The sequence below is a fragment of the Saccoglossus kowalevskii genome, chromosome 16, assembly GCF_978046115.1.
Source record: "Saccoglossus kowalevskii chromosome 16, keSacKowa6.1, whole genome shotgun sequence".
Taxonomy (NCBI): Eukaryota; Metazoa; Hemichordata; class Enteropneusta; family Harrimaniidae; genus Saccoglossus; species Saccoglossus kowalevskii.
The window spans coordinates 29,852,843-30,077,134 of NC_140656.1; the positions used below are offsets into that span (position 1 = coordinate 29,852,843).

Consider the following 224,292-nt stretch of genomic DNA (forward strand, 5'->3'; position numbering starts at 1 on the left):
ATAACGAACTACCACCTAACTTACATCTACTTGGTGATTCTGCGTATGCATTATCAACGTATGTTCTCACGCCATATAGAGATAACGGACATTTAAATGCAGTAGAAAAACAGTTTAATAAATACCATTCGTCCACACGTGTTGACATCGAAAGGGCGTTCGTTTAAAATACCTCGACATGTATTTGCTGACAGAAATTCCCACTGTCATTGTAGCTGCATGTGTATTGCATAACATTGGATTAATTTATGAAGATATTGATGAGGATTTAGATGGACTTGTATATGATAATAATGATGGCGACAACAACGATTACTACTTGGAAAATAACAATCAGGAAGCAGCAAGGGCAAAGCGACTGGAAATTGCGAATTTGTTGTTATGGGAAATTGTAAATCGTAGTGGAGGGGCTTAGTTATAACGTTATAAAGAAATAGAATTGAATCAAATAATTCGAGTAATAATTATATTAGAGAATGTGATTCAATTAAATCGACTGGGTATAATTATAAAATTTTTACAATAGTAAATGTAATTTTTACGTAATTATTAAAAAAATATTCATTGTTACGACAATCCTTTGGCAAGGTACATATTTATACCCATGCATGAATAAGACAACACACCATGTATTAATAACAATTAACAATTTGTATTTAAATATACAGAAATTAATTTGTATTAAAATGTGAGATTACAGATAATTTAATTTAAAGTTTAATATTTAAAGTAACATTAAATTAGCAAACATTATTTTTTCGCCAACAATTCAGAAAAATCTTTTAAAATATCGTTGCGCTGTTTCGCAACTTCAATAGCTTCTTTCTGCAATTTTGCTAAGTGATCAAACTGAATTTTCTGTTCTTCGGCGTAATCAATAAACCATGCAGGAGGAGTATCATCCGTCTTATTTGTTTTTCTTTTCTTCTTCCCATCTTTAGATACAACTTCATAATGGTCATTCGTTGTTTCATTCTTGTGCTTTTCAACTACCGAAAGATGATGGTTATAAAGAGACAGACGTAATGTTTTAACTATTTGCATGTTCTTATCATATACTAATATAATTCTTTAAATCTTGGCTATTTACTCATTTTCATTGGATGTGAATATTTGTACTACTTTTTTGGTAAGCTTAGCTTAGCTAAAGGGTATATATTATATGAATTATCAATTTTATTCCTAACAATTCAGAACCTGAAATGGACTGATATCAAATTAATAATGAAGTACACACCTTGTGGGAGAGAAGAAATTGTATTTGTCGTCCATAGATTCAAAAAACTTCCACCTCCTTCGACCTCTTCCCGATTCATCATTCCCATCAACTATTAATTTATATCTGTAAAAAGGCCACGATTTAGCTAAGTTTTGATCACATATTCTAAAGAAAAATCTACGATCATACAATAGCCATGGTATAATCAATCATAAGAAAAACAATGGTAGTCCTACCGATATTTTAAAGATCTCATCTTATCACATATATCAAATGAATATGCGTATCCATGTTTCGTCAGTTCATCAGCAATTTGCTTCCACACATCCATTTTTTTGATCACAGGAGATTGAAACATTTCCTGCTTCTCTCTGTAAGTCTCAATTAGCAGTAGTGTGGAACTGTGTGTCCACACATTTGATGGCACTGTTGTTTTTAAAATAATTATATTCATAATTACAGATATTCATGTGCCATTCAACTAAAAATTTTAACACACACTGTATATCATAGTTTAGTAACTGGATGTACTTTGTAATTAATAATATTATCAAAGCATGCATGAATTGAATTTTCTTTATTGTAAAGTTACAACGTATTATCTAAATACTAGTAATATACAATTCGAATGTATGTGTCATTTGATCTAGTAAATAAACTACATATATGCAACATTACATCACATGCCTGCTACATTTATTTGCAAAAATACACTAATCTACCATCTGCTACACTATATCTACAACATTTATAATGGGGGCAATCGCCATAAAATAAACAATTTCTGTCTAAATAGTTGCTAGTCTGTAATCACAAAATGATGAATGATTTTTCTGCTTGATTATTTTGTAAATTGTAGGACACTGACAGGTTTGTAGAAAGTTAGCATGCCCAATGAAATATTGCAGGTATCTAAGTAACTAAAAGCCTGGTTATATTGTGTCTGTTGCATGCTAATTGTTATTGTATTTATGCAATATTAATCTTCCAGCTTCCGCTACTGCTTCCTGCAATGCCTACAGTCTAAGACCTGTTAAATAAATTGAGATATGCAACCATTCATCCACTGCCTGTACATAAATCTATATCTTGCTACACTACATATATTGCCTTCAAAATAAACTGACATGTATACATTGATCCACAACCTGCTACACTTCTGCCAAATGATCTGAAATAGGTAACAGTAAATCTTCCTGCAACACTACATCTATGTTTTATTGCCTTTTATATGAGCATGTTTATTTGCAGCATTTTATGAATAATAAGTAGATCCAGTTAACATATTTAAATATGTTTATAGGTAAATTGGCGGTTATCAGATACCTATAATCTATGCCTGCAATACCATACACTTTTTCTATTTAACTTGTCATAAACATTTTATTTCATACAAAAATACACTAATAAATTGATGGTCTATAGTCATATAAATAGTCAATTGTAACAATTTATTTTTCTTTATTATAAATGTTATACAATATATTATAAAAAAATGAATACAACTCAAATGACTTAAACATAAAGAAAGTACCAGGGTATGTGCTATTTGAAAAAAACTACAATTGCATCTAAAACCTACTTAAATGCTTATATTGCCTGCTAAATAAATTTGAGATATATACAACATTATTCTGCTGACTACTACAATGCATCTACAACCTGCTACACTGAGTCTACAATCTGCTACACTGCAACTACTTTCTGCTATAATGAACTTGTATATATATATGTAACATTAATCTGCTGATTACTACAATGCATCTACAACCTGCTACACTGAGTCTACAATCTGCTACACTGCAACTACTTTCTGCTATAATGAACTTGTATATATATATGTAACATTAATCTGCTGATTACTACAATGCATCTACAGCTTGCTACACTGAGTATACAATCTGCTACACTGCAACTACTTTCTGCTATAATGAACTTGTATATATATGTAACATTAATCTGCTGATTACTACAATGCATCTACAGCTTGCTACACTGAGTATACAATCTGCTACACTGCAACTACTTTCTGCTATAATGAACTTGTATATATATGTAACATTAATCTGCTGATTACTACAATGCATCTACAGCTTGCTACACTGAGTATACAATCTGCTACACTGCAACTACTTTCTGCTATAATGAACTTGTATATATATGTAACATTAATCTGCTGATTACTACAATGCATCTACAGCTTGCTACACTGAGTATACAACCTGCTACACTGCAACTACTTGTCACCTTTTAACAGTTAGCAGAAATTCCTACCCAGAAGTAGCCATTTTATGATGACATTGAAAGACAGTGTGGAAGCATTGTATGTAAGTAACCACACTAGTACAGTACAAAAATATGCTTAAAGTCCACATTGGCCACAAATTGTAGTTCATCACACAGAATTTTGTTTTGACATTGTTTAGTATGAGTGACAGCTTTTAAATCAAATTAAAATTTGATGAAACTTCTAATGTGAGGAAATTTTGATCTGATATACACCATGATATATAGATCTTGCCATAACATGGGTTACATGGTATATGGGTAAACATGGAAATTCTAAATTCTTGAGTGCTTATTAGCCAATTCAAAACAGCTATGGTTCAAGAACTAACTTACCATTCCTAACCACAGAATTATACGTAACTCCATCAACCATTAGAGTTATTTGATTCCCATCTGAAAGATATAGCGTTACTTCTTTTAAGCTGTAAATACGAATAAAATTACTATAATTTATTGAAATAAATTATATGACTGATTTGTACTCTAAAGTTTAAAAAATATTAATAACAAACTAAAATCAAAATTTTTTAATAAGTAACTAAATTTGAAGCCTCATTAAAATTACATAATAAAGGGCTTATCACCTACATTTATTAAATATTTATTTCTCTATCTTGAAATTATGTAAATGTAGTAAATTCACTTTTTGAGTAAATTAAAAAATAAAATAAAACTACACTTACGTAAAGAAAAATTGTATAGACAAATTTAATTCAAATTATGAAAAACTACCACAGTGAGACAATAAACAATAAAATTGCACAAACTGACATAAAAAAATTGAAGCACGACATATAGTGAGAGCGTCGTCTGCCGATCGGTTCAACGATTTTTTTTAAGAAATACATAGATTTAGACATTAAAATATCATGTACTCTAGTACATGATATTAGAAGTAATAGAAGTAATGAATACAACAAGTCTAAACATGTTTGTATTTAGTGATAATACGCCAAAACAACAAATTGTCCTTGATATACATACAAAATATTAAAAAAACACGATAAGCACAATACCTGTCCGCCATCTTCGTTTCCTACGCGAGTCACCTCTGGGCTGCGTTAGCTAACGCTCCCTAACGCCCTGGAAAAACGCATCGTTCAGTTACCTAACGCTCGTGGCGCTAGCGAACGTTCGCCTTCGCTGGTTCCCTGCGTCCTTTGCGAATGGCAGGCAGGACGCAGGTCATTGACGCTGCAGTTCGGTGTCTTCTACACCGATCTGACGCATATCGCGCTAGGTGTGCTGGGAGTTTGTTCGAAATTTCGAACGTTTCGAAGTCAATTGTCGATTGCCACGTATTTTATGGATATATTAAATCGTTTCAGAGATCTGTTTACTAAACATTATTTAGTAAACAGATCTCTGAAACGATTTAATATATCCATAAAATACGTGGCAATGATAAATGAAACTTAGAAAACTTGTAAGAACAAACTGGGCCCAAATTGCGCAAATTGCAATAAGTTTACGCTGATAGAGTCTGGTTCGGATGGACTTTTACGCGTGATTTTATTGCGCTCAAGGACGTTCTATTTTCGAACTAGTTGAAACCGGAAATAACGCAACTACTTTCGAACTTCAAACTCAAATTTGATTATCGTTATTATGTGTTAGTTTCTGTTGTTTCAAAGATTGAATTATGTATGACAATAATATTTCACTCTATAAACAATATTTCACTAAAATATGTAATTCAAAGGCAACCCAAATTGTAAAAAGCAATATCAAGTTCCGCGTATAAACACTGTTGTACCTTGGGTAGACCTCTCTTAGGTTTGTTCATTTCATGTTGATGTCTTCAATTCTCTAATTTGGTGAATATTTTAGTCATTTTTGGTAAAAAGTGATATTTTCGACTTCTTGTTAAAAACCGCAAGTGCAATTGCTTTGATATTGCATATATAGGTACTACATGTGGACCACTCTCAAATTTGTTCATTTCATAATGATATCTTTAATTCTCTAATTTTGATGAATATTTTTGTAATTTTTGGTAAAAAGTGATATTTTCGACTTCTTGTTGAAAACCGCAAGTCCAATTGCTTTGATATATTATACATATAGGTACTACATGTGGACCTCTCTCAGATTTGTTCATTTTCTAATGATATCTTCTGTTCTTTAATTGCCATGTGCATTGCTAACAGCGGAGCTATCTCAGCCGACAGGCTGCTTGTTTATTACATCAGTATATTTACCTTAAGCCAAACTCTAATAATATTTATATATCTATGTTGCCTTGGTCATAAATCATTGTTCTCATCAAGGACAATAAGTTGTAAACACTGCATTCTTTGAAGTCAAGTGATTGATTAAAGTAATGATCCCGAATTCTGTTCTAAGTCAACAGTGGAGCTTATCATATGAGTGATTATTCATCATCGTCCGCGCCAACTTTTTACTTTTTTGACTACAAGCCTGATTGCTTTGATACTTGGTGTATATGTACCTTGGGTGGACTTCACTAAGATTTGTTCATTTCATGATATCTTCAATTCTCTACTTTACATGAATATTTTTGTCATTTTTGGTAAAAAGTGATATTCTTGATTTCTTGTTAAAAAATGTTATGGCTTTGATATACACCCCAGGCTTAAAATACGTGGAAATCGACGATTGACTTCGAAACGTTCGAAATTTCGAACACATTCCCGGCACACCTAGCGCGATATGCGTCAGATCGGTGTAGAAGACGCCGAACTGCAGCGTCAATGTCAAAGTCGCCATCTCCCCATATCTCACGCATGCACGAGCGACGACCACCGACCTTTAATTTTCAATGTAAACACAAAAAATGCCACCCAAATGGTATTAGCTTATTCTATATATCTAGCTATGTTCACAGTTCAATAAATAAGACCAAACACATATGCCTGTAAGGTAGGTTACAACATACTCTCATAATGTATGCACAAACACCGAACTCGGAACAGCTGTTTTACTACACAAAGTAATTCCCATCAACAGCTTGCTATCCTCACATCCTGGACCGCGTGTCTATGAGTGAAACAGTTGCAAATGTTATCATTGTGTCTGTCGCATACGACTTATTTACCACTTCCGTGTCACTGAGAATGTTCTAGAACCGTACTGTGTCTGGGTGGAATATTCTAGATTTTTTTTAGAAAATGGTTGAATAGGTAATAGAACACTGTAGGAGGCAATAGAAGGTAATGGAACATTCTAGAAATTGGTAGTAAGTTCCAGACTCATTATGTATGCTGATGTAATGGTATATTTATAGACAGTGTGGGTATATATAGGGGAGTTGTTCAGCACTGAGTTCAGATCGAAGATCTCGTTGAAATGTATTGGAGTTTAAGTATCTAGTTATTGGAGTAGCGGAGTTTTACCGCGTTATTGTACTTGATGTTTGCAGAGTATAATAATACCAGTACCAGTTGAAACCTCATCTGTTGACTCCGTGTTCGTATGTTATCATCGCCGCCAGGGAAGTCTTTCTGTTACTGTTGCCATTTTGGTATTTGAACCATCACACCTGTACTATACCAATTACGGTAATATTACGTTGCGTGTGACAGTGTCTAGAAAAACCTCTAATTCTGCACCTACAGTTACTATATTTCTTTACTATACTATATTTCTTTACAGGCGTTCGGTATCAGAAACTGTCTGAAACATACCATCTGCGCGGTAAGGCTAAAACACAGGGAATTTGGCTAAAATAAACATTTTCTTGAAATGCAGTCGTAAATTTGTCAAACAGGTAAAGTTTATTTCTGGCATCTGCTTACAGCGACCACAGCAGCTTCGACCACTGCCTCAAATAACTCTACCCACAGTCTCATCACTTACTACACTGAAACTTACAGGCCAGATGCTTTACAGTTAATAGCGAGAAAACTATGGCCGGACCATGGCTTGTCTTAGTTAATCTGAGAAATCACCAGATATAACACGCTGACTGATTTGCTACTCACGCTGTCAATCAATTGGTCGGCATTTAATGCTTATAACAATTCAGTTTTGACAGTGCCTCATTAGAATTCAATTGAATTAGTTATATTATTAGGTGAGGTATTTACTTTTTTTTTCACTCAGAATTAAATTTTCATAAAAACACAACAGACAGTTATTAATGAAAAAAATACTTCACATCAATTTTATTTTTTTCTGAACCTTATGAATTAATGATAAGTTTAATGTGATCTTCACACTGAAAGAGTTGTTTTATGACATATTGCAGCAAACTCTGCGATAGTCATTCTACTATGGATATTGATTTGAATTTTAAAATACCAAAAATACATGTAAAAAATGCAATATTTTCATTATACAGTTATTATTGCAAAGTCTGCATTTAAAGTACTTTTACGCAATAAATGTTGATGCCATTTACATGTGAATATATCCACACTATATCTACACTTTATATACTTTACCTATTTTTTTGTACACTTCATTAATCAACTAATTAATTATAATGTAGTTTTTTTTTTTTATTATCAAATCTAGTATTAATTTTTTTTATAAACAATTCAGTTGTATTCAACCTCTGGTTATTCAATGGGTCAGGTTTTGATTCTTATTTCAATAATGACATTTTTCATCAAAGGGAGATTAATTCTATATTGCTAGTATGGGAATACATGTATCAATAATTTAACTTTATTTTTATAGTTAATCCCACCAGTCAGCTTTAAAGAGTCCATAACTTGTGTAGTTTAATTCGTAGGTTTACTTCATCATTCAGTGAACATGAACTAAAAAATTGTCATTGTTTTAATGACCTAGTTTTCACATATTTTTCTGAATGTAATTATACGAGATTACAGAAATCTTAAGATTGTCTTCAAATGTGAGCTACACAAATAAGAGAAAGTTATGTTTTTGTGAAAGAAAGAAAAGAGCAATTGACATCTTCTTATCAGCTATGTTTGTAGGGGAGTAGCAAGGTTATGGCCGAGCTAACATTGAAGGTTGCAATAACTACTCTTACCAGTATATTCTCAATGCTGTGACTTGACGGTTATAGGGCAGAGCAGCATACCAACTCCATCAATGGTGGAATTTGTGGAGTTTTTCCAAGCAGATGCTGATACAAATGACCATTCCAATTGACCTTGTCCTTGTCAATTTGATAGAAGAGATGTTTTTGGATACAGATGACATATACAGGTATGTCCAGGGCAATAGCTGAAGCTATTAAATCCTGGAGTTGATTTACAGCTGATAAGAGTATAGCCTCTTTGCACTTAATGAACTATTGTTGGTTCTGTAGTTGATTTTCCAAACACTGAGCCATGTTCAGCCATGTGACGAGTGATGCAGAATGAGGTTTAGCAGGAATAATGGAGGTTTTTCTAGGCCGAGATTCCATCAATGTAGTTCACTCTGTGAAGTTGGTGCACATGTTCAAAAACAAGAGCTATACAAATTATGCATTGTACATGACACCTGTCATCCTGCATATCACTGACAGGGGCTATCCATCCCTGGTTTGTTTTCAGTGTTTTCCTTTCCCAGTTACTATTTTATTATATCTCATAGTTGGGACACTATGTTAGGTGTTACTGCCCTGAATCAATGTAGACCTGGAGCAGTAGTAGTTAAAATGTGGTTTCTCATACACTCTTCAAAACCCTGGATGCCCTGACCCAGGATCCCGCTACTGGATGCAGTTAAATGCCAGGTATCCTACAACAAACATGCAGCAATAAGATCTACAATATGACCATTGGCTAATAAAATTTGATGAAGTGTGATCACTCCAATGTTGAGAAACATGATTTACCTCTGAGATACAGGATCCACCTTTGAGATCAGGATCAATGCTGATGCATGGTAAATTACAGTTAAAGTTAAATCCATAATGTTGCATATTTTAATGTATCTGACTGATGTGTAGACTAGAATATAACAGGTTATTATTGTATATGAAATTGTAGTATCACAACAAATCCAGAAGTATTAAAGCTGCAAGCAGCATCAGTAGGGTCCAAGCAGAAGGGTTATTGTATGAACTAATGCGGATTGTATGCATTTAAACACCCAACTGCTCTATATAATGAGCATTTTAGGTAATCCTCTAAGATGCTTGTAGACTAGCTTCTAGTGAGGATCGCATAGTTTCTTCCTTGATTCCACAGTTCTTGTGAATTATGAGCACCGAAGCAAGAAGAACTATACAAAATCATATGGAAATTGTAACTACCGGTATGTTGAAATTGTTCTGTAGAACGTGTTCTATTGTGAAAGAATTTGTAGTAGCACTGGACAATAACACTTAGACTGAAGGTCAACTTTGCTGTCACTCTGGATTATTCAAATTCCAGTCTTGTAACAATTATAATTATACATCTGTCGCCCCAATGCAATAGGTTACAGCATGCCGTAATTTCTGCGGTATTTTACAGGATAATTTCATCCTACCATAATAGGAAATGCAAATTCCAAATATGGAATGATTATGCACGTAAGCGTCCTCTAATAATAAAAACAAACATGGCTGCCACCAGAGTTTGACCGGACTCCAAACAAAAAAGTTTGGTGATTCTGTCTTAACATTTTGGATTTCGGCATCTTTGAGGTATCTTCGTAATAACCTTATATTATTGTTTATAATTCCTAAAATAAACAATGGTAGCATCTTTGTTGATTTTATACAGAAGCCCCCTCCTACAACAACACTAGACAATGTGTGCCTTTAAGGTCAAGTGATAGGACGTTATCTGCGATCAGATAACGAGATTGTAAGATTATTATGCACTTATTACATAGATACAAACCAAATTTTACATTTATCTATTTTTGAAAAAAATTCAAATTGACAGCCAGACCACATGACTGATCAAAATTATTTAATTTTTTTCATATGAAGCTTCATACATACCGGTACATGCAAAATATAAAGCTGACCAGATATCACTCTTGAGAAACAAATGCCAACAATTTTGGCCATTTTGTGCTATAAATACCGTCAATAAACCACACAGCCAAACTACCTTTACAGCATATGTCACTATATCAGATAAGTTAATCTTAGTAGGAAAACAATCAGTGCTTGTCAGTTCCACTTTCTTCTTGCATTCTTATCAATTAATCTGTTTAAGAATTCTTCTGACAAGAACAAACAGTAGTACGAATCTGGAATCGTATAATTTATTCAATAGTTACACAAATTTATCCAAATCAAATATACATGTATCATAACATCATCTGGAAGAGACTAAATCATATGATACATATTCATAGACAGTATCCAGTGATTTCAATAGTTTTTAGAGTTCAAGTTTTATATAGCAGTAGTTCTGAAATTTAAGATGCATATTCTAGCAATAGTTATAAAGTCTATTAATATTATAGACCAGATACTTCTTAGTTATTCATACCCAATCTAAAACACGATTATAATATATTTCCCACTTGAAACTATAGAGGGCTACCTGATAAACAAGCTGATAAAACCTACATATATGAACATGTTTGTCATTGAAGCTGCAATGTAGGGTCTTCATGTTTATATATTTCACTTATATAATAGAATTCTCACTATTATTCATTTCAGAAACCAATATTGCACTCTGCTTACAAACTTTGTTCATAATAGAAAAACATGTCCATGGTGACTTAAATATTCACAGGATCAGTGGAACCATGCCAGAATTGTTGATGATGACTGCGTTACAGGTTTAAGGTAAATATGAACCAATAATGGCATGACAAATCTTCTGTTTCAGTCAATCATTGATTAAAGTATCATCCAGACGCAGACTCATGTAATTCTTTCCCTTGTGGCTGCAACAAACAAGACAAATAGCTTATGCTGAGTAATGGCAAAGTTGTTGTAAAGATATGATGTTACACATACAATTTACACTGGAATGATTTAGCCATCAGCATCTCTGGATTTTCCTCTAAACAAAAAGCAGATATGTTGTTTTTTGGATAAGTGACTGTGAAGTTCAGGTAGTATGTTATCTTATAGGTATTACTCAGGTTTACATATCTTGACTTGCTAGTAATGCTCATTCCACAGTACCCTTTCAAAATATTGTTCATATTTACATGAGTTACAAAACAAAAATAGAAAATTTTGTACAAGCTTATCATTAACATGATGAAGGATAACACATAATCTTTAGAATACATGTGTTTCCATGAAAACTATGAGAATATGATTGATGTAATCTGTTTTGCAGCAATATCAATTTCTTATGCTTCCATTCAACTAGTCACATGCTCTCTAATAGAAGTTCAAGACAAAATCTAATTGAGAACAAAACAGCCACTAATTTTGACATAAATAATCATGGTATTTGGAAAACAGTAAACATGATGGGAGTAAATGGAAAACAGGTCTCGTGGCACTCACTCTCAACAAGGTATATTCAAAAACATGATCAGATAGATTTTGATGTCATTTATATGAAATCATGTAATTTGGATGACTTATTAATTATAGATATTTTTTACTGTATTACATTGTAAAGTTATATAAACACTTGCATACAGCTGTCATAGTGGGAAGAGATATAAATGCATGCCTCACCTTAATAAATATATGTGTTGGCAACATCCTGCCTCCTAAATCATCTGCTACACCAGGATAACGTGGCATATTTATGTGTAACCTTGGCAACTTGACATGTCCGGGGACCAGTGGATAAAAGTTATACATCAGTACTTGTTGACTAACTGGTAGAATTCTAAAACAAACCTGTAACAAGGAATCAGTTTAAGATAAGTATTACTAGTGTTCCTGAGTTGGCTAACCAAACATGAATTTAATTGAAAATTGAGGTATACCCGCTTAATTTGGATACACTGCTTGTGTGATGCGATTTCAGCATGAACCATGTTACATGTCACTGTGCTTGTGAGCCTTTCATGAAATCTGCCCTTGACACATCTATTGATTACTTTCTGCCATATATCACGACCACTTTCACTTAATGATTATTTGATCACGATTACAGAAACTAAATTCAATGAAAGTAAATGTGACCGACTCCCAAATTAATTACTGGTATGCACTGCTACTACATTCTGCAATTTTCCTTTACATCCAAAATTTTCAAATATTTATTTTTTTGTGATATTAAAGTGTCAGAGTCTATGGTTACAATTAGGAATACAGTGATCTATACCTGCTTATGACCAGAAAACATAAAGGCTTCTGATGGCTCCATTCCAGCCTCCACCTCTTGCACCATCTGTGTCTTATTATATATAGTATACGTGACATGTAAGGAGTCCCTGACTCGGCCATGTGATGGAATCTTAGTTTCTATGAATAGTGGAATGGTCTCTACAGTGATACTAGGTAGAGCTAATGTTGTCTCTACAGTTGGCAGACCTTCTTCTTCACAATTTGTCCTACAAATTACAATGCACAGGTGAAAACAGAGTTTGCATATCACACATGTTTATTCATCAACAATATGATATACAGTACTACGGGTATGAACCATTTTTATTTCTGTGATTAAAAATGTGAAATACAGAATTACAATGATGACCTACAAGGTGATTTACGGGATTACAAGATTACTAAAGAAATATAATTCCCACGATTACATTCAAAGCCTACATGACTACAAGCATACAGTCTCAACGCTCACAAACTCTTCTATTTTATGTTGACGATTAGCTCAAGGAAAAGTAAATGTGAAATATTTATATAATGAAAGAATAAAAATATAACCTTTTCCACTGCACAGAATAATGTCCAATAGGAACAGTTGTGTGTTGATGATGAACTGGTGCCACAAGACAGTAACATTCACTTGCACATTCATTTTGTTTTAACGACACTGAAATAAAACAAATACATTATGAGGTTTTCACAACAATACTGCAAAATGTGCACTAAGGTAGTATGGTGATCGTATCGACTGACACATAATGGAGGTCAATACAACCCATACTGCTCGAGATCATACTTTGTGGTATTCATGTAATAACCTGGAATTATTATACATCCTGTTCCTGCTTGTAGTACATGTAATAATTTATCGAGAGAATGGAGCCCAGATTACAACAAAAAATGTTTTGCGCTGTGCGAACATATGCATAAGAGATTGGATTCTATTCCCATCATGCACTTTAGTACTTCTACGTCCAATGTAAACAAAGGAAAGAATTCAAATGTGACGTCTATAATGTGTAACCTTTCAATGTTGGTGATGTAGTTTACCTCGTATAAGTGAAAATTTTGATTTTTCGCTGATACATTTTAGAACAAGTGCTGTGAATATTTAGCTTTCTACGAAACAACAAATTCTATTGTTTTCTGTAGAAGATGTATAATAATGTATCTTATTCACACTTCCAATCACTGTACTCAAGTACCAGATATAAATGACTGCATTCTTAGCATTTCATAGAAGAACAGAACTTTTAGGATTGACACTTATGAGACATTTGACACTACTTCACAACCCTTTTATCCTCCCCATTTTCAAAAGTGCCATCTCTTAGTCTTAGCAGAGTACATACCTGATATCAACTGTGACTGTAATGTTTCATCAACAGACTTCACCTCATCAGACTATGAAAAGACAAATGTTGGTAAGAATAGGAAATCACACAGCTTCATGTAAACAAATTATTGTAAGTTGTCCATGTCACAAGGAGCCCATGCCAAACAGAAATAGAAATTAAATGATTCACATCCTTCAAAGCAAATCCTCCATTGATCCATACAATTCATAAGGTTCAGAGAAAAAGTTATTATCAAGTGAATGTTGGCAGTAGTTATCCAGTATATCTAAATTGTTGATGGCTAGAATGATGACATCACAGAGTGGGAACTGCCTTCATTTAAACAAAAAACACTTACCAACAATAGTTGACTGTTCTCTATGGTGATTGGCCAGGGCGATGTGCATTTGATATCGGTTAATAACAGAAATGGCTCATCAGAGTGGACATGCTCCACAACATCAAACTGAAAAAGCAAATTATAGAATAAATTCAAGAATTATGAAATTCTGAGATAATTAAACAAGTCATGAAAGTATATTAAATATTACCTTCAATGAAGCCATCTTTATTGACAGATCATATGGCAGCACAGTTTGGACAGACACAGATTTTTCCTGCAAGACAAATTTATACAATGTATCATTGCATGCACCAAACAGATAAACATACATGAAGCAGAAAAAAAGATTGATTTGTCATAAGCTAAGACCACTATGTCATACTTGTCTAATTTATGATGCAATGGAATAACCAATGCACACTGGTATCATGAATCCACAGTGTATCTTTGCAACCAACCAACTACAATGCAAAGAATCAATCTACCCGTCACCATACCCATCACATCTTACCTGATAACACGTACATATGACAGGCATACTCAGTTTATTTTGAGTTACGTTAACCTGTATATCATACATAGTACGTACTCCAAGAATGCGATTTCCGGTCTGTAGTGACCGGACATATAACTTCTTTTCAATCTGGAGTGAAAGTAAAAGTAGCAAGATTACAATCAATCAAACAATTGGATAATTATATAACTCTGAGACAATTAAACACTAAAAGTCATTAAATTATTAAATCCAAAAATTATTTCATCATCTACACCATGTCATCAATTCATCTACACCATGTCATCAATTCATCTACACCATGTCATCAATTCATCTACACCATGTCATCAATTCATCTACACCATGTCATCAATTCATCTACACCATGTCATCAATTCATCTACACCATGTCATCAATTCATCTACACCATGTCATCAATTCATCTACACCATGTCATCAATTCATCTACACCATGTCATCAATTCCTCTACACTATGTCATCAATTCATCCACACCATGTCATCAATTCATCTACACCATGTCATCAATTCATCCACACCATGTCATCAATTCATCTACACCATGTCATCAATACATCTACACCATGTCATCAATTCATCTACACCATGTCATCAATTCATCTACACCATGTCATCAATTCATCTACACCATGTCATCAATTCATCTACACCATGTCATCAATTCATCTACACCATGTCATCAATTCATCTACACCATGTCATCAATTCATCTACACCATGTCATCAATCCATCTACACCATGTCATCAATTCATCTACACCATGTCATCAATTCATCTACACCATGTCATCAATCCATCTACACCATGTCATCAATTCATCTACACCACGTCATCAATTCATCTACACCATGTCATCAATTCATCTACACCATGTCATCAATTCATCTACACCATGTCATCAATTCATCTACACCATGTCATCAATTCATCTACACATGTCATCAATTCATCTACACATGTCATCAATTCATCTACACCATGTCATCAATTCATCTACACCACGTCATCAATTCATCTACACCACGTCATCAATTCATCTACACCATGTCATCAATTCATCTACACCATGTCATCAATTCATCTACACCATGTCATCAATTCATCTACACCATGTCATCAATTCATCTACACCATGTCATCAATTCATCCACACCATGTCATCAATTCATCTACACCATGTCATCAATTCATCCACACAATGTCATCAATTCATCTACACCATGTCATCAATACATCTACACCATGTCATCAATTCATCTACACCATGTCATCAATTCATCTACACCATGTCATCAATTCATCTACACCATGTCATCAATTCATCTACACCATGTCATCAATTCATCTACACCATGTCATCAATTCATCTACACCATGTCATCAATCCATCTACACCATGTCATCAATTCATCTACACCATGTCATCAATTCATCTACACCATGTCATCAATCCATCTACACCATGTCATCAATTCATCTACACCACGTCATCAATTCATCTACACCACGTCATCAATTCATCTACACCATGTCATCAATTCATCTACACCATGTCATCAATTCATCTACACATGTCATCAATTCATCTACACCATGTCATCAATTCATCTACACCACGTCATCAATTCATCTACACCATGTCATCAATACATCTACACGTCATCAATTCATCTACACCATGTCATCAATTCATCTACACCATGTCATCAATTCATCTACACCATGTCATCAATTCATCTACACCATGTCATCAATTCATCTACACCATGTCATCAATTCATCTACACCATGTCATCAATTCATCTACACCATGTCATCAATACATCTACACCATGTCATCAATTCATCTACACCATGTCATCAATCCATCTACACCATGTCATCAATTCATCTACACCATGTCATCAATCCATCTACACCATGTCATCAATCCATCTACACCATGTCATCAATTCATCTATACCACGTCATCAATTCATCTACACCATGTCATCAATCCATCTATACCATGTCATCAATTCATCTACACCATGTCATCAATCCATCTACACCATGTCATCAATTCATCTATACCATGTCATCAATTCATGTACACCATGTCATCAATCCATCTACACCATGTCATCAATTCATCTACACCATGTCATCAATCCATCTACACCATGTCATCAATTCATCTAAACTATGTCATCAATTCATCTACACCATGTCATCAATCCATCTACACCATGTCATCAATTCATCTACACCATGTCATCAATCCATCTACACCATGTCATCAATTCATCTAAACTATGTCATCAATTCATCTACACCATGACATCAATTCATCTACACCATGTCATCAATTCATCTATACCATGTCATCAATTCATCTACACCATGTCATCAATCCATCTACACCATGTCATCAATTCATCTACACCATGTCATCAATCCATCTACACCATGTCATCAATTCATCTAAACTATGTCATCAATTCATCTACACCTTGTCATCAATTCATATAATCCATGTCATCAATTCATCTACACAATGTCATAAATTCATCTACACCACATCATCAATTCATCGACACGACATCAATTCATCGACATGTCATCAATTCATTTACACCTTGTAATTGATTCATCTACACCTTGTCATCAATTCATCTACACCACGTCATCAATTCATCTACACCTCGTCATCAATTCATCGAGACGACATCAATTCATCGACACGTCATCAAATCATCGTCATGACATCAATTCATTTACACCTTGTAATTGATTCATTTACACCTTGTCATCAATTCATCTACACCATGTCATCAATTCATCTACACCATGTCATCAATTCATCTCCACCTTCTCATCAATTCATCTACACCATGTCATCAATTCATCTACACCATGTCATCAATTCATCTACACCATGTCATCAATTCATCTACACCATGTCATCAATTCATCTACACCATGTCATCAATTCATCTACACCATGTCATCAATTCATCTACACCATGTCATCAATTCATCTACACCATGTCATCAATCCATCTACACCATGTCATCAATACATCTATACCACGTCATCAATTCATCTACACCATGTCATCAATCCATCTACACCATGTCATCAATTCATCTACACCATGTCATCAATTCATCTACACCATGTCATCAATCCATCTACACCATGTCATCAATTCATCTACACCATGTCATCAATTCATCTACACCATGTCATCAATTCATCTCCACCTTCTCATCAATTCATCTACACAATGTCATCAATTCATCTCCACCTTCTCATCAATTCATCTACACCATGTCATCAATTCATCTACACCATGTCATCAATTCATCTACACCATGTCATCAATCCATCTACACCATGTCATCAATTCATCTACACCATGTCATCAATCCATCTACACCATGTCATCAATTCATCTAAACTATGTCATCAATTCATCTACACCATGTCATCAATTCATCTCCACCTTCTCATCAATTCATCTACACCATGTCATCAATTCATCTCCACCTTCTAATCAATTTATCTACACAATGTCATCAATTCATCTACACCATGTCATCAATTCATCTACACCATGTCATCAATTCATCTACACCATGTCATCAATTCATCTACACCATGTCATCAATTCATCTACACCATGTCATCAATTCATCTACACCATGTCATCAATTCATCTCCACCTTCTAATCAATTTATCTACACAATGTCATCAATTCATCTACACGTCATCAATTCATCTCCACCTTCTCATCAATTCATCTACACAATGTCATCAATTCATCTCCACCTTCTCATCAATTCATCTACACCATGTCATCAATTCATCTACACGTCATCAATTCATCTCCACCTTCTCATCAATTCATCTACACCATGTCATCAATTCATCTACACCATGTCATCAATTCATCTATACCATGTCATCAATTCATCTACACCATGTCATCAATTCATCTACACCATGTCATCAATTCATCTACACCATGTCATCAATTCATCTCCACCTTCTCATCAATTCATCTACACCATGTCATCAATTCATCTCCACCTTCTCATCAATTCATCTACACATGTCATCAATTCATCTACACCATGTCATCAATTCATCTCCACCTTCTCATCAATTCATCTACACCATGTCATCAATTCATCTACACCATGTCATCAATTCATCTCCACCATGTCATCAATTCATCTACACAATGTCATCAATTCATCTCCACCTTCTCATCAATTCATCTACACCATGTCATCAATTCATCTCCACCTTCTCATCAATTCATCTACACATGTCATCAATTCATCTCCACCTTCTCATCAATTCATCTACACCATGTCATCAATTCATCTCCACCTTCTCATCAATTCATCTACACATGTCATCAATTCATCTCCACCTTCTCATCAATTCATCTATACCATGTCATCAATTCATCTACACCATGTCATCAATTCATCTAAACTATGTCATCAATTCATCTACACCATGTCATCAATCCATCTACACCATGTCATCAATTCATCTACACCATGTCATCAATCCATCTACACCATGTCATCAATTCATCTAAACTATGTCATCAATTCATCTACACCATGACATCAATTCATCTACACCATGTCATCAATTCATCTATACCATGTCATCAATTCATCTACACCATGTCATCAATCCATCTACACCATGTCATCAATTCATCTACACCATGTCATCAATCCATCTACACCATGTCATCAATTCATCTAAACTATGTCATCAATTCATCTACACCTTGTCATCAATTCATATAATCCATGTCATCAATTCATCTACACAATGTCATAAATTCATCTACACCACATCATCAATTCATCGACACGACATCAATTCATCGACATGTCATCAATTCATTTACACCTTGTAATTGATTCATCTACACCTTGTCATCAATTCATCTACACCACGTCATCAATTCATCTACACCTCGTCATCAATTCATCGAGACGACATCAATTCATCGACACGTCATCAAATCATCGTCATGACATCAATTCATTTACACCTTGTAATTGATTCATTTACACCTTGTCATCAATTCATCTACACCATGTCATCAATTCATCTACACCATGTCATCAATTCATCTCCACCTTCTCATCAATTCATCTACACCATGTCATCAATTCATCTACACCATGTCATCAATTCATCTACACCATGTCATCAATTCATCTACACCATGTCATCAATTCATCTACACCATGTCATCAATTCATCTACACCATGTCATCAATTCATCTACACCATGTCATCAATTCATCTACACCATGTCATCAATTCATCTCCACCATGTCATCAATTCATCTACACCATGTCATCAATCCATCTACACCATGTCATCAATACATCTATACCACGTCATCAATTCATCTACACCATGTCATCAATCCATCTACACCATGTCATCAATTCATCTACACCATGTCATCAATTCATCTACACCATGTCATCAATCCATCTACACCATGTCATCAATTCATCTACACCATGTCATCAATTCATCTCCACCTTCTCATCAATTCATCTACACCATGTCATCAATTCATCTCCACCTTCTCATCAATTCATCTACACAATGTCATCAATTCATCTCCACCTTCTCATCAATTCATCTATACCATGTCATCAATTCATCTACACCATGTCATCAATCCATCTACACCATGTCATCAATTCATCTACACCATGTCATCAATCCATCTACACCATGTCATCAATTCATCTAAACCATGTCATCAATTCATCTACACCATGTCATCAATTCATCTCCACCTTCTCATCAATTCATCTACACATGTCATCAATTCATCTACACATGTCATCAATTCATCTCCACCTTCTCATCAATTCATCTACACCATGTCATCAATTCATCTCCACCTTCTAATCAATTTATCTACACAATGTCATCAATTCATCTACACCATGTCATCAATTCATCTACACCATGTCATCAATTCATCTACACCATGTCATCAATTCATCTACACCATGTCATCAATTCATCTACACCATGTCATCAATTCATCTACACCATGTCATCAATTCATCTCCACCTTCTCATCAATTCATCTACACCATGTCATCAATTCATCTACACCATGTCATCAATTCATCTATACCATGTCATCAATTCATCTACACCATGTCATCAATTCATCTACACCATGTCATCAATTCATCTACACGTCATCAATTCATCTCCACCTTCTCATCAATTCATCTACACCATGTCATCAATTCATCTACACCATGTCATCAATTCATCTACACCATGTCATCAATTCATCTACACCATGTCATCAATTCATCTCCACCTTCTCATCAATTCATCTACACCATGTCATCAATTCATCTACACCATGTCATCAATCCATCTACACCATGTCATCAATACATCTATACCACGTCATCAATTCATCTACACCATGTCATCAATCCATCTACACCATGTCATCAATTCATCTACACCATGTCATCAATTCATCTACACCATGTCATCAATCCATCTACACCATGTCATCAATTCATCTACACCATGTCATCAATTCATCTCCACCTTCTCATCAATTCATCTACACCATGTCATCAATTCATCTCCACCTTCTCATCAATTCATCTACACAATGTCATCAATTCATCTCCACCTTCTCATCAATTCATCTATACCATGTCATCAATTCATCTACACCATGTCATCAATCCATCTACACCATGTCATCAATTCATCTACACCATGTCATCAATCCATCTACACCATGTCATCAATTCATCTAAACTATGTCATCAATTCATCTACACCATGTCATCAATTCATCTCCACCTTCTCATCAATTCATCTACACCATGTCATCAATTCATCTCCACCTTCTAATCAATTTATCTACACAATGTCATCAATTCATCTACACCATGTCATCAATTCATCTACACCATGTCATCAATTCATCTACACCATGTCATCAATTCATCTACACCATGTCATCAATTCATCTACACCATGTCATCAATTCATCTACACCATGTCATCAATTCATCTCCACCTTCTAATCAATTTATCTACACAATGTCATCAATTCATCTACACGTCATCAATTCATCTCCACCTTCTCATCAATTCATCTACACAATGTCATCAATTCATCTCCACCTTCTCATCAATTCATCTACACCATGTCATCAATTCATCTACACGTCATCAATTCATCTCCACCTTCTCATCAATTCATCTACACCATGTCATCAATTCATCTACACCATGTCATCAATTCATCTATACCATGTCATCAATTCATCTACACCATGTCATCAATTCATCTACACCATGTCATCAATTCATCTACACCATGTCATCAATTCATCTCCACCTTCTCATCAATTCATCTACACCATGTCATCAATTCATCTCCACCTTCTCATCAATTCATCTACACCATGTCATCAATTCATCTACACCATGTCATCAATTCATCTACACCATGTCATCAATTCATCTACACCATGTCATCAATTCATCTACACCATGTCATCAATCCATCTACACCATGTCATCAATTCATCTACACCATGTCATCAATTCATCTACACCATGTCATCAATTCATCTCCACCTTCTCATCAATTCATCTACACCATGTCATCAATTCATCTCCACCTTCTCATCAATTCATCTACACCATGTCATCAATTCATCTACACCTTCTCATCAATTCATCTACACAATGTCATCAATTCATCTACACCATGTCATCAATTCATCTACACCATGTCATCAATTCATCTACACCATGTCATCAATTCATCTCCACCTTCTCATCAATTCATCTACACCATGTCATCAATTCATCTCCACCTTCTCATCAATTCATCTACACATGTCATCAATTCATCTCCACCTTCTCATCAATTCATCTACACCATGTCATCAATTCATCTCCACCTTCTCATCAATTCATCTACACCATGTCATCAATTCATCTACACCATGTCATCAATTCATCTACACCATGTCATCAATTCATCTACACCATGTCATCAATTCATCTACACCATGTCATCAATCCATCTACACCATGTCATCAATTCATCTACACCATGTCATCAATTCATCTACACCATGTCATCAATTCATCTCCACCTTCTCATCAATTCATCTACACCATGTCATCAATTCATCTCCACCTTCTCATCAATTCATCTACACATGTCATCAATTCATCTCCACCTTCTCATCAATTCATCTATACCATGTCATCAATTCATCTACACCATGTCATCAATTCATCTCCACCTTCTCATCAATTCATCTACACCATGTCATCAATTCATCTCCACCTTCTCATCAATTCATCTACACCATGTCATCAATTCATCTCCACCTTCTCATCAATTCATCTACACAATGTCATCAATTCATCTACACCATGTCATCAATTCATCTACACCATGTCATCAATTCATCTACACCATGTCATCAATTCATCTCCACCTTCTCATCAATTCATCTACACCATGTCATCAATTCATCTACACCATGTCATCAATTCATCTACACCATGTCATCAATTCATCTACACGTCATCAATTCATCTCCACCTTCTCATCAATTCATCTACACAATGTCATCAATTCATCTCCACCTTCTCATCAATTCATCTACACCATGTCATCAATTCATCTACACCATGTCATCAATTCATCTACACCATGTCATCAATTCATCTACACGTCATCAATTCATCTCCACCTTCTCATCAATTCATCTACACCATGTCATCAATTCATCTACACCTTGTCATCAATTCATTTACACCACTTCATCAATTCATCTAAACCATCCATGCAATCAGATTAAGAACATTCATGTATATCAGTGACATCATTTTTAACCTATGATGATAACAGCATATCCCGTACCTTTTCCTTAGCTGGCAATGATCCCAATTCAACATTCTTAATTCTGGAAGGACCTGGAATTCCAATTGTAGCTTCGTCTAAGAAAACCTGGGCTATAAACACAAACCATGCAAACATAAATAACTAAAAGAATAAATATCAAATATGTGAAAAGCAAAAAGTGCTGATGCTCTCAAACTAGACTGACATGCTCTCATGGTGGAAATATTGTCTCCTGGATGTAGAAGACTGTATTGTCCATTTTATCAAAAAAACATCTATAAAAAAACATTAAACATGCTACAAAAAAATTGTATTTTCAGCAAAAAAAGTAAACTGAAGCAGTTGTGTGTGTCTCTAAGAAAATGATGTCTAAATATGTAAAAGAAATGGTTTAAAGTGCATAGGGATAGGGGCTCTGTTCTAGGCAGACCCCATAACTTAACAGAAAATAACAAACAATTATATCTAACCTCTTCTTGGTCACTTACTATACAATTAGTATATAATAATGATAAACTTTAACAGAAGTGTGAGCAGCTTACGCCTTTCACCTTTTAAAAAAGTTTAGTTCTCAATAAAAATTTGTTGTTTTCACAATGGAAGTATTGTAGATCGAGAAATACAACTACTGAGCAGCAAAGGGGTGGGGCACTCACAATAAACACCAAATAAGCAAGACATAGGTATAACTAATACTGATAAACTTATTTAATCATTTTGAATGCAATCATTTTTCGCACCAAAATTTTACAAATTTTAAACCAAATTTCTCTATTAATTTTGGATCAAACAGACAAAATTCTCCATTGCTTCCAGGTCTTGAATCAAATCATTAAAAATGTTATGCAAGTGGTGACAAATGCTGATTTGAGCATTCAAATGGTTCAAGAAAGCCACACTATACATACATAACAATGGACAAGACAAAGATTTCACAGAGCAGACAGTTTACAATAGTAGTAGCTACACAGGTGCAACTATTTTCTTGGTATGTTTAGGAAACTCGCCTTCATGCCAATGAACAATTCATTAATAAATAGTGTTTTAAGCTTGTTTTTTAATTGTACAGTCAGATCAGATCATGGGAAAACATCAAGTTCATTATTATCATTTTGTTCTAAGTATTTTTCTTGTATTTATTTGTCAAACAGTTGAATGTGTTACAGTCAGAGTAGTAAATAACTTAAACTTTTAACAGCACTGAAAGCTAATAATGTTTGTTTTTTTCTCGACCTAGGGAAAATTGAAAAATGATGTGATGATGCCGTTTTTATTTTTGTTTGTACTAAGATTACTTGTTGACAATTGTTGACAAAATACTTACAATAGGTATATATTTTGTACTGTAACAATGTTCAATGGATTGAATCATACTTTTCTCAAACTTACTTGACTGCTCTAATGTATTCTCTTGGCCTTCTTTCAACCCTATCTGCATACTGTGAAAAAAACAATGTATATATGTTAAGTACTATATTATCCACTGATTTGACTCCACTGAACAGAATACTGTATCATTTTTGTTGTAAGAAATATTGTGAGAGTGAATCTCTCTGTCTTTAAGAAGCTAAGAGTATACGATGAACTGATTTCATTTGCGGGAGAATAATTTATGCAAATTTTGTATCCATTAACAATTCGCTGGGGTCCTAGGGAGTCACAGTGTACCTTTCACTAGGGTCCTAGGGAGTCACAGTGTACCTTTCATTAGGGTCCTAGGGAGTCACAGTGAACATATCACTGGGACCCTGGAAAGTCATAGTTAACATTTTATTGGGATTCTAGAGAGTAACAGTAAACATTTTACTAGGGTTCTAGCATAGAGAGATGCTTGACTTTGATAAATGATAAGCCAGACGGCCATTTTAAATCCAAGTATGTGGGACTTGAATGTGCTTGGACAAGGCATATCCAAGATACAGGTAGAAGCCAAAATAGAGATTTATAATCAAATTAAACCATTAAACACACCAGGTAATACAAATAATTTCAATTTTAACAATTGCAATTCTCAGAAAAGTAATAAGTCATTTAAACTGCAATAGAAGTTATAGTTTTAAAACTTACCATAAATTCTGAATTTCTAAGTCTTCATTATTTGTGATAATGACTTTGGCATAATAAAATTCATTCATTAATGATGGCGGGTTGTGATCCAATTGAATATCCAAATTTGAACATCTGGGAATAATACTGAAAAAGCCAATAGAATGTGTTAATCAAGATTTTAAAATCAGCAAAATATACTGAGAACACCCAATCAAGTATCTTTATTGGTCTGGGACCCTCAATTGAAGTTGAAACCATGTTTCAATAAATTCAACATCAACATCAAAATATGCCTCAAGTACAAGTAAATCAAAAATTGTAGATGGTAGCTACCTTATGCTTGGATCCAGTGTGATATTGCTCCAATCATATTCATTTGGTTTAGGTGGACCACGTTTCATCTGCACTTGTTCTTGTACATTTGTTAATGAAGCAGAATCTCCACCAGCTCCAACCCAGCGTAGTATTGCACAGCAATTATCTTCATTTCCAAGACTTAATGCTATAGAGGTAATCTGCAAATAACCATATTTGTTTTATTATATTGGTTTTATGATATTGAAGAAACTTGGTAAGTGTGCTCTCTCTAACTGGACTCAATTTGTAGAAATCTCAAGTCACAATTTAATTCTAAAAATTAAGTTGAATCACTGTGGTGGTCAATGAAGGGCAGGCATTCAAGGACAAATTAAAATTGTACGTGGCTTTACAGCTTCTGAAAGCACAAACTGAACTGGTGTTAATTCTGATCTTCTTCATTTTTGCACTTATTTTTTTATAAAATGTGATTTTCGTTTTACTAAATTCCAGAACAGTTACTACTGGTAAGTCAATATATCCATGTATGATTTTCTGTGACTCTCAGGAACTCACCTCTATTTTTTTGCCAACATCTACAGGTTCAGCAACAAACTCAAACGCATACATCTTGATCTGACCAGGTGTGAGATACAGATCTCCATGGCAACTGCTATATGATGCTTCTCCATCACCACCCACTGTGTGGCCATCAACCAGAGTACAGTAATCATTATAGGCATGGTTGTTGAGAAGAACGCAGAGTTTAGAAAACCGGATCGGAAACTGACAGGACGCCCTGTAAGTATACATGTAAATCATATAGCTGGGTTACAATGTGTTTTAGTAGACTTGTGAGAGATCAAGTTTATGTTGAAACAATAAAAGACTTTATTTTATTAATTCTTTTATATTCAAGTTATCTTCACGGAATAGTACAACATGCTCCTGCAGTCCTTTCATAACAGTTCTACCTGTTTCTCTAGAAGAATAATTTACATTTTTATGCAAAATTGAGGAACAAGATTGCATGAAGTGTATTTGATTTAAAATTAATGACAGAAAATAGGTAGCGACTTTGAAGCATAAATAACATGGGCGATAAAAAAACACGAAAGTATCTTTATTTATTTCTTTTTTCGAACTGCAACCTAATTTGTAAACTATCAAAAGGTGAAGAAATGTTAGGTGCAGGACAATCATGACTTGTTCATTAAAATAGATGTGTGAATACAATGGAGATGCATATATTGTGCTGAGTATGCTTTTAGGACCTTTTATGTTACTTGGAATAATTGTGAAATTGTCAAAACTTATGATTCATATTCACACCTGAGATATACTTGTAACTGTAGTGGGGTATCTGCTGTACATTTACTAGTAGAAAATCTGGCTTTGCATTCCACTGAAAAACAATAAAATATCATCCATTTAACAAATATCAAAGCATCTTCTTAAATATTTAAAGACAAACTTCAAGTAAAACAATACATGGAATATATTTATAAAAAAATAGAACTCTGCTCATTTCCATGGCAACCACTCAACCTATCACAAAAAGTGGTACATGCCAAATCAATCTCATTAATTCGTATGCTTGAATTTCAATTAAAAACTAATCAGGTCTTTAGCTTTCCCCGGGCACTTGTCTACCCAGTCTTGTTGAAATGAAATAATTGTTTATTTTTTAGATAATAGTGGGAAATTGATTAATTATGCAAATTAGTAATTGTTTTATAGCATTCATGTACCACAAATCATTTAAATCAATTTTTATTATTAATATTTATCCAACCATGTGAGAGGTCAAATTTGAACAGACTAGGATATGATATCTAAATAAAGAATAACATACAAGTCAGTGTACCCCTCTCCTTATTATTATTTATAACGTTCAGTCATCCCACAGTTTTCCAGGCAATGTTTCATTACAGCACAGGACAAACCATTTTAAGGTGCTCAATTGGAGCCTGGGTAACTTGGCAGAATTCAAGCAGCTGAACACAGTAATCAAAATATCAATCTCAAAAATGGGAGGAAAAGTGGGAGGACATTCTAGTAAAGAAAGTTTGGCACTTAGCTAATGTGAGCCTACATGAGTCGAGCTGTATGGTTCCCAGATTCCAGGATACAAAAGAACAGTTGGTGGCTTTGTGTTTTATAAAAGTATCACTATCATTATTTAACATTCAAAAACAATTAGAAAACAAAAAAGTTCTCACCAAATGGAACAATATTCTGCATTTCCACAGTAAATATGTTGGAATTCTCAGGACTTAATTTATCCTTCCACAGCTGCTTAGCAAGTTCTACATACTCACTGGGACAGCCAGTTACTGGTTCCGGTGGATTATTCTGATAAATAAAAACAAAGAATTCAGTGGGGAATCAGTGCCTAGCAAATGTATGTGGATGCTGGACAAGGCATTTTTTTTTTAAGGTAGAGATGCAGTTTATCTGACAGGTATTTTAATTAGTTAATTAGGAAACCAAGATGACTTTCCTTGTCCACAAAACTATATATTTTCGGAAAGCTTATTGTATGAATTTTAAAGTTTTGTTAGTATTTTATTTTTACGGACATTGTAGTTTGAAATATGCACAAAAATGTGCTTTTTTGGTCAAAAGTGATTTTAAAAAAATTAGCTTCTAAACCATGCTTCTGTTTCCTGTCAAAATTGGTTTATGGGTACATCTGTTTACTATGAAGAAAGTGCCGTCTTGAAAACTGTCTACCAGTTGTCAATTTTGTAGGGCAGCAACTTCAAGTTTATGCATAAATTAACACCCAGGCTAGTTGTCTGTACGATTGCTGTAACACTATTCAACTAAAAACAATGCCCCGACAGCGTTTTGAAGATAAACACATTGTCAATCATTTGTGAAAATTTCAAAAGGTCAAAGCGTCTAGGAGCTATTTTTTTTTAAAGTTCTGAAATGTGTATTAAAAAGAAGCTGAGATAATTGCTAATTTGCATAACAATTCACTCAGTAAGAAGTTTGCTAATGCTCATAATTAAAATGGCTGTTACAGTTTCAAATTTAAATGTATTATCGTTTTGTAAAAAGTTAAATACAGTGCATAATATGGAGATCCCGTCATTTCTTTTTTCACCATGTTTTTTTTTTATTATTTATGTACAGCCTTGCTAAATCTTGCTAAGCATTCAAAAGAGATAATGTTTGCACCTGTTATCTATATTTTAAAATCGTTTTTTGAGTATGTTCCACTATTCAGAATTCTACAAAATGTCAACAGTCTATAGCCAAGACTTTTTGGATAATAAAAAGCAAACAAAAAAATGTTCACTCCCAAGTGCCCACGAACCTGCATCTCTACCTTAATTGGGAGGGATTGCTCTATTACAAGCACATCTCTAAGTGCACAAAAACCTAAAATAGCATTCATGGAAAACTATAACTTAGTTTGGCCGTAGCCTCATGTCTGCCATTGAAGTAATTTTATGCACTATTAGTAGAGCAGATATGATATATGGTATACCTGGGTCAATTTATAGGCACTGGTACCTATTTTTAGTCTATTAGTAGCATAATGCATGCACTTATGTAAATGACAGATGAGTCCATGGTCAATCTAAGATAGATTTTTAATGATCCAGTAATGCAACACATGCAATTTTTAGTTAATGTACGCTTTCAAATATGGCAAACACAGTAATTTGATCCGAGATTGTTGCAATAACTGATGATGACTTACCGATATCACTCTGATTAAGTTCATCTGGACATGGGTTTTTTCTTCGCTTGAGATATGAGCAACTGAATTAATTGTGTTAAAGATCAAACATAAATTGAGTTCTTCATTTTGCTGAAATTACAGCCGAGATCTCAGCTATCTGTTATTTATGTTCAGAACTTTTGAACTAAGTTATACTACATGTTGCGTTCAGAGAAGTCAATCGTTAAAGCACATAATGACATAAAGGATACATCTACCAATCAGTTCCAGAGATATCGTAACATAGTGACGAACACTAGCAACAAGATAGGCACATCTGAAAAACAACAATATTTTGCGTTTTAGAAAACAGACACGCAGTATACATTGCACATTATTGGGTAATGTCACATGAACTAGATCAACCAATAACTGAGAAAGTAACAACCACTGGTAAACCACCATATATTGTTATACAAATGAGACAAGGACTGTAACCACCCATAGCATATGTAAGCCATAGCAGCATATGCGAGTACAACTAATAATGTAGGGTGTCATCACAAGGTAGAATATGCCTGCAGTCTTTTAAGTTTAGTGGGTTTATTACAATCATTTAAATTGCTGATATATGCAAACTATTAAAGTTAGCTTTCGTGAGTTGATACCTACATGTAGTTCGATCAGTTTATTAATACTTCCTGGAGATTGGGAGTTGATTAGGAGTTGCACAGTGCAAACACTGTCACAGACAGCCAAAGAGTTGTTGTGTTGACTATATTGACTTCACTGCTAGTGAACAGTAGGTATAATTAGACATTGTAACTAACTAGCAAACTAAACAGTACAGTTCGATCCTGACAATTTTACTGACATGTATGTTGTAATTTGAGAATGCAGAGTGTCATCCAAACTTAATCATGAATATTTTATATTCTCTCTGCAACATCATTGCCATCATTAGGCTACCGTGTTTGACCATATTACAGATGGTATGATGAATAAAGAACGCCTTGTCTAGTGTCTAGTTCTACTGAGTGTGTGTGATATTTGTCACTCTGCATACTGTAAAGCATTAATTATTCACTTTGTTTCAATTAAGTTTGCTATTTTGGATGATAAGTGAAATCCACTTAATTGAATACATGGGAATGTTAGATAACAATAGAACTCAATCGTTCTCTGCCAAATTCATGAACTTAAAACACAGAGAAAAGGTTCAAACATAAAAATAGTGAAATTAAATTAAATTAAGGTACATATATTGAATATATACACAAACACTACACAATATTAAAATCACCACGACTGATGATGCAGGGCCAAAAATAGAAGTTGTACAACCACAGGGAGCCCAGGAACTATAATCAACTGTAATACGCAGTCTCTATGAGCGCGGGGGGGGGGGGGGGTATCGGCTGGTATCTAGTGTAAGAAATAGACAAGGGATGAAGGCTCCAGCCAGCTCACATTTTTTAAACTCGAAAAAACAGACGAAAAAAATAAAAAATAAAATCTAAAAAAAATACCAGGTTGAAGAACATTAGTTGCTCCTTCGAATTTCGCCAAAGCCTTACCTACATTTTACCGATATCTGCAGAATAAATCAAGAAAACTACACAAATTGACTCCATTTAGGAATTCCTAACGGTTAGTCCGAACGCACGACACCTTTGGAGGCGTGGCCTGTTCAGCATTTGTCAACAACCAATCACAAGATTGGTTACGAACCAGTTGAGCAAGACTAACCGAGTCGTGACCTCGATGTGGTTCGTAACCAGTCTTGTGATTGGCTGTTGACAAATGCTGAACAGGCCACGCCTCCAACTGTGCCGTGCGTTCGGGCAAACCGTTAGGAATTCCTAAATGAAGTCAATTTGTGTAGTTTTCTTGATTTATTCTGCAGATATCGGTAAAATGTAGGCAGGGCTTTGGCGAAATTTGAAAAAGCAACTAATATTCTTCAACCTGGTATTTTTTTTATATTTTATTTTTCATTCTTTTCGTCTGTTTTTTCGAGTTTAAAAAATGTGAGCTGGCTGGAGCCTTCATCCCTCGTCTATTTCTTACACTAGAAACCAGCCGATACCCCCCCCCCCCCCCCCCCCCCCCCCCCCCCCCCCCCCCCCGCTCATAGAGACTGTGTATTACAGTTGATTATAGTTCCTGGGCTCCCTGTGGTACAACTTGAAGTTTAAATAATATTGGTCCAGTTTGAAGTTTGAAAAACGGTAGTGGATATGATTAGACAAAAATGGCCTCCTGTAAGCCATACAAATTAATGAGCATATGAATTATGGCATTAACTTTAAGCATGTCTGATAGATGAGATCTGATGTACTGCAAATTTAAAGGGCTTGTCTTGGACATGTAGGTCTCATTGAATCTAAGTAAAGTGATTTTAGAATTTTGGAGCAAATTGTTCAATATTTGCACAAATCACAAAATAACACAACCAATAGTATGAGTATAGTACTCATGTGCAAACTTACAACTGAATCAGGCAATATATCAGTGAGGTAACAGCATGAACATGAATAAAAACAAAATGGCCACCAGTTAGCCATTTCTTTTCAAAACTTGAAAAAAATATGATGTGCACCTGTTACTCAATATGCATGATCAGGATACAAAGTTTGAATGAAATCACATTCTGAGTACCTGTTCCTGACACGTTTGGGTATCTGAATTTAGCAATTTTGGAACCAAAATGGCCACCAATATACTGTGAAATAATTTATTTTCACTGGAATTAATTTTCCCTGAAAAGACATTTTGGGTATTTTGTATGGAATTTATTTTTTACTGATTTTTGGTGAGTTGAATGTAAAATCTAGGAAAAGGGGTAAATTCGCTGGATTTTATTTTTACTGAATCACTCCTTCGGCGAAAATAAATTCAAGGTGAAAATAAAGTATTTTACAGTAAGCAACAATGTACAGGTCTCATACTACTGTACAATTAAATTCCCATAGACAACACTGGTCTCAAATTGCAACTCCCAGTAGACTTCAATGTACAGGGTTCATACTGCAATTACAATCCATATAGACAACTATGTACAGGTCCTATATTATAAATAAACTCCCCATAACCAACAATACTACAATTAACCCCTCTCCCCCATAGACAAAAAATGTACAAGTTTCATACTACAATTAAACTCCCCATAGGTGACAATGTACAGTTTCATACTATAATTAATAAACTCCCATATACAACAATGTACAGGTTTCATACTACAATTAAATTCCCCATAGACAACAATGTACAGTCTCATACTACAATTAATAAACTCCCATATACAACAATGTACAGGTTTCATACTACAATTAAACTCCCCATAGGTGACAATGCACAGTCTCATAATACAATTAAACTCCCCATAGACAACAATGTACAGGTCTCATACTACATTTAAACTCCCCATAGATGACAATGTACAGGTCTAATACTACAATTAAACTCCCCATAAATGACAATGTACAGGTCTAATACTACAATTAAACTCCCCATAGACAACAATGTACAGGTCTCATACTACATTTAAACTCCCCATAGGTGACAATGTACAGTCTCATGCATGTACTACAATTAAACTCCCCATAGACAACAATGTACAGTCTCATACTACAATTAATAAACTCCCATATACAACAATGTACAGGTTTCAAATTATATTTAAACTCCCCACTGACACAACAATTTACAGGTCTAATACTAGAATTAAACTCCACATAGAGGACAATGTAATGATTTCATACTACAATTAAACTCCCTTTAGACAACAATATCAAACTACAATGTACAAACTTAAAAAGCAGGACTATTTCACGCATAGACAAAGTAATATTTGCTTAATTTTTTAAATCAAACAGTGAACAACATCACAGATGTTGAAAATCCTCCCAAAATGATTCAACTACACTAGTACTGGCAATGTTGGACTCCAAATGCACAAGTCTACCATTTTAAAAACAAGCTGGATTCTGCTAAAATTCTACTCACAAATCTAAAGCTAGCTTATTCTAGTATTACATGCCATCCTGTGCAAAAAGATGTTTTCAAAATAGAGGGCCATCACATTCAGGCTTACATGACCCAACATGTTGAACCCAATTCTAATCATGATGGGGAATGTTACCTCTTATAATAATAAAGTCATACGAATGAAAAACACACACACATGTAGCAAACATTACCTTAAGGACATATTTAGTATAGATGTGAGTAATGCACACCATCTTTCAACACGATAATCCCATGTTACTCTATCCAATAATCTGCAATCAAAAACAAATTCATCTGTCACATTGTTATTTATTTATTTACTTTATTCTGCATGCAGCCATGATAATACAATCTTATCCAATATACCGACGTCACTGTCTTCAGTAGAGCATAATCTATTGTGAAAATATTGTGAATGCTATAAAGCTACTGCCAGTAGGAAAATCTATTCCAACAACATCAATATAATTATTATCAAAATAATATTTGGATAAGGAATTTAAGGATAATGCTCAATATATAAGGCAGCTGTTACCGTGGTAGTTTTTGTACCAATACTGACTTACGTTAATGCTTTGTTATAATCCTTGGCATGATAATACTCTTCTCCCATTTGAACCACTGTAAACAAAGTATAATACAATGTATAGTGCACAGAGGTTAACAAAACAAAGATGAAACATGTATAACGCCCTCAAACTGATACTATGAAGAATCTTTCTTTCTTTTTTTATTTGAGATGCAGGGATTTGTTCATTTAAAATGAATAATAATTCTTGCACCAAATTCTCAAAAAAATTATTAAATGTATGCTAATAATTCAAAATTTTAATCCATTAATTCACACTCTAACATTTAAATGCATAAAAAATAAAGAAAATAATTATCAAGCAATTTGTTTTTAAAACAAGCATTGACAATGCTCAGGCCTTTGTTCTCTATATACTGCCAAATTCACTACTAGCAGCAATCCAGTAGTGTGGGTGTACAATTGACTAAATAGTGCTGTGATGCAATCAGTCATTGCTGGCTATGAACTGTAATGGGCTGAGCATATTTGATTGAATCACTAAAATGCAATGTGCAACCAAAATATAGTATGTAGAATTATTGTTTGTTTGAACGAAATCATGCAAGCCATCTCAGAAAACAGTTTTTTGGATTTTAGACAAAATGACTGTCAATCAAAATTTGATCAAGTCACATGATATAACACAATCTATGGTATCAATATTAGTGACAAATCGGTAGTGACATGAATTAGGGTATATGATGTGCACCTGTAACTCAATATGTATTTCAGGTTTTTAGACAAAATGGCTGTAAATTCTAAACACAAAATAACACAACCTACAGTATTACCTAAGAATGTAGTACTTGTATGCAAACTTTTAACTGAATATACCGGATTCTGCCGTAAATTCGCTCTGTGCCGTTAAACTGCAGTTTGGATTTAAAAAAAAATAAAATGGGACCCTTTTTGAAGGTGTTTTTGTAATCTTTCCTGATGCCTAAAAGTTTCACCATAGTTATTGATGCCTATTCAAGAATATGGTGTTTATTGTGACTAGCATGAATGGGTTAAGCTTCATTTCGAAAATGAGCTGTTATCACTGTAAACAATGTTAATTCATTCTTCAAATGCTCAGTTTATCTTTTGCAAACAACTACATGTAATTTTTTTATTTAAAAACAAATCATGATGCTTTCCCATCAAAATCCAAGCCAAAAGATCGTACAACAACATCTGCAAATCTCTTCCATGCTGCGTTCAATAACATTAACATATTTAAACAAGCTATGGTAATTTGAACATGTTGGCATCATTCATCATTTTGATTGGTAAATTAGCAATTTGACCTGTCAGGTCAAAGAACACCGTCTCAGGTCAAAACATGGCAGATAGTCATTTCTACAGCATCGAGCGTATAAAAAAATGAGACTGGAATCATTCGCTTACGATGAAAGTTTATTTTTTGCCTGTTATTATAGGTAATAGTCAACAATTGTGAAACGCAGCATGACCAGATTGCGCTACCGCGATCATTTGCTACTAAGCAATGCAGTTGTGTTTAGAATACACATGTATACTGTCGTTACTAATAAAATGAAAAAAAAAATTGTATTTGGAGCACAAGGTTCGTTAGTGTGATTTTTTGAAGAAAGATGCACTGGGTGACATCGTAATGAAATTTTAGGCGATCTGTTTTAATCCAGCAAAGAAAAATGTATAAAATTTTAGATTAGCTTCTGCAATAGTTTCTTTCGTTTTGGGTGGTCCAATCGCCTGCATTGAAAGTCGGCATAGGTGGATTTTTCAATGAAAATATAAGTTCCCCAAGATTTTTCTGATGGGTGAATTTACGACAGAATCTGTTATTAGTGAGGAATCATCATGGCTATGTATAAAAACATAATGGCCACCAGTCGGCCATTTTGGTTCACATCTTAAAGAAAATAAGAGGTGCACCTATAACCCAATATGTATGATCATAATACAATGTTGGTCTGTTAAGCTCTGAGAAACGATCCAGGACAAGTTCAAATGGCAATGAAACAGGAAATAAAAACATGCAAAACTTGACATGTTTGATAAATTATTTTAGAAATTACATTCACCATCATTTGCCAAGTACATCTCTGGTGATCAGAGACAATTTTTACATAAATTTAACTACAGGCATATTTTAAAGCAGTCAATGTGGATGGAATAAGAAAGCATCTCCTTCAGCTTGAATGACTTCGGTGCCATATTGTTGGAAGTTGATGTGGTAGCAATGAATTTTCAACTTCTTTGATTAGTCAAGCCCTGTCAGTTGAATATTCTGGGTTGGTATTCCATAAATTTATCAATGTTTTAGTACAAGATTGCTACTGAAACTGATGTACTTACTTAGATATCTCTTCATTCTTGCTGACTTGTATTTTTTGAATTGGGCAACAGCACTACTGAGGAGAGGAATGATGATCCACTGTAACAAACAAACAAACAAACAAACAATGATTCAAGAGTTAAGTAACTGTGTACAACAGAAGCAGTGAGAGAATGGGCCATGGTGAAGATCAATCTTTTTCACCATTTTGTAAAGCCTATTTAAAGTTAAAGCGCTATATTTTTATCGAAATGTTTTTTTTTTTTATAACGTTTGGTTAAAATGTAAAAAAATAACCTATACCTCTTCCCTCCTCATTTTAGACAAATGTAGAAATTGTTGCTGAAAAAAATTGTCTCTTTGCTAATAAAACAGGATGCATCCTCATCAAAATGTAATCTTGGTATACAGGGGCTATAATACACATAATTGTGTACAAAGGGTATTTATTTATAATATGGCTGAAAAGGTAATTTACTGGTAAATTACCCAGCCTACTGCAAGTCTCAATCATCTATTGAATACTGCCCTCTAGTGGCAATGAATACAAAACATTGAATCATATGTTAGTAGATATAAAAGCAATAAATGAGAGTGAATCTTACCGAATGATCAACTTGTAACTCTTTATACTGTAAAGCTTGAATTCCATCTTTCTCCTTAGCAGGGTCAGGAGGGTCAATGCTTTGGTGACCTTGTCGCCATGGACGCTGACCATAATACTCTAGCTTGTCAGCATCTTCTAATGGATTCGGGTCAGGCATAACTGTTGCTGACTGTGAAATGAAACACAGGGTGTGTCAAGTAGATCATGTGTCAAACACAGCAGCACATAGCATTGTGAAATAGACGTAAAACACAGCACATAACATTGTCCAAAATGTCCAAACGGAAAACATGAAGTGTTAGAACAATTTGAAGATTTACCATACTCGTCAAACGGTTAACCATGCTAAGTGCTCCCCTCCCCCACTCTTGGGGCATTTCTATTTTCAGGTTTATGTTCTGCTAAATGCCAACTCCTTCCTAAATGCTCCAAATTTGAATGTCTAGTCATAAAACCTGGTCTTTGAGCATTGTTTGATTTTTCCGAATATTGGTACCGATAATCAAATTTAAACAACAAAGCTAATGATGAATCTCTTAAATGTTTTCCCTTATTCTCTAATAATTTTACACTGTAAATTCTGGTATGTGAATAATATTGTAATAAAACATGCATATTTTTTGTGTTCATTTCTGTTTTGACATTGTAAAAATGTTGTGCAAATCAATGGCAATGCAGCTCATTTCGCAATTTTAATTCTACCAAAAAAGATGTACTATTTCCTCTAATCTGACACATGGTGAACGAAAATTGTCTTTTAACCAATTTTTTAGTGGGGTGTTCGACTAAGCATCCGCACCCCCCCCCCTCCCCGCTAAAAAAGCATGATTTTGTAAGTTGAGTACACTATCCTACATTCTAAATGTTGGAGTAAATGATATATAATGTCCCCTATTGGTATGCTCTGTTACCGGTAGAAGCAAATGTGCTTTACGTAGTGTATAAAACACATTCAACGATCTAGCATACAATAAATGCAATTTTTGTTTTTTTGTGCACTTCTAATAGAGCAAATATAGTAGTCATTTTCATATAGGCATGTGTTGGCATGACAACTGCAATGCTTGGTAAATTAGTTTTGCCAAATTAGCCCAAAATCTTCAAACGTTCCTGGAAATAACAAGAAACTTACATGACAGAGTCCTCTACATAGGTGTTTTCTGTTGACAGCATGGTAAGCTGCTTGCTGATAATAAAAACCAGGATGCTGAGTCTGTATTGCATTTAAACCAGCTCTAATGGCCTCATCAAATAAATCACCAAAAATCTGAAATCTGCAAAATGAATAAACTTAGGGTACTTTATCAAATTAAATGTGCTATCCTGGCATCAACTGGGCAAATACTGTAAACCAAGCAAGGCAAAATTTTGCAAAAATCACCAACACTTTTTGTCATGAATAAATCTTGCCTACTGGCTTTGGGTAGGGTATGGGTGATAGCAACCTCAAGACCTCAAGTGGGAGTTGAAATCAGAAAATATTGATCAAATTGTCCAATGTAACAATCACCATGCTCCTATTGACGAATAGAGGGCGCTACACAGAGAATTTGTATAATTTATGTCATTGAAAATTAAATTATTAAATGCAAAGCTAAAATTATTTTCACATGCATCAACTTCCAGATTATTTTGTATATCATAGCATCCATCATTTGAATAAAAAGACGAGATAAAAAAATTCTTGTTTATATATAATATGCCAATAAAACACTCAAAGGCAATGTCTGAAAACAAACAAAATAATTTTAAGAACATGCACTTGAGGGCAGTATTACAGTTGCAGTGTAAATACTTGTGACTTACTGTTTGCACATCCAGGCGGAATGTTCAAATGCTAATTCAGAACATCCAGTTTTATTTTTATAGAAGTCCACATGTTTTCGAAACTGAGATATGGCATCCAATGGAGCATTGTGGTGAAATGACAATTTACAAATCTGTAACAAACAAGACAAAAGCAAAATCGTTTATTATTTTTTCAATGGAAGAACAAATCTGAAAATATGACTAATGTACTGGTAAAATACTGGTTAGACCAGGGTTAAGTGCATCAGAATCTTCTGTAATAGTATTATATGCAGACGACATGTGACAGGAAGGAAACTATCATTCTCTTATTATTTTTCATTCACAATTTTATAGTTTTTTCCTGGCTGTATTGAATTGGCATTACTCCTTAGGAAAATTGCATTTTATCAATTTCTTTTATCATATTACAATAAGACCAGTAGAGTATAACCACAGTGAAATACTGCACAGAAACACACAGATATTATCACTTTAAATGTATAACATTATAGTGTAAATATTTTTTCATAGTTCATACACTATACATACAAAATACTGTTGAATTTACATAACTAGAAATGTTTGCTATTCCTTGATTTTAAAGCATTTACAAAAACAAATTTTCACTATAAATCCCTGACTTAAGGACACCAGTGTTTTCTTGCCTTGTGAAGTAAAGAAAATGTGTCCTCTTGTGAAATTAGTGATTTACATATTATAATTATAATAAAATATTTTTCTGTGTTCATGGCACTTTTTATTTCTGATAATGACATGGTGCATATATTGAACTAATAAAATGAAGATTCATTGCTGACCAATCACAATGGTGTCTAAAATTTACCTTGTAGTTGATGAAACCCGATATTGACTTGATTTCCAGCATGTTAGTGTCATGTGCTCGTAGTTCACTTACATAGGCATAGGCTACCTTGTACTGTCTGAATAAACAATACAAGAAACAATTACATCACAAAACAGAATATATGAATGGCAGAGTCATTCATTATGTTTTTTTCAACTCTATAATGTTTATTATTACATATGTACTGCAGTTTATTTTGATTCGTCCCTGAAATCAAAATTGGTATTTCCACACCTCATATGCAAATGAGGTCTGAGACCAAGCAAAGTAGTCCCTTCAGGAGTACCGTTTTTCAAAACATGGCAGAAATAAACAATATTAAGAAGTACGATATTTTTCTCTTGGGGTACATGAATAAACTTGCCGAGTGAAATGAAATTTGAACAACAGTAATGGTACCTTTAGCCAGCCACTTATTTTGACAAAAACTAATTTGCATATCACCCATGCAATAATGTTTTCGGTATTTTCACGGTCAATATGCAAATGAACATGGTATTTCCATCGGCTACCGAACTATTTTTATTTTGTGAACACATTTTCGTCTGCTATTTTTGTCCGGTTCATATCGTCAGGCAACATTTTTGGCATGTCAGGTGTACATCACATAGAATACTACGATTAGGAGAACTTAATGTATGTTGACCACCTGGAAACTGAGTTTTATAAACCTTGAAGGGCTCTCGGAAGATCCACCAGCAGTGAAATCAGCGATTACTATGCAGCCGCAACTATCAACATCGAGATACCAGGTTTCTGCTGGCGACGTTGCGGTGTTACTCAGTTCCAAATAAAAATTACAAACACCGAAAGAGCAACATTTTAACCAGTTACCAAGACTCAGTCAATCCACGACCAGCAAGCAACATCACACACAAAGTTGCAGCGTGCAGCTAAGCCACAACCGCTGTCAACGAAAGTCATCCCGTCAGTGGAGTACCGCAGTTGCACGGCATGTTTGCCAATGCACAATTCTGTGGCGGAACTTTTAACTTCAACATAAACTGTGTATCATAGTCGTCCAGTTCAGTTTTGATTCTGTCGTGGTCCCAACTAAACGTCCACGAGTTATTTATTCGGACAGTGACTCAGATTAGACGTCTGATTATTTTAATTTCAAACAAACAGTGACACTCGTTTTCCGAGCGCGTTCTACACTGACACGCGCTGCTAGGGCGTAACACTATATTGGAACATATTAATGGGCAATGGGGTTCTCCGACCTAAATTCCATCCCGGTTTGTTGCACGTTATTTCTTTAATATAAAATAATCAAATATGGATGCGGTGTATTCTGCTGTACTTTCACTCGCTTCGCTCATGAAAGTACGGCCGCAGGATACACCGCATCACTCGTGAAAATAACTTCCATACGCAACAAAAGCCACGGGCAGGGTGTGGGGTTCTGTCATATTATTAATCTAGTAGATACTATGAAGGTATCATGAAAGCATGATAACCTTAGTATTGTACATCTTTGTTCTGCTTGTAGTAATAATTTAATGAGAAAGTCTGAAATGGCAACAAGAAACCTTTTGTGTTGTGTAAAAGTTTGCTATATTCTGTGACACTAAAGCACTTCTCTGTGCAATGTATGTAAACAAAGGAAAGTATTCAAAGTTATATAGTATGACATGTCAAGGTTGGTGATGTAGTTTACTCAGAATAAGAGAAACTAGCGTGGATATGTTTTGTAACAAATACAGATACAGTTTTTTATATAATGGTAATTTGTTTTCAGTTCTAGATGTATAATATTACTTGATAACCCTCTGAGTGCCAAAGTCAACTTTCATCACACTTCACAAATTTTAAACTCACATAAATTTTTATTTAATTTTTCCAAGATTTTAATCAAGACATATAGCCAATAAGAAATTATGTCCATTTGTTTCAAAATTATCCCACAAAATTTGAAAAAAAAATTATCCCCCAAAAATATGGTGGTCAGAAGGTTATTCCGGGTAGTATAGTCTCAATAATTTTAGGAAAGAGTTCAGACAAACCAATATCGGATAGAATAACATTTTAATAGGCTAGTATGGACATAATAAATTTATTCTGTAAAATACTTTAATTTAGCTGGAAATAATTTTTGGTGGAAAGACTTTTGGGGGTTTTGTATGGACAGGCATTTTGTTTTGTTTTTATTTTCACTGATTTTTGATAATTTTTAAATGTAGAATATAGGATAAAAGGTACTAGAATATTCGCTGCATTTTATTTTATATTCACTGTATCATACCTTCAGCGAAAATAAGGAAAATTAAGTCCAAGTGAGAATAAAGTATTTTACAGTACTACATTTTGGCATGCCCATTGTTCTAGGTGTAGAAGTATTGCTCATGTTTTATAAAGATATTCGTTACAATTAAGTTACAGTTATGTCATACATTGCACTTACTTCAAGGCTGTATTTGTGTCTTGTTTCAGTTCATTAAAGAATGCAATCTTGAAAGCATGTCTCACAAAAAGAAGCTAAGAGAAAAAAAAATATAAATAGAACAAAATTTCACTGATCATTGAATAAGGTTCACTACAATAAGGACTGATCAGTGTGAATTCATAACAATTAATATTAAGGTGTCAAATAATTATGAAACACAGAATATGTAATTAATTAATAGTTTACCTGATGTGTGGTCTTATTGAGGAACTCTTTATGTGCTTTGACTTTCCTGGCTTCCATATGGTAATAACCTTGTGCCAATTCATAAAAGGCATTCTCAAGTCTGAACATAAATAATGCAAGTTATTTTCAGCTTTCTTCCCACAAATAACGCTCAAACATGGTGACTACTTTACATATGAAAGTGATGTAAATTGTTCTTAGTTGCCTTGTCAATTTATTCTTTTGCTTCCAAGAAATCCAAGCAGGAAAATACTTGAAAGAATATGGTGTTTTTTCAGTGAAGTCATTTACTTTAAAGGCATCAGCTTTGTGGCCACTATTAGTGGTGTTCTCACTGGACGAAATAAGCGGTTCTCACAATGCCTTTTATTTGAGAACGTTGTTAAAATGTGTGTGTGAACAGAATACGCCGTTGTGGCGTCGTAAAAGGGGTGGACCAGATTCTAAACGCCGTTGTCACACTAGCTCTTGCACAGCGCAATATGCCGTGTGGACACAATACGACGGCCAAATGCCCTCTATCACTGACTTATTTATGCTTGTCATTACACAAGATGGTGTCAGATGTTACAGGTCGAATGACGAAATGGTCAGACGAAGAAACAAGATTACTGATATCTGCATGGAGAGAATTGAATATTCAAAGAATGATGGACGGAACGTCTAGGAATGCTAGAGTATACGCTGTGATTGCAGAAAAAGCGGCTGAAAAGGGGTTGGACAGGACGTCATTACAATGTCAACAGAAGATCAGAACTTTACGTATAAAGTACAGAGAAGTGACTGAGCACATCAACAGAAGCGGTAGAGATTAGAAAACTATGCCATTTTGGGATGAACTACAAAAAATATTAGGTGGAAGGCTAGCATTCAATTCGCAAACACAGGTGTTTTTACTAAGTGAGAACGCAAGAAGACAATTCAGCAGATTATCTAATATTTGCACACAAAAAAACAGTGTTAACACAGGCGTTTTCTAGACGTGTGAGAACGTACATTTTGTAGCTATAATCTAGTGTTGTAGGAAGGGCGTCTGTAAACTAAAATCAACAAAGATGCTACCACCCTGTATTTTGGGATAATAAACAATGATAATCGTACATAAATGCGTGTCTAAACCACTGCTGCAGGGGTATTAAAGGAAAGGTGGCTTTCAGTCTGAAAATCATATCTATGAAATCCCAGAGATTACAGAGATTAATAGGATGAATGCCCTTAATGCAATATTGACCTTGTTATTCCATCTGACAGCTTATTTGAAAGTATAATCTCAATATAAGTCTTGAAGTGAAATGTTCACTGCTACAAGAATACTGTAAAATACTTTATTTTCGCTGGAATTAATTTTCACCGAAAAGGCTTTTTGGGCGTTGTGTATGGAATTTATTTTCACTAATTTTTGATGAGTTTAATGTGAAATATAAAAAAAAAGTATATTTGCTGAATTTTATTTTCACAGAATCATCCCTTCAGCGAAAATGGCGAAAATAAATTCCAAGCGAAAATAAAGTATTCTACAGTATGTTATTTTGTCCATGACTCACAGTTTCATAAGGTGATCTTTTGGTTGTGTAATAAAGTTATCATTGTTATTATTATTATTTAAGCATGGTACAACAATTATTTCCTCTGTTCCATTTAAGAGAGTTTTTTTGCCACGACTTCCCCTATTGTGTGTAACTTTTAGTGAACTCTGAAAACAGCAATCAACTTACCTAATGGTATAGCCAAATAAATGATCACTGTGCGGCAATACAAACAACGACTTGGCTGATAGGTCACATGCACTGCATAAAGCTGCAGCTCTTTCTGCTGCCACCATGTCTTCACCTGCACATAACATTACCACAGAGATTATGGATTCTCATTTGAAATTTGGGGTGGATGGAGTGAATTTGTTTTGCTGCAAATATTATATTTACATATGCTTGCTGACAAATTTGTTATTAACTTTTTTCGTAAATCTTTCCAATAATGAAAATTTATCCTTTTTCCTTTTACCCATCAAAATTTGTTTTCCCAAATACTCCAGCTCACCCCTTTTTTTCAACTGTTAAATTTCTTACTAAAATTCACTACTAGTAGACAGTTCATAGCATAGAGTAACATGAAAAAAGGACAATGAATGAGCTATCTACATGTAAACAAGGTTGATAATGATATTGAAATTAAAAGCATGATTAAAAAAATAAGTCATTGTTAATGATATACCGGTAGTCTATAGAGCTATGGCAAGAATCAACTCTCAATATCTTTGCTGGATTACTAGGTGAAAAAAAGTTATAATCTTACAAGATATTTTTTTGATATTGTGAATTCCTGACTCCCATTGCTGGGTAGATTACACATACACAAATAGAATTACTCTGTGTCTGACAGTAATTTGGGTATCAGATATTTAAAAAAAATAGCTTAATGGAAAATTTCTTGTTCCAAAATTAACCGATGAAATTATATAATTGATTGATTGATATAGTTCTGCTGTAAATAGCATTTTTTTTACCAAAAATATTCACTTAAATTAGAAAATTAAATTTATCGTCACAAAATTAACTTTTTATAGGGAATTTTGTTTATGTAACTGTGTTTTTACCTTTGATAAATAAAATCCTATTACTAACCATGTTTTTTATTACAATATTGCAACTTCAATAATTAGTTTCAAACCTTGAAGTCAGGGTGCAGTTTGTAATACGGGCATATGGTAAATAAGAAATATGGATGCTCAGGTGTTTTATCATGATTTTTTGGTGTTTATGCAACTTATGCAACATGCAACTTCACAGAATATTCCACACAAGCAATACATGATTACAAACATAAAAAACACAGAATAATAATATGATATATGACATATCTCTTTTTGGAGGATGTGGAGGCCCTGAAAAGGGCCGTTTGGTTTGTGTGTTTAGTCATTAAGACCATGGAATGTATGCATCTAGCGACTAAAACACGGTGAGAAACAGGTTCTCGATCTGCGGGACATCATTACGGCATATGTTCATTCGTCATCATTGTCATCATTGTCACTGTCAAATATATCAGCAATTTCATTGCCAATGCAATTTCATTGCCAATAGCATTCGAAACAATGTCTTCGTCATCAGTCTCCAGGTCATCATAAATAAGGTCGTCTTGAGTTCCATCCAAGTTGTTGGAGATGCCTGGTTCCAAAAATGATCACCGACAAACCTTTCCAGGATTTGTCAACCCAGTCCCGATCAAATTTTTACTGGAGGGTGAACTCCTCCTTCCTTACCCTCCTTCACCCACAAATCGTGCATTGCTGTCTTCACTGGCTTATTCACGCCAACGTCAAGAGGTTGCAGAATTGCGGTTAATCCTCCTGGAATCACCGCAATGTCTATGTTTTTCTCGGCTAGTGCGGCCTTCACTTTGGCTGTCAAATGAACAGAACACGAGTCCCGAACTAATAGCCGTCAACTATCATCATCTTGGCGCGGAAAAGTCATGCAAATATAGTCAAGGCAACCTAAAAAAATCATGTCATGAATTGCCGATAAAATCTAAGTAAGTATACAATTACATAGCTATTCTAATTAATATTCATAGTTGGTTCCAAGTCGCTCCATGACTCCACGAGACAAACATTGAGAAAACACTTGGAGTGTGGCTAGCATAAAATAGAACGCAGTCATTGCCCGCAAAACACGAGATGAAATAAATTTAGCGTTTTCTTGAAATGACTATTTACCTGGTTCATCAATGTAACCTTTAAGATGTACTTGAACTTGCACACTCGACTTAGATAAACACAACTGGTCATGCTTTCCTTTGAAAATGAGTACTGGCTGTACCACTTGACGTTGTAACTGCTAACCGGTTACACCATTCCCATTTTGCCATTGATTTTCAAACCACTGCATGAGGCCATTGTCGTGCTCGATGTCAGCAACTGAGCGGCCTCTCCCAGCGAGGTGTTTTGATGATTTAGAACGGATGGCAAGTTTGTCTTTCTGCTTGACCCTGTCTCGAACTTGTCTTTCATTCAGACCATAATGGTCGGTCGTTTCCCTTTTATTTCCCCACTCGATGGCAGTAGAAAAAACTTTCAACTTGAAAGAAACATCATAGGCTGCATGGCTAAAGATGAATGTGAAATATTTTCTTTTGGCATATTCATAAATAAACAGCCAGACGATAGCGATGTACTCAGGTTGAAACAGTGACTTTTCCATGGAAAATAATAGGTATTTAATGAGATTTTTGCATAGCATTTTCCCTAATAATAATGGAAAATTACTTGGTAGACTTCCTAATCCAACTGGAATGGGTAGCCAGAGTACGATGAATGAGAGCGATACACACTCCATTGTTTTGTAAAGGCACGAGATACTACGATGAGTTGTGTACATATCGCAGTAGACTTTCTGATTCAGCTGGTCATCTCACCAGACAGTGGAGTGAATGATTGCAATACACACCCTATTGTTGTGATATTTTAGGATTAAAGTATGCACGACTACCTGTAGATCATCAAAGTCTGTCTCTGTTGCGATGAATATGATACAAATGTTATTACTTTGTACACATGGAGACTACATTGTTGCATTTTAGGTGTGTGAATTGAAGCTTTTCGATTATCTCCCTTATTATTCAACATGACTTGAATCTTAGGTGACCCACCAGTAAAAAATTACATTTAAAATTTACACTGGAAATTGATCTAGTTTCAGTATTTGTGTTGGCTGTCTGCTCCAGGTTCCAGTGATCAGGCGCTTGCACATGCTTTAAATACCTTATATCATTCTGTATTTCATGTTTGTAATTTTTTTAATCCCCAAAATGGCAAGTGTACAATATTTGACCTAGACTTACCATTACCATTTTGAATCCTATTTTCTCATACAAAATAATACATGTAACAAAATCAGTACACTCAAACACACAAATAAAAAAATCATCTAAAATAATTCTTGATTCTAAAATAATTTTGATTTACACATTTTCATGCAGCCCTTTAGACCTAATATTTTCATGAGTTTAGAGACTAAATTAAATATGATAGTCAATGACACTGTTGTGTTGTTTCATAAAGGGTAAAATTGCAAAGTTTAATGATATATATAATTTTGTGGGGTCTTCTTTGTAAGCAAAATTTTAGAGCAAATTTTTTCCCACTACCCCAAAGACAGGGTGCGGTTTTTAATCAGTACATTTGCTTCTTTTTAATTTGCTCATGCTCAATTGCTACATTTTGGTCAATATCATGGGTGCGGTTTCTAATTGGGCTTAGGTTAGTTATTGGATTTTAACAGTATTAAATAATAATGATGAGACATTATCTTCTTATGGAATAGCAAACTCACCTGGTGGCAGTGGAGAATTTTTCTGAATCAAGACAACTGCTACTTTAGTTCCTCTCCCCTGTAAACTGTGTCTGTGAGATAAATACTCAGTGAAAAAAAATAGTGACAAATGTGCATAAAATGTGAGGAGTCTGAAAATATTTGTTGTTGTTACCCATAATACTATATTAGAATTTGATTCAAGTTGTAATCATCGCCATTGTCTATCTCCTAATCTGAATGCTTACCTGACTACTTCCACTCTGGAAGCACATTCCATTTGTTTCTCTTTCCACTGTGTCTCATCCCAGTCTAAATCAAAGAAGACAACCACCACAGCGGGTATCAAGTTCAAGTGTTTGTTCATCCATCCAGTTTTGGTGATCCCTTTAGGGATGTACCACTCATATGAGCTTCTCTGCAAAAAAAGAAGATTTATAGGAAATATTTTTAATATCAATATGAATGCTATTACACAATTCAGTGAAATGTACCCGGTATGTTATGAATGGTAATCCAATAAAAATGAGATGTACATTTTGTATATGTTAATTTTATGAAAGGAAAAAATTTATTTCAACATTCAAATGAATAATGAAATCATTTTTTTTTGTCATCAAAGAAAGTTTGCTTTTATTCTAATTTTTTGGAAATATTATATATACAGTCAAACCTGTCTATAAAGGATAGTCAGTGGACTGAGCCAAACTGTCCTTTATAGACAGGTGGTCTTTATATGAAAGTGGCCTAATTTATTCATTCAATCATGAATCTTAATTAGGGCGGATATTTTAAGGGAGATCATAAGCAAAACATAAAAACAAATCTACACATTGTACAATGAATAGATCTTTTTTAATAAAAGTCACTCATTTCCATCTGGATAATTACACAGTTTTACTTTTTTACTACAAATTATATCATGTAAATTCACTGAAACCAAGTCGTTCTGCCCTAGGATTCATTGGTGTATTTAATGCAGAAGAACGATTGTCAACGATCGGCCGCATTGGCGTTTCAGTTCTGACTTTCACACTCTCGCCATGCAGTCTTATTCCCCGGTCTCTTGCACATATTCCATCACAGGCAGTAATCAGTCCCATCCTTAGTATTGTCGATTGTACACTGTGACAAAATGCACAGGCAAACTTGCCCTTTTTGAAAAAACCAAACAAACAAGCATTAAAAATGAAGAAGCATTGGTAATGAACAAAATTTACCAAACTCATAACGATTGCTCCAACTCTTGATGTTGAATCAGAAACCGGAAATGAAACACAATGATCGGAACTATGATCAACAGTATGCACTCCCTATGGAGGGGGGGGGTTATCTAGTGCAAGAAATAGACAAGGGATGAAGGCTCCGGCGAGCTCCCATTTTTTTTAAACTGGAAAAAACAGACGAACAGAACGAAAAATAAAATCTATAAAAAATACCAGATTGAAGAATATTAGTTGCTCTTTCAAATTTCGCCAAAGCCTTACCTATATTTTACATATATCTGCAGAATAAATCAAGAAAACTATACAAATTGACCTCATTTGCGAATACTTAACATTTGCCCGAATGCACGGCAAAATTGGAGGCAAAGAACCAATCACAAGACTGGTTACGAACCAGTTGAGCAAGGCTAACCTCGATGTGGTTCGTAACCAGTCTTATGATTGGTTGTTGACAAATGCTGAACAGGCCACGCCTCCAAACTCCAGACGTTACATTCAGATGATATTCAACTTTTTTTTTTTAACTTTTTCTCAACTTCACAAACCAAGTTGCGATGATCACCCCTGTCTATTAGCCCTAAAGATTGCGTACTCGGTAATCTGAACGTAACATATGGCCACTTTCCTGTTAGCGATTCGCAAGTAGCTATTGTCTTTTTGATGAGACCGTCTGATGGAAATGTTGGTGGTCGTTATACAAAGGTTAAAGTGTGAATAGATCTACAATAGGGTGTTCGCTGGTCGCGTTGGACAGGTGGTCGCTATATCCAGTGTCTTTTTTAACGTGTAAATTGCAAAGGTGTACTAAGGTGGTCGCCATGAGCAGGTGGCCGCTCTGCACAGGTGGTCGTTAACACAGGTTTGACTGTACATTGTATCTAAAAATATTGTGATACAGTGAAATCTGATAAAACAAATGACATTTCTCCATTGGCTTGCCTAATAAAAGTTTTCTGCAAACCAAACACATATTGCAATGCTGTATTGTGGGAAACTATTTTCCCAGCCAAAGTGATGAAGATTGTGACTGAAGTTTGTGTGTAACAGGAAGATGTTTACTTGCAATTATGGACGATATCGTTGCTGGATTTGTCAATCAGTATCTCACAGTAGTTACAATAGAGCTTTGAATCTTAAAACTTCATTCACACTGTAATTGGTGAATTTATAAACACTGTCCCCATTGTTATAAGTTTTGCCACATTGTAGATTAACAGTAAACTTGGTGTTCCAAAATATACATTACATACCAGTAGGTGATCAACGTTTTATTAAGACTTCGAGAAACATATTCATAATAATCAAAATATTCATTTAAAGTTAAATTCATGTTCTATTCTGAAGCAAGAATTGTCCTGTAAATATTTCACAAAGAGGCTCAACCGAGACAAATTTCAAGACTGACTGTGAAGTGACATTTGTTAAAAATGTTCCAAAATTTTGTAACGCTTTTCTTTCATGACTATCCCTGCCACCCATCATATAATTAATTATAAAAGGTAATTAAAATAGGAAATAAATATTTTTGTCAATGTCATTGTTCGCAAAAAAAGATGCCAATCGTGTCAAGTATGAAGTTAAAATAGTACAGTAACTGTATAATACTATATTTTAGTTGGAATTAATTTTCAATGAGAAGACATTCTGGCTGTTTTAGTTTATTTTCAGCGACTTTTGATTAGTTGAATGTAACATATAGAAAAAATGGATGCGATTTTTATTGGTTGATTCAGCAAAAATAAATTCCAAGTGAAAATTAAGTAATTTACAGCATTACTGTGACAGAATTGCTAAAATTAATGTATGGCACAATGTAAAATCATGAAACATGAACACTAGTATAATAAACTAATTTCTAAGATGACACAGAGATGAGTATTAGTTGTTTAGAAATGTCAAAAATTACATATGACAAGCACTATTTACGAAATAATATGGCAGGACTCCAGAAGACGTACCTACACTTTATGCAAATTTGTTTTAATTATGCTAATTTATTCATGACGTAGCAGTTTCTGTGCTCATGAATATTCATTAATTTGTGGGTCAATACATTTTAAAAGGGGCGATATATTATTTTTGGGGGAAGAGTTAGAAAGGGGGATCAGTAATCATTAGGGGGTCAATACAAAAGAAGGGACCCATTTGGTGAGCAGCCATGCTCCTCGTGTCTGTTGTTGCACGTGACCTACAGCTGTCAACTGTGTTCGTTCTTCGTCGACTTCGACTGCCTTCCATGTGAGGTAGTATTCTTGTGTTCTGTTTTTCTGACTTGAGTTTTTGAATTCGCTATTTATGTTTTTAACGTCTTTCATGTCTTTTGTAGGAGTGTCCAATCCGTGATTCTAACTTGCGATCTTTGAGTTCCCAGCACACTGTCTTGTTCACTGTACCACGAGTGTTTTCACACAAGAGATAGAATTTAAGTTCTATTCATAGGAGCACTGTCTTCACTAGCATTCAAAAATCTAACTAAACATACTGGATTCGAACCAGTGATCGCTCACATTGCTGACATAGTACAAATCAACTGAGATATGTGGGTAGTCATGCAAATTGAATAATTTGTTGTCATATTTAGCTTTATTGCCAAATAGTGTTTGCGAGAAAAAGATGGGCAGGCAAGGGAATTGAACCCGGCTCCTCCTGATCACTATGTAGAGAACTGACCCACAAGACCACGATGGATTGACTGGTTTTGTTTGCATTTGATAAGAGTATACAAGTGTGTATATATATAGAAATACAACATATTTCTATTATTGAGTTACAATTGTCCAAAAAATTGGCAATTTTGTGTTTTTACTTGTGTAAACTATATACATGGCTAAAACCAGTTAGTGTACATTTTGCCAATTGGGTGTTTGCCATTTGCGTTGCCCATACCTGACCCGACCCTAACCCTAATGCCAAGACATGTTCCTGTTAATAATTCCGTTGCCCATACCTGACCCGACCCTAAACCTAATGCCAAGACACGTTCCTGTTTATATTTGCTCAATAATGATACTCTGTTGTGCACTGTCTGCGGGTAAGTTGCATTGATGTCAAGTCGCGTTTAAGTAATTTCCACTATCAAGTGGTTAAATTGTGACAATAAATGTGTGGACAAATATTTAATACTTATTTTGGTGTAGACAGCTCTCGTTTAATTATTTTACACCATTACAAGTTGTTAAATTGAGAGAATAAATTTCTCAACAAATATTTAATACTTAGTTTGGTGTAAACAACTCACGTTTGATTAATTCCCACAATTACAGGCTGTTAAATTAAAAGAATAAATGTGTGGACAAATATTTTATACTTATTTTGGTGTAGACAGCTCTCGTTTGATTAATTCCCACAATTGCAAGTTGTTAAATTGAGAGAATAAGTGTGCGGACAAATATTTTAGACTTATTTTGGTGTAGACAGCTCTCGTTTGATTAATTCCCACAATTACAAGTTGTTAAATTGAAAGAATGAATGTGCGGACAAATATTTAATACTTATTTTGGTGTAGACAGCTCTCGTTTAATTATTTTACACCATTACAAGTTGTTATATTGAGAGAATAAGTGTGCGGACAAATATTTAATACTTATTTTGGTGTAGACAGCTCTCGTTTGATTAATTCCCACAATTACAAGTTGTTAAATTGAAAGAATGAATGTGCGGACAAATATTTAATACTTATTTTGGTGTAGACAGCTCTCGTTTAATTATTTTACACCATTACAAGTTGTTATATTGAGAGAATAAGTGTGCGGACAAATATTTAATACTTATTTTGATGTAGACTGCTCTCGTTTAATTATTTTACACCATTACAAGTTGTTAAATTGAGAGAATAAATGTGCGGACAAATATTTTAGACTTATTTTGGTGTAGACAGCTCTCGTTTAATTATTTTACACCATTACAAGTTGTTAAATTGAGAGAATAAATGTGCGGACAAATATTTTGGACTTATTTTGGTGTAGACAGCTCTCGTTTAATTATTTTACACCATTACAAGTTGTTAAATTGAGAGAATAAATGTGCGGACAAATATTTTAGACTTATTTTGGTGTAGACAGCTCTCGTTTAATTATTTTACACCATTACAAGTTGTTAATTGAGAGAATAAATGTATGGACTAATATTTGAGTCTTATTTTGGTGTAAACAACTTGCGTTTGATTAATTCCCACAAATACAAGTTGTTAAATTGAGAGAATAAATGTGTGGACAAATATTTTAGACTTATTTTGGTGTAGAAAAGTCGCATTTAATTTACTTCCACAAATTACAAATTGTTAAATTGAGAGAATAAATGTAGGGACAAGCATTTGAAACTTATTTTGGTGTAGACAACTCTCATTTGATTAATTCCAACAATTACAAGTTCTTAAATTGACAGAATGAATGTATGGACAAATATTGACCATTATATTTGTGAGTAAATACCTGTTGTTTAATTAATTTCCACCTCTACAAGGTTGTTAAATTGAGAGAATAAATGTGTGGATAAATATTTGATACTTATTTAGGTGTAAGAACTCGTGTTTGACCAACTTCCACCATTGCAAGTTGTTAAAATAATGAAATAAATATTCTGGTATCATTGGATATTTGATTTAATTGTGAAACTTTCTAACAAAATGTTAACAGCTGGCTTCGAACCCTCAATCAACAATTCTGCAGACGCAGTATAAATTCCACAACACCACAGAAGATATTCGTCTGTTGCCTGAATTGTTTTCGTAATATAGGGAACGTCATCGACACTTTAACAAAACTTACCTTGACTTGGGTCTTGTTTATCTCTTGTGACTGGAAACTGTTGAACAAATTGCTCGTCGTCCAGTTTAAGACGTAAGTTATTTTATTATTTATTCCATCAGTTTTGTATGGTGGAGTTTTGTGAGGTTTATTATTTTTTCGCGACGTTCTTTGCTTACTTGTTTACGGTTTGAGAGATTTCAGTTTATTTGATTTACGTTTTTACGGTAGCTCTGAGCGGGACTCGAACCCACTGTCTTTTCAAGCTAATTTTGTTTTTATTTAAGTGGTGTTCATTTTTCTAACTACTCCAGTGTTCCGATGAGTTGAACGGAAAAGCCAAAACGATTGCTAGTTTCTGATTGCTTCGGTTCTGGTGAGTGTGTATCTCGTGTGATTCGAACCCATGTCGTTTGTAATGGGCGGTTTTTTATTTCCCATGTTGGCTACGCCGTAATATGCAACCACTTCCCCGTTTTATTGTGATTTTGAGAGTGTTTAATGATGTCTTCCTCGCCCGTCACGCCATGACCCAGTTTCAACCACACGGCCATTTTGCAACAAGTGCGTGACCCTCGGCGTGACCCGACTGACTATATGATCGTTCTGTTCAACTGTTAAGCTAGGATTTATTACCGTTATTATCATTATATTGTCACATGATTTGTTTTACCTTATGTGTAATGTCTTAAGTATCTTTATTGTAATTTGTATATACCAATTCGTATATACCGAGGAAACGACCCCGATTGAAGGTCATGTATTTTGTGACGTCACCAATTCATGTGTAGGTACGGCTTCTAGATCCGTGCCAATAATATAATACAGATATAAACAAATAAACAAAAACATAACCAGTAAATTGAAAATTATGACGTGTTTTATAATACCTTAGATCGGCACTTTGGATATTCATGGTCCCCGTCTAATATTTTAAACGACAGTGGTACACGGTCAGGTCGTCTATTAGCACTGAACGATTCCCAGATAGCTTTATGTACAGCGTTATATATAACATCCAGTCCAGTCAACGCGACAAACCCCAAAGGCCGACATATTAGTTCAGGAGGAAACTCTCCCACACCAGTAGGGACCGTGAAGCTTTCCACTGCTGACATTGCACACGACTTAAAAACTCAAAGTGCGTGACGGACTTCTTTGACACGTTGCTTTATACGATTCGATGGCGATATTTTGCAAAATATCAAGTCAGCCACCATCAAAATAAAAATGTTGATTAATCCCACAGTCGTGGATTATTACTTATTTACAGTAACAATATTCAAATACAAATGTATTTTGTTATATGCTGAGAGTTTTAATTGAAATACCACACATAATTCCTAAAAGCAATAATGTCAAATATTACAGTATTAATATTTCAGGTATGTAGCATCTTTGTAACGAATGATTACCTTACGAACCCACAGTATAGAAATATAAATAATAGAATAACAAAATTAAAGATGGCGCTGCCCCGTGAAAGCATGGTTGCCGATATCAAAGAAAAAACTCAACAGTTTCTTTCAAGCAAAGAGCATTCAAACGGTTTTGTCGACATTTTGGAATACATGCAAGTATGTAGCAATTGAAATATTTATTAAGATTGCGAAATCTGTTGTAAAATTAACAGAATACCCATCTATCTCAGACAGTCTGAGTTGTTGTTATTCATCTTCAAGTTAGGGATGATCCATTTGTAAAGGAGGTGTGGGAAATTTTCACGCATGCATAACTGTGACAAACTTCATTGCCCACCTGCTTTTGTTCTCATATTAGCTGCAATGCAGGTAACACTTCTTCAGGGCCTCACACCCATAACTCCAGGGGCGTCGATTCATTCTGTAAAGTGATGGGGACACTTTTGTGTCCGCGTAAACGGCCAATGCCCGCGCTTGCGCGAACAGGAGGGTGTCTGAGAAGGGGGGACTGCCCTATGTTGCGACATCTCTATGTTCCGACACCACTATGTTCCGACACCCCTATGTTCCGACACACAGTATACTTGTGTCAAACATAATCTGACTAGCCGTGCGTGACCTTTTACTACCTTGATATAACCAGGATGTCCTGTGGGTTAATACTGGAAATCCAACTGTAGTGTAGTCCTGCCATGATGCTTGAAAGTCCGTGAAGGCGGGATCTTGCATAATGTTATTGGATAATTATGAGAGAATTATCAAATAATGTTGCCCATTGTATCATTCTAATACTTCGACAATTATTTGACAATATCCGTGTCTGTTGGATGTGGTTCCAACCTTAAATCCTCTGATTGCCTAACTATCGAAGTTTTAGATCAATAATTATCGGAGAATTATTTTACCTTTTTTATGAAAGTTGTATTTCGATATTCATCAGTCGCGGAATTGCAAGGTTGCCGTTTACATCCGGTAGCACCTTTCCAAGTTTATCTACATATTAATTAAAATCATTTATTTATTATGCGAGAGATGAATAGGCACTGCATTTAGCATTCCGTAGTGTTTGCATAAGTTTTCGAGATTGCCAAAAAATACAAAGGTTTCACACTATCTCTTTCCATTCCTATATTGTGTGTTTTCGACCAACATTCCTTGTTTACCTCCACACGTTATACGTTTTTCTATCAATCTAAGACACTGATATGTCTCAGAGAATTCCATGTTGAAAAAAATTAAACCACCACCCAGCTGTATACCCTGTCTAATATCAATCTAAAACATTGAGAATTATCAGATATTTATCCGATAATTCAAATGTACAATAGACCGGCTTCCTCTAATGCAAGGATATTGCACAAGTTTATACTACCTGCAAATTTGAAGCATAATTCATCGTTCAAGGTTAAGGTCCATATTAGACAGATCTCCTTAAGGAAGTCAGAAAGCACTATTCTATTCTACTCTTCAGTGTTCCATTGCATTGTTCTGATATTCCTCTTTATTCTGAAAATATTCCCATATGTTACACTCATAAATTACAGTTGGTATAATACACAATTTAAATACTTATCTTTATATCTGCCAAAACATGTATATCCCGTATTTATACTTTACATTATTTCTTTGTCAATATCCTTCATGTTCTGCAGATGTATTTGAAACTGCCTATTCGCTCCATTGTGCAGTCGTCGATTTTGTATTTTATGTTTGTGTAAATTACTCAAACTTCTTTGCTACATATGTTTAATTTACTTATTTAAATCTTAGGTCAGGCAACGTCTCTTCATCTATTTGAATTCCATTTTTATCTATATGTAATTTCTTGGCAGTGTAATAGCGTTCTCTTAATAAATGAATGAATAAATAAATAAATAAATAAATAAATAAATAAATAAATAAATAAATAAATAAATAAATAAATAAATAACATATTGAGAAAGCATAAAAAGACTTATTTTCAAATACATGAATATGTCATGACTAATTCATTTTATCATAAACAGGATTTGCCCAGAAAATGCCATTTGATAATTTTGAATAACGTATAATAACGTTAATGAATTCATAATGTCAATAAGTAATAGATTATACGATGTAATATCCAACGTAATACTTGTACGCTACACCAATATAGCTTTAATTTGATATACATTGTATAACATGATGGTGTTTGTCTGAGGTATTCCTATTTAATATGTCACAGGCTATTACGTAATTATATTTTTGTATACAGTTGATCCCATAAAATTCCCTTTTTATTTGACGCTGTGTATAATTTTTTAAAGCTAACATATTTACCCAGATTTTTGGGGTCAAAATTTTATGGCATGTAAATTTTACAGCCTTGTCTTAATTTTAATTGTACAGTCAGTATTCTGTAACTAAACTGATCGCGCTGAACAGAGAAAAAACAGGTTGTTTTGTTCTACCATGGAGAGGGGTATTTATCCAATTTTGGTTTCCGACCACTAGCGTACATATTTCCATTGAAAATATGGCACATTCTGGCCGGCTCAGAATTTATTGGATTATTGTCGAACATAAAAGTACTAAACAATGTAATTTAGGTCTCCCCGAGTACAAGTTGTCAGGGGCCCACATGAAGACTGTCAGGTACATAGTTTATTGTTGATCTGAACGTTTGGCAATAATTAAAAATATAAGTATTTTGCGTCTGAAGCTTGATAGGATACATCGCGTCTGAGAATATTGCCGACGATGATCACAAAAACACCTCCATGAAAGCCCATGTCCAGAAGAGTGGCAAGTATTATAATCCGGCATAGTTATTTTTTAAAGAAATGTAACATTGTGTTACAAAAGGTGAGTGTAGAATAATATTTGAAGAAGAATAATGATATTTTTTCTTATAAAGAGATAAAAACGTAGTGAAATGTCAAAAACGTTTCCAAAATGTGTCAGAACCTATTAGCATCTCAACATAGGGTTGTCGGAATATAGGGTTGTCGGAATATAGGGGTGTCGGAATATATGGATGTCGGAACATAGGGGTGTCGGAATATAGGTGTGTCGGAATATAGGTGTGTAACCCCGAGGAGGGATGTGCCCCCTCAGCAGGTCGACATTTTTGAAAAATGCAACCAAAATGAAGTCATTTAGTGCATAATTGGGGATTTTCATTCTTGATTATTAAGAATACAGTACATGTACACAGAACCAAAGGCCTTACACAAACGCAGGCTTTGATATAAGCCTATTATTGATATTTGGGTAAGTCTGGAAAGTGGAGGGGACAGTTGATATTGTGTCCCCCACCCTTCAGAAAGTGGGGGGACGTGTCCCCCTGTCCCCCCCCCCCCCATGATCGACGCCCCTGCATAACTCTAATCCTAACCCTGCTCCTCCAGTGCCCCTTTATTTCAATTGTATATGCCTTCGGGACATGTATTAAAGAAAAGTATATTTTATGAAAGCCTTACCAGTATTGTTGCTATAAACCAGAAAGAGCACACAATCAAATATAGTTTGCTATAATAACAACCCTTAGTACAATGTATTTAATTCTTCCTGCTGCAGTTCAGTATGTTGTTTCTCACATTCAATTGTATTGTTTTGCAGAGTGCAGAAGTTGGTGTAGTCATTGCTGCAATAAAAGCCTCTCATAAAATATGTATGAATCTGTTATCAACTGACAAGTTGTATCACTGCAAAGATGGCAGTTCGTTAGAGAATGTCACTGCAACACAGAAATATGAATCCTGGTTGTTTGAAAGATATCAAGATTGTATTGAAAATCTCATAAATTCTATGACCCATTCATCTTCAAATGTACAGGTGAGTTATAAATACCTCATAGCCGCTATGAATAGTTGAAAAAAGAGCATCAGCAGGAGACGTGATAAATGGAAGCGAGTAAAGCCAGCCACTTACCAACTTCTTCAATATGATGCAATTATTGCAATGTAGCAAAATTACACTCTCTAATTGTTACTCAATGTAGACCACCCAAAACAACATGATAAAAATAAATATGCTCTAAATCCATAATATGGCTAGAAAACCATTATGCAGTCTACAATTCAGTTATAAGGTTGTATCATTGTAATCCTGGGTTGTCTTGGTAAACTCACATACGAGTTGATCATTCAGACAACATGTACATGTAATATGTTTGAAGGTGGTCTACCACAGGGAAACATGCCGCACAAAATTAATTGTCCACTAATAACCATTTGCAATATGATTTAGAAACAGGGCTAGTTCACATTTGTAATTTGAATATTGCCAAGATCAGTAGCGCCAGTATCCAAAACATGGTAATGTTCAATGGCGCTGTACATAGATGACTAGTTGTTAAAGGTTTTCCTAAAAAGATGAGTCTTAAGTTGAGTCTTGAAACTGTTCAATGTTGGTGACTTGCGTAGTTCAAGTGGCAATATTTTCAACAGTAAAAAGCAGTATGTGTGTCCATTGTCCAATCTTCTTTGCATTCCAAAATTAATTTGTAGCAAACTTAGCAAATAGAGACACAATTGCTCGTTTCTATGTCACATGGTATTTTAGTTTGATTATGCCATTTTGTCGTCCTTGTTCGTAGATGTTTGTTAAATAAATAACTTAAATTGTCCTTCTTCATAACACAAAGTGTTTGCAGATGAACATTTTATTTATAGCACCATGAAATCCTGGAAATGTGTTGATGATTTGTACAATTTTAAGTAATCATGAACTGTTCATGGCGCATGTCATGCACAAACTTCAAATAAATGTTGACACGAGATTACTCTCACAATTGAACATAACACATGCAAATCATCTATTGAGGACAGACCTTCGTGCTTATAAAATTCATCAATGAACTTTGTCTTTGCAGGAACTTGCACTGTGTACTCTAATGAAGTTTGTAGAATGTGAATCACAGCATCCTCCAAAGCCACACAACCCAGAATGGTACTTTCCAAGCACATTGTTTACTGTGAGTACAACATCATACGGCTAGCAATAGAATTCACCGTTCTGTAAAAATACTGTATCTACAGTCATTCCAAATCATATCTCCACTAATTCTTATGTTCCAATTTTCCCTGAGGTTAACTGCGTCACGAACATTGGCACTTTCAAAATATTGACTTCACGTTTGAACACTTTCCTAATACCTTGGACACGGAAGCACTATAGAACATGAAGGGAAATGGAATCTCAACACTGAATGCAAATATATGCACAACACAAAACATTTTTCATTGTCATTTCATGTGTTATCTCATGTGTTATCTTTTTACTAAAAGCATGAAATATATGCATAATGAAATTATCATATGAATACAGTACAGGGTCACTTTGACCTCTGCTACAGTGAACACTGTACAGTTAGTCATGAAGAGATTCACTTCATTTTGAAACTTATTTAATTGTTCTTTTAATTATTGACAGAAAATTGTTCATGTTTTATTGTCAACTGATGTGGATATGAGGAAACTCTTAGGAAGATTTCAAGAGTATGTCGAGTATGATGACATCAGGTATTACATGTTGAAGAGAATCACCGGGAAAACAACACGTTTCAAGAAAAATACACAAAATGTGGTAAGTTTATTCCTGAATGTGTTTGTAATATGCCTTGATTTAGAATCACTTGTTGCTCTGATTCAAAAGACACGACTGTATAGATATCGACTTTGTTGTCGGATTCAGAGGAGATGTACAAATATTACTTTTGATTCATTGGTTTCGTTTTGGAGTGTTGTTGGACTCACTCAACCAAAATGTTTCAGACAAAAATCCAATCATTTTTGACATTTTGAAGATGCTTATAAACAAGTTTCTAAACTATTCCTAAAATTATGTTTGTCATGAGTTTGTATTTATCATCTGTGGAGCGTAATATGTTATGTTATACTCAATATCTAATATCAGTTCCAACAACCTGTTATTTCAGGACACTGATGTATTGATACAGAACATATTCTGTATATTAGAGCAGATATCCAGAGTGATATCCACTGATAAAGAGAAAGAACTTGACAATTTTTTAACCAAATTACCAGATGCTGTGGACAAATGCAAAGTTACAGTACAGAAGGTTGGTGACATTGCTAACGTCACAAAGAGTTTTAACTAAAAACAATTTTGCAGAAATTGTGATATACATGTGAAAAGTTGTCAAGACCATAAAACATCAATAATTGCAAGTATTTTAAAATTGAACTATCAGACCTTCACAAGTTTTGTAGTCAGTGTGTTGTACATCTTTTTTACAGGAACACCAGATTGTTTTTGACACTGCTTGGTTTACACTGCTGCAGTGTCAGCTGCCAAACAGTATTTACAAAAGAATCTTGATTCTATTACCTGAACACATTATACCTCATATGAGAAATCCTGTTTTATTGATCGATTTCCTAACTGCTTCATATAACATGGGTGAGTCAATTCATTTAGTTAAATATACCACTCTTCTTGCCCAGATTATCATCCTCCTGATTCAAACTATTTTGAAGAGATTTTAATTTCAATGCTTCCATCCTTTCTCAATCAATTGCATTTACTATTTTTATTTCTGTCCATAACAAAAATTTAAATAATAATTGTTATGCTTAGTTATACCTGAATATATGATAAGGTTTTGTAAAAAAAATGTACTGTACTGTATTTTTTTTTCAAATTTCAAATTATATTTTGTTTCACATTTGATTTCAGGTGGAGCAATCAGTTTGCTGGCTCTGAATGGTTTATTTATACTTGTACATCACCATAACCTGTAAGTTGTATTGTAAAATACATATCCTCAACTTAGACTTTGGTATCTTCTTTTTTTTAAATCTGGAGAACAAAAATTGAGTCCCCACACTCATTAAAAATAGTTCAGAATATTCACCAAAAGAAGGTACTCATTGATTCACAATTGCTATTAATTCATACATGAAGATTTTTTGAATCTTCTTGGTTCACAAAATATTTTTTTTATTATTCATAATGGAGAAGATAAATTATTAACATGAAGAAAAATAAGAAAAAAATACAAAATTTGAAACTTGTTTATTTAATTACATTCACCACCTTGAATGCTTCCCCGGGATCACATCTCGAGATCGCAACACATTGTTCCAGTGATCTTCTCATCAAAACGTGAACTTCAATCTTTTACTCGCGATATAAATATAGTACAGGCATGTGGCAAAACAAATAACGCTTTAGAACAATGCATAGTAACATTTTCTTAATATTTGCAAATAGCATATTAAAATTTTCACCAGTAAATTCCACATATTTCAAAGGAGTAGTTAATATTTATTCTCAGCAAAAATTTCTTTTATTATTTCTTTCAGAGAATATCCTGATTTTTTCAAGAAACTTTATGCATTATTAGATCCAGCAATCTTGCATGTCAAATACAGAGCAAGGTTTTTCTTCTTAACAGACCTGTTCCTCAAATCCACGTAAGTATTTTATTGTATACAATGGTGAAACACTGTTTGTGCTTTTACATGATATGCATTCCTGCAAGCTCTCTTAAATTTTCATTTCATTTATAATGTGATTTAATACTGAATTATGTCCGAGCATTATATTATCTGTGTTTGGTTTTCAAAAAGAACTGTAATATGTTGCAGCTTTGAAATTAATTAAAAACATCTGCAAATGACAAATTCATAGGACATAATGTATTAGTTAGTGGTTTTCATTCTTGATGTAATACTTGAATAATTTGCAAACATTGTCACAAAACCATATCCATAAATATTCTCCTATATATTTTAGCTTCCAGAGTATGTATACATTGTCATAGTTAAGTGTTCAGTAATTGGCAAAAAGTAACAAAAACTTTTAATCACTAAGATTCCATGATCATTGTTTGAGATTTATAATGGGAATGTTTGTTATCATCAGTGGGTATATTTCTCAGTGTTATTTTCTTAATAAAACTATAGCATCCTCAAAGAGTGAGATTTGTTTATTCACAAATACCTCGATTTGAGTTGGTTTGAATGAAAATAAATTTATATGTCTCTCCAGCTTGTAGAAACTGTGCTATAAGTTTTTTTTGAGGGTGAACATGAATTTTGCATTTCATAAGTTCTGGGGTTGAATCGTTTATGAATCTATCATTCATTTATAACATCAATAATTAATCCCCCACAGAGCCATATTGAATGTGGAGAAGCTGAAAAACATTATTGTGTTAAGATCCTTTTCCGAATTATTGATATTATCAGAATTAATGAAATTTAGCATTTTGTTAAATCTGAATTACTTGCGAATTGAGGTTTACATTATTATGTGATAATGTGAAGTATGACGTCCTAAAGTATGACTCCCTAAAAAACTTTGATATTCTGATAGTGGTGATTTAAATATAAATGTATGAAGGTGGATTTCTTTTCAGACATTTACCTGCATATTTGGTAGCAGCATTTGTAAAGAGATTGAGTCGACTATCATTAACGGCACCACCAAATGCCATCCTGCTGGTTATTCCACTGATATGTAATTTAATACATAGACATCCAAATCTCATTACTCTTATACATAAACCAGATGCACAAACAGGTATGGTAATAATTAATATAATACTAAATTTTACTGTCTTGATTGTCTTGTTATTTGTGCAGGCTTTATACATATTATCCAGTCAGCCAATTGGAATAGGATTTGAAAAACAAAATTGTATGCATCAAGGTCCAATGATGTTCAATGTATTTACAAAGTTTTTTAGTACTGAAATGGCCGCCATTCATTTGGCCATCTTGAATCAGATTGTTAAATGAAAACACATGAATATGTATGATGCATGTGTCAAAGTGGTACATGATTGATCCAGGCATGTCTGACATACTCATAAATCTCAAGCTTTAAAGCGAGAGGGTTATCACATGCGCACATGCAGAAATTGAGTTCTAAGGCTCATGGGTAGATGCTTGTTTGTAAATAATGACGTGCTATGGCCATCTGACACATGCGCAAGTGACGACTCCCTCGCTTTAAACTCATGATTAAGTAGAACTAGTAGAGTAGGACAGAATAATGTTATGGTATTGTTGCAAGAGTTCACTCCTTCTTTCTCACATGAATGACAAAATTGACTTTTAGTCAATATTCGCAAAATAAAACTGCATAATTTTTTCAAAAATGTTGATCAAGACATGTGAGAAACAAATTACAGAAAAATACAAAAATATTTTAGACTCAAATTTGGGTGGGAGACATTATTGCACTCCATGGGTTAGCGATATTTCATTTGAAATAGTGTAGTTTCTCAGTCTGATACTTGTGTTCATTTCTGTAGATATATCAGGTGATCCTTATGACATGGAGGAACCTGACCCAGCTAAATGCCATGCAATGGAAAGCTCACTATGGGAGATTAAAACATTAAAATCGCATTATTACCATGAAGTTGCAACGTCAGCCACCAAAATAGAAAAACGGTTTCAAAAAGAAGAGTGGGATATTGCCGAGTACTTGGAGCTTGAGATGTCAGAGGTATAGTTATTGCAATTGTTCTAAAAGAACGCAAGTGATATCACATGCCCAATACTACTGCCGATCATATGCTAATAAGACAAACAATAGAAACATATCAAATGCAGATGTGTGTCAACAAAACAACACCCACCACTAGAGGGCGTTATTGTACACAAGAGCTTTTGAATAATAATCCACCACTTTTTTTCAGCTGATTGACAAAGAAGTTAAAAAGAAGATGCGCAAAATGCCAATGGAATTTGAACAACCAACTGGACTGTTCGGTGGAAACAGTGATAAAATGAAAGACTTATGGACATTGTAGAAATAAAATTTATATTAAGTAACATAGTTTGTTTTAACTGTATTTGAAAGGCAGAGATTGACCAAATTGTATGTATATTTATACCACTTATAGTCACATGCACCATTGTTCTAAGCAAATAAGTAAACCTTCAGTTAATTGATATTCAGTTAATAAACCGAATGATTTTAACATGTAATATCCAGCATATTAACAAATAATCCACGCGAGTCAACAAGCTACACACAATCACCAACATAAACTACTGAATCTACCAACATCGTTCTGTACACATGCAAGGTGGGTGTACACTAATTAGAGAAATTACTTCATTACTGGAATAATCAAACATGATTTGATATTTTGGTACTAATTGCATGGTTTTATCTGCAACAGGACTTATTACAGTTATGTATATGATCATATAGACATACATTAGTCGTGTAACACTCGGATGCCTTCATTATTATAGCATTGGTTGCATGTTGCTATCAGCAGTAGTGTTTAGTACATTATAGTTGTGCATATTAAGGATGACGCATATCGGTAGGTAATTAATATGCAGAGATTTCAACCCTGAAGATATGTTCAGTGGCACACCTATAAATTTAATTAGTAACCCTAAACTGAACATCTATGTATCAAGTTTCATTAAAATCTGATAATTGGTTCTTGAGATCAATGGAACAGACGCATCAACTGCAAAAAATGGCTGTTTAATCACATTAAAAAGAATAAACCCTTTGTATAATTCTGAGACAGCATCATTTCCTGCACTTTGAATGACTCAACAAAGTTTACAGGTTGCAAGGCATCAGATACCATTGTCTCTAGGCAAGTACTGATCTACAAGTACGCTTCTTTATCAGTTTGCCAGACCCATTCCAAGAAGTTGCTGCAATAACCTGAACAAACTCAAACTTTCCACACACTACTATCTACTTGCAAACTTGCTCCTCTGTTCTTAAGAATCCTCTACTGTCGCACCAAATCATTGACAGCTAAGTTGCTGATTAGTTTGCTATGGAGATAGTTATGTAGTCAAACTAATAGTTAGGTACTCGTTCAATATAAATAGAAGATCACGTAAAAATAGTCTGAACTTACCAGTTCTAATCATGTAATGAGATGTGCTTAAAAGCCAGCCAGCAATGTTGTTTCAGTATTCAGAGCAATATGATGGCCACAGTACAAATAGTGGTATATTCAACTGAAGAAATGCACCTTCAGGTATGTAAACCAATCATTGACAGAGAATGTGGACAGACAGAGACTGAAGTGACTTGGGTATTTTCTAAGCAGCACCCAGAAACATAGCATACTATACGATACACACATGCTATACTTGACGATTCATTTACATATCCAAAGGTGCAAAGTCAATTTTAAAATGGTAATTTTTAATTATTACAGATTCACTTGTGAGGTTTACAACATCTCACACACAACAGTGAAGTTTAGATTGTAAACATACTCAAACCTATACAATTACAGATCAAATGATTGTCCCTGGATTGTCATTAGGACATAATATAGGAGGAAGGAAATTTCATTGGCATAACTCAAATTGTTAACGAACAAGGACTATAGAAAAGGCCATGGAATGATTCTGATTGATATAAATTACCGGTAGTTCATCAGACATACCACAGTTGAAGACATGTTGATATTGTGTTTTCACAGACGATTCATTGACATCGAAAAATGCATGCAAATCATGCTTTGGGGCAAATGGCATGCATGAGTAACCTTACCATGAGTGATGTCAATACCAAGGCATGCATGAGCTGACATTGTTTAGGGAGACAAAATGACAACGATTAAAAATAAATACTTGCATCGAACAGACTGCAACCCCAAAAAAACAAGCGAGTTCTAGAAGTGAAATGTAATTTTTGAGGTCATGACCTTAGGTCACAGTGCACTTAATCTGTTCATGTCACACATTTTTGTTGCTTTTTTTAATGCAATCTACAATAAAATTGTTTTAAAAATATTAAAAATTTACAGCAGTAACCATGCACTATGTCACCTAATTCAAATTTTTAAAAAAAAGTACCGATAATTAAAACAAGTGATAAAACACCCTGGGTTTTCCGATAATATGATGGGATGATATATATAATTCTTGTGGCCCAAAGACACAGCCACTACATCAGAAGAAATATCCAGTGTCATAGATGCAAATGAAGTGCATTGAGCTGCAATGTGTTTTGTCTGGTGTGACCAGACCAAATAAATACTATTATTTTGATGCTTAGCTGAAACGAATCTGACCACTAAGATAATGTGTATAAATTAAGCCAGCACTCGTTCAAGTATTTGCAACATCAGGATGTGTATGTTAAATCTAATTGTGCTATTATGGTCATCACCATGATTTCATGTATTTTGTACATTATGATTGAAACAAACAATGCCCTCTAGCATGCAGGCCACATTTACCAAACATAAAAATAAATTAAGGAACTAAAATGTATAGTAATTCTAACAAAGTAGCCAGCCATGCACTACTTTGTATTGCTGGGTGAGGGCGTTCTCACTAGTTACAACGTGCCTAACCATAATAAAATAAATTATATGAATTATTATATAAAAAGTTTCATCTTCTGATTGGATGGCTGGCCATGGGTTATGCAAATCAGCTGCACTACTTTGGACTGGCTGGTGATGGCGCCCTCTAACACCATACTGGCTGGCCATGGGTTATGCAAATCAGCTGCACTATTTTGGACATAGCACTATGTAAATTTCATTTATGAGCATCTAACTGTTCAATCGTATCCATGGTGATACAATCACAGTAAAAATTAGTCCGCTTTGTCTTTATGCAGCCCTCTTAAGAACTGCTGTATAACTTCATGAGTGGGTACAGGTTTATATTTAGCTAGGTCTTCAAGTACATCCTGTGGTCCTTCAATATGTTCCCTCAATAGATTCCAGCTGGTTAATGTTTGATGATAGTCAACTACTTTTCTATAATCTCCCGTAGAGTTGTATAGTTTAATGAGTCCTCTGTAGTCGTATTCCAATCCGCTGTAACCAGCTCCAAACAGCTTGGTTCCTAAAATGACATAATAAATATAATTTGTTTTTTGCTGGCAACACACACATTGTCCTTGATTTCATGAAAGGAAATGACTGACTAACCAATATCAATTGATCTGACACATTAGCCTTGATTTTATGAGAGGGAATGACTGACTTACCAATATCTATTGATCTTAGATACAATTTTTCAGCATCGTCATACATATTCATATCATAGTTATACAATGATGCCAGATGACCAACTGATAATGCTACTTCATAATCGTCTTCCCCAAGTAGTTTTTCTTTAATTTCAATAGCTTTAATATGCATCTCTTCTGCTTCCTGAAATGATACCAATATCTTGATATTATTGTTTATCTGTATGGATTCACATGGCTGCAATAGCTATCAAATTTCTAACAGTAGCCAATTAGGAAACGTGATGCTGAATCAGAAACATTTTCAACTTAACGTGGTACTGTCATCAGAACAGCACATGGGGAAACTAGAAACAAACTAGCAAACAATGAATGCCTAATATTAGTATAGGCCAGTTTTTAGATATCTGTTGTGTCATGATTGTTCATAATTAAATATTTTTGTTAAATGGCGGTGGTCATTCTGCCGTGCCCTGTTCGATTTTACAAAAATTGTAAAACACATTGTGTACATGACATTTGAACACACACTGCGCGACGACCACCACCCTTTAAACAATAAAATACTATAGTAATGACCATCAGCAATGTTTATGTTTTGATCTGCTTCAAGCCTGTCAACGAGATTAGTTAAAAGACTAGTCAGAAGAAACAGTAATAGAAGCAGAAGTTTCCAACTCAACCTAGCACAAATGGCTGAAGACTGAACACAGAAAAGCCAGTCCTGGGATGACTTCATTAACCCACTGCATTAAATATAAAATTGGCACTTTGAGTCACTCAAAAATCAAATAATAATATTCTGTTTTTACTAAGACTAACTTAAAATAAATCACACTCGCCTTAAACCTACGCATTGACTGATACAGTCTTCCTAGGTTACCATAATGTTTAGCTGTTTGTACATTCACTTCTCCAAATGCCTTCTTTGCAAGATTAAGTGATGATAAATGGAGTTCTTGGGCTTCTTGTAAAAGCTTGGATTCTGTTTCTTTGTTGTGACTGTCAATTGCAATCTCTTCAAGAATAAGTGCTTTATAGAAAGGACAAAAAACTTGTAATTAAATCATTAATAGACTGTATGATGGAGTGAAATCCATACAATACTGTCAACTTCACATTCACAAGGTATTACTTGCTGTCTTTCTGATTGTGAGTGGCTTCTACTTGTTCAGCAGCCAGATGGCTGAATAAATGTACATGGCTGGTGAAAAAAACTAAATATCTTACCTTTCACTCTCTTGGAGGAGGCTAACAGTAAATGATCTTCTGGTAAAATTTGAGTAATTATTTCAATAGCTTTTTCTGCATGGTAACTGAGATGACAAATGAAATAGTAATACATTATTATCACAGCATTATTTGTCTTTCAAATCATAAACGATTTGTTCTGAATTACAGGGTACTTGTAAACATCAGACAATACATGTAAGGCTGCCGATATAACTTTTGTAACTGTTCTTACACATAAACTATCGTTTGGTGAAGTGTTGAATAATTGTATTGAAATGCACATAAATCATAAATTGTAGATATTGTATGCTTGATCATTAAATGTTTTGCTTGTTGTATAAGGGCAACCTAAAACTGTATGCAAATTAACTGTAACCATTTTTTTAACCTTTTTCACCACCAGACTTTTCCTCGCTCAAATTTGACTGCACTTTTTCTTGTATTCTTCAATATTTCTGAAAATGAACTCTAATTTGAGTCATTTTTCAGTTTTTACTCAAACAATTTGGCTATTTTTGTCCCAATCTTCAGAAGAGAAGTGCATATTTGAACTATGCACTATTTTGTGTATTTGTGATGAAAAAAAGAAACTGGTGGTGAAAAGGTTAACATAAAATTCACACAAAATTCCTGTCACTTAGTCTAAAGTCAGCATAAAAACATTTAATATGTTAATTACCCACAATGGCATGCAATTATTCAGTGAGGATAGTCACTACTTACTGTGCATCATCAAATTTTCCTGAGCTATACTGATGGACATACGAGGAGTAAGCAAGATCTTCATGTGCTATCGCAACATGGATATTTCTACCACCAAATATTGCTTTGCGAATATTCAATGCAGTCTGGTGAAAAACAAAAACTTAGGTCAGTACTGTACTGTAAGTTAAACACCCAGAATGCACTGTTCCCTTTTGCAAGTTGGATGTAAATCGTTACAGGGCCAACTACTGTTGGTGGCCAACGGTCACTAAATGAGGTAGGCCAAGAAGTCATCAGTTTGCTTTTTCCTATGCCTATGAAATGAATGAAATTCGAGCAAACATTGTAAATACGACTAGAATTTTCATTTTTATTTACATGTAATCTGCTGATATATTTGTTTATTTTCTGTGCATTTATATTTCGTTCATACCTACTTCCTGCTTTCATGATCGGAACATGATTACTAAAAAAGACATCTGTAATTGAAACTGTTGTATAAGCAATCAGCGGCAACAATGAATTCAGACAATTGACACAGTGACCAACTGCTCGATGTTTACTCTTTCACTATTAGTATGAATACAATAAGCAATAAGCAAAATGAAGGGATGGACAACTACTCTTTTGTTTCGACCTGGAAAGAACACTGAAAGCTTTACAAATCATTTTAGCCGGATGTACGTTGGTGGGTAGGTGTTGACAGTAACTCGGTGGTCGTAACACTTGGTGGGAGGGAGGGCCACCTACCTAAAACCCATTGTGGAAAAACACTGCACAGCTCATTGGAAACTACCTTAACCAACCTAGCAAATTAGAAAATGCCTACTTTGTTGGACAATTTTTTCCAGGCCGAGGATCAAACCGAACTGCTATGTATGTATGCAACATAGATGGAACAACTACAAATTATTACATACCTGGTAAACAGTAACAGATTGGCTAATGGAATCCACATTAAGTAAATAAAAACCATAATCTAAAAGGGCATCTGAGTACTTGGGATGATGTATACCAAAATGCTCCCTGTGAAGTGAAGTAGTAGTTGTATATGGTATCTATCGAATAGCAGATTTCTCTGAATTCATACAATTGGGAATTACATCCAGAGTGGTTTTGATCACTCCAACAAAGTATGTTTTTTGTGTGTAACCATGCAAAAAACATTGCAAGAAAAGGCTGAAATGCTTTTGTGTAGTGAGTCCTGATAAGAAAATGAAAAGTATTTAAATATATTCTGTGCATCATTATTACAAATGGGGTTCCTCTCTAATATGGTAGATCCAGAAAGCAGAATCTGGGGTTAATGTAATCCTTGACTAAGCCTGAAACAATATGCATTTTAACTCAATAATGAATATAAAGTTTCTTCCAACATTCTAAAAGGACCAAACACAGTTAATAGTCTAAAAAAGGTTTTATGTCATGTAACTATATACAAGTCTCTGAGTACAGAATTTGTGTAGAAAAAACAATGAACCATTTACAAGCTATAGCTTATATATTGTACAATACCTGAAAATTTGGGTCAGGGTTTAGGTCAAATTCATATTTACATGAACTACTAACAATCTTATCAATTATCTGAACAAGTTTGTTTTAGCTGAGATAGAAAGCAATAACACAGGAGTCACTTACCTTGTTAGATAGACAGCATGTTTTATAAGAGTCTCAGCTTTTTTGAATTCTCGTTTAACTACACATGCCTTGGAAGTTTGTCTAAGTATTGCAATCACTGCCTTGACTGGCATGCATGGAGTGATGCTCTTCATTGAATCGATGCATACTCGGAATGCCTGCATAAAAGAGGAAGATAAAGGTTAACAATCTGAATGTGTACAGGTGTGGATGGTTGAAAGTACAAGTGCAAATCATAAAAGCAGTGCATTTCACCACATAAAACACATTCTATATTTGAGACGATCTTTTTATCCTCATGGCAATTTTTAAGTTATAGCTCTACGTACAACAGGCCACAAGACACCTGTCTCCTAAAGGTGCATATACTAGTGAATGAGTCATGCCTAGTGCTTCAGCCAACTAATTTTGTATCGATGAATGGAACAATTTCTTTTGATGTACAACCTTAGGCCTACCATTTGTATACATGTAAATACTACCAGTCAAAGAAGTGTGTTTGCAATAATGCATGTTGAATAAACTGACTGATTTACCTCATCATATTGACTTCTGGCAAATAACAGTGCACATAGTTCCCCATGTAATGAAGCTAAGTTTGCAGGTATACAAGATTGTTGGAGTTTAGCCATATACTGTACAGCTGATGAATATGTTTCTTCCGCATTGTAGTATTTACAATTACAATTCCTAACATGCAGTAACCTAGAAAACCAAAACAATATTCTGTAAATCTATAATACCTAATTAAGAAATTACGTTCTCAACTACTATCATATGCAAGCCCCTTTTTAATTTTGTGAGAGAATTTCAAGTCAAGAGAAATTGCGAAATTTTAAGCAGTGCATGTTAAGACGTATTTGATGTGTCAAAAATATGTGAACTGTTATAAATGCAACAGTTAAAATGTACAGTATTTACAAGATATCTGGATCAGAAGTTTCTTTCCTATAGCTGAATACCATCAAGCATGGTGGTGGATTCTGTTTCAGATTCAAGTTTTAGGGTGTTATGTCACCAAATTGCATGCAAGTTTATCTGTTTGATTTTTGAAAACTGACTGCACTATAAAACCAATACTTGATGTGAAACACTTTCAATGCTTCCTTTTTGAATGAATGAATGAATATTTTAGTCACGTTGCTATTGTTTTTAAGCGAACTTGGAACACCAAATATTACATGTTTCTTGGGTTAGTTGCTCCCCTTAAAGTGCCTGTGCAATGCCCACCCTCACGTTTCCCATTTTAGATCTGTATCCCACTGAAATGGGCAGTTATTGATTTTTTTGCTGAAAATGATTAATCGTATCCAAGTAAATTTGGGATATTTCTCGTGTTGTAGCCACGCCCACCTATCCTGAAACGGTCGACTGTTTCCGGATTTCCGACTCTCGCCGAGCGTTTTTTTTCTTTCTTTCTTTGTCTATTTTTTTTTTTTTTGAGAGAGAGAGTTTTTAGATGTTGTGTTGTGGGCAGTTGCAGTGAAACGTATAGTCATAGTGCAAGTATTCACACGTTTCTAATCGATCCGAAGGTGCGACATCAGTGGACGAAAGCCACTTGACCGGCCTCAGATTCATTTTTTTGAAAAACTGTCCTCGTCCATGAATAAAACAACTAGGTTTAAAGAGAAACGCCGACAACATAAACCTGGCGCAACACTTTTGAAAGAAATAGATTCCGGACCATGATCACCGAGGCGGATTTCAGAAGAGAGAGAGACGTCCGGCAAGTGTTTCAAATGAGTTGACTTTTTTGCGATCCTGATTATCGTTTTATAGAGATCATTTAGTCCCTGTTAAGTAAAAGGTAGCAATAATTTTGACAGTGACACGAAAACGAAGCGTCGGACAAACAGGAAATTACACAGCCCTTACACACTGCTAATTGTTTTCATTTTCGAAGGCTAAAAGTTTCTGAATTGTTTGGTGGTTTGTGTTGAATGTCGAATTCACACCTCTGTTCTTTTTTTACCTCCATGCTTGCAGCTTGATCTGCGTAATAATTTCTGAAATAAGAATCCGGGCTTGGTCAATGTGTTTCCACCAAATAAAGTTTTAATATGATGTTATAATTATGACAATCACGCCATGGACCATGCTAACTCGAACCCACTCTGAATTTATCTGTATGTGTGTCGATCTCGATTATTTTTGTTATCCAATTAAACGCCGCTTTTAACGCACTTGCCCTCGTCGTGACTTGACGCGTTCACCTATTTCAACAAAATTTCAATTTATTTTTAACACGGCTGTCATTTATTTAGTAACTGTGGTTTGTCGTTTTTTAAATTATTTTATAATGTTTAGAATGTCAAAATATGTTCTCTTTTATTTTAATTTTGAAAGTTTTACTCAGACGATCGATGAAATAAAACAGTGTAGTGACGTGCCTAGTAACCTGCTAAATAACGAGATAATTCCGACGTCTAATTCTATTTTGTCCAGCGACAGTGTACAAACGTGCGCCGCTGACGATCACAGTGATCAGCTACACCAGAATGAACATATTTCGCATCTAACTCAACCCCATGCAACAAAAATTGATACTATCTGTTCATTATGGTCCATTCCTCCTCGACGAACAAGTACATAAGTGAAAATTTAGTCAAAGACGAGAAAACTGCAGAAGAAATTTGCCTTATCTACACGTATCGGCAATGCAAGCTGCCATGCGACTTCCCCTTCTGGCGTCACAAGGGGAATTTCTGTATGCAAATAAGAAGCTAATGAGGAGCCTCGTTTTAAAATACACAAAAAAAAAGTTGCAGTAGATTGAGTTTAAAACACATTTTTTCACTTAAAAAAATAATTCATGCTTAGAAACATAAAAAAATAATAATAATATTTATGTATCAATGGATAATTTTAGGCGTGAAAATAGCAGCCATTTCACAGGCACTTTAAGCATGACAAGATTTGTTGTAGTAAAGTCAAAATACAGTTGATAAATGGTGCAGTAAGTCAGCATTCAATCACTTTAACTCGAGTGCCGTAACTTTCTGATCTCATTTTTGGTCAAGTTAATCAAAACTGAAATTAAGTTTTGCGGATACTTCAAGCTCCAGAAGCCAGACTGAATTTTGTAAAATCATCACTCACAACTGACATTCATATAGAATTTGCCATGACATGAAAAATAAATTCATATTTCATGCATCCATGAGAATTTGTGACATTTCAAGTAATCGGAAAACCTGTGTTTCCCTTAAAAAATTATAGCGCATGGGTTAATTAGTAGCTTTCAGGAATTGACATAATGGGCATCAAAATCTGTAGCAGAGTTTTATTTCCTTTATTTGAAGAGAAATATTTTCCTGATAAAATACATGTAGTTAAGACAAGAAACTTACCTTGTACAGCATTCTAACGCCTTCAGCCAGTGTGCGTTATCATTGAACACACAACATAATTGTTCACAGGCTAGCAGTACTTTCTCAGCTGCAGAGTACCATCCAGCTTCCGTAAAGAATCCACCTGTGAAGGATAAGAGGTCACGCCTGTTGCCTAGCTTGGTCTAATTCCAGGGTTACTGATCTAGAAAATAACCCTGGGGCACGACTGAATATATGTACGCAGAACTTTATTTCCCCTTTGACTAGCAGAGAACTTTGTCCAACACTGATCAAAATAAATATGTAATCTGCATAACATTAGTTCAGTCTCATTGTTAAATTTAATATGGTCAAATCAAATCAATACCCTCTATTGTTGTTTTATATATTCAAAATTGTATCATGCCTGAATGAAAGTTTCAATGCAACTTTCCATTGTCCAAGTTTTACTTTTCCAAACCAGCAATCTAAACATGGCAACACCCTAAATAATACGCTTCTGATGCAAGGAAATCTGTTAATGAGACACAATTATTGCGCATTTTGGAACCAGGAGAAAATAGTGAAATTGTGGCGCAATCAAATATATCAGTTAAATTCAGTGAGTGACATTTAAAACTAGACTTAAATTCACACAACATACTAGAGGAGAAAATGATAACAGAGAAGAGGATTCAGAGATAAAAACTATTAAGTGGACACATTTCATGTTCGGTACAAAGTTAGTCTAGTGAAACTGAGCAGATGTGCAGCTGTACAAGCTGACTGTTACACTGTTCAGATCACTTTATTCACAGTGTTATGTTTGAATACAATGATATATCAGCATAAATGTATCCAACACACCCATTACTGAAGGCTATTCACCAACAGAGGTCAAAGGTTACAATCACGCCTGTAATGTCAATAGAGTGCTTTGCAGTGCTCTATTAAATGTCTCTTTTATGTGATTGTGATAATTATACAAAGATAAATATATGGATTTAATGAATGTAATCAGAAACACCTGAGGCAGATCTGTTAGCCAGGTAAAAACGAATACACAAGTCAGCAGTTCTGAAGGAAAAATAACATCAGGGCCTTGCTTAACAATATCAAGCTCTTTTTATTTTATTGAAGATTTACATTCATTTTGTATCTGACTTACGGTATACGTGACAACAGAATAATTTATGTGTATTTACAATGAATGCGTGCCTGATATAATATACAGTTACACTTTTATTTGGATATGAATGAGAAATATGGTTAGAGGTCATGATACCCATGCTGGCACTCATAGTCTAAACATACATGTTCTAGGTTTTAACACTACACATCCCTGACATAAATATGCATTGTGAAAGTATTTATATGAAAATAATTAATACAGGTGTATGTATGTTTTAAAATAACAAAATTGTTATATTGACTATAGCCTATTTTTGGAAATATAAAGCAAAGGCTAAATTCGAATGATGTATATACATTCAATTGTATGTAGATGTTTCAGAACAGCTTTTTACACCTGTTTTAATTTGATGTGTCAGTGTGATTCTGTGTGCATTTTTGGGACACAGGTACATACTGTGAAATATGTCTCTTTAGCTAGCATGTTACTTTAGCTACTTTAGCAAATGTGTTATATCCCTAACTCAAAATGTTGCTAATTTAAAACAAGCAGCCTCTCGGCAGAGATAACTTCGCTGTTAGCAATGCACATTTCAATTAGGGAATCAAAAATCCATCACGAAATGAACAAATCTGAGATCAGATCACATGATGTACCTCTAAGTATAAGTATCAAAGCCATCAAGTCAAAAATATCACTTTTTACCATAAATTACAGAATTGAAGATATCAACATGAAAAGAACAATCAGAGAGAGGTCCACATGTATAATATCAAAGCATTCAGACTTTCAACAAAAAGTCGAAAATATCACTTTTTATCAAAATTAACAATAATATTCACCAAAATAAGGAATTAAAGATATCATCAAGAAATGAACAAATCTAAGTGAGATCTACCCGAGGTTTGTAGTTTTCAAAGAAGCAGTCGAAAAGTAAAAAATTGACATGAACGACGACAGACAATCACTCATAGGACAAGTTCTGCTTAACATAGTTGACAGTGTAGCAAAAAAGTATATTCTCACAGTGAGATTGTTGACACTAGCTAAATTGGGTTTCTGTTAATTCATGTAAAATAACGACTAGGTCAAAATAACATCCACTAAAACATCATGTCGATATTTCAACCTGTTTTAGAGTGTTTGCTTGCATTATTTCAATAATGCCCTGAACGAATAATTTTGCATTAACATGACATTTCATATTGTTGCTTTTTATTTAGAATCTTTTAATTGCTTTTTTTGCACGGTGCTAGGGAACAAATATAGCTCTGCTGTAAAAAAAACATCTACCAGTACTAATGATGCTAACTACTGACTCACTAAGGTCAAGGGATTTTACATACATTGAAGGCACTTAAATATAACACTTAAGACATTGCAGTGTGATGATTGTGATACTTTAAATATAATTTATAAACATCTAGAAACACAAATTAATGACGACACATGGAACATGATGCCTGCTTCATTCTTCAATTGCAACATTGGTATTTAATTAAAAATAATAATAAAATAAGTTTATTCTCCTTATTATAACCAATAGAATAATAGAATCAAAAACTAAATACAATGCAAGAACATAAGTGAGAATAGGATCAGAAAAAAGCCGTCAGGTGACTGCTAATCTAGTCCATTCCCATCTTCTTAAATAGTCATAATAATTAATTAGGGCTTGTCGAAGAAATAGCGAAAGAAAAAAAGAAAAAAAAATATATAGATATGTAATTCATTTAAACAATACTGAATTCCCACAGCATTATATTGGATGAGAAGATAATGCAAGATAATGTGCCACACCCTTCTCCAAACCCAGCATGACTCTGTGGGGGATTCATTATTGTTGTTATAAATTACCACTACAGATATCAAACGAATTAGTAAAATTTTGGCTTTTAGTTGAAATGAATTTACTAGCGAATAATAATGTAATAATATAGACAATAACATCATAACAATTAATTTTGATAGTAGTGATTAATAATATCTAATAGATACAATTTGATGTAATACATGTAAATGAGAAAATTCATGTAATAAGCTACAGAGGTTGTCAATTGAGTTGGTATATTCATTGATGAATCTGGCCTTGAACTAGTTCTTACCTAATGAATAACTGAGTGTACCAAACCATTGTAATGTCACGAATGAATAGACACATAATGTATTGTCTTACCTAGAGCATACCCAAGAGCTATAGTTTTATCAACATCATCTCGGTTCATTACCCTAGCAACTGACTCACAACATCCGCAATACTCATCACATAATACTGTTGTCACTTTCACACCATGATCCATCAATGCTTGAAAACAATGATGTAACTTATGCCTGAAATACAATGAAGGATGTAACTTAAAAAGGATTTAACTTAAAACAATGTAAAGGTCACACAAAAAACAATTAACCTGACACAGCATCTACCATTGCCATATAAGGAATACATGTCATACTTCAATTTGGGAGGGAACAGCTGTATCATGGAGATGGCATTTGAAATAGCAGAGATAAACACGATAAATTATAAATATGGATTGGATAACCTTATGACTCATGACAATCTAGAGAAGGCACAATCCTTTTACATGCAAGCTTTGCATTTCCTCTTTAAACATACTTTTCTCCAGACAAAGCCAATTAATTTTACCAATGTTTATTAATTAATGCCGTCATGTTGATTCATAAAAAACAATAACCAGGAAATAATTTTGTTAATAAAAAACATAGAAGTCTTTAAACACTATTGTTGGATTAAAAAAAACAATAACAAAAAAATTACATAATGGACCTTTATGATCACCATGGAATCGCCCTCGTCTTAAGTCAAACTCTTTTGATCTTGAAGGTAACAAAATGGAATGGAAAAATTACAGGGGTAATGGAATTTGTGGAGTCTGCAATCAGGGCACAGACGACATTTACTACTTTCTGTATCTTTGTAGGTCATCTAATCATATCTAATCAAGAAATGAGTTTTATTTAATATTAGAAATCAAGTTGAATCTTCATCACTAAATAAATAGTTTTTTTTTCAGGGGGGGTTGAATTATAGGTTCAATTTCCTGTTTGGTGATACACTATGGAACATAAATGAAAATGTGGGAAATACCTCATCAGCTTTAATTAGGAAATATGATTTATGGCAATATGGAAAAGAAATGATGAATGTAATTTAAAGCTATGTATTACTGTTTTCATGGTGCCAATACAAAGGTTGAAAAAATATTATTATTGATATTATTATTATAGACAAATAATAGAGGGTGATTAAAAGAAAATACTGTGAGAAATTATCATTATTTTTAAGCCGGTGTACTAGTGTTCAAGTGCGTCTCACAAGTAATGGCAGACATGTTAAATATTGATTAATTATTAAGTGAAATACAGATAAACTGACCATATACCTTTTATCATTGACACGTAAAACCTTGGAAAATATTTCTAATTCACAGAACTCCATTCCCAGCTGACAGAGCCTACCTTGCGTGTAGAGCTGCAATTGACATGAAAACAGATGGGTTTAGGTTGCGGCAAGAATTGCATGGATGTACAACTGTAGACGGTAATTCAATCTCATTCGTCATACTAAGCTCAAATTAAACCCACTGTAGTTGCGTTTATAAGTCAGAGATTAATTAATCTCTACTTGAATCACATGCAGTTAAATAATTTACAAATGTCTTCTCAGAGTTGTGATATATTAATTCTAAAAGCTTGTATGTAAGTTAAGGCATGCTAGCTAGTAATTTCCTGTGATGGGAGATTTAGGCAAAAATGGCACAGTGGAAATTGACCTTGGTGGTAAAGATGGCACACTCCCTTGTGGCAAGACATTGTCCAACAAATAAAAGCAAAGACTGTGTTTCTTAATTTATCATAGCATTCATTTTGTAGTACATTATTTACCTGAAAATATTGACTTACTTTAGTAGCCATGCTAATTTTTTTTTTATAAATTTGACGAAAATGATGAACGCACAACTATTAATATAAAATCAATATTCCATTATTTTAAAGAAGTTTAATAAAAAATTATTAGCTTTTACTAAAAAAAACTGCTCACACGCATAGTATTAGTATGAGCTAAGAATGAACAAGTAGGAGTTAACTATAACTATACATTTTGATACGTTATTTCTTGCATAGCAACCAAAAATAGACTGACGATAAAACTTTGTACTACTTCCTGTTATTTTGCAACTTGCACTTTCTGCGTATACATTGTTATTGTTCTATAGTGATGGAACTAAAATGTATACATCGGTTACTGTACTGAGAAAACGAAATTAAAAAGACTGGAGATATGTATATTCTTAGTAGGTTTAGTTTCCCACAGGAAGGACTGCGTTCATACTAAACGCAACGTGGGTGTAAGTTGCGTCTAGAAATCAAACTGATAAAGATCACATGATCTTGCATTCACACCAGCAATTCTTGCAAGAGGTGTAAATATGGTAGGTGATGGATAATGTCTAGTAGATGTGGCAATGGTTTGGTTGGCCATATAATTGTTTTTTTTGTGTACTATTTTAATCAAGCAATAATAGTTAACAATTATGGGCCATGTAAAATGTCATAATAAACATGTATGTAAGTTTAAATTGTATACATTGATCAATTAGCAACCTAAACTGCTTTAAAATTATGCATACAGCGCAAGCCTGCCTAACTGTCAAATGACTAACTTTCACTGGGTTTAAATTTTGTTGATTTCCCATTTCAAGCATATTCAGTGGGTTTTAAATATGTCTGTCCATATATGTGCATGCTAGCCAATTGAAAATCAATTTGTAAAACAAAATGCTGTGTATGAAATTATTTACCAAACCTGAACTAAATCTGCACATACTGTACAAAATGATGAGATCAAGTTCAAAGACAGAAATGCCTGATTTTGATTCACTTTAGCACTAATATGGCATTCTTAAATTGAATCAAATAAGCAAAATTTGATTAAATTGTCTAGTTACATATAAGAATAGTTTAGGGGAAATCTGTCTTTTACTAGAGGCAACAAGCCTTATATGCTTCCATGAAGTTCAAGCCCTGCTGTGGTTATCTTGTATACATGCACATGAAGTTACTGAAATCCTTATAACCAAAACTTTAAAGAAACTTGTGAAGCGCCATTAACAATTATTTTCAAGTGTAAAAATGTTGGTATTCCAACTCTCTGTATAAGAATGATGCCATTGCAGCAGTGAGAATTCAATATGGATCCATACTACAGTAGTGACAGTGATCAATTTATTTCCATTATTAGCAGCAGACATGTCACTACCCATAGCTCAATTTATTAAGGCCAGTTTTGATACCAGACAGTAAAATCTTCTTTCTGTGTTTAATGAGAAATACTTTGAAGCTTTGTGTTTTTCTTTGCTAATTTCTTGTGTTGTTTTTTATGACCATTTTTATCTTCTTTAGGAGATACAACAAGTTAATAAATAAATAAATATTATTATTATTATTGCAATAAAATATAACACAACATGTGCACAAAACTCCAACATACTAGAATACACGCATCCACAGCCATCTAAGGTCCTTGATGAAATGTCCATTGAAATGTCCAAAATTAGAAGTTTTAGCTGGTCGAATTGTGTATGGTTTAACCATGGAACTAAACCTTTTTTTAGCTCCATGGTTTAACACACTCATATGCTCTTTTTAAATGACAAGAGAATTTTGAGGAGGCACAAGAAAACATGCATTGACCCATTCCATCCATAGTCATGTTCAATATTTTTACATTTTAAACAAATTTGAAAAAGATCAGAATGTAATTTATAAATGATACTGAAATAAATTAATGTTACAGACGGTGTAATTTTTTGGAACCTGAGAGATTGGGTTGTCGAGTTTGTCTGCCAGTTACTGAAGAGATTGTATTACCCGATATTAATGTATTCTGCTGTGTTCTTGTCTGAGGACATTTAAATATATCGAATAAAACATTCACGCAAATAAAGATACACCTGGCACTGCTGCTGGTATACTCGTGGTGGACGAACAGCCACAGACTACATTCGTACTGTTGTCAACGTCACAGTTTTACAAATGAGTCAAGGGTGCATTCCCGTGTTCTTATCTATGTGTATCCTCGCCCTTTCCATAATCCTGGGACATTTCCGGATGCTGCACTGTACACAATTCGAATTTTAAATTAGACGGCAAATTGACACCTACCTTGTAATATATATCAAATTGTATATTTTCCGGCAGAAACCTGAGTTCTTTTCGAAACCTTGAATATCTAGAAACTAGTGCCCGGATCGCTGAATCATACAGCGACTCGGGCATCCACTCCAACAAACTTGCAGCTGCCATGTTTGTTTGGCATACGGACTCGATCATTTTCGGTAAACTTCGGGAAACACTCGTGACTGGTCGTCTGCGCAGTCATTTCGATCGAACGTAATTACGTATGGATCAATGGCCTAATTCCTGAAGCAAAAGTTCCAAATTTAGCAACTTGAGATTGTAAATGGAAGCGATTTTACACGATTTTACTACTAGTAATTCTGTATGGGGTGAGGTGGACCTGGAGGGTGGACAGAAATATGATTGTTTTACATTGTAATATTTTTACTACACGTAATAGATAGGTGATTATTCAGTACAGTCGGCGAGAGATGTACTTTGAAAGTGAACTTCTCGTGACGAAATACATTTTACCGGTCTAGAAAGTTGGATTGACTAATTTGAACTAAGATGGGAAATTGAAAGCTGTTCAGAGAAGTTCATAACCAGTTCCCCACACACATATATAAATGCATAATATATTTAATTTTACTTAGACTTTAGTCTTTTATGTATTTTCTTTTGTCTCGTGTGTGTACGTGTGTTTTATTATAATTAATGTCTTTTGACCACAGATAATGTAACAAAACATATTATTTAGTGTCAAATATACTATACTATAAACACACAGTGACGCCTTGTTGCCCCACATCTTTTTGGGAAATGTTTTTATTTATTTTTTTGACCACGAAATATTTCTGTGTATTCCCCCTCTGCCTAGATTCATATCATGTGATGACAAATTCGATATTAAACGGGTATCCTAAAAAAATAGGAAGATAATCACTCAAAAAATCTCAAAATCTTTCTGCGCTCAAGAGATTGCGTACAATTATCCTTACAAAATGGAATAGAATATAATTGTTTTCCGATGGAATGACTTGCATGTTCTGGTCGAATGTAAAATAATGTTATTATAAGTCCACGCAGAAAAAAACAATAAGGCCACCGTATATGAAATCCACTGGAAATGGTAATGTTTTCTATGGTGATTGATATGAATGCGAATATAGTTTCAAAATATCGAACGGAACAATTAACATTAATCACTTCTGATCAGTGCGATTCAGACAAGATGGCATTTTTTATTGATTTGATATTAATTTTTCCACTGATTTACCTCAATCTGAAATGTTCACATATTCTTGATTAATTCAAAAAATATTAATTCTAGACAGATTTGTTAACACAAAATATGGTCACTCTACTTGCTATAAAATATGCATACGAGTATTCAGAAAGCTGCTGGGGAATTTAAAAACGTGTTTTTCTTTCTTCTTCAGTTCGTTCATAAAATAGTTTCATTTGGATTTTGGTCTCAAAAGAGTTTTGATAAAAAGTAACAAAGAAATTGCCCGAACACTGTTTTTTTTAAGTTCAGCTAAGGCTGGTCATCATTTACTGTGTAAAACATCTGCTTGAGTTTGGAAACGTTTCTAACCACATTATACACCCACTGTATTTATAAACTAATTAATAAGTTACCCGGCAATAGAACAGTTGTATAAATCAGCGTGAGCATCAGTAAAAGGAAACTGGTAAAAGGCCGAGAGCTGACTCAATTGACCAATAAAAACTATATACCAAATTTGGAGAGGAATGCAATAATACGTCGTATGTATGTTATCAATTCATTGAGCGGTAAATGACATCAATATCATTAATCATAAGTTTGGAAATGATTAGTAATTATTCACTTGCAAATGAAGAGTTGTCATGACTGAAACATTTCCAGCATGTGATAGATAAGAATATTCTGCTGTATATATTACTTCATCAAATAATTCATCGTCAGACTCGCACGGTTTCTTAGACGGCCAGTTTTGACCGTTTTATAATGGTTGGCTTGCGATGATGTTAATAAATTACAATTCTTATAATATACATATATATATGTCAGAGGTGCATTACTTGGGCTACGATCTTTTGACATGACGTAGGCGGTTTGTAATAAAACAATAAAACATGTATTACCACATTCATAGTGAAACAATATAGTACTTCGAAAATGTACAGAAAATATAGTTATCGTAATCCGTCATATCGCGAGCAGCTATTTTGATCCACCTGGACAACTCAGTATCCTAGTTACCTCGGGCATGCGCATTCGCATTTTTTTTTTGGAGTTGGAACGCTTATGCTAGAGCGAGATTGAAATGGGGTCTTGGTATCATGTCACCGTAGTTGCAAACCCTATATATATATATATATATATATATATATATATATATATATATATATATATATATATATATATATATATATATATATATATATATATATATATATATATATATATATATATATATATATATATATATATATATATATATATATATATATATATATATATATATATACGGTGATAGAGGAATTAATACACAACTACATGAATATTGAAACTCTTCAGCACGGTTTCGTAAGGTACAAGTGCCTCACTCATCAGAAGCTTTATGTTTAATCATTCACTGCACCAAAGAGCATACATTATAAGCTTCGCAAATTAACATATTAATTGAGGATGAAATGCATTTTCTGCTGGAATGCAACAAATATAATGAGTTGCGTGCCAAACTGTTCAATAAAGCTAAGGATATGATCCCAGCATTTGAAAATAAACCTGCAGAGAAAAAATTCATGGAATTGTTACAGAATGAAAACATTATTATACCAGTAGCACAGTTCATAAGTAAAAGCTTTGAAGTCAGGAAGCAGGGTCTTACTTGACATCTTAATGCCTGCTGTCAATTTTGTAATTTTATATTAGATTGTATTTTAGAGATTTTGTATTATTTAGTAATTTAGTGATTGTATTTGTTATTTGTTATTTAGTATATTGTGTTTTTTTTTTTTTTTTTATATATATATATTTCTCCTTGTACTTTGTGACCATTTTCTTTCCCTCCGGGGATTGTGTAAGAGTCAATAAGTAAATAAATAAAAAAATTAAAATTAAATAGAAAGTTTAATTGTTACATATTAGAGCTTTTGATCTGTGTCGGCATGATGACACGAGTTCATTTCTTTTGTTTAATGTGGAGTGGTGGGGTCTAAAAATTATGATGAATTTTTCTTTCAAACATAAAATACATCGTTTGCTGGAGCTATTATACGGGCTACCGCGAGCAAGAATTTTCCATTGTACTAGTATTTTATATTCAATATCTTTTTCTTTGAGTGATCAGACGTGTTTACTTAGTTCTGTCGCATTTCTGGAGGCCTGATTGCGAAGTGAGGCCGTGTGGTTTCTGTATCTTGTTTTGAACTCATTACCAGTAAGTCCGACGTACGTTTCACTGGTGTGCTTGTCTAAATGCGTAACTTCCGCTTGGTATACGACGCCGGACTGCAAACACTTCCCGTCTAGTGGACATGTTGTTTAATTAAACTTTCTATTTAATTCACTCTACGTGCTATAGTTTCGAATTGTGACAGAAATACTTTATTTCCTATTTCCCATACAACCCACACATACCCGAAACCATACGAATACCCACGTATGCCTTCCCAGTGCATCATCTACATTCGTTCATTTTTCATTTCCAGTAAACAGATCTAGTCAAACTAACAGGAATACAACGCTTTAACAGGTGGATGAAGACGGTAACATTCACCAATACAATGACATTTGTAGTTTGCCTTGATATTCCCAACAGTCATCTGCACAACTGCCATTGATCTTCATTTAAGGCACTTCAAACTAGTATACTAGTTAGTAAATGATTTCCGATGCGCGAATTGAGAAGCATCCTAGCAGCTGGTCAAGTTGTTGACAGCTGTAAAATAAACCAAACATTTTGCGTTGAAAGAGTTAAACTTAAATATATACGAGACACTATTTTGTGTAGTACCGTAAAACCAATAGTCAAATCTAGGACGATGTCCCGCCTTTGTGAAAATTTATAACTTTCGTTTTGTTTGAATTTACCTTCATGTGCCATTTTGAGTTGAATACAAAGAGAACATCAATAAGTTTTTGTAAGTTTCAAACTTAGTAACTAAAAAATAACAACGTTGACACTTGACAGAATAAAAAAAAAGATCTGATCGCACGTAGTAACTTGTGTTAGATAAATTCTCTTATACTATTTCAAACATTAGCTCTTCAACGAAATAAATGCACAACAAGAAACTCAGCATACATATTTGCCTTTGATGAGACTCGATATTCTAACACCCAAAAATACCTATAACATTTAAACGTGAAACCTGTTCATAACGTGTGGTCTTGTAATAGACCATTTTCCGTACATTGCGAGAATCACGCGTTATGCGTGAAATCGAACGTAAAAACAGGACAAACAAAGGTCATAGCGTCGTAGTCGCGTCAAACATCGCGTGGGATTCGACAAACGCGAAAGTATTTTGGGGACATTTCCATGCTTAATAATGTGCTGTCCACATTTGATGATAGGCAATTTCGATTAAGTAAGGGTATTCGGAAGCAATATTCTTCTGTCGAAGATTGGCCGGTCGGTGTGAGCTACGCAATAAGGAAATTCGAGTTCAAAATCAAATCGTTCGATTTTTGCGGCAGACGTTCGACGCGCGTCTTTCATGCATCTCGCGAGATCTCGCAATTGTACGGAAAATCACCTATTGTAAAAGAACCTAACATCTTTTACATGCAAAAAAAAGTATGTCGATGTCGATCCAGCTACCTCGTTTACGGAAATGAAATTTGTGTCCATGTACGTCAAATGTTAACCATGGGCGGTATATACCCGGAACAAAACTATTTATTCCTTGTAGTATTTTTAAAAATAGTAAAATAGTTCCATCGCTATTTCTCCGTATTGTATTTTATTCAGGTCTGTTAGTATCATGGGTATATTGTGGCTAGAATTGTCAGACAAGTTTTAAATAAAATCTTTCTTTTCTCGATTTAATCTATCAATTCCCCTGAACTTCACACCATATATAAGCGCCTGGATTATCTAATACGTTAGAAGGAAATTTACAACTACACAATTGCAGTGTTGGATTAGAAGTCGAAACTTCCGGGCATTGTATCATGAGATATTCACAAACGGTGAAAAGAATTTAGCATTGTTTAGGTATCTAAAATATCTCTAAAAATTTATAGATTCCTTGCTGTTGGTTCATTAAGTTAATAGCTCTAATTGTGCCATTCTCGTCATTTATGTCCTTTTTTCAGTGAGATTTTGGACTTTTCATCACATTTCTTCTACTAATTGTGCCGACAAAATCGTGAAAAGGTTGATGAAAAGGTAAGAAAGGTCACAAACGACAAGAAAGGGCACAAGTCAACCCCACAGCTAATAGATTATAGGGCAGCCATTCGAATGAGACTAAAGCCAGTTGTCAAGCCAAGGAGTGGGCGAAAGTACAGACATATATATACTGCCACGAGTGCTATAAAATAAAACTGAAGTAATCTTGGGTTGGTTTTCATCAAAAGTGCCATCATTGGGGTGCCACCATGGCAATATGTACCGCCAGTATTTCCACTGGATAACCATACTAAACTGTACACCCCTTTACAGACTTTATTTCATTTTGTCATCTGTTGTTTATGGTACGAGTCACATCCTTCGCCTGAATTAACGATTGTGTTATGCTTGAAGGACACCTTTTAAAGTCAATTCTTTTCCAGACTGGAGGCTGACCTAGTCGACCTTTTATACACTCTGTACCTCTAAAAAGCGAAACAAATCTAGACGGATGGGTATTTTTCTTTTTAGGTATACATGTACTAGTAATTATTCTCTGGCACATGTGGAGGATAGTCTTGAGGGGCCACTCAGGTAAAACTTTGGTACTCAACTTTGAATTTTTTGCCAGACATGTTTTGAAATATCATAGTGCTGATGCAATCAATGGAGGATTTTGTAGTGCACATTGGGGACTATGGTTGAAATCATGTGTTACCAACATGAATCCTCGATAAATAAAATTGAAAAACATTAAAGTATCTTAAAAAACCTCATTTACGCATCTATATATATTACATGAAATTTACTTCAATACAAGTCTGATTGGGTGAAATTGAAAACCAATCAACAACCAACGTTTACAGAAAAAAAATGATACATAATACAGTACTACTATTAGAATATATGAACCAACGATAAAAAATATCCCAACTTTAGTGCAGGTGTTGGCATCTTGGAGTTGCGTTTACCATGCTATAAATATTTGTTGTTGACCTGATAAATGCTAAAGATGTAATGAGTATTTTAATTATGTACTTTATTTTTTTTATTCAATAATATGCAATATGCAAACAAAAAGAATGTGGGTCTTGAGACAGTCGAGTCAGCTCCCCAGGGCTTGTCAACCAATTAGAGAGCGGTTTTGTGAGAGCAATCTGTAATAGAGTTCTACATGCACAATAATATATACATTCAGAAAAATGTGACAAGTAAAAACAAGCAGCCTGTTGGCTGAGATAGCTCCGCTGTTAGCAATGCACATTTCAATTAAGAACTGAAGATATCATTAGAAAATGAACAATATGTATAGTATCAAAGCAACCGGACTTGCTGTTTTGAACAAGAATTCAAAAATAATACTTTTGACCAAAAATTACAAAAATATTCATCAAAATTAGAGAATTGAAGAAAATCATCATGAAATGAACAAATCTGAGAGAGGTTCTCGTGTAGTACCTATATATGTAATAGCACAGCAATCAGACTTGTGGTTTTTAACAAGAAGTCGAAAATATCACTTTTTACCAAAAATTACAAAAATATTCATCAAAATTAAAGAATTAAAGATATCATCACGAAATGAACAAATCTGAGAGAGGTCCACATATAGTAGCTATATATGTAATATCAAAGCAATTAGACTTTCAGTTCTTAACAAGAAGTCGAAAATATCACTTTTTACCAAAAATCACAAAAATATTCATCAAAATTAGAGAATTGAAGATATCATCACAAAATGAACAAATTTGAGAGAGATCTACATATATAGGTACTAAGCTATATATGTAATATGAAAGTTATCGGACTTTCGTTTTTTTACAAGTCGAAAATATTGAGATTTTGACATGAAATGAACAAATCGGAGAAAGAACCATCCAAGGTACTTGCATATCAAATTTGAAAACATTCTGACTTGCGGTTTCGAAGAAGAAGTTGAAATTGTAAAGTTGACAACGCCGAACAATCAGTAATATGAACAGCTCCGCTGTGTCAACAGCGGAGCTAAAAATGTGAAGAACATTAATGTTTTTGCATAAAAATTGTAAATTTGGTCAAAGTAGGCTATGACAACTACTCTGATGAAAAACCTGCCAACAAAGCCTGGCAACGTTTGTGGTTGCGTAATTACTTTGTAATTTTCTCAAGAACTACTGTTGTTAGCTACATTTTTGTTGTGAATTGATGCCTACTCAATTGAATAAAATTTGAAAATTTTATTCAGCTTTGCCTCCCATCTTTTCATTGATCTTTCTCTTCATCCACTATATAATGGCACTGTAGTAGGGGGATGCATTATTATCTTAATAACGAACAAGGATGTGTGTAACATAATTGGGTGACCCATTATTTAAGCGAACATCCCAATCTGAGCCGTTATCACGTAAAAATAAGCATATTAGAATCTGACAAGCAGCCTGTCGGCTGAGATAGCTCCGCTGTCAGCAACGCACATTTCAATTAAAGAACAGAAGATATCATTAGAAAATGAGCATTATGTATAGTATCAAAGCAATGGGACTTGCTGTTTTCAAAAATATCACTTTTCACCAAAAATGACAAAAATAATCATCAAAATTAGATAATTGAAGATATCACCACGAAATTAACAAATCTGAAAGAGGTCCACATGTAGTACCTATATATGTAATATAAAAACAATCGGACTTGCGGTTTTCAACAAGAAGTCGAAAATATCACTTTTTACCAAAAATGACAAAAATATTAAGCAAAATTAGAGAATTGAAGATATCATAATGAAATGAACAAATCTGTAAGTGGTCTACATGTAGTACCTATATATGTAATAGCAAAGCAATTGGACTTGTGGTTTTTAACAAGAAGTCGAAAATATCACTTTTTAACAAAAATGACAGAAATATTCACCAAAATTAGAGAATTAAAGATATCATTATGAAATGAACAAATCTGAGAGAGGTCCACATGTAGTACCTATATATGTACGATGTAATATCAAAGCAATCGGACTTGCGATTTTTTACGAGAAGTCAAAAATATCACTTTTTACCAAAAATATTCACCAAAATTAGAGAATTAAAGATATCATCACAAAATGAACAAATTTGTCGACAGCAGAGCTGAAAAGTGAATATATTTATAGTACTACACCTGAATCTAAAGAACGGCAAGGGCATCAATGATGCTTGCACTATTGTATACCTGCCTCAACACCCGTATACGTATAGATTTTGCTTCCGACACAATTTCAAGGCATTTTTTGTAAATGGACAATATTTCTGAAATTTTTTTTCAACCAAATATTATTAAAAGCTGCTAAAAATGGGTTTTCAAATGTATTACATAAGCATCTTTGTTTTATTAATTTTGAGAATATGAAAATATTTGCAACATTTCTAAAACGAATTATGCAAATTAGCACAACATTATATATATGCAAATTATGTCCAATCTTTTCTTTGCAAGGCAAAAATGAATATAAATGTCCCAAAACAATGCAATAATATATAAATACTCTGCGCAAAAAAATAGTGGTTAAAAAAAAAATAATCATGTTCATCACATAATACATGAACTGTATTAATCTCTATGTTCCTTATATAATAATATAACACGAATTGTATAAAAGTTTATAAAAATTAATAGTACAGCAACATAAAGCAAAATTTTGTGAGAAAATACTAGCGAAAGTGTTCAATAATAGCAAAATAAAATACCAGCAAGCATTGAAAAAAACAATAAGACTACATATATTTATACTCGAAATGAAAATGTACATCACTACACTGACAGATCTTAGAGAGCATACTACTAACGTGCATTTCTCATTGTCAGTTGTATAAATATCTTCATTCTATCCACTTAACATGTAATATTAGTTTCAATTAAACTAAATTATACCCTGTATCTCGAAAACTGCACTTACTAGCTACACCAAAACTTGGTTGACATTTCATAGTGATTGATACAATTCCCAAATTTTAAGATGCTAAAATAAAAGTTTAACAAATATCTAATTATATACACAGAACTATAATCAAACTTGGCCAAGATCACGAACTATTTAATGTAATATCCTAGTCTAAATGAAATTCGACTAGGACTGTACGAGTTATTGTAACTACATGTAGAAGAATAGTTTTACAACAGAGTCAACGACAACAACCAACTCGTTCAACTTGACCTTCATGTACGATGATATGGACAACGTAACAAAAAATACAACTATTTTTTAGCAATATTAATATTTCTTATTTATTTATTGACAGAAGTACATTAGCAAATCAGGCTTCAACACTGAAATAAAATTTGTAAAAAATACAAAATTTTCAAATTACATACAAGTACATAAGATTTATTACGATGGTTATAAGACAATTTGCCCTTAAGTAGAAACCACAACAATCTAGCATTTGTAAGCTTAATTGTCAAAACTTTGGACTTTGCATTGAAAACAATTTTTACCATCTTTGCACTTACTAGTAAATGATTTGTTTGTAATGAAAATAACTCAAGACCAATGGTTAGTTCACAAGATCCGGTTCCAGAATGCCAGAAATGCTTGATTTTGATGATATTTCAGCACAAAAACGATTTCCATTCAGTCATCTTAAATCATATCATGAAACAAATTGACAAGCATATGTATAATATTATGTATGCAGTAAGTGTGAAGTTTGAATGTAATCGGTCCAGGCATGCCTAAGATACAGGTCTGGATGCATGCATGCATGGCCATACAGACACGCAGAGGTCAATCCACAAAACGGTGTTTTCGAACTGTGACCAAACAGGAACTAACAAACCAAAGTGAAATAAATAGAGGTGACAATAGGTCAACAGGTTTTGATTATGCATCTCTATAAGAGATAAAATTTGATGTGGTGAGGCTTGGTCTGTTTTCACACAAGAGATGCTGGATCTACATCTCACTTTTCTTGCATATAAATGTATAGCTCCGTTACATACAACATGTCATGAACAGGTCTCTAATATATACACTCATGTGGAAAGTGGCTATAGAAGTGACATAACAGAATGAAATTACAAATTCTGAAAATGTACAATGCCAGAATTATATTAACACACAATAGCGTGAACCGCACAATAGAGCATTCATATTCAATCAAGCAGAAGTGGCAGAAGTACAACCTATATATGGTTTGCATTGTAAAGTGATGGGATAAACAACCAGTTAGGAAGATCTTTGAATACTGGGATACAATGAAGTGGAACTGCTTGTAAGCTACTGTCCTCTGGACAGTGCAGTACAACTTTACTGTGCACCAACGAGTCATGAGGACCAGAAAAAAAAATATACAACTACAATACTTGAGTGGTTGAAGTTGAACGTCCACATAAACAAAATTCAACAGTCTCTCTATTTACAATGGATATTTTACATAAAGTGAAATCAGGAAAGGCCTCTATTGAAATGAGAATAGTACGGTGGTAGTATTTCATAGGGGGAGCAAAAGTACTTGTAGATATTTTTTATAAAAAAATTTGCACAAATTCTCAAATACTGGAATGATTTTTAGTTGAAAGAAATTGTGTACAATGGCCAAGTCTTCAACTATAATGGTCCTATTAAATTGTAAATTAATATGAATGGTATTCAACAAAAGATCATTACAAAGCACCATACCAGTAGTATATCAATATGATAAACATGTATATAGAAATATAGATATATATATATATATGTATAGATAAAAAATATAACATGTTAATCACTGAGCAGTTCATAATTATAGTCTATTTCTCTCTTTGGCATATATTTTCTTTGTGTTCGTCGTGGTATTCTTTTTAGTTTCTCCTTCCTCATCATCCAGTTATTGTCATGGAGACCAATTATGCATCCAAGCGCATCTTCATCTAGTTTGAAACAGCACATCCAGTAGCAACGTCCAATGTATCCATTTTTGTAATACATCTTGGGATGCCATCTACACAATGACACATCTCCGCGTGGGTCAATAAGTTTACCACATTGCATACATGGATCATCCTGGTATTTTGGATCGGTGCACCATTTAGAGTCAATCCCGGCAAGGTTGAATTCCTCAATAACCCACTTGAAATCTTTGCAAGTGCACTTTAAAGATGCCAAATCCCACGTTGGTAGATAGCCAAAGATTTTCGAGACAACATGATCTGGTAAAAATATGAAGTAGTCCGAGTTTTTTTTAATATGCATCATAATCCATCGACACTGGGAACCATAGTATGTCATGCAAGTTTTAAGTTTTACATTTGGTGTTGACCTGTATTTTACTGGTGATACACTTGCATTAGAGGGCGTCATGCTAATTGGCACATTGCAAGGACTGACCTCATCATCCTTACTACGTCTATCTATTTGATTCATGGGGCTGGGTGAATCACAATGAAAAACACTTTTCTTACTATCTTCATCCTCTACATTGTTTTTTGGAGAATTGTTATATGCATTAAGCCAGCAATTTGGTATTGGTTGTAAAGGCTGAATGTTGACATTATTACGAGATATTAGCAGCTCTTCCTGTTGTTCTTCATCTTTGTTGGCATTAGCCATTTCATTCACTTGAAACTCATTATTTATATGGTTGTTAAAAGCAACTTGGCAATCATTGCTATTGTTCTCATTATTAGCACAATTGATGTTTTCAATCGCATTTGAGTCATTTACATTCCCTAGACCTTGTCTGTCCCTAACAAGAAATACATTGTTTTTCAACTTTGGAAATTTTGTGTGTTTGGTCGGCGTATTATGGCGAGAGTCGCTGGAAACAAGACTTCTCTTGACCGATGAGGATGGTGGTAGAATGGCCGCTGTGGTCTCCTGTGATAAACGTTCAAACAGTTCCTTTTTCATCTTTACAGGCAAACTGAATTTAATACAAGTCAGGCAACTTTTAATACCTGATATGTATTTTGTGGGGACCACTCTACCTTGATCTATCATCATATGCATTTCCGTTCGGAATATCTTGGATTTCGATAACGAAGACCAGCACCAAAATTTTCTCCGATTTGGTTGCTGCGACGAATTCGTACGGGAGTTTCTTTCAGTGACCATATTGCACGTCTTTTCTGGTTGATTGGCCTTGGTCTATCAACAGCTGATCGCAACACCGGAAATAATCAAGAAAATAACATATTTATCCACCTTCTGGAATATTCAAGTTGGTATTCTGAAAACTAAGGCGAAGAAAAAAACATATGTCAATCTGTAGACAAAACGAAGTCGTATTAAACTCAACAGAAGAGAAGAATGTCACGGAACGTAACTGTGGGTCCATAGCCATGTTGAGATTTAGTCTTTGTGATGGTATTTTAGTCAGTATTTAGTATTTTCCGATACATTTTCTGTCATTAGGTTTGTTATTTTTAGATATTAGGATTTTCGACTTTTACTTGCGACGACATTCGGCGTCGCACGTTTATGTTTATAAGCAAGACTACGGGAGAAACCATAGCTCTTCTGTGTCCAAAAAAATAATATCTGAAAATAAAAATGTAATGACACAAAACATATCAGGAATGACTCAAATACTATCACAGAGACTAAAGACAGACACAAGAAGAACTATGAACTCACAGCGACACTGAACGTCATAATAAGATATTGCACACATTATTGTGCGCACAAACATGGATGTCAAAACTACGAAACTGAATAATGAAACCTCGAGAATGTCCAGAAACTCACATTCAAATTTCAATTATAAGAACTTACCTCCGTGCTATAAACTGTGAGAGTCAAGTCGATAACTATCTATTAAGGTAAATGGGAACAAAACAAAGATATGCAGGTACTAAACTAAATTTTGACTTCCGCAGAAGATTCCATTCGCACGGGAAACGTCACCGTTCTCGCGAGAATTCATGCATTGAGCATGCTGGGATACATTTCATGAGGGTCAAGCAACATGGCGGCTACAAGAAGACTGGGAAAGGTAAAAAATGCTGTTTTGGTAAAACCTCATAATTTTCTTGCAGTTCAGTAGCGGACTATTTACAAGGGTAACGGTCGACTCTATAGTTATAAAAGTATATTGTCCATGTATTCTAACTTTAGCATATTGTAATCTTTTCATGTGGTTTCATTTACCGGCTTTTTCTATATTCGAACTGGTTGTCAAGTCATGATGTAGTGCGCTGAATCACTGTGTTCCGGAAACTATAGTATGGGCGGGTTTTCCCAAAAAAGTCGAAGAGGAAGTAACTTTCACGAACTTCCATTTTACCCTTTAATTACAGTTATTATACTTGTTAATTATTGCGCCACCCACATTACCTCTAGTATATTTAGCTAGCCGATAAAAAAAGATCAGAATGGAATTTAAAATGAAGATCCACGCGATCTTCTCGTTATGGAATGGGCCACTTTGTTACGAACTTTAGATGTATTATAACGGTTTTGGCAGGTCATAATCACGTACTAAAAGATGCATTACTGTTATTTTGTGTGAACGTTTTTGTTGAGAATGATAGGGCACGAGTACAAGACAATTAAACATTTTCAATTTATACAAGTAATTAAAGTATGTGCTAATCAATATTCGTTCAAAAAAAATACTGTAGAGAAAATGTACAACAATCCATACTGAGCCCCACAGGAGAAAACTTCCCTACCCCCATCTTTAGTTGTACTAGTGTTTTTGCTTGTGGCTAATTCCAATTTTGAAAGTTGTCACCAAAATTCATTTGCTGGTCATAACTGTTGACTCAAAGCTTTTGGGTCATATTTGATAATCAGGAGCTTGATTACATGGAACCAGTTGTGACAAAGAATGGTTAAAACTGATCATAGTGAGTACATTCAAATTTAATTCACGAAAATTGACAATTCACAGATCGAACTGTGGCAGAGAATAGAACGGCAAATAAAAACATGCAACAGAAATAAATGAACAATATGCAACATTAATTTATTGCTTATAATGTGACAAATAAACCAGAAATAATAAAAAAAGAACACTGAGGAATCATTTGAATTTAAGATTTCCTCGCCGATAAATACGCCCTATACGCGTGAACTTAAAATGAACTAAAATGCCGCTGGTTAAACAGCATGAAATTATTTCCAGTTTCGACCAATTACGGGTCAACTGTCTCACAAGATCAATAATTACAAATTTACACAGTAAAAATTACGATAGTTCATAGTTTGAAAAAACTTCTCAGATTTTTATTAGTACATTCATTGCCATTCAAATCCAGGTCAGTGTCACCACGGTTACTAAAAAAGATTTAGTAACCGTGGTGTCACTGTTTTCCGTTGGACATTTCCCACAGCTTCGTCCTGAAGTTCGTTGATGTTGTTGCACACAATTTGGACTTTAATCCATGGATTTCACTGTCTTTCAGCTTAGCACATTTAATTTGTGTCTAATCACAATGAAGCCACAAGAAAAATTGGTTCTCTCTGCTACAATGGCACACGATGCTTTTGTTTACAGTGTGTCAATCATCTTTGACCTTCAGACATCTTCTTTACTGATTGGCTAAGAATGACATCACTACTAGTGTTTCATCATAAAAGTCAAGTCAACATTGCTTTCTTGTCAGACTAGGCGCTCATCAATCATGGTGAAAGTTATCATTCAGCAAGTTCCGGCATTTGGAATGTCTCACTATATGGATATCGCAGAGGGCTTGAAATACAAAGTTTTGTTTGTTAAATTTGTAAAATCTGTATGAAGAAATTAATAAATCAATAATGACATTTTTTTTCTACAACGGCATTTCAAAACTAAAGTCAGCGATTTTTCATTGATCTATCTATTATTTGTGTAACGCTACGATCACCGTAACATTGTCAGCTGACGGCATTGCATTGAACGGGTATTCACCGCTGCTGTTGCGATCATCGGTCCCTGACTTTTTTGTTTAAAAATACACAAACTTAGAATGTTTGCTTAATTAAAACGATTCATTGATGATTAACTTAGAAATTACATCAAAATCGCCAACGAAATGTTGTTTTTAAACATCGCGGAAAAACATGCACTCTGCGCCGCCATCTTTGTTACCTCAATCAAAATATCCGTTGTAACCCAGCATGCATCGGTTGTGATGTCACTACATGCGTTACGTCGCCTTAGGGTGGCGTTCCTCGGTAATGACGCACTATGAATGAGGTATTTCTAGAGGTCAGGGTTCGTTTTTTCCTCGTCCGTCTCGTCTGCAGTTGAATAATTTTTACTTTGATTTATTTACAGTTTTTTTTCCCGATGCGACTTAATTTCACTTGTTTTTTTAATTCTTGGTAATTAGTGTCACTGGCCATGAAGTAGTAAAAACGCAATTAATCGCAGTGCAGCAACTCGGGATAGACCCTCCCGACGCAATGGGCAAATTATTACTACCCTAGTATTTTGGGGTTTGCCAGCTCCGCACCCTTGATAGACTTGGTAACTTCTTGTAGACTTCCGTTTTTATCACTGTTTTTGTAAGGCTAACTATGTACAAAGGCGGGATTACCTTTCGATCAATACATGTTATTGTTTTAAAGATGTGCTAGACGAGGCTGACACTTGTAAACAATACAATGTGAATAAGCATCGCGGGCAGGATTTCATGGATCGCGGGCGAAACAAAAGCGGCGCGGCTGTTTGTCTAAGTGATGCGGGCCCGCAGTGCTTGAAAGGCCTGGGGAGAACACTGATAACAGAAATGCAGTAGCGGTGATGAAAGATGGTAAAAAAGTTGGCAGTAAACGGTAGTCAACGTGCTACCCTGAAGGCGAAATTAACTATTTTGCTGTCATAGCTCTTTCGTGTTCACCTCTTGTTTTACGCAATTGACAATTATTTTTCAGGAATTTTTATTAGAATCACAACAGACTGTTAATACAACGAACAAAAAATAGTTTTTTTTTATTTTCTAAAGTGTGGAAAAATACCCCCTGGGCGTATGCCAGGATATGACCTCAATTTTTTATTGTAGCAAAATTGAGGGGTGGGCGTTTGCTCGGGCATGGGGGCCTTACCTGGATAAATAACGTACACTGTTGACCAGTTTGTTACTATTGCAATTCATAGTAAGTTATTTTTAGAATTGAATGCATTTCAATTTTTCTTTATGATGCCAAAATTAACAATTTGTTTATCTCCAGCCACGTTGTTTTCAAAGAAGACCATACTAATATTTGCTTTATTCATTGGAATCATCAGCATTAATTTCTATGATAGTTGTGTCCTGTATTTACTTTCATAGTTTATCTCCCCTGATTCTTATACTTCTCGTAATTATCAAATTTAATTGTTATTTCAATGATTTGCTTTATAGGAGCTGGCAGATATTCGTGCATCTGGTCTAAAATCTTTTCGAGACATTGCAGTGGATGAGTCAAATATTCTAAACTGGCAAGGCTTAATAGTACCGGTATGTACATCTTATTTAGGATATCGCCTCTTATCCAATTTGTCTTACAATTATGTTTTCTTATTGTATCAAAGATTTATTCATTTTGTAAGATCTGTAATAGACACAATAACAAATAAGTTTGTTTGTCCATAGAACAGGTTGAATAATAAATTGATGTCTTTATCAGCAAAATATTTAACGTGGAGAAATTTCGGGGTTACATAAATCGGTCGGTTCTGACAGGTTGGTTTATCCAGGGGTCGGTTTTGACAGGATTTACTGTACCAGTCATTACAGTATGTTTCACCGTTTCTCACTACTGATTGTGTAATAAACCTATTCTTGTTCATTTTCTAGGATAACCCCCCTTTCAATAAAGGAGCTTTCAAGATAGAAATCATTTTTCCAGCAGAATATCCTTTTAAGCCACCCAAAGTAACATTTAAGACGAAAATATATCATCCCAACATAGATGAGAAAGGTCAAGTTTGCCTTCCTATTATCAGCCCAGAAAATTGGAAACCAGCAACAAAGACAGATCAGGGTATGTTAGGAGTTCACTGTTACTTGAGTTGGGATGGGAGCAGTGGCTAGCACATAGCAAAATTAATAAGACTGTACTGTAATGTCTGAGAATGTACTCCATGGAAATCTTGTACTAATGTAAACACTCTAAGTGTGTTTTGGCATCTAAATTTTCTTATCATATTAGAAGCACTTCTCCAATATGCAAGAATATTCATGAGCTAAGAGTTTTAAAGCTAAAAGTGTAAAATTGCATTTTAATAGTAAAATTTATTACTGTTTGGCAATCTAAGTAAAATCTAGTTTATACTTTAGTTTTTCTGGAGTAAATTTTTGCTGAAAAGACATTTTAGTTGTTTTTGACTCCCGTGTGTAAAGCACACAATGGGAGTCTTTGCAGTTAGTGTGTATGTGTGTGTGTGTGTGTGTGTGTGTGTGTGTGTGTGTGTATGTGTGTATGTATCTGTGTCTGTCTTTTCCACTGATATCTCAAGAACCATACATTGATTTTTGATGAAACTTGGTGCATAGATGCTCTGTGCCAATGCGCAGATTTGATTAGGTTTTGGTAAAAATCCATGCATATTAATTACCTAATTTGCATGATAATTAGCTGATTTTTAGCTGTTCCATGACTGTTCCACAGATATCAAAAGAACCACTCATTGGATTTTGATAAAACTTGGCACATAGATGCTCCAAACTAATGCGCAGATTTGATTAGTTTTGGGTAAAAATCTGTGCAATATTAATTACCTAATTTGCATAATGATTAATCAATTTTTGGCTTTTCCACCGATATCTCAAGTACTAATCATCACATTTCAAAAAAACTTGGTACATAGATGTCATAGAACACTGCACAAACCTGATAGTTTTTAGGGTAATATCAGTACATATTTATTTACTTAATTTGCATAATTAATTAATTTTCAGCTTTTGATATTTCAAGTAGTAATCACTACATTTCAATGAAACTTGGTACATATATGTTATAGGACACTGCACAGACCTGATAGTTTTTAGGGTAATATCAGTACATATTAATTACCTAATTTGCATAATTAATTAATTTTCAGCTTTTGATATCTCAAGTACTAATCATCATATTTCAATGAGACTTGCTACATAGATCTTCTAGGACTATGCAGAGACTTGATTAGTTTTAGGGTAAATAATTGTGGATATTAATTACCTAATTTGCATAATTAGTTAATTTGTTCCATGAATGTTCCACTGATATATAAAGAACCACAAATTGGATTTTAATGAAACTTTTAAAGAGAACTATGCAGAGACCAATCAGTTTTTAGTAAATATTTATGCTTCTTATTCACCTAATTAACATAATTAATCAACACTGATATCTCAATTACTGATCATCACATTTGAATTAAATTTGGTACATAAATGCTCTAGGACAATAGACAGGACTGATTAATTTTAGGTTAAAATTTGTTCATATTAATTCTCTAATTAGCATAATAATTCATAATTTTTGTGTTCTGTTCTGTTCATATTAGTTACCTGATTTACATAATTAGTTTTCAGCTTTTCTATCAATATCTCAGGTACAAGTATTTTAATGTGTCTTCAATACTCTCAGCACACAAGAGTTCTTTCTAAGCTTTCTTTGATTTTATGAATTTAATTGATGAGTTGATTGTAAAATATAGGATATAGATTTTATTTTCACTGATTTATTGCAAATTTCAAAGTGAAAATAGAGTACTTTACAGAATTGTTTAAGTATTGGTAAGCTGAGAAGAGTCGATTCTAATAACCTACCTTTGCATTACACTAGATTGAACTTGTTTTGTATTCTTATATTGCAGTTATTCAATCACTTATAGCACTAGTAAATGATCCAGAGCCAGAACATCCCTTAAGGGCAGATCTAGCTGAAGAATTTTCTAAAGATCGCAAGAAATTCATGAAAAATGCGGAAGATTATACAAAGAAGTTTGGAGAAAAACGACCAGCAGACAGTTGAAAACCTCACAAATGTTTTTTCGTTCCCGTTGGCCCCCATTTGTTCCCACATCTGTAGTCCAATTTGCATCCCTTCCAAAATCTCAACACATTCATAGATATGCCAAAATCTCTGTATACTTGTTTTGGCATATGGTGTTGAGGATTACCAAAATCCGTCATTTCCCCAATAATTGAGCCCGCTAGTATTTATAGATCTGGGGGGTTTGCCAGTCTTTTCACTCACGGTGGCATAATAATACTTTGTTTTTATATTATGGTGCCACTGTATCTTGAGAATAAAAATGGTTGTCTGCATTAATCTTAAATTATTTGATAAACAAAATACAATATATTATTTTTGGGGAACTCCCCATCCTCCCTCAGCAGAGTCTAACTGTAATGCATTTATAATATTATTGCTACGCAGTTTTACAAATAATTTCAGGCTACTCTGTAAGACCTTAGTTGAACCAAAAATACATGACAATCTCAATAAATAAATTCTCCATGTAGTCTTTATTTCATCGATTGTATACTGATTCACATCAACGAGAAGATGATAGAAACCGCTGTCAGCTCAGTCTCTTGGTTGTTACTTTCTATGAGAAGTTTGCTACACTGAATTCAAATGTTGATTAAATCCTAGTGACAATTTGTACTTTTTTAACACAAGTTATGATTTGAGCTGGTCAGGATTACATAGCTGACCAACATCTCAAGTCTATGAAACCCAATCAGTGTAATGTATTTCTGCTTGATCACCCTACATTATTTTACATATAGAGGATTATGAATAAGACTATAGAATTTAGTAAATGTGCATTTTTGAATACTGCTGTATAATGATACAATTAAAACGGTCGTTTCATGGCATGGCCCATCCCTCCTTTTGATTATAAGAATAACACCACTACAGTACATGCATGTTGCTATGTGTGTAAAGCTGCACGATTTTTTTTGGTGTTTTTTCTGTTCAGTCACTGTGCAATATTCTGCTGGTTAATGAAGTGCAGTTCGAACATGATCATTCAATTCAGATTACTCAAGTCTACTTGCACTGATATTTTTGCTCCTTAGCTTGCCTAAAGAATGCTTGATGGTAATTCCTCCTATAATGCAGCTGGCTACTGGAAAATATAACCAGTACTTTTGATGTTTTGTGTTGGAAGTTTAGTCACTTTATCTTTTGTAGTGGTTTATCTAGCTTTGTTGAGGGATAGCTGCTGTGCTGTGTACCCGCCAGGGTGATTTGCACCAGAATACTCTCTTGTATATCTGATGATGAAATTGGGGAAACTATTGTACTAATATTATTGTACATTGTCCTGTCCTTTATTTGTTAAATTTAACTCTGGGAATACCATCTTTGTTTACGAATTGCCACATGAAAATTCTGTTTTCTGATACACCAGACTCCATTGTATTTTAGTTTTTGTATATCAATTTAAGATGCCACGCTTACTGATTGCTAGATTACAGATTGTAACTGTTGAAGAGAGATGATTTTTATTTGAGTGATTTGGAAGGGCTGTATCTTGACGAAATGTATATATGATGTGGACAACATTCGGATAATAGAGCTTGGTTGGAGTGGAGATTTAATTTTAGGGCTAGGGGGAGGTAGTTATGAGAATTTGGTTTCTTTTGAAATAAAGAAGCCAGCTTAAACAACTTTGCTCATAGTCACTCATAAAGAACTAATGCTATCGAATGTACTGTGATCTTGACTTGTACACAATATTTTACTGTGCCTCACTGATTGTTTCGGTAGTATGCATTAACATTTCTGTCAACATGTTTCTCTTTTTTTTTTTCATAAAAAAAACAAACCTGCAGCTTCTATCGATAATAATTTCAGTTGTGTGTAATTGACAAGTAACATGGTTGGAACAGATTTCCCAGATGTATTCGATGAAAATCATTGTGCAATTATATCTGATAGTAATGGTTCTTCCCTGAATGATTTAAAATGGGGAGAACTTATCGGCATGGTGACAAGATCTTGGCACAGTACAGCAGCTGTTACTGAAAATCGATTTAACACAGTGTAATTTATCATAACCAATATGCGAGTGACCATCAAAACAATAGTAATCAAAAAAATAAATTAGCACATAGTACAGTTATCTTGATTTTTGTTCAAGAAAGTAATTCTGAGGGGTAGTGTTACCATAGTTACTTGCTGTATTATTTGTTATATACTAAAATAAAATCTTGACAAGCTTCTGTATTGTCCACTGTCGTGACTTCACTAGTACCAGTACCGCTCATTTATGTAATAGATATGTTGCTTATAATAGAATTACTTCAGGTCTGCTTTTTAGCATAGGAGCTGTTTATATAGGCGAATGTTCAACAATTACATTTTTATACTCGTGTGTGTGTGTGTGTGGGACAACCTATTGTTGATATGTCTGGCAAACAATTGTCTAAAATTCACAGATTTTAATGAAACTTGGTACATGAAGCCCTGGTACATTTTTTATTGGAACTAAGCATATTAATTAGCCAATTTGCATAAGAATTAGCCAATTTTCGGCTTGTCCACTGATATCTCAAACTCAAAACAGATGTCAAGGAAACTTGGTGTATAGGAAAAGCCACATGTTTAGGGTTGGAAAATGTGGATACTTAATACTAGTAGATGCATACCTTGACCCTAAAAATTAGTACTTGATTTCAATGATTTTTGTTGTACAACTCTTTCCACTGCCCCTGTTTTTTCGACCTTACTTGCCTCATATTTACTTCAGTATTTTGCAGGTATCTAAATTTTGGGTCTTACACAGATGGCCAAGAAACTGAACACTCAACACAAGGTACTGGGATGGTGTCTGAAAGGTATCGCCCTACCTCAATTAGCATAAATTAGATTAAATAAAATTTAGTACAATATCACGCATGTATCAAATGTGCAGTCTATATTCTGGTTGGTTACATGACACATGTATGATGACAATATATAAATTGATTATTTCAAACAAAGGGGGGAAAAAAACGAATGGTAGGTTTTGAAAGAATCTTGCTGAAATAATTATTGTGGTGCTTTGGCAATGAGTTATTGATGCAGAGTCACCCTACAATTCTGTGCCAGAAACCCCTCTTAGTGGTCATGGTGTATAACAAACTTACTAACACTCTTGAAAGTCCTTTATTGCTGAAATTGGCCCCCTTAGTCACCTCCGCATAACTGGTCACTAGCGAGTGTTTGGGTTATACTGTGGTATAGTTTATTGTTGAATAGTAATACTATCTTTCAAATTTAATAATTTGTGGGTCAACAAATACTGTGGATTGAGCCACGTTACAATGTGGTGTCGTATAGCTAAAATACAAAATGACAACAATATACAAAGTATATTCTTTATTCGGTGAAGAAAAATAGTTGTTTAGAAAAGAAAATAACAGCAAATTACACACGATATTGAAAAACAAACCCTGATTGATACATTAAAATTCTGATTTTTAAAAAGAATATACACTGATTCATTGTGATAGACTTAGTGACAGTCTATAATCTGAATATCTGTTGGTTCAAAGAAATGTGGAAAAGACTATCACATATTATATATTCAACCAGGTATTTATCATCAATATCTCTGAGGTTAAAACAGACGCAGAAATGATAAGGTCAGCTGGCAGGTCAATGGCAGTGTCAACTTTTGGTATGACAGCTGACAGAAAGTTGAAAGCACCTTCAATAATTTCTTTAGATAGTTTTAAAAGAGGAAAGAACATCACCACCAAACCTAACTAAAAGCAGGACTGGTACATCTACCATATATGCCTTGTATATCATTAAGTACTTACAAATAGCAATTCAAAATGGTTAAGATATTGTGCATGTATGTTAGTTGTAAAACTTCTTCAAAGAAGAAAGGGAATAAAAATATCTTTTTAAGTAAATACAATTGACTGTGGTAATTTTTGTCACTGAATATTAAAAGTGTACTGTTACTGACATATTGAAAACAACATATGTTTCACTATTAGAAGCATACTTTATTTTAGCTGGAGTTAATTTTCGCTGAAAAAGCTTTTTGGGTGTTTTGTATGGAATTTATTTTCACTGATTATTGATGAGTTGAATGTGAAATACAAAAAAGAAAAAAGTATATCTCTGGATTTTGTTTTCACTGCATCCCTTCAGTGAAAATATATTCCAAACAGAAATAAAGTATTCTACAGCAGTCAAATTATGGGAAAAGACATTAAAAGAGTTGATATATTGCAAAAGATTTTAATTTGAATATTTTGATAATGTTTTATTATATTACCGGGTATGCTAGTGTGTAATACGGTATATCCAAAGGATGTGAATACAGTGTGTTGGATAAATTATAATAGCACAAAGGCATAATGTGCGTCTAATAGAGTGAATTGATAAAACATTTTAGATATACTGTCATTATATTTACGGAACAAGGTTGTATACAAGTAAAAATGTTGAAAAGAACATCACACTTATTTTGGAAAATGACTGAAATACCCTATACTCCGGAATACAAATCAAAGGAGTGTGACTGTAGGGCATATGACCCTTTAACTACATCTTCCAACTCTGTACTGGTATACATGCTCACGAATATAGGTAAGGCATCTTTTGTTATGATATTATTTATTTAGATGTCATGGGCTGCCACACTCTGTTGCAAATATTCATGATACAGTTTTTCCTGAAAAAAAAAGAAAATAGAGATAAGTCATTGATAATAAAATAAAAACATAATAAATTTGAAACCAGTAAACATGTGTCAAATAGGAATTTTCTGAGAGGTCTAATAACAATATGTCAGTGGCGTAAATAAAACATGTTGTCCTTAATGATTTCAAAAAGACTTAAAGTTGAGTATTTTACTCTTTCCTTCAGAAACTGTACTGAAAGTTTATTTGTGTATCTGAATAATATGCTGTTCAACCTACATACAGTAACAAGTGATATCAACTGCATGCAGTGAATACAGATTGCTGAAGTTTACAAATGTCTGACATTCAATACTGACCTTGGTTTTCCTGACATGACTCTTGACAAAATCCCTCTGATCTGTAAAAACCCTTTTTTCTTTTCGAGACAATGTTGGCTTCAATCTGCACAAGAAAAAATTATAATACATGTACTAGAAAATTCCAGGTAATGTGGGAAGGTTTGAGGTGTTGACTAAAGCATAATCACTTGGTCATGAATACATGCAGATTATGCACTTTGCTTTGGGGTTCAGTGGACTAAGTGGTCAATGATCTATGTGATAAATTTAACAGAACAGTGTCATAAAAAGTATATGCATCATATTTGCCCCATTACAAGTGCATTATTTTATGTAAATGACAGGCGTTTCATGTATGAATGAATGTAACCAAGTCATATTTTAATGATCTAGCATACAATGATACATTTGTTCGTGTATGTGTATTTCTAACAGGGCAAATATGGTACAAATGGTGTGAATTCAGCTCATATTACCCTTGGGAAGCAGCATCTGCATCACTGCATAGCAGTATTAATGTTTTATTCTGTCAGTTATTTCTGCATCCAACAAATGGTTTATTCCACCCAAATTTTCCACCCATATCTTGAAAATTTCACATGCTATTTACACCCAAACTGTACTTGGTTGACATTTCATAGTGGTTTATACGACTCCCAAATTTAAAGATGATCAGATATTTTAAATTATTATAACCACAAAAAAACCAAAATCTTGAAAAATATACAAAAAACACCCACCAATCAGTTTTGGCCGAGATTCCAAACTATAATATCCTAGTTTGCATGAAATTTGATAAAAACTGTTTGAATTATTGTAAACAAAAGAGAAAGTTCCACAACAACAAAAAGAACAGACATTTTCCACTCATCTATGATGATGGGATCAGGCAAGATGAGATTTAATGCAAGGAGGCTGGCTTGGACATTTTATTCTTTTCAAAGTTTCAAAGTAAATAGTACACCATGCAAAGGGGAGAGGGATAAGGTAGGTGTGTATCCACTAAATGAGGGGGTAACTGAGTGCACTGGCTAATAATTATTTTATTTTTTTTGTGTCCTTATTCATTACAAATAACTCACTTTCTGAAAGACATGTTTATAAATAATGAACAATTTTTAAATCATGGCTAAAATTTGTGGAAGAGAATAGCTTGTGGACGAATCTTAAATAGTGATTAGTGACTAGCAAAAGGATAGTGGAAGCTCATGGATTATGGAGTGTTGGACTAGTGTGAAAATGCTTTAATCTGGAACACATAGAGAGAATATAACAATGGCGATGTGGGAAGGTTTTAGAAAGCATACAGGGTAAAGTCATTGTGTATATAATATTACAGTATCTGCTACCTACAAGTTAACCCTTTTGAGCACCATAATGTTTCCTGGCAAAATCTTGGTGTAACACTTTGCCGGTTTTATGTCTTTTTCCATAATCTTTTTTGATATTTTTGTCCATAAGGACAATTTCCTATTGGCTACAAGTCTTGATCAAAATGCAGTACTTAAGGAAACAATTACCGGTATGTAAATTGTGACAAAATTCAACTTTTGTGCTTAAAGGGTTAAGACGATGTGGGAAGGTTTTGGATGATACATCAGTAAGGAAAACTCACCTTGAAGAGAATTTTGCCACAGCCAACAGAAAGACAGTAAAGACGCCTAAAGCAATTGTAACATGTAGATGATACTCCTTAGGTATCTGCTTCCATACTTCACGTACAGGTTTCTATAATAGTAACAAATATTCATGATATGCGTCAAAGACAATGGTAAATAAAGGTAGTAAACTAAAAATACTTTAATTTTATTGGTCAAAACGTTTGATTAACACATGCATGCAAGTGCAAATTATTTAAAGTAAACTGTTACTTTATTGGCTTTATGAGAACCACACCTAAACCATGAATTGTGTGCTGGATCATCAAGATATTACTCAATTTCACCATAGACATGCCTTCACCATCTACATAATCAGATGCTCAACTGATACAGCAAATACAATAATTTTGACAGAAATTAACGACTCAAGGGTGTTTGCATGGAGGAATTTTCACCGCCGTTACTCTGTTATGATGATAGATGAAAGTGATTCCCAGATTCAGTATTTTCTTACACTACATGCCATATTTGCTTACATAAATAAAAAGTACCAGTGTATATCCATTAATTGCAATTTATATTGTATGTGCCCTTCTAATAGCCTAACAATAAATTTACCCCACCACCTCTCCACATAATCAACTGTTAACTCACCAAATACAGTGCCACTACTTCACGATTTTTTCGACCCAAAGTGGATTCTTGAAGATCCTTTGAGACATTGCTAGCAAGGAAATTGATAAACCATAATAGAGGCAGAACACATCCTAATAAACCAAGGAAGAATCCTTTACCGCGAGCTCTCAGATTATAGGAGCTGGCAGCCCTGCAACAGAACAATTCATAGATGAAAACACACACATACATAGGTAAATATTATTGATGATAGAATACGATGGGGAAGGCCAAGAATAGATCAGGTTTGTATAGGACTACCCTCACAGCACCCATATAATAAGTTCCATTGAAATCTGATTGGTGCCCTAAGACATAAGGAAAGCTGATAATTATGCAAATTAGGTAATTTGCAAATTATTCAACAGCATTGATGTACCAAATTTCATTAAAATACAATGATGTCATACTCATAAACAGACATACAGACAGGGTAACCACAAAGACACCTATTGTAGGCTTCAGAGTCAAAAAATAGAGAGAATAAATACCTATCCACTGCTAGCTTGGTATCAATTAAATCGGCTATTTTCTCACAGTCTCTTTCCAGTGCATTCAAAGTGTTCTGTATTGTCTGATTGATAGTTTTCTCTATCTCTTTACATACCTCTTCTATTTGGTTGGCACAGCGAGTAGTCTGTAAAATCAACAATATTGTTTGCCATTCAATAATTTGATGGAATAATGAACCATAGCTAAATTCTCACTACTATGGTACACAATTTCACAGCTACCAGAAATGTGACATAATATGGATGATATGAGGGGCACTCACCTTGCCGCTGATCAAATTGGGCACATATATAGTAGGCATATCAAAGCAGGTTTTATTCAGTCCAGGGCGCTTACATAATTCTTGTACAATTTGCATCATAACCCGTTGGCGATCACTCTCATGTCCAGCCTCATCAGCTTTGGACAGATAGAAGCGTATCCGGTCACTATGATCTTCGTTCAGTTTTTCCACCAAGTTCAATGTGCGTTTACATAAAGCTTGACCAATGGGATCAAAAAACACAAATATCAGATCAGCTCGGTCACCTGTGAATAACGACAAACATTTTGGCTAATTAACATAAAGAAAATAAAACAAATACATGTAAGCAATAATTCGGGACACTCACACTATCAGCCACAAAAGTCATTAAGACAATATCTTTCAAAAATGCCCTAGCGAAATTTTACCTGATTTTCAGTGTAAGCAATCATTATTCAAAAGGATGGAATCTAATGCTTCTACAAGAATAACTGAAGAGTCTGGTGTGCAACTCAGACTAATCTAAATGGAAAATGCTTCACGTCAAATATTGATTTTGTGATTGAGTCCATCTTTGACTGACAAACATAGAATCCTGCATGCAATTCGTTGAATTGATGGGATCCAGAGATGCTGAAAACTTAATCACAAACAAGTCTCTTGAACTTCTCAGTGCTGTTCTGTTATTGAATACCATAGCTGTTGTATTTACCACAGAACACATACAACTTTAAATATATCAGTGTAGATTTTAGTATAGCATCCGACACATTTATTTTTTTATATTGTATGCATGTATGTTCAAACAACCGAAAGATAGAAGGTGGGAGCACCCATGGGAAGGGCAACGGGATAATGGCGATACCTACCAAGCCATAAGATCGACTCATCAACATTAAATGGATATTTCATATCACCATCAACCAAACCAGGAGTATCCACAAACGTTACAAGGCTGAATTTCTTCTGTTTAGAAGTAGTAATCTCTGTCACCAGATATTCTACAACACCTATCAAAACATAATGCATTGTAAACAATTAGGCAAAGTGCGTGGCTGAAACTCAAACTACCTTGCTTAAATGATGTCATATGATAGAACAGCACCCTCAGTGTTGAACTTTTTAAACACTATAAACCGAACCAGGCCACTGTAGAAAACCACAATTTTGCCTGTGTGTTTAGCAAGCCAAAATCGGGAATTAAATTATATATACTGTATACACTAGATTTTTCATTCTTTCAGATAGAAATAATTGGCTACCTTGATCTAGAGGTTTTGATTAGGTTTGAGGGAAGCAATCAGCTGTGCCAGTGACAACAGCCCTTCACCTGGCAGCATTGTTAGCTAATGATAATGCACAAGAAGGCGTTTGTTTTGGCAGCCAGTTGCATGATGGGAATGAGAGGAATGACCGCACAGCATGAACAGGGTATAAATTGGATAAGTGATGTATGATGGGAAGGAAGGCAGGTACAGGGTTACTATAATAGTGATGCATGGTAATTATGGTGAAATGAGACCATTGGCTGCTCTTTTGTCTTTGATGTTTTGAATATATCGATTCACACTTTTGTTGAGAAAAGTTTGAATCGATAAATTCAAATTGGAGAACACTTGAAATCAACTGACAAATCATGGTCTAACTACTAAATCAAATTGGGAGGGGGTTTTCTGGCATGAGGGTCACCATGTCTAGTTATACAATTTTGCAGCTTCATGAGGTGAATGGAATAACCCAGTTCTTCAAGTTGAAAACCCCTATTCTTACTAATGGACTTGGAGCACACTGATCAGCATACAGTCAACAACTTTTGATACAAGCTACAGAAAAACTACACATTTCGCTATTTGGAGATTGAAACCTGGCTTTTTTAAGCAATTTACAACTATGAATATTATGGCATTGACAGTACACTAAATAAACAAAAAATATTTGAGCATGTGTCAACATTTTCTTAAGAACCTAGTTAATTTTTTTTTTTTTTGGGGGGGGGGGGTGCTTTTGAATAAACTTCTGCCAATCACAAGTACATAACATATACATTTGTAGTATAAACTACCATCTGTCATCTGTTTATAAGCTTTTGAAGACCAGCTTGGCACATTAACACTTTGAATAGCCACACCACAATTCTGCCAATGATGCATCACCAAGTACCGGGTAATCAACCATCTGGTAATGTGCCAAGACTCTGCACACACAACTTCAGAAAGCCTGATTATAAATGGATAACAAATAGCAGCAGATTTACGATTATTGTTACCTACCAGTGGCTGGCAGAAGTTTACTCACATGCTACTTTTATTTGTTTCACCCTGCATCAGAATTAGCCTGACATGTTGGCGTGAGTGGCGCCCTCGCCGACCGAACTTATGCCTGACAGAATAGTGCATGTCTCGTCTGCAAGATCAACACTGCGAATTCGCAAAGTTTACGCCTTCTTGCAAAGAGTTCAATGAATATTCATTTTGGTGGTCGTGGTAACAGGGCAGAAACTTGCCAGCACCTTATCGCAAATATTGACAACAAATAAACTTGGCCGTGAATGGTTGCTCTTTGATGGCTGTCACTGTCTGACGTCCCTGCAATTTGATTCACCGACAAAAAATCATCAGGGAAGTGAAAAACTACACCACTCATGTCAGGCGTGTGTTGGGCTTGAAGTACCACAGAGGGCGCAACCTCACCAGACAACATTAGAATTTGATTGGGTTTTAGGGAAACCTTGACAGAGGCGATTAGACACTATGACGGCCTTTGTTCTGTATACAAGTAATAATTCAACCCCTTTTGTGAAACACAATGTCACTAAACATTGACAAAATCAGTTCTATCAACCATCTGGCACTTACAAATCTAATGTGTTTTGATAATTTAAATTTGTCTGTGATATAATCTACAACAACTACCACACATGCAGGGTTGTGTTATCAAAATAGGGATATCTAGATCTTATTTTACAATTTATCTTTGATTTAATCTTAAGTTCAAGTTCAATCACCTGACACACACACAAACACACAATGGCATTGCCACAGGCTTACTTTAACTTCAAGGTTAAAAGCAAATTGCCTCATAACTCCCATTGCCACAAACCAATATACATGTATAAGGGGATGTGTAATGTATGTAGTTGTGAATGATTGCAGCATGTTACACAGGATTTGTTTATAGTGTTTTATTTTAAAGGCGAATCAGTGGAAAGTAAAAACGATAGCCACTATTTTAGAATTAGGTGTTTGGAGCAGGGACGAATACTAATTTTAATAACACGTGCTGCAATCTGGCATTAAATAACGTAAAAGCACAAATATTCACTGTGTTTTAATTGCATAAAAAAATTAGATGCATTTCACAGCAGAATTTATTTACCAGCTGTAATAGTAAAATTAAAAAAAACAGTGAATACTAGTAATGCTCTGACAGTATTACTAGTATTTTGTATGGACAATAATGTAATGAAATGACAACAAGACTAAGAATAACAGTTTAATAATAATTTAATATAAAGTAAAATAAGATTTATTATGAAATTGACATCACAGTTTGCAACAATACTCTTATAAATGACTAATGAAAACATGACAGAGTACTGTTGTTTATTTACTCCACTGCACACCACTACATCATGCTGCACCTTTAATCAGATGGTGCCAGCAAGAAATAGCGATGTGCAGTAAAGAGCAGATATTCCATGGTAGTCGTAACAAAGGACAGTCAGACTTGTATTACGCAGAACTTGTTTGTTATATCATTTATCATGCTTCCAAAGTTGCTAACATTTACACAAACACTATAATACTAATGTTTTACAAATCTGCACAGGAGTCTGCCAGCACAGAGAAAGATGCGAGGTGATTTCGGGAACACACATGTTCAACTGTAAAGTGAGGTACAAATGAAAGTGACAGCAGAATGACAGCAGCTACTACCTGGTACACTGCTCCACTCCACGTAGCAGCTGTTGAGAGGTATAAGCAATAGCATGCAGCGTGAAGTGTAGCAAGGCAAGGCAAATCATAAATAAAACAGCCAAACTGATAGGCTAACAAGCGTGTCGCCATGATGGAAAGAATAACCATGCTGATTGGTTAAATCTGCACTAATAGCAGTAATAGCTAAGCTGATTGGTTATTTACCTGCACCAAAATAAACTTTAGAGCTACAAGCAGCTATGCAATTCTCAGCCAAGCATATTGACTCAATCTTACCTTCAATGTTGACAAGCTCTTTGAAATGTGGATACAAGTGTAAAGTAGCATTGCCCTGAAATAACAGTTAAATTATGCAATTGCAATTAATATTTGTGTTTTTGCACGAATTGAATAAAATCTTTTTTTTTTATACTTTTGATATTACATATTCTGATTACAAATTCTGTAATATTCACTTTTCAACTCAACTTACAGTCAGCGACTCTCGTTTGCGCCCACTTGTAACAAAAGTGAACCCTTGTGTTTCTATGGCAACACCAGTCCTTTGAACATGTTCTTCAATGTACCTGTGAAAAGAGATTTGATGACATTGCAATTAAGCAGCACTGTTGTTCATCCACCTATTGTGAGGTGATAATGTTCAAATCCACTGGCACCCATTATTCTATGTTGTCTTAGGTGTTTTTATCTGCCTTTGTGGATCACAAAACATGTTTAGAATCAAACAAAGATTTTATGTGGTGAGAAAAACCAGACTCACCGTTTTTACTACAATTTTAGTTATTCACTTCCTGATTTTTTGGTAAGTTTGGCTTTAAATTTAGTCAACTGATCGTAGGTCTCAACACAAGTACAATATTTTTTCCATTAGTAGCACTAATAGAAGCGCATATAAAACCAAAAAAATTTTAATTTTAAAAATATGACTTATTTTAACCATAGAAACAACTCCATAATTTTACATAAATCTGTTACGTAATTGAGTAAATATGGTTTCAGTAAATATGGTTTCAAATTTTTAGTTGATAGGGTTGCAGAATTTTGACAGCAGCAAAAACATTTTTTCAAAGTCGTTACTTACCAGTTGATAAATGAACTTTTACCAGCGGAATGGTTACCAATAAGCAACACTGTGATTTTTTTTCGTGGAGCTAACAAATTCAACCCCAATCTTTCAGCAATTTGGATAAGACCTATAAGGGACATACAACAAAATGAGATGTTTTATTTACTAGCACAGAAGAGCATCAATTTTAGAAGCATATGAAATCATACTGCCATTCACACAGCAGTGCTACTACGAGTGAGCCTCTACAGTGTAGTGGTTCAATTTCTCGAAAGAAAATTTTTTTTGTGAGTTAAATTTTTACTCTAATTCTGTAGCCAATAGAAATTATACCAGGCAACAAAAATGTTCAGTAGCATGCATTTCAGTCTTTACTATAGTCAATTCAAGTATTCTATCTCAGTTAACAATATGCAAATTATATTGTTCAATCTTCAAAGAACTTTGTTTTCAAGGTCCAAGTACAATTACTTGCCCAGTAACAAATTATTCTTAGCTCATTGTTCTTTCTAAAATCTTCATAGTAGTAACACAATTGACGTGATTAGCCACGCTACCAATTAATATGCTAATGAGACATTCATGTAACCATGACTACCAGCAAAGTGGGTAAATGAAGTGGCTTGATTGAAATGAAACCTACATCAGCTACTAAGTAGCATACAAACATAATATCAGACAGTGAACTGATAATAGAAATAGACTGCAAAGCAGGATTATCATGTCTGGCTGATATGAAGGTTATAAAGCAATAGTTGAAATGCTTTTTGTATTTGACATATACACTGATCATATCTCCCCATGACTCAGTGAACATAAAAAGTGCAAAATGAATGACATCAGTGGACATCATAGATGAATCATTTTAGATTTTTCTTTCTGTAATAACAATGATTATAGAAGAGGATAAAGGATAAATGACCACACCCATACTACCAACCCCCATTTTCTAAGGCAGAAAAAAACCTAATTGCGATAAAAATGATTATTTTAGCTAACTTTAGACAACAGTAGAGAAAATAAAGACTAAAATATACTTAGGTTATGTTTTACTGTTAGAAGTAGAGTTAATCTACATTATGTACAAAACCTGCATCATCATAGACTATCAAGGTCACTTTGAGACAACATTTCAACTTATTTTTTTTAATAGGAAAAATAACATGACTATATATACACCATGATATCAAATTGATAACAAATAAATGTCTTCACCGGAGTGAAAACTAGTATTTAAACACTAATCAGAAAAATTTACATAAAAGCTGTTTTCCAGTATGGAAACTATGGAGGTAGAAAAGATTACCTCCATGATGGAAACCAAGGCCAACGTCAAAACAATTAAATTTGAATTTTTATTAGTCTATATCAGAGCTAACATTCATCACTATAATAACAGAGTGAAAACAGCGATACTAAAATGAACATATCTGTAAGAATAAAATACCACGACAACAAGAAGTGTTTCATAAGATACAAATGTACAAATGTGATTAATATGCAAAGCCTTTCCTGTCTGGGTGAATGTCACTTCTGGTTTCCAGCTGAGAGAGGGAAAACACATTAAATCTAACATCAAGACTGGAAACTACTAAACAGTGATAACACATAACATATTGATTGGAGAGAATTTATGACTTAACTATGAATTGGAAAGAATTAACAATTTAGGAAACAATGCAAAGCAGATATGCTGTTTGTTTTTAAAAAAAAAAAAACATGAAATGAACGCATCATTCTGGCATATATATATATGGTACATAGAAAGGATAAGTTTCAGTCCTATAAATATGAATTCAGTAAAGAGATAAACCTTACCAATGTTGTGGTATAAACCACACAGTTGAAGAGAAACAACATTTCACTGTTAGCAGCCAAGCTCATTCAGCAGTTCTGATAGCTATCTCTCACTCTCCCTCTATAGAAGACTAATTTGCATATCTTTGTCAGAGGTTACAAACAGGATTAGCGATTACATAATCACTGTAGTTAAAAAAAAAAAAAGAAAGACCTAATCTGGCCTTGCACTACCTGTCAATAACTACTAAAATCAAAATGATAGACAAATAGGAAATCCTCTAGCCAGGGAGCAATGAGATATTTTCACCAGCAAAATAACAAACTGACTGTCAATTGCAAAATTGCATTTGCAAATCCCGCAAGGTTAATGACCAGCCGGTCAAGGCCCTTATCTCATTGGATCATTCCATTCATACAGAGGTAACTACCTTATTAATAAAGAGGCAAATCATTATAAAGTTAGTGATATAAAACCCTCAGAGTATTTAAAATTAATGTGAAAATAATTGACTAGTCTATTGGATAGAAATAACAAAATGTATGGGCTCTGTCAGAAGATAAATATAGAAGTCACCCCATGATTTCAATGTTACACCCCCTCCCAAGCTTGATCCTAGTAAGAACACCCACTGAACTGGTCATGAATATGCATCCTGCAACCTAGAGTGTATGTGAGCTGGCTGATAAACTGTCAAAGCACACAAGGAACACACCATTAGAGATAATGAAAAGCATTGAACAGATGCTTCAAAACACAAATTAAAATCACATAATTTTGTATTACTTTTTTTGTTTTTGTTTTTATATATTTATTTCTAACAACTGGCAGAAATGTTCTTTTCCTAAAGATTCAATAAATATTATTATTACCATACAGGACTTATCTGAGCTGCATATACTACCATCATGAATCACTTCTATCAGTGTGCATAGAGCTACCATTTTTTAATCAGTAGATGTATTATGTAAGAAAATATTTATCACAGAATTTTAAAATGAAATAAATCAAGTGAAATAATCACTTTCAAAAACTATAGCTTGTTTGCTTGTTTAAAAAACACCTTTTAAAATTATGCAACTGCACTTTACCATGGAAACCATTACAATTTGTAGATTCAACTATGATGTAAACAATATGAATTTGCATATACATTGTTCTGTTAACCTTGGTTCTCCCAAGGGGCCCTTCCATTGAAGGGAGTTGTTGACATGATTACATAGTTCAAAAATACAAACTCCAAGTATGAATCTTCATCACTAATGAATAGTTTTCTTTCAGGGGGGTTGAATTATAGGTTCAATTTCCTTTTTGGTGATACACTATGGAACATAAATGGAAATGTGGGAAATACCTCATCAGCTTTAATTAGGAAATATGTAACTGATTTATGGCAATATAGAAAAGAAATGATGAATGTAATTTAAAGATATGTATTACTGTTTTCATGGTGCCAATACAAAGGTTGAATAAACATTATTATTATATACCCACAGACAGGAAACTACACAGAAAAGCAGGTCGGCTTCAATTGGTAAGGTACATGTATTTTGGTGAAACTGAAAGTGGCACATTCTAAATTGATATGTTGTTCGATCCAAAGTCCAGGTCTGTTACAAATAGCAATGTGGCCTCAAAAAGGAATTTTATGTAAACTTGTTCAAAAATAAACTACAATTTTTTTTAATGGTGTGCTCATTTTCAAGTTTGATGCGAATTAGTCCATGAGAGTACTGTGATAGCTGAACTATGTATCTTATTTATGATGGCTAAAATGGCTAATCCTGATAAACACAGAATATATTTGGATATTAAGAATATCTCAAAAGTGAATATTCGTGGTGTATTTTAAGTCTAACCGTACCAGAAGTTGGAATTTGTTACTACTCTAAATTTACAAACATATTTTAGTATAAGATAGTAATAACAACATGAACATCATATATAGATGCAAAGTGCAGCAACAATCATCAGTTATCTTGTACAGCTACATGTACAAATAAATGTGGGTCTTGTCACTATCACTGCCATATTGTTCTAAACACCAAAACAGCAACATTGCCCGATATTAAAGTTGCTGACCAGTTTCAATTTGAATTGAAATTTCTATATAATTAATGGCAAAGTAATTCAAACAAAATGTGTCTACTGACACAGTATAAAATGTCAGAACATCTTTACTTGCATGTCAGGTGCATGTCATAGCACTTGAAATGAGTGTATTTAGCCAAACACGCTAACGTATTTGTAAAAGTGGTTTGTACTAATTTTATAACGATCTCCATGCGCGTATAGCAAACTAGTCAGCAACGTAGCAGGCAATGTTGCCGTTCTGAACAATATGGCAGTGACAGTAAAATATGAGAAGCTATTACTACTTTAAACTACTGTGGAATACTTTATTTTTGCTGGAATTAATTTTCACTGAAAAGGCTTTTTGGGCGTTTTGTGTAGAATTAATTTTCACTGATTTTTGATGAGTTTAATGTGAAATATAGGAAAAATAGTATATTCGCTGGATTTTATTTTCACGGAAACATCCTTTCAGCGAAAATAGCGAAAATAAATTCCAAGCGAAAATAAAGTATTCTACAGTATTATTATACATCTGTCATCATAACGCCATAAGTTACAGCGTGCTGTAATTTTGCAGTATTTTATGGGGTATTTTCATCCTACCATATTAGGAAATGCGAATTCCAAATATGGAATGATTACGTGCGTAAGCGTCCTTTAATAATAAAAACAAACATGGCTGCTATCGGAGTTTGACCGGACTTCACACAAAGAAGTTTGCTGATTCTGTTCTAAACTTTTTGAAATTCGGCATTCCCATGATGTATCCTTGGAAGGAAAAGATGTATAATAATAAGGTTATTACGAGAATACCTCAAAGTATGCACTCAGACAGTACGCCATGCATAGACCTCTGCTATGTGTTGGTCAATACTCCAGCTGTACTGTCTTTGTGCATACTTTGAGGTATTCTCGTAATAATCTCATATGATATTCAGACATTCAAAATATCATCTAGAGCCAAAAAGTAGAGCTACAGATTTAGACATTTATAATTTACCTTTTCATTCTAAAATTGAATTTAAATTACTTAAATTGGCTATTACACACACCTGCACCTTAATGCTTTGTTTGGGGTATTTACGAGTGAGAAAGAAGCCACAGGATAAAAAAGTCAATCCTACTAAATAACATATGGCAAGCGAAGAAACACCCAGCCACGTGCAGGGACGAATGGGGCTGAATAAGTGACTCGCGAGTCAATGGAAGCAATCCTCATACTATGTAATGTTAGTTTATACTTAAAATTTTAAACAAAGTTGTGTTATCTATGTATATACACCCACCTGCCTGTCCGTTAATGTTGAGCTTACTAATAACCTAATTTGCATAATTTACATGCATAGATACATACATACATACATGACACAGACTCCAACTGTATGCTTCGTACACAGAAATAAAAAAATAATCATGTACCCCCATTTTTACTAAACACAGGCGACTAAAATTTAGTAATATCTCTAACCAGAGTTTTGATAACACCTCTGGAGTATGATGCAGAATGTATTGAATGTGCCAATCCACTTAACAATATTACATGGAAATTATTATTATTATTACCGATATATGAATTCTGAAATCGTCAATATTAATGATTTAATAAATCCATGAAAGTTTTTAAAAAAAACAATAATATTTAAGATTACAATACACAGTCAAGAATATAGTAGTAGTGTTTAAATAGATTGACAATGCTTGTCAATAATAATAACATAATAATATTAATGCTACATTTATCAAGTACCTAATGCAAAAAAAGGCCATACACGCTTGAACTCATTGAGAGGTACTGGCATTTCTAATTGAAAAGGGAATTTAATTCCACAACTTTGGAGCAGAAATATTGAAAATATGGTTGCTGTAGTAAGATGTAATGATGGAATAGCAAGCAGATATTATGATCATGAACAAAACTTTCGAATGTGGAGCATAGACTGTGCGAAGTAAACAGAATATTGAACAGAATACAATCTCTGATTGGCAACCAATACAACCGATCACAAGATATGAATCAATATCTCGAGTTGATTTTGTATCCATCTTTGCTGCAGAATTCAGCACATGTTGAAGTTTGGCTAGGTCAGTGTTTGAAAGCCTATGCAGAGGGCATGCACTAACTGTTCAACTGATGTTTGATCAATGAATTGTTGAATCTGTATAATCTTTCAGATGGCAAGACAGGCAGAATGACAGATTAAAAGTAAAATGAATATCCATGACAACACCCAAGTTCCGTTCTGCTCTTGCAACTTGAATATCCGGTAGTACCCGGTAGTTAGAGGATTTAATTCTTTCAAAAATCATGATGCGAAATGGTCAACCTCAGTCATGACGTTTAGTTTGTTTACATTACAAACTTTCATCAGAGCCCAATGGCTCAGCCCAATTTGCAATGTACATGCAAATGCTTTTGACTCAAGCTGATATTGGCTCTAATAAATCCCTGGGTTGAGCTTAGACAAGACTAAACGTATCAGGCCAAAATCATGGATTTCTTTAAACTACATTCTTTACATGGCATCTCCATATTGTTTGTAACTTTGTTGCAGAAACTGTACTTGATCATGAAAATAAGTCTAATATCAATCTAGTAATTAAAATCTTGTTGATAATATGTAACTTGTCCCAGCAGCAGTTGTCATGAATCAAATCTCATTGTATTTATCCACCATTGGCAGGTAAATGCTAATGTGTCTGATTTTGATGTTGCCATGGTAAATATGTCTTCTTGGTTCTTACATCCACCAAATGTGCTCATGAGAATCTTTCCAAAGAGTATCTTAACTTTGATTTAAGTTGTTGCGTTCAATATAATATTTCCCCCAATGAAAACTTTCTTTTGTCCAAGAATAATGCATGATATGCTGTTAACCACAAAATTATAGCACAAAATCCTGTAGGACAAATTCCTTTAGGATTCATATAGGAATTTGCTTTAATAGGAAATCTATAGGGAAAGTATGTGTCAAAATATAGTAACATTCTAACACTTGTGTGTGTTCTTCCCTCTTTGCTTATGAATAATGCATGATATGCTGTTACCAACAAAACTATGAATATGTATGCAACTAATGCAATATATATATATATATATATATATATATATATATATATATATATATATATATATACATGTTTTGTTAAAGATTTGTTTTATTAAGTCCAATATGGGGTTAACAGGTACCTGACCACTGACGTTTATCCATAAAATAAATAGTCCATACTGAGGTATATCAATAATTTGACAACAAAGATATCACTGAGTTTCTTTGAAAGTTCAAAAAAAAATACACTGTATATTTAAAATCAAATTGAACCAAATGTTTGTGCCCACTGTTCCCACCATTCACAATTCCAACTTATTGGAAGAACTCTAGGACTATTTAAGACACCATTCCAATGTTGTGAATGCTGAGAAAAAACAACACATTGTGGACACTTCAGACATAACAGATCTACAAGAAAAGAGTGCTCTGGTCGGTCTAAATAATGATGTTTTAACTGTGGGAAAGCAAATTAAATTTTAATTTTTTTTATTGTACAAACACAAACTTTAGGCACGCTAAATGTTAAACAGCATCAAGTCCACACATGTTCAGACTGGCTTTCAGCCTGTGCCAAAAAGGTGTTCCTGGCAATTCTTAAGCTGGCAAAAGGATTATCGCCATTGTGTTCAGAGAGAAACCTTAACTGGACCCACTGGTTTGTTTCATGTCACAAACTGCTATTTTTTCATTCAATTAAAACAAGAGTTAATCAGAGCCAGTGGTTCAGGTGATATACGTTCTTAAAAAAAATCTCCCAAAGAATCTTTAATTAGATGTACTTGCATGGAAATCACAATGCATTTAATTTTATTGAATTTACAGACATGTACTGTAAAAACAAATTATTGCGTTATAATGTTGAACAAAATACAAGATTTGTAGAAATAATATAGACCACGTATATAAGTACATGTAGGTAATTTGAAATAAAAAGAATTGACAAAGTGAACAGGTACATTAAGTATGGATGGCCCTTATGTTTATTCCCAGTTTTCTGTATTTGTACAGCCATATAATGCCTTATTCCCGTAAGTAAGCACAGTACTGTTTCACAATGGTAATATTTGCAATCTATTGTTTTTTTTATGAATTCTTTCCATGCTTTTCACGCTGAGAATGGTTTGGGTCCAACAAGGTTTTTGTCACATACTAGTCGACATTGGCCAACAATTTTTCTATGACTGATGTTTTAGACCAAAACTTCACACAACAACTTTGACAATTTGATCATATGGTCTATTGCTGGGCATTACAATTATGTTTGCATCATATGGCATTACAATTATGTTTTCGCCGTGTGGCATTACAATTATGTTTGCATCATGTTGCATTACAATTATGTTTGCATCATGTGGCATTACCATTATTTTTTCATCGTGTGGCACAACAATTATGTTTGCATTGTGTGGCATCACAATTATGTTTGCATCATGTGGCATTACAATTATGTTTGCATCTTGTGGCATTACCATTATTTTTGCATCGTGTGGCACAACAATTATGTTTGCATTGTGTGGCATTACAATTATGTTTTGCATCATGTGGCATTACAATTATGTTTGCATCGTGTGGCATCACAATTATGTTTGCATCGTGTGGCATTACAATTATGTTTTGCGTCATGTGGCATTACAATTATGTTTTGCGTCATGTGGCATTACAATTATGTTTGCATCATGTGGCATCACAATTATGTTTGCATCATGTGGCATTACAATTATGTTTGCATTGTGTGCCATTACAATTATGTTTGCATTGTGTGGTATTACAATTATGTTTTGCATCATGTGGCATTACAATTATGTTTGCATCATGTGGCATTACAATTATGTTTGCATCAAGTGGCATTACAATTATGTTTGCATCATGTGGCATTACAATTATGTTTGCATCATGTGGCATTACCATTATTTTTGCATCGTGTGGCACAACAATTATGTTTGCATCATGTGGCATTACAATTATGTTTGCATCTTGTGGCATTACCATTATTTTTGCATCGTGTGGCATTACAATTATGTTTGCATTGTGTGGTATTACAATTATGTTTGCATTGTGTGGCATTACAATTATGTTTGCATCATGTGGCATTACAATTATGTTTTGCATCATGTGGCATTACAATTATGTTTGCATCGTGTGGCATTACAATTATGTTTGCATCATGTGGCATTACAATTATTTTTGCATCGTGTGGCACAACAATTATGTTTGCATTGTGTGGCATCACAATTATGTTTGCATCATGTGGCATTACAATTATGTTTGCATCATGTGGCATTACCATTATTTTTGCATCGTGTGGCACAACAATTATGTGTGCATTGTGTGGCATTACAATTATGTTTTGCATCATGTGGCATTACAATTATGTTTGCATCGTGTGGCATCACAATTATGTTTGCATCGTGTGGCATTACAATTATGTTTTGCATCATGTGGCATTACAGTTATGTTTGCATTGTGTGGTATTACAATTATGTTTGCATTGTGTGGCATTACAATTATGTTTGCATTGTGTGGCATTACAATTATGTTTGCATCATGTGGCATTACAATTATGTTTTGCATCATGTGGCATTACAATTATGTTTGCATCGTGTGGCATTACAATTATGTTTGCATCATGTGGCATTACAATTATGTTTGCATCATGTGGCATTACCATTATTTTTGCATCGTGTGGCACAACAATTATGTTTGCATTGTGTGGCATCACAATTATGTTTTGCATCAAGTGGCATTACAATTATTTTTGCGTCGTGTGGCACAACAATTATGTTTGTATTGTGTGGCATTACAATTATGTTTTGCATCATGTGGCATTACAATTATGTTTGCATCGTGTGGCATTACAATTATGTTTGCATCATGTGGCATTACAATTATGTTTGCATCGTGTGGCATTACAATTATTTTTGCATCGTGTGGCACAACAATTATGTTTGCATTGTGTGGCATCACAATTATGTTTGCATTGTGTGGCATTACAATTATGTTTTCTTCGTGTGGCATTACAATTATGTTTGCATCATGTGGCACTATAATTATGTTTGCATTGTGTGGCATTAAAATTATGTTTGCATCATGTGGCATTTCAATTATGTTTTGCATCATGTGGCATTACAATTATGTTTGCATCATGTGACATTACAATTATGTCTGCATCATATGGCATTACAATTATGTTTGCTTCATATAGCATTACAATTATGGTTTCTTTGTGTGGCATTACATTTATGTTTTCTTTGTGTGGCATTACAATTATGTTTGCATTGTGTGGTATTACAATTATTTTTGCAGCATGTGGCACTACAATTATGTTTTCTTTGTGTGGCATTACAATTATGTTTGCATCATGTGGCATTACAATTATGTTTGCATCATATGGCAGTACAATTATGTTTGCATCATGTGGCATGACAATTATGTTTGCATCAAGTGGCATGACAATTATGTCCACATCATATGACACTACAATTATGTCTGCATCATGTGGCATTACATTTATGTTTTCGTTGTGTGGCACTACAATTATGTTTGCATCAAGTGGCATGACAATTATGTCTGCACCATATGGCATTACATTTATGTCCGCATCATATGGCACTACAATTATGTCTGCATCATATGGCATTACAATTATGTTTGCATCATGTGGCATTACATTTATGTTTTCGTTGTGTGGCACTACAATTATGTTTGCATCAAGTGGCATGACAATTATGTTTGCATCATATGGCATTACATTTATGTCTGCATCATATGGCACTACAATTATGTTTGCATCATATGGCATTACAATTATGTTTGCATCAGGAGGCATTACAATTATGTTTGCATCATGTGGCATTACAATTATGTTTTGCATCATGTGACATTACAATTATGTTTGCATCATGTGGCATTACAATTATGTTTGCATCATGTGGCATTACAATTATGTTTGCATCAGAAGGCATTACAATTATGTTTGCATCAGAAGCCATAACAAATATGTTTGCATCATGTGGCATTACATTTATGTTTGCATCAGGAGGCATTACAATTATGTTTGCCCATAAATCATAAATATAACATATTTTAAATGCTTTATTTTGGCTGGAATTAATTTTCGCTGAAGATACATTTTGGCTGCTTTCTATAAAGTTTACTTTCACTTATTTTTGATAGTACAAAAATGTAGAATGGAAAATAATGGAAAAGGGATATTTTCACTCGATTTTATTTGCACTTATTCATCTCTTCAGAAAAAATAAAGAACTTTACAGAAGAGGAAATGCAAATGTGCTTCAGCTCAATTTCAATACTCTTATCTGGAACATTCTATTGCGACCTCTCCTATAAATTGTTTTTTTACCAATGAAAAAGTATTTCAATGTCACTAAAAATGAGGTGGTCACACATTTGTCTCAGTGGCAACTACCAGCTGTTACATGGCATGTGGTAAGTATCATTCATTGTTTAACAAATTAGCATATTCAGATCACCATACTTTATTCATAATCAAAATTTCCAGACTATTAAGAGAGGACCTAAGAAATAAAAGGGTAACCATGCATATCGGTCAAAGCATATTGTATGGATTCTGAACAGCATTTATTAAAACGTACACCACAGCACCATTTTATTTATAAAAAACAGTTCAAAATGATGTGCACATGAAGGTCCCCATTAGATGGAAAGAAAGTACTAAGTTAAGATATAATCAAGTTCCAGTTCCAGAATAACAGAAATGATTGTTTTGAAGAATTGTCTACATTAAAATGGCTGTCATATGGCCATCTTGAATCAGACTGCATATTTATTCAAAGATGTATAATATAATTTTTGATTTATGTGTTATTTGAGATGTGCTTCTAACACTAATATTATTTCTAGAACTTTACTAGACTGTCCATGAAGGAAAATTTTGGTTTCTTCTGACCACTATCATTTAATGAATAAGTATCATACCAAACATTTTGTGTTCCCAAGACTGTTATTTAAATGCTTTTTTGACTTGGATGTGGCTGACTGTTTTTCTCTTCGTTATTTGTGTCTGTAACAATTTCTTTCAGGGAGATTACCGTAGCTGAATAATATTTCACTGTTCATTTCAGAGATATTGCCGTAAAAGTACGATACAGGTCACACGGTGAGAAATTGGACACTTGTCCATGGTATGTATAGCATCTAGACGCGTTATCGTCAATTGTACCTTTTGACAGTTTACCTTTCAGCGACAGCGACACCTCCGATAAAAGACTGTACCCCTCTCGCATCCGTAATGAATTGTCTCTGCATATGGAGCCAATGGTTTACGGACGTCGACAAACCAGCATGACTGGGTTCACTTACCTTGGGTGTTGTCAGCATACAACTTGTGACATTCTTTCAAAATTCTCTCATTCACGGTGACAGTAGCCGAGTCTGCTGGGTTAGCAGAAGCTCGTTGTCTCACTTTTCCTGACATATTGTATTTTTTTCTCAGAACAATTCACACTGCCAACGTTGCAGAAGTTCGCCGGTATTCAAATGAATGACAACTTCCGGGTCAAAGTTCACGGGTGAACGTTGCATGGTGGGAATAACCTCTTCGTGACCACTCGAATGTCAACTTTGATCGCGCCCTGGGGAAAGATTTGGTAAAAAGTACATTGAACTGACTTCCCAGGTTGGGGGATTTCACAATACTCTGCCTAAACTATTCCACCGCACCATTCCTACTAATAATCTATCTATATATATTATGTATACTAGTATACTACTATTATGTGGCAGCGTGTATATTTCTGAAATGAACATGTGCCTGCTACTAATACTACTAAAGATTTGTAAATTCTTGCTGATACAAAACAGGCTTCATCACTGTGTTAGATACGAGGGTTAGTTGAAAATTGCATTTTGATATTTTCTTCAAAGTTATAGGTTTGTCACCTTTATTTCACAGTTGAAAAATTGTTTTTCTCGGTCAGCGTCAGTTGCAATGAGATCCTGGTTGGCTTATTTTTTCACAAACAAAACCATTCTTGCAGCAAAATAATTGTAACATCAAAAAATAATTAAAATAAATAATAATTAGAGTAATTATATATATAAATATAAATAAGCCAACCAGCATCTTATATTTTAATCAGATTGGACTAATTTATGCATCAGTTTGTATGACAGTGTCTACGCGCCACGTTTCACAGTAAATATGCCACGGGTTTCAGGGTGTTGATATGGTCGAGCACTTTTAACCAATCAGTCTAGCATTTACAAATCACGTGTGATCTTTGGCCCTTGGAAGGTGGCTGTTCCCGCTCGTGGAAGGAGGGCCTAAAAACTAGGACAAATTAGTAAATAGAATATTTTAATACCATCTTTTTTTGAGATATTCTTAGACTTGCGGTTTTTAAATAAAATAAATCCAGTTAGATTTCGAAAAAAGCGCCTTGACCGAGTAACAAATTTACGTCTATTTTGCAATTTATATTTACTAACATATGAATATAATTAAATAAGCCGGTGTATCTTTTTTCAATGAATACATCAAATGTATTGGTAAGGGATGCAACAATTATGAATAAATAATTAAACAGCAAATGGTAAATTATCGAAACAACAACTATTATACTAAACGACAGAAAAATCAAGAAATTAAGTTTGGAAGTTGAAAACATATATATAAATTATACTGGAAAGGGGAAATAGGGACTGGAACAAAATACATTGTAACAATAACAGAAGAAATAAACTCAGAACGTACGAAAAAATTCAAAAATGAATATACTTTAGAAAATTATGTGATCAAAATAAAGAATATTGAACTACGAGAATGTCTGAGTAGGTTTCGTCCGAGCAGCCATAAACTAAACATTGAAACAGGAAGGTATACCAAACCAAAAACCGAAATAGAAACAATCTGGGAATCGTTTTTAAATAACAAAGTAGAAGATGAATACCATTTTATTATTAAATGCCCCTTTCACGAACAATCTCGAAAAGCACTACTAGTATTTGAAAAGACTACTAAACATATTATAACCTTCATGAATATGAGTGACTACAATATTTTTTTAAAATTAATGGGTGATACAAAGCTGAATGTACAAATACCAGTTTCCCAATTTATTAAAAATAACACGAATCTTAGACAGGAACACCTTCTGGCAAATTAACATAACTATTTTCTCCTTTTCTCCTTTCTCTTTTCGAATCCATGTTTCATTGATTTACTGTATATTGCTTATTTTTTTTTATTTTTTTTTATTATTATCACCATTTTTTAATTGTATTTTTTTAAAAACAATTGTTGTGCTTTTGTAGTGGTTAGTGTAACCATTCTAATTCCTTCTAAGGGATTTTAAGTTTCAATAAACGAATTTTGCAATATGCATATGTATATGCACAGTTTGTTTTTCATATGCATGTTGTTCATGTGCATATTAGAAGTTAGCACTGAATTTACCAATTGCCCTGACTTGGAAAGAGATTGTTGGAACTAGCATGTACACAGTATTACTTATTGGTCTAAGACAACATACTCTGACATAGAGTGTTATAATTACATGGTTACCATATCAAACTAGTAACTTTGAGACAAAATCAGTCGAGCTGCCTTGCTGAGTTTGAGTTTTTTAAAATATATATGCCGCAAGTTGTAATTACACAGAAGTGTTTTCTGTGAGAATTGTTAACTTCCCAACGATGTGCAGCTCTTGTAGTATGAATAGAATCTTTATTGCTATCGTACCCCATATTTGAGGTTTTGATGAAAAGTACAATAAAGTAATACAATCTGAAAAACATGTAAAAAATAATTAACATTAAAAAAATAAAAATCAAGCAAGACGCTCAAATTTCTAAACATAAAAAAACTGGTTAATTTGTATTTTTTGAAGCAGCTGGTTTAAGCATTTCACTTTTAATTGAATTTTCTCGTATATTAAAACAGTTATAGATATATTAATATCGTTATATTAATGAATAACTGTTCATTGTTTTTGTTGTCATGAATGTTGTTGTGTCTTTTGAACAAACCTTCTCTGTCTTTAGCGTATAGCTGACATGACAACAAAAAGTGATGCTCATTTTCAATTTCTTTAATTTCACAAACTGAACATTTTCTATCAGAGTTTAGTACATTATTGTACCTTCCCATTTCAATCTGTAAGCGATGGGCACTTATCCTCAGTTTGGTCATTGCAGAGCGATATGGCGTAAGTATTTTTCTAATGAAAATACTGTTTTTAATTTTCTGTACGTTCTCAGTTTATTTTTATGTGAGTTGTATCCACCTGCTGCTAGAACTCTGAGACGTAAACAGTTGCAGTACAATTTAATTGCGTCGAAAATGAACAATACTCCTTAATCTGAGGGGGTCTCTTCATGTAGCCCCAGTAGAATCATGTATAAGCAGGTGTGTTTTCTTACTACAGTTACATTATTTGATAACCTGTGGCTGACTTATTTAACCAGTTTTTGAATTGGGACTGGTGACATAATTTGAATAGGGCTGGGTGTCGCATACGACTTATTTACCACTTCCGAGTCACTGAAAATGTTCTAGAACCGTACTGTGTCTGGGTGGAATATTCTAGATTTTTTTTAGAAACTGGTTGAATAGGTAATAGAACACTGTAGGAGGCAATAGAAGGTAATGGCACATTCTAGAAATTTGTAGTAAGTTCCAGACTCATTATGTATGCTGATGTAATGGTCTATTTATAGACAGTGGTAGTATATATATCGGAGAGTTGTTCAGCACTGCGATCAGATCGGAGATCTCGTTGAATTGTATTGGAGTTTAAGTATCTAGTCATTGGAATAGTGGAGTTTTACTGCGTTATTGTACTTGATGTTTGCAGAGTATAATAATACCAGTACCAGTTGAAACCTCATCTGTTGGCTCCATGTTCGTATTTTATCATCGCCGCCAGGGAAGTCTTTCTGTTACTGTTGCCATTTTGGTATTTGAACCATAACACCTGTACTATACCAATTACGGTAATATTACGTTGCGTGTGACACTGGGTCATATGTTATTCTCAGCCAATCAGCCTAAGTTCTAGTAACGTATAAGGTAACTGCGTTTACCGCTGGTGTGTTTTTTCGAATTACTAGTAGTCTAAACTTTACAACAGCCTGCTATACTCCCACTTTTCCCACCTCAAGCTGATACTGATAGTTTATGCTTTATTTTTTCTGTACGGTGTAGATGATTGACTTTAGTAGTGTTCGTGTACAGCTTCTTAGCTCGGTCTAAGCGGACAAATACATAAGTCCGTGCTAAGAAAACGTGAACACTTAGCATATGCTAAGAATCGCTAACCATTTTAAGACCCGGTAAAGGTGCTTAGCATGGGTCAGTGCACAGGCTAACGAAATGTGCGCGAACGCTTAGTTCAGGCTAAGGATCGCTAACTACGGATTAAATCTGGCCGATTATAGACCCGGTCATAGTTAAACGACTGAAGATGTTTGTATATACAAAAAAAAAACAAAAAAAAAAAAAAAAAAACGACTAGCAAATTATAGTAGAAAAGATAATGGAAAAATAAATTGGACTTAGTTTACTAACGCCTGTTCATGACATTATCTTGAGGTAGCTGACTTTATTGTTTTTATTTTGTTTTCTCTGGTTTTGAAACAGATGTTTGGGGAGCAAGATTTTGCTGACTTTTGCTCACCGAAGTCTCTCACGCAATGTTGTCTGAAATCATAGAAGGACTGTGCTGAAACGGAGTATTACCGTGTTGCGTTTTTGATTACCGTTTACCCCCCCCCCCCCCCCCACACAGATCGTGTGGTCTCTTGGTTTCAGTTTGAAACTACAGCATACTAGAGCGCCCTCAACGACAACCTATATTTTGATTCCCACTTTCATCATGGCGTCCTTAGTTGCCGATTACGGAACCTCGTCTGGAGACTCCTGGTCAGACAGCGATACTGGTGACACAAATAATCAGTACGTATCACAGCATTCTCTTTAACGTTTTTCCAACTGCTATGTGAAATTAAGTGCCTCGTGCAAATCAGCAAATGTACGGTCGAATCAGTCAGTGCATGATATCATTGAGTGGAGCACTAGAGAATGCCTACTTGTGTTGTTCGGAGACACACCTTGGATCCCGGGACTTGGACACTACTTCATGGCTATATGTAGGGCATCTAGGTCCAGTTCAGCTTTCCGAGAGGTGTATCAATTTCCGCAGGTGTTCACTGTACCCGTAGAGGGCGATACTTTCCTCGGTAGTTATGTGCATTCCAGAGCCATATACAGTGTTAGTGTGGACATATTGTCTGAAATAAAGCTCATTAAAAAAAAATAAAAAAATACATGAATATTTGCGGATTAAGGATAAAATATTTGTCCTTGTTTAGAATTTTAGCTAGGTGATAATAATTTAAATCCAAGAGGAATCTTTGGTTTACTTTTCAAACTTGGTAATTCAAAACCTAAAAAAAAAGGTAGACTAGAAATTAAGAATTCTTTTTAAAGCAACATAGCTGTGATTTTGGACATTTTTGTGTGTTTTTTGTTTTAAATATAACACCATAAAGATGACCAAATTTTACTGAAATATCATATTAGACACATTTGCATGGGCATGAAATGTGGTGTAGAAATTAAGGGTTGAGTAGTCGCCATTTTGTTGAAATCAGTCACGTGGTGAGAACTGTACAAAATCATGATGCATGATACACACTGTTATGAAAAATGACCCGTGAGAGGCTGTCAGAGAAAGAGAGACGGGTGCATCATTCAACTGTCATCTTGTACAGTAATCCTTGAGCTTTGCTTGAAAAAATTGGATTTCAGTAGATGGAGAACTGGATGGATCACCACTGCCATCTTTTTTCACTTGCAAGTGATGTAATGTACTACACCATCAGTTTATAGCATATATGTCATGTCCGCATTTTGGCAATGGCTGTTAAAAGTTAACATTCATGACACAAGAAATGTTTTAACAATTGGAGAAAAAAGATCAATAGTTAGCAATAGCAATAGAAAAAAAGATCAATAACTTTTATCACTTTAAATCAATTCCACAGCAGCACAAGTTCCCTATCACATGAACTTTAACTAAAATAAAACCCCAAACTATGAATTGGTCAGTTTGATTGAAGGTAAAATAAAGAATTATTTACTCTGGTACAGATAGTGAAAGTGATTTTATTTCTTAATACATGTTTTTGTTTATCATTTCCCAGAAACCCAGTGATACATGCGAGAGAAGAGGATGGTGTGAATTTATTGACTAATGTTAACAGCAGTAGTAGTGATGCTGATGATGATGGGGATACAACAGAATTATTTACCAGGACTGAGGAGCCACCAAAATTACCATTACCAGACATTTTTATTGGATCATCAACGACTTCACTGCAAGGAAGCTCATCAGTATTTGCGAATCCATTTAAGGACAAAGAAGATGCCAAGGCTTCCATATTGGAACAACATGTAAAGATGAGTACAGTTGTTGAGAAAAATGAAGCAAAAAACAAAAAAACATGCTACAAATTTTTAAAAGGGAAATGTCGGTTTGGTGATAAGTGCAAATTTTCGCATGGTTCTAAACCTCCTCCAAATGCACCCAATGTGGGTGTGCGACATGCTGTGCAAGTTCACGGCACTCAAGACTTTAATACTAATGAAGAAGAGGTCGATGAAGATACACAAACATTGAAAAGAAAACACAAATCAGGAATCGGTAACACGTTAGTTCCACCAAAGAAGGCTATGAAAGCCTATCAGAAACAACAGATAGTTGAAAAGCCCTGGATGAAAGAAAGATGAGTCCCTTGCCCTCCTCACGAAACCAAATCTAGTTGTTGGTAGTGTTAAACATCATGTACATGTATATACAAAATTTGGAGGTATATTATAATCTATTCAAAACGTATTGGTTTTGTTTCACGCTGTCACTGTGTTATATATAGTTGATAGCAGTATTATCTGGTAGTGTGTATTATTGTTTTTGTACTATGGTTATATCAACGCTCTGATTGAATGTTGGCTAATTTTATGGTCATGCATGGATTACAAAATTGAGGTCAAGTAGACGCTGATGTTAAGTCTCATATTTTAAAATTGCGATACTTTTGTTTTGGGAAATCAGCAGAAGTTTTCAGTCATAACAAACGTCTGGATGACATTAAATGTACAAAAGTGTCTACAAAACCCACAAAGTTGTATTGAATGTTAACTGCTTCACTAAGCTCACTCACTGTATTCTGTTTTCTGTACAGAATCATTCAGTGTGTGTGCTAAATAATTCTTAAAAACATACATTATATGTTTCTATTTGTTGAGTACTACCTACTTTGAAACCTGATCACTTTCTTTTTTTTATCATATCACTAACATTTGAAAATAAATTTTTTTGGAGTAGCACAAAATCAGTTCTGTTTATTAATCTGTCAGATTATTAATATTATCTTTTACTGCCAAATGTTTGCTAAATGCTGAAACTGATAATTTATGGCTGCCATCACCAAGATCTGGTAATTTGTTACTGCCATTACCTGGATCTGTTATATTGTGGCTTCATCACCCAGATGTGGTAATTTGTGGTTGCCATCATCAGGATCTGGTAATTTGTGGCTTCATCACCAGGATCTGTTCATTTGTGGTTACCATCACTGGAATCTGGAAATTTGTGTCTGCCATCACCAGGATCTAGTAATTTATGGCTGCCATCACCAGGATCTATTATATTGTGGCTTCATCACCAGGATCTGTTAATTTGTGGCTACCATCACCAGGATCTATTATATTGTGGCTTCATCACCAGGATCTGTTAATTTGTGGCTGCCATCACCTGGATGTGGTAATTTGTGGCTGCTATCACCAGGATCTAGTAATTTGTGGCTACCATCACCAGGATTTGTTATATTGGGACTTCATTGCCAGGATCTGTTAATTTGTGGCTGCCATCACCTGGATGTGGTAATTTGTGGCAGCCATCACCAGGATCTAGTAATTTATAGCTGCCATCACCAGGATTTGTTATATTGGGGCTTCATAACCAGGATCTGTTAATTCGTGGCTGCCATCACCTGGATGTGGTAATTTGTGGCTGCTATCGCTGGGATCTAGTAATTTGTGGCTACCATCACCAGGATTTGTTATATTGGGGCTTCATTGCCAGGATCTGGTAATTTGTGGCTGCCATTACTGGGATCTGGTAATTTGATGTCATTAGCGAGGGATTACTTGTTATGGTAGTAGTAATTTTTGGTATAAATTCAGGGGTTCTTTCAGACAGGGGGACAGGTGCACAGCGCCCTTATACCCTAGTTATGACCAGTTATATCCAATTTAAAGTGTTGTTTCTAGAAAAAAAACATGTAAATTAGTAAAAATGTTGGATTGCAACATTTATGTGTTTGGTTCAAATTATTATTTAAATTAGGAAACTTTAAATAAATAATTTTGTTAAGTATTCAATAATTTTTGTGTACCATTTTTAATACTTTTGTTTTTTTGTTGTAGTTATTGACTTGTGTACAAATCAATAATTTCCTGTTATCCTATTCCCACTTTATAAAGATAGAGTATATGTATGTATCTTGAACCCCAAACCTTGACAAAAATACATCTTAAAGATATGGAAAAATTTGATTTCTAATTTCTGCATGTATTATTAAAATCCCATGCAATAGATAGCTTTCAAGGTTAGAAATGTAGTGAGCATATGTGTATGCAATATTCTACCCACCAGAATTAAAAACAAAACATTATTCAAATTATAGTTTCAAAAGATCATCATTACATAAATTTTTTTTGTCTCAATTGCCATTTTGTTTTTTTTATAATAAAGCTTTGAGAATTCAAATTTGAATCAGATGATATTTGTGTGTCATGCACCATGTTCTTACTAGAAAATATTACTGCTATGTCCACATAGATTGTGCTGAGTAATTAAAAGGAAGATAATGATCTTATAGTTTTGCATTCACACAGGTGGTTATTACAAAAGTTGTAAATTTGGTGACCACTGAGTAATGCTCACACTGGTACTAACTTGTGGATAGGTAATTTTTCAGTTTATCAGATATTTATGTCTTGTTTGTAGTTTATTAATTGAGTAATAATAGTTAATAATTCTGGGACATGTAAATTGTCACAATATTATGCATACATATAAACTTGCTTTTCTTTTTCTAGCTCTCTGTTGGAACTAATCCGCACAATGTATAAAGGTCATTGACTATCTAAACTACCCTGAAATTTGACGCATATTGCAAGTGTCTAGTTTTAAATAAATTACAGTTGACTATTGCACTTGCATTTACCAATGCAGTTACAAAACCCTTTACACCTGCGTAACATGTTCATACCTGTTTTTAAGTCTGCGTGTGTATCATGTAATAGTTATGACAGTACTGATATCCCACTTCCAAGGAGGCATGAATTTATGCTGGTGTAATATGTTCATATTTGCTTTTCTCTAATGCTGCTGTAAGTTACGTCAGTATAGAGGGACACAAAAAACTGATGTGAACATAGAATATAGAAAATAAAATGTTGCCATTTGTCAAGGTTGCCTCCGCAGACATGAGAGATGATCTTCACAAATAGGAGAGAGATCATTTAAATCCTAAGCAAGATTACCTCCACAGACAGGAGAGTGATCATTTAAACCCCAAGCAAGATTACCTCTACAGATAGGAGAGAGATCATTTAAATCCCAAGCCAGATTACCTCCATAGACAGGAGAGAGATCATTTAAATCCTAAGCAAGATTACCTCCACAGACAGGAGAGAGATCATTTAAATCCTATGCAAGATTATCCCTACAGAAAGGAGAGATGATCTTCTAAATATCAAACAAGATTACCTCCACAGATAGAAGGGAGATCATTTAAATCCTGAGCAAGATTACCCCTACAGATGGGAGAGAGATCATTTACATCCCAAGCAAGATTACCTCTTCAAATAGAAGAGAGATCATTTAAATCCTGAACAAGATTAACTTCAAAGATAGGAGAGAGATCCTAAGCAAGGTCACCTCCACAGATAGGAGAGAGATCATTTACATCCCAAGCAAGATTACCTCCAAAGATAGGAGAGAGATCATTTAAATCCTAAGCAAGATTAACTCCAAAGATAGGAGAGAGATCATTTAAATCCTAAGCAAGATTGCCTTCACAGATAGAAGAGAGATCATTTAAATCCTGAACAAGATTAACTTCAAAGATAGGAGAGAGATCCTAAGCAAGGTCACCTCCACAGATAGGAGAGAGATCATTTACATCCCAAGCAAGATTACCTCCAAAGATAGGAGAGAGATCATTTAAATCCTAAGCAAGATTAACTCCAAAGATAGGAGAGAGATCATATAAATCCTAAGCAAGATTGCCTTCACAGATAGAAGAGAGGTCATTTAAATTTCAAGCAAGATTACCTCCACAGACAGAAGAGAGATTATTTACATCCCAAGCCAGATTACCTCCACAGACAGGAGAGAGATTATTTAAATCCAAAGCAAGATTACCTCCATAGACAGGAGAGACGATCTTCTAAATACCAAACAAGATTACCTCCACAGATAGAAGAGAGATCATTTAAATCCTAAGCAAGATTACCTCCACAGACAGGAGAGAGATTATTTACATCCCAAGCCAGATTACCTCCACAGACAGGAGAGAGATTATTTAAATCCAAAGCAAGATTACCTCCATAGACAGGAGAGACGATCTTCTAAATACCAAACAAGATTACCTCCACAGATAGAAGAGAGATCATTTAAATCCTAAGCAAGATTACCTCCACAGACAGGAGAGAGATCATTTAAATCCAAAGCAAGATTACCTCCATAGACAGGAGCGATGATCTTCTAAATACCAAACAAGATTACGTCCACAGATAGGAAAGAGATCATTTAAATCCTAAGCAAGATTACCCCCCACAAACAAGAGAGATGATCTTCTAAATTCCAAACAAGCTTGTCGCTACAGACATAGGGGATGATCTTCTTAATCCCAAACAAAATTACCTTCACTGATAGGAGAGAGATCATTTACATTCTAAGCAAGATTACCCCCACAAACAGGAGAGATGATTTTCTAAATTCCAAGCAAGCTTGTCGCTACAAACATAGGGGATGATCTTCTTAATCCCAAGCAAGATTACCTTCACAGACGAGAGTGATGATCGTCTAAATCCTAATCTCCATATACAGGAGAGTGATCATTTAAATCCAAAGCAAGATTACCTCCATAGACAGGAGAGTAGTCATTTAAATCCTAAGCAAGATTACCTCCACAGACAGGAGAGTGATCATTTAAATCCAAAGCAAGATTACCTCCATAGACAGGAGAGAGGTCATTTAAATCATAAGCAAGATTGTTTTCACAGATAGAAGAGAGATCATTTAAATCCTAAGCAAGATTACCTCCATAGACAGGAGAGTGATCATTTAAATCCAAAGCTAGATTACCTCCATAGACAGGAGAGTAGTCATTTAAATCCTAAGCAAGATTACATCCACAGACAGGAGAGTGATCATTTAAATCCAAAGCAAGATTACCTCCATAGACAGGAGAGAGGTCATTTAAATCATAAGCAAGATTACCTCCATAGACAGGAGAAAGATCATTTAAATCCCAAGCCACATTACCTCCACAGATAGAAGAGAGATCATTTAAATTTCAAGCAAGATTACCTCCACTGACAGGAGAGAGATCATTTAAATTTCAAGCAAGATTACCTCCAAGATAGGAGAGATATCATTTAAATCCTAAGCAAGATTAACTCCAAAGATAGAAGAGAGGTCATTTAAATCCTAAGCAAGATTAACTCCAAAGTAGAAGAGAGATCATTTAAATCCTAAGCAAGATTAACTCCAAAGTAGAAGAGAGATCATTTAAATCCTAAGCAAGATTGCGTTCACAGATAGGAGAGAGATCATTTAAATCATAAGCAAGATTACCCCCACAGACAGGAGAGAGATAATTTAAATTTCAAGCAAGATTACCTCCACAGATAGGAGAGAGATCATTTAAATCCCAAGCCACATTACCTCCACAGACAGGAGAGAGATCATTTAAATCCAAAGCAAGATTACCTCCATAGACAGAAGAGATGATCTTCTAAATACCAAACAAGATTACCTCCACAGATAGGAGAGAGATCATTTACATCCCAAGCAAGATTACCTCCAAAGATAGGAGAGAGATCATATAAATCCTAAGCAAGATTGCCTTCACAGATAGAAGAGAGATCATTTAAATCCTAAGCAAGATTACCTCCAAAAATAGGAGAGAGATCATTTAAATCCAGAGCAAGATTACCTCCATAGACAGGAAAGATGATCTTCTAAATACCAAACAAGGTCACCTCCACAGATAGGAGAGAGATCATTTACATCCCAAGCAAGATTACCTCCACAGACAGGAGAGAGATCATTTAAATCCTAAGCAAGATTGCCTTCACAGATAGGAGAGAGATCATTTAACTTTCAAGCAAGATTACCTCCACAGATAGGAGAGAGATCATTTAAATCCCAAGCCACATTACCTCCACAGACAGGAGAGAGATCATTTAAATTTCAAGCAAGATTACCTGCAAGATAGCAGAGAGATCATTTAAATCCTAAGCAAGATTAACTCCAAAGATAGAAGAGAGGTCATTTAAATACTAAGCAAGATTGCGTTCACAGACAGAAGAGAGATCATTTAAATTTCAAGCAAGATTAACTCCAAAGTAGAAGAGAGATCATTTAAATCCTAAGCAAGATTGCGTTCACAGATAGGAGAGAGATCATTTAAATCATAAGCAAGATTACCTCCACAGACAGAAGAGAGATCATTTAAATTTCAAGCAAGATTACCTCCACAGATAGGAGAGAGATCATTCAAATCCCAAGCCACATTACCTCCACTGACAGGAGAGAGATCATTTAAATTTCAAGCAAGATTACCTCCAAGATAGGAGAGATATCATTTAAATCCTAAGCAAGATTAACTCCAAAGATAGAAGAGAGGTCATTTAAATCCTAAGCAAGATTAACTCCAAAGTAGAAGAGAGATCATTTAAATCCTAAGCAAGATTAACTCCAAAGTAGAAGAGAGATCATTTAAATCCTAAGCAAGATTGCGTTCACAGATAGGAGAGAGATCATTTAAATCATAAGCAAGATTACCTCCACAGACAGAAGAGAGATCATTTAAATTTCAAGCAAGATTACCTCCACAGATAGGAGAGAGATCATTTAAATCCCAAGTCAGATTACCTCCACAGACAGGAGAGAGATCATTTAAATCCAATGCAAGATTACCTCCATAGACAGGAGAGATGATCTTCTAAATACCAAACAAGATTACCTCCACAGATAGGAAAGAGATCATTCACATCCCAAGCAAGATTACCTCCACAGATAGGAGAGAGATCATTTAAATCGTAACCAAGATTACCTTCACAGATAGGAGAGAGATCATTTAAATTCAAAGCAAGATTACCTCCATAGACAGGAGAGATGGTCTTCTAAATACCAAACAAGGTCACCTCCACAGATAGGAGAGAGATCATTTACATCCCAAGCAAGATTACCTCCAAAGATAGGAGAGAGATCATTTAAATTCTAAGCAAGGATACCTCCAAAGTAGAGAGATCATTTAAATCCTAAGCAAGATTAACTCCAAAGTATAAGAGAGATCATATAAATCCTAAGCAAGATTGCCTTCACAGATAGAAGAAAGATCATTTAAATCCTAAGCAAGATTACCTCCAAAGATAGGAGAGAGATCATTTAAATCCAAAGCAAGATTACTTCCATAGACAGGAGAGACGATCTTCTAAATACCAAACACGATTACCTCCACAGATAGGATAGAGATCATTTAAATCCTAAGCCAGATTACCTCCACAGACAGGAGAGAGATCATTTAAATCCAAAGCAAGATTACCTCCATAGACAGGAGCGATGATCTTCTAAATATCAAACAACATTACGTCCACAGATAGGAGAGAGATCATTTAAATCTTAAGCAGCAAGATTACCCCTCACAAACAGGAGAGATGATCTTCTAAATTCCAAACAAGCTTGTCGCTACAGACATAGGGGATGATCTTCCTAATCCCAAACAAAATTACCTTCACAGATAGGAGAGAGATCATTTACATTCTAAGCAAGATTACCCCCACAAACAGGAGAGATGATTTTCTAAATTCCAAATAAGCGTGTCGCTACAGACATAGGGGATGATCTTCTTAATCCCAAGCAAGATTACCTTCACAGACAAGAGTGATGATCGTCTAAATCCTAATCTAGATTGCCTGAGCACATATTGAGACCTTACACAACACGAATTGTGTCAAGCTTTAGTCTAACATTATGTTCTTTTAAAAACAGAACAACAACAAGCTGAACTTGCTTGATTTTGGTGTTGATAAATCATATCGAACAGACATTTTTAATTTCAAGGCTTTTTACTTTTTAAAATATGTTACCAGATTTCACAGATTTAATAGACTGACAGTGATCATCATTACAAATGCAGTGTCATCTTGTATGTTGTTAGTAGCTGTGAACTTCATGCAATCTTGGCATGTTTAAATCCTTTTATCCGATCTGTGTGTCTGTTCAGAATTGGCTCATGGCTGTAAACTCAGTACACTTACATGGGCTTCATTAGCTATTGAATCCACTCAAATCAATTGCACTACAGAAGGAATCCTGCTACACAATTATGTGTGATATAAAAACAGAATATATTTGATGACCAAAACTGTCACTATTTTTTAGATAAGAGTATATTATTGACAGCCAGTCAAAATGTTTAGAAGAAAGTACCCAGGCTCCCATCAAGGCACTATCGTTCTTGATGGATATGTTTTTTGCATTACATGCTTTGCACAATGACCTAAAATAGGGGGAGGGAGAAGGTGTCCTATCTTAGACCTGAATGCACTGAATCAGTACATTTTGGCAGATCGTTTCAAAATGGAAACTCATCATCTCCATCCTGGTAACCCTGGTAATAATAATAATAATAATAATAATAATAACTTTATTCGTATTTAGGCCTCCGGCCCATGTACGCAAATAATAATAAATCATTACATTTCTGTCATAGGTTTGAAAATAAAGTATAAAAGATTTGAATTACATTTTCTCTTTAATTTTAAATACATGAAAACAAAATAAAGCAACACTTTCAATATCAGTCGTGTTGTCTGATGCCATTATCTTGTGAAAATCCTGCAAGGTGTTTGCTGCATGGTCCTGGAGAGACTGGGGGAGAAATGTTTGCTTGAATGTGTTGAGTTTTGGGCATTTTAGAAGAAAGTGGAACTCGTCTTCAATTTCAGACAAACATAGATCGCAAATTCTATACTCTCTGGCGATTCCTCTGTGTCTACCGACTTCTAACCCTGGTAATGTATGCCTCTAAAGAAGAATGGGAGCCCACCACATCAACTTGAAAGTTGGGGGAGTTGAACCCATGAAAACAGCACATAAACATGGAAAGGAAGGATGTAAGCTCTCAAGAGGATCCTCGTTCACGTCCTTGGCAAAATCCACATAGAACAAGAAAGTTCTACTCTCCAGCAACAACTTGAAATTAAGCGGCTTACACCTCAATCCTGAGAGGAGATGAGATCCCAAATGCTGGTGGAGGAGGTTTTGATGTTGTGCATTGTGACAAGAATTCAGTTAGTAGATTGTCACCTGGCAGGGGTAAAAACAATATGTGAACAGGGTTTGGCAAACAACACTGATAGGTATCTCATCTTACCCAGCATCCTTTACAGATGTCTGTTTCACCCATATCACATAAGGGTGCGATTACGATATCTTGGTTGACATGGAGTTGTATGCGTTTTCACCATCCCCACTGTTTCATACAGCTACATCTCGAATTAGGCAGTTGTTTCCATTACTCCTGTCACTTCTGATTGCAACATTTGACTTGTGAATTCCACAAACAGAGGAGCAAAATAACATGCCCCGTATTGCCGATCAGTGCACTATATAGGGAAGACACTGCTCTTGTGTTACTATGAAAACAACTAAGCTTGATTTCATGTGGAAAATAAAAAATAGGATTTAATGCAACTCTGATTTTCGCACGAAAAAGAAATTCTCCCAACATATAAGATGAGTCATACATATTATTGATACTTGATAAAAATATTAGATCTGGAGTATGTCGACGATATTCAAGAGTAGGAAAGCTAACATGTTTGCATAAATGTGCATATTAGAGTAGGAGGGCATATGAATTATGTAGTATAAATATCATGAACATGTGTTGGCTGATATTGCGCGTAGTTTATGCTCGCCAATTTGATTGGTCGCCTGAGTTTTACAAATTATATTCCAGATTTTGTTTTCGTACATGACATGGGTTGAGCAAATAACTTATCAATAACTTATATTCTCAATAACTCAATAACTTATATTCTCAATAACTCAATAACTTATATTCTCAATAACTCAATAACTTATATTCTCAATAACTCAATAACTTATATTCTCAATAACTCAATAACTTATATTCTCAATAACTCAATAACTTATATTCTCAATAACTAATAGTAATAGTAATAACTACTGACAATTTTAGTTAAAAATACCAACATCAAGTATTTTGGCATGTCCGGAACCAGATCACGCGTATGTGTTTTCCATTTTCTTCAAACTTGATTGAACGAATTAACCATTACGGGTAGTCGATTTACGTCAGTTAGATTTGTAAATTCAACTCAAAATAGCCAATTGGTGGCCATTTTGATTTTGACAAATTCTCTTCCAGGCATACCTAGATGTACATCATATAATTTTATCAGAGATGGCCGACTGCTGACTATTTTAGTTAAAAACTCCACTAAAATCAGGTATTTTGACACGTCTTGAACCAGATCTTGAACATGAGTTGTTTGATTAATTATATGTAGCTGCATGTGGTCGGCTTCCCATCCTACTTTCGAGGCATCCATTACCAGGGTTACCAGGATGGAGGTGACGAGTTTCCATTTTGAAATGCTGTCTATGTGTTTATGAGTGCCACTACATTCAGTTAATAGGGTAGCAGAATTCTCATAAATACACTGTCCCCTGTAGTGAAATTGATTTAAGTGGATTCATTGGTTGTTGAAGCCCGAGTAATCTACTCCATAACCCCAGTGTGGGTGAGCATGCTGTTCACACTGACAAAACGAGTTACAATCCGGAATCGAAATGTAACGGATATATTCCCTAAATATATTTATTCCATAATACGTTTTTGGAGGATGGAAATTGAAAAACGTGGCAAAAACACACTAGCAGCTTGTGCATAAAAATTAGTTTATTTGTACAATCATGAAGCTATAGTTTCCATGGTAACATTCTTTTGTGTGTCGCAGTACCGTAGTTCAAGATAATCGGCCGAATAGTATTCAACAAATACTACTTTATAACAATTGTAAAAAGAACACGATGTTTAAGCGAAATTTTGTCATTTTTTTAAAAACCTACTTGTTATATAATTCAGGATAGCTAAAAGTACCCAGTCAGTCACGATATAATGTTTCACCATGTGTCACCCACCAACAAATTCAGATATGGCACGTTACTCCACCATAAGAACAACCCATAGTTAAAATCTTTCTAATACTAACAACGTAGCCACTCTTCACTAAATATTCCTTTCTCGAAAAATACACTTATGACCCCGAAATTGTTAAAAATTAAGTACAATTTATTGTGAAATGAATAAATACTGGCTATTTAATTAACGAGTAAGTTCTAAACGATTGGCAATACACCCGTTCGCCCTTTATGCAATGAGAATCACTACTGCTAGATTCGAAATAATTCAGAACAGCCTATTAATAATATAAGTTTTTCTTATAAATAATTGTAAATATTTCTCAATATGACCATATTTGGAAATGAAATTGTTGGCAGTGCGTTGTTATATAAAACTGAATCAATTGTAACCATGTAAAAAACATTGATATACACCATTCTATTGGTTATATTTCCCCTGCTGATTATTTGGATGTACGCAATATTGGCAGTGGTATAAATAACAGACTTTCGAGGAATAGGTGTTGCTGAAAATAGACAACACCGTGGGATATTCTGTTGCAAAATGTAGACATAAATTATATAATTGAAAACGGCTTGTAATATTTAGTGCCCATGTAATATTTAGTGTCCATCGCGGTTGGCGAATTGCAACTAAACGTCGACGCTGCTTTGTCGGGCTTTGTACTTAAATACTATGTCGTGGCAGTGGACTCAGTCGTATGGTTTCAACGATTATAAGCTGGTTATCTGTAGTTTTACATTAAAATATAACATAACAATTTAATTTACAGTTGTTTAGATATGAGACGCATCCAGTGAAAAGAACCTGGCTCTTGGAATTCGGAATACATCGCCTTCCCTGTGTCCAGTGTGCGCGCCCTCTTGGGTTTTTGATGGTAGGCTAGCGGTTGTTTGGTTTGGCATACTTGCTGTTCTGTGGTGTCTAACAATGTGCTGCAAGTAAAACATAAATATCAATAATGTAATTTTGCATATCATTATGTACAAATCTTATACTAGTATGTCACTCCATCTAGGGAGAAGCTATTCTGTGATGTAAATTAGTGTAACGTCAGTGTCGTTACTGTTTTGCCGTTAATACAGGTTTGGCGCTACACAATCGTTTCATAGATTCTTGGATGTTGCTTTCAAGTTCAATTATTTTGTTTAGTTGTCCTTACCTGTGATCTGTTGTTTATTTCTAAATGGAGCTTTGTTTTCGTTAAATTGCTATGCCCACTTACTATATGTGGTAGAGTGAACCCCTCTGCTAGCGATGGCATCTTGTTCGAGTGTCTAACTTGATGGAATGGTATTTTTTTCGGATCTCTAGTTGAACCTAATGGGATTGGGTTTTGCATTGTGAGTGGACGTGACGTGAAGTTGGGCGGTTTTCGAGACGGTTTTGGGGGGACCTTTGGTTTTCCGAACGACCGTGGTGTTACTTGATTGTTGTTCACGGCGACAACGGGTTGCTCATTAACGAGTCTGTCTAACTTCGTGTCCTCTGGATATGACGTACGTTGGTTCTGTAAACGTGAATCTTTGTATGAATCAGACCACTGTATAAACAAAAACAAAAGGATATTAACGTGTGTTATATGACGGAGAGGGCGCACGCTAAGTGAGAAAAAAATGTAGTTGTTCTTGCATTTCGTTCAATAGTACATTTAATACAGTTATTGTTGTTTACATCTAGAAATATAAGTTTACATATAAAGCCACAAATAAAACCACAAACCTTTCGTATTGGTCCATTTATCTTGTGAATTTCAATGCCAGTATCTGGGATAAACGCAGGATTTATTGCTATGCTAGAATTTATTTTTGGATGTTCTTGTCGCAATCTTGACCATTTTATCGAGTCGTTAAATTCTCTTGCTTTTTTTAAATAAATCAGAAACGCCGTGATGCAGACGAAAATCATGCCTGCCGTGGTTCCCATGGAAACAGCCAGTGCAAGAAAATAAACGGTATCTAGAATATAATGAAATAATGTTTTTGTAACAAGAAGTGTTGATAACACCCTTCCCCGGCGAATTTATCACGTGACTGATAATATTTTGTGTACATACGTTCTGTGATCAGGTCGCATTGTCGTCCTGGTCTAGATAACCTCGCCGTCGAAACATCATCATACCCCTCCAGGCAGTCACACGTAAAATCGCCGTTAGCTAGATCAATACAGTCGGCGTTGTCGGAGCAGTCGTTCCCATGACGATTATCACAAGCAGTATCGTTGTAATCTACAAACAAGAAGTGTTCGTAACTATTGATTGCTCGCACAAATACATTAAAGCAGGGTGTTCGTATGCAACGTACACAACACATGTAAATACATTGTTTGATTACAGGAAATTGCAAAGTATGTTGCACGACCACTATCATTGAACCACAGTCCCTGGATTGAACTTACATTTCAACTGAGAAAATAAAAACAAAAGTCAGATTATATTTCAAAAGCAAAGAATATAAATCACTGGTAACCATAATGGTGATTGTATGATGAGAACGCCACCACATGACAAACATCAGAAATTAGGAGCGTTAGCGTGTAATCGGTTATCACGTGATTGGTCTATTAATAAACGATTATCAATAAACATAGCGTAACCTGTTTAGGAGGTCATCATATCATCTACAGGGCACTTCGAAAGATCGCGCTATATCACAAGGATTGAACAGAGTAGGTCGATTTATTAATTCTAAAGGCAATTCACACACCCGAGGAAGATCAGTACAATGATCTGTCGTTTATTTGTAGTATTGCATGGCAGCTATCCTCGATGACACAATAGTATTGAGAAGCATCGATGTGTCCTGCCAAACCTTTTGTTTGACAAGTATGTACTGGGCATACCGGAGATAACTATGACTGTCTGAATGGTACAGTCAACACCTGGCGGGTGAATGTAAAGCATACCACCAAGCAATCCGTAATGTGAATAATATGAGGATCATTCCAATTCTTAAAACAGGTTACAGGTCTGTTGATATAAATGTTGACCACCGTCGTCACATTATTTGTTGTGGTTATTCTCACCTTCAACAATAGTTGCGTCTATGTCAATGGTCAACCCACCAACCATTCCATTCCCATTTTTTACTTCACTCTGTAATTTAGTTTTTACATCTTCCATCGTGGTTGACGAAGTGGATGAGAAGTACAAAACAAACCTGGCTCTAATACTCCCAGAGGAGAATCCTAGCACATCGAGTCCATAATAATCACTCGAGTTGTGAAAAACAGCATCCATCTGTAGTGAATAGAAGAAATAGTTGTGGGTATAACAAGGCTTCAAGATTGAATTAGGGACACACAACAGTTGAATACATTACCAACTTGAATGATCACCTAGAACTAAATAAAGTATTTTTTATGTATTCATTTTTGTTTTCAAACTCAGCTGAAAAACTATAATGAGTAATGCTTAGTCACAGAGTTATAATCACTACATGCACATCAGCCAACATCTCATTAAAATATTATTAATTAATTAAGATTAGTAATTTATTTCTCCTTCATCTTACCGCGTTTTCAATTTGTGTTGACGTGTGTTTGAAGAGTGAGGATGTAGGATTATTCAGCTCCTCCAAATATGTAGCCGTATCGCCAGCAATTTCCAGAATTCTCAAGTCACAGATGTATGTGTCTGCATCTTTAAGAACAAATGTGAGAGATTAATAATCAGTGTATAAATATATGAGAATTTGTGAAGATATGAATTCCCATTTTAATTTTAGACTTAATGCATGCCTCTGGTAGGTAGATCTGGATAGTTTAAATTAAAGAACATACTCAATCCTGCTAAACACCAGTAGTGAATCCAACATTACAGACTCACAACTGGCTGCGAGGATTCTTGGCTAATGAAAGGAATCGATTATCCCGAGACTATTCACTGATTACTAATATTTGTTTCCTTTGTAGCTCACTGAAATCACCGGTATTGTCAAACGTGGCATCCAAGACCTCACTAGACAATAACAGTTAGTCATCCATCAGGAAACTTGTCGTTTGGTTAACACATCCAGATTTTCCCACGCCCCTTCTCATTTCATTCACACAGTCTCTATGTGATTAAGAAACTGTTGTTTACTCTCATGGGTGCAAATTTATTTATATCATTGGATAAATTAACAGATAGTCACAGAACAATGCTAGATCGTCTGTGTTGTTTATGTGGTATGGTTGACCCTCGAAGGGCTGTTAACTCATGCAGCACTAACCTGGCTATTCATCGTTTTATGTGTAAATGTAAAACAGATGCGATGAACATAAACAAAACAGTTATTGCAGTTACTTTTCACCAACACATATAGACACATTAAAAATACTTTAACGGATCAATTGTGGTATTAGTAAAGACATAGTCATGTCAGTACTAATACACAAATAATTTGTATGTTGTGTTTAAGAGAAATGAAACAAACAAACAAACATTCAGCAATAAGCCCCTATGGGACATTGTTAGTCAAGTGCTTGCTTTCACAATTATACCATTGCAGTGATGCATTATGGGATATACGTATAGTAATGCTGTTCTGCATATTGTGGCATCGATTTAAAGAAAACCAATTACATTAACAAGTATTTCGATCTATTTTGGAGATTTGCAATGTTAGTTGTAATGTTGGAGAAGGCGCAGGTGTCTTCAATTTCTATGTAAGTTCAGGCACTACAAGCAACTGCGTTCTCATTGTGGCGTTGGGATGCATGGCTTCAGACAACACCGTGACGGTTATCAAGGAGAGATTGGACAATTTTCCATGCGACCTAGCATGATTTAAACATGACAGACATGAATTCTGATGGACGACACTGGGCATACTTGTCTCATCTTCTCCAGGGTATGTATCCTAATCTATTGACTCAGAAATACTAAAATGCCATTGTATTTCGCAAAGATACTCTCTTTATAAACACCATAGTCAATAAATAGCTGAATGTTACATACCTGTGCACGTGCCATTTATATCATAGTAGCTGGGCTTACATTCACACGTATATCCACTGACGTCATTGAGGCAGTAACGGTCGAGCGAACAAAGGTCACCAGCATCCTCACAACCACCTATAGATGATGAAGTGTTAAAAAAAACGCCCTAAATAACTTAGAAGAATGGACGGTATTCATTTGATAAAGAGATGACTAAGAAACTTGGGCGTTGATTTGCACTGTAGACAACAAACAACTACTTTATCTTCCACACTCCAGATGTTTCTTACTTACCACTCATCGACGCTGTTTTATCAATGATATTAATAAGCGTAGACTCTGCTCGAGAAGTAACATCTCTTGTTGTTGTTGTTGTTGTTGTTGTTGTTGTTGTTGTTGTTGTTGTTGTTGAAACAGAACTCTCCTTGTCTGTGGATAAATGTGATGACGAGTCGGAGCTTGTGATGTGAGTTGTTGATATGTGTGAGGTGGATGCTGTTGTAGATGCGGGACTTCTGGTAGTCACTTGAGATAAATTAGTAGGCGATGCAGAAATGCGTTCAGTTGTCGTGGGTGATGTGCCCAAATCTGTCAAGGGATGGGTTGATATTGTTTTTACAGTCGAGGATTTGGTGACAGGGAAAGTGTTGTCACCTGTCGAATATGATATTGACCTGTGTGAAAAACTAGCATCATCTTGTTGATGTTGACGTTGAGTTGATGTTGCAGCTGAAGTTGTCCCATAGGAGACGCTAGGTAAGTTTTCTGTTGAGAACTCAGTGGCTGTTGAGAACCCAGTGGCTGTTGATAACCCAGTGGTTGGCTTTTGGTTGCTTGTAGAACGTATCACTGTATCAGTCACAGTTACGTCAGTGGTGAATAAGGACTGCGATGTCAATATTTGAGTAGATACAGTGTCAGAAGAATCAGGCAACACAACATATGTCGTAATTGTGGCTGGAACACTTTTCTCTGTGGTCTCAGCAGCGGATACTAGCTGTGTTGTAATGTTGTGTGTGGTTGGTGCCCCTGGAAGAAAAAGAAAACATGTACATGTGCCTGAGAATAGAACTACTATTACATCCTTAATATTCATAAAAGGAGTTTTTAGGAAGACCTAAAATGCCTCTTCTGATGGTATATTAGTATGGTTTGAATATGTGTTTGAAGAATTGGAGTTCTAACACTACACTTAGAGTAACACTGTCCACGCGAGTAAACATTTTTCGCGACCTCGAATACGAACAAGTGCAACTTTGCCATGTTATAGCGTGTTGCATTATGGGAAAAAGTTAAAATAGTGGACGTTTCAATAAAACAATCCGGTGCGAGTTTGTTTTTCCAAGTAGAAACTTCTTAAAGGTTGCCCTAAATTTGCTTGAAATATTATTCTAAGTGTAAATGTTCGGCCTATTAATTTTTTAGTATAGTTTCAGTTAGTATGAAAGAGGGAACACAAAATAAAGTCACACTGATATCTTTAAATTAGGTGTTTTCGAATTTACAGAAAAGCACTTTAGCATGATCCAAGTTTGGTTCTCTGTTTGATTTGACCAACAACATCGCATACTTGGAGGGGGGATTATTTAGGGACCCCCCAGTTTATATGACTCAAATAGTGTCCCGATTCTTGGTCGAGCGTGGGCTAATAACAATTGTATTCCTAGTACTAGTATTACTGGTGTTTTAGTATTTTTGTCAACCAATATATTTGATGAGTTTAAGTGTTCAAGTGACATGTAAAGATAAAGATTATCTAAATAATGATTAAAACAACATAAATACATTGGTTGACAACAACATATTTCTTCGGTGAGTAGCAGACACTACACAATAATTTACTTAATTATAGCGCCACTAACGCGCTCGCTGCATTTGCTGGTTGGTTTGAGTATAATTTATATATAAAAGTCTTCAAACATAAATAATGTCTCCTAATTGTTTTTATGGGTGTCGATTTTTGACGATTGACGGTCTTCTAACATATCATCTCCGGTCAGAATACTGTTCATACTCGGTATAAGATAAACTTCCTGTTCCCTTAGCTCCAGTAAATTGAACATGTTCCCTTAGCTCCAGTAAATTGAACCTGTTCCTTAGCTCCAGTAAATTGAACTTGTTCCCTTAGCTCCAGTAAATTGAACATGTTCCCTTAGCTCCAGTAAATTGAACATGTTCCCTTAGCTCCAGTAAATTGAACCTGTTCCTTAGCTCCAGTAAATTGAACCTGTTCCCTTAGCTCCAGTAAATTGAACATGTTTCCTTAGCTCCAGTAAATTGAACCTGTTCCTTAGCTCCAGTAAATTGAACATGTTCCCTTAGCTCCAGTAAATTGAACCTGTTCCTTAGCTCCAGTAAATTGAACATGTTCCCTTAGCTCCAGTAAATTGAACCTGTTCCTTAGCTCCAGTAAATTGAACATGTTCCCTTAGCTCCAGTAAATTGAACCTGTTCCTTAGCTCCAGTAAATTGAACCTGTTCCTTAGCTCCAGTAAATTGAACATGTTCCCTTAGCTCCAGTAAATTGAACCTGTTCTTTAGCTTCAGTAAATTGAACATATTCCCTTAGCTCCAGTAAATTGAACCTGTTCCTTAGCTCCAGTAAATTGAACATGTTCCCTTAGCTCCAGTAAATTGAACCTGTTCCTTAGCTCCAGTAAATTGAACCTGTTCCCTTAGCTCCAGTAAATTGAACATGTTCCCTTAGCTCCAGTAAATTGAACCTGTTCCTTAGCTCCAGTAAATTGAACATGTTCCCTTAGCTCCAGTCAATTGAACCTGTTCCTTAGCTCCAGGAAATTGAACATGTTCCCTTAGCTCCAGTAAATTGAACCTGTTCCTTAGCTCCAGTAAATTGAACATGTTCCCTTAGCTCCAGTAAATTGAACATGTTCCCTTAGCTCTAGTAAATTGAACATGTTTCCTTAGCTCCAGTACATTGAACCTGTTTCTTAGCTCCAGTAAGTTGAACATGTTCCCTTAGCTCCAGTAAATTGAACATGTTCCCTTAGCTCCAGTAAATTGAACATGTTCCCTTAGCTCCAGTAAATTGAACATGTTCCCTTAGCTCCAGTAAATTGAACCTGTTCCTTAGCTTCAGTAAATTGAACATGTTCCCTTAGCTCCAGTAAATTGAACCTGTTCCTTAGCTCCAGTAAATTGAACATGTTCCCTTAGCTCCAGTAAATTGAACCTGTTCCTTAGCTCCAGTAAATTGAACCTGTTCCCTTAGCTCCAGTAAATTGAACATGTTCCCTTAGCTCCAGTAAATTGAACCTGTTCCTTAGCTCCAGTAAATTGAACATGTTCCCTTAGCTCCAGTCAATTGAACCTGTTCCTTAGCTCCAGGAAATTGAACATGTTCCCTTAGCTCCAGTAAATTGAACCTGTTCCTTAGCTCCAGTAAATTGAACATGTTCCCTTAGCTCCAGTAAATTGAACATGTTCCCTTAGCTCCAGTAAATTGAACATGTTTCCTTAGCTCCAGTACATTGAACCTGTTTCTTAGCTCCAGTAAGTTGAACATGTTCCCTTAGCTCCAGTAAATTGAACATGTTCCCTTAGCTCCAGTAAATTGAACATGTTCCCTTAGCTCCAGTAAATTGAACATATTCCCATAGCTCCAGTAAATTGAATATGTTCCCTTAGCTCCAGTAAATTGAACAGGGTTTTCCTCCGGAAAGCCTGTCATTTGTTGGGAGAAGTGGAATTCAGATCATATTTAATTATTTTTATGCTTTTCAATTCATCACATTTACAAATTGGTGCTGTCTGTGCTTCACTGACTGGAATATTACCAATTAAGTACTTAGTAATTAGCATAATCTGACGAAAACAACATTGATGATTAACACCCAATGTGTTTTCGATGATTTGTGAATGACCTATTGATTATTGTTTTGATTTGGTGAAACTCGACCAGTTGTACACACAATATTGTGCCACAATTACTGCTTATCACTCTCTAGTGAGCTTCGACCAATCAGGATGCTACCCTACAGTACTTTATATATACTAAATATCTAGTTTTGAATCCAATCTTTACTACGATCAAATCACATATAGATAACGTGGCAGTGTTTAGATGACCTCGGCCAAAATGCCCATCAAGTTTGGGCTCGTATTACGAGCTAACATACTAACACTACACAAACTACTTTGCCGACTATTTGGCTCGCTCTCGTATTCCAATTGAATCTCCATCGCTTCGTTTAGACTGGACTTATATTGCCCAGGTGTTACACAGGCCGCTTTTGTAAATTGTGGTTGTGAACGGGTTACCATCATTTTGATGTCAATGTGTCACATTGGCTCGTCAGTCATTTTTTGAGCTACATGGTCAGTTTGTTTTACTCTCAATATTTTTGACCGAACATTGTTGTCATCATTACTAGTCTGAATGAATGAATGAATGAATGAATGAATGAATGAATGAATGAATGATTGAATAAATAAATAAATAAATAAATAAATAAATAAATAAATAAATAAATAAATAAATAAATAAATAAATAAATAAATAAATAAATAAATAAATAAATAAATAAATAAATAAATAAATAAATAAATAAATAAATAAATAAATAACCCTTTCTTGATTATATATCCAATTAGAGTGTCAGTTCATTGGACCATGTCGAGTGAACGTATATTTAAATAAGTACTAAAAACAAAATATTGTAATTTTTTTTTCAACTGTGTTCACAATGTCTCTCTCAATGTTTGCCTAGGCATCATTATAGAAGATGATAGTGGGGTGCCGACTTTGACTGAGCCCAGTGGCGCTGATATTGACATAATATATGGAACATCAAAAACTTCCGATCTTGAGATTTCTACAACTACGACAGACAACACTTAAACGGCCTATCTGCCGCTCGCTGCGTTTGCTGTTGAGATGTTTCTCGCTACGTCCGTAGATGGAGATAACGCCACACATACCGTGAACGCAACTCTTGATACAGCCACTACCGCAGTTACACCGTCGACTGAGTTTATAATAGACTTTACTGCCACAATACCTGACCTGAGTGGACTGAACTGTTATAATATGAATTGCATTCAATACTAAACACGAACTTTATATGAATATGTATATTTTATTTTCATGAAAATATTCTTAAACTTGTAAAATATAAATGAAATATCATTATATTATCTTATAACCAATAATTATGGTCGAGATATGACGTCATGAGATTATTATTACACTTGTTTCAAAGTTAATGAAACTTCGTGACTTAATTCTGCATTTTGTTTACATTTCATGCACAGTCATGGCAACAACCATGACACTGGGGGTATTATAAAGCATTGGGTAACTAATTAAATTAATCAAAAATTAATTAATATATATATATATAATAATAATTTGATATTTGTATTTATGTTTTTGCAGTTCCCCTCAAATACACCGATTACTTACCGCTGCCACCGGTTAACGGACATGAAATCAACAAGTTGGATTTGAAGTTAAAATATCTTTATAAACGATGATAGTTTTTATCAACCCATCTCGTATTTTTCAATTAATTCATTAGTAATACTGCATTCTTCTCAAACATATTACTAATATATATATATATATATAATACATTATTGCATACCGCATATTTGTGGTAAACCGGACACATTATTGTGTGTGACTTGAAAAATATCAAGTGCTCAAGCACGAACATAATTATCTAATGTTTATTAAATTCAGTCTGGACGGCATGTTCCGGTTGACATGCGACAGAAAAAATGTCTGTTTCACATTGAGGTAGTTGTCGTACTGTGAAATGAGGCTGGTTAAATACGGTAGATATTGACCATCGTATCCGGCAATATCACTGGATTTCTTAGATCTCAGCGAATCGGTATTACGTCACTGCTAGAACCACTGACGTCATTAATATATGTATGGAGTACCACCTCGAGATTGGTATTCCTATGAAATAAAAATCATTAAGATTGTTATTTAAATATAATTAACATACAAATTAATTTTCAACAAGTATTGTTATTTTTAAATGTGCGAGTCACGTCGAATGTGAATAAAGTTATACATGCTGAGTGGCATGAGAGGAAATCAAACTACCAAGAAATCGTAATAGATATGAACTGAAAACCATGGTTTTATTCACGGTCGATGGATGTAATTTTGCAATGACTTATATTATGCAAAATATTGATTATATTATATAAGGTACATATATCATTAGTAAAGGGCAGTAAATTGTCTGCATGGGAATTGAACGACAAATAATTAACGGGAAATTTGACAGGGAGTAAGTACTACCATGGTACTACAGTGATTCGAACTGACGGCAAAGGCACCGAATCGCTTAGCTACATCGTGACGCTCCATCGGCATCGGCAGTGTCGGGTTACACGTTCTATAAGATCGGCTATTGAATATCCCATTTCGGATATGTTCGTTGAAAGCACGCTGGGATATTCATTATATTACCTGCAGGTGAACATTCTATTGGCTCACACTTGATATTAACGGCGTTTTCAATATCTAAGGTCCAATCAGCTTCGACGTGAGGCTCAACTTTAACGCATGCGTAGACAGTACCCACACAGCTAGTCAAAGGCAGTGTCACTGTGACGTCTTCGAAGATCACATTTTCCCCAGGGTTTAGATCATAAGATATTTCTTCACTATTTAATGTAACCGGCAAAGATTCCGTAGCATTCAGCCCAGTTTCCGTCTCTGCTGCAAAGATATCAATTTTCCAGTTTTTATCTCCATGTATTCCGTTTGATATAGGTGACGATGCGATCGTTACATCTACCATGATTGTTAGCACCACGTCACTGTGTACAACGTCGATTTTGTTTTGGTCGTACATAATACTGAACTCCTGTACCACTAAAGGAACTGCAACGCTCAGTGTAGTTTGAAAAACAACAACCGTTCCCACTAAGAAGCAAAGAGAAAAATGAGTAAATATCAAAGATGCGTCAAACAATTGTTGTTTATGACACCTAATAACCACAGGCTGCCCAAATACTCCATACCTTTCCCGATAGAAGCGCCCTCCAGCGACAAATCGCCCCTGTGCCGTAAATAGGTGTAACTAACGTCGTCCATATTGTTTTGATTGTGCTCGTCCGACAACAGATACTTTGAGATTCACAATATTCTAAATAATGAACGACTACACAATCAACGATTTTTTTTTATTTGAGCGACATTACTGGCACTCATGTACATAGTACGCCATTCTGACGTCACAGAATCGCATCATCGTCAGAGGGCGTGCGGGAAAAGTGTATTAGAGTGAAGAAAGTTGAGATGATTGTTGTAGGCTTTTACAATAGGCATGCAGATCTAAAATCGGATTAAGGGCTCACCTTTGCAATCTGATCCATGTGTGTAAATTCTCATGAAAAAAGAACACCACTATGCGACATCGACTTCTTAGTACGTATTTGCATATCTATTCACCGATTGGGCAGCCTGTTCGCTACGTCATCAACAAACTTTAACAAGACATGCATTGAAAATGCTTAGCCCTCGTTGGAGTTGAACCCGCAACTCTTATATATGTTCAGTTTTAGTAGCAGGGCAAATATTAGCGTGTTTTAACCCCGACAGTGTTTAGAATGACTGTATAACCAGGATTTTTTTTTATTTTCAAAGTCATGATTCAGCAGGATATTTTGTCGCCTTATCTAAGAAACGTTGAATCGAGACGGTCTGAAACATCATCCTGATACACTGCTCCTGTAAGTCACTGACTTTAGTGACGAAGCTCATCTGTGACGGAAATACAAGTGAGGCACACATTGTCGACTTTGTTTTAGTCTGTGGTGTGTCCGTCAATGCACGGCCTATCAGTGTGAACGACATTGTTTTCGCTCACCGGTAAGTGACAGAAGTGCTAATGCTAATTGCCATTGGGTACGATGAGTTCGAATTGCATGGTTATATTCGTATATTGTTCATCACTGATGTAAGAGATTGTAACCTCAATTAAAGCCCAAAACAAACCCTTGTGGATTTCTCCCTCACAGCGAGATCTCGGCTGCCATTTACCTCTAAGTTCTATTGCGAATAAATGGTGTACAGTACGCTCTTCTTGTGATGCTAACATTTATAGAGTTAAGTATACACCGGGTTTCATAAAGGTGTGAATTTGTTTAATATATAAAATATTTATAAATTTCAAATGGCATTGAAAACAAATTGGCGGCTGAATGCCGTTCGTATACTGCGGTCAAGTAACCTGTAACCTCTCTCTTGACAGTGGCTTGCTTTCCCTATCCAATGACCTGTGCCAAACAATAACGGTACGTTTTTGCGTTCATGGCAGTAAATGATTGAAAGGTTCTTACAAAAACTGGAAATGGAAATCAATAATTGGATTCTACGACCAATAAAAGCATCTTCTTTAGATTTTAATCTTTCGGGATAAATGTTTATAAATGAATATTCATAAATGTCCATAAAACTGAAACATGTTTTGAACCCTATCCCTTTACAATATCATTTGTAATCAAAAGCAGAGAAAATTCACGCCGGACCATGTTGGAGCGTGGCAATAACCTCACAATCATTACATATCAGGCTTACGATAAATACGTGCTCTGTGGCGCACACAGATGATCACTCAATGTTGATGAATAAACACATATTCAGAATAATCCTATGGTTACATACCTGTAGTTACAACTCCCTGACAGGTCACAGTTACACAACCCATGTTATTACTATTGCTCCGTAACATCCAACTAGCCGAATCACTTGGGCTCACATCTACACAAATATTGTCGTAAATATTGGATTCATCAACATCGCAACTTGACAATCCGTTGAAGTTAAAATCAAAAACTATCCCAGATAACGTAGCAGAAGTACTTGATGTCAATGTTACACTGTTGTCTGGTATCGTCCCTTCTACCTTGTTCGGTGGTTGCGGGTTGTCGCCTGAGACACCAGACGCCAAATATCCCATTGCTTTATAAAGGTCAACACCCGTGATGTCATCACCAGATGACGACGTTAGTGTGATGTCCACTGTTACGATATTACTTGCTCCCAGCTGAATAGTGACGTCACTACTGTCCAACGTGACCGAGACTTGAGATATAAGAACTGGATCTGGAGCGCGAGAATGGCATTAATTACACAAAGCACACAATTGTTAGTGACGTCACGTTTTCTAAACCGAAAATTTGATGAAATTCGTTATCAATAAAAAGTACATACCTATACACGTTGCTATAGCAACACATCCAGTGCCTCCTGCGTCAAGTTGCCATGTGGCAGAAGCACTAGGTCCGACGTCTACACACACATGGCTAAAGGAAGTACAATCTGTTGTCAAGGTAACCAACACACCTGTCAGTTCGGCATCTGTAGTAACTGAGAGCGTCTGGTCATTATTTACAATTGTCGCCTCTTCCTTGGTTGATGGGTTTGATCCAACATCATCTGTTGCCATGTATACATTGATGAGATATAGATCAGTTCCCGTCACCTCACCGGAACTGCACGAAAGCGTTACATTCAATGTCAATGTTTTGGTCTCTCCAACAGAGAAGGATAAACTGTCCGAAGTTACTGTGACCGACGAAATCGTTACAGGTGGCACTTCAATAAACAAAAGAACATTACTAAGTTATATTTATTTATTTCACGGCATTGTCCATGGCTAGATTTTGTTGTCAACTAATCAGGCAAGTGTGACAAGAATCAAGACTGTATGCGATTATTTCAAGGTGAGCAGCTTTCAGATAGATTAACAGAATGGTGTTCATAATAGTCAATATCAGGATTGGTCTTGATTGAACATTGACATTGAAACAAGTAGAATTGATCGGATACAGATTTTGAAAAATTCAAAACATTTGGTGGTAGTTATTTTTTAATGATTTAAATATCATAATTACTTTTAATTTTGCTGCATTACACACTAGTATACCACAAAATAAGCCAAGATTAGCTTCATTGGTAAAGCAGACCTTATATTAAAAGAATAGTACACAAAGGTATAAATCTTTCGTCATAATGCATATTTTAGCCAAAACATGGAAGTTATGTTTAATTTTCTCATTGACAGTATATTTGTCAAGTCTAATGAATTAGTATTTAGACAGACTATTGACGTTATAATGGGTACGAATCCAACAGATTTATCCTTGTATTCATATGAGGCTGATTTTATCAAATCTTTTGTTAAGTCGAAAAAAGAGAAACTTGTCAAGAGACTCAACAATTACGATACTTGAGTTACAATAAAACGGAGTTTCTAGTTCAGCTTCATATCTGTATCTGTTTCTCCAAATTAAATTTGATAGTTCACATACTAAGCTGTATGATAAACGAATTGCATCTCTTCAGAAGAAACTAAACAAACCCCGCATCCCATAGGATGAAACTAACAAGACCTGCATCCAGTCATAATTAATCAAGGTGGCTGCATCTTCTCACAACAGACCAAAAGGATCTGCATCCCGTCAAAGGAGAAAACAAAGACCTGTATCCCCATAAGAGACCAAATCATAAATAGCAGATCGTTGTTTGGTGGTTGCAAATTCTTTTTACTTGGATATTAAATTTGTATTGTCGGCAAAATTTAGTTTGAGGCCTGTAATATGTATACTGTAATAAATGCAACAGCTACAGTATTCACAAGATATCTGCTTTGTCAGTAGCAGGACATCTCCAAATATATAGTTTCTTTAATTCGTCACCGATGCATGATTCTGTCATGAATTTGTTTTCGCGTATCTGTTAACCGACTTAATTAGTTGATTACGAGCGAATTGCTGTGTTATGTCTGTCATCGTTTAGGCCTATTTAAAGTTTTGGACGGAACTTGGCTCAGTGATTTGAAACTAATTACCAGATAACCGTCGCGATTCTGACAGTTGGTATCCATAGTTATTAATGTAGTGAACGATTAATCAAAAGATATGACGTATTCAGTACTTAATTTGATTGGCTTTATGATTGAAGGTTACGCCCTAGAGTCTTTTTACTGTTTTGTAATTGGTTAGAGTTTTGAAAATGAATAAAGAGAGTTTGAGTTGGTCTTGGCGAATACAGCACGATAGACGCAGTAGAGAGAGAGAGCAGTCCTGGGCAGTCGAGAGTCCAAGAGAGTCCAGGGGCGAGCCTTGAGGCAGTCCAGTCTTGGGCTAGTCTTGGGTCAGCCTTGCGAGAGTCTTGGGGACTTTTCCCCAGGGCGCTGTGTCTTATAGAGTGCTCCAAAAGATCGACTAAGACGAGAGCTGAAACGTATTTCGTTGTGTGTGTCTTATTTGACTGTAAAGTTAAAGTGACTTTCCCGATCCCGTACCTCAAGGGGACGAGGTATAGAGACGAGACGAGTTCCCCCCCTGACAAGTGTGGAGAACCCGAGAGAAAGAAGATTTACCCCTGATACGTGGTGGAGAATCCGGGCAGGTGTTTAACACACATTATCATCCTGTGAAGAAAAGTGAAATGACGAAGAGGTGTCTTTCTTGTGAACCGAACTAACAGCTCCATGGCAGAGACGATTCAGAAACCGCGCTTGACGACTAACATCGTTAACAGTATGGCACCGATGAACGACGCTGAAAAGATGAAGACCTCTGAACCCCTTATGAAGGATGAGTACCGGATAGGACTGTATAATTAAGAATTGAGCGACATTAAAGACAAGATGAAGAAAAAGAACGACCCGGAATAACGCGACAAAAGAGGAGACGCTTATAGACTTTGACTTTAGCTATCTGTGTATTGCTTAGAGAATCGCTCGCTGGACACTGTAACTGACACTGTGTAACTCAAGGACGTTGAACTCTTTTCCAGAACCCTAACCCTATTGCTTAGTAATGTAATGTATTGTTTGCTTTTTCTATCTTTTTTCTTACCGTTTTTTTGTGATGTCGAATTGTATGTATGTAAGCGCCCAGATCTTTGTTTCGAAGTGATATTTAGTGACGTGCGAGGTCCTTTTTATAACGATTTAAGCGCGCCTCAGTGGACAAGTATTTGCAACACAGTGTTTTGAGTTTTGTGAAGTTTTATGGAGTTTTAATGAGTTTATGAGTACGGATTATGATGGGGAAAGTAATGCCCCAATGAGTTTTTAAGAGTTTTGAGATTTGTCGAGTACAGAGATACCGACGTTTTAAGAGTTGTTGTTGTTTATGTGTTGTTTTCCGGAATACTTCTGACGCTTTTTGAGTTTTGTAGAGCACCTTTGTAACGTTTTTTAATGTCTTTTTGAGATGAGAGTTTGGTGCGCTTATAGACGTATTGTTTGATATCGCAAGCTTTTGTTCATGATTGACAGGATTATATGTAACTCAGTAGTGTATATCGTTTTAGTCTTTTCCGTCATTTTGCCAGAGGAGTAATGTGTTATGAAAGCGACATTGTCTTTGCATTCTGTTTCCACGCCGTATGACTTTTGTTTAGATTAACGACTTTTGAGTTCAGTTGAAGTTTATAAGCGTATATGACAGGAGTTTGATTAATAGCTTTTTATTCATTCTTTATTAGTTACCGCTTAGCAATGCTTTAACCGAGAGACGCATCCCTGGTAATCACGTGATCATGCTGTCGACTGCAGCGATTGGCTGATCGCTTGGTTACACCGCCACGCCTTAGTTTTTTTGACCTTTTGATATAGAGTTTGTAACCTTAGTAACGGAGAAAGTGAAGCGACGGGTTATCTTAGCGAACTGTTTGAGAAAAGCGAGTCGATTGGTAGCCTTTCCCTTGTTTTTTTTTGATTCATAACCGTTGATATTTGTGACTTTATAACCATTGTATTTAGACTTTATAATCATTGTACTTAATTAGTGTGTTTTACTCTTTTTGATTTATACCTTTTATTAGTATTGTATTTAACCTGTATGACGATGAGTAGAGGACGGTATCTTTGATTTATGAACGTGTTATGCCGGGAGGCATATCTCAGTTTGGGTGAAGGGATGTGTCATGAATTTGTTTTCGCGTATCTGTTAACCGACTTAATTAGTTGATTACGAGCGAATTGCTGTGTTATGTCTGTCATCGTTTAGGCCTATTTAAAGTTTTGGACGGAACTTGGCTCAGTGATTTGAAACTAATTACCAGATAACCGTCGCGATTCTGACAGTTGGTATCCATAGTTATTAATGTAGTGAACGATTAATCAAAAGATATGACGTATTCAGTACTTAATGTGATTGGCTTTATGATTGAAGGTTACGCCCTAGAGTCTTTTTACTGTTTTGTAATTGGTTAGAGTTTTGAAAATGAATAAAGAGAGTTTGAGTTGGTCTTGGCGAATACAGCACGATAGACGCAGTAGAGAGAGAGAGCAGTCCTGGGCAGTCGAGAGTCCGAGAGAGTCCAGGGGCGAGCCTTGAGGCAGTCCAGTCTTGGGCTAGTCTTGGGTCAGCCTTGCGAGAGTCTTGGGGACTTTTCCCCAGGGCGCTGTGTCTTATAGAGTGCTCCAAAAGATCGACTAAGACGAGAGCTGAAACGTATTTCGTTGTGTGTGTCTTATTTGACTGTAAAGTTAAAGTGACTTTCCCGATCCCGTACCTCAAGGGGACGAGGTATAGAGACGAGACGAGTTCCCCCCCTGACAAGTGTGGAGAACCCGAGAGAAAGAAGATTTACCCCTGATAATTCTGTGTTTGGCGGTCTAAGATTACAAGTTGACTATATTACCAAGTCCAAATTCGTTTTCCTTTCCGTTAAGTCTGAGATAGACAATCATCAAATTCTTGAGTTGTTTCCTGTGTAGTCATCAGGTCCGAGTCTATCTTTCGAATTACCTTATAGGATGACTATTTTACTGTGTTACCCATCCTCGTATGGGACCCCACTGCGTAAAACTCACAGCATCAAAATCCCACTACTTCTTCAACAAAAGTGTGATTTCCGATGTCTACATTTACTGATAAGAGTGGAAGAAATCAGCAAAAAAACTTATTCACACGTAATTGTAAAGACGAACTATGAATATAAACATTAATCAGGCCAAGGTGATCTACAACAATTGATACGTTTAAACAACAGCATTCTATCGGGGTCCTACGGCTCGAGCAAGCAAAATGGTCATGTATACGCGATCGACTTAGACATCGAACTTTACTTACTAGGTTGTTTTTAGCGCGCCCCGAAGCGGAATTCGAAGAGCATACATGAAGGGATTTCTTATAGTAAAAACAATGACTAACTTAGTCCAAACACGACAAATAATATGCCAGCTTTCGATCAGTATAACTCGCAACTTTCAGATTAGATTTTTGGCCAGGCACGTTACACACAATTGAAAGGGCTTTCTGCTAAGTTTATGCTAAACATAACTTTGAAGAAGGGTTATAAACAATGACATAATAGCGATATATCTAGTGTTTACTGGTATAAACTACGTGGCAGGAGAATATTTTCGAATATACAGACTGTTGAAAATATAAACAACTACTTACGAATACAGTTAACGGATGTGCAGCCAACGTTGTTACTTGCAGCAGCATCAAGTACCCACGTTCCTTGTACGGGGTTCATGTCAACACAAACATAGGCGAACGTACACGTCGTCTCACTACTAAGGTCAATTTCTGCTGAAATGTCCGTCACAGTAACCGGAGATACAGTTGTTAAATCGATTCCCTGCATTGTCGTAGTGCCGGTTTCGGTAAACAATGGACTGGTGCCAGCACTGTCCAGAGAAAGGAATACTTGAAAAACGGCGTAACCAGTATGAGTGCTTGTCCCGCTCCCAGTTATAGTTATATCCAATGAAAAGGAAACGGTTTCTCCCAAGTTAACATCTGTGGAGCTACCACTACTCATAGTGGTTTGTATATCACTGATAATTACATCTACGATAAACAACGAAATAAATAAATAAATAAATATATAAATAAACAAACAAACAAATAAATAAATAAATAAATAAATAAATAAATAAATAAATAAATAAATAAATAAATAAATAAATAAATAAATAAATTAATTAATTAATCAAATAATAAATAAATAAATAAATAAATAAATAAATAAATAAATAAATAAATAAATAAATAAATAAATAAATAAATAAATAAAACGAATTCGTATTTATAAGCATTAACTTGCGTCTTACTAATTGCTTCGTATTTATTACTCAGTTTTTGTTCATTAACAAATGAATACACACAATGCTACATGTTATAAAAAACTTGTTTTTCAGCGAGCGTTATTATAAGAAAATGGTACGTACCAGCGCTGAACGTGACTCTGATGATCACTGTATATGCCATCAGCGAGTATAATATATCCGCTAAAAAACCCATGATGCATCTGTGTGAGGATAAATGAAGAATTAACGACTTTTCCTAATAAACCAGTAGCAGTACGAAATACGCTTCCTTATACATCAGCACAAGACAGATAAACTTATTAATATGAATAGTTGTTAAACAGTGCCCAGCCGTTCGTTTCGCTGCGTTGTGTGTGTTGTACTGTAATACCATTTGGGAGAATGAGATTACCCTTTGCCACAACTACCTCCAGGTCACGCTTGGGCAAGGTGTAGCACCTGTGAGCCTTGGGTGCCAACTTCCCATATAACAAGTTTGGTTGACGTCAGTAAAGGCACACGGTCGTAAAACTCCTGCACAAACAGATCCGCATAGGTGGAAAATTTTCATGTAAATATGTATATATTAGTTTCAGTTAGCATTTGGCAGGGGGGATCGTAACCTCTTGTGGTGAGAACCAGTGTGACTGGCCTGCCAACGGGGTGCTAAGGATTTCATTGGAAAAGTTATCAGTTACATCCGTTAATGTAATTTCGTTTTACATACCCGTAAATCAAAAATCACCATTTTAATAAGTCACGCTTTACCAGCGTAAAAGTATATCTCTTGTAAAACGAGTGTAAATATAGCTTAGTATGGGCTAAGAGGTCAAGAACGTTAGTTCATGCTAAGAAAACCTGCACGAACGCTTAAAGCACGGGCTAAGCAACGGTAAGTACCAAATAAACCTGCCCGTTTTAAAACCGGGCTAACGAAGCGTGCGCGAACGCTAAGCTCGGGCTATGCGCCCAAATGCCATTGTAAATAAACATGTGAGATTAGTCCGTACTTGATGTAGCCTGAGCACGACTTCTGTGTCTATCGTGGCCCGGCGTCACGGTTTTTATTCCTCCTTAGTGGAATTTATCCCCGGGCGATCATGTCATTAGACCATATATTATCGTAGTTATTGTAAGTGATCTCTGAATAGAGAGGGTGTACCGTTGAGAACAATGACGTGTTTAGATCTCTTATGGGCTTTATTAATTTCACCTTATGATTAACTTCGTTTTTTTCTGTCTCGAAATGACGTTTTAAGCACAGAACTGATGCCAATATTGGAGTTTCAGAAGGCGCTTACACAGTTTAGAGGTTGGTGAATATTTCTCCTCTGGGCGGCATATGATAACATATGATAAAATACGTGTAACTAATTGTACGGAATAAAAGTATGAACAGAGAATAGAATTACTAGTAATCTATTCTAGAACACACAAATAGCACACCGCAAATGTAAACGGAAACTAAAGTAGTCCATCCAAAAATTCCAACCCACTCCCATGGATATACTGGTTGAATCCAGACTTGCGATGGGCTGACAAAGCCTTCGGTGCGTACGTGTTCCGACCCCTCCCCCACAATACAGAGTTATCTCTTTGTGTTACAAGAACGCCATTGTTTTGTAGTATATAACCGAATGCAATGCAACCAAGCATATATACGACTGCCTCGTCTGTCCAGCACAGGGAACACGGTCACCGCACTAGAACAACTTGAATTCTAATATTGGCGTTATAGTCTTTTCATATTAATGTGTGTTCTGTTATTTACTATTCCCATAGCTTGCATTGTACTTATAATATATTGCGCGTGTACCGTCACATGGAAAGTATATAGCAATAGTGTAATACAAATCATTGGAGATTTACAGCTCCTTCCAGACAAATATAATAAATTATTATTATTGATGAGCTGAAAGTATTCATTTGTTCGAATTGTCAATGTGTGTTTAAGCAGTTGTTAATCCTTGAAGTTAAATCATTTTTTTAGTACTATGGTTAATCGAATAGTAGATATGGACAAATATCTGCCAAGGCGTGCGCCACATTAATTAGGTATTCTTATTGTTATTTGTTTAATATTTGTGTGGATTGTTTCGAATGAAATAGGTTTTATGTCGCAGTGATTACTGCCGCAAGATAAGAGCGCAAGGTATTCTTTACGCAGTCGTACAATCATATCATATAGTGAGTGTGGTTTACACCAAATACGCATCATGTCATAGAGTGAGTGTGGTTTACACCAAATACACATCATATCATAGAGTGAGTGTGGTTTACACCAAATACGCATCACATCATAGAGTGAGTTTGGTTTACACCAAATACGCAGCATATCATAGAGTGAGTGTGGTTTACACTAAATACGCATCATATCATAGAGTGAGTGTGGTTTACACCAAATACGCATCATATCATACAGGGAGTGTGGTTTACATCAAATACGCATCATATCATAGAGTGAGTGTGGTTTACACCAAATATGCATCATATCATAGAGTGAGTGTGGTTTACACCAAATACGCATCATATCATAGGGTGAGTGTGGTTTACACCAAATACGCATCATATCATAGAGTGAGTTTGGTTTACACCAAATACGCATCATATCATAGGGTGAGTGTGGTTTACACCAAATACGCATCATATCATAGGGTGAGTGTGGTTTACACCAAATACGCATCATATCATAGGGTGAGTGTGGTTTACACCAAATACGCATCATATCATAGAGTGAGTGTGGTTTACACCAAATACGCATCATATCATAGGGTGAGTGTGGTTTACACCAAATACGCATCATATCATAGGGTGAGTGTGGTTTACACCAAATACGCATCATATCATAGGGTGAGTGTGGTTTACACCAAATACGCATCATATCATAGGGTGAGTGTGGTTTACACCAAATACGCATCATATCATAGGGTGAGTGTGGTTTACACCAAATACGCATCATATCATAGGGTGAGTGTGGTTTACACCAAATACGCATCATATCATAGAGTGAGTGTGGTTCACACCAAATACGCATCATATCATAGGGTGAGTGTGGTTTACACCAAATACGCATCATATCATAGGGTGAGTGTGATTTACACTAAATACGCATCATATCATAGAGTGAGTGTGGTTTACACCAAATACGCATCATATCATAGAGTGAGTGTGGTTTACACCAAATACGCATCATATCATAGAGTGAGTGTGGTTTACACCAAATACGCATCATATCATAGGGTGAGTGTGGTTTACACCAAATACGCATCATATCATAGAGTGAGTGTGGTTTACACCAAATACGCATCATATCATAGGGTGAGTGTGGTTTACACCAAATACGCATCATATCATAGAGTGAGTGTGGTTTACACCAAATACGCATCATATCATAAAGTGAGTTTGGTTTACACCAAATACGCATCATATCATAGAGTGAGTGTGGTTTACACCAAATACGCATCATATCATAGAGTGAGTGTGGTTTACACCAAATACGCATCATATCATAGAGTGAGTGTGGTTTACACCAAATACGCATCATATCATAGAGTGAGTGTGGTTTACACCAAATACGCATCATATCATAAAGTGAGTTTGGTTTACACCAAATACGCATCATATCATAGAGTGAGTGTGGTTTACACCAAATACGCATCATATCATAGAGTGAGTTTGGTTTACACCAAATACGCATCATATCATAGAGTGAGTGTGGTTTACACCAAATACGCATCATATCATAGAGTGAGTTTGGTTTACACCAAATACGCATCATATCATATAGTGAGTGTGGTTTACACCAAATACGCATCATATCATAGGGTGAGTGTGGTTTACACAAAATACGCATCATATCATAAAGTGAGTTTGGTTTACACCAAATACGCATCATATCATAGAGTGAGTGTGGTTTACACCAAATACGCATCATATCATAGAGTGAGTGTGGTTTACACCAAATACGCATTATATCATAGAGTGAGTTTGGTTTACACCAAATACGCATCATATCATATAGTGAGTGTGGTTTACACTAAATACGCATCATATCATAGAGTGAGTGTGGTTTACACCAAATACGCATCATATCATAGAGTGAGTTTGGTTTACACCAAATACGCATCATATCATAGAGTGAGTGTGATTTACACTAAATACGCATCATATCATAGAGTGAGTTTGGTTTACACCAAATACGCATCATATCATAGAGTGAGTGTGATTTACACTAAATACGCATCATATCATAGAGTGAGTGTGGTTTACACCAAATACGCATCATATCATAGAGTGAGTGTGGTTTACACCAAATACGCATCATATCATAGAGTGAGTTTGGTTTACACCAAATACACATCATATCATAGAGTGAGTGTGGTTTACACCAAATACGCATCATATCATAGAGTGAGTTTGGTTTACACCAAATACGCATCATATCATAGAGTGAGTTTGGTTTACACCAAATACGCATCATATCATAGAGTGAGTTTGGTTTACACCAAATACGCATCATATCATAGAGTGAGTTTGGTTTACACCAAATACGCATCATATCATAGAGTGAGTTTGGTTTACACCAAATACACATCATATCATAGAGTGAGTGTGGTTTACACCAAATACGCATCATATCATACAGGGAGTGTGGTTTACACCAAATACGCATCATATCATAGAGTGAGTGTGGTTTACACTAAATACGCATCATATCATAGAGTGAGTGTGGTTTACACTAAATACGCATCATATCATAGAGTGAGTGTGGTTTACACCAAATACGCATCATATCATACAGGGAGTGTGGTTTACATCAAATACGCATCATATCATAGAGTGAGTGTGGTTTACACCAAATATGCATCATATCATAGAGTGTGTGTGGTTCACACCAAATACGCATCATATCATAGAGTGAGTTTGGTTTACACCAAATACGCATCATATCATAGAGTGAGTGTGGTTTACACCAAATACGCATCATATCATAGAGTGTGTGTGGTTTACACCAAATACGCATCATATCATAGAGTGAGTGTGGTTTACACTAAATACTCATCATATCATACAGGGAGTGTGGTTTACACCAAATACGCATCACATCATACAGTGAGTTTGGTTTACACCAAATACGCATCATATCATACAGGGAGTGTGGTTTACACCAAATACGCATCATATCATAGAGTGAGTGTGGTTTACATCAAATACGCATCATATCATAGAGTGAGTGTGGTTTACATCAAATATGCATCATATCATAGAGTGAGTGTGGTTTACACCAAATACGCATCATATCATAGAGTGAGTTTGGTTTTCACCAAATACGCATCATATCATAGAGTGAATGTGGTTTACACCAAATACGCATCATATCATAGAGTGAGTTTGGTTTACACCAAATACGCATCATATCATAGAGTGAGTGTGGTTTACACCAAATACACATCATATCATAGAGTGAGTGTGGTTTACACCAAATACGCACCATATCATACAGGGAGTGTGGTTTACACCAAATACGCATCATATCATAGAGTGAGTGTGATTTACACTAAATACGCATCATATCATAGAGTGAGTTTGGTTTACACCAAATACGCATCATATCATAGAGTGAGTGTGGTTTACACCAAATACGCATCATATCATAGAGTGAGTGTGGTTTACACCAAATACGCATCATATCATAGAGTGAGTGTGGTTTACACCAAATACGCATCATATCATAGAGTGAGTGTGGTTTACACTAAATACGCATCATATCATAGAGTGAGTTTGGTTTACACCAAATACGCATCATATCATAGAGTGAGTGTGATTTACACCAAATACGCATCATATCATAGAGTGAGTGTGGTTTACACCAAATACGCATCATATCATACAGGGAGTGTGGTTTACACCAAATACGCATCATATCATAGAGTGAGTTTGGTTTACACCAAATACACATCATATCATATAGTGAGTGTGGTTTACACCAAATACGCATCATATCATAGAGTGAGTTTGGTTTACACCAAATACACATCATATCATATAGTGAGTGTGGTTTACACCAAATACACATTATATCATAGAGTGTGTGTGGTTCACACCAAATACGCATCATATCATAGAGTGTGTTTGGTTTACACCAAATACACATTATGTCATAGAGTGAGTGTGGTTTACACCAAATACACATTATATCATAGAGTGAGTTTGGTTTACACCAAATACGCATCATATCATAGAGTGAGTTTGGTTTACACCAAATACACATTATATCATAGAGTGAGTGTGGTTTACACCAAATACACATTATATCATAGAGTGAGTGTGGTTTACACCAAATACACATTATATCATAGAGTGAGTTTGGTTTACACCAAATACGCATCATATCATATAGTGAGTGTGGTTTACACTAAATACGCATCATATCATAGAGTGAGTTTGGTTTACACCAAATACGCATCATATCATAGAGTGAGTGTGGTTTACACTAAATACGCATCATATCATAGAGTGAGTGTGGTTTACACCAAATACGCATCATATCATAGAGTGAGTGTGGTTTACACTAAATACGCATCATATCATACAGGGAGTGTGGTTTACACCAAATACGCATCATATCATAGAGTGAGTGTGGTTTACACTAAATACGCATCATATCATAGAGTGAGTGTGGTTTACACCAAATACGCATCATGTCATAGAGTGAGTGTGGTTTACACCAAATACGCATCACATCATAGAGTGAGTGTGGTTTACACCAAATACGCATCATATCATAGAGTGAGTGTGGTTTATACCAAATACACATTATATCATAGAGTGAGTGTGATTTACACTAAATACGCATCATATCATAGAGTGAGTGTGATTTACATCAAATACGCATCATATCATAGAGTGAGTGTGGTTTACACCAAATACACATCATATCATAGAGTGAGTGTGGTTTACACCAAATACGCATCATATCATAGAGTGAGTGTGGTTTACACCAAATACGCATCATATCATAGAGTGAGTGTGGTTTACACCAAATACGCATCATATCATATAGTGAGTGTGGTTTACACTAAATACGCATCATATCATAGAGTGAGTTTGGTTTACACCAAATACGCATCATATCATAGAGTGAGTGTGGTTTACACTAAATACGCATCATATCATAGAGTGAGTGTGGTTTACACCAAATACGCATCATATCATAGAGTGAGTGTGGTTTACACTAAATACGCATCATATCATACAGGGAGTGTGGTTTACACCAAATACGCATCATATCATAGAGTGAGTGTGGTTTACACTAAATACGCATCATATCATAGAGTGAGTGTGGTTTACACCAAATACGCATCATGTCATAGAGTGAGTGTGGTTTACACCAAATACGCATCACATCATAGAGTGAGTGTGGTTTACACCAAATACGCATCATATCATAGAGTGAGTGTGGTTTATACCAAATACACATTATATCATAGAGTGAGTGTGATTTACACTAAATACGCATCATATCATAGAGTGAGTGTGATTTACATCAAATACGCATCATATCATAGAGTGAGTGTGGTTTACACCAAATACACATCATATCATAGAGTGAGTGTGGTTTACACCAAATACGCCAATCAGGGAGGCGACATTCAGTCTGTGGGTTAGTTAGTACACATAAAGTAGTGCCATATGTTTAGGAGAGGTTAGAAAATATGGCGCTAAACATCTAGACTCTCTCTGCAAACCCTAAAAATAGTATACGCATAACACCGTAAACCCAGTTAAAAAAAGTCGTTATACTTCATGTTAATAACAATATTGGGTAGGAGAAGTAAGCGTGGAAACCGTGCTGGCCACATTACAAAACAATGTACACACATATTTGTAGTGGTGTGTAGCGTATTGTTTGATTACAAGTTTACGAGGCGGGTAAAAATAAACATCGAGCCAGAGTGACGTCAGTCGACACACTCGACTTTCCATCAAATAATACTTACACCAAGCTCGATATTATGCACAAAAGCTTATAATTTGGTAGGCATTAGGAAATATAAACACTTCAAACACACGCGTTTATATTTAGTCTGCTAATAGAACTCTGATCGAAAAATTGCGAAGTAAATCGGTATTGTTCACCGTGTATTGTATACAGTTACATTCGTTCTCATCGTAAAACTCATAAACACCGCCTTCCCTTAGATGAGATAAGGTCGAAGGTCGACCAGCCATTCAGTAATGTACAACACATCGATGTACACACATAGACATATAAATTGGCGACTTGTGAACGGTTAGTAAATATATATACGCCTTCCTCGTGAAATGTACGTGACGCTGTGTTATTACATCTTATAACGAAGTTTATTATTTAATTAACTATAACGAATACTGCAGTTTGCACCAACATATTATATTCGTTTTACGATAAATTATATCCTCTTTAAGAAATGTATAAACGTCCTGTATAATATATATATAATAAAGCTATTGTCCGTATACACAATATATAATACAATTCATAGTTAAATAGTGTTAAATATTACTGTTATATCATTATCATTATTACTATTACGCATTTTAGTTGCTACGAGGAGGAGGCAACAACAATGTACATCTCTGTGGTAATTAGTAATTACGATTTCCATAGACTAATAATTGAAAGAGCATATTCATAAATTTGTTCCAAGTATTTTTTCTTGAGAGTGTTACTTTGTTTCAACCATTCCATTCCATTCCATTTTTTGTGGTAACTGATACCATTTAAAACTTATTATAAATATTTTATATTGTCCTTCATATTGATACAACAATACATCAATTATTCTTCTCCAAATTAAATTATTTTGAATGCCTAGACATAAAAATAGTATTTGCTAATTTCTATTATCACTATTTTTGTCTCAGAATTGCCGTATACTATTTGCAAAAAAAACCTGACACCTGTTGAATTTGTTTGTATAACTGAAAATAGAGTGTACTTTTTTACAGCTTAATAACATTGACGTGTAGTTTTCAAGAAGTAAAAAATGAAATTCAATCAAAAAGTTATTATCAGAGCAATTACAGATATTATCTATGATATCATAAGTGGTGGGGGACTGTGCTGATACCACAAGCGATGAGGGACTGCCTTAATACAGATTGAAAAGTGGTCGTCTAATTGGCATATGAAGATTCAATGCATAGTATCACTAGGTATACGTCTTTGAATGACTGGGTGAATGGCAGTCGAATAATCCGACTATAAAACATACACATTTAATTGGCACATGTATATACGAGAAGTAACGGGTATTGTTATAATGTGGGGATTTTAGTAGATTAAACTAAACATATAGAAGCCTTAGAAGCATATTCGTGCGACGCGCTTCGTAACTATGTTTACTCGCTTTGGCTGGATTAATACGGACAATGCTGTGTTTTTTGTTATTAACACCTTCTAGATGAGCGTCTTCAACGTTGTTGATCTGAATTATACTCAACAACAATAGATATACTTTCAATACACCACAGACCGTCGTATAAACACATCCAATCCACACCGATTTGCAAGACACCTACGAAAGACTTGATTTTTGAGATGATTCGAAAATGTCGTAACGCCGGTCATTACTTGTTGTAGCTAGCGTCGACGATCAGTATATAATACTGGACAAAGTCGCGTTTTGAGTATTATCTAAACGAGCTCCAACGTGGTCGTTATAACTCTTGATTTCATTTTATGTATATAGTTGAAGCTTTCACCTGAGCTCTATTCACGCCGTCACTCTTAAAAAAGGCAATTTATGACTTAATATTTCAATAGTGACCGACACTTACCTGGTTTTACTATTCTAATAATCACCGCACTGACGAAACTACATTTCAGGTGCAACGACACCTGGGTTCATTCGTCTCCGTCGTCGATAAACACATTTGTAGTCAAACGGCACCACCACGCACCGCTCTCGTTCGTTGATTCGTTGGGGTTGTTTTGCCCGCTTACAGCAGTACTGCACAAAGTCTCTCCCTTGACCCGCTCACTCAGCATATACAACGTAATTTGTATAATAGTAGTAAGGCATGCGTATAGACAAGGGAGTGGTCTAAAAGGGGGCGGCGAAGTGGTTGTAAATCATCCCTTTGTTACATAGTATCCATTGGTTTCTCGTTTAGACATTGGCGATGAAACCAACATACAAAATCAGTAGTGCGTTTTTCGTATAGACTCGTACACAACTATTACCTTCCCACAGCTTAACTTACGGTAACATCCAAATTCGATCTGAGGTTTACAAAGACAGTGACGTGTCTTAAATTTACCACTCGTGCATAACATAAATGAGAAGTGAGGTAATCGGTGTAGCATGTTGACGAAATTACCAACATTTATGTTCAGTTTTTCAAGTGAAATAGGGAACAACAACGTACTCCAAAATGTAAACAGGTCGCCAATACAATAGACAACATTAACCACAAGTACAGTTTTGGGGCTTTCAAAACCAAATACAGTGTTGCAGTAACCTTTCTCCATTGATTTATGGCATGTTCAAGATTGGAAAAAAAAACCAAGCACATAATTTACATGTTAGAATTCCCATCGGGGTAGATTATTTTAACCCAAGGCCTGATACGTACATGTGTCACAGATACTTACTTGATAAATCATTCCTTAAAGTTAGTAGCCGCGATTGTCTCAAACACTTTTGGTAAACTTGTTCTATTATTCATGTAGAACTTAGTCTGCTCTTAAATTAAGATTTTATTACGCAGTTTCTTCAGTGCACTTAATGGCGGTCGCAATTACTCGAGAATAGTCCACTAACTGAACTATCGACCTTTAACTGACTTTTCAAATGATAAACAATGTGACGATTTTGTGTCAAATAGATGAAATATTGGTACTTAATAAACATTTGTTTTTCAATTGCATATTCATTAATATAATTTTCTTTTCATTTATATTCCTTCAGGAATGGCGTCATGTTTGCGAGCACTTATTGTGTCGCGAGGAACGTGTTGTGATATACGGGTTTTATTATCACGTGGCATGTTTGCCAGAGTACATTATGCAATCTGTGTTATCGTTCATTTCTAGGCGTATACTACTAATTAAAGTATCTACCCCATAACAACATGGCATAACTGCATGAATGTTAAATGACATAAGAAAAGTTGTATTCATGTGGCTCATTTATTTGTTATACGTGAGACGGTGACCGTGCGCGGCCACGAACCAACTGCGAAGGAGCCAATATGATGGTGTGACAAATGGCATATTGTAAATGTAAAACCTTGCCGTTTATTCGGTGTTATTTGCTTACTTTACTTCCTATGTCGACAGCAACTATGAGTTTAGAATTATTTCTCAGTACTTATTCACTGTTACAATGCTGTACCATTACTTTCATCATCCTACTACAGCCAGATCTGAAGGCCTTTGCCGCATTCTGGCCATGCTGTGTGGCGCGTATCGCGTGGACGGGTTTCATGTTCTCTGCACGTAATAAGCTCGGTTATTAAGCATCCTTTTTTGGGGATGCCCGGTGGCCGAGGGGAAGACGTGTAGTGGCGTGAAGCTAGGCGATTAGGTGCCGTACGCGAGCGCCGGTTCGAGTCACGCACGCAGTACGTGTTTACTATAATTAGACATAGTCTTTACCTTGCCGTTTATTCGGTGTTATTTGCTTACTTTACTTCCTATGTCGACAGCAACTATGAGTTTAGGATGCCCGGTGGCCGAGGGGAAGACGTGTAGTGGCGTGAAGCTAGGCGATTAGGTGCCGTACGCGAGCGCCGGTTCGAGTCACGCACGCAGTACGTGTTTACTATAATTAGACATAGTCTTTACCTTGCCGTTTATTCGGTGTTATTTGCTTACTTTACTTCCTATGTCGACAGCAACTATGAGTTTAGGCATATTGTAAATATTCGATAGTAAAATGTGAGCGTTCCATAAACTCTTACTCTACTCTTTTACGGTATAGAAATAGAGTCTTCAACTTGATTATCAAACGTTGCTCTCAGTTCCAAATACACCCAATTTATATTGTTAATTTCTTTTACCGATTTTGATGCTTTAGGAGAAAAAAATAAATTCAGATAATATGACGCAATGTGTAAGAGCCCATCTTAGCAACCACAATTTTAACGAGATACAGCGAGAGCACATCCTACGTGAAAATATAAGGAATAATATATTATTGGCATCATCCCTGTTCATTACATGCGTCAAATGAGGGCGCTCGTCAAAGCAGTTGAAATTTTCGCATTTACCGGGGTTTTCCAGCGATGTGGCTTCAAAACAAGGGCGGTGAGACCCAATTAAAGGTTGTTTTGAATGTTGTTAGTATCAAATTTCTCACCGTTCACCTTGGGTGTAATTAGGAACTAAACACGAACACGTGGTATTGTTATGTTAATTGTCATATTGTTGTTGTTATTCAGTGACCTTATTGCCGGCGTAAGTTTGAGCTAACCATGCCTCTTGTAATTCTTGTATTGTGATGTAAGAGTAGTATGCTTACTCACATGGTCCTTTTATACCCTATAACTGTGCGTATAAAGCTAGCACCAAACGTCCAGTCGATCCTGGACTTGCTTGCAGTGTGTTGCGATCCCAAATAGAAATTCCTGAAAAATTAATATAAATTGCGCAAACAAGGGGTGAAGTTCTATGACCGCGAAATCACAAGAATTGTTGGGGTTTGGCGGTCACAGGACTTTCGCGTTCACCCATCGTTTACGCAATTTATATTTATTTTCAAGAATTTGTCTTCGGAATCGCAACATACTGCAAGCAAGTTTAAGTGGACCTCCTAGAAGTGTTGAAAAGTTAAGAATTCTGCAAACATTGTACGCGGTAGCGAATAACTGTTAATTGTGTTACATTGTTCACGAAGCAGAACATGCGTAGTGACTCTGTAACATTATGGACTTCAAAATAAGTAGGTCGAATGAATTCAAATGGCCATTATCATTTAACGGAATATTCATATGAGGTTTATAGTACAAATACGTTGATTAACGTATGTATCGACGCGTTTGTTACGAGCGGACTTAGTATCTAATAAAGTATAATGCGAGAATATGTTAATTATGATGGCGTATGTATGATGTGTGAAGTCAAAGTGTAGAAATTGAACATAATAATATGATAAACAATGTATTTTATTTTAATACAGAAAGTTATATTTAATTACAAAACTCATCTTATATTCGATCAAGTATTCAAAAACATTTCCAATTCAACACATATACAAAGTCAAACGATGTAAAAACACTAAGACAAAGTATATCAGCTTTCAGATTAGGATAGGAATCAGTATCGAGCGCAAACAAATCACTCACATGTGGTATTTCACATATTGGTAAAGAGAGACTGACAAATCATATAATCACGAATGAAAAGAATGAAATCAGTTGTCATAGCAACAAACCACTATTTTATATATTTACATTGAGCCAGTCACGTATGTACGTACAAACATGTATGCAAAGATTGCATCGATTAAAACGTATATACAAAAAAAGTTGGCTCATCATTGTTTTTGTCTTTCTTACAATTATTGAATCCGAGACAGATATATTCCTTACAAATGCGTAGGTTATATTAACAACACAAACGATTTTGTTCTCATGATTTAATGTCAACTAAATAACAATACAAATGATCAATATGCAAATGGGGCTGCTAGATAATTTCATGATTAGTAATATTTACAAATAGAATTAAAGAATAGATTTAAAGATATATTACAAGTGAATAAAATTTAGTATTGCCTCTCAGTGGTACCATTGGAGGTATGAGAGTTGTCACAAATGTTCACGAATTCATGAAAATATATACTCACTGGGTGCACTAAAATGATTATGTGAAACACGTAAATTATGTAATTCCCGTGCCTGACGGGACCCACAATGGACGGCTTATGTAACATGAACACAATGCAAGCATCTGCTTCCCCGCTGACCGTAAACAGAAGTCCAATGTGCATGTGTGATGGTTTGAACCCCGTGCGACAACATGTCCGAAGGTGTATCGGATAAGTAACTTTCTCGATGACTGAGTTCACGTTTGGCAAAATACAACGTAGTCCCGTCTATGTAAAAATACTTTCATTGCCTTATACGTTGAACCACAATGACACAAGTGTTCCCAATATGCTAAGTAGGATGCTGACACAAACCATGTTACCGGCAGCTGAAAATAATTCGAGAAAATGATGAGAATTTTGATAGTAAATCACTTTTTCTGTATATCAAGCAGAATTCATTTATGATTCACACAATATATCACGCAAAATTCGTGTATTGTTTTACAGAATGCATCATACAAGATATCATTCACAATTCATGTGTGGATTTCAACATGATGGTACCACACATGGTATTACACACAATATAACGCAAAATTCGTGTATTGTTTTACAGAAGGCATCATACAAGATATCATTCACAATTCATGTGTGGATTTACACATGATGGTACTACACATGGTATCACACACAATATCACGCAAAATTCGTTTGTTGATTTACACAAGGCATCATACAAGATATCATTCACAATTCATGTGTGAGTTTACACATGATGGTGTCACACATGGTATCACACAAGATATCACGTAAAATTCGTGTATGCATTTACACAAGGCATCATAGATATCATTCACAATTCATGTGTGGATTTACACATGATGGTATCACACATGGTATCACACAAGATATCACGTAAAATTCGTGTATGAATTTACACAAGGCACCATACAAGATATCATTCACAAGTCTTGTGTCGATTTACATATGATGGTGTCACGCATGGTATCACACAAGGTATCACGTAAAATTCCTGTATGAATTTACACAAGGCATCATACAAGATATCATTCACAATTCATGTGTGCATTTACACATGATGGTGTCACACATGGTATCACACAAGATATCACGTAAAATTCGTGTATGAATTTACACAAGGCATCATACAAGATATCATTCACAATTCATGTATGGATTTACACATGATGGTATCACACATGGTATCACACATGATATCACGTAAAAAATCGTGTATGAATTTACACAAGGCATCATACAAGATATCATTCACAATTCATGTATGGATTTACACATGATGGTATCACACATGGTATCACACATGATATCACGTAAAAAATCGTGTATGAATTTACACAAGGTATCATACAAGATATCATTCACAATTCATGTGTGGATTTACACATGATGGTAACACACATGATATCACACACAATATCACGCAAATTTCGTATGTGGATTTACACAAGGCATCATACAAGATATCATTCACAATTCATGTCTGGATTATCACATGATGGTGTCACACATGGTATCACACAAGATATCACGTAAAATTCGTGTATGCATTTACACAAGGCATCATAGATATCATTCACAATTCATGTGTGGATTTACACATGATGGTATCACACATGGTATCACACAAGATATCACGTAAAATTCGTGTATGAATTTACACAAGGCACCATACAAGATATCATTCACAAGTCTTGTGTCGATTTACATATGATGGTGTCACGCATGGTATCACACAAGGTATCACGTAAAATTCCTGTATGAATTTACACAAGGCATCATACAAGATATCATTCACAATTCATGTGTGCATTTACACATGATGGTGTCACACATGGTATCACACAAGATATCACGTAAAATTCGTGTATGAATTTACACAAGGCATCATACAAGATATCATTCACAATTCATGTGTGCATTTACACATGATGGTGTCACACATGGTATCACACAAGATATCACGTAAAATTCGTGTATGAATTTACACAAGGCATCATACAAGATATCATTCACAATTCATGTATGGATTTACACATGATGGTATCACACATGGTATCACACATGATATCACGTAAAATTCGTGTATGAATTTACACTAGGTATCATACAAGATATCATTCACAATTCATGTGTGGATTTACACATGATGGTATCACACATGGTATCACACATGATATCACGTAAAAAATCGTGTATGAATTTACACAAGGTATCATACAAGATATCATTCACAATTCATGTGTGGATTTACACATGATGGTAACACACATGATATCACACACAATATCACGCAAATTTCGTATGTGGATTTACACAAGGCATCATACAAGATATCATTCACAATTCATGTGTGGATTTACACATGGTGGTATCACACATGGTATCACACAAGATATCACGTAAAATTCGTGTATGGATTTACACAAGGCATTATACAAGATATCATTCACAATTCATGTGTGGATTTACACATGGTGGTATCACACATGGTATCACACAAGCTATCACGTAAAATTCGTGTATGGATATAAATATGGCACCATACAAGATACTATGCAGGATTCACGTTTAGATTCACACATGGTATCATACAAGCCATGCAGAATTCATTCATGGTTTCAAACACACAGAGAACAGAGCACACAGTGAACAAAGCACACAGAGAACAGAACGCACAGTGAACAGAGCACACAGAGAACAGAGCACACACGAGAACAGAGCACACAGTGAACGGAGCACACAGTGAACGGAGCACACAGTGAACAGAGCACACAGTGAACAGCGCACACAGTGAACAGAGCACACAGTGAACAGAAAGCACAGTGAACAGAGCGCACAGTGCACAGAGCACACAGTGAACAGAGCACACAGTGAACAGAGCACACAGTGAACAGAACGCACAGAGAACATAGCACACAGAGAACAGAACACACACGAGAACAGAGCACACAGTGAACAGAGCACACAGTGAACAGAGCACACTTTACATAATTGCAGTGCCATACAATTTCGACATTGTAGTGATCACTCTTCAATCATAAAGTGAAATGACATTGATATCTTACCTGCTCCACATGTGACTGCTGTACACAATGTATTTAATGATGAGTCGAATGGATCAAAGAACCAGTCAGCTCCATCACCCTGTGTTAGTTCCACACAGAAATAACCCAAGTTACCGCATTCTGACTGAGGCGGGAGAGTGACTATTACAGATGTGAATTCGTACGAGGCACCTCCATTTAAATTTTGTCCGACATGGTCTTCCATACTTGCAGCAGTGCTCTCCACTTTAGTTGTTGGGCTTCCTCCAGTTGATGTTTCCGCAAGAAATCCTTTTATTTTCCAGTTGTCATTACCAGTAACCGAACTAGACGATGGCGTAGACGTAATAGTTACATCAAAGGTAACATCCACATTTTCTCCTTGGGTTACCTTACCATTTGTTGGACCAATAACATCGAGTGCGGACAGATCAAAGCTCAGTATAGTTTGTGCTGAAGAAAAGGAGAATATTGAAGTCAAATTAATGCACAACATGTGTGGAAATCAAAACGTTTGTTAAAGCGCGGTGGTCGTCGTGCAGCGCGTGTTCGAATTTCATGTAAATAAACAATGTATTTTTCACGCGTTGTATACGTCGCTATGAGTCTCATATCGAACAGGACGCGGCACGACGACTGCCGCCCTTTAATGTCTTTTTAGCAAATATATGAAATGATGGTTTTAAAATCTACAAGCTAAATGCTACTCACATGAACAAGATGTAAGCTGCACACAGGCTGTTGACGTACTCAGGGAAGTCATTGACCACAGCGGGTTAGCGCCACTATTTTCAGACAAATCAACACAGGCATGGCTGTAGTATAAACTGGTTGCTTGTTGGCAAGTGATCACACTAGAAAAGTCCATAACAGCCTGCACATTAATGAGCTCTGCAGGAGTGCCGTCAGAGAAACCAATAGTGTTATCGGGGATGGATGCTGACACTGTGCTAGATGGTTTTGGGTTGGACCCCATAGAGTCAGTTGCTATATAAGCGTTGATAGTGTAAAGGTCGGTTCCAGTCACTGCATCACCTGAGGTTTCAGTAATCGTTACGTCAAAATTGAATGTATTACTTTCGCCCATCTGAACGGTCAAGTCCCCATTAGCATTATTGGCAACAGACACATCAATAGTAGGGGCAGCTGAAAAAAACAAAACGAAATATTGGTCAGTTGATTTCTACTTGACATGTATCTGCTGTACGGATGCCGAAATATTGGAGACAGCTATCAGTATTAAAGTGGGAGGGTCGTCACTTGCGCAAGCGCGGGAATTGAGTCCCAAGCGATGATAACAACACACGCTAAAAACGCAAAGGCTCATGGGTAGAAGTTTGTTTGTAAACAATGATACGCTATGGCCATCTGACGCATGCGCAGGTGACGACACCCCCGCTTTAAAACGAGCAGGTGAACTATACTTACTGGTACAAACTTCAATAACAGAACACCCCATTTCAGGATCAGTATGATCAAACCAAGACCACTCATTAGAAGCAGGAGTCACATCGGCACATATGTGAGAATAATCCTCGCAGACATTCACTGTCAGATCGAATGTTGCAACTACACCACTGATAACAGACTGGTCGTTTTCAGCTATGGTAACACTTGTACTGGGTACTGTGGCTGCCATCTTCGCAGATGAATTTGCACCGCTGCTGTCAGCTGCTAAATAGATGTTGATACTGAACAGAGCATTGGCAGCGTCTGATAGTTTACCAGTATTTGTACCAGCTGTTCCAATGCTGATGTCCAACGAAACTGTTTCACTCGCCCCCATAGCAATGGAGATTTGGGCGCTATTATGCGCAGATATTATAACGGGCTCGGATGCAGGTGTCAACACAGCTGAAAGAACAGAAGTAGAATTTAGTTCATTTATTATAAAATAAATTATCCCGGAAGGCGCAAGTCGTGCTCGCACATAGTATATTAAGAAGTACATAACAACGACTCACTAAATTGAAGTATAATTCGTATTTCAGTCTCACATGAAGGGGACAAGGGGGATACCTTGTACAGGTTACAGGGAATAAAAAGGCATGTTACGTTTTTTACAGGAAATACAATGAAAGTTCCATTTACAGTAAAAAATAGTTTTTTACACTTTACAGATAAAACACATTCCTAATTACATTTTCATAATATATTTGATAATTTGTGTTTAAGAATCAAAATTTGAAATTGCGTACGAATTGCGACATTTAATGTGGAAAATGCTTTATATACGCTTACAAAAAACAAGATCCTTGTACAGTTTACGGACGAATAAAATAGCTGGTTACATTTTTCACCTTACCCATGTCTACAAATTTACGTTTTTTATTCATTTTAATTAAATTATTACGAAAACAAAAACAATAAATTACAGCTTACGAAAATACCCCTTACCGACCCTCTCACATGGTACGTCAAAAACTACCATTTTATTCAGCTAATTGTATCACTAAACAGTTCTCCTGAAATATATCTATCACATCCCTACTTGGCAGGTAAATGTTTAATTTGAAAAAAAATTCTATGGAATTGTATTCATTTGATGCAATGTGTCTATAACATGAACATGAAATCACATCATGTCATTGCCTTGAAAGATGGTTGTCGAACATAATTGTTGCTGTTCAGCTGAATATAAACTCACTTGTGCATCCCGTAATGGAAGTGCAAGCTTGGTAAGAGACTATTGAATCCGCCCATGTCCATTCCGCACTCGCTGGTGTAATCGCAACACACAGACTCGTCCAAGCACTGCATTCTAGACCCAACAAATCGTCCGGATAGTCTGTGTTGTTGACGTTAATAAGTTCGGTCATTGAACTATTTTTTAAAGTTACAAGATATGTTGGCACAGCGGCAGTCACGTGTGAACGCGATCCTCCATCTTGGATACTGCTCTGAAATAAAAAGAACTCGATATCGAACAAATTATCGCCATTGTCAGTGATGAGGCCCGTCTCTTCGCCAGTATTGATGGTGATGTCTAGGTAGTAGACGGATGTTGTTCCCATGACGATGTCCAAATCCGTACCACTGGTGGCAGCAATCGCGATGGATGTTCCTTCCACTTGGGCTGCAAAGATGACAACAAATCTGATAAGTGACTTTTCAAGATGCAGGTACATGTGTTATGTTTAGTAGTACACAGGTTGTTTTAGTGACAGGCCGCAGACAGGTCACAGCTATCTGTGTCCGAGGGTGGAATGATAATTTATACCGAGCCCCACGCAACCTGATATATTTGTATACATAAATCAAATGTGGAAAATTGTATAACATGGATTTTAAATAAATATGTTAGTGGAGATAAGTTATTTACATAGGTAAGGCAACTTACTTGTACATGCTCCCAGTAATTCGCATGCTTCAACGGACACCACCTTATCATGCCATACCCATGATGCTTCATCTTCTGGACTGATGCTCACACAGATGTCGGTATAATCGTCGCAACTAAGACCGAATAGACCTATGTCAGCTCGTACACTGCTAATCACAGTGTCACTGCCTTCTGTCATGGTGACGGTTTCGCTGATAACATCCGCTCTGACTGGTTTTGACGTGGTGTTCAGCTCGTTGTGCCATAAATATAAATGCATGGAGAACAATACATTGGCGTCACCTTCGATCGCCGCACTGTGTTCTACCACAGGAATCGTAACTTCCAAATCGAATACCTTCCTTTTACCCATGTCAATAGTCAAGTCATCTGATGTTATGGATATGTCTCCATCCGTTATCGAACCTGATTGAAATAGAAACCTGTTAACACTTTCGTCAACATGTTCCTTTCGGCATGCAGTTACTGTTCACAACGTGTGTGTATTCTTGGTCTAATTAAAGCGCGGTGGTCGTCGCGCAGCGCGTGTCCGAATTTCATGTAAATAAACAATGTATTTTACACGCGTTGTATGCGTCGCTGTGAGTCCCATATCGAACAAGACGCGGCGCGATGACTGCCGCCCTTTAAATATAATATAAGCAGTTTTATTCTCTATATCAATAATCAACATAAATTTTGAAGTTATTTACTTTGTGCATGGCATTTACGAACAACTATCTAGCCTATATTTATCCCCGTATACTTACTAGTACAAGTTCCAATTGGTACGCATGACACGTGAGGATCGACTGTATCATTCCACGCCCACTGGACACCAACAGGACCCATGTCTATGCAGATATAGCTATAGTCAGCACAACTGCGACCTGTGAGATCGTAATCTGACAACGTGGCGGTAATACCCGTGGTGTTGGCCACGGTGTCGATGGTAACATTGTATTCTGATACTATGGCGTCTCCCTTGTTTAAATCGGTGGTCCCTATATCATCTGAGGCGACATAGATTTGTATGTCAAACAGCTCGTCCGCGGAATCCATGATTTCACCTGTTTCAGATCCAGTAAGGATAGTTATGTCCAATATGAACTCCTCGTCAGTAATTCCCATGATAATATCTAGATCACTGGCAGCATTTGGTTCCACTGTGATTGTATCATCGGTGACTTGTACTGTGGATGAAACGCAATATTATTATGTTTAACACTTGTTATAAATGATAGTAATTGCAATTTTTATTGATATTGTGTCCATGCATCAGGATATTGATGTACAATAATACAAGTACAATAAAGCTGCAACACAAATGTATGAATCGTAATATGAGGAAATGTAATACATTAAAAAAATCCAACGCCATTTTTTTGCCATCTTTATTATGAGGCAGCTGCTACTATACTGATTTGACACACACCAGCACTTTTAAAGCGAGAGGGTTGTCACCTGCGCACGCGCGGAAATTGAGTCCCAAGCGACGTTAACTTGACAAAACACGCTAAAAATGCAAAGGCTCATGGGTAGACGCTTGTTTGTAAACAATTAAACGCCTGGCGCATGCGCAGGTGACGACTCACCCGCTTTAAAGATAGAGCGGATGTTGAAAAATCATTTACACGTGGCTCTCATGGTGTTAGTACTTATACTCACTTGTACAGTCGTCGAATTCGTAACATGCCACTTTAACCATTTCATCGCTCCATTGCCATGACTCGTACGGAGCCGTGCTTTTAGGTTCAACATCTACACATACATGAGTAAAGACGGCACACGAAAACCCATCTGTGTTTACGTCGGCCTGTATGCTAGCCAAAGTAGTAGCGCCTACACCTGTAGATAGTACCACCTCGCTAGAAGAAATTCCTGTGGCGTCCATCTTAGGGGATGCATTGCTTCCGACATCGTCTCCAGATAAATACACTTTGATATTGAACATATTGTTGCCATTATTATCGACCAAAGCGCTGTCATCGATTACATCTATGGCTATATCCAAGTCGAACGCTATGACTTCGCCCAATTCAACTTCTAAACTTCCACCTCCATTGTTAGCTAACGTAACATCCGCTGTGATATTACCTGTAATTAACCGAAAAAAAAACACACTTAAAAATAATAACATGTTGAGGAGAAACAGATCTTTAAGCGACAACATTAATGAACATCACTAAAGACTAGATCAGCAATAAACGAATTTATTGTTTATTGATTGCATAACATTTGAAACAACATACCAATACAGGTTGATATTGCAACACACGACACAATGGCATCAGTACTGGCGTTAGCCCATGTCCAAACGTCCTCGATTTTAGACGTGATATTTGCACAAATATAAGAATAGTCATCGCAATTCAAGTCTGTGGTGTCCATATCTTCAGCAACCACATTGATGACGACTGGATTTCCCTCACTTCCAACATCTGGTTCTATCGTTACATCCTGTGAGCTCACTACACCGTCGACTTTATCAGTTGGATCAGAACCATCGTTAGCGCTGGCCAAGTAGACGACGACGGTGAACATATCAAATACATCGTCTGTTATTTCAGCAGAATGGTGACCTGTTGTTAGTGTGATATCAAGATTGAAAGACTCGGTGGTGATTCCCATAACAATGTCCAGGTCACCACTTGGATTGCTGGTGACAATCGGTACAGGATCTGCCTCAATTTCACCTGTATAGAAGAAATTATATTTCATTGAAAAACAAATTGTACATTTTTTATTTCTTTGAAATCCCGGTACGAATTTATTCTGGACAGATTTCATGTACAATTTTATAAATCACTTCATTGATTACTTTAGCTACCAAACTCTCGTTTCTTTGATGAGTTTGCTCGTATATCTACATAACGGATCGCAATTGTTAACTTGTTTTCGCTTTATAATGTTACAATAAAACTAGAGTCGTGAAGTTGCAGTGAAAGGTATAAAACTGGTAATGTCATCGTGAGTTCTAATTAAAGCGAGAGGGTCGTCACCTGTGCACACGCGGGAATTGAGTCCCAAGCAACGACAACAACACACGCTAAAACGCAAAGGCTTGTTTGTAAAGAATGACACGCTATGGCCATCTGACGCATGCGCAGGTGACTACTCTCCCGCTTTAATATTATTGAGTTAGTTCAATATCATTTAACCAGCAAATCATTTATTTCGAATAAGTTGGTAGTCGCAGTTGCTATGCCATTTGAAGGTTTGCACGCGCATTCATTATTAAATATTTGAATTTGAAAGAAAGCTGATGATCGGTATTTACAAATTGTTATAAATATGTTATTAATCTAAGGCACAGCTTTCTGCCATTCATTGTTAAAAAGTTTTTTTTTTATTTTCCACGTTGGTGGCGTAATATAGTGATGTTTTATGTAAAAAGAAGAAACATAATCGCATTACCGATTCGTTTTTGAAAGAAACTCTGAACCAGGAACAGATCTTTTTGCCTTAATAGATAAGACCATACTTACTAGTGCATGTGAGTGCAGAACAGGCTATCTTCGGATCCGTTCCTGACCCCCACTGCCAGGGGGCACCGACGTCAGGGTTTATTGACACGCACACGTGTGTATGCACTTCACAGTTCAGTCCACTCAGGTCGGGTAATGTTGCAGTAAAGTCTATTATAAACTCAGTCGACGGCGTAACTGCGGTAGTGGGTGTATCAAGAGTTGCGTTCACGGTATGTGTGGCGTTATCTCCATTTACGGACGTAGCGATAAACACTTCAACAGCAAACGCAGCGAGCGGCAGATCGGCGGTTTCAGTGTTGTCTGTCGGAGTTGTAGAAATCTCAAGATCGAAAGTTTTTGATGTTCCATATATTATGTCAATATCAGCGCCACTGGGCTCAGTCAAAGTCGGCACCCCACTATCATCTTCTGTAATGATGCCTAAGCAAAACATTGAGAAAATTGAGACATTGTGAACACAGTTGAAAATAAATAAAAATTCCAATATTTTGTTTTTAGTACTTATTTAAATGTACATAAGATTTTCCATACGTTAGTTTCACTCGACTGTCATGTCAATACTAGTATTACAAAATCACGATACCACCATTTGTACCCATTGTCTCTCAAAACATTGTCTCACTCAGAATTCAAATTAGGCCAAATTAGAAATTGAAACGCTCATAGCACAGAATTCATTTACATGTATCGATATACTATCATATAGAAATAATATAAATCATATACACTACTTTCATAAAACTGCTCTATATTTATTCGATAGCACGTTTGTTAACATGTTGATACTGTACGCTGGTAAATTTGATAACATGGAGTTTATTTGAGAATGTGATGGTACACGTATTATACACTATAAAATCTACCTTCCCATCTATATAACGTATAACAGTCTGAGTGGGGGGGGGGTCCGAAAGGAGTATACCATAATATATATAGGTGTATGAATGTTTCGGGATATATTGATTAGTTTTCATCATATTCGCATAATAATGTGTGACAAGACGACGCTATACTTGAACAGTTGCTTTTATACTAATTCGTGACTTGGAGTAATAATGTATTACGCTGTTACATCAGTCATGCACATATTACGTTGCCACAACTGTCACGCACATATTACGTTGCCACAACAGTCATGCACATATTATGTTGTCAGAAGTCATGTACATATTATGTTGCTACATCAGTGATGCACATATTATGTTGTTACATCAGTCATGCACATATTATGTTGCTACACCAGTCATGCACATATTATGTTGTTACATCAGTCATGCACATATTATGTTGTTACAGGTCATGCACATATTATGTTGTCACAAGTCATGCACATATTATGTTGTCACAACAGTCATGCGCATATTACGTTGTCGCAAGTCATGCACATATATTGTCACAACAGTCATATGCATATTATATTGTTACATCAGTCATGCACATATTATGTTGTTACATCAGTCATGCACATATTATGTTGTTACAACAGTCATGCACATATTATGTTGCTACATCAGTCATGCACACATTATTTTGTTACATCAGTCATGCACACATTATGTTGTCACAAGTCATGCACATACTATGTTTTACATCAGTCATGAACACATTATGTTGTCACAAGTCATGCACATATTATGTTGTCACAACAGTAATGCACATATTATGTTGTCACAACAGTCATGCACATATATTGTTACATCAGTCATGCACATATCATGTTGTCACAACTGTCATGAACATATTATTTTGTCATAAGTCATGCACATACTATGTTTTACATCAGTCGTGCACATTCTATGTTGTTATCTCAGTCATGCACATATTATTTTGTCACAGCGATCATGCACACATTATGTTGTTACATCAGTCATGCGCATATTATGTTGTCATAACAGTCAAGCACATATTATGTTGTTGCATCAGTCATACATATATTATGTTGTCATAACAGTCAAGCACATATTATGTTGTTGCATCAGTCATTCACATATTACATTGTTATATCAGTCATGCACATATAATATTGTTACCTCAGTCATTCACATACTAGGTCGTTACATCAGTCATGCACATATTATGTTGTTGCATCAGTCATACAGATATTATGTTTTCACACTTGCCATACACGTATTATGTTTTCAACCTTGCCATGCACATATTATGTTTTCACACTTGCCATACACGTATTATGTTTTCACACTTGCCATACACATATTATGTTTTCACACTTGCCATACACATATTATGTTTTCACACTTGCCATACACGTATTATGTTTTCACACTTGCCATACACGTATTATGTTTTCACACTTGCCATACACGTATTATGTTTTCACACTTGCCATACACGTATTATGTTTTCACACTTGCCATACACGTATTATGTTTTCACACTTGCCATACACGTATTATGTTTTCACACTTGCCATACACGTATTATGTTTTCACACTTGCCATACACGTATTATGTTTTCACACTTGCCATACACGTATTATGTTTTCACACTTGCCATACACGTATTATGTTTTCACACTTGCCATACACGTATTATGTTTTCACACTTGCCATACACGTATTATGTTTTCACACTTGCCATACACGTATTATGTTTTCACACTTGCCATACACGTATTATGTTTTCACACTTGCCATACACGTATTATGTTTTCACACTTACCATACACGTATTATGTTTTCACACTTGCCATACACGTATTATGTTTTCACACTTGCCATACACGTATTATGTTTTCACACTTACCATACACGTATTATGTTTTCAACCTTGCCATACACGTATTATGTTTTCACACTTGCCATACACGTATTATGTTTTCACACTTGCCATACACGTATTATGTTTTCACACTTACCATACACGTATTATGTTTTCACACTTGCCATACACGTATTATGTTTTCACACTTGCCATACACGTATTATGTTTTCACACTTGCCATACACATATTATGTTTTCACACTTGCCATACACATATTATGTTTTCACACTTGCCATACACGTATTATGTTTTCACACTTGCCATACACGTATACTGCTGAAACGAATTCAAATGCATATTCATGACAGCCAACACAAACATGATTGCTATGAAGATTTGCATGAAAAGTACTTACTTTTGCACGAGTCTAGCTCTATACAGTAGGTATCAGGGACGACGGTGTCTGTCACTCTTTCTCCGACACTGTCAACGTATATACAGATCAATTCATAGGGATTTCCGGGTGTGGCAGTGGTGTCATAACATCCTGGGGTACCCGTGAAATCAAGAATAACGTCAACACTAGTGAACGTGTTGACTATTTCAGTTTCGCCGTGACCTTTCGGTGAGGCTTGGATCACCTGAACATTTTGTTCGTCGGATAGTGTTATGTTATAATCAGGTGTCTTTTTTGTATCATCTATCAAACTGTTGCTTCCTCCCGATGCCAAGAAAGCCACCATCGCCAGATCTGCTCCCGTCTGCAGCCCATCCCCTTGCGCAACAATGTCAATGTCAAACGTGAGTGTGTTCGGTTCACCGAAGACAATATCGATAGTTTCTTCTGTGGCAAAATCGAGTTGTAGTCTTATTTTCGTCACTGTGAAAAGAAACGTTGACTATTTGACTACATTTTTAAACAGGTTAAGATCACTTAAATGTACGTACATTCACGTAAAGATTAAGATCATGTAAAGAAACAATGCTTGTTATACACGATGTGTACGTAGCATGGATGCCATGCTGGACATGGCGCGCCTCGACGAGTCCCGCCCTTATCTAGATCTACAGAGTGCGAGTACAGACAGATGGGTTTGTTCTGCTTTTTGTAGTGGACACTGTTGTACTACATCATTGCGAAACGAGATGACGAAAGATCGATGTGACTTGTATTTCCTCAGCGCCGACTCTTCGGTAAATGTCGCAGTCCGGGCACAGTTTACATAAACAAATAGTAACCCTGTTCTCAGTCGTGTTTTCTTAGTTAAACAGTCAAATTATTGTTGTTTCTCCTGGCTCGCCCGCTAAATAGTGGGACACCATCACTAGCTTTCAAACCATGTTTGTTTGCTTACTGCGCCCCTAAGTTTCATCCGGCTTCATCAAATCACCGTCCGGAGTGTTTGAAAAACAAAACTATTACACAGACTGGACTGTTGCCAATAATATCTACCTTGATTGTTCAAAACACTTATGAGATGGAGTAACGATACGACTACGTACATGTACCCCGAGTACGCACCTCTACGTACTTGTGCACAGACAGTCGAAATGATTTTGAAAAACAATAATATTTGACGGATTATTTAATAAACTAGTTTATTTCTTAGGTTGTCATATGAGATTTTATAAAAACGAATTTCCAGAAAGTAATGTTAAATTACGCAGATTTCGGGGCCAGTGACTGTTTTCTGCTTTTTAGTGGCAACAAATCTACTGGTATAGCCACAAAATAATAACAATATTGAACCCCAACCCTCGCAAACCCCGATAATGGATTGTGGGGGGTCGTTCATTATTGTTTAAATATAATTTGCATATACTTAATAATATAACCCAATAATAATAATAATAGTAATAATAATAGTAATAATAGTAATAATACTAATAATAATATTAATAATAGTAATAATAATAATAATAATAATAATAATAATAATAATAATAATAATAATAATAATAATAATAATAATAATAATAATAATAATAATAATTACTTACGACATTCGACCTGACTCGTCAAAAAGGTGACAAACATAAAGACCTCCCATAGCAACTGTTGACAGGTCTTCATTTCAAAAGCTATAGGAATAAGGAAAAAAAACATTAGAGGAATTGAACCAATCGAAAACCTAATCTAAGTCTAAAACTAATACTAACGGTACAGAAAAATTATTTTTCGACTTACAGAGATTTTCCGTTTCTACAGGACTTTCTTTACCTGTCATTTCATTGGACACAAAGTTCGGTTTAGACAGTTTTTGTTATAGTAAAGTTGATGAACAGACATGTTACAGTTAGATGAACGAACTACACTGTTTTTATTTTGATTTATGACTTTCCAATTTAAATTCATACATATTTGTTCTGGCCAGTTTTTTTGTTTATCAAATTTCCCAAATTTTGAACTCAAGTTTTGTTCGTTGTGAAAGTATGGTCTGAAATGACGCCAGCACGTGTTATGCTCTATACAGCGATGACATACACAAGATAGATTGATGTTATTCACACCGCCGCCAATGTCCAAATTCTAATGGTGAAAAAACTAGAACAAATACTACACTTGGTGGCGCTGTTTGAAATGTCTCCACAAGCCAAATTAGACAAAAATTTAATTCTTTACTAACTAAAGTTTAAATATATTCCTAACTAGTGCGTCTTTAAACGCTTTATTTTAAATCGTAAACCTTCAGTCTGGGAATGAACACATCGTGATTTGAATCAGTAATTGAATATGACCAATTTTATTTCATGCAATATTGCCATAGAAACGGGAATGAGTATCATTAATTATAATAGTTTTTCATAGTACGAAAATATGTCATTCTGAATTTAACAATGGATTACCATGGTTACGGGGCGAGTACAATTGTAGAATAATTCCATATTGCGCCTTTTATAGTGGAATACATCACACAATTCACCACGTTTGTCGTACGCCCACGGAGGAGGAATCGCACGTCGAGAAGACAAATTAGAGTGATTTAAGCACAGTAAGTTACAGTGTTATCATTCGATGATGCGACGAAACTAAATCAAATGCAAATTCAATAATCGAGCACCTATACATACTTTTGTTAAATTGATAAATATTTATATGTGATTAAATACTAGTAATAGTTTCAAATCAGTATTTGGAATTATGCATATATAGAGAGAGTAGCTCAGATATTAGAGAACGTTATCCATGCACGTTCATGCATCTCTGTGAAACATGCCAGCTTTAAAAGTAGAATGTCTACTCCATTCCGTAAACCATCATGTCTGGCATGTATATTTCAGTCTGAGAACAATAGGTTTCAAAATAACTAAACGAAAATGGGTTGGAAGGTTTGGATGTGTATTAGTGATAGAGATACAGAATCGTGCAGATTTTAACGACATGTGAATATTATTAAAATACACTTTCCATGGAAACGATTTTAGTGACCTATTTTTCAATGTGTTTTTTTGCATAATTAGTTGACACTAAGTATAAGTGACAGTGAAAAGGTTAATGTCAAAGCATTTCCATATAATAATAAACATTTCCGAAGGTTTTTGATAAAACTGGAATTTGACAGACGTATATGCAATATATATTAAACGAATAGCGTACGTAGCACGAAACTTTGGGCCTCCTAACGCCGAGCCACGTCACGTCTCCATGACAACTATCCGCCCATACATTGATTCAGTCGACTACGCTTGAATTGGAAACGAAAATTAAAATCGATACATGCTTTATTTGATTAAAAGGCTGTATTTATGATTTAGTTATAGTTTTATTTTCACAGAATTCAAAATATGAGAAGTTTATATCGTGTTAATCACGCGTTTTCACATGGTTCTATAAAATATGAGAATTACCATTACGTCATAGACGTTTAAATCACCTCGGAGTGTGGGTCTCATGAAAAATACACATTACGTCCATTTCTGTTCACAGCGACGCCTACATAGTCAATATCAGTATATTATCAAAAAAGGCATAAAACAAGAACACACGCCACTCCCATTAAAATGAGATAATCACGATATTATGGCCACATGCCGAAAAGTAATATTGGCATAAATGCAACAACAGACGGGTATGATGCAATAAATCGATATATAACATGTCTGATGCAGTAAATAATAATGGCGATGGACAAATATCGTTCGAAATAATGCGTCGCATCGGTAGAGGTCTATACCGCGTTCATTTCAATCTCCAGCCATGTCATGTCGCACTTAAAATAACGTGAATCCGTGAAGGTTGTGTTTATATACATATCAATTCAAAGCCTGTAACGGACTAGGTTGGATCAAGTCGTACATTTACATGTCGTAAATTCCGCAGTAATGTTCCCGTCGTGTTCTAGGGTTGCATCGTAGCAATATAGTTTGAGACGAATTTGGCATAAAAAGAAAGTATCGCGTTGTGCAAGAATCAGAGCACCATAACAGTATCCGTAGAAACAATTTATTGCCTAATTTATGAAAAAAAAATAATTCGGTTAATCGTTGTGAAAATACAGTATATGTGCCGAGCAACGGTTCGACCTTTGTTAAAGCAGTTGACCCCATGAGCACACATGTTGTTCAGCCATTAAAAAAAATCGCCAATAATTACAATTGATATGGAAACCTATAGTAGCAACACATGCCAAAAAAAACAAAAAAACAATAGAACAAAACAATGTGAACATCAGTGGTGATCTATCAGTAGCAACGAAATATAATCATACAACGATATATATAATCTAGATTTTTCGTATATAAAATTTGTGACAATATTTTAAATTTTACTAAAGGTGACATTGTATCGCGGAGGGTTCTCGATTTGAAATCACAAATAAAAACACATAGATGGATCAGTTTGACGACGCAATGATTGAGAGCTACAATGACAAATTAACAACCATAATCTAATGAAGTATGTTACTGTATTAAAGTGTTCACAAATCCATCTACCAATTTCATGACATGGCAATTTATTTTAAATCACACGTCATGAAAACAATGAGGAGAGAAGGCGTTACAGGAGACACAACACAATGAGACGCATTAGATCAAATGGAACGGTGGCTCAATATATTGATCGTACCGGAAAGCACAAGAATCGATAACTGATCATCATCGTCATGGCTTTCCTATCCTCAAGATGGAGAAAAGATGGTGATGATGAATCCATTCACCGTTTCCAGTTAATCGTAGCTGAGCAAACAGCTAAACATATGGCATGGATTGTGCTGTTTGTAATGATTCACACCTCGCCATTTTATCTTTCCTTTTCTAATTTTCACATTGAGCAGACACACGAGTTGGATAGTTTACACTTGGTTTTCACTTACTTAATTTGTAAATAAATTGTATGTGTTTACTCACCCTTCTCCACTGATTACGCGTTTTTTCCGACCGCTGTTTAAGTATGTCCTTTCAAATCCACTAACGGTTGTCGGTAATTTTCGTCTGGGTGCTCACTAACGAGGTGGGTTCTTTTTTCCTCTTTCTAGCCTAGTCTCGCGATTTGAAATCCAGAATAAAAAGTAAAACACAAAACCAATCAATACACCAATGTTTATCGCGGTTACCAAGATACCCGTCTAAACCTCACTGCTGTCCATCATCTATTTGTTGTTGCTAGGAGATGAAACTGTAAACACGTTCATCCTCATTGCTGAGTGGCCACTGGGGAAGGATTGTAATATGCGATGCTAATGGAATGTGAATTAGCATAATCGAAATCGAAAAAGGAATTTATTTTATTTGGTGTCATATCCTATTCCTACTATTTTCTAAATGAAAATACCCACAAATATATTAGTATGTCATACACTTTGAGGGGAGCTTTGACAATCTACATTAACATCAGTGTATGCACACAGTGTGCAAGTCACAACGATTTTTGCATGTGACCTGTAACAACAATTCCTAATCTGAATAATAAGTAATCCGACGAGCAACATGCCGTGTGGAGGTTTTCATGAGCGATGAATTTGGATTAAACATAATATAAGTGATACATGTAATGCAATGAATATCGCAGAGACATTTTGAATAATTTCACGAACCAGTTAATTTAATACTGACCAAATAAAAATTGTTAATTGCCAAATTAATAAAAAATCGATAATTATCCCCAACTAGTCTTGATCACGTGGATGTTGACGTTGACGTGGTGAACACTGTTGTTGAGCACCTTTTTTGTTATTGACACATTTGAACCGCTGATACATACTCATGACCATCAGCGTCGTATTCGTCAAAACCTTTCCGATCAGGCAAAAGTGGAAAACCTACTAAATAAATGTACCGTAAGTCAGAACGGCTGCTTTTGCAACTGTTTATACTTGTCCAGGTTCCATTTTTCTATCACAGTTGTTTAAATATGGGTGAAAAGTATAATCATATTTATATTCCAAATATCACATTTCAAGTTAATAAATCCAAATTACATGTATCGTATTTGTAAATATATGCGCAATTAGATGACATCGAGGGAACAACCTTGAGGCCTAAATACATAAGTAAAGTGGGTACCTCAGTATAATATATAATCCCGGGTATTTAGTAAGGCAAGTACCATAAAAACAGTCGAATTGTAACGATTTGGATGTATATATGTGCGTAATTTAACAGATGATTATAGCATACCGCCACTTCGTTTTGAATAACTCGCAATTACATCGTCGCCTGAATCTCAATACGTTTTGGTGTATGCTAATTTGCTTACCGAAATTTGGTAGTCTAAACTCGTTTAGACCACATCGCTGACATCCATTATCTCTGGTCTTTGGTCACGTGTTGTTTGGTGTGAGTCATCTGGTAATTACTCTACGCTTAATTTGCTGCACCATGTGGTTTGAATATGTTATTGCCATGGAGATTGTAACAGGCGCGTACAATGAATTATAAAGACAGAACAAAATATAAAACGTAATAATATGTTCAAAAAATAGGTAAAAAAAGTAATTGGAGTAAAAAATATGAAGATTCAGTAAAACACAATCCTATATAATAAGAACTATTAATAGATATCGAAATATATCGTATTAATGCCATGTTTTTTTTTATTTCGCTCGAATACCATTGGAATTCGAAATCGTGTTAGCGATGTCGCTAACAAACCCACGGTTTCAAGGGATTATGCCCGACGGCTTACCTAGAAATACCTGATTAGGGGCCATTCCAAGGTGACGAGCGAGACAGCTTTCTAGAAAACAAAGAGTGGAATTAGTATGCTCATCATGTCGGAGTAAGACGCGTTGCCTCGACCGCGATTTGTCAAAATCTCTATCATCAGTTGCGTTGCCATGGAAACCGCTTCTCTTTGGTGGTTTCCGAACGCCGAGGACAATGTTTGAATACAAATTCCGGTTTGATTTTTTTACGGCTGCATCACGGTCCTTTAAATTAAAATAGGAACGGAGATTGTGGTGACAAAGGCACATGCAAATTATTATGAACATCAACAATGCTTCTTGTGGAATAGCTAATGGGAGTGACAGTGATATTGTCATATACACAAAGGCATGGCATCAATCATTAAAAAAAAGATAACGGTATGTCTTATCTGTATTTTTGCGCTTGAAGTGCATCAAATGTTATTTAAAGACGACTGTTAGGCGCCATTTTGATCTCAGTATATGGAAATGCGTGCGACAACCTGAAATATTCTCCTTTTAATATTCAGCATTTGTGTGTCCTGAATTCGTTTTTTCAGAGAATCTTAATTTTTTATATTTATAAAATGCAAAGTATTAATATTGGCATCATATTTAGGTAAATCCCAACTAAATGACAATTTTTATTTTTTTAACGCAATTTTGGAAGTTGATATATGTTTAGTTGTACTCGTATGTAGTACAATGGACTTAAATACCCATATACGTATACGTATCGACAAAAATATACCACTATAGACTATGTGACATATATTTAATAAAATTAATAAGAAATGGTTAAATTGACGCTGACAGGCAGAATCAGGTGCGTCAATCAGTGTTAAGTGTATACTGATATTATACAAGAAAAGCCGACACCCTGTCTTAGAGTCGGCGTTCTATTTCCGTTCAAAAACGCTATATTTTACCGTCTTAATTGCACTTTATTAGAAATATGAACAAAACTATACAACTTTATTTGAGTGGAAACGCGGTGACTATTATCTACAATTTCATCCGAAGCTTGACTGCATCACGGCTGAATGAAATCATGACACCACCCGCTATGCTTTACATCGCGGGAGCAATACTTCAAGATTTCTTTTTATACGATGTGTTTTCACTGGCATTTGATAACAAATTATGTTGGCGAAAAAAACACAATCCACAAGGTCAAGTCCATGCAAATCTACGAAAAACCTATACATCTAAGCGAAGTTCATATGTAGGTCCTTAAAGGGGAACTAAATAGAGTCTATTTTGGTGTTTGTATTTATCAAGTTATGTATATTGATTATAAATTTGAAAAAAAAAATTAAAAACATTATTATCTTCAGAGTTATGATGATTTAAATATGAGAAACCATAAACCTGCGAAGGACTTCCGTTTGCGCCATCTTGCCATAAAAAAACGCCCTCATGTGGTATAAACAGGTAAGGTAACAAAGCATGATGACGAAATAGTATCTGATTAAATATAAGCAACTTAGGGAGCCATAGCTGGCTGGACTGGTGAATTGACTTCTAGTCTAGGTTGTTTCGACTTTTATGTTAATGTTATTTACAAGCATATCAACATACAAACATTATGGATGTGCGATTGATCGAGACAGGCATTTTGTTTTGTTTTTTGTCTAACTGTCTAATAAATGCTGTTTCCAGTACTGCACTGTGCGGCGTGCAAATTATTCAAAGTATGGATGCTGGAGTATGCAATCTTGAGTTCGTAGGGTGGTGGTGGAAACATTTTCGTCCATGTATTCACGGGACTGCACTGGCAAATCATGGGACAAGCGTCACATGAACACCAAGCAGATTGTTCACAGACTTCCGTGTAATTTGAAATAAAACTTTCATCCGAACAAGGGGCATCGTCAACGATATACTTTCATCACTCACATTGGACTGATCCGAATCTTCACAGTATACCGTACTTCCCTGATCATAAGCCCGGGGGCATGAACACGTAAAGGAAAAGTAAGGGATGAGCTTGTACTCGAGGACCAACTCAGAAAAAATGATTTTGTTTTGGGGTTAAACACTGTAACCATCTTGCAAACAACGAAAAATCATCCAAAAAAAAATATTCGTTCACCACGCCGGGCTCGGGAAAATAATACTTATTTTTGAAAAAAAAATGCGTCATTGATTTGAACGATACTTACAATGAAAAAACAAACATGTTCATAAAAAACACACACATTTTATTACAATACGATTTACATACCGTCTGAATTTACGGTGAAATAATGGGTAGGGTCTGTGAGGAAACAGTGGACGAAGGCATTTATCATTATCTTCGTTTTGGTATGTTTTCGATCGTACGCAAACTCTCGACGCAAAACAACTTTCCACCATGAGGTTTTTCAGCACGATTTGACCTGGAACAACTTCCTTTGACATAACAGGTCATGTCTTTCATTAAACAATCTAAATGATGTGTCGTAATGATGAAATTTTCCGATTATTGACGATGATTTTTTAGCGCAATGCGGAAGTGAATTACCGCAATGTTAAAATGCGATCTGTAGCACTGATTGCAACGAAAAAAAGATGAAAACTGGCGATTCGCAATTTCCGAGATATAAACGACGGTTAATAGTAACCGTGGGTAAACTGAGTGTGGAGGAAGAATTTAAACACCTTTCTCGGTCGCCAACATGTCTCATCGTTCACCCTAGGCCTTTCATGATAGTCTCAAAGTAAACCATGCCCAATAACCAGGTACACGCCTTGACGATCACATTTTTGGCTTTCCGAAGGCTACTACTCAAAGAAATATGGATTACTCCAGAATTGCAACATCGATGTTTATCCTGAGTAAATGACAGAATAGAAACGATGCGAATCACGTTGTGTACATTCCATGTACTCTGAACTTGAAATTAATGCGAGTTTTCTCATAAAATTAAAGCATGAACCAAACTAACATGCCAATCACGATTATTATGAAATGAAACACACCTTTTACACGCATATTTTAAAGAATATCGTCGACGCCCAGTAAAAACACTCTGGGCTTATAATCGTGAATGCTCTCAATTCGATAAATACCAAGTAAAAACATAGGGATGGGCTTCATACTCGGGAGGGGCTTACGATCGGGGAAGTACGGTACTTTAACGCAATTGGGCTTTCACTCTCAGAATACTGTGTTTCAAACGCATAAGGCTCTAACCCAAGTTTTAAAAAGCACATTGTGCATATAAAAGTTGAGTTTATACTAATAGTACACAATGCTTAGCAGCATGAACGGCTATGTACAATGGCGTATACGAATGCGATCAGATACTAAAACGTCATAGCTTTGAAAAGTACCCGGATGTTAAATATGTTCGTTCGTTAATTATTCCCCTCCATGAATGGCCTCCATGGCAAGCACTTCAAATGCCTATCCAAGCTACAGTTATAATTAAAACAAAATTAAACCACTGCAATATTATTTCGAATACAGTTTAGAATATACACAACTATAAATTAAGGCCGCATTTAGGTTCGCTTTAATGAATTAGTTATGGAAGATTTATAATTTATTGTCAAATAATGATTTAACACGGTTTCATATTGAACTTTTTCCCAAAATTATGAAATGTGCGTGCCTAGACAATTATCTTTCAAAAAACGTCCATCGTACTGAAAAACCTTTTTGAATATATCTGTACGCAACAATGTTGAAAAATTGAACATTTTCGCGAATACTTCAACTATTTCGATATAATGACAATTCTTGGTGCGAAGAGTTGAACATTATTTTCATGTTCAACACTTTTTAAAACTAAAATCAAATCAAGATGGTGAATATTTGTTCATCGGCACAATTACAGCGGGCGGGCGCTAAAATAAACTGATAATGCAAACCGCTATCTTCCTATCAGTTTCCTAAGGAGTATTCCGATATCGTTTTGAAGATTATACCGAAATATGTCGCAATATGTAATATTTAAATTAAAAACGCATCTGATTAAGTGTTTCATCACGAGAATTATACTAGTTTGTGGCTATCGAGAAGTGTTGGGTCTTTCCTATGGCATTATTGATGTAGTGGACTGACTATCATGTGAAATATTTGATGGTCCGAATATGCACAAATTATGGAGAAAAAAATGATGATTCTTCTTAATTGTTCACAATAACTGCGGGTTACAGTATTCTGGAACAGATACGAATGTCTGTGACAGATTAGCAAATTAAATTCCTATTAAATGGAAAGCCGAAACTCCTTACACATTCGGTCACGTGACAGTCAGTGAAATGTGCGTTATTACACATTTCTTGTAATTCCCACAAACTCAGACAATCAAGTATTTTACATTATAATTCTAATACCCCTAATAAAACTACAGAAATACTATCAGAGTGCAATGACCTACTAGAACACGAAAATAGCCCGAATGTTAAGTTGATGAAAATAGCAAAAACAATTTACGGTGAAAATGATGAGAACTTCTTCGATATTTTAACTATGTACAAAAGCTACGTGTGTATAAAACGGTGCTATACATCCCTGTGCTCAAATAGACGCTTTAATTCTAGATTTACATGAACATAAATTCCAATTAAAAAGTCGTTAATCGAATGGTGTTTTGTTTACTTATTAAATATAATTTTGTATGCGATGGTTGTTCATGTTACCGTGTTTAGACGACACACGTGTTGTATCCATGGCGACTGGATAAGCGTGAGTGATACAATTGTATAATAACGTGTAATAAATATTCTAATGCTCTCTGGTAGGTAGAGTGATATTAAACAACGCTGTTCATTTTGATGTCAATGTGTCACATTGGCTCGCAGTCATTTTTTGAGCTACAGTTTGTTTTACTCTCAATATTTTTGACCAAACATTGTTGTCATCATTACTAGTAGTACTTTATGTATCTTGGCCACCATATAGAATACGTCATGACACCAGTAAATAAATAAATAAATAAATAAATAAATAAATAAATAAATAAATAAATAAATAAATAAATAAATAAATAAATAAATAAATAAATAAATAAATAAAATTGCAGGAACATGACGACACTATTTCACCGAAATGGCTTAAGCACTTTATTATGTAATAGAAAATAAAAAGACATGTCTATAGCAAGAATTATAATGATTTGGGTAAATATAATCAGCGCTGTGTACATAGTTTCAGAAACGAAAAGTGAAATTAAAAACCTTTTATCTTAATAGAATGTACTACGCATGCGCAAACGCGACTTTCGGTAGTACATCTCATCTAAATAAGAGACGGCGTCAAAAGATCGATGTCGGATACAAAACTTATTTGCTTTAGTTTTGGAGTGGGGTGGGGTGGGGGTGGGTGACCTCAAAAATGTTTCCATCCTACAAAAACGATTTTATTTGTAATGAGGTCAAAAAATCTTGGAATATGTGTAGTTCGTTTTTTTTCTATCCGATCTCGGACAAAAATAACAGAAAATGAAAATAAAAAAACATCCAAGACGAGAAAATGGTTTGGTCCGAGTGTAAATATGTACGTCAAATGCAGATTGTTTTTCTTTGTTAATGGTGCATTTGTAAAGTCTTTTTACACCCACCCGACAACTGGCCATATATACTACTGTCCGATTATCAATTTGTATTTATGGTGAATGTAGTCTGACACCACGATCAATATTTATCAATTAAGTTTCAGTGGGGGTTGGGGGTTAGGAAAACAATAAAGGAATTAAGTTTTTTATCCTACATTGAACTTTTGATGTTGTCCCTAAGATAGTCGTGTATTTATGGGGGGGGGGGCATTATAACCAGATAATTATTTGTACAAAACATCGAGAAGAATAAGTAGCAGTGTTGACATAGTATTAAATATTTTTATTCAAGTTATTCAAATTATCCAATTTTTGAGCCGATAGTCCGATTTGTCTATCTATCCTTGAGGCTATCGTACGATATATTATTTCGAGAATTTGCTTGGTCCACAGATGGCCCTTCGCGAGATGATTATGTGATTTCAATTCACTCATTATGAAGTAACCAAGTTGTACCTGTTTCTGATCTTATGTGTTTAGTTAGCGCCAGACACAACACCATTTCCGTATTTTCAATGGGCACTTGTGAATCTACCGGCGTGTATCCAATGCGTTTTATGTTATTATTTCTATGCTCCATTTATACAGCGACGACCACTGTAGGTAGCGTGAGTGCATTGTCCCTCGCACAGGTATTTTAGATGAAATTTATTTTCCATTTGAACAGCTTTTAACAGATCGCACACAAGTAAATGTCTTCCCCTCGTTAGGTTTTCATTTTTATTAATTTACTGGCGCGGCCATACATAACAAAAAAATGAAAGACCTTGGTTGAAAATTAATAAAGTAATTTGTATGCGATACAATCTTTTTATTACAATCTCTAAAAATAGATTTTGTGATTACCCTCGAGAATTTTGTTATTGTGTGCTTAATGTCAGATGTGAATTGAGTTGAGGCAAAGAATAAGTTGCACAACTGTGATATTTGGAATATACAACTTGTTTCGGTCCTTTATTTGCTATTGGTGTTTATGTCACAGTTAGAAACCCTCACAGAAGGTCAGCTTCCTTTATTTCATGTTTTTGTCATATTACCTCAAACCCTGCATATGGAAGTGTGCATGGAATCATGGGAAGAAACGGTGTGCATTATGATAACTGTCATAAAGGTGATTGACAGGTCATACTTGTTTTCAACTATGGAAGGACAGTAGAATCTACCAAGTGTGCTTTGTGATTTACATAACAAAGGGTGTTTACAACTTTGGGAGGAGAATTGGAATCTACAAGGTGGGCTGTTATTTGAATAACAAAGGATGTTTATGATCTACTGAGTTGCCTACGTGACACAGCTGCTAGAAAGATCACATTTTGATTGGCTCATGTGGAAACCCAGGTGGTGACACTGAATCATGCCTATAAATTGGACAGACTCAGGGCAATTGGGGTCCATCATTTCGACTTGGTATCTGGTGTGTCCTGCTACGATATTGTGTGACGAGTGATACATGCTACAACTATCATTCTATGAGACTTGTATGAACTGCTCTGCGATCTCCTGCTTCCAGCGGTGCCCTCCAGAATACCAGCGTTCCTCTGCAAGCAAGACTCCTGTATTTCTTCGTTGATGTGTTGCAGAAGCCATCGACTGTCGTCTATTATTACATAATGGAACTGTGAGTTATCACCAATGCACACTTCCCTAAGCAATCCCCTATTTTAGTGACTCTATTCATTGTATTAATCTGTGCTTTATTTCTTGTAATTATTTTGAGAGGTATTAAAGCCAGGAGCTTCAAGTCGATATTTTTGTGTATGTATTTTTCATTTCCAGTACTATCGTCTTCTGTGACACGGACTTTATGTACGTTAATATGATACACAAAGACAACCTATATTCAAATACGTTTTGTTACGAAAGTAATTACAATTTTGATGTTAAAATTAAAATTTTGTAACTTAAATTTTTGTTGAGAGAAATTAAAATTTTAATATTATATTATATTAAAGTTATATTGTGATAATTACAATTTTGATGTATAAATTAGTTTTGTCGAGAAATTAAAATGTTGATGTATTAATTAAAGTTTTGTTGAGAGTAATTACAATTTTTAATGGGTAATTTGAAGTTTTGATGAAAGAAATAAAATTTATCTCGTTTGCGGTAAATTAAAGTTTTGTTTTGTGAATTAAAGTTACGTTTCGTAAATTAAATTTCTGTTTCGAGAAATTAATTTTGCTACTATCTGTTTACTTACATGAAGTAGTCTAATTGAAAACGCACTTTAAACTAGACCGAAAGTAGCAAGCACTCTTTCTACTTGGTTGTGTATTGTTTGTGTGCTCAAGTACGCAAGCCCCTATAACGTATAGTGCTTAGATCAGCGTTTTCTATAAAAAATAATATCAGCATCAGTTATGACGTCTGTCGTATTCAGTCCACGCAATGAGGCTCATTGGTTGAGAGTAAGCTAACAGACGTGCGCTATGTATATGCATTGGAACACCGATGCACGTACTCATTTCCCAGTCTGTCTCTCGCGTATAAGGTTACCGTTCTTGTTTGTAAATAGAAATGTATATTGCACTCCAAGGTACATACTACTAGTATTATATACACAAACTGCTCACCGGGCTGCGAGTCACAGAAGCACAGCGACAATAGACTGGATCGAGTCTAACCGTTGCATTGTTACGTATCATAATCCTCATTCGTTCGTTCGTCCCTCGTGATAGGCTTACTTTCTAATTATAGGAAAGTGGCATATTAGGAAACTACACACGAGCTGGGTCGCGGTTATAACATATACGCGCTCAGCACGGTGTAATCGATACGAAGCCGTATATGCACGAAACTGGGTTTTAAGCCATTTTTACGCGAAAGTAGTTCCGTGACAATACGTTTTACGCGAGTTTTGAGAACAACGCTCATTGGTTTACTTGTAAAATCATGAATCGAATGTCCCATGGCCACATGAAATATCATGAATCGAATGTCCCATGGCCACATGAAATATCATGAATCGAATGTCCCATGGCCACATGAAATATCATGAATCGAATGTCCCATGGCCACATGAAATATCATGAATCGAATGTCCCATGGCCACATGAAATATCATGAATCGAATGTCCCATGGCCACATGAAATATCATGAATCGAATGTCCCATGGCCACATGAAATATCATGAATCGAATGTCCCATGGCCACATGAAATATCATGAATCGAATGTCCCATGGCCACATGAAATATCATGAATCGAATGTCCCATGGCCACATGAAATATCATGAATCGAATGTCCCATGGCCACATGAAATATCATGAATCGAATGTCCCATGGCCACATGAAATATCATGAATCGAATGTCCCATGGCCACATGAAATATCATGAATCGAATGTCCCATGGCCACATGAAATATCATGAATCGAATGTCCCATGGCCACATGAAATATCATGAATCGAATGTCCCATGGCCACATGAAATATCATGAATCGAATGTCCCATGGCCACATGAAATATCATGAATCGAATGTCCCATGGCCACATGAAATATCATGAATCGAATGTCCCATGGCCACATGAAATATCATGAATCGAATGTCCCATGGCCACATGAAATATCATGAATCGAATGTCCCATGGCCACATGAAATATCATGAATCGAATGTCCCATGGCCACATGAAATATCATGAATCGAATGTCCCATGGCCACATGAAATATCATGAATCGAATGTCCCATGGCCACATGAAATATCATGAATCGAATGTCCCATGGCCACATGAAATATCATTCTTTTGTGTATTACAGTATTTTGAGAAACTTGGTCTAATGTTTTTGAAAAATCGCTATTTTTAGAACAATTTGATAGAGCACAGTTAAGGGGGAAAAAGTACCCCATCATTCACAAAATGTTCAGCCATGTCATCAGACTCCAGTTGGACATATGGCGTAATATCCCTGTCATAGGAAAAAACGTTATATACTGCCTACTATCCACTAAAAGACAACCATCATTTTCTCGGAAATTAACCCCAACTTTTTAAAGTCAATATCCTTGTATTGCCCGGAAGTACAATTTATTGGAAAATGAATAAATTCTGGGTATTTGCATTCATGAGTAGGCCTCTACCTTAATCGTATTCATGGTAGAATATGACTATATCACGCTTTGTTTCAGGCGTGATATGAAACCAATCCTGCACAAGGCATATATTAGTCTAATTTGCATAACCATTCACTCAGTAAGAAGAATGCTCATAATTAAAATGGCTGTAGCAGTTCCAAATTTAAATCTATTATCGTTTTGTAAAAAAGTTAAATATAGTGCATAATATGGAGATCACGTCATTACTTTTTTCACCATGTTTCTTTTTGATTATTTATGTACAGCCTTGCTAACTCTTGCTAAGCATTCAAAAGAGAGAATGTTTGTATCTATTTTATTTGTTTTAAAATCGTTTTTTGAGTATGTTCCACTATTAACAATGCTGCAAATTTTAACAATCTATAGTCAAGACTGTTTGGATAATAAAAAGCAAAAAAAAAAAAATTCACTCAAGTGCTCACGAACCTACATCTATACTCTAAAGGACACTGGTCTCCGCGTTTGAATTTCGTAAAAACAATGTATTTTACACGCGTCAGGACGACGGCCGTCATATCAGAACAATTACAATGATTTATTAATTTAATGCATATTTTCACTTAATTACAACATTTTTGGTCACGTACTATATTTTATTATGTATTATCGCCACAGTCCAGTGATTATGTCAAAAAAAGCCTTTTCAAACTAGCCTTTTCATCAAATTAAGTGTATGCCCGACTTGAGTCACCATGGTAACTAATTGTTATAACAATCGTGCTTGTCTTGGACTATAAGTAATACATTTGTAACTACATCCAGGAATCATCGAACAGAATTAGGCAACTAACAACAACGGTTTCAGCTTGCATGTAATGTAGCAATTTATATGGAAAAATGTTTATTTTTTCAAATATTCTTGATGACCATTTTCCCACAGTGACGCAGACAATTTTATGACAATGTTGTATATACGATGCGCCGCTAGTGTTCGAAATTCCTTTTAAGCCGCGAGGCAAAAGAGTAAATTTAGTTTCTGAAAATATGATGTTTAATTGTCGAAGACCAAACTCACCAAAGATAAGAGTGCAGACCAATCTGATTAAAATAAGATCCTGGTTGGCCTATTTTTTTAATTTTTACTACTACGGCTTTCACGAACAAAACCATTCTTGCAGCAAAATAATTGTAACGTCAAAAAATAATTAAAATAAATAATAATTAAAGTAATTATATAGAAAAGCCAACCAGGATCTTAGTTTAATCAGATTGGGTGCAGACAAGGTTATCAAGCCGGGAATTCGCCATTTCAAAATCCGCCCTCCCAAAAAGGTTGCGATCACTCCCCTGGTTGACCCTTCTCAAGAACCTATGGTTGAACGCCATATATCTGGTCTGTTATCGTTATCGGGGCAGATGTACATTATTTGAGTAAATAATCCAACCAATCAAATAATATATTGCTTCGAAAGTGGCGAAATTCTTCGTTGAACACGTTATTATTTATAAATGTGCGAGGAATTGAGTTATAATTGGGTTTCAGAGCAAAATCAATCGCAAAATTCAATGAGATGATGTGAACAGTAATCAAGTCCAAAAGCGAATTTTGGTAAATTACAATAGACTGGTCAAAATATGTCAAAATCAAGTTCAACTTCAGGGTCACGTATTTATTCATATTGTACTCTACCACAAACATTGTTTTGTCGGATTCTTCTTTCAAAATACAATATATGGCGTGAATTTCAGTATGATTTGATAAACATAATTTGAACACTTTATCATAATAATAATAATAAGTGAAAATTAATTGAGGTGTTGATTACGAATATGTCGTCAGTTGAAGTGCTTATTTTAACTTTTTACAGATTTTAATAGTTTGTTTACAACATCGCTATTTTGGATTACGTCACTCATGACAAAGTTCATAGTCTAAATTGTCTAAAATATATACCCTGCATTAACTTGTCACAAATCCACATGCAAACTGGACTGGATAACAGAAGTGTCTTTATAGGTTTTTATAACATACAGCTAGACTGTTATGAATATATCTTGAATGGCGCTAGTTCTTTCTGTCACAGATATAGAGAAAATAGTTCTCAAACAATGCACACAATTGCCACACCACAAAGACGTACTTGTGTTTAACTCGTCATAGAGAAAGTTGAATAATGATACAGTGACGTGTTTTTAATTTATTTTTCTGCTTTCAAACTATTTAATTCTACAGTAAGATGTATATTTAACATTTTTAAAATAAAGCTTGGAGCAACAAAACCGTCTCTGAAACAGAAAACAACAGATTTTTATATTCTACCGTATATGGCGCACTTTACCTGCAGACAAAATTGGAAGTGGAAAGTAAACTATACTATACAATATACTGTCTCAGTGTTTTGTGCTGTGTTACAACTAGGCGTTGAAAATCAAATTAATTGAAACCAGTAATATAACTACCAATCGCAGATGTTTGAATTTAACAATGTATACTGTACACATAGTAATTATTGATACTAAACTATTCATGTTTTGTAATTTTCTTTTTAAAAATTAATTTCCCTTTTCCTGCGGTAGCTCTTAACGTGCGTTTAACTTGCCTGGTATTAACATATGTCACATAGAGATTGGATGTTCACAGAGCGAGTACCATTGTCGTTAATAAATTTTCTCCATGCTTGGTTCGAAAATATATTACAGAGGACGGTAATCCTGACAAAATGATGACGATTACCAGCGGTATAACGTGACACACTCGGCAAGTCTTTATTGCATAAGAGCACGAATACGACAAACAATTAAGCGCGGGCAGAAAACGCCGTTCTTTATGTACCCCACAAAACCCGCCATACTTTCTGATAGGCCGGTACATAGCCCTCTCCGATGTCCACAATAGTTCACGACAGACGGCTCATTTGATAAAGATTATGTTTGTTTACAATGCACGTAAAACAGTTAAACGAGAATCCTCAATATTAAAGGAATGAATTTTGAGAATATATAAAAGATTCGTAGTAAATATTCATTGCTAATAATAATAAAAACTAAATCGAACTGTTTTAACGACAACTATAATCATGAATATCAGCTGTAAACTTAAATTTGTTGGTAAGGTACTCATGTGCGTTACCAGATATTGACTCGAAAGAGCCGTGAAAAAGTCAATCATGTGTTTGATTGGCATGGTATGTAGACAACTAAACATTTCAGATAGAGAATATTGGCCAGCGTTTAAAAAGATACGAGGAACACGTTTTTAATTTTAACAAGGCCATTCTTGCTCATATTGCCCAAACCACGCAACACGAGTCAATACCATAGTATAAAATCACTCTTACGTGCAGACTGAAACAGTGCCGATTTTACATAAAATCTCAACACGCCCGGCTAACCTTTTACATAATGCTTCAATGTAGACATCCTAGGTAAAGCTGTTATTGGTGACAGTGAGGGATTTTTCTCGACCAATAGCAGAAAAGGGTGCATCGTCGGGGGGATTGTTTATTGTACTCGAACTTCGAATTCTGGAATAAGAACCAATAGGCATAAAGGTTGTTTGTGTTTGGTCCATGGCCATACGATTAACCTTTGTCCACTGGAGATTGATAGAATATCCTTATTGAAGTGTATACGAAGACTTTCCTGATGTGATAATTATTCACCAAGGCTCTTCAGGGAGACAAATCTGTCCGTCACTGGACTCTCAATATTTCATGTCCAAATTTAATTCAAATTCAGCAGCCAGCACGATGTATTTGCGCGATTGTCTTGCCTCGCCAGACACCACTGTAGTGAAATGGCGGTGTAATTTGCATAAATTGAAGGTGTATATTGTATCTCCCGTCACGTCTATTGTCATCAAATCAATATCTAGCATTCCTCATTTGACAAGTGACATTAATGTCATTGAGAAGACTATTTACATTGACATCATTGCTGACGATTGTGAAACCATCATTAAATCTATCAAGCGTACCAATGGAATGCTAATGTATTTATACAAGGTGCATGTCCCAGGCTAGATCCTAAACAATTAGGAATTCCCTTACCGAATGACGCAGTGCATAAGACAGATGATGCTAATAAATGTACCTTTATTGACTATGTAAGTTGTCATGCAGTCAGTCCAAAATTAAACCGAACACCCAATAATATTTAATAACTGAAAGCCCAGGAGTAACTGAGTGTAGGAATGTTCAGTACCTGAAATTAGAAGCAGCAGCCTCGTGAGATCACGCCGTCCAACTTTAAATACCGACCATGACGTCACACAGTTTATTGTGTCATTCGTCATTTGGATCACGTGTACATTCATCACCCAGATACTCATACAATAGTTATATTTCTTGTGTACAACATGTTCTGAGGAGTCACAAACTTATTGTTCCACCCATAGTTGTAACTCATCACATCCGACTCTCATTGGCTGTTTATTCTTACTTTCCATTGTTGCACGTGAACTTGTAAGTGGTAATTAGTATTCATGTCGTGCCTTTGTATTGTACTGATATTAAAATACCTTACCTTGTCAGAAACGAAACCATTTCTCAAGTGTGTATACCACACACATAAGATTCATTATAGAAAATACGTAATTGCATCTCTTATGTACTGCATGTAATTTGTTTCTTATAATTATGGTATCAATTGCTAACCTTCTAGTTTGTGGTATCAATTGCTAACCTGCTAGTTTGTGGTGTCAATTGCTAACCTGCTAGTTTGTGGTGTCAATTGCTAACCTTCTAGTTTGTTGTATCATTTGCTAACCTGCTAGTTTGTGGTGTCAATTGCTAACCTGCTAATTTGTGGTATCAATTGCTAACCTTCTAGTTTGTTGTATCATTTGCTAACCTGCTAGTTTGTGGTTTCAATTGCTAACCTTCTAATTTGTGGTGTCAATTGCTAACCTGCTAATTTGTGGTGTCAATTGCTAACCTGCTAATTTGTGGTGTTAATTGCTAACCTTCTAGTTTGTGGTGTTAATTGCTAACCTGCTAGTTTGTGGTGTTAATTGCTAACCTTCTAGTTTGTGGTGTCAATTGCTAACCTGCTAGTTTGTGGTGTCAATTGCTAACCTTCTAGTTTGTGGTATCAATTGCTAACCTGCTAGTTTGTGGTGTCAATTGCTAACCTGCTAGTTTGTGGTGTCAATTGCTAACCTGCTAGTTTGTGGTGTCAATTGCTAACCTGCTAATTTGTGGTGTTAATTGCTAACCTGCTAATTTGTGGTTTCAATTGCTAACCTGCTAGTTTGTGGTGTCAATTGCTAACCTTCTAGTTTGTGGTGTCAATTGCTAACCTGCTAATTTGTGGTATCAATTGCTAACCTGCTAATTTGTGGTTTCAATTGCTAACCTGCTAGTTTGTGGTGTCAATTGCTAACCTTCTAGTTTGTGGTGTCAATTGCTAACCTGCTAATTTGTGGTGTCAATTGCTAACCTGCTAATTTGTGGTGTTAATTGCTAACCTGCTAATTTGTGGTTTCAATTGCTAACCTTCTAGTTTGTGGTGTCAATTGCTAACCTTCTAGTTTGTGGTGTCAATTGCTAACCTGCTAATTTGTGGTATCAATTGCTAACCTGCTAGTTTGTGGTGTCAATTGCTAACCTTCTAGTTTGTGGTGTCAATTGCTAACCTGCTAATTTGTGGTGTTAATTGCTAACCTTCTAGTTTGTGGTGTTAATTGCTAACCTTCTAATTTGTGGTGTCAATTGCTAACCTTCTAGTTTGTGGTGTCAATTGCTAACCTGCTAATTTGTGGTATCAATTGCTAACCTGCTAGTTTGTGGTGTCAATTGCTAACCTTCTAGTTTGTGGTGTCAATTGCTAACCTGCTAATTTGTGGTGTTAATTGCTAACCTGCTAATTTGTGGTGTTAATTGCTAACCTTCTAGTTTGTGGTGTCAATTGCTAACCTGCTAGTTTGTGGTATCAATTGCTAACCTGCTAGTTTGTGGTGTCAATTGCTAACCTTCTAGATTGTGGTGTCAATTGCTAACCTGCTAATTTGTGGTGTTAATTGCTAACCTTCTAGTTTGTGGTATCAATTGCTAACCTGCTAGTTTGTGGTATCAATTGCTAACCTGCTAATTTGTGGTGTCAATTGCTAACCTTCTAGTTTGTGGTGTCAATTGCTAACCTTCTAGTTTGTGGTGTTAATTGCTAACTTGCTAGTTTGTGGTATCAATAGCTAACCTGCTAATTTGTGGTGTCAATTGCTAACCTGCTAGTTTGTGGTGTCAATTGCTAACCTGCTAGTTTGTGGTATCAATTGCTAACCTGCTAGTTTGTGGTGTCAATTGCTAACCTGCTAATTTGTGGTGTTAATTGCTAACCTTCTAGTTTGTGGTGTCAATTGCTAACCTGCTAGTTTGTGGTGTCAATTGCTAACCTGCTAGTTTGTGGTGTCAATTGCTAACCTGCTAGTTTGTGGTGTCAATTGCTAACCTTCTAGTTTGTGGTTTCAATTGCTAACCTTCTAGTTTGTGGTGTCAATTGCTAACCTGCTAGTTTGTGGTTTCAATTGCTAACCTGCTAATTTGTGGTGTCAATTGCTAACCTTCTAGTTTGTGGTGTCATTTGCTAACCTGCTAGTTTGTGGTTTCAATTGCTAACCTGCTAATTTGTGGTGTCAATTGCTAACCTGCTAATTTGTGGTGTCAATTGCTAACCTGCTAGTTTGTGGTGTCAATTGCTAACCTTCTAGTTTGTGGTGTTAATTGCTAACCTTCTAGTTTGTGGTGTCAATTGCTAACCTGCTAATTTGTGGTGTCAATTGCTAACCTTCTAGTTTGTGGTGTCAATTGCTAACCTGCTAGTTTGTGGTGTCAATTGCTAACCTGCTAATTTGTGGTTTCAATTGCTAACCTGCTAATTTGTGGTGTCAATTGCTAACCTGCTAATTTGTGGTGTTAATTGCTAACCTGCTAATTTGTGGTGTCAATTGCTAACCTTCTAGTTTGTGGTGTCAATTGCTAACCTGCTAGTTTGTGGTGTCAATTGCTAACCTGCTAATTTGTGGTGTCAATTGCTAACCTGCTAATTTGTGGTGTCAATTGCTAACCTGCTAGTTTGTGGTGTCAATTGCTAACCTTCTAATTTGTGGTGTCAATTGCTAACCTTCTAGTTTGTGGTGTCAATTGCTAACCTGCTAGTTTGTGGTGTCAATTGCTAACCTGCTAATTTGTGGTGTCAATTGCTAACCTGCTAATTTGTGGTGTCAATTGCTAACCTGCTAATTTGTGGTGTCAATTGCTAACCTGCTAGTTTGTGGTGTCAATTGCTAACCTTCTAGTTTGTGGTGTCAATTGCTAACCTTCTAGTTTGTGGTGTTAATTGCTAACCTGCTAATTTGTGGTGTTAATTGCTAACCTTCTAGTTTGTGGTGTCAATTGCTAACCTTCTAGTTTGTGGTGTCAATTGCTAACCTTCTAGTTTGTGGTGTTAATTGCTAACCTGCTAGTTTGTGGTGTCAATTGCTAACCTGCTAGTTTGTGGTGTCAATTGCTAACCCGCTAATTTGTGGTGTTAATTGCTAACCTTCTAGTTTGTGGTGTCAATTGCTAACCTTCTAGTTTGTGGTATCAATTGCTAACCTGCTAGTTTGTGGTGTTAATTGCTAACCTTCTAGTTTGTGGTGTCAATTGCTAACCTGCTAGTTTGTGGTGTCAATTGCTAACCTGCTAGTTTGTGGTGTTAATTGCTAACCTTCTAGTTTGTGGTGTCAATTGCTAACCTGCTAGTTTGTGGTGTCAATTGCTAACCTGCTAATTTGTGGTGTTAATTGCTAACCTTCTAGTTTGTGGTGTTAATTGCTAACCTTCTAGTTTGTGGTGTCAATTGCTAACCTGCTAGTTTGTGGTGTCAATTGCTAACCTTCTAGTTTGTGGTATCAATTGCTAACCTGCTAGTTTGTGGTGTCAATTGCTAACCTGCTAATTTGTGGTGTCAATTGCTAACCTGCTAGTTTGTGGTGTTAATTGCTAACCTTCTAGTTTGTGGTGTCAATTGCTAACCTGCTAGTTTGTGGTGTTAATTGCTAACCTTCTAGTTTGTGGTGTCAATTGCTAACCTGCTAGTTTGTGGTGTCAATTGCTAACCTGCTAATTTGTGGTGTTAATTGCTAACCTTCTAGTTTGTGGTGTCAATTGCTAACCTTCTAGTTTGTGGTGTTAATTGCTAACCTTCTAGTTTGTGGTGTCAATTGCTAACCTGCTAGTTTGTGGTGTCAATTGCTAACCTTCTAGTTTGTGGTATCAATTGCTAACCTGCTAGTTTGTGGTGTCAATTGCTAACCTGCTAATTTGTGGTGTCAATTGCTAACCTGCTAATTTGTGGTGTCAATTGCTAACCTGCTAATTTGTGGTGTTAATTGCTAACCTGCTAGTTTGTGGTGTCAATTGCTAACCTTCTAGTTTGTGGTGTCAATTGCTAACCTGCTAGTTTGTGGTGTCAATTGCTAACCTGCTAATTTGTGGTGTCAATTGCTAACCTGCTAATTTGTGGTGTCAATTGCTAACCTGCTAATTTGTGGTGTCAATTGCTAACCTGCTAGTTTGTGGTGTCAATTGCTAACCTTCTAGTTTGTGGTGTCAATTGCTAACCTTCTAGTTTGTGGTGTTAATTGCTAACCTGCTAATTTGTGGTGTTAATTGCTAACCTTCTAGTTTGTGGTGTCAATTGCTAACCTGCTAATTTGTGGTATCAATTGCTAACCTGCTAGTTTGTGGTGTCAATTGCTAACCTTCTAGTTTGTGGTGTCAATTGCTAACCTGCTAATTTGTGGTGTTAATTGCTAACCTGCTAATTTGTGGTGTTAATTGCTAACCTTCTAGTTTGTGGTGTCAATTGCTAACCTGCTAGTTTGTGGTATCAATTGCTAACCTGCTAGTTTGTGGTGTCAATTGCTAACCTTCTAGTTTGTGGTGTCAATTGCTAACCTGCTAATTTGTGGTGTTAATTGCTAACCTTCTAGTTTGTGGTATCAATTGCTAACCTGCTAGTTTGTGGTATCAATTGCTAACCTGCTAATTTGTGGTGTCAATTGCTAACCTTCTAGTTTGTGGTGTCAATTGCTAACCTTCTAGTTTGTGGTGTTAATTGCTAACTTGCTAATTTGTGGTGTCAATTGCTAACCTGCTAATTTGTGGTGTCAATTGCTAACCTGCTAGTTTGTGGTATCAATTGCTAACCTGCTAGTTTGTGGTGTCAATTGCTAACCTGCTAATTTGTGGTGTTAATTGCTAACCTTCTAGTTTGTGGTGTCAATTGCTAACCTGCTAGTTTGTGGTGTCAATTGCTAACCTGCTAGTTTGTGGTGTCAATTGCTAACCTGCTAGTTTGTGGTGTCAATTGCTAACCTTCTAGTTTGTGGTTTCAATTGCTAACCTTCTAGTTTGTGGTGTCAATTGCTAACCTGCTAGTTTGTGGTTTCAATTGCTAACCTGCTAATTTGTGGTGTCAATTGCTAACCTTCTAGTTTGTGGTGTCATTTGCTAACCTGCTAGTTTGTGGTTTCAATTGCTAACCTGCTAATTTGTGGTGTCAATTGCTAACCTGCTAGTTTGTGGTGTCAATTGCTAACCTTCTAGTTTGTGGTGTTAATTGCTAACCTTCTAGTTTGTGGTGTCAATTGCTAACCTGCTAATTTGTGGTGTCAATTGCTAACCTTCTAGTTTGTGGTGTCAATTGCTAACCTGCTAGTTTGTGGTGTCAATTGCTAACCTGCTAATTTGTGGTTTCAATTGCTAACCTGCTAATTTGTGGTGTCAATTGCTAACCTGCTAATTTGTGGTGTTAATTGCTAACCTGCTAATTTGTGGTGTCAATTGCTAACCTTCTAGTTTGTGGTGTCAATTGCTAACCTGCTAGTTTGTGGTGTCAATTGCTAACCTGCTAATTTGTGGTGTCAATTGCTAACCTGCTAATTTGTGGTGTCAATTGCTAACCTGCTAGTTTGTGGTGTCAATTGCTAACCTTCTAATTTGTGGTGTCAATTGCTAACCTTCTAGTTTGTGGTGTCAATTGCTAACCTGCTAGTTTGTGGTGTCAATTGCTAACCTGCTAATTTGTGGTGTCAATTGCTAACCTGCTAATTTGTGGTGTCAATTGCTAACCTGCTAATTTGTGGTGTCAATTGCTAACCTGCTAGTTTGTGGTGTCAATTGCTAACCTTCTAGTTTGTGGTGTCAATTGCTAACCTTCTAGTTTGTGGTGTTAATTGCTAACCTGCTAATTTGTGGTGTTAATTGCTAACCTTCTAGTTTGTGGTGTCAATTGCTAACCTTCTAGTTTGTGGTGTCAATTGCTAACCTTCTAGTTTGTGGTGTTAATTGCTAACCTGCTAGTTTGTGGTGTCAATTGCTAACCTGCTAGTTTGTGGTGTCAATTGCTAACCTGCTAATTTGTGGTGTTAATTGCTAACCTTCTAGTTTGTGGTGTCAATTGCTAACCTTCTAGTTTGTGGTATCAATTGCTAACCTGCTAGTTTGTGGTGTTAATTGCTAACCTTCTAGTTTGTGGTGTCAATTGCTAACCTGCTAGTTTGTGGTGTCAATTGCTAACCTGCTAGTTTGTGGTGTTAATTGCTAACCTTCTAGTTTGTGGTGTCAATTGCTAACCTGCTAGTTTGTGGTGTCAATTGCTAACCTGCTAATTTGTGGTGTTAATTGCTAACCTTCTAGTTTGTGGTGTTAATTGCTAACCTTCTAGTTTGTGGTGTCAATTGCTAACCTGCTCGTTTGTGGTGTCAATTGCTAACCTTCTAGTTTGTGGTATCAATTGCTAACCTGCTAGTTTGTGGTGTCAATTGCTAACCTGCTAATTTGTGGTGTCAATTGCTAACCTGCTAGTTTGTGGTGTTAATTGCTAACCTTCTAGTTTGTGGTGTCAATTGCTAACCTGCTAGTTTGTGGTGTTAATTGCTAACCTTCTAGTTTGTGGTGTCAATTGCTAACCTGCTAGTTTGTGGTGTCAATTGCTAACCTGCTAATTTGTGGTGTTAATTGCTAACCTTCTAGTTTGTGGTGTCAATTGCTAACCTTCTAGTTTGTGGTGTTAATTGCTAACCTTCTAGTTTGTGGTGTCAATTGCTAACCTGCTAGTTTGTGGTGTCAATTGCTAACCTTCTAGTTTGTGGTATCAATTGCTAACCTGCTAGTTTGTGGTGTCAATTGCTAACCTGCTAATTTGTGGTGTCAATTGCTAACCTGCTAATTTGTGGTGTCAATTGCTAACCTGCTAATTTGTGGTGTTAATTGCTAACCTGCTAGTTTGTGGTGTCAATTGCTAACCTTCTAGTTTGTGGTGTCAATTGCTAACCTGCTAGTTTGTGGTGTCAATTGCTAACCTGCTAATTTGTGGTGTCAATTGCTAACCTGCTAATTTGTGGTGTCAATTGCTAACCTGCTAATTTGTGGTGTCAATTGCTAACCTGCTAGTTTGTGGTGTCAATTGCTAACCTTCAAGTTTGTGGTGTCAATTGCTAACCTTCTAGTTTGTGGTGTTAATTGCTAACCTGCTAATTTGTGGTGTTAATTGCTAACCTTCTAGTTTGTGGTGTCAATTGCTAACCTTCTAGTTTGTGGTGTTAATTGCTAACCTGCTAGTTTGTGGTGTCAATTGCTAACCTGCTAGTTTGTGGTGTCAATTGCTAACCTGCTAATTTGTGGTGTTAATTGCTAACCTTCTAGTTTGTGGTGTCAATTGCTAACCTTCTAGTTTGTGGTGTCAATTGCTAACCTGCTAATTTGTGGTGTCAATTGCTAACCTGCTAGTTTGTGGTATCAATTGCTAACCTGCTAGTTTGTGGTGTTAATTGCTAACCTTCTAGTTTGTGGTGTCAATTGCTAACCTGCTAGTTTGTGGTGTCAATTGCTAACCTGCTAGTTTGTGGTGTTAATTGCTAACCTTCTAGTTTGTGGTGTCAATTGCTAACCTGCTAGTTTGTGGTGTCAATTGCTAACCTGCTAATTTGTGGTGTTAATTGCTAACCTTCTAGTTTGTGGTGTCAATTGCTAACCTTCTAGTTTGTGGTGTTAATTGCTAACCTTCTAGTTTGTGGTGTCAATTGCTAACCTGCTAGTTTGTGGTGTCAATTGCTAACCTTCTAGTTTGTGGTATCAATTGCTAACCTGCTAGTTTGTGGTGTCAATTGCTAACCTGCTAATTTGTGGTGTCAATTGCTAACCTGCTAATTTGTGGTGTCAATTGCTAACCTTCTAGTTTGTGGTGTCAATTGCTATCCTGCTAGTTTGTGGTGTCAATTGCTAACCTTCTAGTTTGTGGTGTCAATTGCTAACCTTCTAGTTTGTGGTGTCAATTGCTAACCTGCTAGTTTGTGGTTTCAATTGCTAACCTGCTAATTTGTGGTGTTAATTGCTAACCTGCTAGTTTGTTGTATCATTTGCTAACCTGCTAGTTTTGGGTTTCAATTGCTAACTTGCTAGTTTGTGGTATCAATAGCTAACCTGCTAGTTTGTGGTGTCAATTGCTAATCTTCTAGTTTGTGGTGTCAAATTTGCTAAGAACGTCAGAATAAAAGATATGAGTCAATTTTGTAAGTCTCATAGTTTTGAAGAAAATAATGTGTTGCTGAACACTGTGTGCAAGTAATAAACCTTGCTCTAGAATATAGTAAGTAATTTCTCACATAAACTCCGATCATTGATGGACGACTACTGATCAAAACAATTTTAATGCTTTGAGCTGCTTTTGTGTGTGTAACCCATTTACCCTTTTGTGTGTGTAACCCATTTACCCTTTGTGTGTGTAACCCTTTTGTGTGTGTAACTCATTTACCCTTTGTGTGTGTAACCCTTTTGTGTGTGTAACCCATTTACCCTTTGTGTGTGTGCAACCCATTTACCCTTTTGTGTGTGTAACCCATTTAGCTTACACAAACACATCGACACTAGAGGGCGTAAAATGAAGTGACTGATTGGGATAGAACATATAGCTTTGTTGAATCACAGTACCTGTGGTTGAATGTAAACTAACATACATTCATGAGTGCATGTACTTGTGTTCAAGGCGTCTTGAAAATTATTAAAACAATTCATTCATTGAGTCTCTCAGTAACTCAAACTCAGTATCTATAATAATATATCCCCAGAAACTCTGTTACTAACCACCTATGATCAACCCCAATGTAATTTACATAACATGTAACCTGAAATAACCTGTGTATAAAGGCCACCCGTTTATTTTGACTAGTGACCACCTTTTTTGACTGTGACCCACAGATTTGACTGTGGTTACTTCACACAGGTTTGATTGTTTTTTGGATGACCACTATGCACATGTTTTATTGTACCTTAATGGTCACTATATTCATATTTGACTGCATCTTTGGAGACTGAGATTAATACAATGGTAGGAACACAAACTTTAACTTCGTTTATTCACTGCAGGAGCATGGTAGCTATGTTGTAAAAACTCTCTTTACATATTACCTGTGAGGGCGCACTACTAAAAATAATATACACGAATACAAATACACGAATCCATCTTCTTGCTATCAGTCCATGAATGTTAATGTACAAACCATATTGCAGAGTTTGTATAGTTCTGGTATAATTTATATGATAGAAATTCATGTTCTGGTGATGAAGACCCAGGTGATTAGCAAATGATGGGCCGTTATCAGACTTTACCACTTCTGGTATACCTTGATGCACAAATATTTTAAATAGACTTAGAAATACAATGATACAAGAATATATTCAAAACTAGGTAATGGACCACAGAAATCCATTGAAACATTCTTCCATGGACCACGAGTTAGTGTGGTCATTTTCAATGGCTCATTATTTGGCTTTGAACTATGATTTGCTGCCTGACATGGAATGCATCAGTTCATCTACCATACGGTCTATCCCAGGAAACCATAATATTTCTCTGAGTAATCTGTTGGTCGTAACTACTCCTTGATGTCCACTGTGCTAAATGGATTGTACGTTGCTGTAATGCGTGTGGAATTATGAGATTGTATCTTCTCAGTAGTACTCCTTTTGCGATTGACAGTTCATCCTTCACTTTTCCATACTGAGCAATTTCAGGATCAACATCATACCACCATTGTGTTAGTATTCCATGAGACAACTTTTGTAATGTCTCAACTTTTGAAGTAGCTTTCTGGACTTCAAGTGTCAATATGTCAGGCATTAAATTCTTAACAATGAAATTAAACATAAATGTCCATTCGTGAAATATGGTCAACAAAATTTCGTTATCTGAATGATTACTCATATAATCTGCAGATTTCTTTACTTGGGCGTTAAATGACTTTGCATTTGTATGGTTGCATGCGCAGACACAGACACAGACATACAATTCTGGCTATGGTTTATTGAAAATTCCTTCCACTGGTTTGTGATATGTGATTATTTTAAAGGATGATCCATAGATTTATGAGTGAGAATGTTCACTTGCCCAAAACACTTTTCCAAATTTCCAATTTTCGAAATTGCGCCCAATCCCGCTGGGCTGGCATCAACGATGATCTCTGTATCATACTCTGAGTTGAATTATTTCATCATATGGGTGGTGATATAGAAGTTTGGTATGAATCTGGCTAAGTATTGTGCCATGCCAAGAAAACTTCTGACTTCCATTTAATCCTGTGGTTCACTGACCTTCAGTAGTGGAGAAATAACATTTGTCTCTGTTGGTAGTATTTTTTTGTCTCTGTAATACAGCTTTCGCTCATCATGTCTGTCTGTCGCTTGTCGAATACTGTGTCGTCTGGTATATTTCTAGCACCTGGAATTTTTTGCAGTGCATCAAAGACAGCCTTCTGAAATATTTCCACCACAGTGACTGAATTTATGCCAAAACTTAGTCTTTTGTAACGAAATAAACCCAAGTGTGTGGCAAATGTGGTTCTATTTGATGGTATTCTTTGTTCAAATCTATTTTGGTGAACAGTGTAGCACCATTTAAATATATTATCAAATGTTCTATTGTCGGTATCTTGCGACGTTCTCTTTCAATAGCTGTATTAGGTGCTCTCATGTCAACACAACTGTCTTTAGCCTTCTCTATTATGTCTAACTCTTCCAAATTCTGTAATTCTTTCTCTATATTTAAGTTTTTAACAGATTTATCAATATGTAATTTTCCTTTAACATGGCACATCTTTTCGATGCCCTCAAAGCGATCCATGACTTCATTAACTCTTTTTTTCTTAACTATTTTCTCAGCTTTTTATTTCTATTTGGACCTTTGACCTGATTTTGAATTCAGTCATTGTTTTATTCTATTCCTACTAAACTTGATTTGAAATATGAATTACCTGATTATTGTCCTCTATGCCTTTTGCCTGACGTTCTGATATTTCAAAAGCACGACATACATCAAGAATGTCTTTTAATGATGTTAACGTAGATAGTACTATTTGTGACTTGATCTTTTCATCTTCATTATGCAATGTGCATGTCTTTGCAAGTTGTCACAGCCATGTGTTATAACTGTCTAATGTTTCACCAGGTTTCTGTGATGCATTTCTGAATACATAAACGTGCTTTATGCTTTATTTACTTTGGGTACGGCGTATTTATTTCAGTGCTTCTCGGGCTTCTTTGAGTTCATCACCAATATCTAGTAGTGTATCAAAAATATCTGCTCATCACCAGCTGAATATAGAAGTAAGGCGTGCTTTCACCCCCGGGCAACCAAATATGTCTCAAAACGTTTCACCCATTTTGTCCATCTTGGCCCTATGGAAGCAAATAACACCGAATAAACGGCAAGGTAAAGACTATGTCTAATTATAGTAAATACGTACTGCGTGCGTGACTCGAACCGGCGCTCGCGTACGGCACCAAATCGCCTAGCGTCACGCCACTACACGTCTTCCTCTCGGCCACCGGGCATCCCCAATAAAGGATGCTTAATAACCGAGCTTATTACGTGCAGAGAACATGAAACCCGTCCACGCGATACGCGCCACACAGCATGGCCAGAATGCGGCAAAGGCCTTCAGATCTGGCTGTAGTAGGATGGTGAAAGTAATGGTACAGCATTGTAACAGTGAATAAGTACTGAGAAATAATTTTAAACTCATAGTTGGCCCTATGGAGGTGCTTTCATCATGTACTGGGAATGACGGAAATGGTAACAGTGCAATAGCCACTGTTCAGAATTAATTCAGTAACAGTATTTTCACATCCAGCGAATCTGTATCACTCTGACGCTGGCCTGAATTCTAACGAATCTGTAAACTCTGACACTGGGAAATGTGCATGGCTGATTTACACATATTCAGTCAATGTTCAACTCACGATTTATGAAGTTTTCTCCAATGTTGCACTGGATCTTGTTCATCCCAGTCGCCCTGTTGTAAGATCGTGAGACAGAGATTAATACAGTGTCTGGGAACACAAATTTTAGCTTCGTTTATTCACTGCACGAGCATGGTAACCATGTTATAAAAACTCCCTCTACATATTGCCTGTGAGGACGCACTTCACAAATAATATACACGAATACAAATGTATATACTGGACATGACATGTGGAGGTTATTATACGCATGTTTTACTTGTACCTTGGGTGGTAACAGGTTTGATTCGCACCAACGATTTGAACTATTTGTTTTTACTATTCTCTGTGTCACTGACATGTTTTGTTAATTAGGGTATTCAAATCTTGATGTCCTTTTGTTATCATTCTGATTTTCTTCTTCTTCTTCTTCTTCTTCTTCTGTGTAAAGGTATTTAAAGTTCGTAAAGCTTTGTTGTGAATGGTAAAATAGTTTGGCCTCCATCTTGGATTTCTTCCAAACAGGAAGGAATTTTAAACCGATGTCACAGTTATCTGATTTATTTGAAATTTAATATGTTACATCTTCATGCTGAACTACTTCAGAAAAAAATAATCCGGACAAATCATGTGACTTGGCCACCATATTCGACTTCACAACCGGAAATGGCCTAAAGAGTATGTATTTCTTAAGAGTGCTTATGTACATGTATGAGCAATAGGATGTGCATATTTAATTCCCACAGACGCATTATACTCACAAATTCACGACTTCACTACTGACTGAGGTTGTGCACATTGGGTGCAATGTTGCTCACAGCTTTAATATGGAATTCGTATGATCGGCGTACAAAGATGCGCACCTGCATTTTTGGAGTGAGCGTAACCGAGTCAATCTGAATTC

The 224,292-nt window shown here is 35.4% G+C and overlaps 10 protein-coding genes, 1 long non-coding RNA gene and 2 other non-coding genes across 16 annotated transcripts; 4 read left to right on the forward strand and 9 right to left on the reverse strand.

The window, feature by feature from the left end:
• Positions 1 to 611: 611 nt before the first annotated feature.
• Positions 612 to 4,561, reverse strand: LOC144349999 (uncharacterized). 2 transcript variants are annotated; one of them, XM_078008370.2, is made up of 4 exons: positions 4,525 to 4,561; positions 3,842 to 3,930; positions 1,238 to 1,342; positions 612 to 989 (listed from the first exon to the last, which is right to left on the reverse strand). In XM_078008370.2, the coding sequence occupies exons 3-4, from the start codon at positions 1,323 to 1,325 to the stop codon at positions 751 to 753; spliced, it is 327 nt and encodes a 108-aa protein (XP_077864496.2). In that variant the 5' UTR covers positions 1,326 to 1,342; positions 3,842 to 3,930; positions 4,525 to 4,561; the 3' UTR covers positions 612 to 750. The 2 variants fall into 2 exon arrangements, with proteins under 2 accessions (XP_077864496.2, XP_085347758.1); XM_085491632.1 differs by lacking the exons at positions 3,842 to 3,930; positions 4,525 to 4,561 and having other exon boundaries at positions 1,238 to 1,546.
• A 5,754-nt stretch (positions 4,562 to 10,315) lies between these two features.
• LOC100366551 (trafficking protein particle complex subunit 11-like) lies at positions 10,316 to 55,139 on the reverse strand. Its single transcript, XM_085491334.1, has 30 exons — positions 54,779 to 55,139; positions 48,166 to 48,335; positions 47,939 to 48,009; positions 44,324 to 44,438; positions 42,609 to 42,708; positions 42,381 to 42,454; positions 39,956 to 40,052; positions 39,127 to 39,260; positions 38,453 to 38,594; positions 37,319 to 37,489; positions 36,734 to 36,812; positions 34,407 to 34,461; positions 34,032 to 34,112; positions 30,102 to 30,166; positions 29,869 to 29,930; positions 28,373 to 28,505; positions 27,483 to 27,555; positions 26,727 to 26,949; positions 26,187 to 26,368; positions 25,872 to 25,997; positions 25,194 to 25,243; positions 23,823 to 23,914; positions 14,812 to 14,943; positions 14,509 to 14,574; positions 14,316 to 14,423; positions 13,973 to 14,024; positions 13,179 to 13,287; positions 12,622 to 12,850; positions 12,024 to 12,191; positions 10,316 to 11,269 (listed from the first exon to the last, which is right to left on the reverse strand). The coding sequence occupies exons 1-30, from the start codon at positions 55,004 to 55,006 to the stop codon at positions 11,231 to 11,233; spliced, it is 3,426 nt and encodes a 1,141-aa protein (XP_085347460.1). The 5' UTR covers positions 55,007 to 55,139; the 3' UTR covers positions 10,316 to 11,230.
• Positions 55,140 to 55,354: 215 nt separating this feature from the next.
• Positions 55,355 to 65,241, forward strand: LOC100366703 (nucleolar complex protein 4 homolog B-like). The gene is made up of 11 exons (XM_002733727.3): positions 55,355 to 55,465; positions 58,892 to 59,107; positions 60,147 to 60,248; positions 60,707 to 60,859; positions 61,212 to 61,355; positions 61,534 to 61,696; positions 61,973 to 62,033; positions 62,602 to 62,712; positions 63,660 to 63,823; positions 64,560 to 64,756; positions 64,950 to 65,241. Exons 1-11 carry the CDS (start codon positions 55,355 to 55,357, stop codon positions 65,061 to 65,063), a joined length of 1,536 nt encoding a protein of 511 aa, XP_002733773.1. The 3' UTR covers positions 65,064 to 65,241.
• A 501-nt stretch (positions 65,242 to 65,742) lies between these two features.
• Positions 65,743 to 82,597, reverse strand: LOC100366855 (amyloid protein-binding protein 2). Its single transcript, XM_002733728.4, has 12 exons — positions 82,442 to 82,597; positions 79,660 to 79,748; positions 78,432 to 78,586; positions 75,163 to 75,286; positions 72,346 to 72,514; positions 71,810 to 71,967; positions 71,092 to 71,197; positions 70,190 to 70,314; positions 69,464 to 69,549; positions 69,076 to 69,266; positions 68,252 to 68,417; positions 65,743 to 68,106 (listed from the first exon to the last, which is right to left on the reverse strand). The coding sequence occupies exons 1-12, from the start codon at positions 82,580 to 82,582 to the stop codon at positions 67,853 to 67,855; spliced, it is 1,764 nt and encodes a 587-aa protein (XP_002733774.1). The 5' UTR covers positions 82,583 to 82,597; the 3' UTR covers positions 65,743 to 67,852.
• A 10,724-nt stretch (positions 82,598 to 93,321) lies between these two features.
• On the reverse strand, positions 93,322 to 94,864 carry LOC102808005 (uncharacterized). The gene has a single exon (XM_006815193.3). The coding sequence runs from the start codon at positions 94,766 to 94,768 to the stop codon at positions 93,437 to 93,439; it is 1,332 nt and encodes a 443-aa protein (XP_006815256.1). The 5' UTR covers positions 94,769 to 94,864; the 3' UTR covers positions 93,322 to 93,436.
• Positions 94,865 to 95,559: 695 nt separating this feature from the next.
• On the forward strand, positions 95,560 to 102,081 carry LOC100378760 (ubiquitin-conjugating enzyme E2 L3). The gene is made up of 4 exons (XM_002733722.3): positions 95,560 to 95,648; positions 98,986 to 99,081; positions 99,421 to 99,607; positions 101,424 to 102,081. The coding sequence occupies exons 1-4, from the start codon at positions 95,622 to 95,624 to the stop codon at positions 101,579 to 101,581; spliced, it is 468 nt and encodes a 155-aa protein (XP_002733768.1). The 5' UTR covers positions 95,560 to 95,621; the 3' UTR covers positions 101,582 to 102,081.
• A 3,872-nt stretch (positions 102,082 to 105,953) lies between these two features.
• On the reverse strand, positions 105,954 to 127,046 carry LOC100378905 (uncharacterized). The gene is made up of 11 exons (XM_002733723.3): positions 126,849 to 127,046; positions 114,600 to 114,711; positions 113,991 to 114,084; positions 113,795 to 113,849; positions 110,450 to 110,590; positions 109,599 to 109,864; positions 109,315 to 109,460; positions 108,803 to 108,974; positions 108,163 to 108,275; positions 106,566 to 106,650; positions 105,954 to 106,238 (listed from the first exon to the last, which is right to left on the reverse strand). Exons 1-11 carry the CDS (start codon positions 126,961 to 126,963, stop codon positions 106,185 to 106,187), a joined length of 1,353 nt encoding a protein of 450 aa, XP_002733769.1. The 5' UTR covers positions 126,964 to 127,046; the 3' UTR covers positions 105,954 to 106,184.
• Positions 113,180 to 113,278, reverse strand: Mir2013 (microRNA mir-2013). The gene has a single exon (NR_037563.1). It is a non-coding gene; the product is annotated as a microRNA mir-2013 (primary transcript).
• Positions 113,517 to 113,596, reverse strand: Mir4834 (microRNA mir-4834). Its single transcript, NR_038798.1, has one exon. It is a non-coding gene; the product is annotated as a microRNA mir-4834 (primary transcript).
• Positions 127,047 to 131,337: 4,291 nt separating the features above from the next.
• LOC100367008 (uncharacterized) lies at positions 131,338 to 133,384 on the forward strand. The gene is made up of 2 exons (XM_002733729.2): positions 131,338 to 131,442; positions 132,693 to 133,384. The coding sequence occupies exons 1-2, from the start codon at positions 131,363 to 131,365 to the stop codon at positions 133,276 to 133,278; spliced, it is 666 nt and encodes a 221-aa protein (XP_002733775.1). The 5' UTR covers positions 131,338 to 131,362; the 3' UTR covers positions 133,279 to 133,384.
• Positions 133,385 to 143,762: 10,378 nt separating this feature from the next.
• Positions 143,763 to 174,020, reverse strand: LOC100367161 (uncharacterized). Of its 2 annotated transcripts, none has more exons than XM_085491337.1 (13): positions 173,820 to 174,020; positions 164,139 to 164,218; positions 163,363 to 163,758; positions 158,150 to 158,533; positions 157,601 to 158,041; positions 149,242 to 149,976; positions 148,966 to 149,082; positions 147,539 to 147,666; positions 147,051 to 147,264; positions 146,083 to 146,253; positions 145,749 to 145,984; positions 145,252 to 145,569; positions 143,763 to 144,961 (listed from the first exon to the last, which is right to left on the reverse strand). In XM_085491337.1, exons 2-13 carry the CDS (start codon positions 164,209 to 164,211, stop codon positions 144,803 to 144,805), a joined length of 3,372 nt encoding a protein of 1,123 aa, XP_085347463.1. In that variant the 5' UTR covers positions 164,212 to 164,218; positions 173,820 to 174,020; the 3' UTR covers positions 143,763 to 144,802. The 2 variants fall into 2 exon arrangements, with proteins under 2 accessions (XP_085347463.1, XP_085347462.1); XM_085491336.1 differs by having other exon boundaries at positions 145,189 to 145,569.
• Positions 146,611 to 154,460, forward strand: LOC146733823 (uncharacterized). Its single transcript, XR_014926638.1, has 2 exons — positions 146,611 to 146,693; positions 153,678 to 154,460. It is a non-coding gene; the product is annotated as an uncharacterized LOC146733823 (long non-coding RNA).
• Positions 174,021 to 177,131: 3,111 nt separating the features above from the next.
• LOC100367307 (uncharacterized) lies at positions 177,132 to 197,629 on the reverse strand. 2 transcript variants are annotated; one of them, XM_085491338.1, is made up of 15 exons: positions 197,545 to 197,629; positions 197,116 to 197,230; positions 195,768 to 195,896; positions 192,420 to 192,500; positions 190,834 to 191,298; positions 187,693 to 188,115; positions 186,457 to 186,900; positions 185,873 to 186,301; positions 184,975 to 185,397; positions 184,223 to 184,630; positions 183,530 to 183,958; positions 182,311 to 182,736; positions 181,594 to 182,028; positions 180,904 to 181,335; positions 177,132 to 178,182 (listed from the first exon to the last, which is right to left on the reverse strand). In XM_085491338.1, exons 4-15 carry the CDS (start codon positions 192,490 to 192,492, stop codon positions 178,106 to 178,108), a joined length of 4,464 nt encoding a protein of 1,487 aa, XP_085347464.1. In that variant the 5' UTR covers positions 192,493 to 192,500; positions 195,768 to 195,896; positions 197,116 to 197,230; positions 197,545 to 197,629; the 3' UTR covers positions 177,132 to 178,105. The 2 variants fall into 2 exon arrangements, with proteins under 2 accessions (XP_085347464.1, XP_002733777.3); XM_002733731.4 differs by lacking the exons at positions 197,116 to 197,230; positions 197,545 to 197,629 and having other exon boundaries at positions 195,768 to 196,065.
• Positions 197,630 to 224,292: the final 26,663 nt, after the last annotated feature.

Excerpts from the sequence above, each read along its gene's own strand:
- LOC144349999 (XM_078008370.2), bottom strand. The coding sequence starts at position 1,325 with ATGGGAATGATGAATCGGGAAGAGGTCGAAGGAGGTGGAAGTTTTTTG. Across the intron at positions 990-1,237 it reads AATTTCTTCTCTCCCACAAG|TTGAAAAGCACAAGAATGAA; the intron begins GTGTGTACTTCA and ends ATCTTTCGGTAG.
- LOC100366551 (XM_085491334.1), bottom strand. The coding sequence starts at position 55,006 with ATGTCAGCAGTGGAAAGCTTCACGGTCCCTACTGGTGTGGGAGAGTTT. Across the intron at positions 26,369-26,726 it reads ATGTTGGCAAAAAAATAGAG|ATTACCTCTATAGCATTAAG; the intron begins GTGAGTTCCTGA and ends GGTTATTTGCAG. Across the intron at positions 13,288-13,972 it reads ACAGTCACAGTTGATATCAG|TGTCGTTAAAACAAAATGAA; the intron begins GTATGTACTCTG and ends GTTTTATTTCAG.
- LOC100366703 (XM_002733727.3), top strand. The coding sequence starts at position 55,355 with ATGGCGCTGCCCCGTGAAAGCATGGTTGCCGATATCAAAGAAAAAACT. Across the intron at positions 61,356-61,533 it reads GCAAAGTTACAGTACAGAAG|GAACACCAGATTGTTTTTGA; the intron begins GTTGGTGACATT and ends TCTTTTTTACAG. Across the intron at positions 61,697-61,972 it reads AACTGCTTCATATAACATGG|GTGGAGCAATCAGTTTGCTG; the intron begins GTGAGTCAATTC and ends ATTTGATTTCAG.
- LOC100366855 (XM_002733728.4), bottom strand. The coding sequence starts at position 82,582 with ATGGCAGCTGCAAGTTTGTTGGAGTGGATGCCCGAGTCGCTGTATGAT. Across the intron at positions 70,315-71,091 it reads AATCTGTTACTGTTTACCAG|ACTGCATTGAATATTCGCAA; the intron begins GTATGTAATAAT and ends GTTTTTCACCAG. Across the intron at positions 69,550-70,189 it reads GGAAAATTTGATGATGCACA|TTACCATGCAGAAAAAGCTA; the intron begins GTAAGTAGTGAC and ends TTGTCATCTCAG.
- LOC102808005 (XM_006815193.3), bottom strand. The coding sequence starts at position 94,768 with ATGGTCACTGAAAGAAACTCCCGTACGAATTCGTCGCAGCAACCAAAT.
- LOC100378760 (XM_002733722.3), top strand. The coding sequence starts at position 95,622 with ATGGCGGCTACAAGAAGACTGGGAAAG. Across the intron at positions 99,082-99,420 it reads GGCAAGGCTTAATAGTACCG|GATAACCCCCCTTTCAATAA; the intron begins GTATGTACATCT and ends TTCATTTTCTAG. Across the intron at positions 99,608-101,423 it reads AGCAACAAAGACAGATCAGG|TTATTCAATCACTTATAGCA; the intron begins GTATGTTAGGAG and ends CTTATATTGCAG.
- LOC100378905 (XM_002733723.3), bottom strand. The coding sequence starts at position 126,963 with ATGTCAGGAAAAGTGAGACAACGAGCTTCTGCTAACCCAGCAGACTCG. Across the intron at positions 114,085-114,599 it reads AAAAGTTCATTTATCAACTG|GTACATTGAAGAACATGTTC; the intron begins GTAAGTAACGAC and ends CTCTTTTCACAG. Across the intron at positions 109,461-109,598 it reads CCAATTTGATCAGCGGCAAG|ACTACTCGCTGTGCCAACCA; the intron begins GTGAGTGCCCCT and ends TTGATTTTACAG.
- LOC100367008 (XM_002733729.2), top strand. The coding sequence starts at position 131,363 with ATGGCGTCCTTAGTTGCCGATTACGGAACCTCGTCTGGAGACTCCTGG. Across the intron at positions 131,443-132,692 it reads ACTGGTGACACAAATAATCA|AAACCCAGTGATACATGCGA; the intron begins GTACGTATCACA and ends ATCATTTCCCAG.
- LOC100367161 (XM_085491336.1), bottom strand. The coding sequence starts at position 164,211 with ATGGGTTTTTTAGCGGATATATTATACTCGCTGATGGCATATACAGTG. Across the intron at positions 163,759-164,138 it reads CAGAGTCACGTTCAGCGCTG|ATGTAATTATCAGTGATATA; the intron begins GTACGTACCATT and ends TGTTTATCGTAG. Across the intron at positions 146,254-147,050 it reads AGACGCAACTATTGTTGAAG|ATTACAACGATACTGCTTGT; the intron begins GTGAGAATAACC and ends TCTTGTTTGTAG.
- LOC100367307 (XM_085491338.1), bottom strand. The coding sequence starts at position 192,492 with ATGAAGACCTGTCAACAGTTGCTATGGGAGGTCTTTATGTTTGTCACC. Across the intron at positions 188,116-190,833 it reads AGAGCTAGACTCGTGCAAAA|GCATCATTACAGAAGATGAT; the intron begins GTAAGTACTTTT and ends TGTTTTGCTTAG. Across the intron at positions 184,631-184,974 it reads ACCAATTGGAACTTGTACTA|GTTCGATAACGGATGGAGAC; the intron begins GTAAGTATACGG and ends TATTTCAATCAG.